Below are 243,793 nucleotides of genomic sequence, written 5' to 3' on the forward strand. Positions count from 1 at the left end.
GTTATTTTTTAAGCAAAAAAAATGTGAGCTATTTTTACCCAGACATCGTAGCTATGAAAGAGGGGAAGATTCTGTGGCAGGAAACGGAATATCACTTATTTTCCTCAAGAATGAACAGAAATGTGGCATATGAATTTTAGCCGGAGACGTGCTTTGATAGCGGGAAAGGGAAATGATCCATGCCTGCTGCTGGTCCCCGAGATGGTTAATCCTGTACCCAGCTCTGCAGGAAATAACTGTTTTGGGGCAGTAGAGGAGTTCTGAGCCTGAAGAACTAACTATTCAGGAAGATGGGAGTGGACTGGAAATTTCGCCCACACAAATGAGTACGTTAGTCAATCTTAGAAGGTGACTTCTGCACAAGAGTCGAGAGGGAGGGGATACTGCACCAGAGGAGCTTCAAGCAGTTGCAACTACTAGAGATTTTGGGTTTAATTTAAACTAAGAATTGCTCAGTTCAAGTAGATTAACTGCAGTAACGATCAGACCCAGTTAAGGATCCAAATTTGCACGGCAACATGCTCTACTGCTTAAGAGCCCTGAACCACATGTTAATATTGTAACAAACTGACATTTTTCTATTTTGAAATTCACACATCTCTTGCAAATCAGAGATGCAGGTGCAAACATGAATTAAAAGGAGCTTGCCTGCTCACTGTCAAAGGAACTCTTCTACAGTTCCTTTTTTCTCAAGGAATATATTCTGGGAAGGTAAAGCAGATTTTCTTTCTTTCCGTACAGGGTTGCTGATTCACTTAAACTAATTTAGAAATCTAAATTTCATTAGATTCCAAATGTCATTTGGATTCGGTGTTTTCATGTTTATTCCTGAGTCGTACATTTCTCTGCTTATATTCTGACAGAATGCAGAGCTTCTGCTGTTTTAGGCTAATCATTTTTTATACAGAATACCTTTATCAAGCTTTCAGGCAAGTGTTTGAGAGTTGACAGTAAAAATTCCACTCATTTTACATACAGAGGAAAACGATTTCTCAGACAACATTGTAAAATCACTTAAATCAGTTATAAAACAAGACAGTGGAATTAGTTCATAGTCACCTAAATATACATTATCTAATGTATTATTTATGAATTGGGGTTTCCTGTAAAGCAACATATATTTAGTGGTTTTATTCAGAGTATATAAAGAACTCTGAAAACTCAAGCATGAGAAAAGAGAAGCAACTGAAAAATAGGCAAAAGATTTGAACAGATACTTCACCAAAGAAGATATATAAGTAAAAAGCACATGAAAATATACTGCACCTCATTAAATCTTGAGAAAAATGCAAATTAAAACCACAGTGAGATACATATCTATTAGAATAAGAAATGGACTATACAAGTATTGGTGAAGATGAAATTTACTGAAGCAAATATAACTTTCATGCATTGCTAATAGGAATGCAAATGGTTCAGACACCTTGAAAATGTATATAGTGACTTTATTTGTGATCACCAAAAACTGAAAATGCATGAAGGGACATTCTTACTTAACTTTTATTCAACTAAGAATTGGTTTTGACTAGTCTATTAATGCTTGTCAAGACTTCCCACTGATCTTACCCTCAAGGCATAGAGGACTGATTACCAAAAGGAAACAGGTGTTAAAGGCAGTGTTGGCAGTTTCTTTGAAAACTCTTTTACCTTTAAAAACTCATATAAAAATGTTTTTCTATTCTGTGATAAATATATTCACATTTTTTTAATGTATCACTTAGTGGTAGAGTGTCTGCTTAATGTGCACGAAGGCCTGGTTTCTATCTCAAGTACAGCCAAAGAATTTTTTTTTAAAACTGTACTAATTCACTTTCTTACTTCGAATCTTCAAGTAAATTGCTTCCCCAGGAAGATGACATGGCTGTGTCTACTTCTTCTCATCCTCCTACAAATAAAAGGTCAAATACTTTAAAAGTTTGCTTAAGCTAGTTTGAAAAGCCCTGGTTGATATAGTACCTAAGAGACTGTAGTTATAATAGATCTGTATACATAGTCATCCCATAAGGGGATTTTTGTCTACTTTATTTACTGCTATATCCCAGTCCCTAGAACAGGAACACAGCCATATGCTAAATAAACTAAGAATCTGTAGAATAAATGAAAAAAGGCAAATAACAGCAAGCACTTGAATAAATATGCTCAGAAGGATGTAATAAAGTAAATAGATTTGATATACCCATTTTATGACTACTGAAGTAACAAAATTTTTCTAAATTCTGCCAAGAAGGTTTGAATAATTCCTTGATAATGATATTAAAAACCTGTATAATCCTTTTGGAAAACAATACTGGGCAAAAGCCCCAAATAATTGCACAGTCTTTGACAGATATTTTATAATTCAATAGAAGCAAAAAAAAAAAAAGATGCATTTGAGAGTTTATAGTAGTGTATTCCATTAGATCTCCCATCCAGAATGATTCACATTTTGATACCAGTTTAAATGATTCATCAGCATGAAATAATAATTACATAAGCAGTAAAAAAACAGTATAAGATTGAGAATATGCCATTAAATGGCTATCATACTGCTGGGCCCCTCTAGGTGCTACATATGCATTTGTCTTAGGTAATAAGCACAAATTCTACAATCATAATAACTCAATGAGATAAGTATTATTATCTCCATTTACTTTATAAATTGGATAAAATGGGCACCAAAAAGCTAATTTGTCTAAAGGCTTATCCAGAGCTAAGACTGGAATTAGAACCCGAGCTCTCACTCTACTACCTTAATATCTATGGACACTCCACTAAAAATTAGTGTTCATGTAGTATAGAGACAGTAAGATGTAGTACAAAGAATACTGAAACAGTATGATTACTATGTTATTTATGTAGACGAAAAGTCAAAGAGTTTGTGGGTTTATGTCTGCTACTCTAGAAAATGGTGCATGGAATGCACAAACTATTAACTGCTTTGTACTATGAAGAAAGGCATGAGATGGGGTAGGATAGGCTTTAACTCCCCCCCCCCCCCACAGTGCTGAGGATTGTACCCAGGGCCTTACATATGCTATAGGACTGAGCTATATCCTCAGCCCCGCTTTTAACTTTTCACCTTTTCATATATCATTTGACTTTTTAAAAAAGCATGAATTCAGCCAGGTGTGGTGGCGCATGCCTATAATCCCAGCAGCTTGGGAGGCTGAGGCAGGAGGATCACAAGTTCAAAGCCAGCATCAGCAAAAGTGAGGCACTAAGCAACTCAGCGAGACCCTCTCTAAATAAAATGCAAAACAGGGCTGGGGTTGTGGCTCATTGGTCAAGTTCCCCTGAGTTCAGTCCCCAGTACCAAGAAAGAAAGAAAGGAGAGAGAGAGAGAGAGAGAGAGAGAGAGAGAGAGAGAGAGAGAGAGGGAGGGAGGGAGGGAGGGAGGGAGGGAGGGAGATGCTAAATTCCAAAAATATCTGAAAATCCTAGCAGGGAATAGCAAAGTATAGTACCAAGAAAGAAAGAAAGAAAGAAAGGAGAGAGAGAGAGAGAGAGAGAGAGAGAGAGAGAGAGAGAGAGAGAGAGAGAGAGAGAGGGAGGGAGGGAGGGAGATGCTAAATTCCAAAAATATCTGAAAATCCTAGCAGGGAATAGCAAAGTATAGGATATGCTCGAGTTTAGATCTTGAATGCCTTCTAAAGGTCCATGTGTTAAAGGCTTGGTCCCCAGGGCAGCACTGTTGAGAAGTGGTAGAACCATTGACAGGTAGGGCCTACCATAAGGTCATTATGTCTTTGGGGACATAACCTACCTGAAGGGGATTGTGTAACTCCACCCACTTCTTTCTCCTTACTTCTAATATAATTGGTTTTGCTCAGCTAAGCACTTCCATCATAATATGCTGCCTCACCACAGGCCCAAAACAATGCCAACTAATCATGAACTGGAACTCTTAAAACTGTGAACCACAATAAAACTTTTCTCTTTATAAGTTGATTATCTCAGGTATTTTTTATAGTCATGGAAAGAGGACTAACACAGCATATAAAGCTTGACCCAACACTGATAATGCTTTTAAAAATGTGGCATGGCAGAAATGATGAAACCAAATACTTAGTATTCAATCTGAAAACAAACTCGGGCTAAGAACTATATCTTGTATACAAAAATGTTTGCTCCAGTTTCTCTCCCCTACATCAATATTTTTGCTAATCCCTACTCTGCATTCAGGGTGCTATTTAAAATGCAGTGGATATTAGAGTTCTTAGTTTAGCTTTTTAAAATTTAAAAGGAACTGTAAGAGGAAAATAAAATGTTTTCAAGCATCCCTATTTCAACCTGTACTCCATACTCTACCCTTTTGGTATTGATGGAATAATGGTTCCCCAAAGACATCCACATCCTAATCTCCAGAATGTGTTACCTTATGTGCCAAAAAGGATATTGACATGGAAAGAGGTGGGTTCATCCAACCTAGATGCCCTTCAGTTGATGAATGGATAAAGAAACTGTGGCATATATATACAATGGAATACACTCCGCCATGAAGAATGATAAAATTATGGCATTTGCAGGCAAATGGATGAAATTGGAGAATATCATGCTAAGTGAGATAAGCCAATCTCAAAAAACTAAAGGACGAATGATCTTGCTGATAAGCGGATGAGGACATATAATGGGGGGGTGGGAGGTGTTAGCATTAGGGTTAGGGTTAGGTTTAGGGTTAGGGATAAGGAGGGTGGTAAGAATGGAGGAAGGAAGGACTGCATAGAGGGAAAAGAGGGGTGGGAGGGTTGGGGGGAAAGGGAAAAAATAACAGAATGAATCAAACAACATTGCCCTATGTAAATTTATACATAGGTATAAATTACACAAATGGTATGCCTTGACTCCATGTACAAATAGAGAAACAATATGTATCCCATTTGTTTACAATAATAAAATAAATAAATAAGTAAATAACTCCTATAGTTTACAACATAAAAAAAAAAAAAGAGGTGGGTTCATTGTACTCACAAGGGGATTTAAGAGCTGAAGAGGTAAGCAGGAGAGTTAGAGATTAGAAGATGCTACAGCACTGACTTTGAAAACAGAGGAAAGGGTCATGAGCCAAGGTATGCAGGCCACCTTCAGAGGCCAGAAAAAGTAAGGAAACATATTATCCTCTAGATTCTCCAGAAAGGAGCACAGTTGTGCTAACACCTTGATTTTAGCCCAGTAAGATGTGTTTCTCACTTCTGATCTCCAAAATCTTAATATAATAAGTTTGTATTGTTTTTAGTCACTATATTTGTGGTAATTTGTTGCTGCAGCAATAAGAAACTGATATACATTCTCAGGAACTTTCAACATTATTGACCTGAAATAAAAAAGTAATGCTTCTCTTTAAAAGTGATCTTTCATAGTGTTCAAATTTTAGTCTTTATTTATAATAAATATGCCTGCCAAGAATTCAAATGAAGACGAGGAACTCCAAGTTAGAAGAGAGAGTACTTAAAGAATTAAAAACAGAAGTAATTTACTAACCAGCAAAATCCTTAAAACAGGGTTATCACTCATTGATGGGAAACATGACATCCACAGAGATATGAATATGTGTGCTGCTCAATGTCTAAGCTTTCTGCTTCTATTATGAATGTCATCATCTTCCACTTTATCAAGGACAATAATATATCTTGTCTTTTTTTTAGTCTCCTTTCTTTATTGGCCTGGCATATGCAGACATCCCCAAGGGGAACTGTGAATTTGGAAATTTTAGGGGAATCCATGGTTATTGAAGGTTGTTACTGACATTTAGTATGATAGAGCTATGAATACCTGATTCTTGCAATGTTTGAGACAACCCTGCACAAGGAAAAAGTATCCTACATTTCATTCAACTTTCAACAAGGTAGTCACATAAATGAAACACCTGGTTATAATTATTTAAGCCCAGACCCAAATTCCTTTTCAAACATTAACACAAGTGCATGAATGTTCTTTATACTATTTTAGAATGAGTCATTTCCCCCATTTTTTTTAAAGTCACATCACTGAAAACAATACAGCTCAAGGTTTTGAGACACTAATACAGTACCAGTGTCTGCCCATATTTGTAGCAATTGTGTCCATAATGATTCAACATCAGCTGGATTAGTTAAGCCTGAGAGAGGTTTTATTATAAATTTCTTCTGTTTCTCCTATATATTATGGCTAGAACACTGTATTTGTTCATTTTCTGTTACTACAATGAAATACTTGAGGTTTATTAAGCTCACAGTTCAAGTCAAAATCCAGGATCATTCAGGAGGAGGAAGACACTGCTTCTGCCTCCAGCCTGGGCCAAAGTATGGAGAGCATCAAAATGGCAGGGACATGTGTGGGAAAAGATCATATTTCAAACCAGGAAGTCAGAGAGGCTGGAGTCTCACAGACTCTTCCAAGAGTATGTTCCCAAGGACCTAAAGACCTCCTACTAGGACCTGCCAAGGATTTCCACCTCCCACCATGACACTGAGGACCAAACTTCCAACACATGAACTCTTGGGGACACACTCAACTATATTCAAACCACAGCAAGCAGTAAAGCAATTTTTAAAAAACTGTAAGTTATCTCTGAATTTCATATTAGTAAATTTTCTATATTTAGGGAATAGAAAATACCATTATAAAGAGGATATATCATCTCCAATAGTGCTGAAATCATTTCTCTGATTTCATCCATCCATCCATTCCTCCCATAACTGTCTGCTACCTTCCTTTCTTCCCTTTCAGTCAAACATGTTCAAAGAATATCCTGACTCCACTAGCCAACCAATCTTCAGTCCTCTTGCAGTCTGACTTTTACCAACACCATGCCATGGAAATCCTGTGAAATCAAATGGATACTTGTAGAAAGAAATCAGTCCTCATTTTACCTAAACTTTCTACAGCATTTGACTTCATTTTGTCCTTTTATTTGAAATTTGTATTCTTTGATTTCCATGATATCACCTTCATGATTTCTAACCGTCAAACTCCTTTGCAACACCTGCTCCTAAAAAATATTCAGTTGATTCTGGCTCTCAGTTTAGAGATCTAGGATCAAATCTGATCTTGCTACTATTTCATAAGTTAACCTCTTTTAACTAGTTCTACGTATAAAAGTCGTTAGTTAAAAAAAGAACAATTTAGTACAGGAATGGTGGTGCATGCCTGTAATCCCATCTGCTCAGGAGGCTGAGACAGGAGGAGTGCAAGTTCAAAGCCATCCTCAGCAATGGCGAGGCATTAAGCAACTCAGTGAGATCCTGTCTTTAAATAAAATACAAAAATAGGGCTGGGGATGTGGCTCAGTGGTTGAATGCCCTTCAGTTCAATCCCTGGTACCCACCCCCCACCAAAAAAAGAACAATTTAGAACCAGAAAAAGCAATCTAGGAACAGATTGAAGTGTTACACTTGGAGCTACTTTAAGACCAAGAAGAAAGGTTAAAAGCTGAAGTATTAAATTAAAAAAAAAAAAAAGCAAAAGTAACTTTAAATTTTTATTTGAGAGTTTATAACTATATAATGCAACAGAATAAACACTTGATTGAAATTCAGTAAACTTGGGAACTTGGAGCAATTCATATAATATTCTTGAATTATCTGTACATGTACTTACTTTTCATGCCTATGTGTATGTTTGCACATAATTATCCTTTGTCAATTATGTTCTTCTTTGTCTGTGAGACTTCTATTCATCCATCAAGGTTCACATGTTACCCTCTCTGAAAAACCACCAAGAGTTACTCCATTTTACTCATTTTCTTCTACTTCTATCGCTGGGACATATTTCTGCTACTACTAATCACATTTAAGTATAATTTATGTAACTCTCTCACATCTACTGAACTATCAGTTATTATTTATCTCTGTAGTCCCATTGTATAGCATGAACAGGTACTCAGTAGCTGTTAAAGTAAAATAATTGAAAATGATTAATATCAATAAACATTTCTCTCCTCTAAAAATATGAATTTCCAATTTTTATTTATAGCACCAGGTGACTGTTCTGCAAGTGAATTTTATATCATGCTGCTATCTGCCTATTTCAGTAGTATATATGAATATGTACAAAAGGACCAATTTTACATTAATTTGTTTTCTGTAATATTACTCAGTAAATCAACAGAGTAACAATGAATTCCTCTCTCTAGCTTTTCAGTATTCTAGTCCATTATTTCAGTTCTTAAAAGTAGATTATTTCGCTGGGGATATAGCTCAGTTGGTAGAGTGCTTGCCTCCCCAGCACTGCCCCCCCCCCCAAAAAAAAAAAGTAGATTATTTCAAGAAAAAGGAAAGAAATCATTAGATTCTAAAGCAAAAAATCAGACTGTTCAGATTTTTATTTTCAAAGAACTTACCCTTTTACCAAACAACATAAACAAAGTTTTAGCAAGGAGTCAAAAATAGGTATAGATGCTTTCATGTCTCTGGAGCTCCATATCCAAAAAAATACATCTGAGAAGGTGCTGATGGTTACTTTCAACCATAAAGCATTCTCTCCACCCACCCTCTGTGTTACTGAGTATTAGACACAGGTCTTTGTACATACTAGGCAAGCACTCCCACTGAGCTACATCCCTGTCCAAGACATACATTTTATTCAATCAAAGCTGAGCTCAGGAATCCAGAAACTTTTGAAAGACAAAAATTAAGTTCATGGAAAGTTAAATCTAATAAGGAGAATGACAGAGGTTCCAGAACATTGATGATTTGATTTTACACTACTTAAAGCTAAATTAGTCTGTTATTGGTTCATGGATGCCAACAAAAGACACCAGATTCTTAGGTAAGAAATAAAGGATTGTTCTTATTTACAGCACAGCAAAACTATGAGCTTCAGCGTATTTGCATCAGTTCTCTTGCCTTCAGGTCCAGGGGGCAATGTGAAGAGGCAAGGCGATGGGCCCAGATGAATGTTATGCACACAGTGGATTTGTGATGCAGTTAAGAGATAACTGAGTTTGGGAAATCCACTGTTTTTTTTTTTTTAAATAAGCACTAAGCAAACCTGTTTTTGTGTTTGTTTGGGGTGAGATGCTACCACATCTCTCAAGGTTACTAGCAACAGAACAACTCTTAGAAATAGCCTGGGTAAAAGAGGAGCCAATATTTTGCAAACTTGATGCACCCAGCAAGATTTGTGTAGAAGCCCAAGGAAATCTGTCTCCCCAGACAGTAGCCTCACAAACATTTCTTAAATGACAGCCCTATAGGCAATTCTTTGAATTGACTTCTTTTTTGTCTTCTTTTTTTGTCTTTTGTTTTCACACATTAAAAGGATAAATGAAAGAAAAAGAGTAGTTTTACTTATATTTTTAGTGCTGCTTCTTTGGCAAAACAATAACACTCTCCCTTTGAAGTCAAAATGTAATTGGTTTGCAAAAGGCTGGAGTAACCAACAGGAGACCAAAACAAACAAAAATCTGAATATTATCCTTGCAATTTCATTACAAATTTATGACCTTGGCTTTTGATTAAAATGGTCAATGGAACATACATGGATTATGTCTTTTCCAAACAAAACTCATGTTAATACGATAAAACATAAAAGGGAACAAACCCAAATCAGCTAAGGAGAAGAGTAGCAAGAAGAATATCTGTGGACCTCAGTTACTAATATATATCTGGAAGACAGGAAACAGGAACATACTAATGTGTAAAACATACCAATACCTGGGACTAGGGCAGATCTCAGTGGCAGAGAGTATGCACTTAGCATGCATGAAGCCCCTGGGTTCAATTCTCAGTGTGTGCGTATTAATGGTAAAAGCCGTATTAATGGTAAAAGCCATACCTTGAAAACTATACATATATACAAGATTGCAGCAAAAGTGGGAGCTGAATTTCCCAGTGGGATCTTAAGACTCCAAATTAGGAAGTGAAGATAAAGCAAGAGTGAATAATGGGACATAAAACATGATAACTGACATGTCTATGTGACAACTGTGCTAATTAATCGCCTCCATAATAGATTTCTACATTCTTCTTGTGGAATAACTGCTGATGCCATTTATTCCCAGGCAAAAGCAAGCATCTCTAATTAAATTACAGTCTTTTCCTTGGGAAAGCTCTAACTTCTAGTTGATATCCCAGAAAAAAGCTATTTCAACATCTGATATAATAACCTAGCTGGTTATTAGTTTAATCAAACCACAGATTTTTTTAAAAAAGCAATATGGTTTCAAGAACATATTCTGAATACCATAAATCTTGATGATGTGAAAGTTGTAAGTAGTAAAGATGATAAAATTAAGGAAGTACAATGGGAAGGGATATTTGGATGAGTAGAAATGCTAATTTCCTTATTTTACTTGCTGAAGAGACAGGAGAAAATATATAAAGTTGGTAACTCAAACAGATTTAGATATATTATTTAACATTATAGAGATAACCTAAATAGGGAAAGGGACCTCATCTTTCATAATTAGGAAATAAAATACTGTTTATTGATAAATATTGATAAATCAAGAGATTAGATCTATAAACATTTAAGTTTCTCACCAAAGAGAAATGGTTGATTTAACAATTGGTGTGGGGATGCTGGCTGCCTTTCTATTGTTTTAATCATGTATGTATACTGCTTTGAGAACAACTTAAATGGGAAAAAGCTAGGGTCTATTTCAATGAATAGTTTTTATGAATTGCTTATTTTTCAGATATTGATCTAATTTTTCTAATCGCTTTGCTGAACCAACAATAAATTAATAACTGTAATATTTACTAGAGTCAAATCACTTTCCTTAAGAAAGAGTACACAATGATAATCTTATATTGAAAAGCAATATTGAAGTGCAACTTAAGATAGACATTTGGTTAGCAGCCATTCTGGCAGTACTACTGCTTAATGGAAAACAGGTGACAGATACTGGTAAAGGGTCATGAGAATCTAAAGAAATGAAATGAGTCTTTCTATAACCCTGGTAATTTTGAAAGAAATAAAAACTGAGGGCTTCCCACCCCAAATCTGATTTTTTTTTTCTTTTGTTAGATGCAACACTAGGATACACCCTGACTTCGTCATGAAGGTATGGAACTCACCCCACTCCAATTCAATCCCCAGTACCTCCCTTCACCACCCCCTCCCTCCAACACACTGATCTCCTTTCAATCCATTTAGTTTCTTTTAGTGTCCAAATTTGATTCTTGCTTTATTCTTTTGCTTGTTTTTGCATCTAATTTACCTAATTTACTTCATCTTTCTGAAGTTGTTTTTACACATTCTATGTAGATTCTCACTGCCAGTTTTTCTCTTTCCCTAACAGCCCTATTTTCAGATGTTTTCTCAAATTCTCATCCATTCAACTAGGCCACACCACCAACTGGGGTATACACTGTGGCAAACATAAGCATCTCACTTAATTTTGCTTGATGGATTGCCCTCATAAGTAAAATCTTTCTGGAGATGAATCATACTTTTTTTTTGTACCAGAGATTGAACCCAGAGGTGCTCAACCACTGAGCCACATCCCCAACCTTTTTTTAAATTTTGAGACAGGGTCTCGTTAAGTTTCTTAGAGCCTTGCTAAGTTGCTGAGACTGACTTTGAACTTGTGATCCCTCCTGCCTCAGCCTCCCCAGCTGTGGGATTACAGGCATGTGCCACCACACCAGACGCCAATTTGATTTTTAACTGTCCTGTTAATTTTTTAGGTCTCAATCACCTCTCAGGAAACATTCCCTCATCACTAGCAAGTCAGGTTAATTCTCCCATAAAGTTATCCCTCGCCACCCAGTACTTTCCTTCTCTGTGCACTTAATTGTTTAAATATCCCTCACCATAAACATAAGCATAATGGAGGCAGGAACCAACTTATTACTTATGCTTAGCAAAGTACCTGGCATATGTAGATTCCACAATTTTCTAGGAGAGATGCATATGGTCTATAAATTATATGTTAAGAAACATCGCCTTCAGGGAATCCTCCTGCCAAAGCAACAGACCCACTTAATAGTCTACATCATTAAAGTGAGGCAATTGGGCTTTTTATCTAACCACTGATTCTCAAATATTTATCCATATTAGTCAACTAAGAAGTTCTTAAACCTTCTCTGAAAGCATCTCCAAATTTGGAGGCAGGAAAATAAACCCAAGGAAGGGATTTGGGGGAGAGGTTTGGGGTTCAAAAAGGGATTGTTCCCTGAAAGGAGTTCAAACCAGGTTGGTATACCTAAAAACAAGCTATATTTAACAACAAATTTTGTGAAGACATGACCACCATATTTTACTTCTTTGCTAAATTATTAAGTATGCATTGAGGTTAAAAGCAGAGACTGTGGAGATATAAACATCTGGATTTGAAAACCAGCTTTCATCTACTAACCCCAGGACTTGTAAACTAATCAATATAAGCTTTTCCCCTGAAAGATGAAGAGAGTGATGGTAGCTACAAAGGGTCATTTTTAGAGTTAATTACTGTGTTAAATATTAGCCTATTGCCAAGATATAGGTAAAGGGGTCACTAGAAGCTATTGTGTGGTTTTTGTTTCACTCCATCATTGGGGTATATGCTCTTATTTATCTCATGTAGAACTGTTTCCCCGTTCCTAGAAAAGCTTGGCTTTTGATCAGTACTTGTTTTGAATGAATGTATGATCCAAGTATAAACTACGTAATATGCTGATTCCATAAATCAAATATAAAAATAACTCATAATACCATAATTTCTTTGTATATATGGAACCAACAAACAAGAATGATGCCCCCAGATTCTCACACAATTTGTCTTCATTTGGGAACTATGTGGTATGACAAGTAGACCAGACAGATTTAATTCCAATGAGAGGACGAATTTGAAAAGCCTGCATGTTTTTCACCTCAGTGTACCACATATAGTTTAGAAAAACCAATTAAAGACTTCAACTTTTCTATATACACTTTTAATTATTTGAAACAATTATTCAGTCAGAATTGCAGTTACTGGAATCTGAAAGAGCCATTCAATAAAAATAAAATTCATAATGAACTGTCATAGTAGGATGTTTATCTTTTATTCATTGAAGAGTTTTTGAGAGCTCTACCTTGATGGTCAGTGACCAATGCTATGCATGCACAAGACCTCAAGTCCAAGACTGGGACAAATATAGCCACAGCATAAAGCAAAGATTATGATTATTTACTTGGGGCTCACACCCATGTTACCTGTTCTATCAGCACGACCCTCAAGAAGAGAGACCATGATGACATTGTCAGCAGAACACAATGGTAACAATTGTGAAACCACAAGGTTACAGCAGATATGGAGGCGTTGAAAATTCCACAGCTTGACTCAAGTACACAGCACAGACTGTCACTCCTCCAGAGTCTCAGTTTTGCATGAGGTCAAAAAGCCCTCATATAAATATCTGTACAAACATCCAGTTTTTAGTCCATTAATGACATACCACAAATTAAATTTTAGATGTAACAGAAGCTATATAACATGAGCCCTACATGTGAGGATTTATCCTACTTGAATGTCAACTGAACTCCACCACATTACTTTAACATATGACAATAACAGCAAATATTTGAGTGTTTACTATGTGTCAGGCACTGTTTTTAATCATCCGATATGTCTTAACTCATTTAATCCTCACGAGAACTCTAGGAGTAGTTGTCATTATCATTCTCTGAGAGAGGAAAACTGAAGCACAGAGGTCACACAGTAGATGGTGTGCCAAGATTTGGACCTGGGAAATCTGGCATCTGAGGCTATATTTTGAGTTAAATGATCTACTCTAATAAAATGAATATTAAACATACATACTAAAAAGTAAATATGAGTGTTGATTGCTAAACTATACAAATTAGTTTAGTACAATTTTCTATATTTCCCATCATTCCCTCATTATCACTGACCAGTATCTTTTAAACACACACACACAAACACACACACACAATACCAAGTTCTCTTTATGAGAACGTATCTTTAAGTATTCAGTAAGCATTACATGACCCCACTGTCTAAAGAAATTTTGCTTACTCTTTTCTAATGGGTCAATTTCATCTAGTTTTGAAATCTGCATTAAGGGGATTATAACTCATTTGAAGAAGTTTAAAAAAAACCTATAACATACTTAAGAATTCCTTTATAAAACTCAACTATTTGCTCATGCATTATAATTTTAAGGTATAATTCCAGGAAACTTAGGAAAAAGGTATTACTTTAAAAACCTAATGTGGAGAAGTTGAGGGGGAAATCAGTATTATTAACTTACAGTTTTATTATCGATATAAAAGAAAACTTCAAATACTGTACAGTGAGGTGTGCTGTAGAACACTATATACTGTTATAATACACTATAACCAATTATTCATTACTCAAATATAATATATACAGCAATCACAAAATTAGAAAGTAATGGGTAACAGCTAGTGCCTTAAGCATAACAACTATACTATTTTACTGAGCAGTTAAAGCACTTGCTATTTTTTTCTAAATATTTACACCATTACTGCTTATTTTTACATATTCTAAATAGCATTTCCCTCCAAAAAGAAAGACTCTCCAGTTCTTAGCACTAATTCTTCAAATTCAAATAAACCTGAAAATATTGATAACCTTTTCAGTCTTTTATTGCTCTACCACAGGCATAAAGGCTCAGGAAGGGATTTCTGCAATCTAAAAAAAAGTATGCAATACTTTAAAATACTAAGTAATTGATACTCACAAGCAGATAATATCAACTATAACTTTTTTCTTTACTAGTTTTCCTTTTCTTTTACAAGAGAATAATCATTGTATTAATATTATACTACAAAAGCATGTAGACTCCATAATTTAAAAATTTAAATGTCAGATATACAAGTAATGGCATTTTCTCCAATAATTCACAATTTTTTTTTTTTTACAATTTCTGCTATTTTGGAACAAACGTTTAAATTCCCACGATTTAAGTATCATTAAATATGAATTGAAACACTTAGCATCCCACAGAATTATCAAGAATGGTAGAACCTGCAATTAACATTGGTGATGATTCTTCCCTGTTATTTTAATTCTTAAATATACATTTTGCTATGGTGTTTTCATGAGTAATTGTGGTTTGAAAAATTATTTGTGAAGTCTTGAGGTTGTACAATTTTGTTAAATTATGATAACTTTAAAAAATAGGACATGTGTACCCAACTTACTTAGTATCTATTATTATTATTAAAGGTCACTTTAAATTCATACTGAGTGGAATTGAAAGCAGTTTGCAAAGGCTTTTTCTTTTATGAAAAATCTTAAGATGGAAACCTTGCTTTGAGAACCATGAAACTCTCAAAATCTGCCCTGCAGTATTTTAAGTATGGGCTAATTAAAATTACTGTTCAAAAATGAGAACAAAACTGTATTGATATTCTGAAAAACACTTTTATGATATTATCACTATACTGACCAGTGAAAGGGTAACTGATGATATAAGTTACAGGTTTACACCTAAAGGTTATATAATAACTAAAGGTTAGTTATTAGTGGTCTAAATATTTAGAGAAATGTTCACTAGGAGGCAGTATTAGTAGATAACTACATAAAATATTACTGTTACAAATTTTGCATTTAGTAGCTAACGTGATAAATCAGTGTAATTCTCAAAAATCTATTAATAGTAGTGAGTTGCTAGCAAGTGATCTTCCCTGAGGTAAGAGACCATATTCAAAAAATACTGCTCTCTCCAATGAATTTGATACTTAAATAAAGGCAAATTAGGACCCGTGGTTGAGAAACAGCTGCATTTCAGATTGTGATCTTAATTGCAAGTAGACTTGACTATAAAAACCAAACTACAACTCATAGGAAGCTATACAGTAAATTTCAGTCAATAGCATTTGCTAAATTTCTCTGGCATCTATTCTAACATTTTCTAATAAAATACCTGAAATGGGGGAGGGCGTAGCTCAGTGTTAGAATGCTTACCTAGCATATGTGAGGCTCTAGTTTCAATCTCCAGTATAGAAAAAATTAAATTAAAATTTTAAAATACCAGCAATAGCCGAGCATGGTAGTACATGCATGTATTCCCAGCTACCTGGAAGGCTGAAGCAGGATGATTCCAAGTTCAAAACCAGCCTGTGCAACTTAGCAAGAGACTGTTTCAAAAGCAAACAAAAAAAAAAACTTAAAAAGAGGGAGGGGAGTAGTTGGGGATGTAGCTCAGTGACAGAGCACTTGCTTAGCATGGGAAGGTCCTAGGTTCAATCCCCAGCACCACCAGAAAAAAAAAAAAAAAAAAAAAAAACCTGGGGAGGGAATGGACCATATGTTTGTTCTTTAGTTGCTTGGAGTTAATTACATTCTATTTCATATTTGGCTGTGTCGTTGCTTCAATTTTAATTATTTTCTCATTACCAGTATTCTAGACTCAAATTACCTTCGACTCTACCTGGACTTTGGTTTGTCACCTCAAAGTTGGTATGATTAACTATAGAATGGATTACTGAAGAAAAAAATTTACAATACTATTTCAATGTTATTCAAACACTGCATATAGAACTGAATTGTTGGACTGAATTATGATTATGTTACATCTAAAACTAAAATATATTTTAATTGATTTGAAATCTCTAGCTTGGACTCAAAGATTCAGCAATATCACAAACGGTAGTACTAAAAAGTAATCATTCTATAGTCATATGACCAAATATAAAAGTGATATTTAAAAACTTAAACCCTGTTCTCAAAATTGTGAGGATACTTGGCCCACTTACTAAAAACCATTAATTACTCCTACTCAAATATTCAGCTGATTTAAAATAATTTCAAGAAATTTGATCACTTCTCAGAATCAAGCCTTTTATTCCTTACCAAGGGGGAACCAAAATTGTTGCTATATCAATCATACCTAAGGAGCTTCCTAAAAGCCTTGCTGTTGCTAGAGAAAACAGAATATTGTCAGAGATTAAGTCCATCTTCTACCATCTGTGTGTGTTATAATTTACACTAAATTTAAATTTATAATAGGGAGATAAAATTGACATTTTTACTTTAATACTTTGAAATCCATTTGGCAGTTAATAATTAAAAAATATCAAGCCACCAATGAAGAAAATGTTTGTTATGGAAAGGTGATTATATAATTTATTTGGAAGCAGCACATTTTTTGCTCAGTTTTCCTGTACTTAAATCCAAAAGAAAAAAGAAAAAAAGAACTAAAAAATGTTTCAGTGGCTGCAAAGTCAAAAATAATTTTAGTGGTTAGTGATCTGACATTTGTAATTTTTAGTTTAATATAGAGGCTATCTATGCTAAATGTTAAATATTATTTGGTGGCTCACTTACTTTAAGAAAAATTAGTGTACAATATAAAATTTCTTAAATTTTCCTGCTATTCTGATGTACAAAGTAAATTTAGAAGTGGAAGAATGGAGATAAAATATTGCAAAGAAAACCAAGTGATACTGTGATTGAAAACCCAAACACACACACACACACACACACACACACACACACACACACACATATATCTTGCTCACATACACTTGTAAAATGTCTAGATTCTTTCTTTACTAATTCAAAATGAACAGTAACTTTAATATGTAGATTCAGTTAGAGATACTTTCATAGAAAGAAGACTAAAACCTCCCTTATCTGGAAAAAAAAAAAAAGTTAAAGTACTGTCTATATCCTTATTAATCAGTAGATAGAGATTTTTACATACCTGATAATATACTTTCTTTTGTACATTTTCTTAGAATTACAAATAGTTCTGCATCTGTTACATGTTCAAACAGAGACAGCCAGGCTTTGAATGCTCTAAGAGATTGTATTAACATACATTTTGTCTTTCATCCATTCAAATTCAACTTAATGTCAGTGAACAGAGGAAGAAGATGAATTGAAATGTACATTTCAGAATACAGATTTGCAGAATAGAATAAAATAGTGCAACACCAATCTCAGGATAAACACTCTTTGTTTTTAAGGAATAAGCATGAAAGCTGCTTCTTTAGGAAACTGGCGCTAAATATTTAATGAACTCACTATTTAAGCAAATGCTCAGTTGAACATCAGGGTATGTTGCAATAAAATCTGCATCCAAACCAAACTGAAGCCAACAAATAAAGAAAATCTTATGAACTCTTTTAAGAAATAAAGGAAAGATTTTTGGTTCAAAGGGGCTCAAAGACACTTAGTATATACAGACTTAAATACCACTGATCAAAATTGTAGAACAATGTAACTCATTCATAAAGATAAATTCTTATTTATAAATTCTCTGTGAATCTGACATACTCTGAAAATTAGAAATTAACTACTGCTACCATTATTTTTAAATCTTCTAACACAATTTGTGATCAACTTTCCTGCAAGAGTTTTAAAAAAATTAGGTGACACTTGACCAGGCCAGAATTCAAAAAAATAATGGTAACATATTATCAACAGAGCACACAGTTGGCTGTGTTGGCTCAGACAGCAACTAAATTAATCACATTGACTTTATCATTCTATAACAGTTATTTTCCCCCAACTCTGCTCAAATCAGCAAAATATTGTATTACACTCTATTCTCAAGATATTTTTCTAAGAATTAGCTATCTCTATGAATGTGTTGACGTTCATGGAAATGTCAGAATACCACTAATAAATCATTTATAAATCTTGAGACAATTTAGCTCAAATAACCTTCAAATTTACACAAATCTTTTGACACTCTAATATATGTATGTAGGATGGTTATCTTGATGGCATCAACATTAGCAAAATCTGATTTCCTCCCTAGTTTTGGTCTTTTTACAAATCAAACATATTTAGCAAGAGATTTTCATGTTTGAAACATTAAGACTTTCATAGAATTAAAATTACAAAAAACTTCCAATGAACCACATATATGAAATAAACTCAGCAGATCTAATAACTAGTTTATAAGAATTCAGAGCCAGCCTGGGCAGCAGTATATTAAAAGCTATTGCCAATCACACATTTGCTATCATGCACTGAATAACAAGATATAATCTTTGAATTATATACGTACAAGATTTTTAATGACTAATCAAGTTATGTGGCCCAGCCAACAAATATTACATATTCACAATAAACATTCTGCCTTTATTAGCCTCTAATTAAATCAAGAGTGATCCATTGGCTCAGTTGTGTTAGTCATCTCAGCATCTTGACTATCCATCTCTTCAGGTTCCTCCACGGAACTTCCCTTTTGTGCTTTTGACCTTGTGACAAATGCTGCTCCCAGTGCATCTGCCACACAGCTATCAGTTGTTTCTGTATTCAAATTTTCAGTGCCACCAGTTAAAGAAAAAGATTCAGACAAGCCAGTTTGAAGACTCCCAGATCTTGCAGAACTCACAACTTCTTTTCTCTGAGGAAGATCAGATGGTGACTGCTCTGTACTTTGATCCCGCAAGTGTTTGTCCATTGAAGCCTGAATAGAAGAAACCATTTCCTGCAATTTTTTTCGCTGGGCCTCAACCAAATCAGGATCAAGCTGCCTGCTGTCTCTCATTGTTACTACTCCTGGAGCTATTCGAATAAGCTCACTGTTACTAGGAGCAGCTGTGAACACAGGAGGCTCTGTTTTAGTGGAACTATTACTAAAGTCTGTCCCTATATGCTTTCTTACAACTGAAGTTTCCCTAGCTCTTGGGTCAAGATGTGGATTACTGGATGCAGTTCCTAAAGAATGCCCTTTTCCCTGAAAGGCAGTTACATTATGAAGTTGCTCAGATTTCTTTTTCACTACTCCACCACTACCTAGTTTTAATAGCCCATGTGAGGGACTTGATTCTCTACTTCGTGTAGTTGTCTCTGCTCGAACCTGACTTACAGCCTCTTTAACTAAATCTTCAACATCAGGACCGATGGGGAAATGTCCTGCAGCATCCACACACAACTCCAGTCTATCTTCAGAAGCATTATAGACAAAAGTTTTGCCAGGTAGATGTGGAAAAGTACAATGCTTGCCATCAGCCATACCTAAAAAAGGGGAAAAGATATTTAACATATTAAAATTTTAAGGTTATTAGCAAAAGTTTTAAGACAATTATGGTTAAAATAGTGAAATTTCAATAATGATGTACAGATAATAGTTTTCAAAACAAGATTTATTAGAAAATAATTTATTTTATTACAAAAAATATAGATTTTTTTTAAATTTTTTTTTTAGTTGCGGATGGACACACACCTTTATTTTATTTATTTATTTTCATGTGGTGCTGAGGATTGAACCCAGTGCCTCACATATGCTAGGCAAGCACTCTACCACTGAGCTACAACCCCAGCCCACCACAGATCTTAAAGTAGTTCCCCCAAGGAATGTTTAAAATAATTATTTTATTAACCAAGTTAGGAAAAAGGCTTGAAACAAACAGCTAAGCTATAAGGAAAATACAATGTAAAACAAAAATAAAAATTTTTAATTACTCAAATTTCAAATTATAATTTCAAATAAACATTTATTTCAATGGTAGGCAAGGTATCAATTAATAAAAATCCAAGTAGAATTTTCTCTTGACACACTTTCAACAGAAACAAATGACAAAAACAGACTTGTAAAAATTGAAGTCATGGGCAGTGCAGTGTAGCTCAGTGATAGAGTGCATACCTAGTATGGTGGAGTTGAGTTTCATCCCCAGCACGGCAAAAAAAAAAAAAAGCAATAACAACAATAATAATAATAGTCAAAGAGGTGGTCTAAATAGAACTTTCAGGGCACATTCTGGATTCAGTTTACTATCTCTTGATGCCCTACCTCAAAGATTTATTAAACTCTGGCTCCAGACACAAGGTAGCAAAGAAAAGAACTTTGTAAGGCTAGGAAGCTTTTTATTATTTATTTATTTTTTGCGGTACTGGGGATCGAATTCAGGGCTTTGTGCTTTCAAGGCAAGCACTCTACCAGCTGAGCTATCTCCCCAGCCCCAGGAAGCTTTTTAACATGAACTTCAATAAATATCCATTGAGCCTCACTATGTTCCAGGAACTAAAACATACTATGAGAATTTAAAAATAAAATATTATATTCTTTGAAGACAGATATTATAAATAGCCCATGATAATATAGTTAAGTATAATGATGGGTATTCCACCTCCTCTCTCCCAATTATGTGAGGATTAAATAAGAAAGCATATAGAAAGCACAAACCCCACAGTGCCTGATGTAAGTCACAGAGTCAATATATTTTAATTCTTCTATCACATCAAAAATACTTATAGTACCATACCATTCATCAATATAATTTACAATGAAATGCAGGGAAACAATCTATCATTTCAACAAGAGAATGATTAAGTAAATTATGGCCTATCCAATGGAAGTAATATGCTATTAAAATTTATATTAATAAGAAAGTTATGATGCCTGATATATGCAATAAAGCAGAAATGAACAAAAGTGTTAGTAAGTGCTGTAGAAATTCAGAGGGAATCAATGAATGAATTCTGGAATGCTTTGTGAGCATTTAGGCAACTCCAATTTTATAGGATATTACAAATGGCTCCTCTCTTCCTGCAAAAAGTTGAGTGGTTCCATATACCTCTTTCAGACTATTTCAAATAATCAGAAAAGAATTAAATTGCAAATAAACTGTTAGGTTTTATATAACTTATATAGTCCTCTGAATTTTAAGAATCAAGTTGCATTAAGATTTCTGTATTACATATCAACAATTCCATTACTCACTTATGCCAAAGACAAGATATACTAGTAGTATTTATGGCTACACTGGTTCCTTATATAAAAAAACTGGAAACTATTCAAAAGTCCATCAGAACAAAGGATGAATTGTGTTAAAATGATACAATAGAATATTATGCAATAGTGAAAATGAATGAACTATAGTTGAACTCATCAACTCAGATGAATCTGAAAAATGCTATACAAAAGCAAGTCACAGAAGAAGGTATATGGCATAATTTCATTTTTCATGAAGTTTAAAAACAAGGAAAGTTTAATATTATATAAAGAATACCTACACCTGAGTTAAAACTAAATTTCCGTTCATCTCTGCATTTACCCCTAAACCAAGACCTGCAAGGAAACTACTACATTTTAAGTCAATTAATTTAAAAATACCTTTACAGGACTGGGGTTGTGGCTCAGGGGTAGAGCCACTCGTCTAGCATGTGTGAGGCACTGGGATTCGAATCTCAGCACCACATGTAAGTAAACGAATAAAATAAAGGTGTATCAACATCTAAAAAATAAAAAATTTAAAAAATTAAACAAAACATCTAAAAAATATTTTTTAATAATACCTTTCCAAATATAAAGAATGGGAATAATAATAGTCCAGTTTTGGATCTGCTAGGGTGGATTTGAATGAAGTAAGAGAGGTATGTTCCTTGCCTGTTTTGGAAGATGGAGGTATGATATTCTTGGAGGTGAGGAAGGTTTGATATGCTTTGGTTCTTTGACCAAAAGATAATTTATCACCTGAATCTGTCATTTAAAGTAGAGAAAATTCTACCACAAATATTAGGAGAAAGTATTTGAGAGGTAAAATAATTTTATGAGGATGATTCGTTTCAAATGTCTTGTGTTAGCCGGGCATAGTGAAAATCACCTGCAGTCCCAGCTACTCACAAAGTTGAGGAGGATCACTTGAGCTCAGAAATTTAATACCAGCCTGGACAACATAGTAAGACTGTCTCAAAAAAGAAAAAACAAACAAACAAACAAAAAAACCAAACAAACAAATGAACAGAAAATGTTTATGTTACAGTCAAGAGAACTTTATGGGTTGGGGATGTAATTCAGTGTTAAGAGTATATGCTTAACATGTACGAGGCCCTGGGTTCAATTCCCAACACTACACACACACACACATACACACACACAGAAGTTTAATTCTGCAGTAACGACTGCAATAATAATAATAATAATAATAATAACAAACATTTCCTAAGTGTTTATTAAACACCAGGCCCTTTGTTAACCACTTTGCATACATGATCTCTCTTGATCTTTACAACCCTGACATTATCATCATATTCCCTTTACAAATAAAGAAACTGAGATTGAGAAGTCACACAGAAAGTGACAAAATTTGGCTTCAGATATTCTGACTACAGAGTTCTAAATTATCTCCTAATAAGGTTAAACAGTACACACAAACTTTTTAAAACAACTACTCTACTAAGGTAAATTCACATACAATTCACCCATTTTAAGTATACAATTAAATGGTTTTTAGTATATTCAGAGTTGTGCAACCATCACCACATTTTTAGAACCTTTTTCATCAACCCAAAAAGAAACCTCAGCAGTGACTCTTGATTTCCTCTCCCTTCTTCATCCCCAGCCCTAGGTGACCACTGGTTTACTGTCCCTCTAGGTAAGCCTATTCTGTACATTTCATTTCACAGTCTTTTGTGACTGGCTTTCTTCATGTAGCATAATGTCTTCACATATTGTTTAGCACGTATCAATATTTCGTTCCTTTTTATTGCTAGATAATATTCTGTTGTATGCATATGCCATGTTTCATTTACCCAGTCATCAAATAATGGACATTTGCATTGTTTTCACTTTGGGATAATATGAATACTACTACCAAGTTTTATGTGGACATATGTTTTTCATTTCTTATGGTTACACACCTAAGAATGGAATTGCTTTGTCATATAGAAACTCTGCTAAATCTTTTAAGGAACTGTCACACTGTTTTTCTAAGGGGCTGTGCCATTTTACAACCCCACCAGTAGTATATGAAATTTCAATTTCTCTACATCCTTTTCAGTAGCTCTCATTATCTGACTTTTTAAATTATAGCCATGCTAGTCATTTTGGTTTTTGTATCCCTGATAACTGAACACCTATTCATCTGCTTGCTGGCCATTTATTTTCTTTAGAGAAATATCTGTTTAGATCCTTTGTTCATTTTTTAATGTACTGAATATATAATTATGTCTCTTTTATTTTGTTGAGCTATAGGAGTTCTTTATATTCTAGACACAAGTCCATTATCAGATATACAGTTTGCAAAATTTTTCTTCAATTCTCTGGATTGTTTTTATGTTTCCTTGATGGTGTTCTCTGCAAATACAAATTTGTTTTTTAGTTATCTACTTTTTTCTTTTGTCACTTACACTTTCAGAGTCATATGTAAGAAGTTTTGCCTAATCTGGCAGTAAAGAAGTTTTACATTTATGTTTTCTTCTAAGAGTTTCCTAGTTTTAGCTCTCACGCCTAGGGCTTTTATTCATTTTTTTAATTAATTTTGTATATGGTGTGAGGTAGAGGTAAAACGTCATTCTTTTGCATGTAGATGTCCAGTTTTCTTGGTGCCACTTGTTGAAAAGATTATTGTTACACTAGCAAATGATCTCAGCACCACAGCTAACATTTTAAAATTAATTTCAAACTAGAAATATAAAACTATTTAGAAAATAACCAAAAATAGTTACCAACTCCCTCATCTCCAATCCCTTCCTCCCACATACAAAAAACTGAGGGAAGTTGTTTTCAGTTGCATAAGCTTCTCATATACAATTCTAATTAAATTTTTAGAAACCACTAATTGGTATCAACATATTCAGAAAATGTAATCATGTGAAAGACGAAAAGGTAAAAAGGGATGCAAAAAAAGTGATGCTTAGAGAGAAATGTATAGATTTGAATGCTTATAATGGAAAATAAAATTTATAATCAATAACAAAAGCTTCTATTTAAAGAATCTATATGGAAAAGAATAAACAAAAACAAATTAATGAAACTTAAATCAGAAAAATAGAAACAACCCTATGAATACAAAAGTCAATTATTTGAAAAGATCAACAGAACTGATAAAGCATTAAGCCAAGTCAGGGAAAAAAAAAAAAGGAGGCATAAATTGCCACATAAGAAATGAAGAGAGCTACAGACCCTACAGACATTGAAAGGACAACAGGTAGTACTATAAACAACTTTACGCCAATATATTTGATAACTTATATGAAATATATCCATTTCTTAAGAGGCAAAACTAACCAAGTTTATCCAAGAAGAGATTACTTGAAGAGAATTCTGCTAAACAGATTAAATTCATACTTAAAAATTGCCCAATATAGAAAACTCCAAACAAAGATGACTTAACTGATGAATTCTACTAAATCATTAAAAGATGTACTATTAAAGCTAGTACAAAATCTAGTAGAAAACAAGGAGGAATGCTTTCCAAAACTACTTTATGAAGCCAATAGTACCCTGATTAAAGTCATTACAAGAAAACTATACATTATTATCCCTCATAAAACTAGTCACAAAAATACTCAATGAAATATTAGCAAATTGAATCCAGCATGCAAAGTTGGTTCAACATTCAAAGGCCCATCAACGTAATTTGCCCTATCAAGAAATTGAAAGAGAAAAACTATATGATCATCTCAATAGATGTGGAAAAAGAACATCTAAAAAAACTCAACATTCCTTTCCAATATAAACTGTCAGCAAACCTAGGAATAGAAGGGAATGTCGTCCACCTTATAAAGGATCTCTCTGAAAAACCTACAGGTTGAATGCTTCCCTTCAGGATAAGAAACAAGGCAACAAATATACTTTCATCAGATTTCATCCTATTCAATAGTCATTTCAATAAGGAAAGAAAAAGAAAAGGTATACAGATTGAAAAGAAGAAATAAAAGTCTCTTATTTGCAAAAGACATGATGACCTATATAGACAGTTCCAAAGAATCTACTAAAAAAAAAACTACTAAAACTAACTTGAGTTTATCAGCCAGGTCACAGCATATAGTTCGACAAATAAAAAACAATTTTATTTTCATGGGTTAGCAATGAAAATCAGAAAATTTGATTTTTAAAAGCGTGTCTTTTATGACAGCATGTGAAAAACCACGAATGTTCAGGTATAACTCTAACAAAGTACTTGCAGATCTATATGCTAAAAAATTACAAATTTTTTTTATGAAATAAGACTTAAGTAGAGAAAAATAACATTTTCACAAACTGGAAGACTCAGTGTTGTCAAGGTATCAAGTATCCCTGATTTGATGTACATAATCAATTCAATCACAATAAAATCCCAGCAGACTTTTTTGTAGAAATTGACAAGCTTATTCTAAAATTTATATGAATAAACAAAGGACCTACAAAATCCAAAACAATTTTGAAAAAGACTAAAGAGAAGAATTCACAGTGACTGATTTCAAGAATCACTATAAGAATACAATAATCAGGATGTGGCATTGATGAAAGGAAAGACATATAAATCAACAAAATGGAAAAAAGATTCTAGAACTAGACCTACACATATGTGGTCAATTTAAAAAAAAATAACTTACTGAGGTATATTTTGCATATGATATTAATTCATGCTTTTAGGTGTACAATTCAGGGTCAACTGTATTTTTGACAAAGACACCCAAGTAATTTAGTGGATAAAATATAGCCTTTTCAACAAATGGTGCTGGAACAACTGAACATCCATATATAAAAAAATGAAGCTTGACTCATACCTTGCAACAAAGTAAAAAATTCAACTTGCTTTTATATTTAAGATATTTTATATTTAATATCTAAAATATATCTGAATCATAAACTTTAATATAAAACCTAAAACTATAAAACTCCTAGAACACAAAATAGGTAAACACTGTCTAATACATGTGTGTACCCAGAATATATATATAAAAACTCTAAACTCAGTAATAAAAATTGAAAAAGTTAAAAATGGGCAAAAATGGTAGCACATCAAAAGATGTTTAACAGGGCTGGGGTTGTGGCTTGCCTAGCATGTGTGAGGCCCTGGGTTTGATTCTCAGCACCACATAAAAATAAAATAAAGGTATTGTATCCACCTACAACTAAAAAAGTTTTTTTTAAAAAGATGTTCAATATCATTTATATTAAATGTAATTAAAACCACTGTGGAACATACTACAAACCTGTTAGAATGGTTTTTAAAACAAAAACTACCACATGCTAATGAGGGTACTGAATCAACAGAACTCTTATATGTGCTAGAAGGAATGCAAAATGTTCCAACTACTTTGGAAAATGGTTTGGAATTTTCTTGTAAAGATAAACATATACTTACCATATGACCTTGCAATTTCAATCCTAAGTGTTTACCAAAGAGATGTGAAAACATGTATATACAAAGAACTGTATATAAATTTTTATAGTTTTATTCATAGTAGCCAAAACTAAAAATAGCTCTAATGTCCCTTGGCTGGTCATGGATTTTTAAAAATGTAATTTCATCCACTGAATGAAATAGTACTCAGCACTAAAAATGAATAAACTGCTAAAACACACAAGACAGATAAATCTCAAATAGATATTAAAATAGAAAAAGGACACACAGTTCCTCACTGTCTCTTGCCATGTAATGGCCTGCATTGCCTCAGAACTTTGCGAGCAAGAAGGCTATCATCAGACTTTAGACCACAGATACATGGCCCCTCAACCTTGGACCAGAACCACAAGCCAAAATAAACCTCTTTCCTTTATATCTAAAAACAAAACAGAAATAGGCAAAATTTTTTTTATTAAGAACAACATGACAAATATCTTAGGTTTTGTGGATCATAATATCTTTGTCACCACTATTCAACTCTGGGCTGGGGTTGTAGCTCAATGGTAGAGCACTTGCCTAGCACATGTGAGGCCCTGAGTCCGATCCTCAACCACATACAAAGATAAATAAAATAAAGGTATTATGTCCATCTACAACTAAAAAAATAATTTAAAAAAAACAATTCGGGGCTGGAGTTGTGGCTCAGTGGTAGACACTTGCCTGGTGTGTGTGAGGTTCAATTCTCAGCCTCACATATAAATAAATAAAATAAAAAGGTCCATTGACAACTAAAAATAAATGTTAAAAAAAAAAAAAAACTATTCAACTTTGTTACTATAGTACAAATGCAACCATAGACAACATGGCTATATTCCAATAACACTTTATACACAATGGGCAGCAGACCTGATATGGCTCTCAGGCCATAATTTGTCAATTCCTGTGCTAAATTAAAGAAGCCAGACACAAAAAGGTTACACTAAGTGATTCCATTATATGGTAATATGAAAAACACAAACACAGACTCAGAAAAAGAATTAGCAGTTGCCAGGGAATGGAGGTAAGGGAAGGAGAGTTGACTATAAGAAGCACAAGACAACTTTTTGGAGTAATGGAAATATTCCGTACTTTGTGGCAATTGCAGGACTGTACATGTTTTCTCAAAATTCATATACAGATTGAGCATCCCAAATCCAATAATCCAAAATCTAGAATGCTCCAAGATCCAAAACTTTTTTGAACCCTAACACAATGGCACCACTGGAAAATTTCACATTGTGAAATCCTGTCTCATGCCCATAATTATTTAAGATATTTTATAAAATTACATTCAGGCTATGTGTTTAAGGTATATATGAAACATAAGTGAACTTTGTAGTTAGACTTGGGTCCCACATTCAAGATATCTCACTATGAAGGTACAAATATTCCAAAAATTCAAAAAAAATCCCAAATCCAAAATACTTCTGGTCCAAAGTATTTCAGATAAGCAGTATTCAACCTGTATCTGCATACCTAAGAAAGAGTCTCAATTATCTTGTCTTAAAACAATAAAGACAAACAGAAAGAAAGGCATTCTTTGGTTTCTGATTCAAATGAACCAAAAGAAAAAAAAATTTGGGGGGACAATCAAATGTCAATGAAATTTAAACACTGAATGATACTAAAAATTATTGTTGAGGTGGTACTAAACAATAATTATTTTGGTGATACTAAAAATTATTGTTGAGGTGGCTGGGATTGTAGCTCAGTGGTAGAGCACTTACCGAGCATACACAAGGCTGTAAGTAATGTAAGCCACAGCATCACATTAAAAAAAAAAAATGTTGTGTGTGTATGTATTAATTAAAAAATATATATAAAATATATATAGTTTATATTTTAGATGTGACAATGGCATTGTGGTTATTTTTTTAAAAGAAAAAAAGAGCACTTATCTTTAGAGATACATACTTAAGTACTTACAGATGAAGTTATACTGTGTCTGAGATTTACTTAAAAATAGTTCAGTTGAGAATGGGATAAATGGTGGGTAAGCAGGATTTCATTATGTTTTTTCTACTTGTGTATATGTTTACACATTTCTATAAAAGCCAAGTTGGAGGGATTTTTTGAAGAAAGAAAGAAAAAAAAAGTGTATCAGGAAGAAATGAAAACCATAAAACAGAGATTTTGCCCTTCCTATCTATGAAGGCCAGTGAGATAGATGAAATAGTAAGATAAGCCAGTGATAAATCTGAGACCAAAAGAATTCACGTCCAATTTTTGAAAAAATGTGTGAGATTGAAACACATACCTTGACAACTTCTTTCTTAAGACTTTAAAATTCTAAAGGTACAGTTTTACAGATACATATGATTGTATATATCTTTATAAATAATACACATACAACGTAGAAGTTAAATGTAAAATGACCTATTTCCTAAAACCTAGAAAGCAATGAAATATATTCTAATTATAGCTAAAACAAAAACAACGAAGATACTATATTCTCTGGATCTGGGATAGCCACCAGTATTAAAACCAAATATGATTCTAATTTCATGATTTGTCTTTTAGCCATTAAGAATCATATATATAATTTAAATGAGAAAATGGGAGCAAGGGGGTGATAGGAAATTTTTGTAATTTTGTAACAGAGTAGAAAAGCAGCTGACCATTGTCAGGAAAATTATCTAATTTAGGCAGACTGCTAAAGAACAGTATGTACTTAAAATTAACTGGAAATACACACATACATACATACTTTTTCCTTTTTAAACAGGGTCCCCCTAGGTTGCCCAGACTGGCCTCAAACTTCTGAGTTCAAGCGAACCTCCTGCCTCAGTCTACTAAGCACCTGGGACCATACACGTGTCACTATGCCTGGCTAGAAATATTTTCAAGAGAATACTATCTGAACTTTCTTAATCTTATAAAAGCTCAAGTGGAAATATTATTAAGAATAAAATCAGAAAATAACTATACCCATGGTTTTCTTCATAATATTGTAGAATACACCACCCTGCTGAAACATGTGAGGAAGTCCCTTTGCATAAGACCATACATCTTCACCTATAAGACAAAAACAGATAACATTATAAGCAACGACAAAAAAAAAGAGTCCATCCAGGGTTGCTTAAAACAGATTACACTAGAACAGAGATTGCAAGGCAGAGCTCTTGAGTGAAGCATCCAAGTACACATAGAGAAACGATATAGTGGCACCCTAGAAAATGCATGAATCACGTAAAGGTGGCAGCAACTGCCAAGTGCTATCATGGAAGAGTACAGCTCCACTGTTTCAATACCATGTGGCTTTTCAATAGAGGACAGAAATTCAAAAAAATTTGCCCCTGCAGAACTGGGGACTGAATCCTGGAACTCACATGTGCTAGGCAAGCACTTTACCACTGAGTGACATCCTAGCCCTTTTTACATTTTGAGACAAGATCTTCAAAAATTGTGGAGCCTGACCTCAAACTTGCAATTCTTCTGCCTCAGCCTTCCAAGTAGCTGGGATTACAGACCTGTACCACCACATCCAGGAAATTCAAATTTTTAATATATAGGAAGTGATTTTAAAATGTCTTTAAAACTGCATGAGTCTACTAGCCTTTTTAAACAAAATGTATCTGAAGATTCAGTCCAGCTCAAAGGAAACTAGTTTGCAAACTCTGGACTGGAACAGAAAAGGTTATAGAAAGATATCTATTTTTAATAGAATATAAAATATAAAATATACTTATGTTTAAAACCAAGTAAAAATTAAATAGAAGGGACTCAAGAGAAAAAGACTGCATACAAATAATTAACACTGTATTTTGTTGTTCTAAAGTTGACTATAAAAATAAAAATTTAAGAGGAAAATTGTTGAAGACATTCAGAATAATCTTTAAAAGACCATAAGATATCCACATGCAAACTATTTCACAAAAACATTTTTTTTCAAAAACATCCTTTGGTAGTATCTATTTCAATAAGAAGTTTAAAAAAAAAAAGTTGAGAACAATTGGCTGGGGGTGTAGCTCAGTGGTACAGCATAGAGTACAGGCTGAGAATGCTCAAGGCTCTGGGTTCAGTTCCCAGCCATCAAAAAACAGTTGAGAATGATAATCACACTTTTGGAGATTCAAAGAATGAAAAGAACATTAACATTTACTTTGTGCAAAATGGTTGTCTTTATTTGCTTCTTTATACTTTCATGATTTTCTAATGTTAATGTACCACATTTTGGGGGAGGCGGGTAGAGCTAGGGATTGAACCCAGGGCCTTGAGGATGCAAGGCAAGTTGTACTCTACCAACTGAATTATATCCCCAGCCCTACATGTACCACTTTTACTACCAGAAAATTTTTAGTTAATTTTAAGAGTAAGGTTATCTCTGGTCTTTGCTACTAGAAAATTACCTTGTTTGACTTAAGCTTTGGATGAGGGTAACCAATGATCCTAATTAACAACTATGTATTTATAATCTGAGTTCTAATCCCTTCCCACATTCATAAACAGGAGTATGAATGTCTGCTGTAGTTGGCTAAAGTTATCCTCAGGATAAAACAAACAAATTTAAAGTGTTGTCACTTGAAATTTCAGTTAACCAGAACATTTAGTTACAAACACTTTATTTGCTAATGAAGCAGTATTATTATTAGAATGGTCATATTTAAGGGTAGCAACATAGGTGTTTTAATTAAATTTTTTGAATAGTTGCCCATATACAGAAATATTAATAACTACTTGAGAAAAGTCTGATTGCTGAACTTATCATTAAACTTCACTTGGATTACTATTTCTGTAGCAATAACCATTCTTTTAATTATTGTTAATGTTATTATCAACATACTCAGTATTTTCTAAAATACTTTAGGGTATCATTTATTAGGAAAACATTTTTAAAAATGGAAGTGCTTAATTTGATAAGAAAATGAACAGGTGCCAAAATGATGAACTATTCAGAACTGACCACTGTATACTAACAAGAAAAATATCACATTTTTTTTTAACTACTTTACATACTTGACTATTCCTTGTTTAAGCAGGCTTACTATATAGCAGTGCTTCCCAACCTTGTTTTCATTATCTTCCCCTAAACATGTTTAGATAATATTTTTCTAATCTGCCCCATTCGAATGCCATGGATATACTGTGTATATTTATTTATACTGTATGCATATCTTAGTTTTATTATTAGGGTGTTTTTTGTTTTTGCCCTCCCTCTGCTAAGAACCAATTTTCACCAACTTCAAATTTAAGGGAAGATAAGCCTATTATCCTCCTAAGCTTCTATTATCTACCTGTCTCTGAGAAGACACTTTTTATATAACTTCATTTACTCATCACAACTAAACTCTACTTTACTGACATGGAAACAAGTTCAAATTACTTTGAAAACTCTCCTAAGAAAATAAATCTAGTGGCAGAGCCAGGATTTGAATTTTGTTTATTATTCCCAAAGCTTCATGCCCTTTCCATTGCTACTAAACCTCCACTATAGATCAAACAGTGTTAAATTTGACAGCACTGTCCAGTCTTTTCTAATAGAAATTTATGGTATCAACAACAGGTTTGAGGTAAAAAAAAAAAAAAAAAAAAAAAAAAAAAATAGTGAATTATTTTCTTTGGTTATACAAATACCTCCAACAGAGGTCAAATAGTGTTAACACAAATTTGGCAGCACTGTAGATGGTCTTTTCTTAAAGAAATCTATGGCATCAACAACTTGTTAGAGAAAAAAGAACAGGCGAATTCTTTCCTTTGGTATGCAGATACCTCCAAAGAAGTCATGTTTATTGGCAATAGAAATAATGAAAGGGATCAAGTCCACCACAATCTCATACTGCTCTCCATGCCTTCTACTACTGTTCAGATCAGTACTAGTCCTGCTTAGATTACTGCCACTGCCTCATATATGCTTTTCCCTTAACATTTGTTCTCCCAAAATCCATCTATCAAACAGCCTTCAGAGTTAAACCTTTACTGATTTCCCAAAACCATATGGCAAAGTCCAGGTTCCTTTTTCATGGCATACAAAGCACTGTGGAAAAGTTGACCCTTACCTGCCACTCAATTCACATCATACCTAGCCTTGACTTTTTTAAAACAACACAACCACACTGCTCTAATTCCCTAAAGACCAGTAATTGTTACACGTTCTTTAAAACTAATTTAGGTGTCCTTCCTTCTAGGTTTTTCTGAGAGTGGTTACATAGCTATCCTTCTTTAATGTTCATATGGCATCAATACCATAGCCGTATAATACTGCAGGCTCATTTAGTTTACTTTTTCTCTTTCTCCTTCTAAATTAAAAGATTTTTCAGATTCAGGCAAAGTCAGTGGCCTATCAGACTTTCTATTCCCAGGACTTGACACAGTGCTAAACAAACAATAGCATTCTTAGTAAGGGTTGAATGAATGTATAGAAAGAGTATTACAAATGAGGTTTTTCCTTTTAAACAGTGCCTGAAAGCAATCCAGAAAAAAACTTAATGAAGCAGCATAATGATAACTGATTTTAAAGTTATATCTACAAAACAATTAATAGTATCATCTGTTTTTAAGAATCTAATAAACCAAAATAATAGCAGAAACAAAAAGACAATGATTTTTCTACCATTTCACCAGAAAGCAAACCCTTAGAGAATAGGAATGGTATGGTAACACCTCTAGCAAATACGTTAATGTATATTTTTCTACTGTAGTCTTCAATTAGTTTTACTTTATAATTCAACTGTTTCTCCACAGTACAACAGTAAAATACTTCTCTCCAATATGTATATAAATATAGAAAAAGTCTATACCACCACCACAAATGATCTCTGTTCATACCTTGTCTTCCATCAGTCTTTCCTTCTACATCCTTCAGATCTACTTAAACAGTGGTTAAATATGACAATGGTATTAGGATGGTTTTTCCTTTAATTTATCCAAATTTTTTTCCCACTTGATAAGAAAACTGTTTTTTAAAAACTGTTAAAATGAACTGCTTCAAAATATATATTTTCTAACTTTTTCTAATACTCAAATAAGGTTAAAAGTGAATTAAAAAGGTCATCATACAATTTTCAAACTTTAAATATTTAAAAAGGCAATTTGGGGGAAAATTATGGGGGAGGGAAGAATGGAAAAAGGATGGTTAATGGGTAGAGAGATGCAGTTGAATATGAGTAATAACTTCTAACTTTGTGCAGGACAGTGAATAGCTTTGGTTGACAACAATTAATTGTACAATTCAAAAGAGCCAGTAGAATTTTTTAATGTTCCCAATGTTTTAATGTGTCCTAAGTGATAGGTTAATAAACCTGTACACTGATCACTGTACATTGTATACATGTATTGAAATGTCACTCTGCACCCCATAAATATGCACCATTACTATGTACCAATTAAAAACAAAAATATATTAAATAAATAAAAAGGCAATTTGAGGTTTCTACTTTGCAATTTATGAAGGTAGTAAATTCCAAAATCTAACCTCTGTATGAAATATAAAGCTCCAAAAGAAATATTAAAAACTCTGAAATCAAATATCTACCATCATAAAATAAACAATGCATTTGAATAACAATGTCAATTTTTAAAAATTTTAAATAATTTGAATAAGTAGTTCTAAATTTACAGGACTGTTTCTACTACAGAGAATCCTAAAAGTATTCATTTGCTGAAAGAATTGTCATCTCTCCCCTCTTTATATAGATTCTCCCACTTAAAAATTTATTTACCCTACCAATGGTCAAAATTTTCTAAGAAAAGCATACCAGTTTCTTATCTCATGCTTAGTATCTTGAGGGTAGCCAGTCACACAGCTTTTAGGATAAGAATCAGTATTAAAAGATATATTTCTAACACACATAGATGCACAAATGTGTATAGATGTATACACCCACAGAGTCTGAAAGGACACATTCCAACACATTAATAATCACTTTCTCTGGGAAGTATAAATGTTAAGAAATGTTAAGAACAATCATATTTTACTTTATACACACACACACACATATATACATACATCCTTGAAATTTTAAAATATCTTATAGTGGAAGGAAAAAAGAAATAGTTGAACACATAAAGGAATCAATATTTAAATCTTCAAAGCATGCTTATATAAAACTCCCATTTATAATGTGCATTATTTACCTTAAGATACATTTATATGTATTAGGTTTCTTAAAAATATTTTTTAAAAATTTTTTGCATGTTGATGGACCTTTAATTTTATTCATTTATTTATAGCAGGGCTGAGAATCAAACCCAGTGCCCCACACATGCTAAGCAAGTGCTCTACCACGGACCCACAACCCCAGTCCCATGTATTAGTTTTTATTCAATTTTATGAATGCTCTCCCCTTATAAATATACCACATACATATCAATAGGAAGGCTATCAGATGGCATATAAAGAATAATATGCACAAATACTACCTAGATTTGAAACTGCCACACATTTGAAAGCAAAACAAAACAAAAATGCAGTAATAATATTCAGATTCAAAGTCATTAAAAAAATAAGCACCTAAATCTCAAATGTGATTCTGGAAAATCCCAAGGCATTTATAGACATCAAGAGGTATTATGGGGCTTGGGTTGCAGTTAGTGGTGAAGCATTTGCTTGTAATCATACACAAAGCCCTGGGTTTGGTCTTCAAAAAAAGAAAGAAAAAAAAGTACTATGAAATAAAGAAAATTACAAAATATTGTGTATTTTTATTTTTGATGCTAGGGATTTAATCCAGAACCTCATGCATGCCAAGCAGGTGCTTTACCACCGAGCTACACTTCAAGCCCCTGTTTTTTAAAAATATATACTAAAAAGTCAAGTGGTTCTTTCATGAAGAGAAAAGGTATATGAAAATCAAACAAGTCTCTAAACTTCTGAAAGGCTGGTAATCTCTGTAGTCAAGGGAGGCACAAGTAGACTAATTCCATTTAACTCCATACTGATATATTTTGTTTTTCATCTTAAACCTGTCTTTTCACCTCTTGGGAAAACAAAAACAAATACTAGAAACAATGAAGTACAATACTAATAAAACAGAAATTAGCCTAATATTTTTGATGCATCATGTATCAACCATCATATTTACCATGAAAACACAAAGACACACACACACACTAACTGATCTACAAGAAACTTTAGTAATATATTTTGCAAAGCTAGAATTGGGATCATGCAAAGTACTATATGAAGATGATGGTCTATAAAAAATTAAGTTCAGTGGTCTGGACAAAATAGATTAAAACGTGAAATATTATAGGGAGGATCAATTTATTCTATTTTATACCACCATCATATGATTCAAAGTTACTAGTTCCATGAATGGATTATACAGAGCAAAAGACTGATGCACTTACTTATTCAATTATTTGACATAAATAACAGACACATTCTATTTAATTAATATTCTATTTAAAAGCAAAAGAAGAATCAAACAACATTACCCTAGGTAAATTTATGATTACACAAATGGTATGCCTTTACGCCATGTACAAACAGAGAAACAACATGTATCCCATTTGTTTACCAAAAAAACCTCAAAAAAAAAATAAAAGCAAAAGAAGAAACAAATATATTCCTGGCTATTAAGGAGTCAGCCTATTTAATAAAATATTCAATTTCTAGGTATACATATGATACTTAATAAGTTTTCTAAAATATTATGTAGATCATATTATGGGGTTTTATAATTTTTATGTCTGTAGAAAAGGCTGGCAATGTGTTGATGAAAGCTATAAAAATGTGCTGCAGGTAGAGGGCAAGGCCTGTGTCTCATTTATATTTGTACCTCCAGCACAGTCTTGAGCTCATAGCATACATCCTCTTGCTGAAATAATGTGCATTCATTCATTCGGCAAGTATTTACTTGGTACCTATTATGTACCAGGTCTTGTCCTAGGTAATAACATATTCATTAATGAATAAAAGAGGCTACAGTCTCTGTCTTTGTGGACTTTATAATCTTGTGAGGGAGGCAAACAAATAATTAAACCAATAAATAAGATCATTAAAACTTGTGATAGGTGCTAAAAGGGTACAGTGATAGAGGGACCTACTTTGAATGATCAGCAAAGGTCAGAGGTGGTTGCACATGCCTGTGAGGAAGGATTGCAAGTTCAAGGCCAACCTGGGGAACTTAGTGAAACCCTGTCTCAAAAAAAAAAAAAAAAAAAAAATGTGGGGGCAGAGCACACCTGAGTCCTGAATTCAATCTCCAGTACCAAAACAAAAACAAACCTTAGAGGGGGATATTTATTTAAACCCTAACCCTAAATGACAAGGAGCCCACAAATTGAACAGCATAAAGCTTCATAAACTATTTTCTAAACTTACATAGTAGCAGCTTATTTCACATTTGGTAATTCACAAAGTAATTTCTGCATTTCAAAATCTGCAATTTTCTAATCTTTTCTAAAACCCCTGTTCTCCTTAAATATAATTGTGTGTATGTAACTATCCCCAAATTGGCAAGTTTATAAACATATCTTTTTATTAAGACTATATTCTATATAATTCATATAGTTATAAGAGAATTAGAAGGACAAAAGTATTGTTGAGAGGAGAGTCACTGTCTTAGTACTTTAAAGCAGAAAGTCTCTCAAATGCTACTACTATAAAATTAAAACATCTTTACATTCAAATTTTGGGTTGACAGTCGAAGTAGAAGATATAAAGAAACTTGAGGACTTGAGGACAGCAACATAAATATTACAGGTGAAGAGGCAAGGGATCAGAACAGAAAGATTATCTTAGTGAACTCATAACAATTCATGGTCTACTTCTCAGATTTTCAGGTCCAGGAAGCTCACACCAAATTCAAAAAAAGGCAACTGATTATAAGACAGAATAATATTTTAATAATTTTCATTATGAAATATGGTATCCTGCTGCTCCGATATTTAAAACTTCTGATCATATCCCAACCCACGCCAATTTATTAATCCACCATGGAGAACACAGAATTCTAAATGAATATAATTCTGTACTCTTTCCTGTACATCACAATTTATTATCAGGAAACTAAGTGAATAAGAATAAATCCTTCATGATTACACACAATCAGGTTAAGAGACTGAGATCTCTTAGAGGCCGTGGCAGGACTTATAAAATATTACTGCCCCTTAGCAAAGATTACCTTGCTAGTTACCAGAATTATCATGAACCCCAGATGATGTATCTTTTTCCTTTGTACAGCAGTGTATAAACATTGCCAAATTCTGCTTTTCAGACTCTTTTTCAATGTTCAGTGCTGACCATCCATTTCATTTCTGCAGATACAGCCTTTCTTTAGATGTGTTAATGTCACCTATTGAATTCAATCAAAAAAACATTTTGAAGTGCCTACTACCTGCTGGGCAATATAGTAGGTACTGAATATACAAGGTTACAAAAGATATGAGCCACATTCTCAAGAGTTCACATTTTATTCAGGAAGACTATCTCTTCCCCATTTTGACCAGGGAGATTGCCAGTCTTTTAAATTGCCTTCTGCATGTATATAATTTTATCCATTTTTTTATGGGTGCTATTTAAATTTTTTTAGAATTCTGGGAATACTTCACCATTGCCCTTACATACAAACTGCAATGGGTATTTTATATAAAGAGGCAACTGATGTATCGGGGAATTAAGTTTGCCTGAAATCACTAAGTTAATAAGTAGTGGAGCCAAGATTCAAATTCTAGGTCTGACTCCAAAGATCACATCATCTTTCCTCTATTCCCACGCAGCTTCTAAGAAACTAAAAACTCTTAAAAGATAGAAATATGTAAACGGCCTAGGACAATTCCTGACATATACTCCAATTCAATTACTATGTCTACCAAACTAAAATGAACTTTATAAAGTTATAAATTTGTGCAGAGTTTTAAGCTCTCCCATTAACTACTAGGTCCCCAAATTTAATAATCCATGAATAAAAATCTTCACTACAACAGGTCAAGGCCCAATTCACTGCTATTTAGCACTCTTAGAAAACACAATCAAAACCCAGATCACCTTTCTAATTGAAAGCTCTAATTTCAGCAAAAATAAGATCCCTCTAACATCTAACATGTTTAGATTTTACTTCATCTGTTAAAAGACTTAGTTAAGCATATTAACAATAACTTAAAAACAACGACTAAGCAAATAAAGATAATGTTAAAAGTGCACCACGGGGGGGAGGGAGGGGTTAGTGTTAGGGTTAAAGTTAGGGTTAGGGAGGGGGGCAAGAATGGAGGAAGGAAGAAGGAAGGTCTGTAGAGAGGGAAAAGAGGGGTGGGAGGGGTGGGGGGAAGGGAAAAAATAATAGAATGAATCAAACAACAATACCCTATGTAAATTTATGATTACACAAATGGTATGCCTTTACGCCATGTACAAACAGAGAAACAACATGTATCCCATTTGTTTATAATTAAAAAATAAATAAATAAAAAATAAAGGATAGCTCATTATAGTACATGAGATTTTTAAGAGAAAAAAAAAAAAGTGCACCACTGTACAGTATCCCACATCATTTCAAGCTTTAAATAACATATTTGGATAATATTTTCCTTTATGTTACATTATTAAAAAGAAATACTTCTTAACCCCATTAACATCTATCTGTTTATGTTTTTCATGAGCTATAACAGTTCATTATAATAGATTCGCTAAACACTAAAATTACCTAAACACAAATCCTATGTACACATAAGAAAACTGTAATGAATTAGGAAAGAGAGAACAGGAAATGGAGGAGAGAGACTATTAGATGGGAGTGCAGCAAGAATAAACACCAGAAACTGCAATTCATCAAGCAGGAAGTCCTGAAGTCACATGACAGGCAGGAAAATGAAATTTAAAAATAAATGAAAAATGAGCAAGATGGAAAGGCCAAACAGAGCTTAGGGAAAAAAAATGAAAAGGCTTTAAGTAGATACATTAAAAATCTGTTTTTTAAAAAGAAAAACCATTGTAAAGTAAGATATATTGAAATAACCTGATGACAGCTGAGGAAATACTTTTGCTTTGTAGCTGTTTTCCTAAAAGTCACTCAATAATCACATTAAACATCTACTGTCAAAACCACTAAACGATTTTCTCTGAAAATATATAATCAAGTATTTACAGTGACCACAGGGCTTTTTTTCCTCCAAAGAAACAGAAAAACTCAAGTGTATTATATAATTAAGAAACACCATTTGAGTTAAATTGATCTTACCCATTAATGTTGCCAAAAGACATAAGGAGTACATCTCCTTGTCAGCTTGCTCCTGAAGTTCCTTAGATGACAGTTTACCAGTAACAGCAATCTCTTCTTGTTTCACAGTGTGGGCAGAATGCGCTGCAGCGGACTGACCACCTTCTGCTTTGCTTTTGAGAATCTCTATTGTAATTCTGTCACCATGCTGTAAAGGAACTGGCTCCTTTTCCATTCCTGCCTGTGGTGGCATTAACTCTTTAGGAGGAAAGCCATAGCGAATACACTGTAAATATGGAGGAATGTTGAATTCTCTGGCTATACTTTCTTGAAGTTCATAAAAGGTTGTTGAAGACTTAAGTGTAACCATGGACTGTCGTCCATCGTTAGTTGTTATTCGAATCTTCTTCTCCTTAGAAGTTGTAGGTGAATAGGGAGCCTTGGTAGGGGTGGCAGGTGCAGAGGATGGCCCATCACGAATGGCACTGGGAGAAACAGTTCTGGGCTGCCCCTTTTGTTCTTGTTTTAACTTTTCTGTTTTGCGTTTCTGCATTGCAGAAGCCTGTTCCGTAATATTCTGTTGAATAGTTCTTTCAGTTTTACTCATGTTTAACTCTTCCTTGTGCAAAGTTTTTGTTTTCTGTCCAGTAAGAATTATTTTAGTTGGAAGCTGAGATTCTGATTCTTGTCCTTGCACATCTCCAACTCTTTGGGCATGAGCACCATCTATATTTACAGGAGTATAATCATCAGGATTCTTTTTGGCAGTCTGATGCAATATGGTGTGGACAACTTTCTGAACTAGTATTTCACTCCCAAATTCACCTGGAAAGTGCTTGGTAACAAGTTTCATTGCAACATCATAAACATTACTATTCAAAGATGGATCACTTTCATACTGGAACCAGTACACTGTTTCTCTGACCACTCTTCCTCCCCATTCCAAAGTGATAGGGAAAGCTTCTGGTAGATTGTCATACTCTTTACCATCCCAAAAGTGTTTGAATCCACAACCACATTTGCCACCAGTGGACCTAGAATTAGTTCTGTCTCCATCCAAATACACAATAGATCCATCTCCTCTGACTCTTCGCACAGATGTGCCATGGCACCAATTACAAGCTGTTAGGTTACTCAATCCATAGTCTGGTACCAGAACATCTTTCACTGAATCATATGAGCAAACCAAATTGTTCAAGGGAAAGCTATAATTTTTGTCAGGCCTCAGCTGTCCATGAGTACTTTTTGCCAAGTTATACAGTTTCCCTCCTGGAGCCAACCACTCTGGAGGAACATGAAGTTCAGAAAGGGCACCACAGAGCAAACATTTGTGAAGGCGATTATCCATTACTGCTTTTTTAGCAGCTGCTGTAACCTCTTCAGGCTGAACTCCTATCACTCCAGTCCTTCTATAGAAATACTGATGGACATCAGCAACCAAACTAGGATGGATACCATGTTTATCCATAAAGACTTCTTCCATAGCAGCAACAAGCCTAAGTAAGTATTTATCTTGCAAACTTCTGTCTCCTCCAATAACACAACCACCATCTTCCTCGAGTTTGATGTACTTTTTAATAAGGTCCTGAGGCACACCCCATGCTTTAGGAAGCAAATTCATAGGCAGTTTGGGCAAAGCTGCCCCTTTTATGCCTACCAAGGGGATATAATGGTTTCTACCAGAGCTACTCCATGCAATACAGATTGGTTTGTTCAAATGACCATCTCTTCCAGTACACTTCTCTGCAGGTATGAGCCCAGGCAAAAAGGTGGCTGAATAATCACCAGAGCTTCTCATGCCGCTAAGGGAATCTAAAAGAATTATGGGACGATGCAACACATTAGCGAGGCCAAATATGTGGATGTTTCTCAGACCTAAGGGAACACCCTCAGGCGGCACAAACAGAGGGTCACACTCATTGATAATGTCCTCCCACTCAGCGGCATCGATAAAGTCATGAAACAGGGCTTGATATCGCGCCAGGTGTTGCTGAAAGTGCTGTTTTAGATTCTCTCTCAGGGCATGCCAGAAGAGCTCCCGGCCTACTAGAGCTCGAGACACAGCATGCACCAGGCAGTGTCCATCCCCGTCCACATGCACTGGAATGAGGCATTCCTGACTTTTATTGGCTCGTTTGATATCTTCAAGAGTGTCATGCAAATATAGAAGGCTTCCGGATCGGTCCTTGCCGTAGCCCACCGTGTTAACGTGCTCCGGTTCTATGAGGAAAGCACGGTCACCCAGTAAAGCGCAATCGAATAGTTCACCCTGGTTCATGTCCCGGAGAAGCTTGGCCCGGCCTGTCTGTTTGTCCATTCCATAGCGAGCTAATATGGGCGACAACAATTTGCAGTGGTAGTTAGAAAGGCCCATCACCTTTACCAGTTCCGTGTTCTTTTTGGGTGCCCCCGTCACCCCAAGCAGCGCGTTCCGCAGCAGGTTGTGCAGCACTACGTCCGGATCGGTCACCTCCTCCACCCCCAGCAGCTGTTGCTGCTCGTGCCGCTGTCCGCACTCGGTACACTCGATGCTGACAGTACCGGAGGCCGGGAAGAACAGACGCGCCTGGCACTTCGGATCCGGGCAGCTCCCGGAAAGGATTCTCCGGTCTCTCCGCTTCGAGAGCCCCCCCGGAGCAGCTGCCGCCGCCGCCGCCAGAGACGACGGAGTCTGCGGAGCCTCAGGGGGAGGAGGTGGCGGCGGCAGCGGAGGCGGCGGCGGCGGCTGAGACATAGCTCTCGGCTCTCGTGTCTCGCTCCGCGTCCCAAGCGACCCTCAAGGGCTCATAGCCTAGACCCCACTGGCCCCGACTCGATCTAGTCCAGGCCCAGGACGAATCAGTTTCCTTTCCCTACCAGCTCCTCCTCCTCCTAATCGAAGGCGGAAGCGCCGGACGTTGTTTCTCTTCTTACTTCTCACTGCCGTAGCCGTTGCCCCGAACGTAACGGCCACCACCCCACCCCGCACTCAACACTCACTCACTCTCGCTCTCTCCGCCTCAGACAGACATACACGCCCTCCCTGAGAGTGCGCAGGCGCAGCTTCCGCTCTGCCCTCTGGGAATTAGAGTCTTCCGGCCGCTCTTGGCCATCGAGTGTTAGGATCTTTCTTTCAGAAGGAACTACAAATACCGTGATGCCACGCGGATCAGCGCCCACGGAGAGGAGGAAGAGGAAGGCAATAGGAAGGGGGCAAAGAGGAAGATGTTGTCTCGCATGGCCTGCCGGGAGTTATAGTTTTAACTGGATCTCCTTTGTGGTCTTCCCCACTCTACTGGCCTAGGCGAGAGTCAGAAAGACCACATTTCCTAGGGTTCCCCGCGGTTCGTCCTGCCGCACTTCCTCTTTGGGCAGAGGGGAGGATGCAGGGAAGCCTGGTAAAAGCAGAGTTTAAAGGAGCGGGTGTTGAAGCCAGCGGTGTGCAGTTCACGACTACTAGAAGGGGAGGGAGGTGGAAAGGCTTTCAGTGAAGACGGTACTGTAAATAAATGCCCAGGGATGTAGTGCCTGGAAATTGAATGAAATGGTTTAGTCCGGTCTGGATATCATAAAGGGTGTGAGTGCAAGGGGGAGAGTGGATTGAGTCGCAGAGTGCCTTTCAGGGTCTTTTTTTCCCCTGCCCCTTGTCTCTGTTCTCATTCCCTCAGCTGTTCCAAGCCACGGAAACACTAGAACTCCCTTTTCTGCCTTTTTCTCTTCTCTAGTGTCGCCTAGGCGCCATTTGGTTTGTCATACCCTGTACGTCTTTACAGTTTACAGTACAAATAATACCTTGGATGTGTGTAGTGTTTTATATACATATACAAAATATTTTAACTGTACATATAATTTCGCTTGTTCTTTACAACCTCTGCACCAGTCTATAAGATAGACGTGAAAGGTGTTAGTACTAATTTGCACCTAATAATTGTTTATAATTTTCTTCAAAATAAATTTTGTGTTTGAAAGAGAAATAATTTTCTCGCCAATTTTCCCTGCCCCATGTAAAATAATGTTTCCTTCATAGTGTACCTTTATAATATATGATAGGTAATGTCACCACCTTGAAGGGGACATTTTTCAATAAAGTTTTTTTGCAAATAATTCAGGCTACAAGAGTTTTTTTTTTGGTTTTTTTTTTTGTTTGTTTGTTTTTTTTCCGACTGTAGTTTGCTTCTAATGACATAGATTTATCTTGGAGCTAATTTTTAATTGAATACTTGTAAAATTGGATATGCCCTGTAAGTGGAGGGTTTTGTTTTTGTTTTTGTGACTGAAAAGTTACAAAACTGCAAATAAATTTAAAAAAAAGGTACACCTGCAGTGAAGCTTCATTTTTCTCGTAAACAGTGTAAAGAATTGAGTTACTAAAGCCTTAGAGCACATGAGATCACAACAGTTTGCAGTTCTAACACTGTCGTGCACTTTTATGTCATTAAACACACACACACACACAATTTCCTTAACCGAGATACATGTGAATGGGGAACTGGAGCAGGGATAACCTTCACACAGTATTCTCAAACTTTAGCAAGCATCAGAATCAAACGGAAGGCTTATAAAACTACAGGTCGCTGGATTCCATCCCCAGATGAGTGGAGAGGAGGAGCCTGAGAATTTACATTTCTAGCAAGCTCTGATTGCTGATGCAGCTGGTCCAAGAATCACACTTTGAAAATCACTGCTAATCTGGTTGTGGGCACTTTGTAGGGGAAGAACTCATTACTGTGTTTCTGTCATTTTAAGTACAGAAGGAATTGCTTAAATATAATGTTTAGGGAAAAGTTTTTTTTTTTTTTTAAAGGAGGTTAAAATTATTTGTTATCAATTAACTTTTTTGGAAGGAAGGGATCAATGCTGGGAATCAAACCCAGGACTTTGTGCATGCTAGGCAAGCACTCTACCACTGAGTTACATCTCTAGCCCAATTGATAATATTTTTGATGAATCTTTCAAATCATTCAAGCTTTTATTCTACACATACATAATATGTGCTCTTTTAAGAAACCAAAATTGACCCAGTGCAGTGGCCCACACCTGTAAACCCAAAGAGGGGGCCAGGGTGAGGCATGAGGATTGAAAATTCTGAGACCAACTCAGCAACTAATTGAGGTCCTATCTCAAAAAGTAAAAAGGACTGGGGATGTGACTCAGTGGTAAAGTACCTTTGGGTTCAATCCCTGGAACCACCCCCTTCCCCCACAAAAAAAGAAAGAAACCAAAATTATATCATCATTATAATAGCTATTAATGCCTATGCATCATCTGTGTACCAGGTTCTTTTCATGCATTTACTTAATCTTACAATATCTTTCTGAGGCAGGTTCTATATGCTCAGATGAAGAAACTGAGAGAGGTTAATTTTCTTGTTGCTAGTAAATGGCATAATTAGGATTAAAATCAAAACGATCTGTTGCCAGAACCTATGGACTTAACAATTATGCCATACTCACTCTTCTGTGAGATTGCTTTTAAACTATGTTATTTAGTCATATCATGAACAATCTTGATGTCATTAAAACTTCCATCCCAGAACTTTGTTAATTATTTGGTGACAAAGGTAATAAACACAAATAGTAACATAAATCTAGTTAATGTGCCTTATATGACTTACTCAGTTTTCAGGCTACTTAGCTTACCTCTGTAACATAAAGGTCAAATTCCATGAGTAACTGCCCAATAGAACTATTTACAAGCCAGATATGTTGGCTCACACTTTAACCCCAGCTACTGGGAAGACTAAGGTAGGAGGATGGCAACTTCCAGGTCAGCTAGACCCTGTCTCAAAATTAAAAAAAAAAAAGAAGAAAGGGCTGGGGATATAGCTCAGTATTATAGTGCTTTTCTAGCATGTGGGAGGCTCTGAGTTTAATCCCCAGTATCACAAAACAAAACAAAACCTGTCCATGGTGATGGAAATGTTTTATGCTTAAAACTATCCATTATGGCACCCTCTAGCTACTTGAAATGTGAGTGCAACTAAGAATTGTTAATTTTATTTAGTTAAATTTAGCCAGTTGTGGCTAGTGGCTGCCATATTGGACGGCACAGATCTTGGGTCTACAAAGTACACATTAAAAATGATGAGTTCCATTGGGCTGGAGATGTAGCTCAGTGGTAGGTAATATGATTAGCAAGTGCAAGGCCCTGGGTCCAATCCCCAACATGCAAAATAATGCTGAGTCCCAGAATCTCATTTGAGTTCCTGGCTCTGGTATGGATTGGAAGGTGACTACAAAGGGGAACAAGGGAACTTAGGGGAGGATGGAAATATTCTTTATCTTGATTATGTGGTATGGCATACATTTATACATTTTCCAAAGCTCAGCAGATTGTACTCCTGAAATGGGTGCATTTTGTTTTATGTGAATGATTCCCCTTAATAAAATCAATTTTAAAAAGTGAAAACAGGGCTGGGATTATAGCTCAGTGGTAGAGCACTTGCCTAGCATGTATGAGGCACTGGGTTCAATCCTCAGCGCCACATAAAAATAAGTAAACAAAATAAAGATATTGTGTCTCTCTGCAACTAAAAAAATATGAAAAATAAGTGAAAACAAAGAAGGGGAAAGGTTGATTAACATGTACTTCTTCTAAGTTATAGTTCTCTACATAGTGGGCTGTATATAGAAAAAGAAATGATTTGAGGACAGATTATGTTTGCCCTGATTTGAATATTATACAATATATACAATATATCAAAACATCATTTGATATCCTCTAAATAGGTAAAAAATTATTATGTATCAGTTAAGATTTTTTTTAAAGGTCAAGTTCCAGAGCTAGAACTTCCACCTCCAGTTTGTTAAAACATGCCTCCTGCCATCCAATTTCTTGTCTAAGGGTCAAGAAAGCCCTCACTATAACATGTAGGACCCTGTATGATCTGGCCCTAGGCTACTTCTCATGTTCCCTGGCTCATGTGGCTGAGACATTGACCTCCTTGTTGGTCTTCAAACACTCCCAAGTGTGTTCCTGTCTTCAAGGCTCTTTACTCACTCTGCTGCCTAGAAAGCTCTTTCCAGGTAGAATTCATGTGAGTGTCTGTGCCAATCTCAGCTCCAGTGAGATGTTTTTCCTCACCAACCTCTCTGAAATAGCACTTCCATCCTTTTCTCCATCCTTTATCTCTCTGATTTTCTTTACACCACTAATCATAATCTGAGATTATTTACACTTGTCTGTTGTCTTCCTTCTCCACTAGACTGTAAGTCAGGCTGTTCACAAGGGCAGGCAGTTTGTTGATTGTTGGATTTCCTGTGCCAGGCACATAGTTAGCCTCAATAAGTATTGTTGAATGAATGGCTGTCATCCATGGCAGTGTGTCTCAGCCTGAGTTCCAAACATGTTTTTGGAGATCCCACCAATTCTCTGCAAGAATTTTTAAAATTGCATAATGTTATTTTGATGCCAATCTAAAACAAAGTAATATTATTTATGATTTTCTGGGTGAGCATCTTAAAATAGAGTTTTGAGTGCCTGAGTTCACATTGAGTTTAGGATTTTATTTATATTGATTGAAAGATAAAGGATATCATGGCAAAATGTCTAGATAAAGTTTCATGTTCACTGTTATAAAGAAAAGAGGTAGGAGTGTTGAGTCATCATACATCTAGTAGCATAGACATGGCAGACCCAAAAGAACCAGCTTTGTATTTGTCAGTGCCACATTCCTATTAAAAACAAACTACACAAAATGTACACACACACATACACATATTCACAAGAACTTAGTCACTGTAAATGACATAGTAAACACAGGAGGAACTGTTTTTCAGTTTCTAACAATATCAGATTAGATATGATTTCATTTGAATTTCAAATACAAATACTAATCTTATTTTAAAATTAGTTAAGAGTGCTTTAAAGAGTCAAGTGATGGGCTGGGGAGATAGCTCAGTTGGTAGAGTGCTCCCCTCACAAGCACAAGGCCCTGGGTTCAATCCCCGGCACCGCAAAAAAAAAAAAAAGAGTCAAGTGATGACAGCATGGTATTGACACCAAAATAGACAGGCTAATGGTACAGAACAGAAGACACAGAGACAAACCCGCATAAAAACAGTTATCTCATCTTAGAAAAAGGTGCCAAAAACACAATGGAGAAAGAAACACAAATGAAGAAAATAGCCTCTTCAACAAATGATGATGGGAAACTGGAAATCCATATGCAGCAAAATGAAATTAAACCCCTATCATTCACTCTGTACAAAACTCAACTAAAAATGGATCAAGGATCTAGGAATTAGACCTGAGACCCTGCACCAAACAGAAGAAAAAGTAGGCCTGAATCTCCATCATGTCAGCTTAGGACCAGACTTCTGTAACAAGACTTCCAAAGTGAAGAAGTAAAAACAAGAATCAATAAATGGGATGGATTCAAACTAAAAAGCTTTTTCTCAGTAAAGGAAACAATCAATAATGTGAAGAGAGAGCCTACAGAGTGGGAGAAAATCTTTACCACCTGCACTTCAGATACAGCACCAATGTCCAGAATTTAAAAAAAAAACTCAAAAAACTTAACACCAAAATACAAATAACCCAATCAATAAATGGGCTAAGGAACTGAGCAGACTCTTCACAGAAAATATACAATTGATCAAAAAATATGTGAAAAAATGTTGAACATCTCTGGCAATAAGAGAAATACAAATTAAAACTACCCTAAGATTTCATCTCACTCCAATTAGAATGGCTATTATCAAGAATATAAGAAACAGTAAGTGCTGGCGAGGATGTGGGGGAAAAAGGTACACTCATACATTGCTGGTGGGGCTGTAAATTGATGCAACCACACTGGAAAGCAGTATAGAGATTCCTTAGAAAACTTGGAATGGAACCACCATTTGACCCACCTATCCCACTCCTTGGCCTATACCAAAAAGACTTAAAATCAGCATACTACAGTAATGTAGCCACAGTAATGTTTATAGCAGTTATTCACAATAGCTAAACTATGGAACCAATCTCGGTGCCCTTCAATTGATGAATGGATAAAGAAACCATGATATATATACACATTGGAATATTACTCAGCCATAAAGAATGAAATTATGGCATTTGCTGGTAAATGGATGGAGTTGGAGAATACCACGCTAAGTGAGATAAGGCAATCCCCAAAAAACCAAAGGCCAAATGTTTTCTCTGATAAGTGGATCCTGATACATAACAGGTCGGGGGAGGTAAGGGAAGAATGGAGGAACTTTGGATTGTGTGAGGGAAATGAGGGGAGTTGTGGGGGTTGGGGGTAAAAAGATGGTGGAATGAGACAAACATCATTACCCTATATACATGAATGATTACATGAATGGTGTGACTCTACATCATGTACCACTAGGGAAATGAAAATTTGTATTCCATTTGTGTACAATGAATCAAAATGTGTTCTGCTGTCATATATAACTAAATAGAACAAACAATAAAAAATAAATAAAGCTCTCAAGGGTCTAAAAAAAGAGTCAAGTGATAATCAAATAAATTTGACATTCCATGATTTTGTAGCAGGACATTTATTTTTGTTTTAATTTTTTTTTTTTTAGATGTCGATGGACCTTATTTTATTCATTTATTTTTTATGTGGTGCTGAATATCGAACCTAGTTCCTCATGCCTGTGAGGCAGGCACTCTACCATTGAGCCACAATTCCAGCCCCAGTAGAACTTTTATTAAAATTCAAAATTTGGGTCTGGGGATACAGCTCAGTTGCTAGAGTGCTTCCCTTGCAAGCACAAGGCCCTGGGTTCAATCCCCAGTACTGAAAAAAAAAAAAATTAAAAATCCGATTATATCAAATTAGCAACAAAAGACCTAGAAGTTACTAATATGATATATTTGTGGAAACATATATTATTTGCGTTGACATTATCAAACATACAGAAATACGTTTAATATAGAAATATATCTTTTGTGTATATATGGTGCTAGGGATCCAACCCAGAGCTTCATGCATGCTATGACTGAGCAGCATCCCCAGCCCTGAACTTGAATCTTAATGCTTTGCTATTTAAATTGATGCTAATTTTAAGTAGCAAGTCCAAGTAACTAATATGATTGGAACAGGGAATACTAATCATTGCAGTTGTATTATCTTTGCCTCTTCCTTGTCTTTCCTTTTCCTTTATTTTAAATCTAAAGTATATTTTTAGAGTAAAAAAAAATAAGGTTTTAAACACTTGTATCTTCATTTTAGTAACAATCTTGAGTTTTTGTGGAAGAGCCTAACCTCCCCCTCTGAACTATATAGCTCTATTCCTTAAACACAATCTAAATTCAGTTCTTTTTGCAAGTACAACATAAAAATCAGAACAAGAAGTACCTGACACATTTTTGCATTTATAGTTGCATAAGGTATATTTTAATAGGTGAGAGAAGAGTAAAAGTATAAGCCTACATATGTTTTTAACCCTGCGGATCATTTACATAAATCCTTTCATATTATTCCACAATATAAGTACATTGTAATAATGATATATAAGAATTTGAATCCAAGAAAGTCTGCAAGTAGATGTTGTTATTTTGGTGGGCAGTAGCTTAATTAAAGCAGCAGCACTAGATGTCAGATCACATTGGAGAGTACCTCAAATTGAGCATCAGTAAAATAGCAGTAAGTAGTATGACCTTTACAAAGCGCCTCTCATGCAGCATTTTCCTGTTCAAATATTAATTTCCATATCACCTGGCATTTGGCAGGAAGCACACCACGAATTTCATGGACATTAATAGGCTTCATGTTGAATGAAAGTTTCAGTAGTCAAATGTGATCTAAATTACTTTTATTCTTTTTCTACTGTAGGATTTCTCAGAACCTCTCTTTGCTAATGACAGTTTGACTTTCCAGAGGGCAACAGGGGACCCCATTTGTCTACTGCAATCACCTGCAGTCTGCCAGCACATCGACCACTTTTTGAGTGCAGATTGCTCACTGTCAAGCACCTACCATCCGCCATTTGCCTGCCTCTTGCCTGTCTATCACCTGCCTTTCACCTACCCATCACCCACCACCAGAGGTTCACCTGCCAATCGGACAGCAGTCAGCAGACTGATCTCAGACCACCAGTGGAGTGCCAGCTGCCTGCTGTTTCCTGGAAGTTCACTATCACAGTACCACCATTTTGAGAAAACAGCCAGGACCTGTAGGACCCCTGACTGGACTGACTGAGCCCCATCTTCAGGACCCCTCAACCCGACCGATGACTCCCTGCCTCTGGGCCCTCAGACCAACTGACTGCTCCCTGCTGCCAGGACCCCCAGACTGACGTACTGCGCCCTGCCTGCAGGATCCCACAACCAGACCAACCACACCCCGCCTCCAGGACCTCCAGCTGACCACATCCACACCCCGAGCTGCAGCTCCCCATTTGCCAACACATTTGGAAGCCAGAGCAGCCATCTTGGATAATGCTGGAAGCCATATCTCCCCTCTTTAGGTGGGGCAAATCTCATCCTGAGACACCTGCTGGAGACTGGAAGCTCATTGTCAGGTACCTCTCATATGTCAGGCTACTGAAGACTGGGAGGTTTGAATACTATATGACTGTTACAGAGTAGATTTTTTTTTCTCATTGAAAAAAATTTAAGTTTTTATTTCTTTACTTTTCTCACTCTATTTTCCTTTTGTTTACCTGTTCCCTCAGAGTCTCTTTATCCCTTTTCTCATGCTAATAACCAACTTATTTTGATTATACTTTTACTCTTTCTACAACCTAGAACTTCTATATATTCTTTTCTGAACCCATTAACAACTACATCCTACACCCCTTTCCATTCTCTTTGTCCTCCATTAGAAACTGCAGACCTTATTGCAAATCTATTTGTTATACTATAGATAATAATTAAATTCATTCTGCTTATTATGACAATATTGTTAACGTACTCATAGGGGCTATTTGGTTTAGGGTTGCATATTGTCTGTACTGGGCACTGCTAATATTGACCTCCCCATAAAGAAAGGGATTTGGAAACCTATAGGGTCACTATCAGCCTATGGGGGAAACTGCAATACCCCAGATCTGCACTGCTAGAGGGGAAGATAAATGAACAACATGAATAAACAAGGGAAGAAAATGATCCAAACAAACCTAGATTCTATATTAATAGAATCCAGTGACAGTATGGTAGAAGAAATGTCAGAAAAGGAGTTCAGACTATACATAATTAAAATGATTCATGAAGCAAAGGATGAGATTAGAGAGCAAATGCAGGCAATGAATGATCACACCAATAAGCAGTTGAAAGAGCAACTGTGGGAAGCAAAAGATCATTTCAACAAAGAGGTAGAGATTCTCAAAAAAACAAAAAAACAAACAAACAAAATAAATGGAAATCCTTGAAATGAAGGAAACAATAAACCAAATAAAAAACTCAATGGACTGCATCACCAACAGACTAGATCACTTGGAAGACAGAACCTCAGACAATGAAGACAAAATATTTATTGATAATAAAGTTGACCAAACAGAGAAGATGGTAAGAAATCATGAACAGAATCTCCAAGAACTATGGGACATCATGAAAAGACCAAATTTAAGAATTATCAAAATTGAGGAAGACACAAAGGTACAAACCAAAGGAATGAACAACCTATTCAATGAAATAATATCAGAAACTTTCCCAAACCTGAAGAATGAAATGGAAAATCAAATATAAGAGGCTTACAGAACACCAAATGCACAAAATCACAACAGATCCACACCAAGGCACTTTATAATGAAAATGCCTAATGTACGAAATAAAGATAGGATTCTGAAGGCTGCGAGAGAAAAGCATCAGGTTACATATAGGGGGAAAACAATATGGATATCAGCAGATTTCTCAGTCCAGACTCTAAAAGCTAGAAGGGCCTGGAACAACATATTTCAAGTCCTGAAAGAACACGGTTGCCAACCAAGAATCCTATACCCCGCAAAATCAACCTTTAGATTTGAAGATGAAATAAAATCCTTCTATGGTAAACAAAAGTTAAAAGAATTTACAAACAGAGGGCAACAGGGGTTGCTCCAGAATGTCTAAGAAGAGGAGTCTGTCAAGTGTCTGTTTGGGGCATAAGACACGAGGGCACATTTTTCAGTGATATTTGCTTGTTTTGTACATTGTTTAATTATTACTTAGAATGTATTTTGTGGTGACCTGGAGATATTAATAGAGATAATAGGGGTGTTAGTGCCCTAGGCCATCTCTTGGCACTGTTATCACTAAGTGGCATTTCCATACATCTTTGGCTACAGAACCACTTCAAACCTGTTCCAAGGCACACATGTCAGGAAACACCAATGTGAGTAGAACCTCTCGTCAGGATGCTTTAAGAGAGTCTCTTCATCCCCCAAATCAGTTAACACTTGTCTATATTTTCTTGTAATTTGTGTGGTTTGTTTTTCATTTAATGTTTTAATCCAGTTGAAGTATTTTTTATATAATGTGAGTATATAAATCTATTTTAAATCTATTTATTTATTGTGGAATTTTGCATTCAATATGCTTTTACTTTTGTTTTCAGGTATAGAACCCTTCAGATCAAAGCTTACCAATAAATTCAATATGTAAAACAGATCAATTTTTGTTTGTTTGTTTGTTTGTTTTTGTGGTGCTGGGGATTGAACCCAGGGCCTTGTGCTTGCAAGGCAGGCACCCTACCAACTGAGCTACATCCCCAGCCCTAGATCAATGTAATTGAAGCGAGGAAGAATGAGAGTTATTCCACTCAGCTAGCATCTCCTCCACCCGCCACAGCTCCAGAGAGTAATTTTGAAAAACGTAGGAAAAGTTTATCCTCTTACAAATGATGTCAAATGCTACCTCTGTAACAGACTACATTTAAATTTTTGCCTATTCAAGTTATTTTTCTTTTAATTCCAATTCCATACTTTTAAAGTATGGGTCTAAGAGATCTATAATAAGACATTGAAATGTCTGAATAAAAAAAATTTTAAATGAGTCATGAATGAATACTGCTTATACTACTACCACCATTACTACTACTAATAATAATAATAGAAGGGAGATCAGTAAAGCAAGCAGAGGAGGGGACGGAAAGGAAAGGTACTAGGGGATGAGAGGGATCCAATTATGTGCATGCACTAATATGGCATAATGAATCCCACGATTATCTGTAATTACAATACACAAATAAAATTTTTAAGAGAGTTGTGGGGATATTGCCTGTAAAATCAGCATAGATCTTCTTTAAAAAATGTCCAGTGTTGACAAGTTGAATATATATACCTTTAATACAATGTGGAGGATGTTACCTTGGTAAAACTATATATTGACATAGATATAGATATATCAGGAATTGAACCCAGGGGTGCTTCACCATTAAGTTACATCCCCAGCCCTTTTATATATTTGTTTTTGTTTTGAGATAGGGTCTTTTTAGGTTGCCCAGGCTAACCTTGAACTTGTGATCCTCCTACCTCAGCATCCCAAGTCACTGACATTACAGGCATGTACCACCTTGATAAACTTGACAAACACTTTATAATGTATGTTGAAAGTTTACATACATAATCACTTATAAGATTTAATCCTAAAGAAATAGACATGTATGGGAAAACTTTGCTATTTTTTATATTATTGCTAATATTGAAAATGATCTAAATGTTTAACAGTATGGAACTGATTCAATGAATCATTATCTCATGAGATGAGATACTTTTCAGCCATTAAAGTGCTACTATAGAAAGAAAAATATTAAATGTTTCTTATGAATTTGACCTTAATTATGTTGTCTTACTTATGTCTAACATTATCCTTACCTGATAGGAATCATCATTCCTACTTATAGACAAGAAAACACTCAGAGAAGGTAGGTGACATTTAAACAGCTAGTAAAATAGTGTTTGAATTCAGCCTGTAGCTACTCTTAACCCTTGTTCTTGATCACCATCCCAATGATATGGGAAAATATTCACTGTTTACTGAGAGGTTGTTTTAAAGCAATTTGACATTAAAATAAACAAGTAAAAAACTCCCTCCTATATGCAATCCCTCCTCCTTTACAAAGTGACTATGCTTGGTAATTTTTCACCAAAATTAATTTCCCTTTATATATGTGTGTGTGTGTGTGTGTGTGTGTGTGTGTGTGTGTATACACATACAAACATACATTTTATTGATTTTGGAGACAGACTAGAGAGACAAACTGAGTAGAATACAGGAGGATGGTTGACCGTTAGCATCGAGGATCCATTCTCTGTATGGCGATTAGAAATGCTGGTCTTGGACCCTACCTGTCTAGATGGAGTCCCAGCTTTGTTATTTATTAGATGTTTAAACTTGGGCAACTTCTTTGTCCCTCCTTCTGTGCCTGGGACATAGTAAGTACTCAATCATTAGCTATAATTGCTACTATTATTAGACAAGTGCGCAAAAAGTCAGGCATAGTGGCACACGCTTGTAATCCCAGCAAGGAAATTGAGGCAGAAGGATTGCAAGTTCAAGGCCTTTAGCAAGACCGTCTCAAAATAAAATGAGCTGGGACTGTAGTGCAGTGGTAAAGTACCCCTGGGTTCAATCCCCAGTACCCTCCCCCCCCCCCCGCAAAAGAAAAGAAAAAGAAGAAAAATTGCTTGAGTTCTCATTTTCTGTCATATACCTGCATGATTTCTCTGATCTCAAATGTCTATTCTCCCACCCTTTTTTCTGATACTAGGGATCAAACTCCAGGGTACTCTACCACTGAGCTATTTGAAATTTTTATTTTTAATTTTGTGAGACAGGATCTTGCTAAGTTGCCAAACCTGGCCTGAAACTTGAAATCCTCCTGCCTCGGCTTCCTGAGTAGCTGATATTGCATGTGTGCACCACCATGCACAGCTTTTTATATGAATGATGAAACTAAAATTTAGAGAAGTCACATATAGTAGGAATAGAATGAATCATTAGGCCAATTTCTAAAACTAAGAACAACATAAATACCAAAAATTACCTGATCAGGAGGTAACAAAATGCTGACAAATAAAAGGGGAAACAGGTCAGGCCTGGAAATGCAGGCCTATAATCCCAGCTACTCAGAAGGTTGAGGCAAGAGGATTGCAAGTTCAAGGCCAGGCTAGGGTAAAAAGGAAAAAATTATATCAACCATAGAAAATTGTTCATAAAAGTAAGATCTATCTAAAAATAAAAAGGATAGGGGATGTAACCCAATGACAGAGCCCTTACCTAGTGTGCACAAGATCCTGGGTCCAATCACCAGTAACACACACACACACACACACACACACACACACACACACACACACACAAAGGCGGGAAACAACTCTGCAATGGGCTCTTGATGAGCCCCATCAAGGCTCAAGGGGCATCGTTTTAAGATACAGGATTGTGTGGATGCCCAATGTGGTATCAGGTAACTGTGCTTTGAACACCCAGCTTTTTGATACTGATTGTATTTTCTGTAAATGTTTTCTGTTTTGTTCTCCTTCCATATGTATTAAAACAATTTCTGAATTTTCCTTCTATCTTATTTGTGGTTTGGGAGAATGGAAAGGATAAAAGGGATCTTTGGCCTTCTTGTGCTGGAACTTTAAGGGAGAACATGTTACTGAGAGATCAGGTATGCTGGGCTTCAATTCCCAGAAGCCCAAGAGGGAAAAGTAATGCAGGGAGGAAAAGATTTTCCCCAAAGGGTCTGGAGTCTTCTCTGATCTAACTTTGGAAGGATTTGAACAATGTTTCCCAGAGGATGGCCTTTCACTTACTCATCTGTCCAGCATGACTCATTCCAGAGAATGTTGAGTAAGTGAAATTTTTCAGTGTTCAGTTCATGTTTCTGTGACTTATATACCATGAAGATGAAGAGGGAGCCTGGACTTTGGAGTAAGACTTGTAAACTCCCTGTTTTGTCACTTAGGAGCTATGTAATTTGGGACCAGCTAACTTCTCTGAGCTTCCTCCTCTACAAAGTGGGAATAAATGAAATCCTTCTAGAATTAAATGAGGCAGCAAAAATGAAAGTGAACAGTTGGGTGTGGTGTTGCTGACCTGTAATCCCCAGTGGCTGGGGAGACTGAGGCAGGAAGATCACAAAGTTTGAGGCCAGCTTGGGCAATTTAGCATGATCTTGTTTCAAAAAAAAAAAAAAAAAAAGGAGCAGGATATAGCTCTGTGACAGAGAATCCCTGGGGTTCAATCCCCAGTGTTGAAGAGAAAGAGGAAGGGAGGGAGGGAGGGAAGAAGAGAGAGGGGGAGAGGGAGAGAGAAACAGGAGACAGGAAGGAAGAAAACAAAATGGATATATTGTAAGGGATCCCATGAAAACCACGCTGGACATGGGAAATCACATAAGGGAGTTTATTAAGCAAAGTGTCTCCCTGCAGGGTAAGAGAGAAAATGAGAGGAAAAGAAAGGGAACAAGGAAGGGCACGTGCTAGAGAGAGTGAAAAAGCAAGGAGGATAGAGAAAGTGAGTAGTGAAGCATGAGAAAAGATGGCCGGGTAGCTACGGTGAAGCAGTTGAATTCTGCCGGGCTAACAGGACCAATAACAGAGAAGAATACTTGCAAGCTGACTGATGAACCAATAGCTAGCTAGGATGTTCACAGACTGACAAGTGGTTGGGAGTCTGGGAAAATGGCTGCACCGAAAAGAGCAGCTTTGTATTACATATATGACCACTGGCACATACAGGCACTTAGGGCCCTTCCTCTCTCTGTCCGATTATGGGTTTGGGAGAGCATTTGGTCACATTTTTTATTTATTTTAAATCTTTTTTATATCTAACGGGGCAATTTGTTTACAGAGAACATCCTATAAATGCTGACTAACAACACTGGCATACATGCACAGGAACTGAACAATGGGTAAAGAAACTTTAGAAGTGTTTTAATGCTTTAGTGTTTTAATGCTTCCTAATCTATTTGCTCTGTCCTAGAGAAAAAACTGCCATTTGCTGATAAATAAGAGGCCAGGACAGGGCTGACATAGACTTTTTTTCCTGAGCCGTTTACAAGTTTACAGACATTATGCGTTTTAAAAAATTTTTTCAATTGTCTGTGAACCTTTATTTTATTTATTTTTATGTGGTATTGGGGATTGAACCCAGTACTTCATACATGCTAGGCAAGCACTCTACCACTGAACTACAACCCCAGCCCTAGTACCTTTTTAACCCATTAATACTTCAGTGATTATTTCCTAAAAACAAGGATATTCTTTTACATAAGCACAGAAAAATTAACAAAATCCAGAAAACTAACATCTATAGCACACTTTTTTTTCTACTACTGGGGATTGAACCTTGGGTTACTTTACCACTGAGATACATCCCTACCTCCTTTTTTGTTGTTGTTCTTTTTAGATATAGATGACAGTAGAGTATATTTTGTCATATTATACATACATGGGGTATAACTTATTCTAATTAGGATCCCATTCTTGTGGTTGTACACAATGTGGAGTTTCACTGGTCGAGTATTCATACCTAAGGATGGGAAAGTTATGTCCAATTCATTCTGTCTTTCTTATTCTCATTCCCTCCTCCCTTCCCTCCATTCCCCTTTGTCTAATCCAATGAATTTCTATTCTTCCCTCCCTATCTTCCCTTGCTGAGGGTTAGCATCCACATATCAGAGAGAACATGCAGCCTTTGGTTTTTGAGGACTGGTTTATTTACACTTAGCATGATATTCTTCAGTTCCATGAGACAGGGTCTTATTACATTGCCTGAGGCTGACCTCAAATTTGTAATCTTCCTTCCTCAGCCTCCTGAGTAGCTGGGATTGCTGGGATTACAGATGTGTACGACCACACCTGGCTAACTCTTTAAATTAATTAATAGCTGTAAAGAACTTCCAACCAACCCTGGGCATGGTGGTGCAGGCCTATAATCCAAGCTGCTTGGGAAGCTAAGGCAGGAGAATAGGGAGTTCAAAACCAGCCTCAGCAACTTAGCAAGGTACTGAGCAACTCAGTGAGACTCTGTATCTAGATAAAATATAAAAAGAGGGCTGGAGATGTGGCTCAGTGGTTAAGAACCCCTGGGTTCAATTCCCAGTACCACACATACACACACAAAAGAACTTCCAACCAGGGCTTTGTGCATCTTAAGCACCAGGTATCCTAGTAGTGTTAAATTTTTAAAATAATAATATGGGCCAGGCGTGGTGGCACACACCTGTAATCTCAGCTATTCACAAGGTTGAGGCAGGAAGATCACACGTTCAAGACCATTCTCAGCAACCAAGCAGGACCGTCTCAAAATAAATAAAAGGACTGGCAATGTATCTCAGAGGTAAAATGCTGCAGGTTCAATCCCCAGGAATGATGATGATGATGATGATGATGATGATGATGATGATAATGGACAGTTATTTATAAGTCCAATAGTTCAAATTTGTTACTGTCTTATTCAACAAGTATGTTTGAACTTTCACTTTTTAGAGAACTATGTTAAAATCTTCCTAAGATTTTGATCTTGTACATTTTCACACATCTCCTGCCAATTTTGGCTCCCTGGCAGAGGAATGAGAGATCTTGTTTAGTTGTCTGGATCCTGTCCCTGACCCATCCCCTTAGTGAGGACTGTGCTTCACTGTCCTGCAGAGAACTAGTGATGCAGATCAGTGCACTGACCAAGCAGAAGGGGCATCACATGGACATGGAAATTAATTCAGACACACTGAGAATCATAGTGAGTCACCATGTCCCCTTTTGTAAAGTTTTGCTTTGCAGCTTAATCATCACTTGCTGCCCTTTGATACTTCTCTTGAATGCCCATTTTATCAACCCTATTTACAAAAGTCTAAGCCAACTTTTTGGATGAGATTCACAAAATTTCCTCTAAATAAAATTTAAACATCACCATGGTATTAATGGGATTCGAAGCTTAGGAATGTTCTTCAGTGACCCAGTGGTAAACAGAATACACATGGAGATTCCATAAGAGCGGAACATACATAAAACAACAATAGCAACAACAAGTTTTAAAGGTTGCAAAGAAGGAAAAACCCTGTTTTGCCTAACAGAGAAAAAAAAAAAAAAAAAAAAAAAAGGATGGAAAATGATATTCCAAGAGGAACATAGCAGCCAGCTCTGGGAAGATCACGGACCAGGACAGACCTTGGCTACTGAAGGTCTGAGAAAAGCCAGGAAGGCTGGGCTTGAGTGCGGGAGGTGATCAAAAGACAGGGGCTAGCTCACAGATAAGGCTAGAGCCATGTGAGAGCTTTCAATTGTATTCCAAGAATTGGAATCCACTGAAGGGATTTTTGTTTGTTTTTGTACCAGGGATTGAACCCAGGGTTGCTTAACCACTGAGCCACACCCCCAGCCCTTTTTTATATTTTCTTTAGAGACAGAGTCTTGCTGAGTTGCTGATTCTTCACTAAATTGCTTAGGCTGATTTTGAGCTTTTGATCCTTCTGCTTCAGCCTCCAGAGTTGTTGGGATTACCGGTGTGCTGGGATTACAGGTGTGCACTTGGCACACTGAAGGGTTTTAAGCAGAGAGTGAGATGACTAGCTTTATGTTTTTAAATACAACTCTAAGTAGAATGTGGAGAATGACTAGAGAAGGTCAAGAGTGGAAACAGGGATACAATTCAGGGCAACGTTAGGAAATAGTGGATTTTGGTGACAAGAGTGTGTTTCCCTCTTGTCAGAAATTTACTAAAAACATACCAGCAAATGAAAACTTTATCTGTAAAGAACTGTTTTCATAGTTCACAATGAACATGGGTCTAGACTGCTCATAGGTTTAGAAGATCTACCATTACAACTAAAATAACCCCATCTTAGTTAAATTTTATGGAAATTTTGTTTAAATTTATTTTGAAAAATTCAAACTCACAAAAAGAATAGTACAATAAACTTCCATTACCTTGATTCAATAATTACCAAGTTATCTGATATTTATTTCACCTTTTTTTGTTTGTTTGTTTTGGTCTTCCTTTACTGAAATGCTTAAAAGCAAATCCCAAATATCACATAATTTTGTCCTTTCATATATCAAGTATCCAGCTCTAAAATATGAACATTTTCTTAACTACCATAAAGTCATATTCACAAGATTAACAGTTTATTGGTATTTCTAACACCAGTTCCATAACCAAATATCCTTGATTATATCAAAAATATCTTTTTATAATTAATTTTTTGAAATCAGAATTGAAATAATGTACATGCAATACATTTGTTTGTTAGACCTTTTAATTCTCTTTTAATACAGGGCACTCCTTTTTCTTTTATTTTCTTTTTTCTCCTATTTTTTTCCTCTCTTAAAAAATTACATTATTGACTCCTAGAAACTGGATTGTCATGTAAAATGTCTCAACACTTTGTAATAAAAACTTAATTAAAAATTTTAAAATAGGGCAAAATATGGGGTTTGAGACTTAACTTGAAACTTCCAGTAAGTCAGACCATCTTTTTGAAATGTTCTTTGAAGTGTCTGGATACAATAAAGCCCAGTGAACTGTAAAACTAACCGCACTTGGCACACATATGCAAGCTGTTTAATAAGAATATGCTTAATGTTTTAAGGTTATCCTCCAGTATTCTTAGATTCCTTTTTTTTTTCAATTTTTTTTAAGTTGTAGATGGGTAAAATACCTTTATTTTATTTGTTTATTATGCAGTGCTGAGGATTGAACCCACTGCCTCACACATGCTCGGCAAGTAAGTACTCTACCAATGAGCCACAACACCAGCCCCTCCCTGTTCTTAGGTTCTTGACCTGCTTCCTCACTGTGATTTGTCAATTGTTATTAAATTAACAGAATATGAAAGTAGAACACAGTTTCTAAAACTTTTTTAAAAACAACTGAGGTGATACTTCAGCTTGCTAACCTCAGCCTTCTTTACTTCAGGAATTAGAAAATTAAAAATAAGTGAACTAGAGATAGCATCAGTAAAAACCAAGTTTCCTTCCACTTTAAGGATGCACAGAAGCAGCAGTGACCAGAGAATACTTGTGTTCTTCACCTCAATCTCAGTCTTCCCTAAGAATAACCCTTTGATTGCTTTGCTATAATTAACCTCTGTTGCCAATGGAGTGGTAACTGGAATTAAATCACTGGTGTGTTTGGTTTTGTTGCTTCAACATGTTGTATACAAGGGATACTATTATAAAATTAAAGTACAAGGATTTTAAATATTCATCTAATGTTAATCATTTTAAAGTTGGCTAGTTTGAGGATTCAAAGCAAGGGTATGATTCTAAATCAAGCAAAAACACATTTGAAGAACCCTGGGTTTTTAAAATATTTTCTTTTTAGTTGTAGATGGACATAATACCTCTATGTTTTTTATTTATTTACTTTTATGTGGTGCTGAGGATCAACCCAGTGCCTCACATGTGTTAGGTAAGTGCTTTACTGTTGAGCCACAATCCCAGTCCCAAGAACACCGGTTATCTTTCTTCCATTGACTTGCACTCACACATTCTAGACTTCATCCTGGCTCTCCCACTTACTAGGCATACTTAAAAAATCATTTAAATTTTCTGAGCCATAGTTTTCTCATGTAAAATGTATATTCCCTACTTACACATAGGATGTAAGGATAATAACCGAAATAGCAAATTTAAAGCATAGCTTGGGTAATTCTGGGCATGTCTGTTGGAACAAGCCCTAAACTAGAAGGCGTTTTATAGGGACACATGTTAGTTACTTCCGGATGAAAGAGACAGAGGGTTGGGAGCCAGAATTCTTGAATCCTCATTTTCCATCAACCAGCTACTATGGCTTTAGCCACATCCCACTCTCAATCCTTTCAGTAGATAGGCATGTAGAGGACCCCCAGCCTAGACAGCCACTAGCCATAGAGATGGCTAGAACCTCAATACAGAGTCTTGGATGATTTTGTAGTTACTGGCTGATGTTTCCATGCTCACTGATAATCACTCTTATAATTAGTGTTCCATTGCTCTTTGGATGTATCATATCCTGCCTTGTATTATATTTAGTTGTGTACAAAATATACATTCCATTAAAATTAAAAATCTTGAGAGCAGGAATCACATCTTATTTACCTTTCTAACTTCTCGTACTTAGCATAGAACTTTTTAATGTAATGAGATCTTGATAAATGTTCATTTACTTGGTTGCCCAGGATACAAAAGTGAAAAGTCATTGTCTCTGTTCTCACAGAGTTCACAATTTTAGTTGTGTTTGACTCAGGAATCATCTTTAATAATAAAAGAATAATGTCAGGATTTATAGGTCACAGGAATCCTACAAAAAAGTAATTTACTACTTTAAATGTAATAATTACAATTTATTGGATAGCAACTATGTCAGAAACTGTACTAGTTGTTTTGCTTACTGTCTATAATTGAATCTTCACAATACCGCACTTTAAAGATGAAGAAATAGAAACTTGAAGAGGTTATGCACTTAGCCTAAAATCATAATAGCAAGTAAATGGAATTATAACTATACTCATTTCTTTATTAATCATTACTCTATACTAACTCACCAAAGAAGATTCCCATCAAGTGTTAGAAAACCTGTCTGACAAATTTTAATAATCCCAATATTTTATGTGAAACTCACAACATACATAAAAGTTTTTAAATTCTTTGAGATGAAGAGTTCTGTTAAGTATGGGGACTGAGAAAATGAAATGAAAAACACAGCTCCTTGTACTTAGGAACTTGGTTATGAACAGATGTGCCTACCATGCTGGGGAGCATGCCCAGTTTCCATACTCTAAGAAGCCAGATCCTCCTCTCACTCCAGAAAAACATGAGTTAACCTATTCAAGTATGTAAATTCCCAAGTCATTCCTTCTAGTGCTAGTGCTTTTCTTTATTGCCAGTAGCAAATGCATTATATGATTCTAAATGTACTCTCTAACATTTTTCTACAATAATGCAATCAAAATTTGACTTCCAAATAAATGAATGAGAAAGGGCATTTTTTTTCTTTTTTATTTGAAGGGAATTCATTGACATCATTATTTTTTTAATTGTGGTAAAATAAACAACATAAAATTTACCAGCGTAACCATCTTAAAGTGTATAGTTGAGTAATAAGCTCATTCTTAAACTCCAGAACTCTTTATCTTGCAAAACTGAAATTTGGTGTTAGTCAATTTTTGTTGCTATGACCAAAATACCTGATATAAACAATTAAAAAGAGGAAAGATTTATTTTGGCTCACAGTTTCAGAGGTTTCATACCATAGTTGGCTGACTCCATTGCTTTGGGCCGGAGATGAGTCAGAACATCATGGCAGAGAAGTGAGGAAGAGCAAAGCTAGTTGCTCATCTCATGGTGGTTCAGAAGCAGAGAAAGAGAACAAGGGGAAAAAAAAAAAAAAAAAAAAAAAAAAGCAGGAATAAGAAATATCCTTTCTGGGCATGCCCTCAGTTACCTATCTCCTGCAACTCGGCCCCATCTCCTACAGTTTCCACCATCTCCCAATAATGCCACCCATTCATGAACCTTCAATGGATTAATCCATTCTTGATGTTAGAGTTCTTATGACCCAATCACATCCCCCAAAGTCCCACCTCTGAATATTGCTGCATTAGCAATGTGTTGAAGAACACATGAGTTTTTGGTGGACATTCTGGCTCCAAACCATAACAAATTGAATAGCCATTGAACAATCCCCATTCTCCCCTCCATCCCCACCTCAGGCAACCATCAGTTTACTCTCTGTCTCTATGAATTTGACTATTCTAGGAACTCATACAAATGGAAGCATATGAAATGGGCTCCTGTAATCCTAGCAACTCAGGAGGTTGAGACAAAAGGATCCCAAGTTTGAGGACAGCCTCAGCAACTTAGTGAGATCCTAAGCAATTTAGTGAGACCTTGTCTCAACATAAAAAATTAAAAGCACTGGGCAGGTAGTTCATTGTTAAAGTGCCTCTGAGTTCAGTAAGTATTGAACTGGGGATATAGCTCAGTAGTAAAGTACTCTCATATGCACAAAGCCCTGGGTCCAATCTCAGCATGGGGAAAAAAAATGAAATTTTACTTTGAAACAATAGTAAACACGCACGCACACATTCAGTGCTGGGGATTGAATCCAGGGCTTTGTGCATGCAAGGCAAAAGCACTCTGCCACTGATCTACATCTCTAGAACCAAAGTAAAATGTTTTAAAAGTTAATGTCTTCCTCTTAATAATGATCTTAAGATATTTCATGGTTATTTCATTAGTGCTCTCATTGATCAAATTATTTTTAAAGCCCCTGTTTTTGAATTGTCTTCAAAGGTCAAAATTATCTTCAAAAGCCATTCCAAAGAATTTTGACAAATACTATAATTTATTTATTCACTTTTCAAGTAATTAGCATTTGAGTTGTGCTCCAAAATGTCCCCCTTACAAAGTCTATGTGACTTTTTGGTATATATATATATATCTTTGGGGACATTTGGGAGATATTTTTGGGCTCTAGATTTTTAAAAAATAGAATTATTAGATCAAAGGATATGTACATTTAAAATCTAGTTTGCCAACCACAAAAGCTGTATACTTCCACCAACAGTTTATGGGCGTACATTAACATGGAATGCTATCAAGCTTTTACATTTCTGCCATTCTGGTAGGCAGGGCCTACCAAAGTAGAGTTAGTGGGAACAGCCTGCTGCTATAAGAAAGGATATTTTAACCACTAAGTTTATTTAAAATTGCTGGAGCATGGTGACTAATTTTATTTTTAAAAAATCTTATACAGACAATGCAATCTCTTACTGCCTTTTTTTTTTTTTTTTTTTTTTTTTTTTTTAGATACCAGGGATTGAACCCAGGGGTACCCTACCACTGGATCACATCCCCAGTTCTTTTTATTTTTATTTTGAGACAGGGTCTCACTAAATTTCCCAATCTAGTCTCAAATTTCGAAACTTCTGTTGCCTGCCTTTTCCCTGCTATTGCTCACTCTGCCCACCCACTTTGGTTTACTGATAATAGGTTGAAAAAAAAAAAAAGGAAAGAAAAAGTTGTCTTGCTTAAGTTGTCTTGCTTAACTTGCATTTCTCTGATTAGTTATGAGATTGAATGCGTCTTTGTTCATTGACAATTCATATTTCTTAGTGAATTGCCTACTTAAATCCTTAGCCCATTTTTCTGTTTTGGTTATTTTCTTTTGTGTCTTTTTCTTATTGTTTTAAAGGAACTCTTCATATATTGTGAATAATAACCCTTTGTTACACATGTTGCAAACATTCTTTCTGTATGTCTTTTTTTTTTAGTATCGGGATTAAACCCAGGGGCACTTAACCACTGAGCCCTTTTTATTTTATCCCCAGCCCTTTTTATTTTATTTTATTTTTATTTTGAGACAAGGTCTCACCAAGTTGCTCAGAGCCTCACTAAATCGTTGAAGCTGGCTTTGAATTTGTAATCCTCCTGCCTCAGCCTCCTGAGTCACTGGGATTATAGGCAAGCACCACCTCACCCAACTTGTTCATCTTTTTTAAATTTTTGAGAAGGGGTCTAGCTAAATTGCCAAGACTGTCCTTGAATTCAAACTCTTCCTGCCTCATTTTCCCAAATGACTAGGATTATAGGCATACATCACAGCACCCAGATTACTCACTCATATTTTAAATTTATGGTTTATTTTGCTCTATGGAAGTTATGGTGGTGTTTGGGGAGCATATAAATGGATCTTTATTTCATTCAAATTCACTTAACAATAAAAAATATCAGGACTTAGGGACATGTTTCAAAAACCTATTTATCAAAACTCCAAGTGCTCAAAGCTTTTTGCTATCTGAGCTTGGAGTGATGCTCAGGGTCAAAACAAATCATAGTAAAAGCCTCCTGTTGTGCCTTGCAGAACTTCCAACTCTCATTTCCTATCCCTGCCATTGCTGCACACTGTTAACCTCAGCGATTCTTAGGGGAGAAGGAAGAAGATAAGGTAAACTAGGGTTGGAGTCTGTACAAAGTGTACAAATCTTCATATAATCTAATCAATCCCTCATTTCCTTCATGGATTTCTGTACTCTGTCAGACTAAGAAAGTTTCTTTCCTACCTGGAGTCTACAAAACTACTTTAAAATATTTTTTTACAAGTAGTTTTATGGTTTTAGTTCTTTACATTTAGATTTTTAAACCAAAACTGGGTGCAATGGCACACATCTGTAGTCCCAGCTACTAGGGAGGCTGAGGCAGGAAGATCACTTGAGCCCAGGAGTACTAGGTCAGCCTGGACAAGAAAGCAGGGCTCCATCTCATAACAAACAAACAAACCAACAAACAGTGTATGCAGATCTTTCAACCACCAGTAATTTAAGGAGAGCCAGTTATCTTTGTGCTGTTAATTATACTTTTGTTTCCCCCCACTAATTTGAAATACCGCCTTGAACAGGTAAGAAAACGTGTATGAACCTGGGTTATTTTCTGACTCTGCTGCATTCCACTGATCTACATGTCTTTTCGTGATCAGTACCACCCCGCCTACATACCCTGTAGTTTTTCAGTTTTTCCGTCTTATATTATTTTGTTACAAGTTGTTTTCTAAAACTTTCTAGGCTATTTTCAAACATTTCCTGATAAATTAGACAATCAACTTTTTTTTTACAGACTGCATTTTGATTCATTGTACACAAATGCGGTACATCATTTTGTTTCTGTGGTTGTACACAATGTAGATTCATATCATTCGTGTAATCATACATGTACATAGGGTAATGATGTCTGTCTCATTCCACCATATTTCATAACCCCCTCTCTCTCATTTTCCTCTACCTAATCTAAAGTTCCTCCATTCTTCTCTCACCCCCCTCCTTGTCCCCCATTATATATCATCATCCACTTATCAGGGAAAACATTCGGTCTTTGGTTTTTTGGGATTGAATTATTTCACTTATTTCATTGGGATTTTGGTAAACATTTTTTAGAATTTATAGCTCAATATGGGGATAATTATTTACACAGGTTTTGAACAATCCTTATGAATTTATTTCTAGACAGTTTATATTTATGATATTATAAATGAAATTTATATATGCAAAATATATATCACATATATTCTGTATATAATTTTAAAATATGTTATATGCACATATAGTTTTTTGTGTGGTACTAGCGATTGAACCCAGGGGCACTTTAACACTGAACTACATCCCCAGATCTTTTTATTTTTTATTTTAAGAAAGGGTCTCCCTAAGTTGTTCAGGCTGGTCTTGAACTTGAGGTCCTCCTTCCTCAGCCTCCTGAGTTACTGGGATAACAGACCTGCACCACCATACTGGGTATATTTTCAAATAGATTCTTGCCAATACATAGTAAAACTATGATTCATGTATTATTTACTCAACCTCTCCTCCAATTCTGGATAAAACTGTTCCAATTTGATGATTATAACTAGCATTGCTATAAACATCTTTAATTAGATCATTTTTCCCTTCAGATTTCTTCCCATGACTAGAAAAAAACTGATTCAATGTAACTTTATAGCTCTTATCACATATTGCACTGCTGCATCTCCTAAGGAAACAGCTCCCTTCCCAGTGCTTCCTGGAATAACCCCAAAGCCTCAGGAAAAACAATGAAGACAAACAATGAGGATGATAAGTCTCTTTGTGGAGAGCTGGACACTGTGCCCAGGATTCCACACAACTTTCTCAGTTAGTCCTCATGATGTGTCTATAAAATGTTGTTACTGTCTCATCTGTACAGATAGGGAAACTGAGGAACAGAGAGGGGAGGTCACCTTTCTGCCCCTCACAGCTGGTAAGAGGCAGAATTGGCACATCATGTTCTAGGGTCAATGCCATCTTCCTATGTCTTTCCAATACCAATTTTTAAATTTTTTTCATTACAATTTGAAATTTTAACAGATGCATGAGACCTGAAATTTATTTTTCTTAATAAGTTGGCATGCACCTTGCTAAACTGCTTTTTAAAATCTCTTTTGACCACTTATCCAATAGACTAGTGGTGTTAATAATGTATTTGTGAGAACTCTCTCTACATAATGGATAGAAAGTTTCTAAGGATTCTATTTTTTCCCCTACCTTTCCAGATATTCTTGGGTTTCTTGCTCACTACTTCTTCCTTTCTTCCATTTATGCTGATTTATATCTTCTATAATTTCTTATCTGAAAATTCTGTTACTAGTGTGTGTAATTGTATATTATTTGTGGTTACATGGAACACCCTTATTAATATTATAGCAGTTGTAGTAACAGTAAATAATAAAGAATAATAGCAGTTTTCAAATACTGAGTGCCTACCAAGTAGTAAGTACATTCTATACATAATCTCATTTAATCTTCTTTATAATCCAGTGAGATATCCTTATTTTACAGATAAAGAGATAGGCTCAAACAGATTTATCAATTTGCTCAGGATATACACATAGTTAAAAAAAGGAAGGCTGGTCATATTCCAAAGCCCACATTCTTTTTTTTTCTTTTTCTTTTTCTTTTTTGACATGGGGGATTGAACTCATTGGCATTTGACCACTGAGCCACATCCCCAGCCCTATTCTGTATTTCATTTAGAAACAGGATCTCACTGAGTTGCTTAGCCCCTCACTTTTGCTGAGAATGGCTTTGAACTCACAATCCTCCTGCCTCAGCCTCCTGAGCCACTGGGATTACAGGTATGTGCCACCACGTCCATCTTTTTTCCAAATTTTTCTTAGTGCATTATCGTTACGTGGAATCAATTATTACATATTCATACATGTACATGTACATGATATAACAACACAATTTGGCCAATATCATTCCCCAGTCTTTCCCCTTTCCCTCTCTTTGGTTCCTTTCGTCTACTGATCTCGCTTTGATTTTCGTGAACCCCTTCCCACCTTTCTTTCCCTTCTTCCTCAATAGCTTACAAATAGGAAAGAAAACATGTGACCCTTGACCCTCTAAGTTTGCAAAGCCCACATTCTTAATAACTGTATTATCTAGCCCTCGGTTAAGTATAAAGTTGTCATTTTTCTTTGGGAAAAAAGTTCTTTATTGTGTTAAGAAAGAAAATCTCCATATCACGTTATTTATTTGTTTACTTATTTACATTTTTAAAAACTGAGACATAATACTTGTACATCTTTATGGGGTACATTATAGTACATGTATACAATACATAATAATCAAACCAGGATAATAAGCATTTCTATCTCTTTAACTATTACCACTAATTTATTAAAGGTTTTAACTTTAAAAAAAATTTTTTTTTCAGTTTTATCAAATATTCATAAGGAATCCCTGCCATCTCCCTTGCCTACTCTAGCTAGTTCCTTGGGTCTCTTGAAATCTGGTCTTCCCACTCTGACCTCCAGGGGGCACTGTTTCTCCTTTAATATCGTGGCTCAAGCATTTGACCCAATTCTCTGGAATACTGATGAGACCCAGAAAAATATTTTAAAACTTTACAAAGTGCTTCAGATCAACAGATGCCAAATGAATACAGGGAGTAATATACAACTATATAATCTGGTTCACTGAATGCAGTTTAGACAGTATGGTGCTTGACACTAAAAGGTATCTTCCCTACCTTCCTTCCCTCTATAAACACAAAACAGAAATCACTTTTTCCTACCTTGCACAATATTCTCAAACAAGCTCAATTATTCTAAAACCAAGATTGATAAGGTTAATTATACACAAGGACCTCCTTCTAAATTCTAGGTTCTAGTCTCAATATCTGCCTTTTCTTTAGAGGATGAGAACTAAGCATGCTAGCCCTCTTTTGGGAAGATGGTTGCTATGGTTTGGGTATGGTTTGTTTCCCAGAGATTTGTGTGTTGGAATTATGGTCCCCAGTGTGGCAGTGTTGAGATGGTAGAATTTTTAAAGAGTGAATCCTGGTGAAAAGTGACTAGGTCATGGGGGTTCTACCTTCACAAATGGATTAATGCTGGTCTTAAGGAGTGGGTTGTGTCTCTGGGAAAGGGATTAGTTCCCAAGAAAGAGGTTGTTTTGAAAGAGCAAGCCTGAGCTGGGCATGATGGTACATACCTGTAATCACAGCTACTTAAGAAACTGAGGCAGGAGAATCAAAAGTTCAATGCCAGCCTGGGCAATTTAGTGAGACCCTGTCTCAAAAAGGAAAAAAAAAAAAAAAAAAAAAGAGCTGGGAATGTGGCTTAGTGGTAGAGCACTTACCTAGCACGTGTGAGACCCTGGGTTCAATCCACAGTAATATACTGGGGTGGGAGGCGGGGGGGGGGGGGGGGGGGAGGAAACAAACAAACCTGGACCCTCTCCATTCTCTTGCTTCTTTTTTACCATATGATCTCTTCCACACAGGCAACCTGCCTCTGTTTCATACTCCCTTTGTGATGTGGTGCAGCCACTGGCCCTCACCAGAGGCTCACCATATGGGGCCACATGATCTTGGATTTTTCAGCTTCCAAAACTGAGCTAAATAAATCTCTGTCATTTATACATTCCCAGCATCAGGTATTTTGTTATAGCAACACAAAACAGACTAAGATAATGGCACTGCCTACACCTAGGATTAAGATTTACCCTGTTGTTGGGAGGTGGTTATCTATGAATCTCGTATTCTCACATATCTTGCTCATTCTGTCAAGAATGTAAGACCTTGATTTCTCGTAACATATATAGATCATCACATAACCAATTGCTCCCAATGCTTTGAAGTTATTTATTTCCTGTCAGTTTCTATGGGTAGTAATCTGGATGCAACTTAGCTGGATGCCTCTTGCTCAATTTCTCTCAAGGTTATAGTAAAGGTGTAGACTGGGACTGCTGTCACCACAAGTCTTGAGATTATGTACTTCCAAGCTCACTCACAGGGCAGTTGGTGGACTGCAAGTTCTTATTGACAGTTGGTTAGAACCATATATTCCTTTTACCACATAAGGCAATTTACCACAGAGTGAGTGACAGGGAGAACATCACAGAATGCCCAAGACAGAAGCCACAGTAACCTCATCTCTGAATACTATTGTGTCGTATTCAATTAGTTAGAAGTGAGTGAATAAGTTTAGCCTACATTCAACTGGAGAGGTTCTAAAAAAGAGTGAATACCAAAAGGAGGCAGAGACTAATAAGGGTCATGTTAGAGGCCTTCTACTACACCACTCTATCAAATTAATTTCTCCTTATAATGTTTGCAATTTTGGTGGGGGAGGGGGTACTGGGAATCAAACCCAGAACCTTCTAGATGCTAAACACATGCTGTAGCACTGAGTTACAACCTTAACCCCATTTATAATTTGAGGGATGAGAGGTAACATCTCTGGGGCAGAGAATAAGCTAAGTTCACTGCTTGCTATAAAAGCAGTGGGTCTCCAAGCTCACTATTCCTCAGCTACAATGCAAACCCACTGTCTGGGCCCTTCATGCCACACTTGTAAAACTTGGGGGCAAGAGGAAAACAAATAAAAATATGCTGATACTCATGTTTTAAATTTTTTTCTGTGCTATGAATAATCAAGTTCTCTCAGCTATCTCATGCAGAAACCAAAGGAAAACTTGAATAAACCTAGCTTCACTTGCTTTTAGTTACTTGCTTTTAATTGACTTTAAAAATCATTAGTTTTGGAGGTCACATGGCTGATTGATATATTATTAGTCTCCCACTAATTTTGTTGTATAACACCTCATAATAACGGTTGCCTAGGATACTTTTTAGGGACTTCAAAGGCATTTTTAAAGAATCAAAACCATTTACTTGGGCCTGAGCAAGGGTCTGATGAGTGACCTTTTGACATCAGGAAGTTAAAAACTCCACTCTCAGCCCGGCACAGTGGTACATACCTGTAAACCCAGGGACTTGGGAGGCTGAGGCAGAATGATCACAAATTCAAAGTCAGCCTCACACTAGAACAGAAACCCTGTGTCTAGCAGAAGAAAAAGTAGGCCCAAATCTTCATCACATAGGCCTAGGATCTAACTTCCTTAACAAGACCCCTAGAGCACAAGAAGTGAAATCAAGAATCAATAAATATAATGGATTCAAACTAAAAAGCTTCTTCTCAACAAAAGAAACAATCAATAATGTGAAGAGAGAGCCTATAGATTGGGAGAAATCTTGACCACATGCACTTCAGATAAAGCATTAATCTCTAGGATACATAAAGAACTCAAAAAACTTAACACCAAAAAACAAATAACCTAATCAATAAATGGACTGAGGAACTAAAAAGACACTTCATAGAAGAAATACAATCATTCAACAAATATATGAAAAAATGTTCACCATCTTTAGCAATTAGAAAAATGCAAATCAAAACTACTCTAAAATTTCATCTCACACCAGTCAGAATGGCAATCATCAAGAATACAAGCAACAATAAATGCTGTCAAGGATGTGGGGAAAAAGTTACACTCACACATTGCAGTGGGACTGCAAATTGGTGCAACTACTCTGAAAAGCTGTATGGAGATTCCTCAGAAAACTTGGAATGGAACCATCATTTGACCCAGCTATCCCACTCTTTGGCCTATACCCAAAGGACTTAAAATCAGCATACTACAGTGATACAGCCATGTCAATGTTTATAGCAGTTCAGTTCGATGCAACAGACATTATTACCTTATGTAAGTATATGACTGTATGACCAATGTGATACTACAACATGTACAATCAGAAGATGAGAAATTATATCCCATTTATGTATGATATGTCAAAGTACATAAATGCATTCTACTGTCATGTATAACTAATTAGAATAGAGAAGAAAATTAGACTTCAATGTAAAGGTTAGATCTAAAGTGTTATTACAAAAAATAGATTTTAAAAGTGTACTAGTTTTTAAAAATTTTTTTAATGAATGAAAGGGGCACTGAGGATCAAACTCAGGGCCTCATGTATGCTAGGTGAGCATACTACCACTGAGCCACAATCCCACCCCAGAAGTGTACTAGTTTTAAATTAAAAATCTAATTGAGAGGAAAAAAAAAAAAAAAAAAAAAAAAAAAGCCAGCCTCAGCAATTTAGTGACGCCCTAAGCAACTTAGTGAGAATCCTGTCTTGAAATAAAAAATGAAAAAGAACTGAGGATGTTGCTCAGTGGTTAGTGGCCCTGGGTTCAATTCCCAGTACCAAAACAAAATAGTTTCAGATCATGATAATGCCATGAAGTTTGATTATGCATGTGTAGATCACTGATTATTTCACCTCCAATCACCTTTCCCCACACCTTATATAGCCTTTCTTATTTATCCCATACATTTCCCCAAACCCTATAATCAAGGAGGCAGATTTAAGATTTGGGTCTTCCCCTCCACATTCTTCTACCTTGAGAATAAACTCTTTTGCAAAACTCATCATCTCAGTGATTGGCAAACAGTGTGGCTGGTAAAACCGTGTGGTTCAGTAACAATGTCTTCTTCTAGCATCCCTGAAACAGTAACAGGCTAACTTCTTGACTGTAAGATAAAATCACAGACCTGACAGTTTGAGTCAATAAGACATCATCATCATAATTGTGTACAACTCTGTGAGGTTAACATTTACACAAGAGATCCACATACATATTATATATTTTATTTAACAAACATTTGTGCACCAGTGCACATTCTAAGTTTATGCATATAAACTCAATCATGAGGTAGGTACCATTAAAATTTCCCATTTTACAAATATTGGAGAAGAAGGAGCACAAAGATGTTAAGTAACTTGCCCCAAGTCATGTAGTTCATAAGTGTAAGAGCCCTGTTATTCAAACAGAAACAAATACCAGCAACCAGGTACAGGGTCTTTGACCCGCTATATCATTCTGTGTTAAGGATTGGGGGCAGAAGAGATGATGAAATAGTTAATTCCTTACACTTGTGAGATCATCAGTTTTGAGCTTTTCATTCCTAACATCATAATGTTTAAGCTCTTTTTTTTTTTTTAAAAGATAAATTCATCTGTCAAAAGGATAAACACTTTGATTTGGTGTGCTTTATTTAGCTCATTAGGATTTGATTGAGAAAACTGGTATCTAAGATAGCACTTTACCACTGAGCTATGTTTCCAGTCCTTTGAGAAAATTGGTATCTATATAGGACTATGTATGCAAAAACGCTTTGTTCACACAAAAACCTGTACGAGAATGTTTGTAGCAGCTTTATTCATAACTGCTAAAACTTGGAGTAACCACATGTCCTAGAGTAGGTAAAAGGATAAATACACTAGTACATCCTGATAATGGAATATTTTTCAGCTCTAAAAAAGAAATGAACTATCAAGCCAGGAAAAGATTGTAGGAGGCCTGAAAAGTATACTACTGAGCGAAATAAGAGTCAATCTGAAAAGGTCACATACTGTATGAATCCAACTACATGACCCTCTAGAAAAATCTGTATCAACAGCAAAAAGATCCAGAGTTGAGTAGAGGCAAGAATGAGAAGGTGAAACTCAGAGAATTTTCAGAGTAGTGAGACTATTCTGTACAATACTGTAAGGGTGCCTACAATGTTATTATACCTTTGTCCAAACCCATAGAATGTACAAGATAAAGAATGAGCCACATTGGAAAATATGAACTTTGGGTGATAATGATGTTTCAACATAGGGTTCAACAATTTTAACAAATGTCCCACTGTGGTGCAAGTGTTGATATGGGGGAGATTATGCACAGAGGGGCAAGGAGCTTATGGGAAACCTTTTTTTATCTTCTCAATTTTTCTATGAACCTAAAACTGGCTTAAAAATAATAAAATCTATTTTTGAAAATACTTTGAAAACTGTAGTGTATGGTTTGTTTGTTTGTCTTTGCAGTACTGGGGATTGAACCCAGGGGCACTCACCCACTAAGCTCCACCTCCAGCACTTTTAAAATTTTAGACAAGGTTGCTAAGTTGCTCAGGCTGCCCTTGAGCTTGTGATCCTCCTAAACTGCAGTTCACTTTAAAAAATGACATGATGTCCTCTCCAGAGGGCTTGTGTAGCTCTGCCCCTGTGGCCTTGTTTGTTGCCACGTGGTTGACACAAGATCTGCTGCCATCTCCAGTAGTAGCCAAGACTCCAGGGACACTTGCTGCAGCAGCCTCTGAGTGTTTGGGTGGCTGAGCATGTTGAAAAAAAACTTCCTAGGCTCCCTTGTGCAGGAAAGGTGCCTCACTGGTCTCTTCTCAAGAGAATTTTCACTTATAACCATTTGACCTTGAGAAGGGTGTGGTCTTACCAGCTCCTAAGATGCCCTCAGAGTCATCTTATTATCTCTAGGCAAAGTCTTTAGCATTTCTTTAGTGGTAGTAATGTCTTTAACAACTGCAACTTCCTTAGTCCTAGTTTTACTCCAGCCTTTCAAGTCCACATTTTCCAAATCTTTCGGCTCTGCTTTCTGCTCCTGATCATCACAATAAATTTGGCTAAAAGCCGCCAGCAATACCCATGCCACTTCCTGAATGCTATGCTGTCTAGAAATTACTTCTGCGAAATTAAGAAATTCATCACTTTTAAACTCAGCCTCACAACACAGGTGAAATGCAGACAACTTCTCAGCCAGAACATAACACAAATGACCTCGAGTCCAGGTACAAATAGTGTCCTCCTTTTCCTCTAATCCCTCTTGAGCCCTGTTTTCACTGTCCACAATCCTAATGGCATTCTGGTCTTCTGAGCTCTGCCAGAATTGGCCATTGGCCATTAAGCTCTGCTTACAACACTCTAAAGCATTTCCAGCTTGCACTGCTAAACATCTCAAAATTCCTCTGACCAATTCTAAAATTCTCCCAAACATGAACCACACTGTCAGGTTAGTCACAGCAATTATATTATAAAGCTGCTCCCCCGCGCTTTATTTACACTGCATTCATTTCCCCACCTCCCAACTTCTTGTCAGTCTGTGAACGTCCTAGCTGGCTATTGGTTCATTAGTCAGCTTGCAAGTATCCTTCTCTGTTATTGGTCCCGTAAACCCACAGGATTCAACTGCTTAAGGATAGCTCCCGGCCATTTTCTCTCTCTTCTCCTCTCCTCACTTTCATGCTTCTCTCTCTCCTCCTCGCTTTCATGCTGTCTCCTCCATTTCTCTCTCTCCTGCTTGTGCACCCTTTCTCTTTTCCTCTCATTTTCTTTCTTGCCCTGCAGGGAGACACTCTGTCTGTGTGCTTAATAAACTCCCTTATGTGAGTTCCCGTGTCCGGTGTGGTTTTCTGGGTTCTTATAGTAATGACCCCACTTCTCAGTACCAATTTTTGTTTTAGTCAGCTGTTTTTTGCTACTGTGACTAAAAGATGTGACCAGAACAATTTTAGGAGGAAAAGTTTATTTGGGGGCTCACAGTTTTAGAGGTTTCAATCCACAGACAGCAGCCTCCGTTCCTCAGGGCTCCAGGTGAGGCTGAACATCATGTCAAAAGAGTGTGGTAGAGGGAAGAGGTTCACATGATGATCAGAAAGCAGAGACAGAGGTCTCCACTTGCCAGAAACAAATATATACTCAAAGTCATATGCCAATTCTCACCTCCTCCAACCACCTATTGGGGGATTAATTCACTGATTGGGTTAAAACTCTCAAGACCCAATCATTTCCCCTTGAACTTTGTTGCATTGCCTCACATGTGAGTTTTTGGAGGATACCTCACATCCAAACCATAACAAATATATACAAGTTTTAATATAGTTTTTTTTTATAGTGCATCATTTTGAATGAATATTTTCAAAGTCTTATGCCATTTCTTTTGACTGAGCAGGTATTATATTAATGTTTTTGCAGACACATAAAATTGGATTCATGCTGTTTTCTATTAAAATTATTAGCATAATCTTGATATCAATTATTATAGAAATATGACAGATTAGTATATCTGTCAATGTAGATTTTTCCCAAAAGTGTTTATGTACTATTAATGAGAAAAGGAAAAAAATACCAGGTGGCTTAGTATGTTTAGAGCCACTCTAATTATTGGTTAGACAGGTGTCTTTGAAAAGATTCTGTGGAAAAGTTCAGTCAGTGCCCTTCTCTTGGATGCTTCAATGCCCACAAGAAACCTCCTTTGCCCTTAGAGTAAACTACCTTCTCCACTCAAGGAGCTCAAACAAAATCTAACCCAGGGACTGGGGATGTAACCCAGAGATAGAGCACTTGCCTGTCATGTGCACAGCCCTGGATTTGATCCTCAGCATCCCACAAACAAGGGGGCTTTGTAATCTAGTCTGATCTTCCCACACCTTCTCTTTCAGCACCACTACCAGTGGTAATACTCTCTGGGTCACTGTTGGTGCCGATGGTTTATACTAGTGGCCTCAAATTGGCAGATTTACTTGATAAATATGTTTCATTTGACCTGCACAGTATTCTAAGAAAATATGACCTAGTTTCTAGCATCTCAAAATTATGCTGTTTCACACAAAAATATATATTCCTAGCTTCTCCCTGTCACACCCCCTGCAGTATTAGGGATTAAACTTAGGGCCTCACCTATGCTAGGCACATACTCTACCATGGAGCTACATCCCCAGTCATTTATTTTTATTTTGAGACAGGGCCTTGCTAAGTTATCCAGGCTGGGCTTGAACTTGTGATTCTCCTTCCTCAGTCTCCTGAGTAGCTGGGACAGATATGCACCAGTGTTGTACCACTGTTGGCAGTAAAATTTACTTTCAATAGTTATTGTTTCGATTATTTTATTTTATTTTATTTTTGGTACTGAGGAATTGAACCCAGGGGCACTCTACCACTAATCTATATCCCAGGTCTCACTGAGTTGCTTAGCACCTTGCTTTTGCCGAAGCTGGCTTTGAACTTACAATCCTCCTGCCTCAGCCTCCCGAGTCGTTGGGATTATAGGCTTGCACCACTGGATATAATTTTTTTTTGTAATTGTCATGTGACATCATCATGAGGTCATCATCAAGAAGCCATAATGGGTTAAGTTATTGTAATCCAAAAGGATTTCTATTGCTTGAAGGATAATCTTATTATATGATAAACCAAGTACTTGAAATTTGTTATATACACTAAACAAAAATGAAAATTGGTGAGTTAGCATGGTTTCCAAAACTGAAAAAAAAATTGTGAAAGACAATTTTCACATGTCTACACTTGCCTACATCTTCTGAAGCGTTCCTGATTTATCTGTACGTGTCTTTGAACCCCATGCCTTACACTTGCTAGATAATTGCTCTACCACTGAGCTACAATCCAGCCCTATCTATACATATTAACAGCTAATTTGTTTTCTATTTGCTGCTGTAATAAATAGACACAAACTTGGAGGCTTAAAACAGTAGAAATTTAATTATCTTGCAGTTCTGTGGGGTAGAAGTTTGGCCTGGGTGTCACTGGGCTAAAATCAAGGTGTTGGCAGGACTGTGTTCCTATTTTGGATGCTCTAGGAGTGAATTAATTTCTTGCCTTTTCTAGCTTCTAGAGGCCATCCACATTCCTTCACTTGTGGCCCATTCTACACATTCTAAACTTTGTTATATGTTTCAAAAATGATATTAAGTATTGTTTGAGGGTTGTGACCATTTTCCATGGTCACAGCTTCATATGTTGTTTCCTTTCTTTTCTTCTTTTTGCAATGCAGGGGATTGAACTCAGGGCCTCATGCATCCTAGGCAAGTGCTCTATGACTGAGCTATTCAACTCTTTGATTCTTATATTGCCTTCCTCTTATACTTTCAAGGGCCCTTATGATTATGTTGGACCCACCAGTGATAATCTCTGTTAAGATCAACTGATTAGCAACCTTAATTCCATCTACAACCTAATTCTCTGCCATATAGTGTAACATATACACAGGTTCTGGGGACTAGACTGTAAACAACTTGGGGAGCCACCAATCTGCCCATATAATGAGTATTTATTTTATATATATATGTATATTATTTATATATGTACATAAATTATATATACATTATATATTATATATCAAATACATTATATAATTGAAATTATATACATTATATATATAATTTAAAAATTTACCATGCATGAATTTATCTGATTAAATTCTCACAACAACCCTATAAAGTAAAAGTAGATTTTACAGTAGTGGATTTTTCTACTTTTACAATAGGAAAACTGAGGATAGGGAAGTTAGGAAATATGCCTGGGTCCAGGGTTGGTAAGTAACAAAGTGAGCCCAGGGCTGTTTTCCTTTAAAATCATGTCCTTTGTCACTGGGCTATATTAAAATTTATTCAAATTGTATTTTTCTTTTTGTTTCCCAATAAAATGAGTATTATTGTGAAAATTGGATTACTTCATAGAAGGGATAACTCCAGAAGAACATATCAATTAAAATTCAAATAAGCATATTATTTCTATTAGCAATAAAATTGCTTTAGTGTGCTGCTTATATGTTATCATCGATTTTTGGTAACTTATTTTTGCTTTTCGTACCATGACCAGAATTTCTGAACTGTTAGCACTGCTTTGCTTTTAAAAGTTAAACTGGTATACATTCTTCTAAGGCTTTGAGCTTTGACTTTGCTTATTTGCAAAGTTGAAAAGTAAACAAGACCCCAGACATCATGTGGTCCAGTCTTGCCTTGAATACCTCAAATCACCACTTTTTCATTGCTATTTAGGGAGAAGTATAGGATTCCATTTTAGGCATATTCAAATTTTCATTTATATGACCTCAGTTTCCAACAGTGTGTTGTTCTACCTGCTTTTCAGATTATTATTCTTCAGTGCAAAGAAGTAACAATGAAATGTAATTTATTTTGGTCACAGATTGAAATTACAAATAATGAGATAAAATCTGAAAGAGGTGACTGCAGCCAAACAGAATGCCTGTAAAACTTTCCAGTGGTATAGTACTAGGCTGGAAGAAATACATAAGACAGAAATACTGTGGTAGTTAGAAATGCCATGTCCTGAGGAATATACTCAACATTGAAAATGATCCACACAGCATGAGGAAAAATTAAGGTTCTTTTCTCAGTTTTCTCTCTCATGTTGTACATATCTAGAACATAAAATCCCTTTGAAAGTACTGTGCATATTTGTACCTTGCCCTGTCTCAACACACTACTTTGCAAAGGAAATGTTTGTTGAACCAGTAATGTGTGTATTCACATGATTGTCATAAGAGCACCTTGCAGATATCCAGAAGAGAAAATAAGTCATAACGGTTCATTTAAACTACATAAAAAATAAATGGGTGTTCAAATGACCAGTTTCAAATTTAAATCTAAATCTACAGTGGACGGTTAGCTATTTAAAGGCTTGGAAAAGCTGGGCTTGGGCATGCCTGAAATCCCAGCTACTCAGGAGGTTGAGGCAGGAGGACTGTGAATTCCAGGCCAACCTGGGCAACTTAGCGAAAACCCCAGTCTCAAAAAATTATTTAAGTAAATAAAATAAGATAAAGGCCTGAGGGTGGAGTCAGAAACGTGATACTGTGGAGATGGTTTGTGGGAATAGTTCCTTATTATATGTTTCATAAATGATATTAAGTACCGTTTGAGGGTTGGTGGTTATATTTTTAATTTCTACTTCTCTGACACTAGTGTGGTTCCTAGCACACATGAGATACTCAAAAGAAGGAAGAGAACAAATGTCATTGTGTTTTTAGACAACTTGATTTTGGATATATGCTTTTATCCTTAAAAATATTTCAGCGAGCCAAGTGTTGTAGCATGTGCCTATCATGCTACAACTACGTCAGGCTGAGGCAGTAGGATCACTTGAGCCCAGGAGTTTAAGGCACACCCACTTATAAATCACAAATTTGTAACCTTTTACACTAATATTGTATACATTATAAAACACAAATTTCAAAATTTTAAATGTAAAATAATACACTCAAAATAATTTAATGGTATTTTATTAATAATATAAAGGTCTTTTTGCTTCCATCTGATGCTTTATTACTTGGTAGTTCATTCCTTTTTTTAATCTTGGTTGACACTGTGATACAGTGATTTGAAGATTAAGTTCTAAGTTTAGTTAGAATCTAATACTTCATTTTCATAGCTGTCATAGCTGAAAAAGATATTTCAAAAAGACCTTTAGATTTAAATAGAAGAAATTCATTGTCTTCAACTACACCTATTAAGGTACTCATTTTCTTTTTCAGTCCCATCAACCAGTTTCACAAACATTTTTGCTGAAGTTTGACTAGTAAATTTCCATTTTCTCAGCTACCAGTGCAATTCTTGCAAAGGAAAGGCACTGCATTTTATCTTTTCAAAAGATGTTTAAGACCCACTAAACGGGGCACTGTAAGGGAATGCCTGTAATCCCAGTCACTGGGGAGACTGAGGTAGGAGGATCACAAGTTGGAGACTAGCTTGGGCAACTTAGCCAGACCCTATCTCAAAACATACATTTTCAAAAAGGACTGGAGATATAGCTCAGTGGTAGAGGACTCTGGAGGATCCACTGAAAATTCATTATTCGGAAAATCTAGAAATTGTGTGTTCAAGTTTATTGTACACTGAGTTTAGCATGTCTTTTGTTCACACACAACACATTTTTTCCAATAAAAAATCACACATTGTTGAACATATTTCCAAATATTTTCAAAACACTCATAAAAGTTCTTTCAAAACACAAATACACTTAAAGGAGGGAGGGAATCCCTATCACTCATTGCTAAAACTTTGCCATAAAAGAAAACTCTGTGTGTGTGTGTATGAGGAGAGAGAGGAGAGGAGAGAGAGAGGAGAGAGAGAGAGAGAGGAAGACAGAAAGACAGAGAATTATCCTCTATGTAGCATACTACCCAAAGGCAGTATCATTCATCTCAATAGTTAACTACTCTTCAAAGTAATAACAGCTAGTGCTTATGTAATGCTTATTTTGGTGGTAGATATTATAGTAAGAGATTTCTATATATAGTTGTCTTTTGGTATTCATGAAGGATTGGTTCCAGGACCCCATAGGATACCAAGATCTGCAGATGCTCAAGTCCCTTATGGCACAAAAAAAAAATGGCACAGCATTTGCATCTAGTCTGTATACATATACTTTAAATCATCTCTAGGTTATTTATCATACCTAAAACAATGTAAATGATATGTAAATACTGTTCTATTTTTAGGGAGTAATGATAAGAAAAAGTCTGTATATACTCAATACAGGCACAATTCTTTTTTTTTTTTTTCAAATATTTTCAATACATGGTTGAATCCACAAATGTGGAACTCTCCGTTGGAATGAACATAGTAACACACTTCATCTTCAGAACAATCCCAATCAGTAGATACTGTTATTTTCTCCTCTTTAAAAATGAGGAAACTGAACCCAGAGGTGTTAAGTGACTTGCCCACGATTACACTTAGTGAGACCCCTGTCTCAAAAACTATTAAAATAATAAAATAAAATAAAATAAATAAAATAAAATAAAATAAAGGCCTGAGAGTGAAGTCAGAAAAAGTGGCAGAAAGGCATGTGATTCTGTGTGTCATCTGGTAATGGTGGAAGAATGGTCACAACCCAGGCAATGTAGATCCAGGATCTATGCTTTTAGTCACATGTATCTTAAATACTTTTCTGGGAGAAAGAGTTTTCACAGCCACACCCTAGTTCAGTATAGGCATTTTACAGATTATGCTGAAAAGATTTGTCTTTACAAAATTAACCACATCAATGACCTTCTATGCTACACAAAACTGCAGTAGACTGTGTATAAAGCCATCCTTGACAACCTCTTCAAGTTGTGGAAGGCCCATCTTTCTTAGGTGACCTTACACAGCTCAAGTTTGCCATAACTGGGAAAGGCCTGTATAGGATGAGCAAGTCAGTGTCAACATGTATTTTAAATAATGAAGCTTCATTTCTGCCTTTTTTTTTTTTTTTAGGTAAAATGAATAGACATTGCAATATTTTCTTTCTGAACTATAGTAGATTATCTTGAACACTTATAAGATATGTATCTTTCATTTTTGGTCATTTGCTTCAGTAAATAAGAAGACATTTAAAATCACCCAGCAGAAATAGTTTCAATAAAATAGGTGCAGAGCAATTTGATAGGGTAATCAAAAACAGCTCCTTAATATAACGTGAGAAATAAAAGGAGGCTGAGGTCACTGTTTAAAATCTTATAATGGTGAAGTGTAATTTCAAATGTAACAATAGTAGGTTGCATTATAAGCGCATGCATTGAAAGAGAATGCTCTCATTATGTTAAGAAAACATCCAATCCTTTCTAGACATATATGTCTCATTCTATATAATCATCTAAAATCTACATAGGGATGTGGAGAATTTTTGGAAAAAATCATATAGGTCATGAAACATAAAAGGTATGAGAAAAAGTTAAAAGCATTGGGGTTACTGATCGTAGAAAGCCTAGAAGAATGTAAGTCTTCCAATATACGAAGAGTTTTAATCCTAAGGGTCTATTTTAAGTCTTTGACATTTCTAGTTGAGCCAGACACCGATTCCTTATAGAATTAATTGAGGAAATAACAGCAATGCATCACTTCAAGCCAGAGGCTATTAAGCCCTTGCTTTTGAAAGGGATTCTATTATTAATTGCACATAATTGACAGTAAATAACTGAGTCTTCAAATGAACAGTATTTAAGAAAAACTATTATTTCCCACCGATAAGCAACTAAAATAATAGTTATCTTCAAAGTCCACCTAGCACATTTGAGCTCAAAGTTCTAATAAGATTCTCTGAACATAGAAAACTGCTGACAGGACTTATTTACATAAGTTATTGTCTACTATTAGTAGACATCGTTTATGTACATAATAAAAGATCCAAACAAGATGGGAAAGGGATAAAAAGGATGATTTTTATTTTATTTTGATACTTAGAATAGATTAAGAGACAATGAGAGTTACCTAATAGGGAAGTATAATAGTTTTCCTTTAGATAATCATCGTTTTGGGAGGATTTAAAATAATTTCTACCTACTTTTCAAAAAGTTGATTCTAGTAGTTAAGGGTTCTGATAGTTTAACACTTCCCTTTGGTTTTTCTCATGAGTCTAACATAGAAAGTGAGAAAGTCCTGTGATCTGAAAGTCTTATATTTTATCCTGAGACAGTTTTGTTTTAAAATGTAATTTCCTCTTAATTAGAAAACATACTTGAACCTCAGGCATTTCAGTTCAGGTTTTGAGTTTGAAGTTGGTTGATTTGGCTCAAGAAATGCTCTTGAGCTTTGGGCCTTCCACCTGCATCCTCCAAACCTCAAATGAGCACTCACTGAACCATTTTCTAGATCAAAGAAACAAGTTAATTCTGCTCTGTGCTAAGGAGGTATTAACTGGTCTCGATTTATTATTCTGTCTCAGTTCTCATGAGTGTCTGAGTTTTTCTAACTATACTTGGCTTGCTTTGTGTTTTATTAAGTTATTTTGCTCAGAAAATTCAATAAATTAGTCATTTTTGTTTTCCCACATTCTCACTCATTTTTACAGCATGCTTTTCTTTTAAATTATATTCAAGCCAATTCATGATTAGGACTATATCTTAAACTACCTTCCCCATAAAAATGTTTTTCTTTTATTTGAGGTTGTGGGATGCTGCGATTGGTGTATCACCTGATAAACATAGCTGGAAACTATAGCAACAACTCATGATGTCTGACCCATTTAAGTAGGCGAGACTGTAATAGGTTGAAGGAAAAGATGCTCTAAAAGCAAATAATATGACTCAAAAACATCTTTGCTTTTGTAACCATGTCACTGGTTATTATTAACTCTCCAGACCTGAAACAGTTTATGTGCTATAAAACAAATGTTCTCATGAATACTGGCCCTTACTTTTTTTAACCAATTGACTTATGAAGAAAAGTCATTCAGGCCCTGTAACTGCCATTTATTCCATTTTTCTCCCTAATAGAAGTGCTCTTACTTGTATTTGTTGCCCTTCACCTCTTCTAAGGTTACAAAAAAGAATACAAATAACAGAGGGCATTATTATGACATAAAAATAGTAATGCTTCCATAGCAAGAACCATTTCAGACAAAAGATTTTCCATTTTGAATAGTGGAGGATGAAACCAAGTGCTCATTTTCGTTGGAATATATTATCTAAAATATTAAATTATCTTGTCATGCAGTTAGTTGCTTTTAAAAATGTTTGGGTCAACAATTTACATCATTGTCAGTTTAAATTGTCCCAAATTCTGAACATATCTTAGTATTTCTTTTATGATTTTTTTTCCTGTTAGAACTTCTAAATTAAAAATTTTAAAAATCTTTTAAAATTTGATTACATGACTACAAATGAAATATATAATATTGGCATTTTTATATCTGTTTCAGAGCTAATGGTGATGATTGTCTTCTTCTGTCTTCTGCTGCTATAACAGAATACCAGAGAATGTGCATTTATAATTTAACAGAAATTTATTTGGCTCATAGTTCTCCAAGCTGAGAAGTCCAAGAGTATGGCAGTAGCATATGGTAAGGACCTTCATGTTACATTATCCCATGCAGAGGCAGAAGGGCAAGAGAAGGCGAGAGCAAGAGATGATGAAACTCACTTTTATATCAAATCCACCTTCCCAATAACTAACCCTCTCCCTTGCTAATGCACAATCCGTTCATGAGGACACAGGCCTTATGACCTAATCACCTCTCAAACACAGTTGCATCCAGGATTAAGTTTCAAGAGAATAAACTTTGAAAACACTTTTTTTTTTCTCTTCCAGTACCAGGGATTGAACCTCTACCAATGAGATACATCTCCAGTCTTCTTCTTTTTTTTTTTTTTTTTTGTTTTTTTAATTTTGACTGGGTTTTGCTAAATTGCCAAGGCTGGCCTTGAACTAGTGATTCTCCTACCTCAGCCTCTCAAATTGCTGGAATTACAAGTGTACAGCATTATGCCTCACTGGAAAACACTTTCAAACCATAGCAATCATTGATATTATGTTCTAGGCATTCTACCAAGTTAATATGATCCTAATCGACAATTGGAAGATATTAAGCACTCTTATCTGTTTTGAGGAAGAAAAAATACTATTATATCCTCATGTTACTAATGAGACGAATGTTCAGAGAGATGAAATTATTTGCCCATGGCAGAAAGGGAAAAAGCCAGAAGTTAAACCTGGGTCTGTCCCATTCTAATGCTTGTTCCATAATTTCTACTCCACAAATATTGGAACCCATACTCTGACCAAAAAATCCTAAAAACTAAAAACCAACTTTCTCTATTTAAAATGTGTTTACATGAAACTAAGGCATAAACATCATCTAGACATTCAGCTGAACATTTAACTCTTCTTTTACAGTCTAAACAAATTGGAAAGCTGAGTCCTTACCTATAATCCCAGCAACTCAGGAAGCTGAGGCAGGAGGATTACAAATTATAGGCCAGACTGGGCAACATACCAAGGACTCCCATCTCATTGACTTGGGAGGACAAGGGGACAACTTAAATTGGAAGCCATAGAAAATGGGGATATAATCTATATCTTTATAAGGGAATATGTTTAAAGTGATCAGCATCAAAGTGAGCCCTTAAAATTAATTTTAGGGACTGAAAGTGTAGATCACTGATAGAGCACTGGTCTATGATGTGTTCATATATGAGGTTCTGGGCTCCATCCCCAGGGGTAGGAAATTAAGTGAGAAAAACCTCAGTGGTTTCTGAATATATTTATCTCTTCTAGTTTTTTTGAGAAATCAATCTATTAAATTGCAAGTCTCAAATTATAAAGGTAAAATACCCAATCTCTTCTCAATTGAAAGTAGTTCATCCCCTTTCTATCTTAAAAGGTTTATGCGTTGTGGTAGGTGGGGTGTGTGTGTGTGTGTGTGTGTGTCCTTTACAGCAGGAATACAAATTTATCCTGGAAATGTTTGTAATAGTTCCAAATGTTTGTTTAAAAAAAAAAAAAGTCAAAATGTGATGATAGCTAGGGATTTGTCTTTAAAGTGAGAATGATGTCATTCCACTTGATGTTTATTGACACAGAACTTCCTTTTGTCTGGGAAAAATTCTGACTGTGAATATGGCTTTAATTAAGAGATACACTGATCATTTGTTGATTTTGTTCCAAGGAAGGAACTTGTCTGTGCTTTATTGTGTGGATTGCTTTGTGCGTGGACCACAGTGAAAAAGATTTAAAGGACCATTGGCAATGTGTAGGTTTGCATCTATTCTTATATTCATATATGAATGCCACTGAGAACCTTTGTTTAGAAAGTTCTGTATGACTATTATGTTTCAAAGTATAAAAAATATTTTAGTTTATAATTCACCTTTTTTAAGAACGAGGTCATACGGTGGTATGGACAGTAAAAATGAATATTCTTACCATTACTTGTGGGGCTAAGTCTTTGAGTATCATTTTAAAACATAAGAAAATGTCCCCTGAATTTAAGGAAGTCACACATGGATCTCAGTTCCTCTAATTACCTTTAACAGTTTACTTGTTCACAGATCGTGGCAAATTTTCTGGAATCATCTAATCTGAAGTATAGATCATTGCTTCAAAATCTGAAGTGTGACATGAACATGGGATCTTTAGTTGTTCAGGTCTATTTTCAAGTGATATTGTATAAAATCTAAGCTACAATGGGTTGGGGACAACAACAAAACCAAATCCCCCTCTACTTCAAAATCTTAAACCACTTTACTCCACAACCATTGAATCATATAATTCTTAGTTTTCAATTCACATTCTGTACCTCTTTATCTTATCTGGAGAAAAAAGATAAAATGGTGGGGCCTAAAATGCAGCTTCTGCAGTCAAAGAATGAGTAACAAGCTGTTAAGCCTGCCCTCAGTTGATTTGGACATTAACGAGATTTAAGTTAGTAGATGTAAAAATATGCACATAAAGAATATTTCTCCGTACAGAGGATCTGCCAATTTGTGAAAGCTCTGGCCTATCTATAAACACAAAGGCCAAAATTCTGCTGATTGAAAAAAAGTGGAAAACTTCAAATAATGTTAAATGAAACATACTTGTTCTCCTAAATTATCTGGATACTTATTTCATTTCTCTAAGTCTACAAAGCCACATGGCCCCCATTCTGTTCATGGGGTGTCTCGTCCTCTCTGGTGGTCAAGCAGTCTTGCTCCCTACACAAACTAAGGTCATTTCACGCCTTGGCCCGGCGCTTTGGCCCACGCGGCTCTTGGGCCCCAGGGAAGTGGTCACTATCAGCTGAGCAGCGGGAAACCACAAAGGGTCTGCGTTCGTAGGAAGGATCCACCAGGGTCCTGTTGAACTTTGCACACCGCGTGACAGGGGCAGACCGTGCACGGTGGCCCGGCCCTTCCCGCGGGTCCTCGGGGAAAAGAAGAGGCTGGTTTCCGCGGCAGGGGCGGCGGGCCTGAGCCCGGCTGCGCAGCCTGCAGCCCCTGCCCGACGCGGGCCGCCCCCCGCGCGTCGTTCCCGGTTGTTGGCCACACGGGCTGGGAGCGGGCTCCTTCCCCGGCGGGCGCGCTGCGGCTGTCCTCGCCGCCCCGCGGGAGGAGCCGCGGGCCGCCGTGACGCGTCAGGGAGGAAACGCCAGCGCCTGGCGGCCCTGCCTGGAAGGAGGAAGCGCGAGCGCGCTCGACTCGGCGCCCGCGGCGCCGGGAGGCAGCACCGCGGAGCTGGGTAGGTGACAGGCCGGCGGGAGGGTCCGCGCGGTCCGGGCTGCGGTCGGAGCCCCTGCGCGGGAGGAGACGGGGCGGGGCGAGGGCTGCCCGGGCCTCGACTGCTGCCTCTCCTCGGAGCAAACGTGACTTTCCCGGGTTCCCCCGGGAATCTCCGAGAAGATCCGCAGGGAAAAAAGCAGTGCCCCCCGCCCAGCCCCCGACTCTTTAAGTTTGTGGTCTTTGTTTCCTCGAGGTGATTTCGGACTGTGCTTTGACATTCCTAAACGCCCGAGGGATGTCGGTGGAAGGACATTGTTACCCAGGGCGCAGCCCGGAGCCTGGAGGACCCGGGAACGCGGAGGGTAGAAGACCCCACCTGAGGAGGAAGTGGGTGCGGGTTACCTGCGAGGCTCGGGATGCGGGCGGCGCCGCAGGGGTGGACAGGAGTCCTTTACCTGTTGTCAGCGGAGCTATTAGAATGAGACTTCAATGCGTTGCTGTTCTTTTAAGTTCTCAGTGACTTGAACCCTTTGCGTCTCTTTACAAGTCAATCTCTCTGTTAATTCTCACAGTTTTAGCATTTTTCGTGATGGTTACTAACATAGAAACGAGAGCATAACGTAACATAGAGAAGAGAAAGGATTCATCTCTCGGAACTTCAATTCTCACTTAATTTTGCACGATTATTTCTGAACAAGAGTAGAATTTCAACCCGGCACAACAGGCGCTATATGGTGTATTTGAGACTAAAGAATAAATATAGAGCACTACAATTTCAAAATCTTTGTCAGGGTGAAAATAGACTTGTGTAGTTTGATTCTCTCTCCCTTCTCATTAGGTTGAGTATTCACCCAACCCTTCCCAAATAAAGGGAAGTGCCCTCTTTATTTACCACTTAGCTCTTCCTACGCAAGGGGTTCTAAAGTGCTCAATAAATATTAACTCAAATTCTTGACTCGAAATATTTAATTATAGCGGTTCTAGCCATGAAGATACTGTATACTTTAGTTCTCTGAATGTCATAGCAAGAGCTGGAAATATTAGAAGAAGTTTCAGGCATATTTTAGCGCTGGGTGTGCCTTCTGGCCCCCTTGGCCACCACTCCCATAAGGCAAGCCGCCACCCCTGCATTCCCTGGGGAAGCTAGTCTGTAGCTCGGGGAACAAGACCTGTTGCAAGCAGGTCTCACCAGATCTCAAGCGGCTTCTGTAAAATGGTCTTGCCATTTTACCATGGAGCCCATTAGCTAAGTGGAGAAACCAGAACTTCCCCCTTTTTTCAGCTGCCACTGCGTGGAGCCTCATTTTGTTTTTTAAAGGAACTTTGTTCCTAATATGTTTGACAATTCATAGGACATGGCTTTAGATGCCAGGGTCAGATCGAACTTGACATGGACAATAAATAACATTTTTGTTTGTACACATCCATGTAAATTACGTTTCCTAATTTTTACCGCCATTTGCTGTTGGTAACAGAGTTGGTGGATCAAACTAGTATGTGTTCATTTTGTATATATGTCAAATATATGATGCTTTGTGTATATATATACACATATACATATATATGTGTATATGTATATATATATGTATATATACATAAATGATTCTTTTCCAGAATAAAACGCTCTCTTCAAAGAGCACTTTGGCCTGATGGCCAGAGGTTGATGGAGATCTGAAATGGGGACTCCTGTGTGTGCATGTGTACGTATCTGTCTGTCTGCCTCTCTCTCTCTCTCTCTCTCTCTCCTCTCTCTCTCTCTCTCCTCTCTCTGTCTCTCTCTCTCTCTCTCTCCCCCTCCCCCCCCTTCTCTCTCATTTAGTTAAATTTTCCAGGGAGGTGATTAAATGAGACCATAAACCTTATTTAATGGGATTATAAAGTACCTCTTGAAGAAGGAAGACTCACTTTCCTCTGATATAATTTATGGCACAACAGACATTAGTAGCACTCATGAACTCTATTCAGCCAAGATACCTAACACTTTCATGGTTTACAAAGTGCCTCTAGACATGCTCAGATGTCAGCAGAGAGTCCTTGTGAGGTTGGTAGCCATTTTTTCATTCCCATTTGTATAAGTGAGGAAACTGAAGTTGAGAAATGTTAACATGATGTAGCCCTGATTACACAGCTGGTGAGAGGCAACACTTGAATAGAGAAGCATGTGGAGAGAGCCTGGCACTTACAGGCCTGTAATAAACATTTGTGGAATGAATGACTCTAAACGACTTCAGATATCTTGTGTACACCTCTCATAATTGATTTGTGCCAAAGAGATTTCCAGGCCTAATCTAGTGCTTTTTTATCTATAACATCTGGTATACTACCTTTTCTACAAAAGGGACAGGAATACCCTCTGGACTAATTTCTTTGGATTTGTCATCTCTGGTTTTTGAAAAAGAAAATAGCTTAGTTATTTTTTATTTTCCCCTCTCATTCTGTTTTTTCCCCTCTGATTTTGAAAGTGTTTCGACTGAACACATGGTGTTAGTGTTTGTGTTGACAGCTTTCTTCTGTAGATTCTAAGCTACTTGGGTTTATGATCAAGTTCAAACACACAGTGTTTTGTCTTTTTTGATTGTTTTATTTGTTTCCTAGGATTCAAACCCAGGCCCTCATATATGCTAGGCAAGTGCTCTATTACTGAACTATATTCTCAGCCCTCATTTTTTAATAAGTGTCTTAGATCACTCAGTGTGTGTGTGTGTGTGTGTGTGTGTGTGTTGAAATATTGCTATTTAGTAAAAGTAAAAAACAGAAAAATTCTCAACTATTTAGATCCTTTAAGCATAATCTTCTGTATATTAAGTATGTGATCTCAGATAGAAAATTTCACTTAGAAAGGAAAATATTGTCATTACCTGGTAGAAGAAATTGGGAAGGGTTATCAGGGAGAAAGATGGGATGGCCTTCCCTATGAGGGATATTAGGTGGTAAGAAAACTTTAATGAAGCAGAGTGAGTCATTTGCCTGTCAGCCTTCTATCTGAGAGTGGGATAAAATTCTTTTGAAACCTGCCTTGCTTCAGAAACCACTTTTACCTTTTCCAATCCTCATGGTTTCTTTCTTTTTTAAAAATTCATGTAAATTACTGACTAAACTGCTGATTCATGAAACTCAAGTTATGTAACATGTTATTCCTGATAGAAACAGCTCCCACAGTATTTTAAACCACTCAATGTCTCTGTTTCCTTTACCTGTTTCATTTGTATGTGTAGACTTTATTCTTATTTCACTTTTACATTCTTTTTCATGGAGAAAGGTGCTAAATCTGAGAGGTGCCAATTCCACATCCTTAGTTCACATCAACAATCATTCTAATTCAGCACTAGCTTTGAGTTAATTATCATTGCCAAGGAAGGTAATATGGAAATGAGACCTTGAAGGTCAATTCAGAGCAGCAAAGTAAATTATATTGCCAGTCTAAGATTGAACCTGAGGGTTCTCAGAGGGAGTTAGAGCAGTGTGCAGCATCCTTACTCTTGTATGATTTCTCAGATCCTTTCCTGTTTCCCATGGGTCCTGAAAACCTGCCCTAAACTTACCTCCGTATAGCCTCCTTTCTTGTATTATTCAAAACTAAAATCTGTTTTTCTTGGGTAGTGTCTGGGTGAGTGAAGGAGGAAATGATATAAGGGCATTGTAGGGTAAGCGACTGATAACATGTTTTATGGAAAGAAAAATAGGAGGTATATGGATGAAATAAGAGCTATAAATGAGATTTCCTGGGGAAAGATTTCCTATGCGGTACAGCTCTGCTTCCCCTGTGACCAAAGCATAAGACAGACCTATAAGGGATTGAAGTCTGGGAAGGACTGGACATATCTGTTGGCATGAGAAAAACACTGGTGGGTCAGAGTTCCTTTTGTACCGCAAAGTGCAGAACTATTCTTACAGGTATCTCTTTCTTCAGGCCATGAAGTGAGTTTGTTTGCAGATGATTAAAAATGCAGAGGCTGATTTAGTGTCTTTTAAGAGTAAGGTTTGATTTGACAAATTTTTCATTGGGCAATGGCCTAGATTTTGTACACTTTTAAAGCTTTTGAGAATGCCTGTAATGTTGAGATGATGTCTATTCTTTTCACTGTTCTGAGATAACATTTCATTCACATGGCCTATATTAATGAGCATAATTCAGGTTAATTGTTTCCATTTGGTTTCCTGGTATATTGTTCAGTTAGTTAATACCAAACATTTTGTTCTCTATTGGCAAAATGGATTTCATATACAATTTATTCATATACAAAAATGGAACTCACTGATGGATTAATCAGAATATAGACTGCTAGATGAAATATCTTCAGGTACAGAGATACTTCTCTAAGACTCCACTAATTTGCTTACTTGAGTTTGGAAATGAGAAAGAACTATATTACTCCAGGGTTGGTGTTTTGTTGTTGTTGTTGTTTTTTTTGTGTTTGTTTTGTGTTTTAAAGATAGAATCTACTTATTGCTTAGGCTGGCTTCAAACTCCTGAACTAAAGGAATCTTCCTGCTTGGTCTCCCAAATACCTAGGATTACAGGTGTGCATTACTAACTTGCTCTCATTATTTACTTGCTGGCTTTTAAATAAAAATAGTAAAGGTAACTTAGAATGATGCAGTTTCCAATTCAGTATGCCAAAATTTGTCTATCTATGACCATATTATAAATTATATAATGTAATGCACATGCATTTTTGTGTGTGTGTTTTTGTGTGCTCTCACATGTGAACATCTAAAAGGGAATTGGGGATCATGGCCTTGTTTCCCAAGAAAATACTAATTGTACACAGTTCCCCTATTTTTAGTTTGTGTCATATTTTTATTTTATTTATTTTAACTACTATTTGGGGGCACTGGGGATTGAACCCAGAGGCACTTTACCACTGAGCTACATCCCCAGCCCTTGTTATTTTATATTTTGATACAGGGTCTCACTAAATTGCTTAGGGCCTGCTAAGTGCCAAGGCTGGCCTTGAACTTGTAATCTCTTGCTTCAGCCTTCCAAGTACAAGTGTGTACCACACCACACCCAACTGTGTCATATTTTTAAACAATTACTTTTAATTAAAAATGCGTGCCTTTAAATTCAAGCAGTTGAGAATCATGTGTAATAAAAAGTCCTTGCTATTCTAATTTATCCCACAAAGATAACGTGGCTAAGTATATGTGTCTAGACCTTTTTCCTTGCTTATATAAATTTCTGTTTATATATGTACAGTTTTTAAATGAGAATTATCTATGCAATTTATTCTTTTGTTTCTTATTTAACACTTTCTCATAGACTATTGATTCTGTTATTAGTTTTGACAGTTGCATAGTATTTCACTTGATAGTTGTTTATTTCTATTACTTGCCAAAATAGTACATGTTTTTGAAAAATAAGAGGGAATAAAAAATCACTATTGTGGGTGCTTTGTCATGTACCTATGGTCCCAACTACATACATGGGTGGTTAAGATGGAAGGATATTTTGAACCTGGTAGTTTCAGGAGAACATAGGCAACATAGCCAGACCCCTGTCCTTTTTTTTTAAAAAAAAAAAAAAAAATCACTATAAACCTATCACTCCTTATAAAAACTATAGCATTTAGAGTATAGCCTTCAGAATTTTATTTCTGTGTTCACATACATATTTTCAGTGCCATTTAAGAAACATTCTCTTATACAGGCTTGCTTTGTTGGTTAGAGAATCATGCTTATGTAGCCAACCAGCATCACAGATTCCATGCACCTTTGAACTAGTTATTTTACTGTGTTTCCTGGCCACCTGCCATACCCCAAACCTGGCTAACACTCTTGGAAATTTATACTACTGCTCATAAAGGGGATGAGGTGAGGGTGTGTGGATGAACTGACAAATCCTTCCAAATCAACATAAAGCACATATCCTTCTAATGGGGGTCAGTCAATATTCATATTTTAAGTACATCTAAAATACAAGATATTTAATAAGAGAAATGATAAAGTATTCTCATATGATTGATCATAATCACTAAAAAAGCAGCAGAAATAATGGATTCAAACCAAGGGAAAAGTGGCTTCTCTAAAGTTCAGTTATAAATCAAAATGTTGAACTTGAGATGTTTTGAAATATTCTCCTAATGATAAGCACATTGTTGAAGTAATAGTTTTAACAGCTCTGCCACTAGTGGTGGGAATAGGTGACTTTCAAGTTTCTTATGATCCTATTACAGTATAGGCTGTCTCCAGGTTAGAAACAGTGTACTTTCATGCACACATCTCCCTCTTTATATACTAATTCCACCAGTTTTTCCACACGGCATGTCTGTGCTGACATCTCCCTTTTCTTCTCCAGGGGCACACATATACAAACTGTGGCCCACACTTGCCTCCTATATCCTTTTGTGGCCTCCTTTCGAAGAGTTCAGTCTCCTTTTAAACCTTGTTCTTTTTTCCTTTACTTGCATTTCCTGCTTCAAGAAAATTTCTCTCTATCCTTTTCTCCATCTCACTCTCTTCATTTTGGTCTTCAGCAAAAAAGATAATAATCATGGTGATACATTTAAGAGCAGGCCTTTAATAAGGAAAAGAAAGCTTTCAGTTTGGAAGGAAAGGTAGACATTATAAAGAACAAGTGGTTTCAACCTTCAAAGCCCTTGAGAATACCCAGTAATTCCTTTCAAAATATCCACAGAAGTCTCCACCCACCTCCTTTTCTCTAAATAAGCTGTTTTTCCTTAAGCATTGGCATGAACTAAACATTTTAAACTATTTATAATTATTTTTGTTCCTGTGATTGCAACAGCATTGTTGTGTTCTATTTTTCTGTTGAAGATCAGTCATATAATGGGTTGTGTAGAGTGTCCTGGTCTGGAAAGATAACTCCCAGATATGACTGCTGTTCCTTTTAGAAAATATGTCTAAAGTTTGAAGTATCTGGCTTAAAAATAACCTCCCCCTCCAACTAAGTTGAAGACTAAGAAGCTATTCTACTGAAGGTTAGCAAGCCTTGAGAAGTAGTATATCAAGATTCTTTTCCCTCCGGATTTTCATCAGCAGGGATGGCAGGGGTGAGATCCTGGATTGGTTTGATCCTTGGGAATCAGATAGGAAACAATATTGGTTCTACAATGCTAGGTCTCCACTAGAAACTTCCACAAGAGATAGAGATGAAGGAGGGTCAGGATTGATAGTCCACTGCATTACCAACTTCAACTCACCTGTAGAGGTGCTTGGGCCAGCCGTGATGAGAATCTTCACACCAGCACAATAGCAACTTATACTGCACCACAAGTAAAGGCATATGTTTTCATAAATATGAATCAGAAAGATTTTGAAAAGATGTTTTTCTTCAGTCTCTTAGTGATATGGTACTAAAATTGAAACATGACAAAACCTAATTATTTGCTTATTTGGATTGGGACCATTGTTAATAAATATTTGGAAGACTTTAAAACTACTTTTTAAAAAAATGGTTCTTGGGGCTGGGGCTGGGGCTCACAGGCACTTGTGAGGCAGTGGTTCGATCTTTAGCACCACATAAAAATAAACAAAATAAAAGCATGCTGTCTATCTAAAGTACAAATAATTTTTAAAAAATGGTTCTTATTTTTTATAATTCTAAATCATTTATAGTTGATCGTTTAGTCATTCTGACATGAATACTGTACTTTTGTTTGTAATTGATCTTTTTTTATCCCATTCTCTCTTATCAATATTGGATTTACTTTTTTTTTGTAAGGGATTTTGTTGAATTAATGAAAGACAAAATACTTAAATGTTTTAGTAGAGAAAAATTTTAAGAGATATAAGACTATGTCCCTTTTTTCCCCTTTGCATTTTGTGTCTTCTTTAGAGTTTCATTATTTCTGACTCTCACAAACATTGACATCATTTATTTTCTTTTCCTCATTTAAAAATTTTTTTCTCTTATTTTTGTTGTTCCTTTTTAAAAGTCCACTCAGGTGTGAACAAAGGCCCTGTACCATTGAAGTTATTTATTCCTTTCATTGAACTTATTAGGATTAAACATCTGCCTGTGAGATTTATTTTTTATTTTATTTTATTTTTAGTTGTAGATGGACACACTACCTTTATTTTATTTATTTATTTTATGTGGTGCTGAGGGTCAAACATGCTAGGCAAACGTTCTGTCACTGAGCTACAGCCACAGCCCAGGTTGTTATTGTTTTAAATTCTGCTTTAACAATACATGCATAGTCTCATTTCAAAACTAGTATTTTGTAGGCATCTTGCCATGGCTTTGTTCCCCTTCACTGCTTTCAAATGCAACTATTGTTCATTATGAAGCCTTCCATTAGGAAATTCTGATACTGCAAATACAGCCAAACCCTAAGTTTTCATTGGCTTATTTGGAAGAACCACTTAATTGAAATTATCTGCAGTATTTTACCAACTGAATACTCAGTTGTTTCCTAGTTGTTGTACTTTATGTGTTTAGGTAATTCTGCTATTTTCAATTGTATATGCTAAACCAAATATATTCTTTCATCTGTTTTTTTTTTTTTGTAGTTATTATTATTTGTGAACTATATTTTACCTTGCAGAGAGCAAAGAGAAAGGAACTAATGCTTATTGAGTACCTACTATTTGCTGAGTGCTTTAGAGACCTTATTTTTTTTAAATATTCATAATAACTATGGGTTAGATAGGTATTTTTATTTGATAAATGAACAAATTGGGCTTAGTGATGTTTGAAGGTTGCTGCTTTTGGGTTTTTGGTCAACGTGGAACAGAGCTGATCCATGGTTTCTTTGGTTTTATCTTGAGGTTCCCCATTGTGCTATTATTAAGTGTAAAAGTTGATTTCCCTCAAAACCTCATCAGAAAGAACAGGTGGAAATGACTTACAAATAACCCAGATTACTACCTGCTGATGAGGCAGTGGTTAAGTGAGTTTGAAAAATGGGCTATGCATTGTTACCTTTTTATTGTGAAATTATATTAATGTTTTAATCTAGAAACTAGTGCCAGGTTTCAAGAAGAAACTAAAAAGGTTTTCAATATCATGTAGTTCCTGTCTAATAGAAAAACCCTTAAAATTCTAATTTTAAAAACTGCTTGTGATAAATTGTGAACCACAGGATTTCAATGTCTTACTTTATGTGCAGAACTGTCACACTCCTATTAGCAACCCAAGTCCATTGAACTTGCCAAGGATAACAAATACTATCATATTCTAAAACCCCTAACAAAGATAACCAGCACCTCTTACATGTATCCTTGGGAGTAGAGAAATCACTTTGCTGACTTTTGTTGGAAGTTAGCTTGGCAGATACTGGGATGAACTCTTAACTAAGTAAAACTAATAGAATATTTCAGTTCTGAATTCTTGTATGCTACAATATCCAATGGTTCTATTACCTAATAAATTGTATTTACATTCCTGGTTGAAGATGGCTGTGATCTGAATGTATCTCCCAAAATTCGTGTGTTGGAAACTTAATCCCAATGCAACAGTGTTTGAAGGTGGGGCCTTTTGGGAGCTGTTTAGGTCATTGAGGATTGGACCTCTGGAACTGATTAAAGCTGCTATAAAAAGGGCTTATGGGAATGGGTTGTCCTCCTCTGCTCTTCTGCCATGTGAGGACATGGAGTTGGTCTGTTTTTGTCCTTTGTACTTTCTGCCATGTGAGGATGTAGCAAGGAGGCCCTTATCAGATGCCGGCACCTTAATCTTAGACTTCCCAGCCTCCAGTGCTGTGAGAAATAAATTTCTTTCTTTCTTTTCCTTTTTGTTATGGTTCTGGGAATCAAATCCAGAGCGTCACACATGTGTTCTATCACTAAGCCACATTCCCAGCCGTGTGAGAAGTCAGTTTCTGTTATTTATAAATGATCCAGTCTCAGGTATTCTATTATAGTTGCACAAATGGACCAATACAAATGCTGAGGGAGATGCTAAGAAAATTCAAATGATGGGGAAAGTTTAAAAAGTAAAATGTCACAGTGAGTGGAGAAGACATTAGAGTCTCTTGTACTTTTAAATATATATATATATAAATTGGGTTTATTCAAAGAATGCATTTAACACTGGGAAATGAACTAATGTAATTCACCAACATCAATAAACTGAAAGAGAAAAATCGTGATTATCTGGATAAAGGAAAAACATCTGATAAACAAACATGATTTGTAAGAAACACACTTATATACTCTCTTAGCAAATTAGGAATAAAAAAAAAAACTTCCTCAATCTGATATGGAGTTCTCTACAAAACAAACCTATGAGCTAACATTACACTTAAGTGTGAAATATTGAAAGCATTCTCCATGAAAGGGAAAAAAGACAGAATACCTTCTATCACTACTTCTTTTCAACATTCTACTCAAGATAGCATAATAAGGAGAAAAACATTATAAAGATTAAAAAGGAAGAAATAAAACTACCATTACTCAGTGTACAAAATTATATATGTAGGAAATCTAAAAAGAATCTGCAAACTTTTAGTTTCAAAGGAAGAGTCTCATACTTAATATTTTAAACTAGGTTTATTGAGATATATACTCATGACATTAAATTTGCCCTTTTAAACTCCAGTTCATCAGACAAACCCAATTCATTAGTTATTCACAGAATTGTGCAGTCACTCTCACTATTTAATTCCAGAACTTTTATCACCCCAAGAAGAAACTCTAGAGCCATTATGAGTTATTCCCATCTGTCCCTCCCTCAGCTCCTGGGAACAACAAACCTATTTTCCCTCTGAAGATTTACCTTTACTGAACATTTAATAAAAAACTGAAGCATATACTATGTGTTATTTTGTGAATTTATTTCACTTAGCTTATGTTTTCAAGTTCCCTCTACGATGCAGCTTATGGTGCTTAATTTCTTTTAATTGCTGAAAAATATTCTGTTGTGTAGTTATACCATGTATTGCTTATTCATTCATCCATTGATGAACATTTCAGTTGTTTTCCACTTTGGGGCTATTGTGAAAAATGCTGCTATGAATTTTTTTTTTACATATTTTTAGTGGACATGTGTTTTTATTTTTAAGTGTATGCCTAAGAGCAGAATTGCTAAGTTCCTATGGTAAGTAGTTGAGGAATAGCGAAACTATTTTCTAGAGTGTCTGTCTGGTTTTACAATCCTACCAGTAATATATGAGGGTTCAAATTTCTCCACATGCTCTCCAACACTTCTTTTATTAAAAAATATTTTTAGTTGTCGATGGACACAATGCCTTTATTTTGTTTATTTAGTTTTTTTTTTTTTTTTTTTTAACGTGGTGCTGGGGATTGAACCCAGTGCCTCATGTGTGCTAGGCAAGCCTTCTACCACCGAGCCACAACCCCAGCCCTCTCCAACACTTCTTGTTGTCTGCTTTTTATTTTAGTAGATATGAAATTGTATCTCATCATGGTTTTGATTTATAGTTCCATAATTACTATTGATGTTGTGCATCTTTTCATGTGCTTATTGACCTGTCTTATTTAGAGGAATGTCCAGATTCTTTATTCTTTTTTAACATTGGGATTGTCTTTTTGTTGAATTATGAGAGTTCTTTATATATTTTAGATACATTGGATATATAATTTGCAAATGTTTTCTTCCTTTCCATGAACTTTTTTTCATTTTCATGATTTCCTTGAAGCATGAAAGTTTCAATTTTTGATAAATTCCAGCTTATCTATTTTTTCTTTTGTTGCTTATATTTTTAGTATCATATCATCTAAGAAATTATTATATAACCAACATCACAGATATTTACTTTTCTGGTTTTTGCTGTTGTTATTGTTGTTATTGAGCTAATTTTTGTTTACGGTAAGGTACAGGTCCAACTTCATTCTTTTGCATGGGGTATCCAATAGGCCCAGCATTATTTGTTGACTAATTTTTGCAGATTTGTCGTGGTATCCATGTAAAAAATCAATTGACCTTAAAAATAAAGGTTTATTTTTCTGTTTTCAATTAAAGCCCATTGATCTGTCTAGTTTAATATCATTGCCAAACTATCCTAATTAGCTTAATGTAGCTTTGTAGAAAATTTTGAAATCAGGAAGTGTGAATTCTGTAACCTCATTCTTTTCCAAGAATACTTTGACTAGCTTCCTCACTGTGATTTGTCAATTGTTATTAAATTAAACAGAATATGAAAGTAGAACACAGTTTCTAAAAACTTTTTTAAAACAACTGAGGTGATACTTCAGCTTGCTAACCTCAGCCTTCTTTACTTCAGGAATTAGAAAATTAAAAATAAGTGAACTAGAGATAGCATCAGTAAAAACCAAGTTTCCTTCCACTTTAAGGATGCACAGAAGCAGCAGTGACCAGAGAATACTTGTGTTCTTCACCTCAATCTCAGTCTTCCCTAAGAATAACCCTTTGATTGCTTTGCTATAATTAACCTCTGTTGCCAATGGAGTGGTAACTGGAATTAAATCACTGGTGTGTTTGGTTTTGTTGCTTCAACATGTTGTATACAAGGGATACTATTATAAAATTAAAGTACAAGGATTTTAAATATTCATCTAATGTTAATCATTTTAAAGTTGGCTAGTTTGAGGATTCAAAGCAAGGGTATGATTCTAAATCAAGCAAAAACACATTTGAAGAACCCTGGGTTTTTAAAATATTTTCTTTTTAGTTGTAGATGGACATAATACCTCTATGTTTTTTATTTATTTACTTTTATGTGGTGCTGAGGATCAACCCAGTGCCTCACATGTGTTAGGTAAGTGCTTTACTGTTGAGCCACAATCCCAGTCCCAAGAACACCGGTTATCTTTCTTCCATTGACTTGCACTCACACATTCTAGACTTCATCCTGGCTCTCCCACTTACTAGGCATACTTAAAAAATCATTTAAATTTTCTGAGCCATAGTTTTCTCATGTAAATGTATATTCCCTACTTACACATAGGATGTAAGGATAATAACCGAAATAGCAAATTTAAAGCATAGCTTGGGTAATTCTGGGCATGTCTGTTGGAACAAGCCCTAAACTAGAAGGCGTTTTATAGGGACACATGTTAGTTACTTCCGGATGAAAGAGACAGAGGGTTGGGAGCCAGAATTCTTGAATCCTCATTTTCCATCAACCAGCTACTATGGCTTTAGCCACATCCCACTCTCAATCCTTTCAGTAGATAGGCATGTAGAGGACCCCCAGCCTAGACAGCCACTAGCCATAGAGATGGCTAGAACCTCAATACAGAGTCTTGGATGATTTTGTAGTTACTGGCTGATGTTTCCATGCTCACTGATAATCACTCTTATAATTAGTGTTCCATTGCTCTTTGGATGTATCATATCCTGCCTTGTATTATATTTAGTTGTGTACAAAATATACATTCCATTAAAATTAAAAATCTTGAGAGCAGGAATCACATCTTATTTACCTTTCTAACTTCTCGTACTTAGCATAGAACTTTTTAATGTAATGAGATCTTGATAAATGTTCATTTACTTGGTTGCCCAGGATACAAAAGTGAAAAGTCATTGTCTCTGTTCTCACAGAGTTCACAATTTTAGTTGTGTTTGACTCAGGAATCATCTTTAATAATAAAAGAATAATGTCAGGATTTATAGGTCACAGGAATCCTACAAAAAAGTAATTTACTACTTTAAATGTAATAATTACAATTTATTGGATAGCAACTATGTCAGAAACTGTACTAGTTGTTTTGCTTACTGTCTATAATTGAATCTTCACAATACCGCACTTTAAAGATGAAGAAATAGAAACTTGAAGAGGTTATGCACTTAGCCTAAAATCATAATAGCAAGTAAATGGAATTATAACTATACTCATTTCTTTATTAATCATTACTCTATACTAACTCACCAAAGAAGATTCCCATCAAGTGTTAGAAAACCTGTCTGACAAATTTTAATAATCCCAATATTTTATGTGAAACTCACAACATACATAAAAGTTTTTAAATTCTTTGAGATGAAGAGTTCTGTTAAGTATGGGGACTGAGAAAATGAAATGAAAAACACAGCTCCTTGTACTTAGGAACTTGGTTATGAACAGATGTGCCTACCATGCTGGGGCATGCCCAGTTTCCATACTCTAAGAAGCCAGATCCTCCTCTCACTCCAGAAAAACATGAGTTAACCTATTCAAGTATGTAAATTCCCAAGTCATTCCTTCTAGTGCTAGTGCTTTTCTTTATTGCCAGTAGCAATGCATTATATGATTCTAAATGTACTCTCTAACATTTTTCTACAATAATGCAATCAAAATTTGACTTCCAAATAAATGAATGAGAAAGGGCATTTTTTTTCTTTTTTATTTGAAGGGAATTCATTGACATCATTATTTTTTTAATTGTGGTAAAATAAACAACATAAAATTTACCAGCGTAACCATCTTAAAGTGTATAGTTGAGTAATAAGCTCATTCTTAAACTCCAGAACTCTTTATCTTGCAAAACTGAAATTTGGTGTTAGTCAATTTTTTGTTGCTATGACCAAAATACCTGATATAAACAATTAAAAAGAGGAAAGATTTATTTTGGCTCACAGTTTCAGAGGTTTCATACCATAGTTGGCTGACTCCATTGCTTTGGGCCGGAGATGAGTCAGAACATCATGGCAGAGAAGTGAGGAAGAGCAAAGCTAGTTGCTCATCTCATGGTGGTTCAGAAGCAGAGAAAGAGAACAAGGGGAAAAAAGAAAAAAAAAAAAAAAAAGCAGGAATAAGAAATATCCTTTCTGGGCATGCCCTCAGTTACCTATCTCCTGCAACTCGGCCCCATCTCCTACAGTTTCCACCATCTCCCAATAATGCCACCCATTCATGAACCTTCAATGGATTAATCCATTCTTGATGTTAGAGTTCTTATGACCCAATCACATCCCCCAAAGTCCCACCTCTGAATATTGCTGCATTAGCAATGTGTTGAAGAACACATGAGTTTTTGGTGGACATTCTGGCTCCAAACCATAACAAATTGAATAGCCATTGAACAATCCCCATTCTCCCCTCCATCCCCACCTCAGGCAACCATCAGTTTACTCTCTGTCTCTATGAATTTGACTATTCTAGGAACTCATACAAATGGAAGCATATGAAATGGGCTCCTGTAATCCTAGCAACTCAGGAGGTTGAGACAAAAGGATCCCAAGTTTGAGGACAGCCTCAGCAACTTAGTGAGATCCTAAGCAATTTAGTGAGACCTTGTCTCAACATAAAAAATTAAAAGCACTGGGCAGGTAGTTCATTGTTAAAGTGCCTCTGAGTTCAGTAAGTATTGAACTGGGGATATAGCTCAGTAGTAAAGTACTCTCATATGCACAAAGCCCTGGGTCCAATCTCAGCATGGGGAAAAAAAATGAAATTTTACTTTGAAACAATAGTAAACACGCACGCACACATTCAGTGCTGGGGATTGAATCCAGGGCTTTGTGCATGCAAGGCAAAAGCACTCTGCCACTGATCTACATCTCTAGAACCAAAGTAAAATGTTTTAAAAGTTAATGTCTTCCTCTTAATAATGATCTTAAGATATTTCATGGTTATTTCATTAGTGCTCTCATTGATCAAATTATTTTTAAAGCCCCTGTTTTTGAATTGTCTTCAAAGGTCAAAATTATCTTCAAAAGCCATTCCAAAGAATTTTGACAAATACTATAATTTATTTATTCACTTTTCAAGTAATTAGCATTTGAGTTGTGCTCCAAAATGTCCCCCTTACAAAGTCTATGTGACTTTTTGGTATATATATATATATCTTTGGGGACATTTGGGAGATATTTTTGGGCTCTAGATTTTTAAAAAATAGAATTATTAGATCAAAGGATATGTACATTTAAAATCTAGTTTGCCAACCACAAAAGCTGTATACTTCCACCAACAGTTTATGGGCGTACATTAACATGGAATGCTATCAAGCTTTTACATTTCTGCCATTCTGGTAGGCAGGGCCTACCAAAGTAGAGTTAGTGGGAACAGCCTGCTGCTATAAGAAAGGATATTTTAACCACTAAGTTTATTTAAAATTGGGCAGGGTGACTAATTTTATTTTTAAAAAATCTTATACAGACAATGCAATCTCTTACTGCCTTTTTTTTTTTTTTTTTTTTTTTTTTTTTTTAGATACCAGGGATTGAACCCAGGGGTACCCTACCACTGGATCACATCCCCAGTTCTTTTTATTTTTTATTTTGAGACAGGGTCTCACTAAATTTCCCAATCTAGTCTCAAATTTCGAAACTTCTGTTGCCTGCCTTTTCCCTGCTATTGCTCACTCTGCCCACCCACTTTGGTTTACTGATAATAGGTTGAAAAAAAAAAAAAGGAAAGAAAAAGTTGTCTTGCTTAAGTTGTCTTGCTTAACTTGCATTTCTCTGATTAGTTATGAGATTGAATGCGTCTTTGTTCATTGACAATTCATATTTCTTAGTGAATTGCCTACTTAAATCCTTAGCCCATTTTTCTGTTTTGGTTATTTTCTTTTGTGTCTTTTCTTATTGTTTTAAAGGAACTCTTCATATATTGTGAATAATAACCCTTTGTTACACATGTTGCAAACATTCTTTCTGTATGTCTTTTTTTTTTAGTATCGGGATTAAACCCAGGGGCACTTAACCACTGAGCCCTTTTTATTTTATCCCCAGCCCTTTTTATTTTATTTTATTTTTATTTTGAGACAAGGTCTCACCAAGTTGCTCAGAGCCTCACTAAATCGTTGAAGCTGGCTTTGAATTTGTAATCCTCCTGCCTCAGCCTCCTGAGTCACTGGGATTAGGCAAGCACCACCTCACCCAACTTGTTCATCTTTTTTAAATTTTTGAGAAGGGGTCTAGCTAAATTGCCAAGACTGTCCTTGAATTCAAACTCTTCCTGCCTCATTTTCCCAAATGACTAGGATTATAGGCACATACATCACAGCACCCAGATTACTCACTCATATTTTAAATTTATGGTTTATTTTGCTCTATGGAAGTTATGGTGGTGTTTGGGGAGCATATAAATGGATCTTTATTTCATTCAAATTCACTTAACAATAAAAATATCAGGACTTAGGGACATGTTTCAAAAACCTATTTATCAAACTCCAAGTGCTCAAAGCTTTTTGCTATCTGAGCTTGGAGTGATGCTCAGGGTCAAAACAAATCATAGTAAAAGCCTCCTGTTGTGCCTTGCAGAACTTCCAACTCTCATTTCCTATCCCTGCCATTGCTGCACACTGTTAACCTCAGCGATTCTTAGGGGAGAAGGAAGAAGATAAGGTAAACTAGGGTTGGAGTCTGTACAAAGTGTACAAATCTTCATATAATCTAATCAATCCCTCATTTCCTTCATGGATTTCTGTACTCTGTCAGACTAAGAAAGTTTCTTTCCTACCTGGAGTCTACAAAACTACTTTAAAATATTTTTTTACAAGTAGTTTTATGGTTTTAGTTCTTTACATTTAGATTTTTAAACCAAAACTGGGTGCAATGGCACACATCTGTAGTCCCAGCTACTAGGGAGGCTGAGGCAGGAAGATCACTTGAGCCCAGGAGTACTAGGTCAGCCTGGACAAGAAAGCAGGGCTCCATCTCATAACAAACAAACAAACCAACAAACAGTGTATGCAGATCTTTCAACCACCAGTAATTTAAGGAGAGCCAGTTATCTTTGTGCTGTTAATTATACTTTTGTTTCCCCCCACTAATTTGAAATACCGCCTTGAACAGGTAAGAAAACGTGTATGAACCTGGGTTATTTTCTGGACTCTGCTGCATTCCACTGATCTACATGTCTTTTCGTGATCAGTACCACCCCGCCTACATACCCTGTAGTTTTTCAGTTTTTCCGTCTTATATTATTTTGTTACAAGTTGTTTTCTAAAACTTTCTAGGCTATTTTCAAACATTTCCTGATAAATTAGACAATCAACTTTTTTTTTACAGACTGCATTTTGATTCATTGTACACAAATGCGGTACATCATTTTGTTTCTGTGGTTGTACACAATGTAGATTCATATCATTCGTGTAATCATACATGTACATAGGGTAATGATGTCTGTCTCATTCCACCATATTTCATAACCCCCTCTCTCTCATTTTCCTCTACCTAATCTAAAGTTCCTCCATTCTTCTCTCACCCCCCATTATATATCATCATCCACTTATCAGGGAAAACATTCGGTCTTTGGTTTTTTGGGATTGAATTATTTCACTTATTTCATTGGGATTTTGGTAAACATTTTTTAGAATTTATAGCTCAATATGGGGATAATTATTTACACAGGTTTTGAACAATCCTTATGAATTTATTTCTAGACAGTTTATATTTATGATATTATAAATGAAATTTATATATGCAAAATATATATCACATCTATTCTGTATATAATTTTAAAATATGTTATATGCACATATAGTTTTTTTGTGTGGTACTAGCGATTGAACCCAGGGGCACTTTAACACTGAACTACATCCCCAGATCTTTTTATTTTTTATTTTAAGAAAGGGTCTCCCTAAGTTGTTCAGGCTGGTCTTGAACTTGAGGTCCTCCTTCCTCAGCCTCCTGAGTTACTGGGATAACAGACCTGCACCCACCATACTGGGTATATTTTCAAATAGATTCTTGCCAATACATAGTAAAACTATGATTCATGTATTATTTACTTAACCTCTCCTCCAATTCTGGACAAAACTGTTCCAATTTGATGATTATAACTAGCATTGCTATAAACATCTTTAATTAATCATTTTTCCCTTCAGATTTCTTCCCATGACTAGAAAAAAACTGATTCAATGTAACTTTATAGCTCTTATCACATATTGCACTGCTGCATCTCCTAAGGAAACAGCTCCCTTCCCAGTGCTTCCTGGAATAACCCCAAAGCCTCAGGAAAAACAATGAAGACAAACAATGAGGATGATAAGTCTCTTTGTGGAGAGCTGGACACTGTGCCCAGGATTCCACACAACTTTCTCAGTTAGTCCTCATGATGTGTCTATAAAAATGTTGTTACTGTCTCATCTGTACAGATAGGGAAACTGAGGAACAGAGAGGGGAGGTCACCTTTCTGCCCCTCACAGCTGGTAAGAGGCAGAATTGGCACATCATGTTCTAGGGTCAATGCCATCTTCCTATGTCTTTCCAATACCAATTTTTAAATTTTTTTCATTACAATTTGAAATTTTAACAGATGCATGAGACCTGAAATTTATTTTTCTTAATAAGTTGGCATGCACCTTGCTAAACTGCTTTTTAAAATCTCTTTTGACCACTTATCCAATAGACTAGTGGTGTTAATAATGTATTTGTGAGAACTCTCTCTACATAATGGATAGAAAGTTTCTAAGGATTCTATTTTTTCCCCTACCTTTCCAGATATTCTTGGGTTTCTTGCTCACTACTTCTTCCTTTCTTCCATTTATGCTGATTTATATCTTCTATAATTTCTTATCTGAAAATTCTGTTACTAGTGTGTGTAATTGTATATTATTTGTGGTTACATGGAACACCCTTATTAATATTATAGCAGTTGTAGTAACAGTAAATAATAAAGAATAATAGCAGTTTTCAAATACTGAGTGCCTACCAAGTAGTAAGTACATTCTATACATAATCTCATTTAATCTTCTTTATAATCCAGTGAGATATCCTTATTTTACAGATAAAGAGATAGGCTCAAACAGATTTATCAATTTGCTCAGGATATACACATAGTTAAAAAAAGGAAGGCTGGTCATATTCCAAAGCCCACATTCTTTTTTTTTCTTTTTCTTTTCTTTTTTGACATGGGGGATTGAACTCATTGGCATTTGACCACTGAGCCACATCCCCAGCCCTATTCTGTATTTCATTTAGAAACAGGATCTCACTGAGTTGCTTAGCCCCTCACTTTTGCTGAGAATGGCTTTGAACTCACAATCCTCCTGCCTCAGCCTCCTGAGCCACTGGGATTACAGGTATGTGCCACCACGTCCATCTTTTTTCCAAATTTTTCTTAGTGCATTATCGTTACGTGGAATCAATTATTACATATTCATACATGTACATGTACATGATATAACAACACAATTTGGCCAATATCATTCCCCAGTCTTTCCCCTTTCCCTCTCTTTGGTTCCTTTCGTCTACTGATCTCGCTTTGATTTTCGTGAACCCCTTCCCACCTTTCTTTCCCTTCTTCCTCAATAGCTTACAAATAGGAAAGAAAACATGTGACCCTTGACCCTCTAAGTTTGCAAAGCCCACATTCTTAATAACTGTATTATCTAGCCCTCGGTTAAGTATAAAGTTGTCATTTTTCTTTGGGAAAAAAGTTCTTTATTGTGTTAAGAAAGAAAATCTCCATATCACGTTATTTATTTGTTTACTTATTTACATTTTTAAAAACTGAGACATAATACTTGTACATCTTTATGGGGTACATTATAGTACATGTATACAATACATAATAATCAAACCAGGATAATAAGCATTTCTATCTCTTTAACTATTACCACTAATTTATTAAAGGTTTTAACTTTAAAAAAAATTTTTTTTTCAGTTTTATCAAATATTCATAAGGAATCCCTGCCATCTCCCTTGCCTACTCTAGCTAGTTCCTTGGGTCTCTTGAAATCTGGTCTTCCCACTCTGACCTCCAGGGGGCACTGTTTCTCCTTTAATATCGTGGCTCAAGCATTTGACCCAATTCTCTGGAATACTGATGAGACCCAGAAAAATATTTTAAAACTTTACAAAGTGCTTCAGATCAACAGATGCCAAATGAATACAGGGAGTAATATACAACTATATAATCTGGTTCACTGAATGCAGTTTAGACAGTATGGTGCTTGACACTAAAAGGTATCTTCCCTACCTTCCTTCCCTTATAAACACAAAACAGAAATCACTTTTTCCTACCTTGCACAATATTCTCAAACAAGCTCAATTATTCTAAAACCAAGATTGATAAGGTTAATTATACACAAGGACCTCCTTCTAAATTCTAGGTTCTAGTCTCAATATCTGCCTTTTCTTTAGAGGATGAGAACTAAGCATGCTAGCCCTCTTTTGGGAAGATGGTTGCTATGGTTTGGGTATTGTTTGTTTCCCAGAGATTTGTGTGTTGGAATTATGGTCCCCAGTGTGGCAGTGTTGAGATGGTAGAATTTTTAAAGAGTGAATCCTGGTGAAAAGTGACTAGGTCATGGGGGTTCTACCTTCACAAATGGATTAATGCTGGTCTTAAGGAGTGGGTTGTGTCTCTGGGAAAGGGATTAGTTCCCAAGAAAGAGGTTGTTTTGAAAGAGCAAGCCTGAGCTGGGCATGATGGTACATACCTGTAATCACAGCTACTTAAGAAACTGAGGCAGGAGAATCAAAAGTTCAATGCCAGCCTGGGCAATTTAGTGAGACCCTGTCTCAAAAAGGAAAAAAAAAAAAAAAAAAAGAGCTGGGAATGTGGCTTAGTGGTAGAGCACTTACCTAGCACATGTGAGACCCTGGGTTCAATCCACAGTAATATACTGGGGTGGGAGGCGGCGGGGGGGAGGAAACAAACAAACCTGGACCCTCTCCATTCTCTTGCTTCTTTTTTACCATGTGATCTCTTCCACACAGGCAACCTGCCTCTGTTTCATACTCCCTTTGTGATGTGGTGCAGCCACTGGCCCTCACCAGAGGCTCACCATATGGGGACATGATCTTGGATTTTTCAGCTTCCAAAACTGAGCTAAATAAATCTCTGTCATTTATACATTCCCAGCATCGGTATTTTGTTATAGCAACACAAAACAGACTAAGATAATGGCACTGCCTACTCCTAGGATTAAGATTTACCCTGTTGTTGGGAGGTGGTTATCTATGAATCTCGTATTCTCACATATCTTGCTCATTCTGTCAAGAATGTAAGACCTTGATTTCTCGTAACATATAGATCATCACATAACCAATTGCTCCCAATGCTTTGAAGTTATTTATTTCCTGTCAGTTTCTATGGGTAGTAATCTGGATGCAACTTAGCTGGATGCCTCTTGCTCAATTTCTCTCAAGGTTATAGTAAAGGTGTAGACTGGGACTGCTGTCACCACAAGTCTTGAGATTATGTACTTCCAAGCTCACTCACAGGGCAGTTGGTGGACTGCAAGTTCTTATTGACAGTTGGTTAGAACCATATATTCCTTTTACCACATAAGGCAATTTACCACAGAGTGAGTGACAGGGAGAACATCACAGAATGCCCAAGACAGAAGCCACAGTAACCTCATCTCTGAATACTATTGTGTCGTATTCAATTAGTTAGAAGTGAGTGAATAAGTTTAGCCTACATTCAACTGGAGAGGTTCTAAAAAAGAGTGAATACCAAAAGGAGGCAGAGACTAATAAGGGTCATGTTAGAGGCCTTCTACTACACCACTCTATCAAATTAATTTCTCCTTATAATGTTTGCAATTTTGGTGGGGGAGGGGGTGCTGGGAATCAAACCCAGAACCTTCTAGATGCTAAACACATGCTGTAGCACTGAGTTACAACCTTAACCCCATTTACAATTTGAGGGATGAGAGATAACATCTCTGGGGCAGAGAATAAGCTAAGTTCACTGCTTGCTATAAAAGCAGTGGGTCTCCAAGCTCACTATTCCTCAGCTACAATGCAAACCCACTGTCTGGGCCCTTCATGCCACACTTGTAAAACTTGGGGGCAAGAGGAAAACAAATAAAAATATGCTGATACTCATGTTTTAAATTTTTTTCTGTGCTATGAATAATCAAGTTCTCTCAGCTATCTCATGCAGAAACCAAAGGAAAACTTGAATAAACCTAGCTTCACTTGCTTTTAGTTACTTGCTTTTAATTGACTTTAAAAATCATTAGTTTTGGAGGTCACATGGCTGATTGATATATTATTAGTCTCCCACTAATTTTGTTGTATAACACCTCATAATAACGGTTGCCTAGGATACTTTTTAGGGACTTCAAAGGCATTTTTAAAGAATCAAAACCATTTACTTGGGCCTGAGCAAGGGTCTGATGAGTGACCTTTTGACATCAGGAAGTTAAAAACTCCACTCTCAGCCCGGCACAGTGGTACATACCTGTAAACCCAGGGACTTGGGAGGCTGAGGCAGAATGATCACAAATTCAAAGTCAGCCTCACACTAGAACAGAAACCCTGTGTCTAGCAGAAGAAAAAGTAGGCCCAAATCTTCATCACATAGGCCTAGGATCTAACTTCCTTAACAAGACCCCTAAGCAAGAAGTGAAATCAAGAATCAATAATATAATGGATTCAAACTAAAAAGCTTCTTCTCAACAAAAGAAACAATCAATAATGTGAAGAGAGAGCCTATAGATTGGGAGAAATCTTGACCACATGCACTTCAGATAAAGCATTAATCTCTAGGATACATAAAGAACTCAAAAAACTTAACACAAAAAATAACCCAATCAATAAATGGACTGAGGAACTAAAAAGACACTTCATAGAAGAAATACAATCATTCAACAAATATATGAAAAAATGTTCACCATCTTTAGCAATTAGAAAAATGCAAATCAAAACTACTCTAAGATTTCATCTCACACCAGTCAGAATGGCAATCATCAAGAATACAAGCAACAATAAATGCTGTCAAGGATGTGGGGGAAAAGTTACACTCACACATTGCAGTGGGACTGCAAATTGGTGCAACTACTCTGAAAAGCTGTATGGAGATTCCTCAGAAAACTTGGAATGGAACCATCATTTGACCCAGCTATCCCACTCTTTGGCCTATACCCAAAGGACTTAAAATCAGCATACTACAGTGATACAGCCATGTCAATGTTTATAGCAGTTCAGTTCGATGCAACAGACATTATTACCTTATGTAAGTATATGACTGTATGACCAATGTGATACTACAACATGTACAATCAGAAGATGAGAAATTATATCCCATTTATGTATGATATGTCAAAGTACATAAATGCATTCTACTGTCATGTATAACTAATTAGAATAGAGAAGAAAATTAGACTTCAATGTAAAGGTTAGATCTAAAGTGTTATTACAAAAAATAGATTTAAAAGTGTACTAGTTTTTAAAATTTTTTTAATGAATGAAAGGGGCACTGAGGATCAAACTCAGGGCCTCATGTATGCTAGGTGAGCATACTACCACTGAGCCACAATCCCACCCCAGAAGTGTACTAGTTTTAAATTAAAAATCTAATAGAGAGAAAAAAAAAAAAAAAAAAAGCCAGCCTCAGCAATTTAGTGACGCCCTAAGCAACTTAGTGAGAATCCTGTCTTGAAATAAAAAATGAAAAAGAACTGAGGATGTTGCTCAGTGGTTAGTCGCCCTGGGTTCAATTCCCAGTACCAAAACAAAATAGTTTCAGATCATGATAATGCCATGAAGTTTGATTATGCATGTGTAGATCACTGATTATTTCACCTCCAATCACCTTTCCCCACACCTTATATAGCCTTTCTTATTTATCCCATACATTTCCCCAAACCCTATAATCAAGGAGGCAGATTTAAGATTTGGGTCTTCCCCTCCACATTCTTCTACCTTGAGAATAAACTCTTTTGCAAAACTCATCATCTCAGTGATTGGCAAACAGTGTGGCTGGTAAAACCGTGTGGTTCAGTAACAATGTCTTCTTCTAGCATCCCTGAAACAGTAACAGGCTAACTTCTTGACTGTAAGATAAAATCACAGACCTGACAGTTTGAGTCAATAAGACATCATCATCATAATTGTGTACAACTCTGTGAGGTTAACATTTACACAAGAGATCCACATACATATTATATTTTATTTAACAAACATTTGTGCACCAGTGCACATTCTAAGTTTATGCATATAAACTCAATCATGAGGTAGGTACCATTAAAATTTCCCATTTTACAAATATTGGAGAAGAAGGAGCACAAAGATGTTAAGTAACTTGCCCCAAGTCATGTAGTTCATAAGTGTAAGAGCCCTGTTATTCAAACAGAAACAAATACCAGCAACCAGGTACAGGGTCTTTGACCCGCTATATCATTCTGTGTTAAGGATTGGGGGCAGAAGAGATGATGAAATAGTTAATTCCTTACACTTGTGAGATCATCAGTTTTGAGCTTTTCATTCCTAACATCATAATGTTTAAGCTCTTTTTTTTTTTTTTAAAGATAAATTCATCTGTCAAAAGGATAAACACTTTGATTTGGTGTGCTTTATTTAGCTCATTAGGATTTGATTGAGAAAACTGGTATCTAAGATAGCACTTTACCACTGAGCTATGTTTCCAGTCCTTTGAGAAAATTGGTATCTATATAGGACTATGTATGCAAAAACGCTTTGTTCACACAAAAACCTGTACGAGAATGTTTGTAGCAGCTTTATTCATAACTGCTAAAACTTGGAGTAACCACATGTCCTAGAGTAGGTAAAAGGATAAATACACTAGTACATCCTGATAATGGAATATTTTTCAGCTCTAAAAAAGAAATGAACTATCAAGCCAGGAAAAGATTGTAGGAGGCCTGAAAAGTATACTACTGAGCGAAATAAGAGTCAATCTGAAAAGGTCACATACTGTATGAATCCAACTACATGACCCTCTAGAAAAATCTGTATCAACAGCAAAAAGATCCAGAGTTGAGTAGAGGCAAGAATGAGAAGGTGAAACTCAGAGAATTTTCAGAGTAGTGAGACTATTCTGTACAATACTGTAAGGGTGCCTACAATGTTATTATACCTTTGTCCAAACCCATAGAATGTACAAGATAAAGAATGAGCCACATTGGAAAATATGAACTTTGGGTGATAATGATGTTTCAACATAGGGTTCAACAATTTTAACAAATGTCCCACTGTGGTGCAAGTGTTGATATGGGGGAGATTATGCACAGAGGGGCAAGGAGCTTATGGGAAACCTTTTTTTATCTTCTCAATTTTTCTATGAACCTAAAACTGGCTTAAAAATAATAAATCTATTTTTGAAAATACTTTGAAAACTGTAGTGTATGGTTTGTTTGTTTGTCTTTGCAGTACTGGGGATTGAACCCAGGGGCACTCACCCACTAAGCTCCACCTCCAGCACTTTTAAAATTTTAGACAAGGTTGCTAAGTTGCTCAGGCTGCCCTTGAGCTTGTGATCCTCCTAAACTGCAGTTCACTTTAAAAAATGACATGATGTCCTCTCCAGAGGGCTTGTGTAGCTCTGCCCCTGTGGCCTTGTTTGTTGCCACGTGGTTGACACCAAGATCTGCTGCCATCTCCAGTAGTAGCCAAGACTCCAGGGACACTTGCTGCAGCAGCCTCTGAGTGTTTGGGTGGCTGAGCATGTTGAAAAAAACTTCCTAGGCTCCCTTGTGCAGGAAAGGTGCCTCACTGGTCTCTTCTCAAGAGAATTTTCACTTATAACCATTTGACCTTGAGAAGGGTGTGGTCTTACCAGCTCCTAAGATGCCCTCAGAGTCATCTTATTATCTCTAGGCAAAGTCTTTAGCATTTCTTTAGTGGTAGTAATGTCTTTAACAACTGCAACTTCCTTAGTCCTAGTTTTACTCCAGCCTTTCAAGTCCACATTTTCCAAATCTTTCGGCTCTGCTTTCTGCTCCTGATCATCACAATAAATTTGGCTAAAAGCCGCCAGCAATACCCATGCCACTTCCTGAATGCTATGCTGTCTAGAAATTACTTCTGCGAAATTAAGAAATTCATCACTTTTAAACTCAGCCTCACAACACAGGTGAAATGCAGACAACTTCTCAGCCAGAACATAACACAAATGACCTCGAGTCCAGGTACAAATAGTGTCCTCCTTTTCCTCTAATCCCTCTTGAGCCCTGTTTTCACTGTCCACAATCCTAATGGCATTCTGGTCTTCTGAGCTCTGCCAGAATTGGCCATTGGCCATTAAGCTCTGCTTACAACACTCTAAAGCATTTCCAGCTTGCACTGCTAAACATCTCAAAATTCCTCTGACCAATTCTAAAATTCTCCCCAAACATGAACCACACTGTCAGGTTAGTCACAGCAATTATATTATAAAGCTGCTCCCCCGCGCTTTATTTACACTGCATTCATTTCCCCACCTCCCAACTTCTTGTCAGTCTGTGAACGTCCTAGCTGGCTATTGGGTTCATTAGTCAGCTTGCAAGTATCCTTCTCTGTTATTGGTCCCGTAAACCCACAGGATTCAACTGCTTAAGGATAGCTCCCGGCCATTTTCTCTCTCTTCTCCTCTCCTCACTTTCATGCTTCTCTCTCTCCTCCTCGCTTTCATGCTGTCTCCTCCATTTCTCTCTCTCCTGCTTGTGCACCCTTTCTCTTTTCCTCTCATTTTCTTTCTTGCCCTGCAGGGAGACACTCTGTCTGTGTGCTTAATAACTCCCTTATGTGAGTTTCCCGTGTCCGGTGTGGTTTTCTGGGTTCTTATAGTAATGACCCCACTTCTCAGTACCAATTTTGTTTTAGTCAGCTGTTTTTTGCTACTGTGACTAAAAGATGTGACCAGAACAATTTTAGGAGGAAAGTTTATTTGGGGGCTCACAGTTTTAGAGGTTTCAATCCACAGACAGCAGCCTCCGTTCCTCAGGGCTCCAGGTGAGGCTGAACATCATGTCAAAAGAGTGTGGTAGAGGGAAGAGGTTCACATGATGATCAGAAAGCAGAGACAGAGGTCTCCACTTGCCAGAAACAAATATATACTCAAAGTCATATGCCAATTCCACCTCCTCCAACCACCTATTGGGGGATTAATTCACTGATTGGGTTAAACTCTCAAGACCCAATCATTTCCCCTTGAACTTTGTTGCATTGCCTCACATGTGAGTTTTTGGGAGGATACCTCACATCCAAACCATAACAAATATATACAAGTTTTAATATAGTTTTTTTTTATAGTGCATCATTTTGAATGAATATTTTCAAAGTCTTATGCCATTTCTTTTGACTGAGCAGGTATTATATTAATGTTTTTGCAGACACATAAATTGGATTCATGCTGTTTTCTATTAAAATTATTAGCATAATCTTGATATCAATTATTATAGAATATGACAGATTAGTATATCTGTCAATGTAGATTTTTCCCAAAAGTGTTTATGTACTATTAATGAGAAAAGGAAAAAAATACCAGGTGGCCTTAGTATGTTTAGAGCCACTCTAATTATTGGTTAGACAGGTGTCTTTGAAAAGATTCTGTGGAAAAGTTCAGTCAGTGCCCTTCTCTTGGATGCTTCAATGCCCACAAGAAACCTCCTTTGCCCTTAGAGTAAACTACCTTCTCCACTCAAGGAGCTCAAACAAAATCTAACCCAGGGACTGGGGATGTAACCCAGAGATAGAGCACTTGCCTGTCATGTGCACAGCCCTGGATTTGATCCTCAGCATCCCACAAACAAGGGGGCTTTGTAATCTAGTCTGATCTTCCCACACCTTCTCTTTCAGCACCACTACCAGTGGTAATACTCTCTGGGTCACTGTTGGTGCCGATGGTTTATACTAGTGGCCTCAAATTGGCAGATTTACTTGATAAATATGTTTCATTTGACCTGCACAGTATTCTAAGAAAATATGACCTAGTTTTCTAGCATCTCAAAATTATGCTGTTTCACACAAAAATATATATTCCTAGCTTCTCCCTGTCACACCCCCCTGCAGTATTAGGGATTAAACTTAGGGCCTCACCTATGCTAGGCACATACTCTACCATGGAGCTACATCCCCAGTCATTTATTTTTATTTTGAGACAGGGCCTTGCTAAGTTATCCAGGCTGGGCTTGAACTTGTGATTCTCCTTCCTCAGTCTCCTGAGTAGCTGGGACAGATATGCACCAGTGTTGTACCACTGTTGGCAGTAAAATTTACTTTCAATAGTTATTGTTTCGATTATTTTATTTTATTTTATTTTTGGTACTGAGGAATTGAACCCAGGGGCACTCTACCACTAATCTATATCCCAGGTCTCACTGAGTTGCTTAGCACCTTGCTTTTGCCGAAGCTGGCTTTGAACTTACAATCCTCCTGCCTCAGCCTCCCGAGTCGTTGGATTATAGGCTTGCACCACTGGATATAATTTTTTTTTGTAATTGTCATGTGACATCATCATGAGGTCATCATCAAGAAGCCATAATGGGTTAAGTTATTGTAATCCAAAAGGATTTCTATTGCTTGAAGGATAATCTTATTATATGATAAACCAAGTACTTGAAATTTGTTATATACACTAAACAAAAATGAAAAATTTGGTGAGTTAGCATGGTTTCCAAAACTGAAAAAAAAATTGTGAAAGACAATTTTCACATGTCTACACTTGCCTACATCTTCTGAAGCGTTCCTGATTTATCTGTACGTGTCTTTGAACCCCATGCCTTACACTTGCTAGATAATTGCTCTACCACTGAGCTACAATCCAGCCCTATCTATACATATTAACAGCTAATTTGTTTTCTATTTGCTGCTGTAATAAATAGACACAAACTTGGAGGCTTAAAACAGTAGAAATTTAATTATCTTGCAGTTCTGTGGGGTAGAAGTTTGGCCTGGGTGTCACTGGGCTAAAATCAAGGTGTTGGCAGGACTGTGTTCCTATTTTGGATGCTCTAGGAGTGAATTAATTTCTTGCCTTTTCTAGCTTCTAGAGGCCATCCACATTCCTTCACTTGTGGCCCATTCTACACATTCTAAACTTTGTTATATGTTTCAAAAATGATATTAAGTATTGTTTGAGGGTTGTGACCATTTTCCATGGTCACAGCTTCATATGTTGTTTCCTTTCTTTTCTTCTTTTTGCAATGCAGGGGATTGAACTCAGGGCCTCATGCATCCTAGGCAAGTGCTCTATGACTGAGCTATTCAACTCTTTGATTCTTATATTGCCTTCCTCTTATACTTTCAAGGGCCCTTATGATTATGTTGGACCCACCAGTGATAATCTCTGTTAAGATCAACTGATTAGCAACCTTAATTCCATCTACAACCTTAATTCTCTGCCATATAGTGTAACATATACACAGGTTCTGGGGACTAGACTGTAAACAACTTGGGGAGCCACCAATCTGCCCATATAATGAGTATTTATTTTATATATATATGTATATTATTTATATATGTACATAAATTATATATACATTATATATTATATATCAAATACATTATATAATTGAAATTATATACATTATATATATAATTTAAAAATTTACCATGCATGAATTTATCTGATTAAATTCTCACAACAACCCTATAAAGTAAAAGTAGATTTTACAGTAGTGGATTTTTCTACTTTTACAATAGGAAAACTGAGGATAGGGAAGTTAGGAAATATGCCTGGGTCCAGGGTTGGTAAGTAACAAAGTGAGCCCAGGGCTGTTTTTCCTTTAAAAATCATGTCCTTTGTCACTGGGCTATATTAAAATTTATTCAAATTGTATTTTTCTTTTTGTTTCCCAATAAAATGAGTATTATTGTGAAAATTGGATTACTTCATAGAAGGGATAACTCCAGAAGAACATATCAATTAAAATTCAAATAAGCATATTATTTCTATTAGCAATAAAATTGCTTTAGTGTGCTGCTTATATGTTATCATCGATTTTTGGTAACTTATTTTTGCTTTTCGTACCATGACCAGAATTTCTGAACTGTTAGCACTGCTTTGCTTTTAAAAGTTAAACTGGTATACATTCTTCTAAGGCTTTGAGCTTTGACTTTGCTTATTTGCAAAGTTGAAAAGTAAACAAGACCCCAGACATCATGTGGTCCAGTCTTGCCTTGAATACCTCAAATCACCACTTTTTCATTGCTATTTAGGGAGAAGTATAGGATTCCATTTTAGGCATATTCAAATTTTCATTTATATGACCTCAGTTTCCAACAGTGTGTTGTTCTACCTGCTTTTCAGATTATTATTCTTCAGTGCAAAGAAGTAACAATGAATGTAATTTATTTTGGTCACAGATTGAAATTACAAATAATGAGATAAAATCTGAAAGAGGTGACTGCAGCCAAACAGAATGCCTGTAAAACTTTCCAGTGGTATAGTACTAGGCTGGAAGAAATACATAAGACAGAAATACTGTGGTAGTTAGAAATTGCCATGTCCTGAGGAATATACTCAACATTGAAAATGATCCACACAGCATGAGGAAAAATTAAGGTTCTTTTCTCAGTTTTCTCTCTCATGTTGTACATATCTAGAACATAAAATCCCTTTGAAAGTACTGTGCATATTTGTACCTTGCCCTGTCTCAACACACTACTTTGCAAAGGAAATGTTTGTTGAACCAGTAATGTGTGTATTCACATGATTGTCATAAGAGCACCTTGCAGATATCCAGAAGAGAAATAAGTCATAACGGTTCATTTAAACTACATAAAAAATAAATGGGTGTTCAAATGACCAGTTTCAAATTTAAATCTAAATCTACAGTGGACGGTTAGCTATTTAAAGGCTTGGAAAAGCTGGGCTTGGGCATGCCTGAAATCCCAGCTACTCAGGAGGTTGAGGCAGGAGGACTGTGAATTCCAGGCCAACCTGGGCAACTTAGCGAAACCCCAGTCTCAAAAAATTATTTAAGTAAATAAAATAAGATAAAGGCCTGAGGGTGGAGTCAGAAACGTGATACTGTGGAGATGGTTTGTGGGAATAGTTCCTTATTATATGTTTCATAAATGATATTAAGTACCGTTTGAGGGTGGTGGTTATATTTTTAATTTCTACTTCTCTGACACTAGTGTGGTTCCTAGCACACATGAGATACTCAAAAGAAGGAAGAGAACAAATGTCATTGTGTTTTTAGACAACTTGATTTTGGATATATGCTTTTATCCTTAAAAATATTTCAGCGAGCCAAGTGTTGTAGCATGTGCCTATCATGCTACAACTACTCAGGCTGAGGCAGTAGGATCACTTGAGCCCAGGAGTTTAAGGCACACCCACTTATAAATCACAAATTTGTAACCTTTTACACTAATATTTGTATACATTATAAAACACAAATTTCAAAATTTTAAATGTAAAATAATACACTCAAAATAATTTAATGGTATTTTATTAATAATATAAAGGTCTTTTTGCTTCCATCTGATGCTTTATTACTTGGTAGTTCATTCCTTTTTTTAATCTTGGTTTGACACTGTGATACAGTGATTTGAAGATTAAGTTCTAAGTTTAGTTAGAATCTAATACTTCATTTTCATAGCTGTCATAGCTGAAAAAGATATTTCAAAAAGACATTTAGATTTAAATAGAAGAAATTCATTGTCTTCAACTACACCTATTAAGGTACTCATTTTCTTTTTCAGTCCCATCAACCAGTTTCACAAACATTTTTGCTGAAGTTTGACTAGTAAATTTCCATTTTCTCAGCTACCAGTGGCAATTCTTGCAAAGGAAAGGCACTGCATTTTATCTTTTCAAAAGATGTTTAAGACCCACTAAACGGGGCACTGTAAGGGAATGCCTGTAATCCCAGTCACTGGGGAGACTGAGGTAGGAGGATCACAAGTTGGAGACTAGCTTGGCAACTTAGCCAGACCCTATCTCAAAACATACATTTTCAAAAAGGACTGGAGATATAGCTCAGTGGTAGAGGACTCCTTGAGGATCCACTGAAATTCATTATCGGAAAAATCTAGAAAAATTGTGTGTTCAAGTTTATTGTACACTGAGTTAGCATGTCTTTTGTTCACACACAACACATTTTTTCCAATAAAAAATCACACATTGTTGAACATATTTCCAAATATTTTCAAACACTCATAAAAGTTCTTTCAAAACACAAATACACTTAAAGGAGGGAGGATCCCTATCACTCATTGCTAAAACTTTGCCATAAAAGAAAACTCTGTGTGTGTGTGTATGAGAGAGAGAGAGAGAGAGCGAGAGAGAGAGAGAGAGAGAGAGAGGAAGACAGAAAGACAGAGAATTATCCTCTATGTAGCATACTACCCAAAGGCAGTATCATTCATCTCAATAGTTAACTACTCTTCAAGTAATAACAGCTAGTGCTTATGTAATGCTTATTTTGGTGGTAGATATTATAGTAAGAGATTTCTATATATAGTTGTCTTTTGTATTCATGGAAGGATTGGTTCCAGGACCCCCCATGGATACCAAGATCTGCAGAGGCTCAAGTCCCTTATGGCACAAAAAAATGGCACAGCATTTGCATCTAGTCTGTATACATATACTTTAAATCATCTCTAGGTTATTTATCATACCTAAAACAATGTAAATGATATGTAAATACTGTTTCTATTTTTAGGGAGTATGATAAGAAAAAAGCTGTATATACTCAATACAGGCACAATTCTTTTTTTTTTTTTTCAAATTTTTCAATACATGGTTGAATCCACAAATTGTGGAACTCTCCGTTGGAATGAACATAGTAACACACTTCATCTTCAGAACAATCCCAATCAGTAGATACTGTTATTTTCTCCTCTTTAAAAAATGAGGAAACTGAACCCAGAGGTGTTAAGTGACTTGCCCACGATTACACTTAGTGAGACCCCTGTCTCAAAAAACTATTAAAATAATAAAATAAAATAAAATAAATAAAATAAAATAAAATAAAGGCCTGAGAGTGAAGTCAGAACAAAGTGGCAGAAAGGCATGTGATTCTGTGTGTCATCTGGTTAATGGTGGAAGAATGGTCACAACCCAGGCAATGTAGATCCAGGATCTATGCTTTTTAGTCACATGTATCTTAAATACTTTTCTGGGAGAAAGAGTTTTCACAGCCACACCCTAGTTCAGTATATAGGCATTTTACAGATTATGCTGAAAAGATTTGTCTTTACAAAATTAACCACATCAATGACCTTCTATGCTACACAAAACTGCAGTAGACTGTGTATAAAGCCATCCTTGACAACCTCTTCAAGTTGTGGAAGCCCATCTTTCTTAGGTGACCTTACACAGCTCAAGTTTGCCATAACTGGGAAAGGCCTGTATAGGATGAGCAAGTCAGTGTCAACATGTATTTTAAATAATGAAGCTTCATTTCTGCCTTTTTTTTTTTTTTTTAGGTAAAATGAATAGACATTTGCAATATTTTCTTTCTGAACTATAGTAGATTATCTTGAACACTTATAAGATATGTATCTTTCATTTTTGGTCATTTGCTTCAGTAAATAAGAAGACATTTAAAATCACCCAGCAGAAATAGTTTCAATAAAATAGGTGCAGAGCAATTTGATAGGGTAATCAAAACAGCTCCTTAAATATAACGTGAGAAATAAAAGGAGGCTGAGGTCACTGTTTAAAAATCTTATAATGGTGAAGTGTAATTTCAAATGTAACAATAGTAGGTTGCATTATAAGCGCATGCATTGAAAAGAGAATGCTCTCATTATGTTAAGAAAACATCCAATCCTTTCTAGACATATATGTCTCATTCTATATAATCATCTAAAATCTACATAGGGATGTGGAGAATTTTTGGAAAAATCATATAGGTCATGAAACATAAAAGGTATGAGAAAAAGTTAAAAGCATTGGGGTTACTGATCGTAGAAAGCCTAGAAGAATGTAAGTCTTCCAATATACGAAGAGTTTTAATCCTAAGGGGTCTATTTTAAGTCTTTGACATTTCTAGTTGAGCCAGACACCGATTCCTTATAGAATTAATTGAGGAAATAACAGCAATGCATCACTTCAAGCCAGAGGCTATTAAGCCCTTGCTTTTGAAAGGGATTCTATTATTAATTGCACATAATTGACAGTAAATAACTGAGTCTTCAAATGAACAGTATTTAAGAAAAACTATTATTTCCCACCGATAAGCAACTAAAATAATAGTTATCTTCAAAGTCCACCTAGCACATTTGAGCTCAAAGTTCTAATAAGATTCTCTGAACATAGAAACTGCTGACAGGACTTATTTACATAAGTTATTGTCTACTATTAGTAGACATCGTTTATGTACATAATAAAAGATCCAAACAAGATGGGAAAGGGATAAAAAGGATGATTTTTATTTTATTTTGATACTTAGAATAGATTAAGAGACAATGAGAGTTACCTAATAGGGAAGTATAATAGTTTTCCTTTAGATAATCATCGTTTTGGGAGGATTTAAAATAATTTCTACCTACTTTTCAAAAAGTTGATTCTAGTAGTAAGGTTCTGATAGTTTAACACTTCCCTTTGGTTTTTCTCATGAGTCTAACATAGAAAGTGAGAAAGTCCTGTGATCTGAAAGTCTTATATTTTATCCTGAGACAGTTTTGTTTTAAAATGTAATTTCCTCTTAATTAGAAAACATACTTGAACCTCAGGCATTTCAGTTCAGGTTTTGAGTTTGAAGTTGGTTGATTTGGCTCAAGAAATGCTCTTGAGCTTTGGGCCTTCCACCTGCATCCTCCAAACCTCAAATGAGCACTCACTGAACCATTTTCTAGATCAAAGAAACAAGTTAATTCCTGCTCTGTGCTAAGGAGGTATTAACTGGTCTCGATTTATTATTCTGTCTCAGTTCTCATGAGTGTCTGAGTTTTTCTAACTATACTTGGCTTGCTTTGTGTTTTATTAAGTTATTTTGCTCAGAAAATTCAATAAATTAGTCATTTTTGTTTTCCCACATTCTCACTCATTTTTACAGCATGCTTTTCTTTTAAATTATATTCAAGCCAATTCATGATTAGGACTATATCTTAAACTACCTTCCCCATAAAAATGTTTTTCTTTTATTTGAGGTTGTGGGATGCTGCGATTGGTGTATCACCTGATAAACATAGCTGGAAACTATAGCAACAACTCATGATGTCTGACCCATTTAAGTAGGCGAGACTGTAATAGGTTGAAGGAAAAGATGCTCTAAAAGCAAATAATATGACTCAAAAACATCTTTGCTTTTGTAACCATGTCACTGGTTATTATTAACTCTCCAGACTGAACAGTTTATGTGCTATAAAACAAATGTTCTCATGAATACTGGCCCTTACTTTTTTTAACCAATTGACTTATGAAGAAAAGTCATTCAGGCCCTGTAACTGCCATTTATTCCATTTTTCTCCCTAATAGAAGTGCTCTTACTTGTATTTGTTTGCCCTTCACCTCTTCTAAGGTTACAAAAAAGAATTACAAATAACAGAGGGCATTATTATGACATAAAAATAGTAATGCTTCCATAGCAAGAACCATTTCAGACAAAAGATTTTCCATTTTGAATAGTGGAGGATGAAACCAAGTGCTCATTTTCGTTGGAATATATTATCTAAAATATTAAATTATCTTGTCATGCAGTTAGTTGCTTTTTAAAAAATGTTTGGGTCAACAATTTACATCATTGTCAGTTTAAATTGTCCCAAATTCTGAACATATCTTAGTATTTCTTTTATGATTTTTTTTCCTGTTAGAACTTCTAAATTAAAAATTTTAAAATCTTTTAAAATTTGATTACATGACTACAAATGAAATATATAATATTGGCATTTTTATATCTGTTTCAGAGCTAATGGTGATGATTGTCTTCTTCTGTCTTCTGCTGCTATAACAGAATACCAGAGAATGTGCATTTATAATTTAACAGAAATTTATTTGGCTCATAGTTCTCCAAGCTGAGAAGTCCAAGAGTATGGCAGTAGCATATGGTAAGGACCTTCATGTTACATTATCCCATGCAGAGGCAGAAGGGCAAGAGAAGGCGAGAGCAAGAGATGATGAAACTCACTTTTATATCAAATCCACCTTCCCAATAACTAACCCTCTCCCTTGCTAATGCACAATCCGTTCATGAGGACACAGGCCTTATGACCTAATCACCTCTCAACACAGTTGCATCCAGGATTAAGTTTCAAGAGAATAAACTTTGAAAAACACTTTTTTTTTTCTCTTCCAGTACCAGGGATTGAACCTCTACCAATGAGATACATCTCCAGTCTTCTTCTTTTTTTTTTTTTTTTTGTATTTTTAATTTTGACTGGGTCTTGCTAAATTGCCAAGGCTGGCCTTGAACTAGTGATTCTCCTACCTCAGCCTCTCAAATTGCTGGAATTACAAGTGTACAGCATTATGCCTCACTGGAAAACACTTTCAAACCATAGCAATCATTGATATTATGTTCTAGGCATTCTACCAAGTTAATATGATCCTAATCGACAATTGGAAGATATTAAGCACTCTTATCTGTTTTGAGGAAGAAAAAATACTATTATATCCTCATGTTACTAATGAGACGAATGTTCAGAGAGATGAAATTATTTGCCCATGGCAGAAAGGGAAAAAGCCAGAAGTTAAACCTGGGTCTGTCCCATTCTAATGCTTGTTCCATAATTTCTACTCCACAAATATTGGAACCCATACTCTGACCAAAAAATCCTAAAAACTAAAAACCAACTTTCTCTATTTTAAAATGTGTTTACATGAAACTAAGGCATAAACATCATCTAGACATTCAGCTGAACATTTAACTCTTCTTTTACAGTCTAAACAAATTGGAAAGCTGAGTCCTTACCTATAATCCCAGCAACTCAGGAAGCTGAGGCAGGAGGATTACAAATTATAGGCCAGACTTGGGCAACATACCAAGACTCCCATCTCATTGACTTGGGAGGAAAGGGGACAACTTAAATTGGAAGCCATAGAAAATGGGGATATAATCTATATCTTTATAAGGGAATATGTTTAAAGTGATCAGCATCAAAGTGAGCCCTTAAAATTAATTTTAGGGACTGAAAGTGTAGATCACTGATAGAGCACTGGTCTATGATGTGTTCATATATGAGGTTCTGGGCTCCATCCCCAGGGGTAGGAAATTAAGTGAGAAAAACCTCAGTGGTTTCTGAATATATTTATCTCTTCTAGTTTTTTTGAGAAATCAATCTATTAAATTGCAAGTCTCAAATTATAAAGGTAAAATACCCAATCTCTTCTCAATTGAAAGTAGTTCATCCCCTTTTCTATCTTAAAAGGTTTATGCGTTGTGGTAGGTGGGGTGTGTGTGTGTGTGTGTGTGTGTCCTTTACAGCAGGAATACAAATTTATCCTGGAAATGTTGTAATAGTTCCCAAATGTTTGTTTAAAAAAAAAAAAAGTCAAAATGTGATGATAGCTAGGGATTTGTCTTTAAAGTGAGAATGATGTCATTCCACTTGATGTTTATTGACACAGAACTTCCTTTTGTCTGGGAAAAAATTCTGACTGTGAATATGGCTTTAATTAAGAGATACACTGATCATTTGTTGATTTTGTTCCAAGGAAGGAACTTGTCTGTGCTTTATTGTGTGGATTGCTTTGTGCGTGGACCACAGTGAAAAAGATTTAAAGGACCATTGGCAATGTGTAGGTTTGCATCTATTCTTATATTCATATATGAATGCCACTGAGAACCTTTGTTTAGAAAGTTCTGTATGACTATTATGTTTCAAAGTATAAAAAATATTTTAGTTTATAATTCACCTTTTTAAGAACGAGGTCATACGGTGGTATGGACAGTAAAAATGAATATTCTTACCATTACTTGTGGGGCTAAGTCTTTGAGTATCATTTTAAAACATAAGAAAATGTCCCCTGAATTTAAGGAAGTCACACATGGATCTCAGTTCCTCTAATTACCTTTAACAGTTTACTTGTTCACAGATCGTGGCAAATTTTCTGGAATCATCTAATCTGAAGTATAGATCATTGCTTCAAAATCTGAAGTGTGACATGAACATGGGAATCTTTAGTTGTTCAGGTCTATTTTCAAGTGATATTGTATAAAATCTAAGCTACAATGGGTTGTGGGACAACAACAAAACCAAATCCCCTCTACTTCAAAATCTTAAACCACTTTACTCCACAACCATTGAATCATATAATTCTTAGTTTTCAATTCACATTCTGTACCTCTTTATCTTATCTGGAGAAAAAAGATAAAATGGTGGGGCCTAAAATGCAGCTTCTGCAGTCAAAGAATGAGTAACAAGCTGTTAAGCCTGCCCTCAGTTGATTTGGACATTAACGAGATTTAAGTTAGTAGATGTAAAAATATGCACATAAAGAATATTTCTCCGTACAGAGGATCTGCCAATTTGTGAAAGCTCTGGCCTATCTATAAACACAAAGGCCAAAATTCTGCTGATTGAAAAAAAGTGGAAAACTTCAAATAATGTTAAATGAAACATACTTGTTCTCCTAAATTATCTGGATACTTATTTCATTTCTCTAAGTCTACAAAGCCACATGGCCCCCCATTCTGTTCATGGGGTGTCTCGTCCTCTCTGGTGGTCAAGCAGTCTTGCTCCCTACACAAACTAAGGTCATTTCACGCCTTGGCCCGGCGCTTTGGCCCACGCGGCTCTTGGGCCCCAGGGAAGTGGTCACTATCAGCTGAGCAGCGGGAAACCACAAAGGGTCTGCGTTCGTAGGAAGGATCCACCAGGGTCCTGTTGAACTTTGCACACCGCGTGACAGGGGCAGACCGTGCACGGTGGCCCGGCCCTTCCCGCGGGTCCTCGGGGAAAAGAAGAGGCTGGTTTCCGCGGCAGGGGCGGCGGGCCTGAGCCCGGCTGCGCAGCCTGCAGCCCCTGCCCGACGCGGGCCGCCCCCCGCGCGTCGTTCCCGGTTGTTGGCCACACGGGCTGGGAGCGGGCTCCTTCCCCGGCGGGCGCGCTGCGGCTGTCCTCGCCGCCCCGCGGGAGGAGCCGCGGGCCGCCGTGACGCGTCAGGGAGGAAACGCCAGCGCCTGGCGGCCCTGCCTGGAAGGAGGAAGCGCGAGCGCGCTCGACTCGGCGCCCGCGGCGCCGGGAGGCAGCACCGCGGAGCTGGGTAGGTGACAGGCCGGCGGGAGGGTCCGCGCGGTCCGGGCTGCGGTCGGAGCCCCTGCGCGGGAGGAGACGGGGCGGGGCGAGGGCTGCCCGGGCCTCGACTGCTGCCTCTCCTCGGAGCAAACGTGACTTTCCCGGGTTCCCCCGGGAATCTCCGAGAAGATCCGCAGGGAAAAAGCAGTGCCCCCGCCCAGCCCCCGACTCTTTAAGTTTGTGGTCTTTGTTTCCTCGAGGTGATTTCGGACTGTGCTTTGACATTCCTAAACGCCCGAGGGATGTCGGTGGAAGGACATTGTTACCCAGGGCGCAGCCCGGAGCCTGGAGGACCCGGGAACGCGGAGGGTAGAAGACCCCACCTGAGGAGGAAGTGGGTGCGGGTTACCTGCGAGGCTCGGGATGCGGGCGGCGCCGCAGGGGTGGACAGGAGTCCTTTACCTGTTGTCAGCGGAGCTATTAGAATGAGACTTCAATGCGTTGCTGTTCTTTTAAGTTCTCAGTGACTTGAACCCTTTGCGTCTCTTTACAAGTCAATCTCTCTGTTAATTCTCACAGTTTTAGCATTTTTCGTGATGGTTACTAACATAGAAACGAGAGCATAACGTAACATAGAGAAGAGAAAGGATTCATCTCTCGGAACTTCAATTCTCACTTAATTTTGCACGATTATTTCTGAACAAGAGTAGAATTTCAACCCGGCACAACAGGCGCTATATGGTGTATTTGAGACTAAAGAATAAATATAGAGCACTACAATTTCAAAATCTTTGTCAGGGTGAAATAGACTTGTGTAGTTTGATTCTCTCTCCCTTCTCATTAGGTTGAGTATTCACCCAACCCTTCCCAAATAAAGGGAAGTGCCCTCTTTATTTACCACTTAGCTCTTCCTACGCAAGGGGTTCTAAAGTGCTCAATAAATATTAACTCAAATTCTTGACTCGAAATATTTAATTATAGCGGTTCTAGCCATGTAGATACTGTATACTTTAGTTCTCTGAATGTCATAGCAAGAGCTGGAAATATTAGAAGAAGTTTCAGGCATATTTTAGCGCTGGGTGTGCCTTCTGGCCCCCTTGGCCACCACTCCCATAAGGCAAGCCGCCACCCCTGCATTCCCTGGGGAAGCTAGTCTGTAGCTCGGGGAACAAGACCTGTTGCAAGCAGGTCTCACCAGATCTCAAGCGGCTTCTGTAAAATGGTCTTGCCATTTTACCATGGAGCCCATTAGCTAAGTGGAGAAACCAGAACTTCCCCCTTTTTCAGCTGCCACTGCGTGGAGCCTCATTTTGTTTTTTAAAGGAACTTTGTTCCTAATATGTTTGACAATTCATAGGACATGGCTTTAGATGCCAGGGTCAGATCGAACTTGACATGGACAATAAAATAACATTTTTGTTTGTACACATCCATGTAAATTACGTTTCCTAATTTTTACCGCCATTTGCTGTTGGTAACAGAGTTGGTGGATCAAACTAGTATGTGTTCATTTTGTATATATGTCAAATATATGATGCTTTGTGTATATATATACACATATACATATATATGTGTATATGTATATATATATGTATATATACATAAATGATTCTTTTCCAGAATAAAACGCTCTCTTCAAAGAGCACTTTGCCTGATGGCCAGAGGTTGATGGAGATCTGAAATGGGGACTCCTGTGTGTGCATGTGTACGTATCTGTCTGTCTGCCTCTCTCTCTCTCTCTCTCTCTCTCTCTCTCTCTCTCTCTCTCTCTGTCTCTCTCTCTCTCTCTCTCCCCCTCCCCCCCTTCTCTCTCATTTAGTTAAATTTCCAGGGAGGTGATTAAATGAGACCATAAACCTTATTTAATGGGATTATAAAGTACCTCTTGAAGAAGGAAGACTCACTTTCCTCTGATATAATTTATGGCACAACAGACATTAGTAGCACTCATGAACTCTATTCAGCCAAGATACCTAACACTTTCATGGTTTACAAAGTGCCTCTAGACATGCTCAGATGTCAGCAGAGAGTCCTTGTGAGGTTGGTAGCCATTTTTCATTCCCATTTGTATAAGTGAGGAAACTGAAGTTGAGAAATGTTAACATGATGTAGCCCTGATTACACAGCTGGTGAGAGGCAACACTTGAATAGAGAAGCATGTGGAGAGAGCCTGGCACTTACAGGCCTGTAATAAACATTTGTGGAATGAATGACTCTAAACGACTTCAGATATCTTGTGTACACCTCTCATAATTGATTTGTGCCAAAGAGATTTCCAGGCCTAATCTAGTGCTTTTTTATCTATAACATCTGGTATACTACCTTTTCTACAAAAGGGACAGGAATACCCTCTGGACTAATTTCTTTGGATTTGTCATCTCTGGTTTTTGAAAAAGAAAATAGCTTAGTTATTTTTTATTTTCCCCTCTCATTCTGTTTTTTTCCCCTCTGATTTTGAAAGTGTTTCGACTGAACACATGGTGTTAGTGTTTGTGTTGACAGCTTTCTTCTGTAGATTCTAAGCTACTTGGGTTTATGATCAAGTTCAAACACACAGTGTTTTGTCTTTTTTGATTGTTTTATTTGTTTCCTAGGATTCAAACCCAGGCCCTCATATATGCTAGGCAAGTGCTCTATTACTGAACTATATTCTCAGCCCTCATTTTTTAATAAGTGTCTTAGATCACTCAGTGTGTGTGTGTGTGTGTGTGTGTGTGTGTTGAAATATTGCTATTTAGTAAAAAGTAAAAAACAGAAAAATTCTCAACTATTTAGATCCTTTAAGCATAATCTTCTGTATATTAAGTATGTGATCTCAGATAGAAAAATTTCACTTAGAAAGGAAAATATTGTCATTACCTGGTAGAAGAAATTGGGAAGGGTTATCAGGGAGAAAGATGGGATGGCCTTCCCTATGAGGGATATTAGGTGGTAAGAAAACTTTAATGAAGCAGAGTGAGTCATTTGCCTGTCAGCCTTCTATCTGAGAGTGGGATAAAATTCTTTTGAAACCTGCCTTGCTTCAGAAACCACTTTTACCTTTTCCAATCCTCATGGTTTCTTTCTTTTTTAAAAATTCATGTAAATTACTGACTAAACTGCTGATTCATGAAACTCAAGTTATGTAACATGTTATTCCTGATAGAAACAGCTCCCACAGTATTTTAAACCACTCAATGTCTCTGTTTTCCTTTACCTGTTTCATTTGTATGTGTAGACTTTATTCTTATTTCACTTTTACATTCTTTTTCATGGAGAAAGGTGCTAAATCTGAGAGGTGCCAATTCCACATCCTTAGTTCACATCAACAATAATTCTAATTCAGCACTAGCTTTGAGTTAATTATCATTGCCAAGGAAGGTAATATGGAAATGAGACCTTGAAGGTCAATTCAGAGCAGCAAAGTAAAATTATATTGCCAGTCTAAGATTGAACCTGAGGGTTCTCAGAGGGAGTTAGAGCAGTGTGCAGCATCCTTACTCTTGTATGATTTCTCAGATCCTTTCCTGTTTCCCATGGGTCCTGAAAACCTGCCTAAACTTACCTCCGTATAGCCTCCTTTCTTGTATTATTCAAAACTAAAATCTGTTTTTCTTGGGTAGTGTTCTGGGTGAGTGAAGGAGGAAATGATATAAGGGCATTGTAGGGTAAGCGACTGATAACATGTTTTATGGAAAGAAAAATAGGAGGTATATGGATGAAATAAGAGCTATAAATGAGATTTCATGGGGAAAGATTCCTATGCGGTACAGCTCTGCTTCCCCTGTGACCAAAAGCATAAGAAAGACCTATAAGGGATTGAAGTCTGGGAAGGACTGGACATATCTGTTGGCATGAGAAAACACTGGTGGTCAGAGTTCCTTTGTACCGCAAAGTGCAGAACTATTCTTACAGGTATCTCTTTCTTCAGGCCATGAAGTGAGTTTGTTTGCAGATGATTAAAAATGCAGAGGCTTGATTTAGTGTCTTTTAAGAGTAAGGTTGATTTGACAAATTTTTCATTGGGCAATGGCCTAGATTTTGTACACTTTTAAAGCTTTTGAGAATGCCTGTAATGTTGAGATGATGTCTATTCTTTTCACTGTTCTGAGATAACATTTCATTCACATGGCCTATATTAATGAGCATAATTCAGGTTAATTGTTTCCATTTGGTTTCCTGGTATATTTGTTCAGTTAGTTAATACCAAACATTTTGTTCTCTATTGGCAAAATGGATTTCATATACAATTTATTCATATACAAAAATGGAACTCACTGATGGATTAATCAGAATATAGACTGCTAGATGAAATATCTTCAGGTACAGAGATACTTCTCTAAGACTCCACTAATTTGCTTACTTGAGTTTGGAAATGAGAAAGAACTATATTACTCCAGGGTTGGTGTTTTTGTTGTTGTTGTTGTTTGTTTTTTTGTGTTTGTTTTTGTGTTTTAAAGATAGAATCTACTTATGTTGCTTAGGCTGGCTTCAAACTCCTGAACTAAAGGAATCTTCCTGCTTGGTCTCCCAAATACCTAGGATTACAGGTGTGCCATTACTAACTTGCTCTCATTATTTACTTGCTGGCTTTTAAATAAAAATAGATTAAAGGTAACTTAGAATGATGCAGTTTCCAATTCAGTATGCCAAAATTTGTCTATCTATGACCATAGTATAAATTATATAATGTAATGCACATGCATTTTTGTGTGTGTGTTTTTGTGTGCTCTCACATGTGAACATCTAAAAGGGAATTTGGGGATCATGGCCTTAGTTTCCCAAGAAAATACTAATTGTACACAGTTCCCCCTATTTTTTAGTTTGTGTCATATTTTTATTTTTATTTATTTTAACTACTATTTTGGGGGCACTGGGGATTGAACCCAGAGGCACTTTACCACTGAGCTACATCCCCAGCCCTTGTTATTTTATATTTTGATACAGGGTCTCACTAAATTGCTTAGGGCCTTGCTAAGTTGCCAAGGCTGGCCTTGAACTTGTAATTCTCTTGCTTCAGCCTTCCAAGTACAAGTGTGTACCACCACACCCAACTGTGTCATATTTTTAAACATTACTTTTAATTAAAAAAATGCGTGCCTTTAAATTCAAGCAGTTGAGAATCATGTGTAATAAAAAGTCCTTGCTATTCTAATATTACCCACAAAGATAAACGTGGCTAAGTTATTATGTGTCTAGACCTTTTTCCTTGCTTATATAAATTTCTGTTTATATATGTACAGTTTTTAAATGAGAATTATCTATGCAATTTATTCTTTTGTTTCTTATTTAACACTTTCTCATAGACTATTGATTCTGTTATTAGTTTTGACAGTTGCATAGTATTTCACTTGATAGTTGTTTATTTCTATTACTTGCCAAAATAGTACATGTTTTTGAAAAATAAGAGGGAAGAATAAAAATCACTATTGTGGGTGCTTTGTCATGTACCTATGGTCCCAACTACATACATGGGTGGTTAAGATGGAAGGATATTTTGAACCTGGTAGTTTCAGGAGAACATAGGCAACATAGCCAGACCCCTGTCCTTTTTTTTTAAAAAAAAAAAAAAAAAGTCACTATAAACCTATCACTCCTTATAAAAACTATAGCATTTAGAGTATAGCCTTCAGAATTTTATTTCTGTGTTCACATACATATTTTCAGTGCCATTTAAGAAACATTCTCTTATACAGGCTTGCTTTGTTGGTTAGAGAATCATGCTTATGTAGCCAACCAGCATCACAGATTCCATGCACCTTTGAACTAGTTATTTTACTGTGTTTCCTGGCCACCTGCCATACCCCAAACCTGGCTAACACTCTTGGAAATTTATACTACTGCTCATAAAGGGGATGAGGTGAGGGTGTGTGGATGAACTGACAAATCCTTCCAAATCAACATAAAGCACATATCCTTCTAATGGGGGTCAGTCAATATTCATATTTTAAGTACATCTAAAATACAAGATATTTAATAAGAGAAATGATAAAGTATTCTCATATGATTGATCATAATCACTAAAAAAGCAGCAGAAATAATGGATTCAAACCAAGGGAAAAGTGGCTTCTCTAAAGTTCAGTTATAAATCAAAATGTTGAACTTGAGATGTTTTGAAATATTCTCCTAATGATAAGCACATTGTTTGAAGTAATAGTTTTAACAGCTCTGCCACTAGTGGTGGGAATAGGTGACTTTCAAGTTTCTTATGATCCTATTACAGTATAGGCTGTCTCCAGGTTAGAAACAGTGTACTTTCATGCACACATCTCCCTCTTTATATACTAATTCCACCAGTTTTTCCACACGGCATGTCTGTGCTGACATCTCCCTTTTCTTCTCCAGGGGCACACATATACAAACTGTGGCCCACACTTGCCTCCTATATCCTTTTGTGGCCTCCTTTCGAAGAGTTCAGTCTCCTTTTAAACCTTGTTCTTTTTTCCTTTACTTGCATTTCCTGCTTCAAGAAAATTTCTCTCTATCCTTTTCTCCATCTCACTCTCTTCATTTTGGTCTTCAGCAAAAAAGATAATAATCATGGTGATACATTTAAGAGCAGGCCTTTAATAAGGAAAAAGAAAGCTTTCAGTTTGGAAGGAAAGGTAGACATTATAAAGAACAAGTGGTTTCAACCTTCAAAGCCCTTGAGAATACCCAGTAATTCCTTTCAAAATATCCACAGAAGTCTCCACCCACCTCCTTTTCTCTAAATAAGCTGTTTTTCCTTAAGCATTGGCATGAACTAAAACATTTTAAACTATTTATAATTATTTTTGTTCCTGTGATTGCAACAGCATTGTTGTGTTCTATTTTTCTGTTGAAGATCAGTCATATAATGGGTTGTGTAGAGTGTCCTGGTCTGGAAAGATAACTCCCAGATATGACTGCTGTTCCTTTTAGAAAATATGTCTAAAGTTTGAAGTATCTGGCTTAAAAATAACCTCCCCCTCCAACTAAGTTGAAGACTAAGAAGCTATTCTACTGAAGGTTAGCAAGCCTTGAGAAGTAGTATATCAAGATTCTTTTCCCTCCGGATTTTCATCAGCAGGGATGTGCAGGGGTGAGATCCTGGATTGGTTTGATCCTTGGGAATCAGATAGGAAACAATATTGGTTCTACAATGCTAGGTCTCCACTAGAAACTTCCACAAGAGATAGAGATGAAGGAGGGTCAGGATTGATAGTCCACTGCATTACCAACTTCAACTCACCTGTAGAGGTGCTTGGGCCAGCCGTGATGAGAATCTTCACACCAGCACAATAGCAACTTATACTGCACCACAAGTAAAGGCATATGTTTTCATAAATATGAATCAGAAAGATTTTGAAAAGATGTTTTTCTTCAGTCTCTTAGTGATATGGTACTAAAATTGAAACATGACAAAACCTAATTATTTGCTTATTTGGATTGGGACCATTGTTAATAAATATTTGGAAGACTTTAAAACTACTTTTTAAAAAATGGTTCTTGGGGCTGGGGCTGGGGCTCACAGGCACTTGTGAGGCAGTGGTTCGATCTTTAGCACCACATAAAAATAAACAAAATAAAAGCATGCTGTCTATCTAAAGTACAAATAATTTTTAAAAAATGGTTCTTATTTTTTATAATTCTAAATCATTTATAGTTGATCGTTTAGTTCATTCTGACATGAATACTGTACTTTTGTTTGTAATTGATCTTTTTTTATCCCATTCTCTCTTATCAATATTGGATTTACTTTTTTTTGTCTGTAAGGGATTTTGTTGAATTAATGAAAGACAAAATACTTAAATGTTTTAGTAGAGAAAAATTTTAAGAGATATAAGACTATGTCCCTTTTTTCCCCTTTGCATTTTGTGTCTTCTTTAGAGTTTCATTATTTCTGACTCTCACAAACATTGACATCATTTATTTTCTTTTCCTCATTTAAAAATTTTTTTGTCTCTTATTTTTGTTGTTCCTTTTTAAAAGTCCACTCAGGTGTGAACAAAGGCCCTGTACCATTGAAGTTATTTATTCCTTTCATTGAACTTATTAGGATTAAACATCTGCCTGTGAGATTTATTTTTTATTTTATTTTATTTTTAGTTGTAGATGGACACACTACCTTTATTTTATTTATTTATTTTTATGTGGTGCTGAGGGTCAAACATGCTAGGCAAACGTTCTGTCACTGAGCTACAGCCACAGCCCAGGTTGTTATTGTTTTAAATTCTGCTTTAACAATACATGCATAGTCTCATTTCAAAACTAGTATTTTGTAGGCATCTTGCCATGGCTTTGTTCCCCTTCACTGCTTTCAAATGCAACTATTGTTCATTATGAAGCCTTCCATTAGGAAATTCTGATACTGCAAATACAGCCAAACCCTAAGTTTTCATTGGCTTATTTGGAAGAACCACTTAATTGAAATTATCTGCAGTATTTTACCAACTGAATACTCAGTTGTTTCCTAGTTGTTGTACTTTATGTGTTTAGGTAATTCTGCTATTTTCAATTGTATATGCTAAACCAAATATATTCTTTCATCTGTTTTTTTTTTTTTTTGTAGTTATTATTATTTGTGAACTATATTTTACCTTGCAGAGAGCAAAGAGAAAGGAACTAATGCTTATTGAGTACCTACTATTTGCTGAGTGCTTTAGAGACCTTATTTTTTTTAAATATTCATAATAACTATGGGTTAGATAGGTATTTTTATTTGATAAATGAACAAATTGGGCTTAGTGATGTTTGAAGGTTGCTGCTTTTGGGTTTTTGGTCAACGTGGAACAGAGCTGATCCATGGTTTCTTTGGTTTTATCTTGAGGTTCCCCATTGTGCTATTATTAAGAGTGTAAAAGTTGATTTCCCTCAAAACCTCATCAGAAAGAACAGGTGGAAATGACTTACAAATAACCCAGATTACTACCTGCTGATGAGGCAGTGGTTAAGTGAGTTTGAAAAATGGGCTATGCATTGTTACCTTTTTATTGTGAAATTATATTAATGTTTTAATCTAGAAACTAGTGCCAGGTTTCAAGAAGAAAACTAAAAAGGTTTTCAATATCATGTAGTTCCTGTCTAATAGAAAAACCCTTAAAATTCTAATTTTAAAAACTGCTTGTGATAAATTGTGAACCACAGGATTTCAATGTCTTACTTTATGTGCAGAACTGTCACACTCCTATTAGCAACCCAAGTCCATTGAACTTGCCAAGGATAACAAATACTATCATATTCTAAAACCCCTAACAAAGATAACCAGCACCTCTTACATGTATCCTTGGGAGTAGAGAAATCACTTTGCTGACTTTTGTTGGAAGTTAGCTTGGCAGATACTGGGATGAACTCTTAACTAAGTAAAACTAATAGAATATTTCAGTTCTGAATTCTTGTATGCTACAATATCCAATGGTTCTATTACCTAATAAATTGTATTTACATTCCTGGTTGAAGATGGTGCTGTGATCTGAATGTATCTCCCAAAATTCGTGTGTTGGAAACTTAATCCCAATGCAACAGTGTTTGAAGGTGGGGCCTTTTGGGAGCTGTTTAGGTCATTGAGGATTGGACCTCTGGAACTGATTAAAGCTGCTATAAAAAGGGCTTATGGGAATGGGTTGTCCTCCTCTGCTCTTCTGCCATGTGAGGACATGGAGTTGGTCTGTTTTTGTCCTTTGTACTTTCTGCCATGTGAGGATGTAGCAAGGAGGCCCTTATCAGATGCCGGCACCTTAATCTTAGACTTCCCAGCCTCCAGTGCTGTGAGAAATAAATTTCTTTCTTTCTTTTCCTTTTTGTTATGGTTCTGGGAATCAAATCCAGAGCGTCACACATGTGTTCTATCACTAAGCCACATTCCCAGCCGTGTGAGAAGTCAGTTTCTGTTATTTATAAATGATCCAGTCTCAGGTATTCTATTATAGTTGCACAAATGGACCAATACAAATGCTGAGGGAGATGCTAAGAAAATTCAAATGATGGGGAAAGTTTAAAAAGTAAAATGTCACAGTGAGTGGAGAAGACATTAGAGTCTCTTGTACTTTTAAATATATATATATATATATAAATTGGGTTTATTCAAAGAATGCATTTAACACTGGGAAATGAACTAATGTAATTCACCAACATCAATAAACTGAAAGAGAAAAATCGTGATTATCTGGATAAAGGAAAAACATCTGATAAACAAACATGATTTGTAAGAAACACACTTATATACTCTCTTAGCAAATTAGGAATAAAAAAAAAACTTCCTCAATCTGATATGGAGTTCTCTACAAAACAAACCTATGAGCTAACATTACACTTAAGTGTGAAATATTGAAAGCATTCTCCATAAAAGGGAAAAAAGACAGAATACCTTCTATCACTACTTCTTTTCAACATTCTACTCAAGATAGCATAATAAGGAGAAAAACATTATAAAGATTAAAAAGGAAGAAATAAAACTACCATTACTCAGTGTACAAAATTATATATGTAGGAAATCTAAAAAGAATCTGCAAACTTTTAGTTTCAAAGGAAGAGTCTCATACTTAATATTTTTAAACTAGGTTTATTGAGATATATACTCATGACATTAAATTTGCCCTTTTAAACTCCAGTTCATCAGACAAACCCAATTCATTAGTTATTCACAGAATTGTGCAGTCACTCTCACTATTTAATTCCAGAACTTTTATCACCCCAAGAAGAAACTCTAGAGCCATTATGAGTTATTCCCATCTGTCCCTCCCTCAGCTCCTGGGAACAACAAACCTATTTTCCCTCTGAAGATTTACCTTTACTGAACATTTAATAAAAAACTGAAGCATATACTATGTGTTATTTTGTGAATTTATTTCACTTAGCTTATGTTTTCAAGTTCCCTCTACGATGCAGCTTATGGTGCTTAATTTCTTTTAATTGCTGAAAAAATATTCTGTTGTGTAGTTATACCATGTATTGCTTATTCATTCATCCATTGATGAACATTTCAGTTGTTTTCCACTTTGGGGCTATTGTGAAAAATGCTGCTATGAATTTTTTTTTTACATATTTTTAGTGGACATGTGTTTTTATTTTTAAGTGTATGCCTAAGAGCAGAATTGCTAAGTTCCTATGGTAAGTAGTTGAGGAATAGCGAAACTATTTTCTAGAGTGTCTGTCTGGTTTTACAATCCTACCAGTAATATATGAGGGTTCAAATTTCTCCACATGCTCTCCAACACTTCTTTTATTAAAAAATATTTTTAGTTGTCGATGGACACAATGCCTTTATTTTGTTTATTTAGTTTTTTTTTTTTTTTTTTTTTTTTAACGTGGTGCTGGGGATTGAACCCAGTGCCTCATGTGTGCTAGGCAAGCCTTCTACCACCGAGCCACAACCCCAGCCCTCTCCAACACTTCTTGTTGTCTGCTTTTTTATTTTAGTAGATATGAAATTGTATCTCATCATGGTTTTGATTTATAGTTCCATAATTACTATTGATGTTGTGCATCTTTTCATGTGCTTATTGACCTGTCTTATTTAGAGGAATGTCCAGATTCTTTATTCTTTTTTAACATTGGGATTGTCTTTTTATTGTTGAATTATGAGAGTTCTTTATATATTTTAGATACATTGGATATATAATTTGCAAATGTTTTCTTCCTTTCCATGAACTTTTTTTTCATTTTCATGATTTCCTTGAAGCATGAAAGTTTCAATTTTTGATAAATTCCAGCTTATCTATTTTTTCTTTTGTTGCTTATATTTTTAGTATCATATCATCTAAGAAATTATTATATAACCCAACATCACAGATATTTACTTTTCTGGTTTTTGCTGTTGTTATTGTTGTTATTGAGCTAATTTTTGTTTACGGTAAGGTACAGGTCCAACTTCATTCTTTTGCATGGGGTATCCAATAGGCCCAGCATTATTTGTTGACTAATTTTTGCAGATTTGTCGTGGTATCCATGTAAAAAATCAATTGACCTTAAAAATAAAGGTTTATTTTTCTGTTTTCAATTAAAGCCCATTGATCTGTCTAGTTTAATATCATTGCCAAACTATCCTAATTAGCTTAATGTAGCTTTGTAGAAAATTTTGAAATCAGGAAGTGTGAATTCTGTAACCTCATTCTTTTCCAAGAATACTTTGACTATTTTGGATCCCATGTATTTCCATATGAATTTTAGGATCAGTTTATTGATTTCTGAAAAAAGGACAACTGGGACTGTATTGAATCTGAAGATTAATTTGAAGACTATTATACTATTATCTTCTTAACAATATTAAGTCTTTTGATCCACGGATGTGGGTTGTTTTCATTACTAAAATGTTTAACTTCTTTCAACAGTGTATGAAAGTAGTTTCAGTGTATGTCTTGCACTTTTGTTAAATTCCCAAGAATTTTCTTCTTTTTAATGCTATTGCAAATTAAATTGTTTGTATTCATTCATTACCACCGTATCAAAATACGATTGATTTTTAAATTTTGATCTTGTATTCTGCAATCTTGCTGAACTCATATATTTGTTTGAGTAATTTTTGGTGTATTCCTTAGAATTTTCTATATGTAGGAACATGTCATTGCACATAGAGATAGCTTTACTTTTTCCTTACCAATCTGGATGCCTTTTTAAAATTTATTTTTCTTTCCTAATTGCTCTGCTAAAACCTCTAGTTGAATGAAAGTGAACTGATATTACTTGTCTTGTTCCTGATCTCAGGGAGAAATCATTCACCTTTTCACCACTGTATATGATGTAAGTCATGGGTTTGCCATAAATGGCCTTTATTAGCTTAAGGAAATTCCCTTCTATTCCTAGTTTGTTGAGTGTTTTTATTAGTCAAGGACATTGGATTTTTTCAGATGCCCTTTCTGTATCTATTGAGATAATCATGTGGGTTTGTCCTTAAAATATGTTTACATTGATTGATTTTCAATGTTAAATCAGTCTTGAGATAAATCATAGTTGATCATGGTGTATAATACCTTTTGTATGTAGTTGGATTAATTTGCAAATATTTCACTGAGGTTTTTTGCATCTATATTGGTCTATAACTTTGTCATGATAGAGTCATCTGGTTTTGGTATCATGGTAATACTGGCCTCATTGAATTAGTTGCAAAGTATTCACTCCTTTTTGGGGGATGGGTGAGATTTCATAAGGAATTGGTATTAATTCTTTTTTAAACATTTAGTAGATTTCACCAATGAAGCCGTTTTGTACCAGGGTTTTTCTTTGTAGAAGTTTTTTTTTTTTTAATATTTTTTTTAGTTGTAGATGGACACAATACCTTTATCTTTGTTTATTTATATCTTATGTGGTTCTGGGGATTGAACCCTGTGCCTCACACGTGCAAGGCAAATAAATGCTCTACCACTGAGCCACAAACCCAGTCCTGTAGAAGTTTTTTTTTTTTTTATTATTACTAATTTGACTTCTTTCCTTGTTATATATCTATTAAGATTTTTTATTTCTTATTGAGTTAGTTTTGTTAGTTTGTTTTTTCTGTGAACTTGTCCATTTCATCTAGGTTATCTGATTTGTTGGTGTCTAATTGTTCATAGCATTCTCTTGTAGACCTTTTTACTTCTGTGAGTTGGGAGTAATGTTCCCTTTTTTATCCTGATTTTATTAATATGATTATTTTTTTTCTTCCTGATCAATCTAGCTAAAGGTTTATTTTATTCAGAGAATCAAATTTAATTTCATTGATATTTTCTATTTTTTTATTTCATTGACTTATGCTCTAATCATTATTAATTCTCTTTGCTTTGGGTTTAGCTTTAATTAATTATTAGTTTCCTTCTTTTGAGATAAGATCTCTTTCTGGGAATTGAATCCCAGGGCTCACACATGCCAGTGCTCTATCCCTGAGCTATATGCCCAGCTCTTTTTATTTTCTAGACAGGGTCTTGCTAAATTGCCCAGCCAATTTCCAACTTTTTATCCTCTTAAGAGCCTCACCCTCCTGTGTAGCTGGAATTATAGGCCATGCTACTGCACTTGGCTCATTCATTTGAATATCTTTTCTGATTTCCCTTGTGATTTCTTTGTTAACCCACTGGTTACTTAAAAGTGTGTTTTATGAATTTACTAAATTTTCTTTGTTATTGCTTTCTAACTTAATTACATTACCATCTGAGAACCTACTTTGTATGACTTATGCTCCTTTTAATTTCATGAGACTGTCTTATGGCTTAATATATGGAATATTTTGGAGAACATTTCACGTGTACATGAGCAGAATGTATATTCTGCTGCTACTGGGAATGTTTCATAGATGTCTACTAGGTCCAGTTGGTTTATAGTCTCATTCATATCTGCTGTTTCCTTGTTGATCTTTTCTCTAGCTGGTTCCCTTACTAAAAGTACTATTTTAGTATTGCATGTTAGTATAAATATGAAAATTCACTACCAAGACAAATGACTTAAATTCAAACATGTTTTAGTGAGCTATTTAAATAAAATTAAAATTCAAAATTATTTACTTTCATTATTTTTAGATACTATAATTTAAACCTAACTTAAGTTCAGTGCTTTATTTTCTCAGGTCCATGGTTCTTTTGTGTTTGTGTGATAGGATTTACAAGTGAAATATACTAGAATATTTTTTTCAGACAGCATTGACACCCATCTCAAATATACTAACATTCCTATTTTGATTGCCTTTTTGTTTGGAATTTAAAAGTTTATTTTCAAATGTGTGGTCAAGAGGACATCCCTACCCCCCAAATATTATAGCTCTGCATTTTCATCCTAACTAGAATTGGCAAGTGGTCGATTTTTCTGTCTTGTGATTATTTGATTTGCATCTATAAGAATTCTATGAAACAGACATATCAGAATTTTCAGTGGTAGAAAAGTCATGTGCAATCCTGTAGAAGTAATTTTTTAAAAAGTTTGAAATTTTTTTTTCTTTTTTGTAGTCATAGGTGGACAGCATGCTTTTATTTTATTTGTTTATTTTTATGTGATGCTAAGGCTCAAACCCAGGGCCTCACATGTGCTAGGCAAGGGCTCTGCCACTGAGCCACAGCCCCAACCCCTAGTAGAAGTAATTTTAAATGTGTCAGCATATGAATAGTGGTAAATTCTTTTCAACACTTGGACTATGTGTTTGTAAAAACAATATAATTTGACTTTTCTTCACAAGACATTTGAAAATTATTCTGTATTTTAAAAATACAATCTTGTTTTGAAATTATAAGAAAGCAAATATTTACATTTTAGATTTTTAAAAAACTATGTGTAATTAGAGTGATCTCTCTTAATTTAATGAGGGCTGTTATATAACAATGACTTTAGAACACCATCTGGGAATAACAATTTAGAAATATGGATGAAATAACAAACAGCAGCTACTAAAGAACCAAGAATCAAGAATGTGATAGTGAAAAAACGTGTAGCAGTGGATGAAGGAGGAGGTCATTGTAGACATCTGTATAAGTCTTGGCAAAGAGGCTTTTATCCAGAAATGTACCCTAAGACTTCTGAATCTTTTTCCATTTCTGGGAGAGAAATTACTGAGAGTAAAGTGTGTTGTTGAAATACATCTTCTTCATAGTATACTTACTGCAGTAATTAAATTATCTCTTTTCATTTATATCCTGTGACAATACTTTGTTGGCAACACAGAACACCCAAAGGAGTGAATGTGATTGTTTTAATTATTTTATTCTAACTTATGAACTGATTTAGGAAAGAAATGATGGATGTGAAAATGCTTGGCACAGTGAAGAGCATTAAGTAGGCACTTGATAAATGTTGGCTGATGTTAACCTAATGTTCTATAATATTTAATAACCTTGGCTAGGGAATATAGAAGGCCTGAGCCCTAGTATTAGATCTGCCACTAATTTAAGGAACAATGAGCAAGTGTGATTTTGTTTTCTTTGCCTGTAAATTACTTTAACTTCTGTCCATGAACTAGAAGTTTATGGTTCTTTTAAATTCAATATAGAAAAAAAACTTTAAATAAAGATTATTCTTTAATAGAGGTGAAAGTTTTTGTTGTTATTTTCAACTTTGATAATTTTAACTAGGGTATGCTGCATGAATAAGATTCTTTATAGCATTATCTAAAGCCAGGCACAGATTTATTTGAAAACAAAGAGTTTCTTTGCAGTGTCATTTTAGCTTGGCATTGCCATGAATCCAAGAATTATTCTACACGAATCAGAGAACAGTAATGCAGTTGTACTTAAATTTAGAGTTCCACACAGCCATTCACTAGAGATGAATTGAGGTGAACAAGTACTTCTAACTTAATTTGCAAAAGTTCTAAAATGTACTAGTGGAATTCGCTGCGGGAATCACAGCGAAAAGGAGTTTGGAAATGTGGCTCAGGTTGTCCAAAGTTGTTTGATAAACTATCAAAGCCTTTTGTTATATTTATTTTCTAGATTCGTGTAATTTCTAGTAAAAAACCAATGATAATTTAAATTTTAGAAGCATTTTTGTCATTTGCAAATGATATGTGGTGTGACTGTTAGAGAATGAATTAACATGGGTGATCCTCTTATTTTTTTAAAAGTCTTTATATAATGGCATATGGAATCTTACTATGTAGTATAGTTTATTGAAAAACTGTTAAAGTTGTGAGAACTAAACCAAAAATTTCCACCCCTATTAAAAGAACATATTCTGGGGCTGGAGATCTAGCTCAGTTGGTAGAGCATTTGCCTTGCAAGCACAAGGCCCTGGGTTCAATCCCCAGCACTGCAAATTTAAAAAAAAAAAAAAGGAACACACTCTGAGGTTTTCTGGGAAAACCAGGAGGCAGGCCATCTAAGTGTACAGTAGGATTTTAAAAAGTTTTTATCTTAAACTCATGCTACTGATGTTCATTTATCATAATTCCTTGTATACTGTCTATTTATATAGTTCAGTTTTTAAAGAAGGGAAAAATGGAAAACACATTGCAAAACATGAATTTGAGTAATGAATAGTTGGTTATGAGTCATTATGGTTTATTGTGTAAGTATATACAGAAGTGGAAGAATCTATCAGGCATATAACACTCTTAAAATGATTGATTTCCCAAATTCTTAATGAAAAGTATGGTGTATATAGTTGTGGGTATCCATGGGGGATTGGTTTTTAGAACCCTTTGTGGCTGTCAAACTCCAAAGAGCTCAAGTACCTTATATAAAATGGCATAATATTTGCATATAATGTATACACCTCCTTTCATATACTTTAAACCTGCTCTGTATTACTTACAAGACTCAACACAATGTACATGTGATGAGATAGTTGTTATACTGTATTGTTTAGAGAATAACAACAGGAAAAAAATCTGTATTGTTATGTACAACAAACAAGATTGGCCTAACTACACAGTACACAAACAAGACAGCAGGCAAACAGTGCTCAGTGTGACTGGAGAGAGGCTGAGGAGCTGTGAAAAGGTGGAGGCAACAGCAGGAAATGCTTACACATCACTTCGTTTGAGTGGCTGCAGCATAGTGCTCAGAAGTACACTAAATTCAAGTTTTGCTTTTTGGAACTTTCTGGAATTTTTATTTATTTACTTATTTTTGGTGTTAGGGATTGAACCTAGGACCTTGCACATATGAAGCGTGTGCTCTAACACAGAACTATACCCTCAGCCCTCAGATTTCAATTTTGACATTTCTTTCCAGGATCGAGTCTTTGGACTCATTGATAGAACCTTTATCCAAACATTGGTACAATTATTTATACAATCTATTCCCTTTGTAATGTATGTTATAAGATGATCACAAGTGGAGTGAATATCATGGGCAGAAATTGTTATGTATAGAAGTAGCAGGTTGGCTCTGGTATCTCATAATCTATTTTCAGCATCTGTGAGAGATTATACTGAAGAGTGGTTAAGAATGGAGACTCTAGCCAGGTGCAGTGGAGCACGGAATCCTAGCAACTCAGGAGGGTGAGGCAGGAGGATCAACGTTTGAGGCTGGCCTGGGCAATTTAGCAAAACACTGTGTAAAAAAAAAGAAAAGAAAAAGAAAGGGCTGGGGATGCAGCTCAGTAGCAGAGTCCTTGCCTAGCACGCACAAGGTCCTGGGTTCAATTCCCAATACTGTGAAAACAAAAATAAAGAATAGAGACTCTAAATTTATCCAGACCTTTGTTCAAGTGATGACTCATCCATCACTTATAAATCAATTTCTTCACCTGTAGAATAGGCGTAGTAACATACCTCACAGGGTTAAGTTTAAAATAAATAATACTTGTAATGCACTTAATGCAGTACTTGTGACACAGTGAGTGCTCAGTAAAGGCCAATTAGTAATACTTAATTGAATATATTTCATGGCCTTAACTTTATTTTCTGTTAATTATTTCAAAGGAAGACATAGCACAATGTTTTCTCCATGAAGTCCTAAGAAGCTGTTAAGGAAGAGTTTTGGATAATAGGAAAGAAGGGAGGATTTTTTAGAACTGATTCCCAAATTGAGCATTAGGGGTGATAAGCCCCTTTCCCCAAACATTAGACTCCCAGGTGTCTGACTTCAGCCCTTTGCCCTTTCTTTGGGCTACACTAACTCTCTATAGGTGATGAAAACTATTCTTTATGGTTTAACCTGCATCTGTGTTGATGAATCCCAAATTCATGACTTCTATCCTGAACTCTGTGCTTTACCCTTCTGACTAATGTGCCCAGTTGCCTATTACTAGATAACTAGCTTCATATAGTGAAGATTCAACACGTGTAAAACACAATACATCTTCTCTACCCTCCTCCTGATGCCCCACTCCCAGTTTTCACCAATTTTATTTTCCTTTTATAGTTGTATTCAATTTGTGGCTTTGTCATTCACCCAGAAGCCTGAGAGGCACTCTAAGGCTGCTAGATGTCCATGACTGACTGCATTCTGCATTTACTCTCCAGACTTCATGGTTGCAGATGTATCGAAGGTAGTGTGTGCTTGCCTAGCAGGCTTGAGACCCTGGGTTCTAATCCCCTGTACTGCAAAAACAAACAAAAAACTTCTGATTTTACCTCCTAAATACTTCTTAAATCTATTGCATTTTTATTACAGCCTCTCAAGGGCCTCATTATCTTCTGCCTGTTGCAGTGGTTCCCTCAGAAGTGATCTATGTCTAAACTTTTTTCTTTTCTTTCATTTTTGGTACTGGAGACTGAACCCAGAGTCACTTTACATTGAGCTCCACCTCCAGCCCTTTTTAATTTTTAATTTTGAGGCAGGGTCTCACAGAGTTGCTGAGGCTGACCTCTCAAATTTGTGATCCTCCCACCTCAGCCTCCCAAGTTACTGGGATTATAGTCTTGTGTCACCATGCCTAACTTCCATATCCAATCTCAACAACCCCCATTCTTTCTCCATGTTGATTTCAAAGTTATCTACCATGCAGACCTGATTGTACCTATGTATTATTCCTACATATATATTCTTCATTTCCTGCAAGATCAAGGCCAAAGTTCTTAGCATGACTTGTCAGGCTTATTTTGATCTGCTGACCTGATGTTCCCAGGCTTATGCTCTCAGCTCCGACAGTACTAATTACTGCCACACAGACAAACACTAATAAAAAATTAAAAAGAGCTGGGGATGGAGCTCTGTGTAAAGTGACTCTTGGTTCAGTCTCCAGTACCAAAAAAAAAAAGAAAAGAAAAAGATTGTATATAGACAGATCACTTCTGAGGAAGCCATTGCAACAGGCAGAAGATAATGAGGTCCTCAAGAAGCTGTAGTAAAAATGCAACAAGTTCACTATGCTAATGGACCAATGTTCTTAGAATACTGTCCCTCTAAAGTTCACTAGTCTGTCCTGAGCTCAAGAGCCACCTTTAACTTTTCTCCTCCCCACGTTTCCCAAAACTGAAATACTTGCTCTCTTCCAGGTGTTTCCACTGTAACCTCTAGATGCTTCTATCCTAACATACTATTGTGTTAGAGTTATATCTTTCTGATATCTTTGTACTTCTGTAGCCCATGAAGACGTCTTCCTGAGACGCGTTCCGTTGGCTTCTGCTTATCTCCAGAAGTGGGAGTCATAAGTTTCTTTGAAATTATTTATTGATACAGAAGCACTAACAAAGTAAGAAGTGAATAAGAAAAGTGTGATTTGGTTCTTTGAGAATAATAAATTCAGTTATTTTGTATGGATTTTTTCCTATTTATATCAAGCATCATAGATTCCCTTTACTTTACAGGAATGGTGACACATTAATGTGGCTTAGCTCTCAACACTTCATATCCCTCTCAGTATTTATTAGGTTATAATTTGAATTTTTTTTTCCATGCTGGGAATTGAATTAGGTTCTTGTGCATGTTAGGCAAGCTCTCTATCACTGAGCTGTACTGCAGCCCCTGAAGTTTTTGTTGTTTTGAGATAGAGTTTTGCTATGTTGCCCAAGCTGACCTTGAACTTGTCATCTCCTGCTTCAGATTCCTGAGTAGCTGGGATTACAGGTGTGCACCACCACTCCCAGCTCTGAAGTTTTTTGATTATAACATAGCACATGCATAGAACATAGTAGACCCTCAAAAATTGTTCATTGAGTTAATGAACACTAAACTTCATCCATGCAAACTCAGCCTTTGAGGTTGATTATTCACGTTGGCATGGTCATCTGCTCACACCTTAAAATACAGGCTAAAAAAAATGGAGAAAAAAATTTTTTCCTGCATTCCAGAGGAGACTAATCTTCTTAAAGTCCTGTTATAATTGCATGCTTACCTTTCTCAACCCACAAAAGTTCTTTATTAGTTCAAGTTAAAACTCCTCACCCTGTCTTACCTATTTAACCTGTTTTAGGCAGCCCTTCTACAGAATCAGTTTGTATAGTTAGATCTGTTTACTTAATAGGCAGAACAGGCAGAGAGTATGGATTATTTGTTCTTACTTAGAACGGATTTTGACTTTTCTTAAAACTAGATTTAGCTTCAGATGATATATTTTAGCATTCTTTGTTGGTGCACTAAAGAAAAGCTTTGTGTTCACCAAATATGTATTGAGTGCCCACAGTGGGCTAGGTACTGTACCAGAGAATGAGGCTTTGGTTATAATGAAGATCAACATAGCCTCCATAGGAGGTTTTGGTTTAATTTTAAAGGCAGACAAACTACTGTAATCTAGGGTAAAAATGCTGGATAAGAGGAGTGCCCCAGGAGCCCACAACAAGGGTACCCATATCAAGCTGTGGGATCAGGAGGGGCTTCTCTGGTTCAGTGAGGTGAGTCATCAGGAAGTCATTAGGGGTTGAAGGAGCAGCAAGAACAAAAGCCAGGTGGGAAGAGAGCCTAGGGCAGTCAAGAAAGTGAGAAAAGTTTCTTAAGGCTAGACTCAGGTACAAGGACTTTTGGGTATTACTGTAGATGATGATGAATGGAAAGGAAGGACATCTCTTTGTCCTATGAGGGACATGCTTATACTCTTCCTCAGGGTCTGAACTGTTGGCAGTCAATTCATTCTTTTCTTTCATAAGGTTTAAGAGAAAAAAATTCAAGTGAATAAAATGTAATGTAGGTTCATTAACAACTCAGCTCAATTTCTAGCCACATGCTATGTCTTAATTTCTATAATTTTCATTGCATATAAAATTCATGAGTAAATTATCATGACATGATTGCTGCAGTTTGCTGGCACACCACCACCCTACACTTCTGGATCACCATTGCTGTTAGAAAAATATCAGACTCCTTTGTACAGTTGTCTGACCTCTTTTACTCTCCAACCTGCCTCTGTCTACATCTTCTACTCCTCTCTTTCATCTAGACTTACCTTTTTCTCTGCTCTACCTTTAGCAACCCTTTGTTTTCCTGTTTTTGAGTCTTTACTTCATCTTTCCATCACCTGCAATGGCCTTCCCATTCTCTGTCATATATGACCTTTTTATTCTTTTTTGGCAGTGGGGATTGAACCCAGGAGAACTTAACCACTGAGCCACATCTCCAGCGCTTTTTTGTATTTTATTTAGAGACAGGGTCTTGCTGAGTTGCTTAGGACCTCACTGAGTTGCTGAGGTTGTCTTTGAACTCGTAATCCTCCTGCCTCAGCCTCCTGAGCCACTGAGGTTACAGGTATTCAGTACCACGTCCAGCTTTAAATATGACTCTTTCTTGAAAACTTGGTTCAAATTCTTTCCTATCAGATCTCTGGATTTCTTGCCATCCTCTTTGCCTCCTCCAATTCTTTACTCCAGAAGTGTTTTCTTTTTAATAAAATATATCATAGTCTTTTGCTCAGTGTTTTCAAAAATGTAGGTTGTAACCTATTAGTGAAATCAATTTAGTGGGGTATGAACTGTCAAAAAGACTGGATTAAAATAAATCAGAATAGAAAATATCAAAATGTGTTGTATGTAGAAAGGGGTGATATTGTTTCAGGGTATTTTTGGTGCACTACTGGTTCACTGTGTATAATGTGTTTCTTATTGTGGGTCTTCATCAAAAATTTTTTTAGAAACACTGGTTCACATCCTATCTGGATTAGCTCCTCAGTTAGATTCTATGTTCCCTGAAGACAGGGACTTGTCACTGAGGCACTGTACTCCATGTAGTTTTTAGGGTGTTACTTTGTTTATCCTAAGTGTTGATTTCTTTGAAATTATCTCTAAATCTTCCTAATTTACTATAAAATTTTCCACAGAGTCAAGTCTAGCAGCTTGGAATTTCTCAGTTCCATTTCCCCTGGAAATCCTCCTCTAGGACTCTTCTCTCATCCCAGTCTAGGCTTGGATGCTGCTGCACTGTTGTTATCCTGGAAATTTCTGTTCCTTATTACCGGGGCTGGATCCCTTTCTTCTCCTCTTCTTCCTCTTCCTCCTCCTCCTCCTCCTGTTCCTTCTCCTTCTTCTCTGTTATTTTGGTAGAACACATAATCTAATAGATTCCTGAGAAAGTATGTGTGAGAGGGTTTTTGTTTGTTTATTTTTGACATTGCTGGGGATGGAACCCAGGGCTTCACATATTTTAGTCAAACCCTCTACCACTGAGTTATATGCCCAGCTCTGGAAGTCATTTTTAAAAATCTTATGTTGTCTGAAAATGCCTGGATCTCTCTTCACATTTGAATAATAATTTGGTTTGTTTTAGAACTCAGTTTGAAAATTGTTTTCTCTCTGACTTTCAAAGGCTTTGCTCTGATGTCTTCTAATTTCCACTGTTGCTGTTAAGAGACCATGCCATTCTTGTTCTCAACTTTTATATGTGTCCTGCTTCTTCTTCCTGGAGACTTTTTAAGATCTTTTTATATCTTCTATTCTGAAATTTCACAATGAAAATTTTCTGCCTTGTGAGGAAGAAGACCTTTCTTTTTTATTTTTTTATTTTTACTTTTACAGACTGCATTTTGATTCATTGTACACAAATGGGGTACAACTTTTCACTTCTATGGTTGTACACAATGTAGATTCACACCATTTGTGTAATCATACATGTACATAGGGTAAAAATGTCTGTCTCAGTCCACTATCTTTCCTTCCCCCACCCCCTCCTGCCCCATTTCCCTCTACACCATTCAAAGTTCCTCCATTCTGAGGAAGAAGACCTTTCTTTAGCTACTGTACTAGATACTCAATGGATCTTTGAAATCTAGGATTATGTTGTTCATTTCTTGGAAAATTTCTTATTATTTCTTCAATAATTTCATCATCATGGTTGAATAAAATTACCAGAGAAATAATTTTATTTCTATAACTTCAATTAGTTCTGTGTTGGATGTTGGATCTTTTGAATTGATCCTCTAATTTTTTTATTTTTTATTTTTGGTTTTGGATTTTTTTTTCCCCCTGTTGCCCATCATCCCCAGCCCTTTTTTTTTTGTTTGTTTGTTTTAATTTTATTTTGAGACAGAGTCTTGCTAACTTGCCAGGGTTGGATGGGAATCTGCCATCCTCCTGTGTCAGCCCCCAAATCCTGGGATTACAAGCTTATGACACCGGGCCAGCCTCTATTGTATGTTCCCTATTGTTTTGAGGGGAATCTGAAAGAAAAAGAGTAAAACATCTTTGTGGTAACATTTTAAAAACAACAACAACAAAAAAGTTTTTAGTGGTGAAGTTTCTCCATATACAATATTAAAAACAGAGGGTATAAGCTAAGCTAATTTCTCATACACAGGGCTACTGGGACCTTACTAATCAATATTAATGCATTTATGAAGATGAAATGTTTGTGAAAGTATTCATTAGTATGCTGTTTTCCAGAGGGCTTAGAAAGAATGCTGTGTAGACTTTAAGTTACCTTTTAGGGTTTCCCATTTCAAAAAAGCAAAGTTTGTTTTTGCCCTTGTAATTTTAGAATTTGACAGACCAGTGTTCGTTGGTCTCTCATGGCCAATTCAAATATCCAGAGTCGTGACATCAGGAGACCGTTCGTAACACGAAACAGGCTGAATGTGGCTTTGTGAATGTTGTGAGTTCTTATAATATTAAGGTGTGAGGTTTATTTTAAAAATAGATGGTCTTATTTCCTAACCTCATTTTAATGTTCTTTTTTTTCTTTTTGAGTGTATGACTGTGGTTTTTCCATCTCAGTAATTTCCATTAAACTTCTTACAGAGTAATTACTTACAAATAAGACTATCTTCAAGTAGTTTAAACAGCCCTGACTTTCTGAGTGTACAGTACAAAATGCCCCTTTTAGAAAGCTCAGGGCTAAACTCATGGAAAGACTGGAGAAGGTAAGACCTAATATGATGCTGTGCTTTGGAAGAATAGTATGATGTGTGATCATTTTAAAATTCTTTCATGTGCTTTTTTTTTTTTTTTTTTTTTTTTTTTTGGTCTGGGGGATTGAACCCAGGGGTAACTGAGACATATCCTCAGCCCTTTTTATATTTTATTTAGAGACTGGGTCTCACTAATTTGCTTAGGACCTCACTAAATTGTGGAGGCTGGCTTTGAACTTGTGATCCTCCTGCTTCAGCCTCCTGAACCACTGGGATTACAAGCATGTGCCACTGTGCTCAGCTAATGTGCCATTTTAATATAAAGCTAAAAATCCTCTTATTTAAACTTTTAGTCACTTAGCAACTTATTTTTTAAAACTCTGTTTTAGTATTTATTAAAAATGAATGCATCGTGCTATGCAGCATAGCATGACAGACAGAACACAAGCATTAGTGTTTGTCAGGTCTGGGCTTGGATTCCAGCACTGAAATTCTTGTACTGTATGAATTTGAACAAGTTACTGAATGTTTCACTTTCCGCATCTGTCAAAGGGAGTATGTAAGGTTTTCCTCATAGGGCTCACATGAAGTAGCACATGTGAAGTTCTCAGCACTGTTTGGCTCTTTTTATTGAGGTATGTAAATCATCTAACACAGTGCTTTTCCTCCTGCTTACTCAGGATGTCCTGCTGAGTCAAAAAGACCAATAGAAAGTTATATAATTGAAAACCTTTCCTCTGATTCTTAGGAAATTTCTTTTGGAGATAGTTTGGGTAAATTTTAAAAATTCTGCCACTAAAGTAGTATTTGTTTATGCTCAGGGACTTCTAAAGAATTGATCCCTGGGCTGAGGCTGTAGCTCTGTTGCATAGTGCTTGTGTAAGGCACAAAGTTTGAGCCTCAGCACCACATAAAAATAAATAAATAAAAAAATGAACTTCAGTTAAAATACTAAAGCGTTAAAAAGAAAAAAAAAAAAAGAAAGAAAGAAAGAATTGATCCCTGTCTGTGCTGAATTAGCAGCCTGTAAAAACACCAGTGAGTTGCTGGAGAAGGGAACTCCAGATTCTTTAAATAATCTGTTTGCTAAGCTCTCAGACTTCAAGTGTTTCCTAGGGGAATTTATAAATATGTCAAGTCTTGATTGATTCTTCCATCTTATGTTAATATATTATCAATATGCTGGGCTTATCCTGCCTGCGGGCCATGTGTCTTCCCTTCTGTTACTGCAACATCAGTATCATGGTCCTGCAGGACCTGGCTTAGCGCTTGCCAGCAGGCGAGAGACCCACAGGACCAATCTAGCAGTTTGCATTTCCCTCTAATACCACTACTGTTACTATGATCAATAAGCTCTGACAAATAGAGGGAACAGGCTCATCAATTTTAATTTTGAAAACTGCCTACATGCTATTGTCATCAATTTGTCTGAATTACTTTTACAAAAATGGTGGACTTATCAATTTGAAACCTATCATGTCAGAGTTGACCCTTAGAGACTTCTGAGTTCTCTATTAAATTATTTCCTGTGAAACTATGACTAGATATTCTAACTGTATGAATATTTCTGGTGAGGATGGTGTAAAAAAAATATGAAGGGCCTTAAGGATGGGTTGATTTTGTACTATTCAGAAAGGTATTCTTTTATATACTTTTGAAATCCATTACCTTTGGTCAACATATGGCAAAATGGGCAAAATTATTGCATAGTAAGCTGAGTTTCTTGCATTTTGAACACTGTTATTCTAAATTTTAATGGCAAATATTATATAGCTCTATTGATATATTTTTTATTCAGCTAAAAATCTCTTTTTTACTTTTTTATTTAAAAAGTCAAAGGTTTAATATTCTAGGCATATGGTAAACTTAGATTTGTACTATTTTAAATGTTTTTTTAAAAATTGGCTCTTTTTTTTTCCTTGTGGTTCTGGGGGTCAAATTCAGGACTGCATACATATTAGGCAAGCACTATCCTGTAGCTACATCCCTAGCCCCCCAAATTTACTTTTTAAAAACACATTATTGTGGCTTGGAAAGCTGATATAGGAGCATTGCCAGTTCAAAGCCAACCTCAGCAAAAGTGAAATGCTAAGCAACTCAGTGAGACCCTGTCTCTAAATAAAATGTAAAATAGGACAGGGGATATAGCTCAGTGGTTGAGTGCCCCTGAGCTCAATTTCCACACCTGCCCTCCCAAAAATACATTATTAAACAAATACAAACAGAACATTAATACCATATGCAGATAGTATAAAGAATAACAATGAAACTCTCATTTATCTACCACATAGTTTGAAAATAGAATATGAACAGTAGAGTCTCCCAATTTAGTTTACCTCCCTCTATTCACTAAGTAACTATGATAAAATTTTGTTTATTGTCCTCTTTACTTTTTAGAAAGCTAGTTTTACAATTTACATTTATTCCTATATAGTACATGGTTTAATTTTTTCCACTTTGACACTTATAGGAATGGAACAATTTTTCCTGATACTTAATTTTAACACAGTGTTGGGAACATTAGTCCATGTTGATGTGGACAGGTGTGGCTTATTCATTTTCCCTTCTGTATAGCATCCCATTGTATCACAATCACACAATTTAAATATCTATTCTCTTTCCCTCTTTCTCTTTATTTGCAATGCTATATATCAAACCAGGGCCTTGCACATGCTAAGCAGTGCTCTACTCCTGCACTATGACCTCTATCCCCTCTTTTTTTTTTTCTGAGTCAGGGTCTCAGTATGTTGCCCAGACTAGCTTCAAACTCCTGGCTCAGGCAATCTATCTGCCTGTTTCAGTCTCCCCAGAAGCTGGACCTAGGCATTCACTACTATACCTCACTGTGTAGTCTTCTCTTGATATATGTTTAGGTTGTTACAGTTTTTTGGCTGGTATAAATTTCCGATACCTGTCTCTTGATGAAGGTGAGCGAGGTTGGAATTGGTAGGACAATTGTTTAATTTTAAAATTTTATATGAAATGTGATTTTCTTTTCTTTGAATTTAAGGAGGATCTGAGATTGAGATAATTTGGTCCAAATGAGTGGTTTGATAATTTTGTATCAATTTTAGCAATTTTTCTCAGAAAAATAGTTTGCCTTTGAAATAAGAGATAATTGATTTATTTAGAAAGGTCATGAAGTCATAAATTTCAGGTAATTTAGAGATGTTTACATATAGACAAAAGAGCTATACTTATAAAGATACAAAGCATATAGTCAATTTCAAGAATTGGAATATATTAACTATTATGGCTAAAATATTAAATACATACAGAACAGGTTGATTGTCTTGGCACATATCTGGAAATACTCTTTTTGGGGGGGGGTGTGTGTAAGTGAATCTGTTTTTGTGGTTCTTTTCCTTTTTGAGTGAATGTCTGAATATCAGAGTAGACAAAATGCCATCAGATGTCTTGGTTTTTGAACAAAAAAGGAATTGTTTTCTATATGTTCAGCCCACCTTGATACTCAGTGCATCTTCTAGTAACATTTTTCTCTGTTAAGTATTGGTTCATATGTAGTCTTAAAAAATAAGAGGGTGGAGGAAAATATTTTGAATATTATTTAAAAATACAAAAACCAAACCCTGTTCTTTAACTTAAAAAAGCCCTTAATAAATTTAAGTACCTGTAAAGCTGGGTGTGATGGTGCATGCTTGTAATACCAGCTACTTGGGAGGCTGAGGCAAGAGACTGTCAATTGGAAACCAGCCGGAGCAACACTGCAAGAGCCTGTCTCAAAAACCAAACAAACAAAAATTAAGTTCTCGTTTACATATTCATTTTTAGAGTCATGTCTGTTTATTTTCAGAGCATTAAAAAAAAAGAAAAATCTTTATTATGAGCCTCCTAAAATACAATTCTGTTTTCTTATTTGGATTTTATGAAAAAGGAGAACTGCTTTCCTCATTGCCTTAAATATTTTACTAATACTATGAGCACATCACTTCTGGAAATTTCTTAATCAGCAAAAATTTAGAAGTTCTGAGTATATTCTTGTGATTACTTTAATGAAATCATAAGTATGGCATGATATTTAGAATATGTAAAATAGTACATGACATGATGCCTTGAATCTACTTAAATACTTAATAAATGTGGACATTTTAATACTGCATTGCTTCAGCATAAGAATGGTTCTACTGGGTAAATAATCTCTCCTTATTACAGATCATTTATTGAGAAGTTGACCTATGAAGCACTGTGAAGTGTCCATTAGATAAGGCCATGAGGAGAGCACTATGCCACCAGGTTGGGGAGGTTAAGAAAAGAAGCTGGTGACACTGAATTAAAGAGTGAATAGTAGAGGTGGAAGAGAAGAAGCAAGTGTGGATTTTTTGTTCATTGAATAAAAGTTACTGAGTGTGTGGGATGGTGATCAGGGAATTTTCTGAAACAGGGACTTTGAGTGTTAAAACCAGACAATTACCAGGCAAAACAGGGTAATTGGCTACCTGTGTGTCTGACAGTATGCTAAGCTCTGAGAATATAAAGAAATAGACATGCATGGAGCTGAGGTTGTGGCTCAGTGGTAAAGCCCTTGCCTAGCATTTATGAGACACTGGGTTCAATTCTCAGCACCACATATAAATAATAAAAGAAAAAAGATCCATCAACATCTCAAAAACATTTTAAAAAAAGAAAATAGACATGCAAAGAGAGTTATGTGTGGGTAGAAGTAAATTTAGGAGGCTATGGGAACCCTCCCCCACCCCAGTTGCAGAAGATAGAGGCAACTTTGGGAGAAGGTGATGGAGTTGAAATGAATCCAGAGAAAGGAGGAGGAGTTACCCTGACAAAAACTGAGGAGAAAAAACATTTCAGGCCAAAATGTGTCCTGTATGTGGTTTTTAGAGAAGTGAAAGTGGTTTCTTTTTTTCCCAGAAAGAGAAGGGGAAGTAGCTAAAGTGGGGTAGGGGAAGGAAACCCAGGTGCTTAGACACAGCAGTTTGAGGATGTGGGAGATACTAAGGGAGATTAAGATGAATAGCCTGTATTTTTTCAGTGAGACTGGGACATGGCTGGGGAGAGGGAGAAGGAAAGGGTGAAGAGTTAGAGGAGTATGGGGAAATCACAGGTTTCTAAGGTGATCAAATGATATCATACTAGGTGAAAAGTCTGAAAATTGCAAAACTTTAAAAGAAATAGCTGATGCATATTGGATGCTTCCTATTTCAGGTGCTAAGCATATGACAATGTTATCACATTATCACACTTAATTTTCACAACAACCACAAAGATAGGTACCATTATTAATTCCACTTTACAGATGAGTAAACCTAGGTACAAAGAAATTAAAACTCACTCAAGAATACACAATTCCACCAGGCATGGTGGCACGTTATTTGTAATCCCAGCAACTCCAGAGGCTGAGGCAAGAGGATGGAAAGTTCAAAGGCAGCCTCAGCAATTTAGTGAGGTCCTAAGCAACTTAGTGAGACTCTGTCTCAAAATGAAAAAAATAAAATAAAAAGGGGATGGGGATATAGCTTAGTGGTTAAGCACCCCTGGGTTTAATCCCTGGTACAAAAAAAGCAAATTATGGATATCTTCTCAAGACTTAATAAGTGTTAAGTTTTTAAAAGATTGGATGCAATGTGAATTCTGAATCCATGTCAATATACTTTTTTTAAAATATATTTTTAGTTGTAGATGGACACAATACCTTTATTTTATTTAAATATAAAATTTTATTTTATTTAAAAATAAAATACCTTTATTTTTTTAAAATATGGTGCCAAGGATCAAACTCTGTGCCTCATACATGACAGGCAAGTGCTCTACCGCTGAGCTACAACCCCAGCCTCTCAATATACTTTTGTACTCAGTTACATTAAGGTCCATTGGTCATTGTATTAGTTTCCTAGGACCATAACAACTTCACACAAACTAGGTGGCTTAAAACAACAGAAATATTCTTTCACAGTTCTGGAAGTCAAACAAATTTGAAATCAAGGTACAAGCTGAACTGCATTCTCTCCAATGACTAGAAGACGATACGATCCCTTCCAGTTTTCCCAGTTTCTGTCTACCTCTGTCTTTATAAGTCCTCTGTGTGTCTCTGTGTCTTCTCCTCTTCTGTCCCTCATAAAGTACACTTGTCATTCGACTTAGGACTCACTTGGATAACTGGGATGATCTCATCTCAAGATCCTTCTGGGGACCACCATTCAACCTACTACAGTCACATTTTGAATGGATTTTGATGCATGTATGGTCTTATAATCTCATGCATTAGTCATTTGGAAAATAGTTGTTCACTGATTTATGCAGATCTTCCAAATGTTAACACATTTCATTAGACAGTATTTTTGTGGGACTGTTTTAAAATTAATATTCGTTAATATCACTGAGTGTATCAGCAAATTCTCTCAGTGGAGGGAAGCAGACAAGCTCATGGTGACAGAAACAAATATTCCAAAACACTGTTTCATTTAAAAGCTTGAATGTTAACATTGCCAACAAACACATTAAGTTGTTTTCCTTGGTGTGACAGGCTTATTTGTTCATTTTCAAGAAGGTGTCTGCCAAATACCCAAGGCTGGCAAATAATATCATTTGTCAGTCATCCTTTCAAGTAAAAACAAGAGTTTTATGTTAAAGCAGGTAGTTCAGCTTGCAATTCAAACAATTGCACAAGGATTTTTCCTCCAGTCATTAGATTTTGGTATATAGCAGATGTACTTTCTGGATATTTTTTCCTTTAATAGTGGTGGGGCTCAAACCCAAGGCCTTGTGTGTTGCTAGGCAAGCGCTTTTACCATTGGGCTATGTCCCCAGCCCTGCATACTTCCTAATTTATCACACTGAATACTAAGAAAAAACATACTCAAAGGTCAAGATTTAATAAAATTAGTAATTTTTACTGCTTTATTAGTGTCATCTTAAGTGAATCTTTTTTTTTTTCCCCATTACTGGGAATCAAACCCAGGAGCTCACAAATGCCTAGGCAAGTGCTTTATCACTTAGCTATACCCCCAGCTCCCCTCTCCTCTTTTAACTGCAAGTAAATGATGGTGAGGAATGCAGGGACTACTGATACAGTGACTTCACTGCCTCAATTCACTCCAGGGCCCAGCAGTTCTAGCCACAATTGCTTTTTATAACAACAGTGCAAATGTCAACATGATAAAAAGAGCAAATAATATCTTAGTATTATTATGAAAACAGTTTGACTTCATAGACCCCCTGAAGGGGTCTGAGGGTCTTCTAGGGTTCTGTGACTATGCTTTGAGAAATGTTAGTGTATACCATTCGGTTTAGAACTAAATAATAGACTAATTAATTTTTTAAAATGTATGTATATTTCTTATCTCATTAACAGGCTTACTTCCCTAGAAATAAAATATATACATATATCTAAAAATTTTTAAAAATACAGGTTAGCTTATAATGAAAAACAACAGTCTCCTACTTTGCTATTCCTCTGAAGCAAATATTATTTTAAAGAAAAAGCCCTTTAAATATAGAAATTTCAAACATACACAAAATAATCTGAATAGTATCATTAGCATCCATAAACCAATTGCTCTTTTCAACAGTTATCTAACTATGGCTAAATCTTATTTCATCTAATTACCTCCCTCCTTGCACATAATTTTGAAGCAAATCCCTGACATCAGGTTGTTTAATTTATGAATATTTCAGTATTATCTCTGTAATATGGACTATTTTTAAATAGCACAATAATACCATCGTGCCTAAAAATGATTTTTTTATTTTTTAATTTGTTCTAATTATACATGACTAAAAATTTCTTAATGTCACCTGATATCCATCCAGTTATGTTCAAATAGCTCCATTTGCTTCCTAATTTTTCAATTTTTTAATTCTAATCAAGATCTAAATAAGAGCTATACATTACAATTGGTAATTGATATATCTCTTTAAGTCTTTTCATCTATGTACTTGCGGCCTTTCTTTTTCCTTACAATTTACATAATGAAGAAACTAAGTCATTTGACCAGAATTTTCCATTAGATTTTGCTTATCACATTCCAATGATGTTGTTTAACATGTGCTTATGTCCCCTATATTTTCTATAAATTGGAAGTTAGAGCTAGAGTCTTAATGAGATTTGGGTTCAAATATTTGGGCAAGAATACTTTGTAAATGATGTGCTTTTCTATCAGGAGGTATAAAATATTTGGTCAGTTCTCCTTTAATGAAATAAGCATCCATTGATGATCATTGCCATCAGACATTAATTCATTAACTAATTTGTTGCAAAATGGTTATATTCTCATATTCTCTCTCTTTCTTTTTCCTTTTTGGATGCTGGGTATTGAACCCAGGGCCTCATGCATGCTAAGCACATGCTCTGCTACTGAACTACACTGCTAGCACTGCTAGCTTCTCTGTCTCTTCTTTATTCATTATTCGTATGTAAAGAAAAACTTCCCCTCAATGACTATTTGGTTACCCCAGGGTGAAGTCCGTATTAGAAAGGTAGAATAAAGACTTGATTCTTACCTTTTATTACCAGTTTCCAAAATAATGATGTAGCGCTTTAGCATTATCTGAAAGTAATCTGTAAGATTTGTTTTCTATTTTTTAGTATCTTTATAAAGATACTAAATATTCGATGTATTTCAACTCATACCAGTCATTCTTTTTTATGCTCAATTACCCTGTCTTTGGTTAATTCTTCAAATAGGTTTTTTAGGCCTTTGGCATGACTCTAGTAGTCATTGATATCATGCCAGTAAGTAAGAAAATACTTACATTCTAGGCTCATCTTGTACATTTTCTGCTTCAGGTCAGCAAACTAGGGGTGCTCATTTCACTGGGTTAGTCATTGATTTTTAGCCTTTTACAGATATATGGTTAAAAGGTAAAATATAACAATTATTCATTCTCATATTCCAACTGAAATGTAATACTATAGCTTTTTGTTTTGTTTTAAATCTCAGCTCATTTATTTTTTTCTTTCTGCCACATAAAAATTCCTGGTTCTAAAGGGCACCTAGGTAATTACTCATTTTCTTATCTGACAATACAAACCTGGTCTCAGTAATAATAATTCCATCATCAATAATATGATTACTTGAATAGAGTTTAAGATTTTTATGGTTCTTTTTGTCCTTAGGGTTTGTCCCACTAGGGATATCCTGTATTTTCAAATCACTTGAAATAATTCCTCTAATCAGGGCTGGGGAGATAGCTCAGGTGGTAGAGTGCTTGCCTTGCAAGTACGAGGCCCTGGATTCAATCCCTAGCACTGAAAAAAAAAAAAATTCCTCTAATCAGGCTCATTTATTTAAATTTGAGATGGAACCATGTTTAATCATTTCTGCTTTTAGTTCCTTTTATGTTTTCCTCCATATCTCTAAATAATAACTTTACACCTTCCTTTTTTTCAACTTTGTACATCTTTAAGCACATAATTGTAATAGGTGAGGCTTGAGCTCACTTAGCATGACCTCCTCCCCTCACTGTAGGAAGGTCACCATTTTGGCAACTTCATTGGACACTCTCTATAATTTCTATACTTAATAACCTTTATTTCTTGTTCTATGCACAATAGATAGTAGCCTCAAATGTTTTTTTTTTAAGAAAATTTTATATACCAATGTACATGCACAGTCTAATAGAGAGCTATGTACATATTAGGTGACCAATACTTTCTGAATTAAATTGAATTTTTATTATGCCTTTTGCTAAATAAAATTTTAGTCTTTAATTAATAAAAGCATTAACTAAATCATTTATTATCAGTTTATTATTCATAATATCATACCAAGAATTTGGAATTAGGTATAGTTATTTTTCTTTTCTTCCCTTTTCCCCTCATTCTCTATAAGTGACTTTGGATCATCTTTTCCTATTTGATTCCTTAATTAGAAAATAGAGGACTGAGGTTGTGGTTCAGTGGTAGACCACTTGCTTAGAACGAGTGAGGTGCAGAGTTTGATCACATAAAAATAAAAATAAATTAAAATAAAAATAAATTAAATAAAGGTATTGTGACCATATACAACTAAAAATACATTAAAAATTATTTTAAAAAGATACATGTGATTGTGATTCAAAGTTGGTAGGAACAGAGAAAACTTTCAAAGGAAGAGAACTTGATAGTTTTTTTTTTTAAATTAAGAGGTGAAACTATAGTAAAACCCTAAGAATTAAGTTCATATGAATGAATGTTAGTGCTGAACCCTGGAGCTCAAATTGAAAACAAACTCCACTTATTTATGACATAATCTATTGAATCATGAAAATATAGTGGAAAATAATTTTCCCCTTAGCATGCAAAAGAATGCCTAACTATAAACATTGTATGATTGTGCTTGTAATCTGTTACCATTAATAAAATCTGAATTAAGCAGTTTTTTTTTTTATACCAGACATTGAACCCAGGAGCATTTAACCACTAAACCACATTCCCAGCCATTTTTATTTTTGTTTTGAAACAGGGTCTCACTAAGTTGCTGAGGCCAGCTTTGAACTTGAGATCCTCCTGCCTCAGTCTCCCAGGTTGCTGGGATTACAGGCATGTGCCATCACGCCAGCCTCAGCAACATTCTTAAAGAAATAAGAGCAATTAAACATTAATTTAAAACTATTGACCATATCTCACAAATCATTTGAGAAAAATTTTGACCCAAGGCCTATCCCAAATTCCAGTGTCAAATAAAATCACTCAATGCATCATTACTAAGGTAATTTCTGTATGCAAGATTAATAGAAAACTAACTTTTGAGAGTAAAGACAAAGATTTAATTAGATGTCAAATTTAAAGATTTTTGTTTCCTCTCAAATATGAACAGCCTCTAATTGTTGTTTCTCATATGGATCACTGTTTAGTGAGACTTGCATATAATTATATAATAGATCAATAATTCTCCTTTATAGAATTCAGTTCCTTTAATAGAACATTAGAATTCATGAAAATCAATATGCATTTAAAAACAGTATACAAGCACTATTTTTTTTTTTTCTTTTTTGTGGTGCTTGGGATCGAACCCAGGGCCTTATGCTTGTGAGGCAGGCACTCTACCAACTAAGCTATATCCCCAGCCCCATACAAGCACTATTTTATATAGGAATTGAAATTACTGGAAATCACTATTAAAAGAATTATCAGAAGTCTTTCTACAGAAAATTTTCTGACTCTTTTGTCTATATTTTAGCAAATGTACAGCTTCATTGCTTTATTTAAACTTGTAATATATTCCTGTCATTAGTTCTTTTACTATTATATTTTTATTTGTATGCTTTCTTATGTTTTTGTGTAGAGCTCAAATGCTCTACTACTGAGTTACATCCCTAGCCCGCAGAAATCAAGTTTATTTCTAGAAGTTACCAGCCATCTAAGAATTCTAGGGTTCAAACTCTGTTATTAAAAAACTGCTTAATTCAGATTTTATTAATGGAAACAGATTACAATTCTAGGGCATAAAATCTGAGAAAACAGTGAAAGTTTGACATTAACCTTCTCTAGAATATTAGGAAATGTTTTCTTGGAAACTCGTTGACCTTTGCAAAGTCATTTTATTAAACCATTACTATAGAAAAGTATAATGGTTAAAGGCCTGTAACCTGGAATTGGAGTGTCTGGGTTCTAATCCTAGCCCCACTCACTGGTGTGACTCTGGGGCAAATTATTTGACTTTTCTGGTGTTTCTTTTACCTATAAAATGGAGTTGATCATTTTGCCTAGCTCATATAGTTATTGTGAGGATCAAGTGAAGTAATATATAAAAAGCTTGGAGAATCTGGAATGTAAATGTTATATAAATGTTAGATATTATTATTATGATCTTTACCATTAAGACCATCAGCAGTTATTGTCAATAATACAAATAGTTCTAATTATTTTACATTAGTGTTCAGAAATATTTCAACTATTTCATCAGGAAATTATAATATTTTATATGTAATTTGCAAAGGTATTTAAGCATGCTAGCATTAACTATTTCCCAGAAAAACACATCTCCATCTTTAAATGAAAACCAAGAGGATTCACATGCAGAAAGTCATTTTACATTAATCTTTTTCCTTTAACAAATACTTACGTGACTACTGTGCATCGAAAGAGTATGCAGAGGACTCTGGGAATAATCAGATTAATCATATGGATCTTTCTGGGACTTACTGTCTAAAATAGGACATATAAATACAAATAAATAACTTAGGTAGAAGGCCAGAGTTATAGATAAACTGCTTATAAGAGCTTACAGGAAAGAGTATTCCTCCCTAAAGGAATGAGGAAAATTCTTGTAGGAGCTTGTATTAGAATTTTGCCTTGAAGGTTGAGTAGGACTTAAACATATAGAGAAGTGTGCTGTGTTGCACGTAAAGGAAAGGGTTTGGTTTACTTGGAGCATGGTGTGCATGCAGGGGAAGTAGGATTTTATAAAGATAAGAATATGGGAGACCAAGGAGACTGAGCTGTTAAAATTTTTTTCAGTCCTCAGTGGGATATTCCTAAGTATTTTCTTTCTTTCTTTCTTTCTTTCTTTCTTTCTTTCTTTCTTTCTTTCTTTCTTTCTTTCTTTCTTTCTTTCTTTCTTTCTTTCTTTCTCTTTCTTTCTTTCTCTCTTTCTCTCTTTCTCTCTTTCTCTCTTTCTCTCTTTCTCTCTTTCTCTCTTTCTTTCTTTCTCTCCTTTCTTTCCTTTCTTTCTTTCTTTCCTTTCTTTCCTTTCTTTCTTTCTTTTTGTGTGACAGGGTCTCAAAAAAATGTTGCCCAGACTGGTCTTGAAATTCTGGGCTGATGATCTTCCTGTCTCAATCTCCTGTTTAGCTGGGACTATAGGTACACACCCCTGTGCCCAGCTAAGGTGTTTTTTAAAAATTGAGATAAAATTCACATAACATAAAGTTAACCATTTTAAAGTGAATAATTTAGTGACATTTAGTACTTTTGCAGTGTTATATGATGGACACATCTATTTTCAAAACATTTTCTTCAACTCAAAATAAAATGCCATACCCATTAAGCAGTTATCACCCACTCTCCTAGCCCCTGGCAACTACCGATCTGCTTTCTGTTTCTAAGAAATTATCTTTTATATCAATGAAATCATACAGTTGTGATCTCGTGTCTTCTTCCTTTACTTAGCATACTATTTTTAAGGTTCATTCACGTTGTAGCATGTTCATTCATTTTTATGACTGGCACTAAGGCAGTAATTAGAAGGTAATGCTCATGTTGGAAAAGAAAAAAGTCTTGAATTGATGACTGCCGCTTCTACCTTATAAAACCAAAAAAAAAAAAAAAAAAAGAAGAGCAAATTGAACCAAAGTGGGAGAAAATATTTGCAAATCATATAAAGTTCTAGAATCCAGAATATATTCCATTGAATGTATATACCCCAATTTGTTTATCTATTCACCCACTGATGGACATTTGGATGTCTACACCTCTAGGGTTCTGTAAATAGTGCTGCTGTGGACATGCACATACAGGTATTTGTTTTGAGTGTTGTGCCTGTTTTTAGTTCTTTAGGGTTTATATCTAGTGAATACTGGATATATTCCAGAGAATAGTTGGAATTACTGGGTCATATGGTAATTCTATGTTTAACTTTTTGAGGAACCACCAAACTGTTTTCCACAGCAGCCACACTATTTTACTCTTCTACCAGAAGTGTACAAGAGCTCTAATTTCTCTACATCCTCACTTTGTTTTTTATTTGTCCTTGCTCTCCTAGTGGGTATCTCACTGTGGTTTTGTTTTGCATTTCCCTAATGAGTAATGATGTTGAGCATCTTTTCAAGTGCCTCTTGGCTGTTTGTATATTTTCTTAAGAAATAAGTCATCTAGTCAAGTCATTTGCCCACATTTAAAAAAAAAAAAAAACTTTTTAGTTGTCAACTGACCTTTATTTAATTTATTTATATGTGGTGCTGAGAATTGAACCCAGTGCCTCACACATGCTAGGCAAGTGCTCCACCACTGAGCCACAACCCCCGACCTCATTTGCCCATTTTCAAATTGGGTTTTTTGTTTGTTCGTTTTTGTTGAATTTTTGGTTGTTTGAGTTTTGTTGTTGCACAGATTATAGATTCTGAATTCTAGACTTTTATCAGATATATGATTTGCAAATATTTTCTCCCACTTTGGATCAATTTGTTCTTTTATTTATTTATTTTTATTCATTTTTATTTAATTAATTAATTTATTTTTAGTTTTAGATGGACACAATACTTTTATTTATTTATTTATTTATTATGTGGTGCTGAGAATTGAACCCAGTGCCTCACACCTGCTAGGCAAGTGCTCTATCACTGAGCTATAGCCACAGCCCCCTGCTCTTCTCTTTTAAGTTTTATAAGGCAGAAGCTGAGTTCATTGTTCAAGACTTTTCTTCTTTTCCAACATGGGAATTACCTTCTAATTACCGTGTTAATGCTATCTAAAAAGTTTGGTATGTTGAATTTTCATTTTCATTCAGTACAATATTTTCTAATTTTTCTTTTATTTCTTCTTTGATCCATGGGTTGTTAGAATCGTATATTTTGATGTAAAATATTTGGAGGGTTTCCAAACATCTTTCTGCTGTTGATTTCTAGTTTAATTTCATTTTATTAAAGAACATACTTTTATATGATATGAATCTTTTGTTGTTTATTGAAACTGGTTATATGACACAGAACATGGTCTGTCTTGGTAAATATCTGTATACACTTGAAAACAATATATAGTTTTATGTTTGAGGGTGTTATGTACATATCAATTAGGTTAAGAAGGGTGTAGTGTTGTTTAGATCTTCGATATTTCTGCTGTTGTTCCTTCTACTTGTGCTAATATTGTGAGAGTGGTTTTGAAACCTCTGACTATAATTGTGGATGTGTCTATTTCTCCTCTAAGTTGTTTCAGTTTTTGTTCATCTACTTTGAAGATGTTATTAGGTGCATTAATGTTTAGGATTATTATAGTCTCTTGATAAATTGACTTTTATCAATACAAAATGATCTTCTTTTTCTCCAGTAATAGTGTTTATTTTGAAATATTCTTGGCATATTAATATGTAGCATTAACATGGCATATCTTTTTCAAACTTTTTACTTTTAATCTATTTGTGTTTTCATATTTGAAGTGCAGGGTCTTTTTTTTTGGTAGGTAGTATATAGTTGGATTTTTTAAAATTCAGTGTGACAGATTATTTAACTGGATGTTTTTACCACGAAATTTGATGCCATTATTTATATGAGAGTCAAGTTTAAGTTTGTCATATTGCTCTTTGATTTTTATTTGACTTATGTGTTACATCCTTTTTTCTTTGTTTTCTGACTTGTTTTGGGTTGAGCAATTCCACTTTATCTCCTTGGTTGGCTTATTAGTTACAACTTCTTTTTTTCCTCTTATTAATGGTTTTAGGTGTTACGTGTATAAACTTAATTTATTATAGTCTATCTTCAATTGAATTATAATACATTACTTATAGGATACTTACGCTTAGAATAGTTAATTTTCATGTCTCTTCTCTTAGCCTTTATTCTACTAATGTCATTGTACTTATATATTGGCTATAAAATCCACAACAAATTATTATCATTTTTTAAAATAATTGTTATTTTAAGGAGATTTACATTATAAAAATATATTTATTATCATTTTTACTATTTCCAGTACTCTTTATTTCTTGTGCACATCTATATTTCCAGAAATATGAATAAGCTTATCTTAGGTTTGTAGGGCTTCCTTGAACATTTTTTGTTCAAGGAGCTGGAGGAGGAGGCCCAGACTAACCTCAGCCTCACAAATTGCAGGGAATTACAGACATGGGCCACTATATCCAGCAGCTTTTTTTTTTTTTTTTTTAAATCTATGGTTTTCAGTAATTTCATTATGATGTATTTTGGTGTCATTTTCTTCATTTTCCTAGAATTTAAATTCATTGAGCTTATATAATCTGTGAGTTCAGTTTTCATCAAATTTGGAAAATGTCAGCCATTATTTCTTCAGATGTCTTTTCTGATCCTCTCCCACAAACCACCCTTATCCTCTCTTTCAGGGTCTCCAGTTACAAGTATTTAGGGCTGTTTAAAGTTACCCACAGCTCATATTTTAAAAAATTTTTTTTTCATTAGTTGTTGATGAAGCTTTATTTGTATGTGGTGCTGAGGACCGAACCCAGTGCCTCGCACATGCTAGGCAAGTGCTCTACCACTGAGCCACAATCCCAGCCCCTCATAGCTCATTTATAAAATTAAAAAAAAAAATTTTTATTTTTACAGACTGTATTTTGATTGATTGTACACAAATGGGGTATATCTTTTCATTTCTATTGTTGTATACGATGTAGATTCACGCCATTCATGTAATCATACATGTACATATAGTAATGATATCTCAGTCCACTATCTTTCCTCCCCCCATCCCCCTCACCCCCACTTCCCGCTACACAATCCAAAGTTCCTCCATTCTTCTCTTACCCCCCACCACCCCCACTTATGTATCATCATCCGCTTATCAGCTGTAGCTCATTTTTTACTTTTTATTTCTAATTCTTTTTGTCTCTACAGTTCATGAGAAAGTTTCTCTTGCTATTCACTAATTTTTTTCTCTGCAATGTCTAATCTTAATCTCACCTGCTATAATGTTCACCTTTCAGATTATTTTTATTTCTAGAAATTGAATTTAAATAATTTTATACTTTCCTTATCTCTACTTAACTTTGTTTAGTATATTAGCATTATAGTGACTTATTTAATGTTCTAGGGTGCTAATTCTAACATCTAGATAGGTTGTGGATCAGTTTCAGTGATTGAATTTTCTTCTTACAATGGATCATATTTTTCTGTTTCTTTGCATGACTTGTGATACTGAATGTCTGATATTCAGTACTGACTATTGAATGTCAGACATTGTGAACTCAGTTTTGAATGCTGGATATTTTTGTTTTCCCATAAAGTACTTGAATTTGAGATGGAGTTAAATTACTTAGAAATTGTTTGATCCTTTTGGATCTTATTTCTATGATTTTTATTGGCAAGACGCAAACAGCATCTAGTCTAGAGTGAATTCTTCCTCATACTTAGTCAAGACTCTTCTGAACACTCTGCCCATGGAACTAGGAGGTTTTCTAGTCAGCCTGCTGGAAAGAGCAATGATTTCTTATCCTCTGTGTAAGTGCCCACTATTGTTTCCTCTAATAATTTCAAATGGTTTATCTCTTGGACCTTTCACAGGTTTTGTTTTGTTTTGTTTTTGTTTTTGTTTGTTTGTTTGTTTTTACATGCATGCACTGATGAGCACTGTAAAGTTCTCAAGGAGAACCCTCCTGGAAATCTCTGGGGTTCTCCGTGCAGTTAATTGTCTCTTACACTCTGCCTTGTGAAATTTGGCTATCTTGTTCTCTCTAGATTCCCAGTTCTATTTGCTCAACTCGGAGTCTGTTTGGGCTCTCCTGAATTCCCTCCCCCATCCCTGTAAGCTCTCTGAATGTAGCAAGTTGGGATAAACTTGCTTATTTTCCATCTCTGAGGATCACTTGCTTTCATTGCATAATATCCAATAGTTTGAAAATTTTCGTTTCATTTATTTTGTCTGCTTATTTTTTCCTTTTGGTTGGTTCAGGTGGGAGGGTCAATCTAGTCCTTGCTACTCAATCTTGGCTGAATTCAGAAGTCCCTCAAAATTCTATTGTTAATAGCCACCTCACATTTCAAGGAGAGGAAGACAAAAGCTCCAAAAGTCTATATAACCAATTGCCTTTGGTACAACCACATTGTAAAACAAAGTGTGTAACTTTTATTTAGTCTGCCTATTTAGTAATTAAAAAAAATTTTTTTTAGTAGTTGATGGATCTTTTGTTTTATTCATTTATTTGTCTGTGGCACTGAGGATTGAACCCAGTGCCTTTCACATGCCAGGCAAGTGCTCTACCACTGAGCCACAATCCCATTTAGTACTTCTTAAATCTCTAGAACATTGTGAAGGTTTGCTGTGAGTAGTGATTTATAGATTGTTTGGGCCAGACTTCAGAGCTCTGGGACCTCCTTGAAATGTGCCGGTGACATTTTCAAAATACAAGGAGCCATTGATAGATTGCAAATCAGTTTTCACTCTTACTTGGTAGTCATTCTGCAAACTTGGTTCTTCCTCTATTTGTGCCATCTGGGTAAGGCTGCGGTTAAGGAAAATTTACTTTCTGGAGATCTTAATAGTATGTAGAACTCCCTCATGTAGGGGATTTATTATGAGTTGAGGGTTTATTTCTAGACACTGAAAAGTGTTCTAGTCCAACTGTGTGATTCTTGTCTTATTCTTGAGAATTTCTATGAAAATATAAGGGGAAACTCTATCTTATTTGCGTGGGAGAAAAAAAATCATTATTTTAGTTACAGCAAGAAAGCATGAGAAAGAAAAAAAAGAACATGAGAAAAGTTTAAAATAATCATAGATTGATTCATGTATTTTAAAGCATTTACTGTGGGCATATAACTTGTTAGGGCAATGGATGACAAAGAGCGGATAGACTATTTTTTATTTTTTATTTATCTCCAGGAATCTCAAAGATCTAGTCTTCCAATGAGTCTTATGTAATAAAAATTTATTTTTCCAATTTTTATACATCAGTCACTTATAACTGCCAACCAAAGCTTTTGGTTAGAATGAAGTAACTGGTGTTACTGTAATATAATATTTCAAACAAAAATAGAGAATCTTGCTGTTATAGGTAACCTTAAAAGCCTAATTGTAAATGGATATATAATTTCTTTTAGGCTTCTTCAGCTATTGAAAATAGATTTTTCTGCTGGGATTGCCTGGGGCTTGTGTACATCTAGTAAGTGATTTACAGCTTAGTTTTTAGAGATAAATACTCTAAATAACAATAACAAAAATAACAAAACCAGGGTAGCTCTGCTAAGTGCCAGGTTAAGTGGTGCAGATCTTAATAAAATACTGTAGTATTTTATTGTAAAGAGAGGCACCTGAGCTGAGTATTTGTGTTGGTACCAGCAGCTGGGACTGAGCAGAGGTTATTCTGAACTGGGAAGTAGTGGGTAGACATGTACAGTGGCAGGAATGTTAGCTATATGTTGTGAATACTTGTACAGTGAGGAGACACCAATGTGTACACAAGAGAGAGAAGTTGGAGATTAAGTGGAAAAGGTAGGTTAGGGTCAATTTAAAGATCAAAAATTCTTTGAATTTGTACTTTATACAGAGATGTCAATGAAAATGGGAAGAGTAATTAAAGAGACTCTGTAAAGGAGAAAGTGAAAGACCTTGAGACTAAATGTCAAGATTGAGAGAAAAGAAGTCAAAGTTTTTGAGCTAGGACAAGAATGACACTTTTATTATTACAAACGGAAAGTCAGAAAGGAGAGCTTGAATGAACTGATCCCAGAGATCCCAGAAGGAGACTTCTGCTGAAAATTCCCACCTTCTCTGTGTGGTTCCTGAATGGAATAGCCCTGATGAACCCTGATGAACATTTCTTGAACCTTTTTTGAGTTGAGCCTGGCAGGATAAACTCAAATGTGTGGAAGGGCACCTGGCTGAATCTCCTTATTTTAATAATGTGCAAATTGAGAGCTTCAGATATTCTGACTTTCTTTAAGGCCATGCAGCTAGGTTGGCCTCCTGGTATTTTTCTGAAATTCATATAGTATAGTTTTCTGTGTGTCAGTCCTGCCTGTTGGCAAAGTGAGGCCTGTTTCCCTGTCTTGATTCAATTATTAATCAAATCAGTTATTGACTTGATTTTTCAAACGTGGATGCGTTCATAGTTGAAATAATAAAATTAATCTCCTTTCCCTTTATTTATATACCCAGTTACCAACTTTCTAAGTAGCACACTATGAATATTCATGTAAAATATTACAATTTAGTTAAATAAAGATCTTAATTGGTTTATTTTGCAGTTCTATAATTAATATTATATAAACTCCATTTATCTACTTACCTATCATAGAAAGAATGTTCCAATGAACCGAGGGGAAGGACTGTAGAAAATAGAATTAAAGAACAAAAAGCAGAATGATCACTTGGAACGTTGCTTTCCTTGCAAAGTGGGGGCAGAGAAACAGAACAATAGAAAAGTAACTGATAAATTGATAAGTTAACAGATTACTTCCAGTTACTTTTCTTAGGGATTAATGGATATAAGGATTAAAGTGAGGGGAACTTCATTGTCATGCTGACTTGACCTGTTTGGGGAAAGTTGGCTCTCTCATACCCCCTCCACCCCTACACCCCTCCTCCCCCAGATCAGATAAAAATTTAGTTGGCACAAGCCTGTTTTCTCAGCAATTTGGAAAACTGAGACAAAGAGGAACACGTGCTCCTCAGCAATTTAAAGACCCTTAGCAATTTAGCAAGAAAAATAAAGGCTGCGGCTATAAACTCAGTGGTAGAGTGTCCCTGGGTTCAATCTCTAGTCAGTACACACACACAAACCCAACTTAGTTTGCATTTGGAGATGTGGAACTTCATCATGGGTAATAACGTTTTGATTTTTAGTCTGGTCTGTTGGGATCTAGTGCAAGAGCTTGGCCAAAAACAATGGCCTCCTACAATTTTTATATAGATATGCCACATTCGGCCTGCCTGGGGTAAAGTATTTCCTTTTTCCCAATGTGCCTGAGCTGTTTAAGATGAGAGGAAATAATTAACATTAATTCAAGCCTAGAGTGAGGATTCTTTCTGGGAGTCAGTGTCTTTTAAAAGGAAGCACCAGGACGTGCAAAGGGTGTTAGTAAAGGCATTACCTCTGTTCTTAGCCCCTCTGAATACCATTCCCAATGATTTCTCACTCTTGTAACTCCGAATTCGTGTGTGACTTCTATTCTGCCTGAGGAGAGAGTATGCCGAAGACCTGAATGAGTGAACTTTGTTGTTTTAAGATCTCAACTGGTCCTACGTCTTGGCTGGAACCTGGGGAAAGTGCTTTGTCTTTCCCTTCTCAACCCTCTTTCTTATCTTCCCCCGGTGGAGCTCACTGCCCTTTTCGCTCTTTTGTCTGTCGGCATCCAGCCCTTCCTCCCCCGGTGCTACACATGCCCAGGCTTCCCGCACACTGCCTATATTTACTTATGGCCTCCCCCGACTTGACCCTGCCTGCACTTCTCTAGCCCTAGCGCCCCGAGCGTGCTGGGGGCGGGGCCGAGTGCGCGGAGGACCCGCCTCTTCGGTAGGGAGGCGGTGCCTGTGATTTGGTGAGGGCGGACCCTTCATTGAGGGGCGGGGCCTGGAGGTTGGGCCCGGGCGCGGAGCTAGGCGTTCGCCGCTGGGAGCGGGTGGCGCGGCGAGGTGCAGCGCCCGGCCAAGTGTGGCGTAGTTGTGGTGTGGCACTTCCCTGTCGCCACGCGCCGGAGGTGGGTACCCGAAGGTAAGCATGTAGCTCGCCGAGCTCGTGCGGGGAACCCGGGGGTCTCAGTACCGCACGGGCCAGGTGGAGGAACCCCACGGGCGCCCCCAGGGCAGGTGTGTTTTGGGAGAACTGGCGGGGTGCCATTTCCGCGCGCGGAGTTGGAGAGGCAGGCTGGGCGCGGGCGGTCGGGCGGCCCCCTGGGGTGAACTTCGAAGCTGGAGACGCCGCCGGGCCCGCAGCAGGTGGTGCTCTAGCTTCGCAGCACTCTGCTCCCGAACAGAGAACTTTTGAGTTGATCCACACACACCTCCTCCTCAAATCTCGAGAAATCTCAGGTACTTGTTAAGTTCTTTTATTCTTTAAAATACATTTATAGTCCGTGGTTCAGGACTGTAGGAGAAACTTTTGCAATGGGACCTTGCGGGATGGCTTTATATTGACTGTTGTTCAGTTTGCGAGAAAGGTGAGACTGGTAATAGGACTGTTATTTAAATAAGGGCACCAGGGAATAAATATATCATGGGAATATCAGGTATTTCAGCTTTCAAGCTGGAATGTCTGGATTCGAGTCAACTAATTAACTGTAAAACTTTCTCTAAGCCGTAGTGCTCACATATGTCCCAAACTTACAAGATTGTAAAGATTGAGAGAATGTTCCCTAATGCTTGGCAACAATGAGTGTTGGCTCTTTTCTTTATTATGTATTTAGATGATCATTAATCTCCAAAGTTTGTCATCACCGGAAAACCTACACCTTTTCCTTAGAGGCATTGCTAGAAATGTTTGGGGATTACTTTGGAACAGTTTTTGTAAGATGGGTTCTACAAGAAGAGGGCTCATCCTCCTTGTTCTAAATCATATCCACTCTGGAATGTATTGATATCCAGTCTTTTTTGTTGTTTGGCAGTGATGGGAACCAAATTCAAGGCCTTCTGCAAGTGCTATACCACCTAACTAAACCTCCAACCCTCAGACACCTCAGTCTTGAAGGCTGTTCTAAAAGAGATATGAAAAAAGTATCACCTCTAGGTGAATGTAGGCTCATTTTAAGTACCGAGTTGAGAAGGATTGTTTAGAAACAGTTCCTGTCACTTTATACAGAACTTATGAATTATTCTGTTTGATCTAGGTGCTTATTCTATTATCGCAAGAGTAGGTAAACCAGAGCATCCAAAATAGGCAAACAGACATCATGGCTTGCTATATAGACTCAGAATTTAAAGGGATATGAAAAATCAGATTAGCTGGTCGTTACAGATAAAGATGTGGTGCCAGAGACCCAGAATCAACAATGGCCAAACTTAGACTGGGATTCAGCTATACTGATCAAGGAATTGTAAAATCAGAAGGATAACTTCTAGTTTTGATGATAGTTACTATTTTTATTTTTGACAGTTTTATGGTACTGTGAATGGTTTTTCTCTCAGCAACATTCTGCTTGGTAGCTTAATTGCATGATTCATAATCATTCTTCAGCACCTTTGATTTAAATCACAAGTCTCAAAGTTGCTACATCAATTATTGCTTTGAGAACAAGATGATTGTCTTCTTAAGTTTTGTACAAACATGTTCTAACAGTGCTTTGGTTTTGTTGTTTAAATTGTAGCCCTTTTCTCATATGTACAGAATGTAAATGGCCAGTATAAACAAATTGACCTACTTGGCAGTTTGTTATCACTGTGTTATTGGTGACGTTTTCTTAATTAGACAGGATAGAGTCAGGAAATGGAACCCTGAATGCTTGCCCAAGGAAATAGGACTGGGTCCTGGAGAAGTGTGTTGCAATGTTGCTGCTAACTTCAAAAGCATTTTGGAATGAAATTATTTTGAGATATTGAGGTGTTAGTTGCTGACTCTTCCCCAGCTCTTTGCATAGCTCACTCCCTCACCTTTGGGTATTTGTTCAGATGTTACCTTATTTAAAATTGCACACAATCCCACACATCCTATAATATATATTTACCTGTTTATATAATTACTCATTATCGGTTGTCTCCCACTAGAGGGTAATTCCATGTGGCTAAGGGTGCTTCCCAGTTGTGTTCACTGCTGTATCCTAAGTCCCTGGAAGCAGGGCCTAGCACATAGAAGGTATCAGATGTGTGGATCTGATGTAGACATTTCTAGCAAGACTAGTAATTACTTAAGCTCATTCACTGTCATTTTGCCCTGCCCCCCCACCCCACTTCTAGTTCCCGGTTACCCAGGAATAAAACCTTGAGGCGATCTTAATTCTTCCTCCTATCTTGCACCCCACATTCAATATTTCACCTGTCAGTTTTTTGTGAACCTGACACTCATGTCGTTGCTGAACCCATCTTTCTTTGTGTCCCTTTATTCATTCCATCTTCTACATCTACGGTCTTGCAGTTCCCTTTTCAAATACTTTCACATCCTCATTTGCAGAATGAGATCCACAGTGAGAAGCCTGGCATTCAAAACTCCCTACAATGTGATCTCAAATCCACATTTTTAGGCTATATCTCCTACAGATAAAAACAGTGATTTCCAACTTAGGTTTATAAACATGAAAGTAAGATAATGGCATTAAAGTAAGCTTTAATGGCAGTGTCTTATATAGTCCGGAAATGAGTATTGCTTCATAACACTTTCTCCTTTTTTTTTATTAATGATTTGCACTTTTCCCCAGTGTAGGTAGTTGTTCAGATAAACTGGACTAATAATAGCTTTTCCCTGTTTGAGCTGAAGATTTCTGCTGCCCTTTCGGTTTTGTGTGCTCATCCTCCAAGCTTCCCCCCACAGTAGTAGAAAAGTTTAGTTGAAGGTGGTTTTGTCTTCCTCTGAGTTCTGATGACTTTCAAGAGAATTTATCACATTCTACTTTGAATTGTAATTCTTTGAGCATTTTTCTTTTCTTTTTTGCTGAATATAAACTGAAGGACAAGAAGCACACACATAAATTCCAGGAAGCACACACAGAAAAATTCCTGTTATCTCTTTTCCTTTAATTTGTTTTCTTTTCAGTTACTTTTAAAGGAAATATAAGACCCACGTCCACTTGGCTGCTTTTTAAATAAAATAAAATTAAAGTTCTGTTTAATAGACCTTTAAATCATTAAGATTGAACTGCAACAATTATTTCTACAAGATGGACATATAAAGAAAATGACGGGAAATTCAGTATTAAGTCAAAAGATAAAAATGAAGATATCCAGTTCTGAGTTTGTAGAAGCAGGTGGGTATAGGAAAAGCAACATACTCAACACTTACATAGTCAGATGTTAAAAACATACACAGTAATCTTACTCAGAAACCATTGGGACAAGGCAGACTTTATGGAGCAATGTCTATAGCTTTGAATTTCTTGTGAAATATTATTCCTAAATTATATTTTGTTTTATGTCTTTGGACACACATTATACTCTTTCTCTGTTTTGTTTTTTGAACTGAATAGGACTGAACATTCTCTTCTCTGGTCTTGTGGGAATTAATTCACCTTTCATTGTTTAATCTAAAAAAAGTTCACTCCTTTTTCTTCATTTATTGCTGGATATATGAACATATATGCCAGAAGTTTTTTAGTTATTCAGAGAAAGGTGGTAGATAGAAGATACTTGAATTTTTCTGTTGTTCAGTCTTACAGTTAAGTTTGATATCTGCATTTGGTTTAACACGTTTTACTTAATTTTACATTACAGCCATCTCCTTGCACATATTCCATTTGAGTCAGTGTTTTTCTTTTACTTGTGACTTTCAGATCAATACTTAATTTAAGGATTTTTATAGATGTTTCTGACATTTAATTTTATCTTGTTATCTTGCAAACTTTAACTGGGTTTTTCCATTCTAGGGCATGCATTAGCCTTATTTTCTCTGTTCTTGATTTTGAGTACTTATAGGTATAAGTAAATTTATTTCATCATTTCTAGATGAAGCTGCAGTTTCTACTGATAGGAGGGAGTTAGTAGGGAAAATGCACATAGAGGTCCTAATTTTTGAACTGTTAAACTTTTAAGATACAATTTTACATATTTTATAATAATATAGCCAATAAAAGGACTTGGCTCAAATGTGCTACAATGTCATTATATATATTATAATTTAAATAGGTAATTGGTTGTAATTTGTGTGCTTTGGAAAATGTCTTCTTATGTGCTAACACAGTTTTACCATCAGAAGAATTTTGAAAGCAAATACTTGCTCTGGAGTGAAGCTTCCTTTTACCATACTATGTAAGCATCTGTGTTTATCCTGATTCTTGTTTTTAAAATGCTAAAGGTGTTAAGTAATTAAAATTGGGGCACAGACTAGGGATACATCCCCAGCACATGGTGAGCACTATGTAAGTAACTGTTACAGAAGTAAATCTGTATTTTTAGGGAGGATTTTATTAAGCTATCCTAGCCTATTAGTATACTGGGGTGACCCAGTAAAGAGGCAGAAAGTGATGATTTAGGAGATTGACGAAGGAATGATGAAGCACTGTTTACTTTGAAGATCTCACTGGCATAATTTGACAAGTTAAATTTCTAAGCATGTCTCTTTTACCTTTTAAATGAATAAATTAAATAAATATTTATTAGGGCCTTCTAGGTACATGGCAGTGAATAGGTCAAAGTTCCTATACCCCAGTTAGGGAAGCTTTGAATAAGCAAGCAAAATACAATCCTAGAAGCAGTCCATAAATGCTAAAATGGAAATAAACAGGATGATGGCAGAAGATAAATTGGGGAGGGAACATTTTAGTTACAGTGTTTAGGAGGTTTATCACAAAAAGTGACATTTGAACAAAGGCCTCTGTGTGAAGAGCTGAGGGGAAATCATCCCACATGAAGGGACCAGAGGTACAAGAGACAGACTAGAGATGGGAAAAAGTTTGGTGTGTGTGCAAACTAGGGAGAAGGTTGTTCTAAATAGGAGTCTTCTGAACAGAGGGCAAGAGGCCCAGTGAATATAGCTGGGCAAGTAGTCTGTAGGCTGTCTTTCAGTTTGGATTTTATTCTAGGGGCAGTGGAAAGTCATGGAAAAGATATAAAAGGGGTGGAATTATCCAGTTCACATCACTCTGGCTACTGTGGAAGGATTGTAAGGGCATTAGAACAGAAGCAGAGATAGATTAAGGTTTTCCAAAAAGACTTTGAGACTTGGTGGTGATTGTTGACTCTGTAGGTTTTGTTTTGTTTTCGATGCCTCAGTCCAAATTCTTCACACAGCCTCCACAGTCACAACCAGCTTTACCCTAGGCCTCCTCATTCTGCCAGTAATGACAGTCCTCTAGGAATTGTCCTTGGAGATTTCTGAGTTCACATCTGCCTGCAAGATGTGCTAGGAGAAGAGTGACTCTGAATGGAAAAGCTTGGGAAGTTGGAAGAGTACAGCTGTTCTTGTGATTGAGACCAGTGAACTTGGGAGGCAGAGAAGGATAGGGCACAAACTTGCTGCCACTGCTAGGGTCCCTACCCTGTAAGATTCTGCACCAATGGAGGCATGTTGGCGTAAGTATAGGGCTTTCCTCCTTATCCTGGTAGTTTTAATTCTAGTATGGAAAACAAAGGGCTGTCAGTACTTTCACCCCCTTACTCATTCCCCTCCCTGAATGTAATAAATATAGAGCCCGTTTCAGGAACTCCGTAGGTCTCTGTGACTTTGTTGAGGTTCTTGGACATCGCTTTCAAATTGTTGAATTCACACTGTTCTCTATTGTTTGTCCCAACATAGCTAATTTTTTTTGTATGTATATTGGTTTATTGTTTTAAACTCCTATATCATAAGAATTAGGATAAATAAAAGATCTTTCAAATATGAGGTATGATAAGCTCAGGGAAAACATAACTAATTGTGATTACAGAATGAGGGAAAACCAAAGAGGTGGGTAGACTGGGAATTAAAGGAAGGATATGTTGGTAAGGAAGGAAAACAGGAAAAGTTGTATCTGATTCATCATGTGATGTGTTTGAGGGAAGGGGAGAAGGTTAATATGTATCTTTCATTGATAGATCCTGTTGGATTTTTAATCTATTCTGCTTTGAACCTAATTTACAGATGTGACAAAGATGTGCTTTGTTTCTGTTGAAACATTTCAGATATGTTTGGAGCTAGTACCCTGAGAGGCCGGAAATAAACAGACACAGATTAAATACTGTTACAGTAGACATTCAGTACCAAAAATCAGTTATTTTGGGGTTTGAATTTCCTGGGAAGGTGCTTTTAATGTAATTTAAAATGAATAATCCTCCCCCAGCCACTCTAATCCCTTTTCTTATTTCCTGGATTAGTCTCCAGTTCCCAAACTAGTTCCCACCTGATTTCTGTACCATGCCCAGGGTTTGTGCCTTTTTAACTTTTTATTTTTAGAGAAGTTTCAGTTTCACAGTTAAATTAAGAGGAAGGTATGGGAATTTCCTATATGCCCCCTTCCCCACATGTGCATAGCCTCCCGCATTATCACATTCCCCACTACAGTGTTTCATTTGTTATATTGATGAACCTACATTAACATAAACACCCAAAGTTTATAGTTTTACATAAGGGTTCTCTCTTGCTTTTGTACATTTCTGTGGTTGTGGGCAAATGGATAATGGCATTTATCTGCCATTAAGATTCATACAGATTATACCTTAAAAATCCTCTGTTCTCTGTCTATTCATCCTTTCATTCTGTTCTCCTCCCAACTCCTGGCAACCATTGATCATTTTACTCTTTCTCCAGAGTTTTGCCTTTTTTAGAATGCCAAATAGTTGGATACATACAGTGTGAAACTTTTTCAGATTGCTTTGTCAACTTAGTGATGTGTATATAAGTTTCCTTCATGGCTTTCATGACTTGATAGTTCATTTCTTTATAGAGAGTAAAAATATTCCATTGTCTGGATGTACCATTTAATCCATTTATCTACTGAAGGATATCTACATTGCTTCTAAGTTTTGTCAGTTATATATCTGCTATAAATATCCACCTGCAAGTTTTTGTGTGGACATGTTTTTAATTCCTTTGAGTAAGTACCATGGAGCACAACTTATGGATTATGCAGTAAAAGTTTATTTTAGTATTGTAAGAAATTGCCAAATTGTTTTCCAGAGTGACTGTACCATTTTGCATTCTCACTGGTAATGAATGAGAGTTCCTGTTGCTCCCATTCTCACCAGCCTTTGATGTTGTCAGTTTTCTGGAAGTTGGTCATTCTGATAGGTTTGTATTGGTATCTTCTTGTCTTAATTTGCATTTTCCTTGACATATGGTAGGCAGCATCTTTCCATATACTTATTTGTCAACTGTATAATTTCTTTTGTGAGTTGTCAAGATCTTTTGCCCATTTTTAAATTAGGCTATTTTTTAATATTGAGTTTTAAGAGTTTTTTAATATATTATAGGTTATATTATTATCCTTTACTGAATGCCTTCCCCCACCCCAAGGGTTTTTAAAATTTTTAATTTTTTATGTTTTCTAAGGATTAAACACTAGGGGAGCTTAACCATTGAGCCACATCTCTAGCTCATTTTATTTATTTATTTATTTATTTATTTATTTATTTTTGAGATAGGGTCTTGCTAAGTTCCTGAGGCTGGCTTTGAACTTGCAATCCTCCTGCCTCAGTCTCCTGAGCCACTGGTATTACAGGCATGCATCACTGCACCCAGCTTACTGAATATCTTTTGCAAATACTTCCTTCTAGTTCATGACTTGTCCTCTCATTCTCTTAACATTCTTTGCTGGAACATGCCTTTGGTGTATCTACAAAGTCATCACCACACCTAGAGTCACCTAGTTTTTCTTCTGTTATCTTCTAGAAATTTTGTCGTATTGCATTCTATATGCATGGGTTTTCTTTTGTGTTCCTGTTAACTTCCACCTTTAGGTACCATTGTTCTCAAATACTGGTACCCAGTTCTGTGCTCCTGCTGAAGAAAACTTACAATTCTTTCAAACCTAATTCCTTTTGTTTGGGACAGTCTTGTCCTTATTTCTCTTTGTTCTTTGTTATAAATCTTCGATCCTCTCTCTTTGCCATATTAGGTAAGAGTGAATACTAATAACTTACATCTACTTTATAATCTGAGTAGGATCCACTAGTCTTTGATATGTGAAGGAAATAGGATTCAGAAACACTTCTTTTTTTAGAGGCAAGCAGAAGAATTTTTTACCCTTCTTATTTGTTTATTTCTTTTTTTTACTGTTTCAAAGATGAGTAAGATGTAATCAGCATACAGTAGATTAAATGACATATAAAAAAGCAAAGAGAAAATTGCTTTTAAAAAGTCTTGAGTGATGGCTATTTATTTATTTATTTTTGCAGTACTGGGATTGAACCTGGGGGTGTTTTACCACTGAGCTACATCTCCCACCCTTTTATTTTAAGGCAGGGTCTTGTTAGGTTGCCCAGGTGGCTAGCCTTGGTTTCGCAGGTCTCCTGCCTGTTGGAAAAAGTCATGTGCCACTGCACCCAACATGTCCATTTATTTTTAAGCAGCATTTTTTTTTTTATTCATTGTACACAAATTTTAAGAAGTATTTGAATCAACAAAATTTTAACATAAGAATTTGGGTGATTTTCCACCACAGAGTGCCACTTATATTCCTACTTTTTATAGCTCCAAATTTAAAAAAAGAAATTTAATCTATAAATGTTTTTTGAAAAAAGATAAACTCCCCCTTCCTTTTCTAAAAACCAGGTCCTTAAACAGTATCGTTTCTTGTGTCTTCCTTATTTCATAATTTAGCCCTTGGTTGTCTTTGTGATGGGGCCAGCTCTCTGCCAAGCTATTGTGTAGATGTCTGCATGTGATGTTTCAAGGGAGGAAAGTCAAGAGCCTGGTGCTCCTGCCATTGCTGCCCAAACTCCAACTCTCCTTGGTGATAGAATCAAAATCTGCCTTTGCTATGAGAGGATGCATACAATAGTAGGATAAGAAATTGAAGGACATGGTGTGAGTCAGGATGCTGCCATCCACAGCTGTGCAATCATGTGGAAGTGCTTTTCATAGCCTAGCTTTCTTCTTCATCTATAAAATGGGAATAATGATATTTACCTCAGAGGTTGCTGTGTGGATTGTATGAGGTGTTAGATGTGGATGCTTAAAACAGGCCTGGTGGTAGTGCTCAATAAATGCTGGTTTCTTGATCTCACTACTGTTGACTTTTTGGACCAGATTTTTTTTTTTTTTTTTTCCTGTAGACCCCCTACAACAAAAACAATGCAGTCCTGGGCCTTGTAGAGGCTTAGCATCTTTCCTGACCCCTGCCTTGCCGCCAGGTTAAGTAAGAGATCTGAGAGTCTCCAGACATTGCCAAATATCCCCTCAGGGCAAAATTGCCCCCAGATGGGAAGCATTATATAGTATTTACTAGCTATTACATTACCCTTGCAAATTCACTGTCCTTCCTAAGATCTGGCTGACCTCTGAAAGTCTTTTTCGACCTATTTATTTCTGTCTTGTTGGACTTGTCTGAATTGATTCATGAGGTGGATAGTGAGATTAATTTTTCCATTATGGGTTAGCATCTAATGAATTTGTCTCTTTGGGGCCATGTGACCTACTCCTGAGCAAGTCAGCTGCCCCTGAGAACCACTGTGTGTTATTATCTTGTGCCTTACCAGCAGAGTAGAATTTGATCTTTTTCCTGTTGCTTTTTTTTTTTTTTAATTTTAAGTTGTAGATGAACACAATACCTTCATTTTATTTATTTATGTGGTGCTGAGTATCAAACCCAGTGCCCCACACATGTGAGGCAAGGACTGTACCACTGACTGTACCACAACTCCAGCCCTCCTTTTGCTTTTTGAAAAGCCCTACATACCTATGAACCGCAGAAATTTTCAATTTTTCTTCCCACATGAACAACATAGGTTTTTGTCCTGTTCTTTCTTATTTGTGAGTTTTTATGTCAGTCCCTGTCTCATTTTATCCTATTTGGTTGCCTGACCAGAGGATGATTTCATAGAATTTTAATTCCTTTTAGTTTCATAGAATTATTATGCATTAAATTCATAATAATATTAGGGTTAATTTTTCACAATTTTACTTTTAACCACTTAGAAGTTAGTTTATGAAAACTGTTGTAATGTAATCTGTAGTTTATAGTCCCAGATATTTGGGAGATGGAGGCAGGAGGCTAGCTTAAGTCCAGGAGATCAAGAGTAGCCTGGACAATATAGTGAGACCTTTTTCTGTCTCAAAACACAGAAATGTAAGGTTTTTAAACCTTCATTCATCCCTAGAAGACTCTAAAGCATATACGTGAAGACAATATGATCTAATGAGCCCTGTAATCAGACTACCAGGTTCAAATCCTAACTCTGCCACCATGGAGGTCTGTACCATTTATCTCTGCAATTCACATGTACCAGCCAAACCTGTATACGCCCAATCTTGCTTTTACTATACTGAGTTAGAACGCTGCTGTGCATGTCCAGTTTTGTGATTTGGAGAATCAAATAATGCTTTGTTCACGATGAATGTTCTTACTGCCCAGTTTCTTGGTTTTCCATAGGCAACTATCTAATCTCTCCCAGGGCCTAGTAACAAGTCAGAAACCAAATGAACAGTAGTTGTTGGCAAACCCTAAGGGATCTGCAGCCCTTATTCTCCTGATGCTTATTATAGGACCCTTAACAAATCCCTATTAGGTCATTTCTCCTACAGTTGGGTGTGCTAAGGCAGAGACTCAAAGGTAAGAGCAGTTTTCATTGTTACAGACCCACTCTTTGAATGGGCTTCAATAAAAACTAACAGCTTCATAGTTTTCCAGTGGATGGGTCAGAACAGCATGTCCAGTTAGGAAGCATCCAGTTGTTTTTCCTGGGTTTCTCAGATAAATAAGGCAAGGTATGGCTGTTTCTCTCACTTGAGATAGGACATCCTGCCTCAGACAAGTGGAATTCTAAAAACCACTGACTTGGAGACTCCTGAACTTCCATGAAATTTTTTTCCTATCCCTTCACTTGTTTATGTGTTTATACAGGTTTCCGGGGTACTTGGTACTTTTTGCTCTTTATGTCCAATTAAGGCAGTGCCATAATGTAGTCTATCAGTGTGGTGATCTATGGACCATCAATATGATCACAGCTCTCCAGACTATTTTATTATGACAATTCAGACATGGCCATCAGGTTAGACAACGAAAGGGATTAGGTATTCATGGCAAATAGTTGCTCATTGCCCTTGCTGACGCTATGAGAAAAGAAAGCATTCGCCACATCACTAGTCCTATATCAGATACCAGGGTTGTGCTGATTTTCTTCAACCCAAAATATCACATCTAGAATTGCAGTTGCAGTTAGCATTACTGTCTGATTAAATTTATGGTAATCCATAGTCAAGTTCTAAGATGTTTCTGGCTTTGGTTCAGGTAAATAGGTGAGTTAAATGGGGATATGATGGAATTTAACACCTTTGCAACCTTCAGGGGTTTTTTTTTCCCCTTTAATTTTAGTTGGACATGATACCTTTATTTTATTTATCCATTTTTTTTTTATTGTAAACAAATGGGATACATGTTGTTTCTCTGTTTGTACATGGCGTAAAGGCATACCATTTGTGTAATCATAAATTTTCATAGAGTAATGTTGTTTGATTCATTCTGTTATTTTTTCCCTTCCCCCCACCCCTCACACCCCTCTTTACCCTCTATACAGTACTTCCTTCCTCCATACTTGCCCCCCTCCCTAACCCTAACTCTAACCCTAACACTAACCCTTCCCTCCCCCCCATTATGTGTCATCCTCCACTTATTAGCGATATCATTCGTCCTTTGGCTTTTTGAGATTGGCTTATCTCACTTAGCATGATATTCTCCAATTTCATCCATTTACCTGCAAATGCCATAATTTTATCATTCTTTATGGCTGAGTAATATTCCATTGTATATATATATACCACAGTTTCTTTATCCACTCATCAATTGAAGGGCATCTAGGTTGGTTCCACAGTCTGGCTATTGTGAATTGAGCAGCTATGCACATTGATGTGGCTGTGTCTCTGTAGTATGCTGATTTTAAGTCCTTTGGGTATAGGCCAAGGAGTGGGATAGCTGGGTCAAATGGCGGGTCCATTCCAAGTTTTCTAAGGAATCTCCACACTGCTTTCCAGAGTGGCTGCACTAATTTGCAGCCCCACCAGCAATGTATGAGTGTACCTTTCTCCCCACATCCTCGCCAACACCTGTTGTTGCTCGTATTCTTGATAATCGCCATTCTAATTGGGGTGAGATGGAATCTTAGGGTGGTTTTGATTTGCATTTCTCTTATTACTAGAGATGTTGAACATTCTTCCATATGTTTGTTGATTGCTTGTAGATCTTCTTCTGTGAAGTGCCTATTCATTTCCTTAGCCCATTTGTCGACTGGATTATTTGAATTCTTGGAGTAAAGTTTTTTGAGTTCTTTATAGATTCTGGAGATTAGTGCTCTATCTGAAGTATGATTGGCAAAGATATTCTCCCATTCTGTAGGCTCTTTCTTCGCATTGCTGATAGTTTCCTTTGCTGAGAGAAAGCTTTTTAGTTTGAATCTATCCCAGTGGTTGATTCTAGCTTTTATTTCTTGTGCTATGGGAGTCCTGTTAAGGAAGTCTGATCCTAGACCAACAAGGTGAAGATTTGGACCTACTTTTTCTTCTGTAAGCTGCAGGGTCTCTGGTCTGATTCCGAGGTCCTTAATCCATTTTGAGTTTAGTTTCGTGCATGGTGAGAGATATGGGTTTAGTTTCATTCTGTTGCATATGGATTTCCAATTCTCCCAGCACCATTTGTTGAAGAGGCTATCTTTTCTCCATTGCATATTTTTGGCCCCTTTGTCTAGTATGAGAAATTGTATTTATTTGGGTTTGTGTCCGTGTCCTCTATTCTGTACCATTGATCTACCTTTCTATTTTGGTACCAATACCATGCCGTTTTTGTTACTATTGCTTTGTAGTAGAATTGAAGATCTGGTATTGCAATACCCCCTGTTTCACTCTTCCTGCTAAGTATTGCTTTAGCTATTCTGGGTTTCTTATTCTTCCAGATGAATTTCATAATTGTTTGCTCTATTTCTGTAAGGTACATCATTGGGATTTTAATTGGAATTGCATTGAATTTGTATAGCACTTTAGGTAGTATGGCCATTTTGACAATATTAATTCTTCCTATCCAAGAACATGGGAGATCTTTCCATCTTCTAAGGTGTTCTTTAATTTCTTTCTTTAGTGTTGTATAGTTCTCATTGTAGAGGTCTTTCACCTCTTTTGTGAGATTGATTCCCAAGTATTTTATTTTTTTCGAGGCTATTGTGAATGGGGTAGTTTTCCTAATTTCTCTTTCTGAAGATTCATCACTTATGTATAAAAATGTGTTGGATTTATGGGCATTGATCTTGTAACCTGCTACTTTACTGAATTCACTTATGAGTTCTAAGAGTTTTCTGGTGGAATTTCCAGGTTCCTCTAAATATATAATCATGTCATCAGCGAACGGGATAGTTTGAGTTCTTCTTTCCCAATTCGTATCCCTTTAATTTCTTTGGTTTGTCTAATTGCTCTGGCCAGAGTCTCAAGAATGATGTTGAATAGAAGTGGTGAAAGAGGGCATCCCTGCCTTGTTCCAGTTTTTAGGGGGAATGCTTTCAGTTTTTCACCATTTAGAATGATATTAGCCATGGGCTTAGCATAAATGGCCTTTACAATGTTAAGGAATGTTCCCACTATCCCTATTTTTTTCTAGTGTTTTGAGCATGAAGGAGTGCTGTATTTTATCAAATGCTTTTTCTGCATCTATTGAAATAATCATGTGATTCTTGACTTTAAGTCTATTAATGTGGTGAATTACGTTTATTGATTTCCTGATGTTGAACCAACCTTGCATCCCTGGGATGAAACCCACTTGATCATGGTGCACTATCTTTTTAATATGTTTTTGTATGCGATTTGCTAAAATTTTGTTGAGAATTTTTGCATCGATGTTCATTAAGGATATTGGTCTGAAATTTTCTTTCCTTGATGAGTCTCTGTCTGGTTTAGGTATCGGGGTGATATTGGCTTCATAGAATGAGTTTGGGAGGGTTCCCTCCTCTTCTATTTTATGGAATACTTTGAGAAGTATTGGAATGAGCTCTTCTTTAAAGGTTTTGTAGAACTCGGCTGAGAACCCATCTGGTCCCGGACTTTTCTTTGTTGGTAGACTTTTGATGACTTCTTCTATTTCAGTACTTGAAATTGGTCTATTTAAATTGTTTATGTCCTCCTCGTTCAGTTTAGGCAATTCATATGTCTCTAGAAACCTGTTGATGCCTTCAAAATTTTCTATTTTGTTGGAGTATAGATTTTCCAAATAGCTTCTAATTATTATGTTTTGTATTTCAATCCTGTCTGTTGTGATATTTCCTTGTTCATTCCGAATTTTAGTGATTTGGGTTTTCTCTTGTCTTCTCTTTGTTAGTGTGGCTAAAGGTTTATCAATTTTGTTTATTTTTTCGAAGAACCAACTATTTATTTTGTCAATTTTTTGTATTGTTTCTTTTGTTTCAATTTCATTGATTTCAGCTCTGAGTTTAACTATTTCCTGTCTTCTACTACTTTTGGTGCTGTTCTGTTCTTCTTTTTCTAGGGCTTTGAGCTGTAGTGTTAGGTCGTTTATTTGTTGAGTTTTACTTCTTTTATTAAATGCGCTCCATGAAATAAATTTCCCTCTAAGTACTGCTTTCATAGTGTCCCAGAGATTTTGATATGATGTTTCTTTGTTCTCATTTACCTCTAAGAATTTTTTAATTTCTTTCCTAATATCTTCTGTTATCCATTCATCATATAATAGCATATTGTTTAATCTCCAGATGTTGGAATAGTTTCTGTGTTTTACTCTTTCATTTATTTTTAACTTCAATCCATTATGATCTGATAGAATACATGCTAGTGTCTCTATCTTCTTGTATTTGCTAACATTAGCTTTGTGGCATAATATATGGTCTATTTTAGAGAAGGATCCATGTGCTGCTGAGAAGAAAGTGTATTTGCTCTTGGTTGGATGGTATATTCTATAAATGTCCGTTAAGTCTAAATTATTGATTGTGTTATTGAGATCTATGGTTTCTTTGTTCAATTTTTTTCTGGAAGATCTGTCCAGTGGTGAGAGAGGCGTGTTAAAATCACCTAGTATTATTGTGTTATGGTCTATTTGGTTTCTGAAATTGAGAAGGATTTGTTTGACATACATGGATGAGCCACTGTTTGGGGCATAGATGTTTATGATTGTTATATCTTGCTGATTTATGCTTCCCTTAAGCAGTATGAAATGACCTTCTTTATCCCTTCTGACTAACTTTGGCTTGAAGTCCACATTATCTGAAATGAGGATGGATACTCCAGCTTTTTTGCTGAGTCCATGTGCATGGTATGTTTTTCCCCATCCTTTCACCTTTAGTCTATGGGTATCTTTTTCTATGAGGTGAGTCTCTTGCAGGCAACATATTGTTGGATCTTTTTAATCCAATCTGCCAGTCTATGTCTTTTGATTGATGAATTCAGGCCATTAACATTCAGGGTTATTATAGAGAAATGATTTGGTTTCCCGGTCATTTGGTTCATTTTTAAATTTTGTTTATTTATTTGTTTGACACAACTTGTTTCCTCCTTTATTTGACAATTCCTTTAGGATAATTCCTCCCTTTGCTGATTTGCTTCTTTGTTTTTCATCTCTTCCTCATGGAATATTTTGTTGAGAATGTTCTGTAATGCTGGCTTTCTTTTTGTAAATTCTTTTAGCTTTTGTTTATCATGGAAGGATTTTATTTCATCGTCAAATTTGAAGGTCAGTTTTGCTGGGTATAAGATTCTTGGTTGGCATCCATTTTCTTTCAGGGCTTGAAAAATGTTGTTCCAGGACCTTCTAGCTTTTAGGGTCTGGATTGAAAAATCTGCTGATATGCGTATTGGTTTCCCCCTGAATGTAATTTGGTTCTTTTCTCTCACAGCCTTTAAAATTCTGTCTTTATTTTGTATGTTAGGTATTTTCATTATAATGTGCCTTGGTGTGGGTCTGTTGTAATTTTGTGTATTTGGAGTCCTGTAAGCCTCTTGAACTTGATTTTCCATTTCATTCTTCAGATTTGGGAAATTTTCTGATATTATTTCATTGAATAAATTGTTCATTCCTTTGGCTTGTTTCTCTAGGCCTTCCTCAATCCCAATAATTCTTAAATTTGGCCTTTTCATGATATCCCATAGTTCTTGTAGATTCTGTTCATGATTTCTTACCATCTTCTCTGTTTGTTCAACTTTGTTTTCAAGGTTAAATATTTTGTCTTCAATGTCTGAGGTTCTGTCTTCCAGGTGTTCTATCCTATTGGATATGCTTTCTATGGAGTTCTTAATTTGGTTTATTGTTTCCTTCATGTCAAGGATTTCTGTTTGGTTTTTTTTCAATATCTCTAACTCTTTATTGAAATGATCTTTTGCTTCCTGTATTTGCTCTTTTAACTGTCGATTGGTGCGATCAATCAATGCTTGCATTTGCTCTTTCATCTCATCATTCAGTGCGTGCATTTGCTCTTTCATCTCATCGTTTGCTTCTCTGATCATTTTAATTATGTACATTCTGAACTCCTTTTCTGTCATTTCTTCTGCCATGCTGTCACTGGGTTTTATTGATGTAACATCTAGATTTGTTTGCAGCATTTTCTTTCCTTGTTTTCTCATATTGTTCAGGTATCAGAGGACCGCTGAGATATTGCAGATTTCCTCTATTGACTTACAATGTCCCTGAAGATTTGTATATATATCCCCCCTTAGCCTTCAGTAGGCTGAAGTCTTGGAGGAAGTTGATAATGCGGTGCTCCACAAGGAAGCTGCCTCTCTAGGAGTGGTGGCCTTCAGGTGGGGTATAATCCCTGCTAGTGGGCAGAGGTGCCTCCACTTGTTGACCAATGGTCATCCAAAGGGGACCTAGGCTGTGGGCTGAGGCAAGGCCTGTTTGGGCCTGAGTCTCTGGTTTTACCGTCCTTGTGGGGAAACCTCACCCAGCAGGGAAGACTCACCCGGTGGGGAGGTCTCGCTGGTCAGTTCCCTCCTAGAGGTTCCCCTCAATTTACAGCTACCGCCTGGGCTGGGCTGCCTTCCTCTGCAAAGTTCCCAGGGGCCCGGCCCTACCTCCTGGGCCTGGGAGCCTCACCCTTTGCAGATGACTCTCCTTAGGCTGCCCCTCCTCAGAGAATCTGCCCGCAGGCCTGGAACCTTCGCTCCGCCCTAAGCCTGTCTCTGTGCAGCTCTTCCACCAAGAAGCCTCCTAGATCCTGGGACCCTGCTCTGCACCTAATCGCCTGGCTATGCGGCCCCTCCTCTGAGCAGCCACCTGGGGCCCTGTACAATCGCTCTGAATCCCAGAGACCCGCCACACGCCTCTTCCTCCAGACAGCCGCCCAGTATTCCGGTGCGGTCACTAGGAGTCCAAGAAACTCACTGCGCACCTCCACCTCCACCAACCACCCGTAGCCCTGGGCAATCAATCACTCCGAGTCGAAGTGACCCTCCCTGTTCCTCCTCCTTCTCCAGATAACCCCCCGGGTGTTCAGGAGCGGTCGCTCTGAGTGGCTCTGAGTCCACGTGACCCGCAGCACGGGTCCTCTGGGCAACCGCCCGGAGCTCTGGTGCAGCCACTCCAGACCAAGCGTCCCACCACGCTTCTCCTCCAGGCAGCCCCCCTGTGTTCAGGAGCTGTCACTTTAAGTCCAAACAACTCACCACTCGCCTTCTCCTCTGAGCAGCTGCCTGGAGCGCTAATGCAGTCACTGCGAGTCCAAACGACCCGCCACGCTCCTCCTCCTCCTCCTCCTCCTCCTCCTCCTCCTCCGGGCAGGCCCCGGGGTTCAGAAGTGGTCTGAGTCCAAACATCTCGCCACGCAGCCCCTGCTCTGGCAACCGCCTGTAGCTCTGGCATAGTCACCCCGAATCCAAGCGGCCGCGCTCCTCTTCCTCCTCCTCGTCCTCAGGGCAGGCCCCGGTGTTCAGAAGCGTCGTTCTGATTCCAAACAGCTCGCCGCGCAGCTTCTCCTCTGGCAACCGCCTGTAGCTCTGGTGCAGTCACTCCGAATCCAAGTGGCCACGCTCCTCTCCTCCTCCTCAGGGCAGGCCCCGGTGTCCTGAGTCCACACAGCTCTCCTCGCCACTCTTCCCCTGGGCAGCCGCCGGAGCCCCAGTGGTTGCTCCGAGTCCCAGCGCTGTGCCGAGCGGCCTCCTTTACGATGTTCCCAGTTGTCCGAGTTCACTGCTCCAGCGGGGGGAGGGGCGTCTCGCTGGCAGTTCTACTTCACAAAGTTTCCTGCGTTCCAAGACCACCGTCCCATCCGGGATGCCTCCCCAGGGGGTGAGAGTCACCCGGCTGCTTTGAGTTGGTCCCAAGCGTCTCAATATCTCTTCTTTTGAATCCTGAGTCCTGGAGCAACATGAAATGCAGCCACCCTCTAGGCCGCCATCTTGAAACCTCCTTTTTATCCATTTTTATGTGGTGCTGAGAATTGAACCCAGTGCCTCACACATGCTGGGGAAGTGTTCTATCACTGAGCCACAACCCCTTTCAAGGTTTTGATAGTGGTACTGACTTCTGAGCTCACAGGGATGTGGTATAATTTTTCATTACTTTCTTAGTTGGGACAGGGAAAATAGTTATAAGGGCTCTGCCCTAGTTACCAAATTGACAGTAGTTGTTGTCAAACCCTTAGTGAGTCTGCAACTGTTATTCTTCTCTTGCTGCTGGTCAGAGGCTTCTGCATGGCCCTTTCTCCTGTAATAACATAGGGCAGGGAGCCAATGTGGGGATTTTAGCCAGTTAATATTGTATTTATTTCCACTAAAATTATAGGACTAGGAAAATAAGCACAAGGCAAGGTTATGATTCCATTGGATATACTGTAAGATACCAGGTCCAGCTTCATCTCTCACCGTATCTCTGGGAGACCCAGTATCACTGGTGGACCACATTTTGGCATTAGTGTCAGTTCAGAGGTAGTATCCCATCTCGTAACCTATGGAAGGATAATAGATTTCCCTTGGTTCAGTGGACAGTCATCCTTGGGAATTGCTGTAGATCACTCTTTGGAAAGGCCTGGAGAAAAATCAAGAGTACACGATTATGGCTTTATAAAGGGTTACAATCTTATGTTTAATTGTCTGTGGTCTAATACTGTTTGAATGTACTCCATATGTGTTCCTAAGACTCCTACTGGTAAAAGTTGTTGAGATTTTGCAGATTTTTTTGGTATAAAGGCAGTCTTCTTTCAGAGTAGGACTCGAACTTCTTTCTGGGTTATATTGGGTTATGAGGCAATAAAAGATGGTGGGAGTAGGTAGTGAGGAGAATTGGGGTTCTCTTGTAAAACAACCTCAAAGGGTTTTATGGGTGCATTGGTAGTCTCAGTATCCTCAGGGATGCAGGTAACTGCTTTCAGCAGGGAACTTGAGCTAAATTGGAGTTCAGTTTTTCAGTGTCATCTCTGTCTTCTCATCTGTCTGAGTCCATGTTTCTGAGTTATTTTGCTTTCTAGCCAGTATGCCTTGTGTTAGTGTATGAGACTTTGCAGTGTTGCAAGTTTAATTAGCTCTGCAGTCCTTCTAGTCTTGATCCTTAGTCCTATCAGCTTGGCAGTTACAAGAGATAATAGACTCTCTAAAATAGCCATCTATTCTACCCATTTATTTGGGAATTCATGGCTTTCAACTTGTCGTTTGCTTTGTGCACATTCTCAAGAACAGCCAGAAGTAATTTCAGCCCATGTTAAAATCTTTGAAGTAAGCATTTTCATTAGCCACTTGGATTTCCAACACTCTTCCCTCCATCTGCACTCCATCCTATAACACCATGCACAGGTGGTAATTGGAATGATCATGATGTCACTGTGTGCAATCCCCTTCCTCCTTGGGAAGATTATGGGGATACTTAGCAAATATATATCTTACTTTTGAGGTTCTGTTTCCTAGGGTCATTGTTGGTACCAGTTAACTGCATTGGTCACAAGTCATACTCAAGTGTAATGAAGGAGTCTAACAAAGGAATGTTTATTAAGGTGGTGTGGGCAGGGTTAAGGCAACCAAGACATGGTGAAGCACCCTCATTCCCAGCAAGGTCAGGAGCCCATCATTACTCCTAGACCTTCAACTGTAGCTGGGGTAAAAGGGGCTGCGTGGTAGACACTGGCCTTAGATAGAGAAATCCTTTTGCTGTCCAATAAGGATCAAAGGGATAATAAACTTAGCATCTGAGTGCCCCTGCCCTGTTCTGCTAGCGCCTCACATTGACTGAATCTAACCAGAGGACAAGGGCAGAAGGTGGAAGGCCTCTGTGTATAGTGCATACAGATCAGCTTTCTGGGATGTGGCAGGGTGGAAAAGAGTGATGATTGGATGTGGAAGGGCAAATGGAGAATATCTAAATGTAGCAAAAAGTGTAACCTCTGACCAGGTTTGAGTGTGCACCTTGAATGTAGGCTCCTACATTTAACTTCCTGCTCTACCTTTAATTTTAGATGTCCCCTGGGCTCTTTGTATGAAACAGCTTTTTCAACCATTTCCCCCTCCTTCTTTCCTGATTCCCCTCAATGTGGTATCTTATTGTGCCTTCCAAAGGAAAGGCCTGAGGCCTGATGTTTTCCTGTAATTCTGCTATGGGTTATAGCACAGAAGGCACAAATGTTTAAATTCATATAGAATTAAGCACCACATTCTCAAGGGATCCCCTTTACTTCTGGGCAAGAGTGGGCTATGGTGGGTCATGGGGCTCTCAAATAAAGCTAATCCAGATTGGGAAATTATCCAGGCATACAGACCCTTTAAAAGGTATTATTTGGTGTCAGTGGAAACTATGGTCTGCTGTGTGTAACAAAGGTGACATTAGGGTGACATCTCAAGCCCTTTGTTCATGGGTGGAATGATTTTAGCATATTACATTTGTTTTTTGTGAAGATCTATTACAATGTCTCTGATCACTAGTCCAGTGCATAAGAATTGTCCACAGTCTTCCCCACCCCTCAGTACTGGGGATTGAACCCAAGAATGTTCTGTCACTGAGCCACATCCCCACTGTTTTTAATTTTTTTATTTTGAGACAGGGTCTCACTGAGTTGCCAAGGCTGGCCTTGAACTTGTGATCCTCCTACCTCAACTGCCCAAGTTGCTGGGATTATAGTTGTGCACCACTGGCTTCATCCAGTTTTTAAAGCATAACATAGTGGTTAAGAGTTAGGACTCTGGTGCCAGACAGCCTGGGTCAAAATTCTGGATCTGCAAATTATTTACTCTCTCTGTCTCTCAATTTTCTTACTAGTGAAATGGAAATAAATAGTTACCTACCAAACAGGATTGCAATCTGAATTGTTCAGCAATCATATCATTGGTTTGACCTGATACAAAAAAGTCTGAAAACCATACTTGGAGTGTTGGATTGCTCATAACCTTCTTCCTCTCATCTCTACTACATGTGGAGGTGTCTCTTGGGTGGGATAAGGTGGATCCTGCGCCCTCCCACTAAGGCTAATCTACTTTAAAAGAGCCGTGGGCTCCATCCCCTTCAGTATTAACCAGTACCACAGTATGCCACTGTGACAGGAGGGCAAGCCTCTGATCATCAACCAGAATTCCTTTAGTGAGAATTAACCTTTAGTTCACATGAACTGCAGCATATAGACTCCTGGAATTTCCAGGTAGTAAGGAAGGTAGATAGGATGCAACTGTTTGATTGTGATAGTAATACAACAGGAACTAAATCTCTAGCCTGGGCTGATATTTATGAGCAAAAGTAAATTCCTGCCAGAATAAACATCAAATGGGTCCTATTTACAAAGAATGGCAAATCTTAATAGTATTTTTAAATTGTCTTGCTAATCAATTCTTTTTTTTTTCCCCCTGTTGGTTAAGGTTGCATGATGGAATTTGAACATTACTTCAAGAGGTTTCATGTTTTGGATTAGTTAATTGTGCTCATCCTCTGTTGATTATTTCTTCGGACTTATTTTTTGGTTTTTTTGGTGTCCTTTTGAGTCATTAAACACAAAGAAATCATATCATGGACTACAAGGAAAACTGCCCAAGTGTAAGCATTCCCAGCTCTGATGAACACAGAGAGAAAAAGAAGAGGTTTACTGTAAGTATGTAACATAAAGCATATGGGGAAATTTTTATTATAGAAAATAATTTCCATTTCTGTTTTTGTTCTTCCCTAAGCTAGAATGCCTCCCTTTCCTCCATTTCTGAATATCCAGATTTTATTTCTTATGAGTGATGTGTCCTCCACAGAGCCTACCCTGCTACTTTAACAAAAATAAAATTTCCTTTTTTAGTGCGGATTTTTACCTATTTACCTATTTCCTTGGAGAATGTTACAAAACTATCTCAAAACCTCTTTATCAGAAAATGTATATGTGTGGCCAGGCTTATAAACCCAGCAGCTCAGGAGACTGAGGCAAGAGGATCACAAGTTTAAAACTAGCCTCAGCAGTTTAGCAAGGCCCTAAGCAACATAGTGAGATCCTGTCTCTAAATAAAATGTAAAAAAGGACTGGGGGATGTGGCTCAGTGGTTAAGTGCCCCTGAGTTCAATCCCCAGTACCAGAAACAGAAAAGAAATGTATGTATGTATACATACTGGTCTACACACTGATAATTTTATTTGTGCTGTCAGGTGTTGTTGACCATGTTAAGAATTATTGTCATGAAGTTTCCATAGTATCTTTTTTATGACATTTATTACTTTCTATTTTATCTTTAATATTTTATTTTAAAATATTCCACTGTTTTATCTTTATTTCATCTTAAAGGCAAAGTCCATTTCTGATTTTATTTTTTAATACTATAGTATATCTACTGTAGGACTTTATAAAGAGTAAACACAATGAATATTTACTGAGTCAGTGTTATTAGTGACAATTAATAGAGAATAGACACTTTTTAAATTAGCGTAATGAAACATACAATATTGTATTTATTTCCAGTAGTTCAGTTAGTATATACAAAGATCATCTGCCCTTCTGGAAAAAAAAAAGTCATTTATCCTGTCTGTAAGTGATCTGGTTTCCTTATAAATTCCCCTCTGCTGAATGGTATTCAGAAATTCATTTAATTGATCTAGATAAAAAATGCCCAGGTTGTGTTAATTCTGGTCTTTTTCTTATTTTAACACACTTCTCCAGGTTGTCATCTTTTTTTTAATATATTTTTTTTAGTTGTATATGGATACGATGCCTTCATTTATTTTTGTGTGTTGCTGAGGACTGAACCCAGTGCCTCATACATGCTAGACAAGAGCTCTACCACTGAGCTGCAACTCCAGCCCCAAGGTTGTCATCTTGATTTATGGGCAAGAGGGTATCTCCTTTCACAGTGTTAATTGAGTAGGTGACTGATCTTATGGTAGCCTAGAGAAATCTCTTGTATTTTGATCATTCCTGCAGATCTTTGCTGTTCTAGCTGTAGAGTGGTTGGTCTAGCACATATCCAGATGTGGCTGACATGATCCAGCCCTGGGCATTTTATCACTTCTGTTGCTGGCATCTGCATCTGATGGATTAACTTGGGATCTCTCCTTTGCTAGCTTGTCCAGGGTCCTAAAGGGGCCCTCTGCTGACTCAGGGCTTTAGCTCTCAGTAGCCCAAGAGCCCCCTAAGGCTATGACACAGAAGCCACTTTCAGTTCAGAGTCCATGTCATGTGGGAATGAGGAAAGCTGAAGAATTAAACTAAACCCTTAGTCTGAACACTGTACTTTGCCTTCTTAACTGTGGGAGTTAGGTGCTCCCAAATGGTGACTTTCTCCCAAGAAAGGAAGAAGAGAAACAACCTCTCTGCTCTCTGTTCTCCCTTCTTAAACATACCTCTCACACCCTGCACTGAAGTGCAGAGCAGAGATTGGTGTGTATGTCTATTTACCTCTTTCATGTGTGCTGTCAGTCTCTATATCAAGGGATATCTTAAACAGTGTATATTTGTTACACAGCAGTATAAACACATTTTTAACAATATCACATTAAAGATGAACAAGGGTTGTTAAATCTTGGATAAAATAGGGGAGTGTGTGCAAGTTTTCTTCCTTCCTGTTCCTTATTTTTACCTTTGGGCCATTCTCTACTTCAGGGACTTTACCTCCTGCCAAGTTTGACAGAAATTCATAACTTTGAAAATGTGGGCTGTTGGTTATGTCAGATGTCCTTTGATTTTTCAAGGTATAGGTATTTTCATGTTTTCTGGGAAAGGGTCAGGGAATACTTCAGTAACTTTCTTACCTAGCTGTGCCCACATGTGCTCTGAGTTCTCAGAAGCCTTATCCAAATCACCATGTTCATTTACTTCCTTCAGATTCCCAAATGTTGCCTTATTAGAGAGACTCTTTCTGACCTCTTATAATATAAAATAGCACCTTCACCCCACCCCCAAACACCCTTTCACTCTGTCGTGATTATGTGATTTTTTTAATAGCTGTAATCACCACCTGACATTTGGCATTTATTTACATGTGCTTTGCTGCTAGAAAGCAAGGTCCTTTGAAACAGGAACTTCCCTCACCATTATTTCACCAGCCTATAACAGAGATAGTAGATGTTCAATAAGTATTTGTTGAATTCCCGTTGAATGAAAGTGGTAGTACTAAGTTCATGTGTTAATTACTGGGTCACAATCGTGCTGTCCTCAGTCCTCAAGAAACTTGGTTCTAGTGAGCACAGATAGACCCTTCATTACCCAACACAGACTTTCTCTTCAGCTTCAGAAAGTCCAGATGCGTGTGGAACAGAAACAGACATTGTGTTACTGAGTATTCAATGATATTTTTATGCTCTTCTCATACATTTTTTTATGTAACTTCCATATCTTCATGCATTGCATTCTAGCATGTCTTGACTTAAACCAAGTCTCCATTGTATTTTTATTTATCCATTTGACAAACTGTCAGTGAATTCTATATTATTCCAGGTACTCTTCAAGGCAGTAGAGATACAGTGGGTAACACAGCTCTAGCTTTCAAGAATTTACATTTTGGTGGGCAAGACAGATATCCAAGTAAACACTCAAATAAAAATAATTTCATATTACAATAAGTATTATATTATTTTCTGTGAAATCCTGCTTTTTTGCCAATAAAAATATGTTTTTAAATTTTAAATAGTTTTTGCCTGTTTTATTAGAACTTACTTAATAAGCACTTGTTTATAACCATACTGGTAGTTAATAATTTCACAAGGCCTTATTTCCTGTAAATATATTTGCTGCAGATCCATTCCAGCCTGGAACCTAAGCTTGGTTCTATTCTTGGCTGTACTTGGGAGCTAGGGGAGGACACTTGACATTTCTAGGGACTACTGTCCTCACCAGGAAATCAACATAAAGAATTTAAGAAGCTTGGCGGATGTGGTGGTGAACTCCTGTAATCCCAGTGACTTGGGAGGCTAAGGCAAGAGGAGCACAGGTTCAAGGCCAGGGTCAGCAACTTAGTGAGACCCTGTCTCAAAATAAAAAATAAAAAGAGTTCCCCAGCTCTTGTGGTTCAGTGATTAAGCACCCCTACATTCAGTTCTCAGTACCAAAAAGAAAAAGAAAAGAAAAGAAAGGAAAGAATTTAAGAAGCTCACAATCATATAAACTTAAGGTCTTTGTCCTTCCATAGCAGTGCTGCTTCCAGGCCTGTCAGATCCTACATGCTATATGATATATAATCTTATCATAGCTTCACTGGCATCTCGACTAGGTCTTCTGCCCTTTACTTCTGCACTCTCTCTTGGGGGAGTGTTACCTGACAACTAATTCTAGCATGTTGTACCCAGCAACTCCCTCTAAGACAACTCAGTGTCTTCTTGGTTAAGATCAGAAGAACCAGATTACCTGTAATCTCATGGTACCCAAGTGCTTTATATCCCTTGTCCAGGTGACTAACACCAGTGACTTTACTTCACTTTCCAGCTGAGGCTTTATCCCGTCTCTCACAGAAGGCTTTATATTTTGGGGTCCCTCAGTGAAACTGTGACCCTGTTAAAGTGTCCATATGTTAAATAATACTACAGAATTTCCACAGTTTAATCACATAAAATATCAGTGCTTTCCTCACAGTATTATCTAATATGAGCCTGTGAATATAGGTTACCTATCTTTCATGGGAAAGGAGTTTGTTTGTCTTCTGAGATAAACCTGGTTTCTCTTTTAAGTTGTCTGACAAACTATGTGAAGTATCATAAATCTCAAAAGCAACTTACATCTCTTCTCTTGTCATCACTGTAAAATAATGAGGTTGATAAACCAAGTCCTACATAACCAGCCTTTCATCATATACCTGAATTCTTGTTATTTTTCCTTTAGAAATGATACAAAATCTTTGAGGTCCCAAACTCTTTTCTTGTAATTATATTCTGAAAGTATCTATGGGATGAATTATGAGAGTTCATTCTATAACTATTGATGATTTGATACTGGTTTGGTAGACAAAGAGTAGAAGATTGAGATTTTTATCTTTAGTTTTGTGTTGTTTATTAAGACTATGAACTTAGACAAGTTATTTAACTTTTTGCCTATCATTTTCTCCTCTGTAGTGGGGGTTAAAAATATTTGTTCTCCTTATTTCATAGGGTCATTGATTATGATTGAGATCATATATTATGAAAATATTAAGCCCATGTAAGATCGTATTAGAAAATCTGAGAATGAACTCTTAGTTAGAAAAGTACTGTGTAAAAGATGACCTGCAGAAAAGAATATTAATCGTTTAGTGTTTACTCTGTACCAGGCATTACTTTTGAAATTACTTGATAATTTCTAGCATTACTTTTGAAAATTCTTTATAAATTCTATAATATTCAATATATATGATGTTATACTCTTGGGAGAAAAACCTGAAGCAAGAAGGGCAAAATGTTAGAATTCAGTAGATTTAATAGTGAATATTTGTATGTTCACCATATTTTCTAAAAATTATAGCAATATTTCATAACATTAAAAAATAACCAGCAGGCTGGAATTGTGGCACAGTAATAGAGCACTTGCCTGACATGTGTGAGGCCTTGGGTTTGATACTCAGCACTACATATAAATAAATAAAATAAAAGATCTATTGACAATGCTGGGGTTGTGGCTCAGTGGTAGAGTGCTTGCCTAGCATGTGTGAGGCACTGGGTTCAATTCTCAGCACAACATATAAATAAATAGGTAAAATAAAGGTCCATCAACAACTAAAAAAAATTTATAAAGATCCATTGACAACTAAAAAAATATTTTAAAATAAATAATCACCTTTTGACAAGATAAGCATTTTAGTTGGTATGTTTATGTACTTGAGAATGATACATAAACATTAATACCAGTTGCACAAGTGTGAAAATAATTTTTACACATTTATCTAATGGCGTTTTTTTGCAATTAAAATTTGTTAATTTTTTTTAATACCTGCAGGTTTATAAAGTTCTTGTCTCTGTGGGGAGGAGTGAATGGTTTGTCTTCAGGAGATATGCAGAGTTTGACAAACTTTACAACACTGTAAGTAATTGTCTACAGGATTTCTACTTAAAACACCCTGAAAAAACCCCAAAAGAACATTTATTTGAATAAATAACTTAATACTCACATATATCAGACAAGCAGAAAAGAGTAAGGGATTCTTCAAAAGCATCCTAACTTTGAAATTCTTACATAAGGATGTAAAGAGGACTATTGACTGATTCCAAATAAACTGTTGAAAATATGAGAAATAGTGAACTGCTTATACATTTTACTGTCATAGAATATTAGAAATAATCCTTCATACCAAATAATAGTTGTTACTCATCATAAGGAATTGCCCAACTGTAAGCTTTAGATCTGAAAGTCTATTATGAGCCCACCCTCCTTCCATATATCATTTTTAGTTAGGGATAAGTCTTAAGTTAGGATTGTTGTGGTTTTGTTGTTATTGTTTGGTTGGTTGGTTGGATTTTTGTATTGTGGATTGAATGCAGAGGTGCTTTACTACTGAGCCACATCACCATTTCCCCAGCTATTTTTTTATTTATTAATTTGAAACGGGGTCTCGCTAAGTTGCTAAGGATCTCACTAAGTTACTGAGGCTGGCCTTGAACTTGCAATCCTCCTGCCTCAGCCTTCTAAGTTGCTAGAATTATAGGTGGGCACCACCATGACCAGCCAGAATTGTTTTGTTTGTTTGTTATTGCTGTACTAGGAACTGAACCCAGAGGAACTCTATTATTGAGCCACATCCCAGCTCCCTCACTCTACCCCTTTTTCTTATTTTGAGTGAGGGTCTCACTAAGTTGTTCAGGATGGCTTCAAATTTACAACCCTCCTGGGTCAGCTCCCTGAGTAAGTAGGATTACAGGCTTACAAGTGTACATCACTGTGTCCAACCATTTTAGATTCCAGATTTTAAGTAACTGAAACAACTAAAGTGAGTATTAATTGTCTTTGATACCTGATGAGTGAGATTTTTTTTAAAGTGGGTTTTTTAAAAATTTGGTTCATTTTTAGATATATATGTCAGTAGAATGTATTTTGCATGAGTGAGATCTTAAGAGACCATTGACTACCTAAATAACTAAACCCTGTTTTTATATGTTCATAATTCATATAGTAAAGATATTCATAATAATAATAATGTTTGAAGTTGTATATACTTTCTAAAGTTGATAGCAAAACATCAAGGTTATTATAACTCATCAGGCCAGATCCCACCAAGTACTAATGTTGATGGGGGTTGTTGAATTGAAAGACTTATGTGGAGGACAAAGAATGCCTCTTAGTTCAACCCCACATTAGGGTAGCTCTGGGTTCCAAACTTTGCTTCAGTTAAGTAAAAAGCAATTGTGGCCAGACACGGTGGTGCCCAGAGACTCTGGAGGCTAAGGCAGGAAAATAGCAAGTTTGTGACCAGCCTTGGCAACTTATCAAGATCCTTAAAAAAAAAAAAAAAAAATTTAAAAACTGGAAGTGTAGCTAAGTGGTAAAGCACGTGTGGGTTCTGTCCCTGGTACCAAAAATAAAACAAAGCACACAACTCAAATTCCAAGTTTCAGTTCTTTGTGTTTTCATAATACTGGGATTTCCCAGTGTCACTGTATAATAAGTGAAAAGTTACTAGGCATCCTCTGGGAAAATTGTATTAGATACATAATATGGTAATTTTTAAAATTTCTTAACCCTGTTTCCTGAGCTATATAAATCTGTAATTACTATTTGTAAGTTTTTTTTAAACAATATTTTTCCCCCACTCAGCCAGGGATTGAACCTAGGGCCTTACACGTGCTAGGCAAGTGCTCTACCTCTGAGCTACATGACCAGCATAAGAATTTCTTTTTTTTTTTTTAATGAGGGAAGTTAAGCATATCTCCATTACAAAACAAATTATTTCCTAAATGGGCCAGAACAGTGTCTGTCTATATAACTTTGCATTATTCCATCTTATTTAGCATTTCACTATAGCTGTATTTATTCCAAATAACATTCAAATGACATCCTAGTCGAAATTAAACTCAAAAAAAATTAAAGTTTTTTAAATGATATTTGTTCCTGTGAAAAATTAATATATATTCTAGAAAATCTAAATAATAAAGTAAAACTAGATTAAACTTTAAAGTCAGTCATCAGGCTGGTGATGTAGTTCTATAGTACAGTACTTGAGTAGCACACATGAGACCCTGGGTTCAATCCCTGGCCCTGCAAAAATTCATAAATACATTTTACTGTATTTTCTTCTATTCTGTATTATTTTCCTTAATATATGTGCAACTGAAATAGCTATATAGTTTTGAATATTACTTGATCAAAGGATATGAGATTCTTTTAACAATAGAGTTTGTATGTGGGAATATCCTTTATAATTTTTAGTTTTTTTTGTTTTTTTTTTAAGAAATGGTATACTTTGGAGCCTGGGTGAGGGTTGAACTATTAGATCTAAAATACCCTTAAAATACCCATTAAAGCTCTTATATACCTATCGTCTACATGGTTAGCATTTTTTTGAGGTCTATACAAATCTTACTAAACCCATCAAAACATTTAGGTTATTCTTAGGTAAAAATAATATAGCAGTAGTATCACAGACACACACAACACACTTCAGATTTTATCATCTTATTTTTCTTATATTTCTCTTCCTTTTCATTTTTTGGTTTTTTTTTTTTTTTTTTTTTTCTTTTTTCTTTTTATACCAGGGGTTGAACCCAGGGGCATTTAACCACCAAGCCACATCCACAGCCCTTTTTTATATTTTATTAGACAGGGTCTGCTGAGTTGCTCAGGGCCTCGCTAAGTTTCTGAGGCTGGGTTTGAATTCGTGATCCTCCTGCCTCAGCCTCCAAAGTTGCTGGGATTATAGGCATGCACCACTGTGCCTGGCAGGTTTTTTCTTATTTCATCATTTTCTTTATCTCTTTTTTAACCTAACTGCTTTTAATTCTGCCTTCTGTGGTGAGGGACAAAGAAAAAACTAGGAGAATGATATCATTTGTGTTCTTTGAAATTATAGAGAGCAGGTTAAACCTGGCCTAGGCTAGGGTTGTGTAGCTCAGTGGGAGTTTAGGAAATTTTTCTATAAAAAGTTTATAGATGGATGCTTCAGGAAAAAGAAAATAAAAGTAATCATGCAGTAAGATAACCAAAACAAGCTTTCTTCCTTTATCTTTATGCTTAAAGATCCTCAAATATTAATAACCGAACTAATTAATCACCAGCTGCTTAATTCATGAAACCTCATGAAGACCTGTCACTGATGCAGATCTCCTCTGCTGAGTTTTTATAAGAAAACTGAGGCATATGGATATTGAGTAACTTATCCAAGGTCACAAAGATACTGAGTGTTTTATTGGGACACAATAGAATGGTTATCTGTGGTATTTTATTGGAATGATTTAATATTATACATTGTATGATCATATATTTAAGTGTGTCTTAGGGTGAATATTCTTCAAAATCAGATTGTGTTTGATTTTAGTATATACATTACTAGAGGACCTAAAAAATTAATTCAAGTGATTCTACTTTTAAAAATTTTTAGTTGAAGAAGCAATTTCCTGCTATGGCCCTGAAGATTCCTGCCAAGAGAATATTTGGTGATAATTTTGATCCAGGTAAGCATTAACTTTATAGACAACCATTAAGTAAGTTATGGTTGAAGTTTGAAGAGGTAGTTAACTTATTCATTGCATTGCATAGTAGTACAAGAATTTTAAAAGTCAGTTCCTTCCATGTTCTATTAAAATAATGCCTTAGGAAGGTATTTACTCTCTTTACTCATGATTTTAAGCACATTTGTGTTTTCTTTAATTCATTTACTTCTCAAAACAACCCTGAGGAGATGGGCATGACTGTTAATCATCACTACTCTGTTGATAAACTAAAGCACTTATAGGCTTATTATTTTGGCCAGGGTCCTGTACAGGTAGTAAATTACAGATTTGGAAGTAAATTCAAGCAGTCTGACTTCAGATAAATTTTTTGGTTCTTAGGTACATGCTCTGTACATAGCATCCTACAGTCTTCTGAATGGCATAACAAAAAGATTACCCTTTGGGAGACTTGAGACCCCAGGGTCTCAGGAATCTAGAGACTCAAACCTTCTCTAGAATCCAAGTGATGGATTGGATCTAGGTCATAGTTGGCTACTTGTAGTGATAGAAGTCTCTTTATTCATCATGAATTCCATAAGGAGATAGAACTCATCTCTATTCCACAGAATTCTGAATGGATTGTGCTTCCTCCCCAACTAATTTGTTTATATCCTTTAACCCCACTAAATCTATGATACCTACATATCTGCTTTCATGGTCACTTGAGAGAAGTGCTCTCAAATCACTTACCTTGACTGTATTTTCTCTGTCCAACCTACTTTTCACTATTTCCTGTAGAATTCTGCCCATGATTAACAAACTTCTCTTTATTCTCCATCTTTTGAATATTTTTTTTCACATTCTTGCTTTAATTAAAGCCTTGTTTTCCCCCACAGGGTTGCTGGATTATCCCTTCAACTGAAGGTTCTATATTCTTTACACTTTGTGAACCTCAGGATTGATTAGAGAATGTTCTTACTGTCATATGCAGAAATTTTTTCTCCTGGGAGGTGTATAATACATGTCATTGTATTTACTAACCTGGCTTGTTGAGCTGCAGATTTTGTGAAAGTGGAAACGATGTCTTTTAAGTTGATTGTAGTATCTGGTATATACTAGATTTTAAAATAGTACTGTATATACATGAAGTCATTAATAAAGAGAAGCAAGGAAAAATTGAGTTGGTACAACAAAGCCAGATGTTAGATTCTGTAGAATTGATTGTATGGACCAATGCGTTTTGTATTCTTGTCTTGAGAATCAGAATACTTTTTCCCCCAGTTGACCTATTATGCAGAAAATATGTAAATCAAATAATTATGGAACTGTTTTGTTGGTACAACAGAGAGGTATCTTTTTGGAGCATAGGTTGAAAAGCATCATATGGGTAAGATGTGGGCCTTAGAGATATTTGAGCAAGGGTTGACATGATATGAGGCGAACTAAAATATGCAGTAGACACAGCAAAGAGAAGAGACTAAACAGAGGTGGGAAGACTGATAGGGAATATTCTTAGTCCTAGCATTAGATAATGAGCATGAAGACTGGAGTGCACATGAGGTAAAAATTGAGCCATGTGCAAACTCTTAATTAAAAATATTGAAGAAATCTTGATAATTACTTAAGTAAAAGGAGAGCCAAAAATAGTAAAACTGTAAGGCCTGGGTGACTGAGACAATTAATTAATTTGAAGTGGCAGAAATGCATTAAGATGAACCCAACTGCATATTAATGATGATGAGACTTGAACTTGGATTTGTGTTCTCTGGAGCCCTTGATTGAATCCTTAAGGCTGAATTATTTCATCAAGGACAGAAGGCAAAACAGTAAAAGACCTGCATTGTCACTGCTTTGTTAGTGAAGGCAAAATTAGGCTGCGTATTTTGGTGAATTAACTCTTTGACCCTAAAAATTGATTTTTGTTGAAGAACCATTTGAAATCTATCCTGAGCATATTGTATGTGACTTGCTGACAGTGAAACAGATTGTATGTGTGTCATAGAGATCTTGAAAAGCCCTGCACTGAGGAAATCAAATCTACTAAAAGCTCCAAAGATAGATAAGATGCTTGGCATTCTCATATCGTGCTGGTGGGCACGCACAGTATTCCTTCAGGAAAGGAATGTGGTAATATTTAGCAAAACTTTTTGTATATTTCACCTTGGCCAAGAAATAACATTTTTAGGAATCTATCCCAAAGATAAACTCCTTATAATGAGATACTGTATATGAAATGATATACATGAAAAAATGTATACTGTGACATGAGTTTTCTAGCAAAATCTGAAATCAACTGAAATATCCTTCCAAGTCTGTTATGCAATATAGCTGTAAAAACCAGAAAGCTCTTTATGTATTGCTATGGAGTGACCAGAAAAAGGGTGCAGATGAGTTTGTATAGTGTGTATTTTTTGTGTAGGAAAAAGTGTGGGAATTCAAGAAGAAGTAATAAATAAATCAGAAATTAATAAACCAGTGATTAATAAAACCCCTGAAGAAGACAAGGGGAAGCAACAGGGTTGGAAGTTAGATGTCTCATCTTGTTTATTTCTTTGACTTTGGAACCATGTACACATTTTAAACAATTTAAAAACAAAAATAAAAATGCAATGACAAAACAATTTCTAAGACATTTTTTTAAACTTATTCATTGTTTATTAAGTGCTTTCCAAGGTACTATGTTGAGGACTAAAGATAATAAGAGTTTTTTGGTTTGCTTTTTGGTTTTGTTTTTGATTTTTTGCAGAACTGGGGATTGAACCCAGAGGTGCTCTACCACAGAGCAACATATCACCCTTTTAAAATTTTATTTTGAGACAGGATCTCACTAAGTTGCTGAGGCTGGCCTTGAATTTGCAGTCCTCCAGCCTCAGCCTCCTTGGTAGCTAAAATTTACAGGTGTGTACTACTCCATCTAGCAAGATTTTTATGATCCTTACCGCCAACAGCTCTTGTAGAAACCACTTTTTATTTCTCAATTTTAACCTTCTATTCATCTTTTAAAGATACATTAATGTAAGGTCTCCATTGGAAAGATTTTTAAAAGTACATATCTCCAACTATAGTTTTTTTTTTTTTTTTAATATTTTGGGTTTTTAGTTGTAGGTGGACACAATATCTTTATTTTTATGTGGTGCCGAGGATCAAACCTAGGGCCTCATGCATGCGAGGTGAGCACTCTACCACTGAGCCACAACCCCAGCCCCAACTATAGTTCTTAAAGATAGTATGTCAACCTTATATATATCTTAAAGATAGTATGTCAACCTCAGCAAGTACCAAGTATGAGCACTTTTTTGGGGGGGTGGTTACCAGAGATTGAACTCAGGGGCACTCAACCACTGAGCCACATCCCCAAGCCCTCTTTTGTATTTTATTTAGAGACAGGGTCTCACTGAGTTGCTTAGCATCTTGCTTTTGCTGAGGCTGACTTTGAACTCGAGATCCTCCTGCCTCAGCCTCCTGAGCCACTGAGATTACAGGCATGCACCACTGCACTCAGTTAAAGAGCATATTTTAATGCACATTTTAGTCTGATTTGGAGTTATTTTCAGATATTTGCATGCTTAATTTTGATTTTAAAATTAAGTTTGAAATTGCCCCTAAAGTCTGACTACTATTGGACTTGTTATTTCATTGTTTTTTCTTCTCTTTTCATAGAGAGCCTACAGAGGGATTCCAAAACTGTTTAAAGTCAGTAATGAAATGAAAAGTCTAGCAGGACTTAGTATAGCAGAGCTATATTTCAAAGAGGAAAAGAAATTCCTATTTTCATTCTGGTCTTCAAAGTAAAATATATCTTCTCTAAGTATCCACAGAATAATTTAAAACTGCTTCCATATGGTCATTAGATTTTCTTTTAACATTATAAATGAAATCATTCATTTTAGTTCTTTCTTACAAAATACTAAATCCAGTTCCTGAGAAATGTCTTTGAACTACAGTTTTTAAAATTTATATTTTATTTTTTGTGTTGAACACCTGTACCTTACTTACATTTAAGAAGTAGGAAGGGCCTGGGGTTGTAACTCAGTGGTAGAGCGCCCCCCTCGCGTGGGTGAGGCCCTGGGTTCGATCCTCATCACCACGTAAACATAAAACAAAGGTATCGTGTCCACCTACAACTAAAAAAAAAAAAATTATACACACACACACACACACATAAAGAAGTAGGAGAAAAACTTTAGACTGGAAGTAACTCATAACTTTGGTGACAAACACTATATATTAAAACCTTTATTGAGAGGAAATCAATTTCACTATGCCCCATTGTTAAGTATAATATTGTTTATAGGTTTTTATCTAGATGTTCACCATTAAGGGGCACTGTCTCAAATAGCCTATGTCTTCAATTTTTGAAGCATTTTTTAATAATTAGGGTTTAGAGTGATTTTTTGACCCTATGATAACTAATAATATGACAATAATGGCTAATGATCGCTTTTTTATCTGCTAGATATTGTGTAAATCTACATGCATTTTTCATTTAGTCCTTTAATTATGAGGTAAAAATATTGTTATTATTTAATAAGTAAGGAATTAAGTCTTGAAAATACTCAAGGTCAGTGAGTAACAGAGACAAGATACTTGAATGAAGTTTTCTAGTTCCAAAAAACACTTGTGCTTAACATTTATTGCTAAAGTGTGTACTGATAGTTCTATTAGCCTCAGTTGTCCATAAATAGAACACTGTAGATACTGGACAATTATTTGTTAGGAAAGCACACTAGTGTATTTTTCAAGGGATTTTTTTTTTCAAGGGATTTTTAACAGCAGGGATTAAACCAGTGGTTTGGTAATATTCTGTTAATGATTTAATTGTCATTACCCAGCCTTAAAGGATTTCTAGTAATCCTTATTTTTTGTTTGCTTTTTTAGTATGATTTGCAGTTACCAATATCACAGTATTGATTTTTACTAATTTCCTGTGGTGCATAAGGAGGTGGACAAAGCAAAGTGCCTCTCCAAGTTTTGTAGCGAGTCTATTTAGAATCTAAAATAGGCAGTTCTTGAGAATTTTCTTTTGAGAAATGTACTTGCTTCATGCTAATTCTTTAATCATTACATATAGACTTCATATATACACATACATATTTCCTCCTTGCATACCAAGTAGCATGAATTAAGAAATAGATCATGAATCACAGTTTACTATCTTGTGCCATGAATATTTTGATGATAATTACATAGGCTAACATAAATATTCCTAATAGTTTATATCTCTCTTACAGATTTTATTAAACAAAGGAGAGCAGGACTGAATGAATTCATTCAGAACTTAGTCAGGTACCCAGAGCTTTATAACCAGTAAGTAATTTTTATTATGTTCTAAAGTCTGGTGGTTTGTTCTTGGGTATTGATTGTGTTGTAATTTGTAGCTTATATATATGTTTAATCCCAGCTAATCAGGAGGGCTGAGAGGAGAATTGCAAGTTCAAGCCAACCTCAGCAACTTAGTGAGACCCTTTCTCAATTAAAATAAATGAATAAATGAAAAGGGCTAAGGATGTAGCTCAGTAATAGAGTACCCCTGGGTTCAATCCCCAGTACTTAAAACAAAGACAAATAAACAACAACGAGAACAACAGCAAAAAACAAAGAAGAAAAAAAAGAGGATAAAATAAAAATAACTGGGGAACTTTTTCACAGGTCACCTATTTATGTAATGTAAATGTTGCTTTATGGGTGACGATGTGAACAGGATACATGGTTATCGGATTTGTCAGAATCACAACACTGAAGAACTATATTTTTGAGCAGTTTTAATTGTTTGTATCTGTACTGTGGCAAATTGAACCCAGGGCCTTGCACATGCTAGACAAGTACACTACCACTGAGCTGCATTCTCAGCCCTGAGCCATCTTTCTAAAATGACGATGCCATTTGTATAGTACTTTACAGTCCACAGAGGACTTCTTCCATTCTAAGGAGGTGCTCTGACCTTTTTAAACTTATTTATTTTAGTTTACTAAATTATTTATTTATTTTACTAAATTAACTAAAATACTATGACTAGACCCCGTCTGGCATGATCTGCCTACAGCTGTGGTTTTCCCCCCATGCTCACAGGTTGAACAAGGTTCAGGGAGGTCCTGTACCTGTAGTAGTAGCACCAGGATTGCCAGTGCAGTAAAAGCAGTATTTTCTATTTCAAAGCTGAGGAGCATTCTTCAATTCAGAGTTCCCATATCGCGACTGTTCCTCCGCAAGGAGACTTTTGTTAGTTGGTTCTTGTGTAATTTTTTTTTAACCTTATGCCTTTCCCCTAGGACAAGTTTTATGCTGTCTTCCTCTTCTGTCTACTCTTCTAACCTCTAATTTTTGCTGTATGCAGGGGAGATTACTTTGAATTGGCATATCACTGGCAAGTGTTAGTCTAAACTTCTAATACTATATATTGAATACTAAATATTCATTCTGGACCTTGAAATATACTATTATAAAGATGTTAATATTTGGCATTAAAATTAGCTAAAAACAATTTTGCTTTTTTAAATTATCAATTTTAAAAATATTGAAGTATAAAATACATATTTTGTAAGTATGCAGCTCAATGGATTTTTTTTGTATACACCTGTACACCTTATAACCCTGCCATGCCATTCAGGATAGAAGATATTAACTACAAAAATAAAATAAATAGCCAAGAGTTTTTTAAACTTAATTAACTTATTTTTTTTTTCTTTTTGCCCTTCCTTTATTCTTTGCTCCCTCCCTCTCTTCCTTTCTTACACCATTAATATATCTTTTGTTACACATGTACATACATTTCTGCAGTTTATGGGTTGTAGGGTATGTATATGTTTAACTCTAGTGTATAATACCAGGTGCCCTTCCAAAGTGATTGTTAAAATTTTGCCCTCTGATCATCAGTGTACAGAATTACATTGCTCACCTCACCCATGCTTAGTATTGTTAGTCTTTCAATTTTAGCCATTCTGGTGACTGGCTAGTGGTACCTTTTTTTGCTTTGATTTTTACTCCACTAATTACTAATAAAGTTGACCAAATTATCAGTGATGGTAATATAAAATTACTTATATCATTTATTAGCATTTAATGCTAACCAAGGCTGAAAGAGTCTTCAGGATGTTCATACACTGTTAGGAGAGAATAAATTGGTACAGCCTCTCTGGAAATCAGTTTAACAGTATTTTTGAAGTCTTAAAATTGTTTATAATTCAGACCAAGTTTTATAGTTCTAAAAATCTATCCTGAAAATCATAAATGCAGTTCTAGGACTAGGCACGAAGATTGTCAGTTGTAACTTATTTATAGTAGTGAAAGTTGTGTAGTAAAAAGTTGGAAGCCATTTATGTATCCAAAAGTGGAAAATATAACTTTCAGTGTATCTATATTTTATAACCTCATACATCTATAAAAAAAAATGATTGTTTACAAAGAGTTTTTAACAACATAGGGAAATGCTTACGCTGTAATTTTTAAGTGAAAAACAGTAAGATAAAAATTTTGCAGAAAAAAAAAGTGTGCCAAAATGTTTAATAGTGGTTGCTGCTATGTGGTAAAATCGAAGATCTTTTGCTAACCTTTAATTTTTTTTTTTAATGGTAACAGGGTTTGAACCCAGAGGCATTTAATCACTGAGCCACATTCTCAGCCACCACCCTCTTTTTATTTTTTATTTTGAGACAAGATCTCACTGAGTTGCTTAAAGCCTCACTAAATTGCTGAGGCTGGCTTTGAATTTGCAGTCCTCCTGTCTCAGCCTCCCAAATCTCTGGGATTATGAGATAAAATTCACATTTTAACCATTTAAATTTACAATTCAGTGGTTTTTTAAATATATTCATCATGTACAACCATTGTTATTATCACCTCAAGTTTAATCTAACGATTCTACCACCCCCAAAAAAGAAATATTACCTCTACATTCTTTCTTCCCCCAATTCTTAGCAACCACTAACTTATTTTCTATCTCTAAAGATTGAATTGAAACATTTCATTTAAAATGAAGTCATAGGATATATGAGCTTTTTTCCTCCCCTTATTTATTTAGCATAATGTCTTTTGAGGTTCATTCATGTCGTAACATGTGTCAGTAGTTCATTTATTTTTTTGTTACTGAGTTATGTCTATATGTGGATATGACCCATTTTGTTTAGTCATTTTTGAGTTGATGGACATTTGCAGTGTTTGCACTTTGGGGCTATTATGAATAATAATACTATTAATAGTAATAATAATATTACTTTAATATTATTACTACTACTAATAATAATACTGCTATGAGTATTCATATATGAGTTTTTGTGTGAATATATGTTGTTACTCCTCTTGGATATATACTTAGGAATGGAACTGCTGGAATATCAATAACTATGTTTAACTTTTCAAGGTAGTGCCAAACTTTTCTACAGTTTTTGTGCCATTTTACATTCACACCAGCCTTTCCCTTTTTAAAAGTAATTTTTTATCTTTCAGATTTCCTACAATAAATGTATAGTATTTATATTGAATTATTAAAAATAATTTGGGCTGGAGTTACCAGCTATAGCAATTTAACCATTCGTCAGGATTTCCTCTAGTCTATGCATGGCCTTTTTCAATTTTAGTCCGTTTTTTTTTTTTTTCTCTTCATCTTGTATTTTTTTACCCATTTTTTCATCTCCATTGTGGATGCTGACTTTAATATGTTCGATATATGTTCTTGGAGAGAACTCCGTATCTTGGAAAAATTTAGACTGTTGCTTTGTGTCTGTATTTAATATACATATATAGATGGTACTTTGCTATTGTTTCTTGTTTCTGGCTGTGACTGGTATTCTCTTTAGGCAGTTACTATATTTGATTTACTCATTTTCCTGGAGATAAATGCCTGTTTTGCTTCCAGTTCACTACTATAGAGAAGGCTACAATGAATATCCTCATTAGATACTTTTCACTGGACTTTTATGTAATTTTTTCCTTTGTTTATCCCTAAAACTGGAATTTCTAGGTCCAGAAAAAATGCATACTTGGTTCCTCAAAATATTGCCAGATTTCTTTTTAGAAAAGTTTCCTTCTGCATTCTCACTAGCAACAAACCTATAAGGGCATCTCTTTCCCTCTATTCTTACCAACTTTTGATATTATTATCTTTTTTTTTTTGCATTTTAGTTTTTTCATTTGTTTTATTTAGTTATGCAGACAGTAGAATATACTTTAATACATCATATATAATATTATCTTTCTAACTTTTGCCAGTTAATGGACAAAAAGTACTACCTCATAATCATTTTAATTTGTATTTCTGATTTCATAGTAAAGTTAGCATCTTCACAAATTTGCTTGCCATTTGGTTTCCTCTTCTGTGAACTGCCTGATTATACCTTTGATATTTGTTGTGTTCCCTGTTTATTAAAAAGTTAATTTGATTATTTGTTTTACAGTAATGACTATTAATACATTTTGCTTAGCTTTCTTGTTACAAATGCTAAAATAGTGGTTTCTCTTTTGATTTTTATTTTAAAGGGAGCAAGTCTCTAGACATGCTTTCAAGCTCATAATAAAATTAATTTTTGTTTTTAGTCCAGATGTCAGAGCATTCCTTCAAATGGATAGCCCAAAACATCAGTCAGATCCATCTGAAGATGAGGATGAAAGAAGTACTCAGAAGGTAGTAAGAGAAATTGTGGGGTTTTTTAACATAAAAATTAGTATTCCCCAAAAATGAAATTAGTTACTTTAGGACAACATTTACTCAAAAGGAAGTCATTTTATGCATAGATTTTCATCCACAGTAGATTTTCTTACTCTTGAGGATACCAAAAACAATGTGTGTACCAATTATTGATCACTATTTCTTATAAAATTGTAGAATTAGTACTTTTTTATAGTAAAGCATCTAATGCAGGTTAAAGAAAATTTGAAAATAACAGGTAAGAAGTATTACCCATATTATTGCCACCCAGACCTAGTAATTTTTAACATTTTAGTGATTTTTCTTTTCAATTTTGTCTTAATATATAGGATTTTTAAAGATATCTAAATTACATAGTGTGTACAATTTTATATTCTGCTTTCTTCAATTTACATCTTATTTTTGACCATTGTATATCTTTATTATCATCATCATCATACTTGAAACTACTGTTTTGAATTTTGGTCAGCAGGAAGGACTTTTTTCAACCAAAATATTATCTATCCCTTCCTTGGCATTGTCAGGTTTTTGTACATAGAACAGTCAGTACACCTGTTGGCATCCACTTTTATTTTGTTGTCTATGTACATAGTCAACAGGTATCCCTAATAATTAGGCTGTTCCTAATTTTTAAAGTAAATTGTGATAGCAAATAAGTAAAATAAGCTTGTGTCTTATGAAGATATTTTCAACATTTACCTTTGAAAGCTATGGGTAAAGAGGTAAATTGTAATAGTATAATCAAAGTATTTTGATGTAATAATTAGAATTTCAGTTACAGATTCTGTATAAATATGATATTCATTATAACTATTGAATATATGCAAGAAAATTAGAAGAGTTGAAGTCATTTTTCTTTATAGTGTCTTTTAATTGTGTTATGGTTCTGCTTTTGTGTTTTAAAGATAATAGAGGGCAGGGGTTGTAGCTCAATGGTAGAGTACTTGTGTAACACTTGTGAGTCACTGGGTTTGATCCTCAGCACCACATAAAAATAAATAAATAAAAGTATTGTGTCCATTTACAACTAAATTTTTTTTAAAAGATGATAATATGATTTGAAACACCAGAGCTAAAGTCTACTTTTGATAAGTAGACCTATTTCTTTTATGTGATTTTTAGAAAGTAGTATTTTTCCTTCTCTGATGCCCCAGGAGAATTCTCAGTTAAGAGAACAGAGTTAACTTTGGCATCTGTGACATGGTTGCTCCTAGGACAATGTAAAAGAATATTTTTATTTTATCTCCATGTACCTAGTCAAGAAACAACAACAACAAATAGGGAAACATTTGCATAAGAAGAAAAGTCAGCTGTGTAAAAAACTCATACAGTTGGATTTTTTAAAACAATGGTACTTAAGAACCTAGTAGATAAAAGGAACATGAAGAAATACTCTTAGTTAAAAAAAATATATATATATATATAAATGTTCAACCTTGATGCTAATGGCAAATGAATTTTGTTTGCTTGTGTGTGAGAGAAAATATTATACTGAAGATTGAATCCTTAGTCTCACATATGCTAGGCGAGTACCCTGCCACTGAGCTATCCCCAGTCCTCAAATGGAATTTTTAAAGGAGAGATTTTTATTTCTCTACCAAATTAACAGAGGTATAAAGTAAATAAAATACTGCAGGACTGATGAGGATAAGTACAATAAAAACCCTTGGGCATTATTGGTATCATGATTTTATGCAACTCTTTTGGAAAATAATATGTATCAAATATTTTTAAAAATTTTATTCACTTAGGAATTTATGCAAATAAGATAATCCTTTACACAGGGGGGGAAAAGGCTGTTATTTCAGTATGATTTATAGAAACATTATAATCAATCTTTACCATCAATCAGATAGAGCCTGATTGAACTCAATCAGATAAAGTCTCTCTGTATGATTATGTATTTTAAATTATCTAAGGTAATATTTTAATCTTTGGCATGCTATTAAGTGAATTCAGTATATAAAACTTGAGAAAAAACTATATACATATTCACACGGTGAACAACAATCAGTTTTAAAAATATAAAAGGCTAAATGAAATTACTTGTAAATATTTGCAGAATCATCTGTTGGTAAGGTTGTGGATGTTTAAAAACATCTTTTTTTCTAGTATTTTTTATGTATTCCAATTATGGCCATATACTTTAATTGAAAAATGTTAAACTATTTAAATAACATTTTAGGAATAAAAGCTACTGTAACTGGGTTGTGGTGGCACACACCTGTAATCCCAGCAGCTCTGGAGGCTGATGCAGAAGATCATAAGTTCAAAGCCAGCCTCAGCAACTTACTGAGGCCCTAAGCAACTCAGTGAGACTATCTCTAACTAAAATATAAAAAAGGGCTAGGGTTGTGGCTCAGTGGTTAATCACCCCTGGGTTCAATCCCTGGTACAAAAAAAAAAAAAAAAAAATCCATAGTAACTATGATTTTCCATGTTTTGCTTGCTACTTATGTGAGAGTATTGCTGGTTTAGGTTATTTTTAGAATGTAATTATTAAGAACATTTAGATAGATAGTAAAATGAAGTTCATAGCTGGAAGATATGTTAGAGGACATTTGAACCTCTACCGCCTTATTTAAGGAGAAATAGAGATCAAGAGAAGTCAAGAAAGTTATGAAGTTATGATGTCAATTAGTCTTCATTCTATTAATAAATTATACTGTACCCCCAATTCAGTGATTAGATGTCATCTTTAAAAATAGGTATTCATGGGCTGAGTTTTGGCTCTGTGGTAGAGCACTGGCATGTGTGAGGCATTGGGTTCGATTCTCAGCACCACATATAAATAGATAAATAAGATGAGGGTCTATCAACATCTAAAAAAGAAGATTAAAAAAAAATAGGTATGCATGGGTAAAAGACCCTGGGTTCAATACCCCCCAAAAAAAGCCAAAGGAAATTGTTTAATTGGGTATCCCAATATTTTCATCATTTTAGGGATGTGCTCCACTAGTAAAATCATTGCCAAAAAAATTAAAGATCTAACTGTATATTAATATAATTTAGGGGACAAATTGTCCGTGATGTTTAATCCATATTTACTTGATTCCCTGATATATGTAAAAAAATTTCTTTGAATAGAAAATTGATCCAGTTATCTGCACATTCAATAGAATAAGTATATTGAAATTTCAACTTTGTTTGAATTATGTTGTCAGGTGACTAGAACAATAATATTTAAATATGAAATATTACTTGCATGTTAAAATTATACCACTGCAGAGTGGGTCTAATTTAATGCACCCTGGAGTATTTATAAATTTTTTTGTCTTATACTATTCTGATTTCTGGGAATTGAGGGTTTTATTATATGAAGATTTTTTCATATAAAGGTATTGGTAGGAGATACATTTTAATTGTAACTATAAAGCCAGTGCTGTTGTTGTTTTTTCATAAGAAACTTATACTTCAGAACTTTCAAGGGATGAGAGTATTTGCCATTAAATTTAAAAAATACCTTGTCTCCTGGAGATTATAATTTTGAAATGAATTTAAATGAAGATATGTATTATATGTCTCCAAAAGAAATTTAATAAGATAAAATGTTCTTAGTTCTGATTAAAGAGAAAATTTTAAAAGCTTTTTTTCCTATTTATAGCTTATATGAAATTCGGTTATATAGGACTCTTGTAAAAGTATACATACTTAGAGCATTTATGACCGATTTAATTCTCTCAATGTATAAAGAACTTCAAAGTGATTTATGTGAAGCAGGATTAACCTATACACTTGGCTTTTATGAAATAGCCCTACTTGGACTAGGATCGTAGCTTGTTGGTAGAGCATATACTGGTGGCCCTTTGTTTGACCCCCAGCATCACATGACAAAACTAAATGCTCACTCTGATAGGATTACTCTTTTGGGATTTTGAGCTGAATTTCTAGCTGATATTAGTGAGCTAGAATCTTTTATTAGTTAAATTACTTTATGGCATGTTAGGTGAGTATAGATTTGTTTCAAAGTTAATACCAGGAATTAAATTTACTATGTTAATGGTTAAAAAGAGAAAAGTCTATTTAAAATTTCACTACAACTGTGATGTTGGAATCAGAAAACTACTGTTGTCTATATTTGCTTTAGAAATAAACTTACCTATCATCAAATTAAAACTGAAAACCCAGTATTGACAGTCATCATTGCCATCATCCTACCATTTTCTGACTTAATGAACCATTTAAAAATTTGAAAAACAAGCAGCCTTTTTTAACCAGTTTTCAAAATGCGAAAAAGATGACTCTTAAATTATGGTTTCAGTGCCCATCTCTTCCAAGGAGCTTTTTTTGCTTCCAGCATTGATTTACCAACTTCAAACTTGATTTTTGGCGTGCCTTTTTCCTTAACAACTGCTCTCGAAAGTTATGTTAAAATGATTGTATTGTTCCCAGATAAATCTACTCAGTTATTAAGAATTAGTACCTTAGGTTTCTTTAACCTGTACTGATAGCTATAGTATAATTATGTGTATTTTATTTCAAATCATTCACTGACTGATAATCTTCAAAACTCCAATAAAAATGTTGTTTTTTTCTCCCCATTCACACAGCTACACTCTACCTCACAGAACATCAATCTGGGACCAACTGGAAATCCTCAGTAGGTTTGATTTATTTCAAGCAATCTTTTAACCACGTTTTAGGAAGATCGTCTTTAAAAGTGTGAAGATATATGTAATTATATCAGTTTAACTGGGGGGGGGCTATAATATATGACTGTAATTACAGTGAAAATAGTACTGCCATATGCTTAACTAACTTACTGTTCTAGCTTTTCACTACTTTAGTAGAGCCCTTTTCTAAAGGGCTATGTCTTTTTTTAAACCATAAATTGTTAACTGAATTTTATTTGTCATTTTTCACTGTTCTGATTTTGTGTGTGTGTGTGTAAAATCAGTTGACCATATTTTCCAATGGACCATAGGTCCTGTGCTGTATTCTTGGGAGGGGTGGAAATTGTCACAGACTGAATTGTTATTTACGTGGTACTCAGTGTTGTTAGTGCTTCCTAGTTGTTAGCCAACTTGTTCCTGAGATGTCACTATAGACATGAGCATATTAAAGGTATTAAACTTTGTCTGGTTTCCCATATATTTCCGTATATATTTGAGCACAGGGGAAACATTTCAAGGAACACATTCTGAGAAATGTTGAACAGGACCAGAGATGGCAAATAAAACACCATCTGTAGTGTTAGCTCCAACAGTTAATTGGAAGTGAATGCCTAGAACACTCAATACAGAAGATTACAAGACTGCTGCCTAAGTCAGTTTGAGAAGTGCCCAGATTGATTAGTGATGTCTGGCATGGATTGGAGGAAGAGTGTAGTGTTGTCATTCTGATTTGTAGCCTTCCAGGATTACTGGTTAATCCCAAAGCATTCTTTTATCCCAGGGCACCACATACTTTCTCTACCCTTTTCTACATAGAGAGTGAGTATAAACTGATGGAAGAGGTGAACCAAGGATTAGATCCTGGGACACTTCAACATTGGAGGTCAAGAGAAGAAACTGATCTTGGAGAATGAGAAAGAATAATCAGGAAAATAGGAGGAAAACCAGGAATGTGGTGTCTAATGTCAGAAGAAGCGAATGTCTCAAGGAAGAGGGAGTAATTAAACTCTAAGCCTTATTGGATAGGGCAAGTTAGATAAAGATTGAAAAACGACTACTGGATTTGATAAATCATTGATGACTTCTGTGAGCAGTCTCAATAGTGTTGGGCACAAGACCTTGATAGGGAAAGGGTTCACAAGAGAACTAGAGAAGAGGACAGCAGTATAGACCCCTACTGGGAAGAGTTTAGAACACATCCTAGGGCTAGGGATTGCTGCAAAGGAAACCAAAGAAATGGAATAGAAGAGGACATTTTGGTTTTGAGCATCCTTTGCTGTCATTCATAGTATTGAACAAACTGTCATTGAAAATGGAAATTTGCTTAGAGTTCCTCACCACCAGTAAACCATGGGACCTTAGCCTCTCTGCTGTGATTTCATTTTGAACTGTTAAATTTGTTTGCTTTTGATGCTCCCCAAGTCCCCCCCATTCTGTCCCACTCCCACCATATACTGGGGATTGAACCCAGGGACTTTGTACCACTGAGCTACATCCCCAGACCTTTTTATTTATTTATTTTTTATTTTGAGATAGGGTATCACTTGCTGAGGCTGTCCTTGAACTTGGGATCCTCCTGCCGCAGCTTCCTGAGTCACTGGAATTATAGGCATGTGCCACCAGGCCATCTTTGCTTTTTTAAAAAAATATATTTTAATATTTTAGCATATCAAGATCAAAATAGTCCAGAGAACAGGTTTTTAAGGAAAAAACATCTAAATGTAGTTAAATATTTATCTCACTAAACTTTTCCTGTTACTGTTTAACCTCGCCCTGGTGATACTCTCAGCTGTGAATTGGCTTTATTTTTGTGTGTATGAGCTACTGGGAACGATACCCAGGGACACTTTACCATTATATCTACAGCCCTCTTTATTTTAATCTTGAGGCAGGGTCTTTCTAAATTGGTTAGGCTGGCTTAAAACTCATATTTCTCCTGCCTCAGTCTCCCGAGTCACTGAGATTACAGTCATGTACCACTATGCTGGGCTGACTTTTTTTTTTAAATCAGTTGATGGAAATTTCAATTCTAATTGGAATTATTCTCTTTCCTCAGTGTAATTTAGGAATTCAGCCTGTCATGAAGGAATTAGGTCTTCTGGCTACTTAAGCTCAACTTTCTGCTATTCATTGTGTTTGCCTACATATAGCCAGTGCCCTTGTTACCTCTTAGTTTAAAATAAACAAAAGGACAGTTTTGGTATTCCCTCTGGCTTTTCTGTCCTAGCTTTCCTTTATTACCATTCAAGAGAATGAGCTTTTATTTTTAATATAAAATATGTGATTTACATGTAAAAGTCTATGAAGACTCTTCTCTTTTCCCACCCTAGTTTTCTGAGCATCTTTGTTATACCTCATAATTAGTAATTTTCTTTTCAGAAGAATTGCCAGTGTCCTTGGAATGTATTTATATGGTTATTCAGTTTCCTTACTAACAACATGGGTGAGGCTGATGGGTTAGTAAAATTGATTTAGACAGAAGCTGCTTTGAGTTCAAAAGTGTGTGTGTGTGTGTGTGTGTATGTGTTCTGTTTAGAGATCTAGCTCCATCCTTTTCTTCCAAAGAGAATATTATTGAAGTCCCTTACCAAAAGGAAGATATAAAATATTTTGTTATCAGAACATAGATATTATTACTAATATAAAAAGATGCATTAATACCAGTGTAAAAACTGGAATCATCATACTTAAATATTTTGAACCTAAATTTATTTATTAAAGAACGTGGTGCTGGGTGAAAACACATGAAGGAGAATATAAAAAGAGAAAGAAATGGAGGCAGACCTCATGGACCAGCAGTGCTTTGTTCAGCACCAGAGGGGCACATCTGAGGGGGAAAACGGCGGTGGGCCACTATGAGGGTCTGGGTTTTATAAAAGGGCCTTAGCAGAGCCAGGTCATGGGAGGAGTAAGTTACTTTTGGCAGGCCCTTTAGGGGAGCAGGGACAGATCATGGGAGAGGATTTTGTGGCAGGATTATTTAGGCAGGGCAAGTAGGGGAACAGTAAGAGAAGTTCCTTGGGGCCTATTTTCCATATCCTTTACTAGGAAATGTTTACGTCAACATCTTTCCAATTTCTAGGAGGCTAATTCTCGTCATTGTTAATTTATTTCAGTGCTAAGCCAACTGACTTTGATTTTTTAAAAGTTATTGGAAAAGGCAGCTTTGGCAAGGTAAGAATGTTTTTATTTTCTCATTCAGTGAATAAATATTTAAGAAATGCATGCTTTATGTGTGTGAGCTATGGGACTTTTTTGTTTGAAGGATATGAAGTTAAGATTCAGTCCTACCCTCAAAGTGTTCACAAAATAATTAAGGAAATAAGCCATCTACTCAATTTTAAAAGTTCATTTATTGAAGTTATTTATTGAGTACCTACTATGTGGCAAGTACTCATTTGGGAACTGATTAGATACTGTTGAAAAAACTGATGTGATTATACTTTTGTAATGCTTTCAAGCTAGTGGGGGAAATAGTCCACTAAAATTTTGTAGTCATAGCTGGGAGTATTGGTGCACACCTGTAATCCCAGCTATTCGGGAGACTGAGACAGGAGGATAAAAAGTTTTAGACCTGTGTCAGCTATTTAAGCCAGACCTTGTCTCAAAAACTAGAAAGGACTGAACTTAGAGCTCAATGATACAGGGGCCCTAAGTTCAATACCCAGTACCAGAAAAAAAAATTTTGCAGTCAGGTAAATATAAATCGTAAAGGGGCAATGACAGAAATGAAGAATAGGGTGAAGTAGCAGAGGACAATAGGGCAGCTATTGGGGGATCTCTACTTAGATGTATTGGTCAAGGATGCATCTTTGAAGATATGCTATTTAAGCTGAAGCTAGAAAGACAAAAATAAGCATCTGTAAATAGGAGTTGGAGAAGGGAAGGAATGTGCAAAAACCCTGTTTATTCTCATATAGTATCATCTGACTTGTTCAACTCGACAATGTAGCTGTACCAAAGAAGGAGAATCACTTAAGGACAGGTTATTAGGAAAAGTGTCATAAATAATTTGTCAGAATCATTTACTATATTTAGGGGCTTTTTTGCATTATTTTTCAATCTGTAGTAAAAATGAATACGTATGTGTTTATATTTTGGTAACTCTAATCTTTTTTTTTTTTTTTTTTTAATTCCCTTGAGACCAGAAACTGACCATGCAGTTAAACCCATGTATGTTTATTCATTCACCAAATATATATCAACCACTTGCTATATGCTGGGCATTATGCTAATATTAAGCACAGAAAACTGGAAGGATTACTCTCAAAATGGTTGTAGTCTGTTGGGATGCTAGAGGTAGACTGTCATTAAAAACAAAAGCATTAGCCAGGCTCTGTGATGAATGCGTATAATCCCAGAAACTCAGGAGGCCAAGTCATGAGGATCACTAGTTCAAGGCCAGCCTGTACAATATTGTGAGACCAATCGTCTCAAAACTACAACAAAAAAGGCATTGTGTTTTGTAAATGTCGTGCTTAAATCTAGAGTCCAAGAGAATTCATTCTTGCATATAATGTGTGATGTAGTCACAGTTCATTTTTTTCCATGTGGGTATTTAGCTGATCCTACAGAATGTATAAAAAAACCATTCCTTCCCCAGTGATCTCAGGGCCACCTTCATCATATATCCAGTGTTCACATATGTACAGATCCATTTTTAGATTTTATAGTTTGTATTTCTGTTTCTATATTTTATATTTCTTTCCTTGGTCTATTTGTTTATCCTGACACCATTGTCACATTGTCTTGACAACTGTTGCTTAATATCCAACAGAATAAGTTCCTTAATCCTTGTTCTTCTTCAAGAGGCTATTCTTAGCCTTCTACATATCTGTATAAATTCTAGAGTCCTGTCAGTTTCTGCCAAAAATTCTGTTGGAATTTGATTGGGATCGTGTTGAATCTATAGATAAATTTGGGGAGATTTGGCATCTTTATAACATGAATTCTTTCAATCCATGATCGTGTTATAATCTTGTTATTTTGGTTTTTTTTTTTTCCCCCACAGTATTCGGGATTGAACCCAGGGCCTTGTGCTTGCAAGGCAAGCGCTCTACCAACTAAGCTATCTCCCCAGCCCCTTTAGTTCATTTTTAAATTTTCCTCAATAGTATTTTATAGTGTTCTCTGTAGAACTTTTTACACTTGTCTTTAACTAGATATATTCCTAGGTGTTTCTTTTTTGATACTGTTGAAACCTGATTTAAATTATTGAAACTGAATATAGGCATTACCTGTGAGACACTGGATCTTCTCTTAGCTCTCCAATAGAAATGCATGTGTACTAGGAAAAGCATGTGTAAGCATGCTTATAGAATCATTATTCATGCACAATTAAATATTTATAGATGAAAGAGTGAATACATACAGCAGTGAACACTATTTTACCTGCCACAACATGTATGTATATTACATAATTTAGAGTAAAAGAAGTAAAGAACAGACAATTTCATCTGTATGATTTCGGTTACATAAAATTTTTAAAAGAACAAAACTTAGCAATTACTGCAAGTTGAAATAGTGGTACTTCCCTTGAAGAAGTGCATGAGTCATGACTGGAGTAGGGCAAGACAGGCTTCAGGTTATTTGTGTGTTTTATTTGACCTGGATAGTGGTTACATAGGTGTATTCACTGTAAAAAAATGTATTGAGCTGTACTGACTTGTGAGTTTTTCTATACATATGCTGTTTAATAAAAATTTTAAATCTTGCAAAATGGCTAGAAGCTAGTGAAATGCAATAAACCAGAGGATAAAAATACACACAAAAAAAGGAAAAGCAATCAAATGACAATTTACAATCTGCTGGAAAACTGGAAAAATATTTAATAAACTGAAAATAAGTAGTGGCAGTCTAATTTGCCTTTTGGCTTAACCTGTCTGTTGTCCAAATCTGCCAACCTACTGAAAAATTGCCTACTTAAAGTCAATCAGTATTCTAGTTGCCACATTCCTTGAAGTATTTTCTAGGAATGTACTGAACATGAATCAGTTGAAATATTAGAGAGGGAAAGGTCAGGCAGGTGGTAGTTGTCAAGAAGAGGAAAAAACATTCAACAGAGTCAAATGCTACCAAGAACTAAAAACAGAAATGAGAAAAATTCAGTTGAGCTGAGAACATTTTCATACTAAAGTTATTTTGACTCCATCTTTATGAACAAAACATTTTTATTAACAGACCTTATTGTATTTTATTAATCTAAAAACAGTTTTAGACTTACAGAAAGATTAAGCAGAAAGTAGAGAATTCCCAGTGCTCCCAACAGTTTGCCCTCTTATTAACATCTTATATTTGTCACAATTAATAAATAGAAATTGATACATTATCATTAATAGAAGTTTATAATTTATTCAGATTTTCTTAGTTTTTGCCATGTGTCCTTTTTCTGTTTCAAGATTTCATCCAAGGGACTGTGGCTCAGTGATAAGAGCACTAGCCTGGCACGTGTGAGGCACTGGGTTCAATTCTCATATAAATAAAATAAAGATCCACATATAAATAAAATAAAGATCCATCAACAGCTGAAAAAAAAAAAGATCCCATCCAAGATATCACATTACATTTACATCTCATGACTCTCCTGGCTTTGACAATTCCTCTGACTTGTCTTGTTTTTTGATGACCTTGACAGTTTTGAGGATTACTGGACAAATACATTCTGGGATGCTCTACAGTAAATTATAAAATTCCCTCCATATTGGGCTTTGATGTTTTCGTGTGTTCAGCCTGGGGTTACAGGTTTTAGCAAGGAAAACCACAGAGGTTTTAGAAATAAACCCCAGCAGTGTTGCTATGTCCAATCATCTCAAAAAAAACTTTGGAACATGTCATTTAATAGTTACACATCTTCAGGCAGGAGACATAGTTCAGCAGTAGAGCACTTGCCTACCATGTGCAAGGCCCTGGGTTCCACTATACACACACACACATACTCACACACACTCACTCACTCACTCAATGTGTAGGTGGTCTCAAATCCCTTACAGATAAGTCATGCATCACCTAACAGTGGGAACATGTTCTGATGTGATTTCATCATTGAGCAAATGTCATTGAAAGTACTGACATTAGCCTCCTATGTTCCTAGCTATATGGTCTATACCATCATATTTGTGATCCTTCATTGACCAAAACGTTGTTAGGCAGTACACAACCAACCGTCTTTGCAAAACCTTGAGAATGTCTTCCTTTTTCTGGGGTGAGATCATCTAGGTTTCTTCACATTCTTTGAAGTATCTGCATATAACACAACCCATTACAGAAAATCAGTGATACATGATGCTTCCTTCTCTGAACTCTTTTTAATTTAAAACCTACAAAACGAATGTAAATAATACATTGGATAAACTAAAAATCATGTCCTGATTTTTTTTTTTTTTTAATGTAGCCACAAAGTTTATACTATAGCCTCAGTATTTTCTCAGGGCACTCTTCACGATTCAGGGCTGACACACAGTGTTCTCATGCAGTGTAGATTTTGGCACTTAAATTAGTAAAAATCCCATTATAGAAATGAATTCCATAGTGCTCTTTCAGAACAAAAATATTATCTAGATCCCTCATGAACCTGCTTTATATAAAATTTGAGACTTACTGGTTTATTGACAAGGGAATCATTCCTATAAAAAGCTCGAAATTTCTAATAGTTTGCACAATCTTTATAACAGGTTCTTCTTGCAAAACGGAAACTGGATGGAAAATTTTATGCTGTCAAAGTATTACAGAAAAAAATAGTTCTCAACAGAAAAGAGGTAAAATAAAATAGCTTTCATTTCTCCTGAGCCCATATTCTTAATTAACAAAATTGTTTTCCTAGTGTATAATACAAGTTGATCCTTTGCCTTTTTTTCCAGCAAAAACATATTATGGCCGAACGTAATGTACTCTTGAAAAATGTGAAACATCCATTTTTGGTTGGATTACATTATTCTTTCCAAACAACCGAAAAACTTTATTTTGTTCTGGATTTTATTAATGGAGGGGAGGTGAGTTTTGTAATTAGTTTTCTAATATTGATAATGGTTAGAAGAAAAAGTATGAAATAATTTTTTTTGTAAGTTTTAAAATGACAGTGTGTTATCAATAGCTATTTGTTGAGTAAAAACAATTTTTGAGGGATAAAGTACAATACAAGATGTAGAAAAGTGTTAAGTGGGGGGCCTTAAGCATATGGCATAGTGGGAAGGATTCATAAAAGAACCTTGATATGAAGCTATAGGCCATGGATAGATTCATCACTAAGCTGCGTAGCAAGAATGATACACTGACATATTAGAATAAAACATGATATGTAATTTAGATAATGATTATTTCAGCAGTTTCATATAAATATCACTCCAGCCTGTCATTTTCTAAAATGTACAAACTATTAATCAGTGATCCTCTAATAAAAAGCCTTGTGATGAAGTCAGCTGGAAAATGCTTCATGTTGTATCACCTTTTTGGTGATTCACAGTGTATCACCTTGTTAAACTTTGGGAAGATCTGCCTTAAATAAAGGATATTTTTTTCCTTTGCTTTCCTTTCCTTTTCCTTTTCCTTTTCCTTTTCCTTTTCCCTTCCCTTTCCTTTCCTTTCCTTTCCTTTTTCTTTTCCTTTTTCTTTTTCTTTTGTACTGGGGATTAAGCCCAGGGATACTCTCTACCACTGAGCTCAACCCTTTTTTATTTTTTATTTTGTGATAGGGTCTCACTAAGTTGCTGAGGCTGGCCTTGAACTTGCGATCCTCCTGCCTCAGCCTCCTGAGTAGCTGGGATTACAGGCATGCACCACTGCGTCCAGTTTAAACAAAGGATTTATTAAATGAAGAAAAATATTTTTTTAAAAAAGTCAGAGTTCTCTTTTTTGTTTGAACTTTATCTGTTAATTATATTTCCCAAAACTCTGACTCAGAAGGATATTGAAATACACTCTGGGAAATACTGCTAGTTTGAGGAATAATTATAGTAATAACTAATGTGTCAAGTATTACTAGGTATTAGCATTCTTTGTATTATTTTATCTTCAGAACAGTTTTATTATATAAGACAAAGAAATTCAGGCACAGAGAGGCCAGGTAGTTTGTTGGTGTCTTGTGGTAAGTATTGGAGGCAGGAATTGAACTCAGACATCAGATAGTCTGCTAGTTTCTAAGCAGGTGACTACACCTGTTACTCTACTTTTCCATCCTCGCACCAAATTTGTTTGATCTTTGACCTGTGAATGTCTCTAAAATTATTTTAACTAGTAGATACTATCATATTTTTATAAACGAATCTTCTGTCCCCCAGTCTCAGAGGAGGGTGAAGAAGAAGAACATTTCAGTGTTACTGTAGTACACTTGACTATAGATTAAAGAAACTAGGAAGACCAGTTTCTATTCTGCAAATCTGAATGATTGTCAAACTTTACCTTGGGGCAAGGTTGTAAAAGGAATCTATTCAACTCCCTGCATCTATGACAAAAGTTCCTTAAGATCCAAAATAGAGACAAGATTTTGAGTCCTCCCCCAGGCACTGTAATTTAGAGATACAGATTAGCCCACATTATTCCTGCATTGAAAGTTGTCATTTTATTTTGTGTGTAACAAGTGCTAACATAATGAGAATTTACTGAGGGCTTGGCACTTTGCAATTTACTTAACATGCATTTTTTCAGTTAATCATCACAACTTTGAGATAAACACTCTAACAACCCATTTTATACATAGGGAAATTGAGGCTCAGAGTTAACTTTGTCAATGTCATGTTTCAAAAAGTGTCAGACTCTAGATTTAATCTAGACATTATTACTGCAAAGTCCATTCTTTTAGTTTTTTATTTGCAGTACTGGGGATTGGACTTGGGCACTTTACCACTGAGCTATACCCCAAGACCTTTTTATTTTATTTTGAGACAAGGTCTCATTAAATTGCCCAGGCTGACCTCAAACTTGAAATTCTCTTGCCTCAGCTTCCCCAGTAAGCTGAAATTATAGGGGTGCACCGCTGTGCCCTGTGGCAAAGCCCACTCTTAAGTCTTTGAAATGTTTATGTGAGGCACGTAACTGAGGAGGAGATCCTACTGCATGTTTCCTGCTTTACCTGTGGTTTATTCATACTGTTTTAGGAGTTTGCTTTTGAGCCCTTTTTACACACTGACTGCTTGACTGCTCATAAACTGAGCAACAGAGGTGAAAAGGAGTAGGCTTGTCATCTAAAAGATGCACTTGGCTAAGAGAATAAAATATAATAGAATGCAGTGGAGGGTGTAGGAGTTGAGTGGGACAGGAGGCAGATGAGGAATGAAGATGAGGAGAAAGGATAGAAATGTCAGGAGCATGGTTTCATCCTGTGTTCCCTGCTGTTATTACTGTTACTTTCCTCCTCATGTTCATACTTATACTTTATTTATTTATTTATTTATTAGTGGTAGATGGACATGATACCTTTACTTTATTTTTTTATTTTTATGTGGTGCTGAGGATCAAACCAGTGCTTCGCAGATGCTAGGCAAGTTCTCTACCATTGAGCTACAACCCCAGCCCCATACTTATACTTTAATCTTGACATGTAATATTATTTTTTGTGTATTTTCATCTCTTTAGAGCAAAGTTAAATATCAAATAAATAAGTTGTATGATACTGGGTATATAAGCAAACCTGTTTGAGCCTTAGCTTCCTTATTAATTTCCTAACTCAGAATTATTGGATGGAGTAAGTAATGCAAGCACAGTGTTTTTTATTTACAAAGCAATTCATGTAAACTGTTTTTAGTGACATGGTTCGATTTTCATTTTAGTTTTTTTACATTAGTAATAGAATGTTGGGCAAATGAGATTGGGAGAGCAACAAATAGAATATTCTAGTAGTGTTGCCCACAGCTAGTAGAAACAGTGATTAGGGGTAAAAAGAAGAAAGTAATCCAGAAATAATTAGAAGACAAAATGGAAGCTAGATGCAAGGGCTAAGGGTAAAGGATAGTTTAGGTGAATCCCAGACCAGCCCCATTTATCTTGGTCAGGATATATATAACTGATCTTTACCACCACCTTTCAGAAGAGGTTAAGATCCTTTTAAAACAATTTTGATAATCAGAGGTTAAATGAATTCAACACAAAAGAGAAGAGCCAGACTTTGAACCCGAGTCTAATCAGCTACAAATGCTCTTTCCACAATATCTTGTTGCCTCCTATAGCTAAGAGGGCTGGGGAGAACACAGTAGTAGCAGTAAGTCTGTAAGCGAAGACAAGAGGCTCTGTTTTAAACAAATTAAACTTGTTTACTTGTAAAATATTCAAGAGAGAGCAGGAGATATTTTCAGGAGCAGCTCCAAGCAGAGGCTTGAACTGGGGAAGTCTGTGTGGGAGATACCAACAGAGAGGTGATGGGTAAAATCATTGGAATAGATAAGGTTACCTGAGAGGGTTATTTGGAGGAAAAATAACAGTGGACCAAGGGCAGAAACTGTCGTCCCTTCAGTGTTTGGAGCCAAAAAGGAGCACAGAGGGAACTCTCCAAGATAGGAGAAGACCCAAGAGGAGATTATCATTTTAGAATTCCAGGGTCCTAGTACAGATTTCCCTGGAGCAGATAATGTAATGGCCAAAGGGCAGGTTGTGAGAAATACAATTGGAAAGTTTAAGAAACAAACTGGAGAGTCCTGTTGCTGCTTCACTCCAGCCAGTTGCTACCACATTGAATTTAGGCCTAATGGGGCAGAGCTTTCCATTTTTCCCTTCCCCCACAAGAAACTAAAACACAATTTTTATCCACCTCCCCCCACCAAATCCCAGTATTTAAATGTTCTCAGCTAATTCAGATTTTTCTAAAAACAGAATCTATCTCAAGCAAATTATATCTGTGAGTTATATTTGTTCTACTAGCCACTACTTTCCTTTGTTTTTAATGAAAAAGCAATCCAGAAAGGCCCAGTAAGTTAATTCCATGGCAGTATCAAATTGTTTTTCAACAATGACTTTTCCTAGAATGGTGGTCTGAAGTGGTGAGGACACCATGATTTTGAGCATAGAGGTGTACAGGGGAGACAAGTGAAGTTAGCAAGGATTAATAAAAATGCAGGACTGAAGAGAGAATGGTATGATAGTTGGATAAGAGACATGGACAAGGAAGGGTCACAGCTCTGTGCTTTGGTGCATTTTTATCTGATTTTTAAAATACCAAAAGCAAGTTTTACTGTTTTATTTACTGAATATATTTATTTAATGCTGTGTGAAAGATCCTAACCACTCCTCCTCCCCATTTTGCAGCTGTTTTTTCACTTACAAAGAGAACGGTCCTTTCCCGAACACAGAGCAAGGTTTTATGCTGCTGAAATTGCCAGTGCATTGGGTTACTTGCACTCCATCAAAATAGTGTACAGGTAAATTGTTTAAATATTATATGTAAAAATATCATTTTAATATTTTATTTTAGGTAATACTCAGTTTTGTTTTGTTTTGTTTTTTCCTTTTAAAGAGACTTAAAACCAGAAAATATTCTTTTGGATTCAGTGGTAAGTATTGTCTTGGAAGAATCTACTAGTTCTCAATTTTCTGTTGTTATTTATGGTGGGGAAAAAGTCTTAAAAAGTTTCATACTACACGATTGCATTATATAACATTCTCAAGATGATAAAACCATGGAGATGGAGAACAGATCAGTGGTTGGAAGGCAGGGAGTTGGGGGGCCCAAGGGGAGAGAATGCAGACAGGGGTATTCCTCTGGGATGGAATAGCTCTCTGTCTTGATTGTGATGGATGTTACATGAATCTCTACATGTGTACTGCACAGAACTACACACACACACACACACACACACACAAGCATGAGTGTTCAAAATAGTGAAACTGAATAAAGTCTTCAGTCTAATTAACAGTGTTAATTCCAATGTCAGTTTCCTGTGTGATATTGTACTACAATGACATGTCAGCATTGGGGGAAGCTGAGTGAGGGTACCCAGAACTCTGTGCTATTTTTGTAATTTTCTTTTTTTTATTTCAAAATAAAAAGGGTTTTTCTTAAATTGTCTATTTGTGTTCCTGCATTGTTTTATCTTACTGCCTCTATATTTGTCAGGGACATGTTGTCTTAACAGATTTTGGGCTTTGTAAAGAAGGAATTGCTATTTCTGATACTACCACCACTTTTTGTGGAACTCCAGAGGTAAGAAGCATATCTTGTCATTGATATAATCACTTATAAGATGCAAATATGAATCACATTTACATATACAAAACTGAAATAGGAAAAGTAGAATAAAAACTCATTTCACCTTTTAGCCAGCTCGAAATGTAATCATCCCTTCTGGACATTTAGATTTTATTGATAGTTGGTATTTTTCACTGGCATTGTAAAATACCATATAACCCTTTTGAATAATCCAACCAAGTTATGCTTATTTGTTCTTAGTGTTGAAAATTCTACCTTAGGCATCTTTAAGCATTTGATTATATTTCTAATCCTTTTTTAAAAATCACAAATCAGTTAAACTATTCAAAAATTGATTGTGGTCATGGTTTTACCATGCTGTGAATATGTTAACAGTCATTGAATTATACACCTTAAAAAGATACATTATATGGTATGTGACTATCTTAATAAAGTTTTTTTTTTTTTTTTTTTTTTGTTTTTTTTTGTAGTGAGCCAAAGCAAATAGGATAAAGTATTAACACTGCATTTATCTGTGTGGCAGTTTTATTGATTTCTATATTTTTCTGTATGGTTGGAATATTTTGTGAATAAAGTAATTTATTTAATAGAAGAAAATAAAACCATAGATGTGAAAAAAATAAAAAATCATAATTCACAACCCAAGAATCCCTTTCTCTGATCATATTAGGAGAAAAATGTCTTTTCATTTGTGACATTAATAAACCCTACAACTTATATTTGAAAACCTTACTCTGACCTCACACACGTTTATTTCAAACTATCCTAGTTTTATTGTATTTATATAGTGATCTTAGGTACCATATCATGTTTCAACATTATTGTGGAGTAATTGCAAATACAGTGTTGAAATTGGAACCTGGGTTAGAGCCAGTACCTCACAAAAAGAAAAGAAAGAAAGAAAACATGATGAAATGGTTTACATAACCTTCTTTCTCATCAAGATCCCAAACAAGCTGGATGTGGTGGCACACTCCTGTAATCCCAGCGACTTGGGAGGGAGGCAGGAGGATTGTGAGTTCAAAACCAGCCTTGGAAATTCAGCAAGGCCCTAAACAACTCAGCAAGACTCTGTCTCTAAATAATATACAAAAAAGGACTGGAGATGTGGCTCAGTGATTAAGTACGCCTGGGTTTAATCCCTGGTATGAAAGAAAAAAAGATCTAGAACATAATTAAAAGTATAAGTAATAGGACTGGGGTTGTAGCTCAGCGGTAGAGTGCTTGCCTAGCAGAGTTGAGGCACTTAGTTCAGTCCTCAGCGCCACATTAAAAAAATAAGTAAGATAAAGGTTTAATTATTTTTTTAAAAAGTATAAGTAATATTTACATTAAATTGTATTTTTCTCTCTCTAATCTCACTTTAGCTCTTATATATATTTGTAACCATTCTATTTTATAGTATAAAGAAACACTTTGTGAAGGTACAGGGAATTCATAATTAATAAAATCTTAAGTTCTATAGTTTTTAGAAAGGAAACAAGTTTTTTGTCATTTAAATCTGAATGTGATCAAAAGTTGTTAAATTTTTAACAATTTGTTATCTTTTCTTTGGTTCACATAAAAAAGTATAAGATGAAATTATTTCCTTATGTATATTTCATGTGGGAAGAGGTTATATATCTTGAAGTCTAAAATTCAAATTCATGGGGCCGAAGATATAGCTCAGTTGGTAGAGTGCTTGCCTCAAATGCGCAAGGCCCTGGGTTCAATCCCCAGCACTGCCAAAACAAAGCAACAGAAAAAATTCAAATTCATCATCTTCTAAGTGTGTAATTATGATGCATTTAGTTTTTTTTACCATTTAAAATGTAAATAGCCACCTAATAGCTTACACAAGTTTTCTAAATATGTTTGAGAATTGCCACTATAATTTTCAAATAAGAATGTAATTTAGTCTTATTTTCTTTCTCTGAAAAAAATTGATTCTAACTGCCACATTAAGAATTCTTAAACCAGGCACAGTGGTATGTGCCTGTCACAGCTACTTGGTAGGCTGAGTCAGAAAGTTTACTTGAGCCCAGAAGTTCTAGGCCAACCTAAGCAACAGTGAGATCCCATCTCAAAGAAAGAAAGAAGGGAAAGGAAAGGATTCTTTTTCAAGGAGAAAACATAAATAACCAGATGAATTCCTAAAATAAATTATTCTGATAGAAGACTTTCTCCCAAAACACCCACTTCACATACTTGGTAGATCCTGCATTTGCTGTCTGCTTCTGTACATCAACTACAGCAGTTTCTGGGGGATGTGCCTGAGGGTGTGTATTTTGAAAAGTGTTCCAGCTGGCACTGCCTAAGAACCACTGTTACAGAGTGAGAACTCCCAACCTGTTGAAAATCAAGATGATGTGTTTTTACTGTGATAATAAAACACCTACACTTTGTTAAATTTATCAATTTTTCCTAAATTTCATCCTGAGTTTTATTGAGTTGCTCTTGTATTTCATTCTTTTCTTCAGTACCTTGCACCTGAAGTAATCAGAAAACAGCCCTATGACAACACTGTAGATTGGTGGTGCCTTGGTGCTGTTCTGTATGAAATGCTGTATGGATTGGTATGTATTTCTATTCTTTGATTGTTATTCCAATATGCCATCATTGATTTGGCACTTTCTTTCTCCCTCTCTCTCTCAGTAATCTCACAGACACTTAGATAACACTACTCGAGCAGTTATACCCTGGTTAAATGAATTTAAGCCCACATTAGGAGTATGCACAAAAATTAATTTTTTTCATTTTTTTACTAGTATTTTAAATTAATAAAATTATCTCTGTCATACAGATCGCTGCTTTAGGTGTTTTCATTCTACTGGCACTTATATAAATAGACATCTAGTGGTAACTTTAAAATTACCTGCTTTTACTCAGTGTACCCCAAACATCATCTCCCTAATTCAAAGAAATGGAAAAGAAAAAGATTTTTGCATTTATCAACATATTGTATTTCAAAAGATAATACCTTTTGAGTTTTGCTCTTTTTTATGGGGTTTGTTACATAACACAGGTCACTCAGCTTTTTCTGTCACTGAATGTCACCCTCTGTTACCATCTCTTGAGACACCATGTCTTAAAGATTTCATGGGAGAAAAGTAATGTTGACTGTGTAATGGATTTATTCAGTTTTTAATAAGCATAGCTACATGAGGCCAGTCAGAGCTTCTGATAAATAATAAGTAGTTGTATCTCTGCATTGAGGTAACATCGCCCCAACCCAAAGCAAACAATTTAGGCATTTTAGTAATCTTACATACCTTTAGAAGAATAAATTATGGCTGGGGCTGTAGCTCAGTGGCAGATCACTTGCCTAGCATGCATGAGGGTTTGATCCTTAGCACCACATAAAAATAAATAAAGACATGCTGTTCCTCTACAACTTCAAAAATTTATTAAAAAATTTAAAATATTTTTAGAAAAGAATAAATTATATTTTTCTGTAGGTTCTTTGAAATATTTGAATTAGTTTTAGATTCCCTTTGTGGTATTCAGCAGTCTCATCCTTGGGAACTATATGCTAATCCCTGGTGCTAAATGCTACCATCAGCTGAGATGTACCTAGTGTGTGTGTGCGCGTGTGCGTGCTCACACACGCATGCGTTTGCATTTGCTTTTCCAACAAACTGTGGAGCTCTCAGTGAAGTTTGATTGGCATAATCAGGTGCATGTTAGAGTATTTGTTTCATATCACTAATTTTGAATGATAGAGTTCTAGGAAAAGCCAGTGCTCTTGGCTAAGAACATGTTAAAAGAGCTACTTTTCTAGTAATGCCAGCAACTTAGAACCTTGTTTGTTTGTTTTTCTGTACTGGGGAAGAATCCAGGGCCTCACACATGCTAGGCAAGCACTGTACCACTGATCTGTATCCCCCAGCTCAACCTTTAGAAAACTACTTTACACCTTACCACCATACTTTCACTGAGTATGTGTGTCTTGATATTTCAGAATCCTTTTTATTTCTTTAGAGGACTTTGAAAATATAAAATGAAGTTATATATATGTATATGTACATGTATATATACATATATACACAAATATATATATACATATACATAATATGTATGTATGTATATGTCATATATATATTTGACAGGATCTCCCTAAGTTGCTGAAGCCAGCCTTGAACTTGTGATTCTCCTACCTCAACCTCCCAAGTAACTTTGATTACAGTCCTGTGCGACCATGCCTTGGCTTTAAGTTATATATTTATATTTTAAAATATTTTTAGTTGTAGATGGACACAATACCTTTATTTTGATTATTTAGCTTTTTTATGTGGTGCTAGGGATCAAACCCAAGGTCTCACATGTACTAATAAGCAAGTGCTCTCCCACGGAGCCACAACCTCAGCCCAGAAGTTATATTTTAAAAGGCAAAAAGTAAAGTTATTTTCTTTCCCATAAAAAGAAAAAATGATAGGCCTATAAAACTTCCTTAACTTTAGAGGGCTAGGACTGTGGCTCAGTGGCAGAGCGCTTGCCTAGCATGTGCAAGGCACTGGCTTCAATCCTCAGCACCACATCAAAATAAATAAATAAAAAACAAAGGTATTGTGTCTATCTATAACCAAAATTTTTTGAAAAAACTTCCTTAACTTTAAAAATTATTTTTACCTTAAAACTTTGAACTAGTTGATTAACTGGCCAATGCTCATATTGAAGTTGCAATTATAGCTATATAGATATAGACTATAATACTAGCCTTTTTCTATTTTTGTAAAATATACTCATAATGCTGTTACTATCACAAGTACTTAGAAACTTATCTTCAGGCTTTAGTCTCTCCTAGAATGAGTTTTATTCCCAAGTCTCAAATTATTTAATGTTTTTATTTCCAGTGGTTCTATCATAACTGTGATGAGGTTGGTTTGGTGGTTTTCTCTACAACCTACCATTATGAGTTGCGTGCAGTTTAACAGTTATCTTCAAAGTACTGTTGAACAAGCTGAGCTTTATTTACTCAGTGAACATGAAACTGCACCACGTACTAGGTTTTAGAATCTCTTTACATCAGGAAGCCATGCTGCAGATATCTACATATCCTGAGAGGGCTGTACATTTCTGCCACTGTCCAGACCCAACTGCTCTCTGCAGATCAAAGCCAAATCCAACTGTTTAAAAATGATTATGGTATAATTCATTTACCTGTAAGTTTATTTTGCTTTTCTGTTTTTCAGCCTCCTTTTTACTGCCGAGATGTTGCTGAAATGTATGATAATATTCTTCATAAACCTCTAAGTTTGAGACCAGGAGTGAGCCTCACAGCCTGGTCCATTCTGGAAGAACTCCTAGAAAAAGACAGACAAAATCGACTTGGGGCCAAAGAAGACTTTGTAAGTAATATGTTTCCCAACATAAGCCCTACTTAATCTTATTTAAAATTTGTAGAGAAATTCTTGTTTTATGTGGCATTTAATGATATAAATATAGCTATTAAATAATAGCACATGCCAGGCACGGTGGTGCATGCCTGTAATCCCAGAAGCTCAGGAGGCTGAGACAGGAGGATCACAAGTTCAAAAGCAGCTCAGTGAGACCCTGTCTTTAAATAAAATACAAAATAGGGCTGGGGATGTGACTCAGTGGTTCAGTGCCCCTGAGTTCAATCCCCAGTATCTGAAAAATAAAGGATAGCACAACTGGTGGGGTACTAAAGCTCAGTGGTAGAGCACTATCTAGAATGCATGAGGTCCTGGGTTCAAATCCCCAGCACCAAAAAAAAAAAAAAGAGAGAGAATAACACAACTGAGAAAAGCATACTGGTTCCCACAGTTTTCACTAGTACTCATAATAGGACTATGTAATGTTTAAAGCACTTTCACTTACATTTTTTCATTTAATCTTCATAATAATTTAATCTCCTCTTTATACTCCACATCTAGCTTTCATACCCTTACTTACTTGGTAGAGCACCATGGGTTCAGTCTCCAGGACCCGGGCTGGGGTATGGTGGGTAAATGTGGGCCGGGCATGTAGCTGAGTGGAAGAGTGTGCATATTTACAAGTTTCTGGGTTTGGTCCCTAACACCACTAAAAGAAAAGTAAATGTGTATGTTCCTATAGACCTTTTGAAATGTTTTGAAATAGTTCCCCAACCAATCTCTTGGAGCACATGATCTTATTTTCTGTTTTATAGGGAAAAAGACCATCAGAGTGGAACTAACTCAGCTTCCTGCTATCAAACTCGCAGGCCTTACATACACCTTTATCTGCCATTCCTTCTCCCTGTTATGGTGGAAAAGGTCCATTTCCATTTGTCCCCTTGCTAAGAACCTTACTCTCAGAGCAATAAATTTGCAACATTCTCCAGTTCCTGGGGCTCCTACTAGAACACACTCATCTCATTCTGGGCGTCCCACCATACTCTCCTGTGTGAGCCTCTCTTCTTCAGCCTATTAGATGTGTTTTATATTAAAGGACATCACTCCCTTGTGGTTGTCCTAAACTCTCTTTTTCTTCTGTCCTCTTTTTCTGGACAATTTCATTTTGGTCCTGTGGCTTTAGCTATCTGTCTGTCTTTATCTCTTACATTTATATCTTGAGACCTCTTCTAAACTCTAGACTTACAGAGTATCTGCCCACTTCCCCCACAGCTGGGTTTCCTCAGAGTACCTCAGTGACAGCATGTTCAAAATTGAAATTCTAGGGCTGGAGAAGTAGATCATAATAGAATTCTAGCCCAGCATGGTCAAGTCCCTGAATTCAATCCCTACTACTGCCAAAAATAATCTATCTACCAACCTATGTGTATGTGTGCATGAAAACTGAAATCCTGCCCTCATCCTATTATCTTCTTTCATATTAAAGGACATCACTGTCCTTTGGTTATTCTGTTAAAAAATCTGAAAGGCATTCTTGACTTTTCTCTCTTATTTACTTCTATATTTAATAACAGGTCTTATTGCATTTACCACCTAAATCTTTCCGATAACCAGACACTTCTTTCTGTCTTGACTCTCCAATTCATTTCTCCTTGAAGCCAGGGAAGTTTTTTAAAAAGCCAGCCAAAAAACAACAGCAACAGTTAACATTCCTATAACTAATACTCCTTGATGGGTTCCCATAACCCTGGATTAAAATCTAAAGTTCTTAACATAGACTCAGCATGGTCTGTTTAGCTTTCGAGCTTCACCTGATGTGACAGTCCCTTCTATCTCTGAGATACCAGAGTCTCATTTTCTTGGCCAAACTGACTTGTTTTTCATCACAGAACCTTCCTGTTCTGCCTGGAACATTCTTTATTTTATTTATTTATTTTTGTCTTATTCATCTTTAAGACACCTGGTCAGACATCACTTTAAGAAATCTTTTTTTAACCCACCAAACTACATTGGGTTCTATTTTATACATTCCCATGGCACCTTGCAGGGAAGAAAAAAAAAAGCTAGAATCAGTACTGTGTCACTTTTGGTAGTACCAACCCAGAGTACATTATTTTTTTCTAGTAGTAGAGCTCATCGCTTTGACTTTACTTCTGCTCCAATGTATAGAACTATTGGCTCAACTTATTTATATCCTCTTCAGAAAATAATTCTTTTGTGCCCTATTCTTTTCATAGCACTTTTATTTCCATATTTTTTGTGCTCATCTTTAAAACAACCTGTGAAGTATTTAGGTCAGAAATGTTAACCCAATTTTACCTGTGGAAAAACTGTCATGAAGACAACATAAGTTTAAGTAGGTCATTCGAAGTAACTGTCTTTCACAAGTCTGCTCACCATTTTGTCACATGAATGACATAAACATTTGCCTAAAAAAATTATTGGGGAGCCAAATGGAAATGGTTTGGTTTCATAAAATTCTTCAGTGAATACTTAATATATTCTTCATCATTAGTTAAAAAAAATTTTTTTTCTCAATATTCCAGCTTGAAATTCAGAATCATCCTTTTTTTGAATCACTCAGCTGGACTGACCTTGTACAAAAGAAGATTCCACCACCATTTAATCCTAATGTGGTGAGTATATACCCAAATCTTTCTAAAGTAGGGAAACAAGGGCTGGGGATATAGTTCAGTTCATAGAGTGCTTGCCTGTCAAGCACAAAGCCCTGGGTTCAATCCCCAGCACCACAACACACACACACACACACACACACACACACAAACAAACTAGGGAAACAGAACTGTAGTTATTACCATTTTGGAAATAGATCTCAAAATCTAACCTAAATGAAATAAAATCATTATTTAAATATTTGTGAAATATATCACACAGGGTTGCCTAGTACTACTGATAACTTTCATAAGTTTGGAGTTTCATTAGGTTAATGAAAATATCTTCCAGCACAGTTGTGAAATGTTTCTTTGGCGCTTGGGTAAGAAAGGAATGAACTCAGTAAAAAAAGGAAAAAAAAAAAGCAAATTAAATTATTAGGTTTCATTTTTATGCATAATAAATCAAAAAACATTTTTAAGTAACACTAAGGATAGTTTTTTCCCTAGATGATTTAAAACAAGGCACAAGCAGACATTTTCAATGGTAATATAAATTGTTATACGCTTTTTGGAAAACAGTAAGATAGTATTATAAAAATGTTCATGTTAGCTAGAACTTGTTAAATCTACTGATGGAAACATTTTACCTAAAGGTAGTTTCTTTATACAAAAAACTATATCAAAGATATGTACCAGGTTTGGTGGCACATGCCTATAATCCCAGCACCTTGGGAAGCTCAGGCAGGATTCAGATTTTTGAATATGTACATATGTAAAATAAGATATCTTATAGATGATGGGACTCAAATCTAAACACAAAATTCATTTATGTTTTATATACAATGTATGCATATAGCTCGAAGGTAATATAATATTTTGGTGCACTTGAGTTTTGGTTGCATTTCATAACATGAGGGTCAGGTGAAGAATTTTCCACTGGTGGCATCATATCGATGCTCAGAAAATTTCAGATTTTGATGCATTTCAGATTTGGGATTTTTATGTTAGGGATACTCAGCCTGTATTCTTTTACAGAAGAGAAAACAAGCTTAAGAGATAAGGTAATTTATATGAAGAATCAACAGTTTGCAAATTTCACAAAATTCAACAACCCATGCTTCAGAATTCTCTGAAGGGCAAATTTTCAAAAATTGTATTTCTTTTATGCTTAAAATCTTTAATGCTATCATTTTTAGAATTCTTTGTCCCCTGTAAGGGATTTTCTTAAGTGGAAGGATCAAGCATTCTAGATATCCCTGGTCTCTGCTCAATTTGTAGATATACCAGGCTAATTAATATTTTCAGCTTATAATCTCTTCTCTGAATCCCTGTCTTTTCATTCATCTGTTTTACTTTATGGTTTGGACATTTTAATGATTCCCTTCCCTGTAAAATAGAAAAAATTAATCACCTGAATTTGTATCCCACTTTTTATCTGTAAATATATTCAAATGGTAGGTTTCATTAGCTTGCATCAGACTCATAAAGGAAGAATAAACTACTGCCTATGAACCTAAGTAGCCACCTTAACTCCATTTCCCATGCACCTGGTCCCCTTCAACCTCCATCGCTAAGGATGCCCTGTCAGAGACTGCATGACCTCTGTAGCACAAGAGTAACCTTTCACAGTTTTACTTATAGCCCTTTCATTCCTCCATCAAAAGGCTTCATTTATCCAGAGTTGAAAAACTGGATGGGCAGGCATTTGTGGAAGAATGTAGAATGCTGTCCTGAAAACCTATCCAAGCCTTGTTTCTGAAAACAGGGCTGGTGGTAGGGAGAGAAAGGGGGTCAGTTTACAGGGTCTCAGATTCAAATTAGCAGAGGTAAGGAGGACTGTATTATGCTAGCCTTGCTCGACCTTCTCTCTCCCCTCTCCATCTGACAACAAGACCTTAACTGTTAGAGCAGATAGCCTTACCTAAATAAAAATTCAGAAAGGAAAAGTAGAAAATTAAAGTAGGAAAATATCTAAACTTGCTAGGAAAAAAGTATACAGTCATAAAAACACTTTAATGAAAGGTGAATGAAAGAAAAACCAAGGTAACTGATATTGTTCTTTTGATGTTTTAGGCTGGACCAGATGATATTAGGAACTTTGACACAGCATTTACAGAGGAAACAGTTCCATATTCCGTGTGTGTGTCTTCTGACTATTCCATAGTGAATGCCAGTGTCCTGGAGGCTGACGATGCATTTGTTGGTTTCTCATATGCACCTCCTTCAGAAGACTTATTTTTGTGAACAGTTTGCTATTCAGAAACTGTCATGCAAATACAAGACTACGGATGGGACTGAGACTCCTATTTTTGTGAATATATTCAAATATGTATAACAGTGCCTCATTTTTACATGTAATGTTGAAAACTATGAAAAATGTATTTTCTGCTGTATGCAAGAAAATAGGGCATTTCAAAGAGCTGTTTTGGATTAAAATTTGTATTCTTGTTTATTAAGCTTATTTTTAAACAGAAAATTTAAAAACTGTTATTCTTAGCATTAACCTATTTTTAAAGAGAACTTTTTTGCTATTGACTGTTCTTTTTCCCTCTTAAGTTTACACTAACACCCAAGATAGACTGTTTTTCAACAGTCTATTTCAATTCAGTTAACTTATATTAATACCTTTGTAACTCTACTATGATTTTTGTTATCAAATCAGAACTATGCAATTGGTACATGGTATTTAAGAAGAAACCATCTTTCCATGGTAAACTACTGTTTGAAATAATTGGGTAAAAATGTAAAAGCATAATTAACATATTGGCTGCTAGTTAATACTAAATAATTGTTCATTTTACAGATAATAAAATAAGAAACAAAGGGAAATCATTTGCTTTTGAAATACCAGTTCAAATTTGTGAATT

At 36.0% G+C, this 243,793-nt stretch overlaps 2 protein-coding genes across 7 annotated transcripts; one reads left to right on the forward strand and one right to left on the reverse strand.

The window, feature by feature from the left end:
- Window positions 1–13,845: 13,845 nt before the first annotated feature.
- VCPIP1 (valosin containing protein interacting protein 1) lies at window positions 13,846–43,007 on the reverse strand. Its single transcript, XM_079101741.1, has 3 exons — window positions 40,026–43,007; window positions 29,836–29,922; window positions 13,846–19,828 (listed from the first exon to the last, which is right to left on the reverse strand). The coding sequence occupies exons 1-3, from the start codon at window positions 42,736–42,738 to the stop codon at window positions 18,966–18,968; spliced, it is 3,663 nt and encodes a 1,220-aa protein (XP_078957867.1). The 5' UTR covers window positions 42,739–43,007; the 3' UTR covers window positions 13,846–18,965.
- An 85,414-nt stretch (window positions 43,008–128,421) lies between these two features.
- LOC306666185 (serine/threonine-protein kinase Sgk3) lies at window positions 128,422–243,190 on the forward strand. 6 transcript variants are annotated; one of them, XM_079148109.1, is made up of 17 exons: window positions 128,430–128,842; window positions 196,464–196,689; window positions 201,971–202,054; window positions 205,563–205,635; window positions 210,846–210,921; window positions 215,143–215,230; window positions 219,805–219,854; window positions 222,984–223,041; window positions 227,538–227,621; window positions 227,724–227,855; window positions 232,096–232,208; window positions 232,304–232,340; window positions 232,904–232,990; window positions 235,456–235,551; window positions 238,168–238,323; window positions 240,858–240,947; window positions 243,000–243,190. In XM_079148109.1, the coding sequence occupies exons 2-17, from the start codon at window positions 196,612–196,614 to the stop codon at window positions 243,168–243,170; spliced, it is 1,473 nt and encodes a 490-aa protein (XP_079004235.1). In that variant the 5' UTR covers window positions 128,430–128,842; window positions 196,464–196,611; the 3' UTR covers window positions 243,171–243,190. The 6 variants fall into 6 exon arrangements, with proteins under 6 accessions (XP_079004240.1, XP_079004235.1, XP_079004238.1 ...); XM_079148110.1 differs by lacking the exon at window positions 128,430–128,842 and adding an exon at window positions 174,499–174,653; XM_079148111.1 differs by lacking the exon at window positions 128,430–128,842 and adding an exon at window positions 181,674–181,784.
- Window positions 243,191–243,793: the final 603 nt, after the last annotated feature.

Source organism: Sciurus vulgaris (genome assembly GCF_902686455.1).
Source record: "Sciurus vulgaris genome assembly, chromosome: 1".
Taxonomy (NCBI): domain Eukaryota; kingdom Metazoa; phylum Chordata; class Mammalia; order Rodentia; family Sciuridae; genus Sciurus; species Sciurus vulgaris.

Bases quoted from the DNA above. Each gene is read 5' to 3' on its own strand.
- VCPIP1 (XM_079101741.1), bottom strand. From the start codon at position 42,738: ATGTCTCAGCCGCCGCCGCCGCCTCCGCTGCCGCCGCCACCTCCTCCC. The intron at 29,923-40,025 runs GTAAGATCAATT...TTTGTCTTATAG, and splicing joins TCTTTTGGCAACATTAATGG to GTGAAGATGTATGGTCTTAT. The intron at 19,829-29,835 runs GTATAGTTATTT...CCCCTTTTTTAG, and splicing joins TATTATGAAGAAAACCATGG to GTATGGCTGATGGCAAGCAT.
- LOC306666185 (XM_079148109.1), top strand. From the start codon at position 196,612: ATGGACTACAAGGAAAACTGCCCAAGTGTAAGCATTCCCAGCTCTGAT. The intron at 223,042-227,537 runs GTAAGAATGTTT...TCTTTATAACAG, and splicing joins GAAAAGGCAGCTTTGGCAAG to GTTCTTCTTGCAAAACGGAA. The intron at 238,324-240,857 runs GTAAGTAATATG...TCAATATTCCAG, and splicing joins TTGGGGCCAAAGAAGACTTT to CTTGAAATTCAGAATCATCC.